The sequence below is a fragment of the Equus przewalskii genome, chromosome X (genome assembly GCF_037783145.1).
Source record: "Equus przewalskii isolate Varuska chromosome X, EquPr2, whole genome shotgun sequence".
Lineage (NCBI taxonomy): Eukaryota > Metazoa > Chordata > Mammalia > Perissodactyla > Equidae > Equus > Equus przewalskii.
The window spans coordinates 62,906,129-63,194,486 of record NC_091863.1 but is presented as its reverse complement, the minus strand read 5'-3'; the positions used below and the strand labels follow the sequence as shown (position 1 = coordinate 63,194,486).

General features: G+C 35.2%; 1 protein-coding gene and 1 long non-coding RNA gene across 6 annotated transcripts; both read right to left on the bottom strand.

Annotated features, from left to right (window-relative positions):
• Positions 1-64,246: 64,246 nt before the first annotated feature.
• LOC139081047 (uncharacterized) lies at positions 64,247-71,502 on the bottom strand. The gene is made up of 2 exons (XR_011535995.1): positions 71,297-71,502; positions 64,247-65,945 (listed from the first exon to the last, which is right to left on the bottom strand). It is a non-coding gene; the product is annotated as an uncharacterized lncRNA (long non-coding RNA).
• Positions 71,503-111,620: 40,118 nt separating this feature from the next.
• Positions 111,621-255,557, bottom strand: LOC103563740 (transmembrane protein 182-like). Of its 5 annotated transcripts, XM_070604789.1 has the most exons (10): positions 241,642-241,882; positions 237,198-237,318; positions 215,426-215,524; positions 206,559-206,696; positions 157,156-157,249; positions 115,706-115,899; positions 113,102-113,187; positions 112,757-112,876; positions 112,595-112,666; positions 111,621-111,749 (listed from the first exon to the last, which is right to left on the bottom strand). In XM_070604789.1, exons 1-6 carry the CDS (start codon positions 241,795-241,797, stop codon positions 115,881-115,883), a joined length of 627 nt encoding a protein of 208 aa, XP_070460890.1. In that variant the 5' UTR covers positions 241,798-241,882; the 3' UTR covers positions 111,621-111,749; positions 112,595-112,666; positions 112,757-112,876; positions 113,102-113,187; positions 115,706-115,880. The 5 variants fall into 5 exon arrangements, with proteins under 5 accessions (XP_070460890.1, XP_070460892.1, XP_070460894.1 ...); XM_070604791.1 differs by lacking the exons at positions 111,621-111,749; positions 112,595-112,666; positions 112,757-112,876; ... (1 more) ...; positions 115,706-115,899; positions 241,642-241,882 and adding exons at positions 247,946-247,989; positions 255,448-255,557 and having other exon boundaries at positions 155,416-157,249; XM_070604793.1 differs by lacking the exons at positions 111,621-111,749; positions 112,595-112,666; positions 112,757-112,876; positions 113,102-113,187; positions 115,706-115,899 and adding an exon at positions 161,758-161,846 and having other exon boundaries at positions 155,416-157,249; positions 241,642-241,874.
• Between the last annotated feature and the right edge of the window lie 32,801 nt (positions 255,558-288,358).

Below are 288,358 nucleotides of genomic sequence, written 5' to 3'. Positions count from 1 at the left end.
GTGTTCATTGCAGCATTATTCACAATAGCCAAGACATCGAAGCAACCCAAGTGTCCATCAGTAGGAGAACGGATAAAGAATATGTGGTATATATATACAATGGAATAGTACTCAGCCAAAAAAAAGACAAAATCATCCCATTCACAACAACATGGATAGACCTTGAGGGTATGACGTTAAGCGAAGTAAGCCAGACAAAGACAAATACTGCATGAGTTCACTCATTGTGGAAGATAACAAATACATGGATAAAGAGAACAAATTAGTGGTTAGCAGTGGGGAAGGGGGTTGGAGGTTGGGTGGAAGAGATAAAGGGGCACACATGTATGATGCAGGATAAAAATTAGACTATTGTGTGTGATCACAATAAAGTGTATTTTGAAATTGATAAAAAATAATGTATATCCAAAATTTCACAGTTATAAACCATTATAGTCCCAATAAAATTACTTGAAAAGAATAGAAATACCATATAATCCAACTGTCCTAATACTGGATATTTATCCAAATACCTAGAAATCAGCAATTCAAAGAGACATGGATCCCTGTTTCATTGCAGCATTATTCACTATAGCCAAGTCACAAAAGCAACCCAAGTGCCCATCAACTGATGAATGGATAAAGAAGATGTGGTGTGTGTGTATATATATATACACACATACAATGTAATACTATATATATATATATACACACACACACACAATGGAATACCACTCAGCCATAAAAAAAGACAAAATTGTGCCATTTGCAACAACGTGGGTGGACCTTGGTATGATGTTAGGCAGATTAAGTCAGATAAAGGAAGCCATAAGATTTTGCTCATGTGTGGAAGATAACACAGGGATAAGAACAGATTAGCAGTTACCAGAAGGGAAGGGGGTAGGGGGTGAAATGGGTAAAGGGACACATATGTATGTGATGGATAAAAACTAGACTACCGGTGGTGAGCACAATGTACCTTATACAGAAACTGATATATAATAATGTACACCTGAAATTATACAATGTTATAAACTGATATGACCTCAATAAAATAATCAAATAAAATAAAATCATGTTTTTCAACTCATTATGTCAACATTATTGGTATGTAAATTAAAGTGAAAAGGCTTTTAAAGAGAAATGTAATATTAAGGTTCTGTTTATTATTCAATTGAAACATCACTGGTCAACTGAGAGGCATGTAGAAAAATAGTTAAAACTTGGTCACTTCTCATGTGCTTATTCCCCACTACTCAATAATGTGGTACTTGACACCTGGGCCATCTTCTTCCCATCTCTAAGTGTGATTACCTCTTCTAAAAACATTTTCTCCTGATGTTGAAACATAGTTATAACTCTGCTTTGGGGACTCCTAAGTCCGAAATTTGTAGGGCAGGCCTGCAGTCTGGAAACTACTGGGCAGAAATTTATCCTGCATTCTTGAGGCAGAATTTTTCTTCAGGGGAACTTCAATGCTTGCTCTTACGGCCATTCAACTAATTGGATGAGGCCCACATATATTATCAAAAATAATTTCTTTTATTCAAAGTTAGCTGATTGTAGCTGCTAGCCACATTTACACAATAACTATGCAGCAACACCTAGACTAATGTTTGATTGAATAACTGAGTAATATACATAGCCTAGTAAAGTGGACACTTAAAAGTAACCATCACATTCCACCCTTTGTTAACTTATATGTATTATACATATATAATATTTATTACATACGTATTATATATCGTCTATCTATATTATATAGTCTATATATTTTATACATTCCATATATTATTGATATCTATTATATCAATTATATTATATATAGATTAATAATATAGATTATATAACATAATAAAGATTGTGTATATATACATATAACACACATACACACGTATATACAAATGATATATTTCAAGGCATTGGCTCATACAAATGTAGGATGCTGGCAGGATGCTCTCAGGCAGGTGATGATGCTGTAGTCTTGAGGCAGATTTTCTTCTTTGGTGAAACCTCAGTTTTTCTTTTAAAGCTTTTCAACTAGTTGGATGAGTCCCACCCATTTTAACTAGAAAAATCTCCTTTACTTAAAGTCAACCAATCGTAAATGTGAATTTCATCTGCAATATACCTTCACAGCAACATTTAGTGTTTGGGCTAAAACCTGGATATCACAGCCTGGGCAAGTTGACTCATAATACTAACCATCACAGGCGTCAAGGGGTAGCACATCAATGTTTATGAGTCTAAACTTAAGAGCCTTGGATACCATATAATAGTTTGTGGTGGTCAATATGCACATGGAATATATGGACCCTATAAAATCCAGGGCTGTGTATATTTTAATAGAAGATATAGGTTCATACAATGAGCAGCTCAACACCAAATAAGATGAACTAAAACCCAGAGATAACTTCCTAAACTTTTGAAACATGAGATTCCCAGGAGAGGAAAAAAGTAATGGAGACAGTTAGTTTAAGATTCCCAACAAAATATTAGTGAGAACAAATTACCCTTCAAACCAGGCACTTGAGGAATAGAAGCAAATGCAATGATTGTGAAAATTTAAGGCTACAAACTCAGATATGCAAAAATATAACTATTTTTCTTTGAACTTAATTCCTATCTAAAACTCTCATTTTTTTCAGCAGGAAAAAAAGTTAATTTAGTCATTTACAAGTAAACTCGGATGTTTCCAAGTTTTCTTTGAATCTTTGCTGAAACTCACTTCTCCAGTAGTTCAAATTTCGGGTAAAAGCTCCTTTTGCATTTAAAAAAAAAAAATTACTGATGAGGGGCTGGCCCCGTGGCCGAGTGGTTAGGTTCGCACGCTCCGCTGCAGGCGGCCCAGTGTTTCGTTGGTTCGGATCCTGGGCGCGGACATGGCACTGCTCATCAAACCACGCTGAGGCAGCGTCCCACATGCCACAACTAGAAGGACCCACAACGAAGAATATACAACTATGTACTGGGGGGCTTTGGGGAGAAAAAGGAAAAAATAAAATCTTAAAAAAAAAATTACTGATGATCACAAAGAGTTTTTGTTTATATGGATTGTATCTATGAGTACATTTCATGCTAAAATTTAAAATAGAGAGATTTAAAAGTCTTTATTTAGAGGTAACAACAACAACAAAAGGCTATAAAATGTCACCATTAAGAATAAAAATGACAAAATTAAACATGTTAACTAAATAATGTATGTTTATGAAAAATATACTCTATTTACAAAAATGCAGTAAGAAAAGTAACATTGTTTTACATTTTTAGAGATCTTGTTAATGTGTGGTTTAACAGATAACAGTCAGTTGATGTAAACGAAGAAAATCCAGCCTCACATAGACATGTAGTTGAAATGTTGAGTATTTGAATAGCTTTTCCAGAAAATTGTGGATGATCTTTGATGCTACATCAAAACTCAGCAAGTGCTAATTTCACAAAGGTAAGTTATGATATGATTACTGAAAACACATTAATGATATTTCCTGTTACATTAAAATTTGTAGGCCTATCTTCTACTTTTAATGGGTCTGTTTTCTGTGCATAATTGTGTAACATCATGCATTGTTTATTTTGAAAATTTTGGTTCATTGATCTATTAAGAACCTCCAAATGATGACATTTTATTATATAACATCAAAAAAGGCATGACATTTGATTACTATCAACATCAAGCTCATAGAAAAAAATCTTTATGTATGGGAAACCTGTCAAGTCCGTGGTAGTGAATACAAGTTTTACAAAACTCTAATTTTCATTTGAAAGATCAGATTTTATTTTGGCAACAATGTCAGTTGTTTTACCTGAATTGTCAGGCTCTTTCTGGTGGGTTTTGAGACAATACCTTCCAAATACCCAAGTTTTAATGTCAATTTTGTCTATAAGTCAATCTTTCAAGTAAAAACTGTTTTCCATAAAAGCAGTGACTAGTTCAGCTCCCAACTCAAACAACAACTTAATGTGCTTTTTTGAGACCACAATTATACTTTACATATGTAGCAGAAGTGTTTTATTCATACTTGTCATTTGGCCACACAGAATACTAAAATAATATGTACTCAAGGCCGATACTTAATAAATTTAATATTTTTTACTGCTCCATCAAAGAATTTTCTGGGTTAAAATAATTTTTTTCTATGAGTGCATGGTAATAAATAGTGAGATAACTACTAGTACAATTCAGTGCAAATGCCTTGATTTGTGCTATGGTGCCATTAGTCTTACTCGCTGTTACTCTTGCACCTTAGTGTAGTATCGACAGTGAAAAAGGAACATGATATCATAATTTTATTATAAAAATAGTTTTGATCTTGTGTACATGAAAGATCAATTTCTATGGCCCCAAGGGTCGGCAGACTACACTTCAAATATTGAAGCATTACTCACGTAATTCATTTTTATCTTTCCCCTGAATCCTTCACGTAGTGTCATTTAAGTTCCAGGATAATTACATATCATCATGTCATGGGTTAAAGTATACTGGTCATTGGTTAACATTACTGATATGCCGGGGCTGGCCCCGTGGCCGAGTGGTTAAGTTCGCGCACTCCGCTGCAGGCGGTCCAGTGTTTCGTTGGTTCGAATCCTGGGCGCGGACATGGCACTGCTCATCAAACCACGCTGAGGCAGCGTCCCACATGCCACAACTAGAAGGACCCACAATGAAGAATATACAACTATGTACCGGGGGGCTTTGGGGAGAAAAAGGAAAAAATAAAATCTTAAAAAAAAAAAAAAAAAACATTACTGATATGCCTTTCAGTTCTCTCTCCTCTATTTTGTCAACTTCCAACATTTCTGGAGTTCTATTTAGCCTCTGATCACATACGCTATCCTTCAATGTTCTCTTGTCACAATGACAAGTCCCATTCAGGGTACACCAAAGCTTTTTTTAAAAGCAAATTTCTAAGTATTTCTCAGAAACATAGGAAAATTCAGGTCCTTCAGCATTCAATCACTGTGGGACCATGTGAAACCTAATAGGGTTGCCTCAGGCCTTGCCCATATCCATGCTTCTTCTACTGTTGCAATACTTTTCAAGCCTGAGAGAATTCTATGAGGTTCAGTTTCCAGGAATTTCAGAAGATAAGAAGGTCAAAAGTCCTTTCTATTCTGGAGTTCTCCTTCCCAGAGATAGATCACAGTCTAACTCAATTCTTTTCCTCTTTGATTTCCCTTTCTCCCCTCAGCAAGATTTACTAAATCTTAGGGAAGAAAAATTGTTTTACATTTCTATACATTCCTTCAAAACTTACCATTTACAGCATAATTTAGCTCATAGTACTTAAAATCTAAGGTTTTAAGAGTCAAAATCCTTTCTTTCAATGTTTGTCTTTACTTGAATTTTTCAAAAGATGAAAATTTCTATCTTTTGTTTTTCTCCTGTACTCTCCCTTCCTGACGAATCAGCCAACGTTTCCCTCACTGCAGCCAGAAATTGAATAAAGATTCAAGATAAGAAAGGAAAATGATGAGGAATGAAAAATATAGCAATTATTAAAAGTTATACCACATAGTGTTGTTTCAATTAAAAGATAAATAAAAACATGTGACCTTTTCTTGTACCCAACTGTTGTGTAATGAACTTATACTGGTTATTAGAAGCCCTCTTTAACATTGAGGCCTATTGTCAAAAGTATTTCTAAGTTATCAGTTCTGGCCTCAGCAATCCTAAAGTTAACTTATTTTTAGTGAATTATTTGTAGGTAATTTCATCAAATAAATGACCATTTCCAGACCAATGTCACAAAAAGTAATGCACTAGCAGTAGAAGGACTTTTTCACACTCTAGTAAAAGGAAATTTATATTTAAAAATATTCCACATACTCAAATTGGCCAAATGTAGTCAATTGTAGAGATAAAATTTTAGAGTACAATTAATATATATACACTAAATAAAGGTGCAATTATGTATGCTGTGCTGTTGGAGACACTTTTAGTCTGTTGAAAGGTTCAACTCAAATTGAATGTAGCAGATGATGGAAGGTTTATGTTTAAAGGGACAACGAAACTATACAAAATAAGTTGGTCAATGCTAAGTACTTTAACAACTGTGTTTATTTGCAAGTCAGGGAGACACAGCTGATGGGCATAAAATTTTTGGAAACTAGTTCACTTATAATCCATTGTGCTTTCAGACTATTCAAGAAATTTGTCAAGGAAAAAGGGAGTTCTGGCACAAAAGGCTACTTGCAGTTTAAATTCTGTGCGCACTACATCATTGTAAAGGGGATATAATTGGGCCACTATTTTTAAAAATTTTGAGTATTCTCTAGCTTCTATTTTAAGTACCATGTGTTCAACATATATTTCAGGAATTATACTAATCACTTTTTTCATGTTTAGATATAACTGACATATAGCATTATGTAAGCTTAAGGTGTACAACATGTTGATTTGACACATTTATATATTGGAGTATGATTACCACCATAGTGTTAACTAACACCTCTATCACATCACATATTGATCATTTCTTTCTTGTGGTGAAGACATTTAAAATTTAGTCACTTAGAAACTTTGAAATATATAATACTGTATTGTTGACCATAATCAAAACGTTGTGCCTTAGATTTTCAGAATTTATCTTCTAACTGGAAGTTTGTACCCTTTGACCAATATCTCCCCAATTCCCCCACCCCCCCAGCTTCTGGTAACTTGCATTCTACACTGTTTCTATGAGTTTGGCTTTTATTTAGATTCCACATATAAGTAACATGCAGTATTTGTCTTTCCCTGAAGTATTTCAACTAGCATAATGCCCTCAAGGTCCATCAATGATGTCGCAAATGACATGATGTCCTTCTTTCTCATGGTTGAATAACATTCCATCATGTATGTATATATATACTACATCTTCTTTATACATTCATCTGTTGACAGACTTCTTAGTTTGTTTCCATATCTTGGCTATTGTGAATAATGCTGCAATAAACATGGAAGTGTAGATATCTTTTCAATATCCTGTTTTCATTTTCTTTGGGTATATACCCAAAAGTATACTTCTGGGTATATACCCAGAAGTAAAATTGTTGGATCAAATGGTGGTCCTATTTTGAACTTTTAGAGAAACCTGCATACTGTTTTCCATATTGGCTGCACCAATTTACATTCCCACCAACGGTGCACAAGGGTTTTCTTCTCTCCACATCCTCGTCAACACTTGATATTTCTTGTCATTTTGATAATAGCCATTCTAACAAGTGTCAGGGGATGTCTCGTTATTTTGATTTGCATTTCCCTGATGATTAGTGATGTTAAACATTTTTTCATCTTGGCCATTTGTATGTCTTCTTTGGAGAAATGTTTATTCAAATCATCTGCCCACTTTTTAATCAGATTGTTTTGCTGTCATTGCTGAGTTATATGCGTTCTTTAATTTTTTTTGGATATTAACCTCTTATCTAATATATTATTTGCAAATATTTTCTCCTACTATGTCTGTTGCCTTTTCATTTGTTTATTGCTGAGTTTTTTGTTTTTGTTTTTTCATTTTGCAGAAGCTTTTTAGTTTGATGTAATCTCATTGGTTGATTTTTGCTTTTGTTGTTTGTGCTTTAGATGTCATATCCAAAATATTGTTGCCAAGACCAATGTCAAGAAGATTTTTCCCTGTGTCTTTTTTAGGAGTGCTTTAATTTCAGGTCTTATGTTAAATTTTTAATCCATTTCAAAGTAATTTTTGTGAGTCATGTAAGATAGGGGTCCAATATCATTTTTCTGCATGCTGTTAACTCATTTACCAAACACTATTGCTTGGCAAGACTATCCTTTCCCCAATGAATATTCTTGGCTCCCTTGTCAAATATTAGTGGACTGTGTATGTGGGAGTTAAATTCTGTGCTCTTTATTGTGTTCCTTTGGGCTATGAGTCTATTTTTATGTTAGTACCACACTGTTTTGAATACCATAGCTTTTAGTAGTTTGAAAACAAAAAGTGTGATGCCTCCAGCATTGTTCTTCTTTCTCAGAATTGCTTTGGCTATTTGGAGTCTTTCATGGCTCAGTACAAATTTTAGGATTTTTTTTCCATTTCTGTAAAAAATGGCATTGCAATTTTGGTAGGAATTGCACTGAACCTGTAGATTTCTTTGGGTATATAACATTTTAGCAATATTAATTCTTTCAATTCATGACTATGGAATATCTTTCCATTTATTTGTATCTTCTTCAATTTCTTTCACCAATATCTTATAGCTTTTAGTGTAGATTTGTTTTCCCTCCTTGGATAAATTTATTCCTAGGTATGTTATTCTTTTTGGTGCAATTGTAAATGGGATTTTCTTAATTTCTCTTTCTGACAGTTTGTTATTGGTGTATAAAAACACAACAGATGTTTGTATATTCTTTGTATCCTGTAACTTTACTGCATTCATTTATTAGTTCTAACAGTTTTCTCATGGATTTCTCAGGGTTTTCTATATATAATATCATGTAATCTACAAATAGTGACAGTTTTACTTTTTCTTTTTCAATTTGGATGCCTTTTTATGTCTTTTTCTTGTGTAGTTGCTTTGTCTAGGACTTCCAATACTATGTTGAATAAAAGTGGGGATAGTTGGCTTCCTTGTCTTGTTTCTGATCTTAGATGAAAAGCTTTAAGCATTTAACCCTTGATTATGATGTTAGTGGTGAGCTTCTCATATATGGTCTTTATTATGTTGAGGTACACTTTCATTATACCCACTTTGTTGAGAGTTTTTATCATAAGTGGATGTTGAATTTTTTCAAATATTTTTCCCACAACTATTGAAATGATTGTATGATTATTATCCTTAATTTTGTTAATATGATGTAACACACTGACTGGTTTTCAGATTCTGAACCATCCTTGCATCTCTGGAATAAATCCAACTCTATCACGATGTATGATGCTTTTAAGAATCGTTGAATTTGATTTGCTAATATTTTGTTGAGGACTTTTGCATCTATGTTCATCAGGAATATTGGCCTGTAAGTTTCTTTTCTTATGATGTCTGTCACTAGTTATGGTATCAGACTATTGCTGACCTCATAAACAGTTTTGAAAGCAAGCCCTCCTCTTCTATTCTTCAGAAGATTTGCAAAAGATTGGTATTAATTCTTCTTGAAATGTTTTGTAGAATTCACCAGTAAGTCCATAAGGTCCTGGACTTTTGTTTCCTGGGAGATTAATTTTTATTGAGTCCAGAATAGTTTACAACATTGTGAAATTTCAGTTGTATATTATTACTTGTCTGCCATCATGCAAGTGCTCCCCTTGACCCTCTGTGCCGCCCCCCACCTTCCCCTGGTAACTACTGAACTGTTCTCTTTGTATGTTTGTATATCTTCCACATATGAGTAAAATCATCTGGTGTTTGTCTTTCTCCATCTGGCTTATCTTACTTAACATGGTACCCTCCAGATCCATCCATGTTGTTGTGAATGGGATGATATTGTCTTTTTTCTGGCTGAGTAGTATTCCATTGTGTGTGTGTGTGTGTGTGTGTGTGTGTGTGTATGTATATATATGGCACATATATATATATATATATATATATATATATATGTGATATATATATATATATAACCACATCTTCTTTATCCATTATTCCATTGATGAGTACTTGGGTTGCTTGCATGTCTTGGCTACCATGAATAATGCTGCAATGAACATAAGGGTGCATAAGTCACTTTGAATTGTTGATTTCAGGTTCTTTGGATAGATACCCAGTAACAGTATAGCTGGGTCCTATGGTATTTCCATTTTTAGTTTTTTGAGAAATCTCCATACTGTTTTCCATAGTAGCTGCACCAGTTTACATTCCCACCAGCAGTGCATGAGGGTTGCCTTTTCTCCAAAACCTCTCCAACACTTCTTAGTTTTGTCTTGGTGATTATAGCCATTCTAACGGGTGCAAGGTTATATTTAAGTGTAGTGATTTGCATTTCCCTGATGGTTACTGATGCTGAACATCTTTTCATGTGCCTATTGGCTATCTGTATATCTCCTTTGGAGAAATGTCTGTTCATATCCTCTACCCATTTTTTGTTGAGGTTGTTTGATTTTCTGTTGGTCAATTGTGTGAGTTCTTTATATATTAGGGAGATTAACCCTTTGTTGGATATATGATTTGCAAATATTTTATCCAAGTTGGTGGGTTGTCTTTTTGTTTTGATCCTGATTTCCTTTGCATTGCAGAAGCTCTTTAGTCTGATAAAGTCCCACTTGTTTATTTTTTCTTTAACTTCCCTTGTCCAAGAAGACACGGTATTTGAGAAGATTCTTTTAAGATAGGTGTCAAAGAATGTAGTACCTGTATTTTCTTACAGAAATTTTACAGTTTCAGGTCTTACGTTCAAGGCTTTGATCAATTTTAAGTCTATTTTTGTGTATGTCATATGCTAATGGCTTACTTTCATTCTTTTGCATGAGGCTGCCCAGTTTTCCCTACACCATTTATTGAAGAGACTATCTCTTCTCTATTGTATGTTCTTAGCACCTTTCTCAAAGATTAGCTGTCCATAGATGTGTGGTTCTAGTTCTGGACTTTCGGTTGTGTTCCACTGATCTTTGTGCCCATTTTTGTGCCAGTACCATGCTGTTTTGATTACTATAACTTTATAGTATATTTTGAATGCATGAATTGTGATGACTCCAACTTTGTTCTTATTTCTTGGGATTGCTTTACCTATGCAGGGTCTTTTGTTGCCCCATATGAATTTTAGGATTATTTCTTCTATTTCCATCAAGAATGTCATTTGGATTCTGATTGGGATTTCATTGAATCTGTAGATTACTTTGTGTTGTATGGACATTTTAACTATATTTGTTCTTCCTATCCATGTGCATGGAATAACTTTCCATTTCTTTATGTCATCATTGATTTCTTTCAATAATATCTTATAGTTTTCATTGTATGGGTCTTCCACCTTCTTTGTTAAATTTATTCCTAGATATTTTATTCTTTTTGTTGTGATTGTAAATGAGATTGTATTCTTGAGTTCTCTTTCTGTTAGTTCTTTATTAGAGTATAGAAATGCAACCAATTTTTGCAAGTGAATTTTGTACCCAGCAACTTTGCTGTAGTTGTTGATTACTTCTAATAGTTTTCCAGTGGATTTTTTAGGGTTTTCTACATATAAGATCATGTCATCTGCAAAGAGCGAGAGCTTCACTTCTTCGTTTGCTATTTGGATTCCTTTTATTCTGTTTTCTTGCCTGATTGGTCTGGCCAAAACCTCCAGTACAATGTTGAATAAGAATGATGAGAGTGGGCACCCTCATCTTATTCCTGTTCTCAGAGGGATGACTTTCAGTTTTTCCCCATTGGGTATGATATTAGTTGTGGGTTTGTAATATATGGCCTTTATTATGTTGAGGTCATTTCCTCCTATCCCCATTTTGTTGAGACTTTTTATCATAAATGGATGTTTGATATTGTCAAATTCTTTCTCTGCATCTATTGAGATGATCATGTGGTTTTTATTCCTCATTTTGTTAATGTGGTGTATCATGTTGATTTATTTGCAGGTGTTGAAGCATCCCTGTGTCCCTGTCCCTGGTATAAATTGCACTTGATCATGGTGTATGATCTTTTTAATGTATTGCTGTATTTGGTTTGCCAATATTTTGGTGAGGATTTTTACATTTATGTTCACCAGCAATATTGGCCTGTAAGTTTCCTTTTTTCTGTTGTTCTTGTCAGGCTTTGGTATCAGGATGATGTTGGCCTCATAGAATATGTTAGGAAGTGTTCCTTCTTCCCAAATTTTTTGAAATAGTTTGAGAAGGATAGGTATAAAATCCTCTTTGAATGTTTGATAGAATTCACCAGGAAAGCCATCTGGTCCTGGACTTTTATTTTTTGGGATGTTTTTGATTACTATTTCAATCCCATTACTTGTGATTGGTCCATTCAGATTATCTATTTCTTCTTGATTAAGCTTTGAAAGGTTGTAAGAGTCTAAGAATTCATCCATTTCTTCTAGATTGTCCAATTTTTTGGCAAAAGCTTTTCATAGTTTTCTCTTATAATCATTTGTACTTCTATGATCTGTTGTAATTCATCCTTTTTCATTTCTAATTTCGTTTATCTGAGCTTTCTTTCTTTTTTTCTTCATAAGTCTGTCTAGCGGTTTGTCAATTTTGTTTATCCTCTTGAAGAACTGGCTCTGTTTCACTGATCCTTTCTTCAGTCTTTCTTGTTTCAATAGCATTTATTTATGCTCTGATTTTTATTATTTCCCTCATTCTGCTGACTTTGGGCTTGTTTGTTCTTCTTTTTCTAATTCCATAGGTATAGCTTGAGATTGCTTATTTAAAATTTTTCTTGTTTGTTAAGTTGAGCCTGTATTATGATGAATTTCCCTCTTAGTATCACCTTTGCTGCATCCCATACGAGTTGATATGGTATGTTTTCGTTTTCCTTTTTCTCCAGATACTTTTTGATTTCTCCTTTAACTTCTTAAATGATCCATTTGTTGCTCAGTAGCATAGTCTCCACATCTTTGTCTCTTTCTCAGCTTTTTTCTTGTAGTTAATTTCTAGTTTCATAGCACTGTGGTCAGAAAAGATGCTTGTTATTACTTCAGTCTTCTTAAATTTATTGAGGCTTGCCTCATTTCCCAACATATGGTCTATCCTTGAGAATGTCCCATGCATAATTGAGAAGAATGTTTATTCTGCTGTTTTTAGATGGAGTGTTCTGTATATATCTATTAAGTCCATCTGGTCTAGCTTTTCATTTAATTCCTCTGTTTCCTTGTTGATTTTCTGTCTGGATGATCTAGCTATTGATGTGAGTTGAATGTTGAGGTCCCTTACTATTATTGTGTTGTTATTAATATTCCCTTTTAAGTTTGTTAATATTTTCTTTATGTACTTTGGTGCTCCTGTGTTAGGTGCATCAATATTTATAAGTGTTATGACTTCTTGGTGCAGTGTCCCTTTGATTATTATATAGTACCATACTCCTTACCTGTCTTATCTTGAAATCTACTTTGTCTGATATAAGTATGGCAACACCTGCATTATTTTGTTTGCTATTAGTTTGGAGTATTGTCTTCCATCCCTTCACTCTGAGCCTGTGTTGGTTGTTGGAGCTGAGATGTGTTTCCTGGAGGCAGCATATTGTTGGGTCTGGTTCTTTAATCCATCTTGTCACTCTGTGTCTTTTTATTGGAGGATTCAATCCATTCACATTTAGACTGTTTATTGATATATGAGGGCTTAATGTTGCCTTTTTATCACTTGTTTCCTGGTTTTGCTGCATTTCCTCTGTTGCTCGTCCCATGTATTTCAGGCTACCAATTCAGTTAGGTAGTTTTTTAAGCTAGGTTTCTTAGTTTTCTCATTTATTATTTGTGACTCTGATCTAATTTTTTCTTTAGTGGTCACCATGAGGTTTGTAAGCAAAATCTCACAGATGAGGTAGTCCATTTTTGATGTCTTCTTATTTCATTAGACTAAATCAATTCCGTCATTTCCTCTTCCCCTCCTAAGTTGTTTTTCTCACATCTTATTCCATCTTGTTTTGTGAGTTTGTGGCTAAAATGACAAGATTATCTTTGTTTTTGGTGTTTTACTTCCCTTTATCTCTAATGTTTTACCCAACTATTTGCTGACCTGTTCTGCTGGATAGCTCTAATATTCTGATTTTGTCTGCCTATTTATCTCCTTACTCAGGGTTTTGTTAACCCCTTACTTGTTTTATTTCAGCTATGAGTGCCTTCTTGAGCATTTCTTGGGGGGGGGGGTGTCTTGTGGCAATGAACTCCCTTAGCTTTTGTTTGTCTGGGAAAGTTTTTATTTATCCATCATGTCTGAAGGATATTTTCGCTGGGTAGAGTATTCTCAGCTGAAAGTCTGTATTTAAAATATTTGAATATATCAGTCCCCTCTTTCCTAGCCTGTAATATTTCTGTTGAGAAATCTGCTGAAAGCCTGATAGAGGTTTCTTAGTCAGTTATTTTCTTCTACCTTGCTACCCTTAGTATTTTTTCTTTGTCATCAATTTTTGCCAACTTCACTACTATATATCCTGTAGTAGGTCTTTTTACATTGATATTGTCATGGCCTCTTTCAGATGGATTGACATCTCCTTCCCCAGGTTTGGGAAGTTCTCCACTATTATTTCTTTGAACAAGCTTTCTGCTCCATTCTTCTTTTCTTCTCCCTGTGGAATACCTATGATCCTTATGTTGCATTTCTTAATTGAGTGGGATAATTCTCAGAGACTTTCTTCCTTTCTTTTTAGATTTAGTCTTCTCTTCTCCTCCATCTGAAGTATTTCTATATTTCTGTCCTCAATCATGCTGATTCGTTCCCTGATGCTATCAGCTCTACTGTTCAGAGAATCTATATTCTGCTTTATCCCAACCATAGTGTTTTTCATCTCCAATATTTCTGATTGGTTCTTCATTATAGTTTCAATCTCTTTTGTGGAGTAGCTCATGAACTCATTGAATTGTCTATCTGCATTCTCTTTTAACACATTGAGTTTTTTAATGATAACTATTTTGAATTCTACGTCACCTAGTTTATAGATTTCTATATCTTCAGGATTGATTTCTGGGTATTTGTCATTTTCCTTCTGGTATGGAGATTTAATATATTTTTTCATATTGCTAGACAGCATGGATTTATTCTTAAGCATCATGGTTTTATTTGATTGTCACTTCCACCTGTCACCACTGGGTGGGGGTCAAGAGCTGCATATTCTGGGTCTGCAGGGATCCACAGAGACAGCTCCAAGGTACTGGGCTGCCGTCAGATGAGGGGAATGGAGCTTCTTCTCCTGCACAATGCCCTCACTATCCAGTCTCCTGGGGTGTTGGCTTGATGAAGACACCTCTACAATAGCTTTTCACTTCTGTGGGGGGCTTTTACCTGTGCTGTTAGGGACTTCAGATATCTATGAAATTCCCACAGAGGGCTGCTGCTCCCTTCTCACTTTCCTGTAGGAGATTTTTGATTACTGATTCAATCTCCTTACTAGTAATTGCTCTGTTCAGATATCCTGTTTCTTCATGATTTAATCTTGGTAGGTTGTATGTTCCTAGGAATTTATCGATTTCTTCTAGGTTGTCCAATTTGTTAGTGTATAATTGTTCAAAGGAGTCAGTTATGATCATTTTTATTTTTTTGTGGTAACAGTTGTAACTCTTTCATTTCTGATATTTTTATTTGAGTCTTCTCTTGTTTTTTTCTTGGTGAGTCTTACTAAATATTTTTTAATTTTGTTTATCTTTCAAAGTACCAGGTCTTAGTTTCATTCATCTTTTCTATCATCTTTTTAGTCTTTATTTCACTTATTTCCCCTCAGATCTTTGTTATACCTTTCCTCTTGCTACATTTGAGTTTCCTTTTTCCTTCTTTTCTAGTTTCTTGAGGAGAAAATTTAGGTTTTTTATTTGTGATTATTCTAATTTCTTGTAAGCATTTATGCTATGAACATTCATTTTAAAACTGCTTTTGCTGCATCCCATAAGTTTTGGTATATTGTATTTCCATCTTCACTTGTCTCACGGTATTTTTTTAATTTCTCTTTTGATTGCTTCATTGACCCATTGGTTGTCCGGTAGCATGTTGCTTAATCTCCATATATTTTTGAATTTTCATTTTCTTTTTGTGTTGATTTCTAGTATTATACAATTCCTGTTTGAAAAGATGCTTGATATGATTTCAATCTTTTTACATTTATTAAGACTCATTTTGTGGCCTAATACATGATCTGTCTTGGAAAACGTTCTAAGTGCACTTGAGAAGAATGTGTATTCTGTCATTTTTCGATGGAACATTCTGTACTTATCTGTTAAGTTCATCTGATCTAACATGTTGTTTAAGGCTGATGTTTCTTTATTGAGTTTCTATATAGATGTGTCCATTAATGAAAGTGAGGTATTATATTTCCCTACTGTTAGTGTATTGCTGTCTATTTCTTCCTTTTGATTTATGCTTTTCTTTTTATATTTAAGTGCTCCAATGTTGGATGCACAAATATTTATAAATGTTATATACTTTTGTTGGATTGCCCTTCTTCTCAGTATGTAATATGCATTTTTGTCTCTTATTACAGTCTTTGTTTTACATTCTATTTTGTCTTAGTATAGGTACCCCAACATTCTTTTGGTTTCCATTTGCATGGAATATCTTTTTCCACCCCTTTACTTTGAGTCTGTGTGTGTCCTTATGTGTTAAGTGGGTCTCTTATAGCTAGCATACAGATGGGTCTTGTTTTTTTATTCATACAGCCAGTCTATGTCTTGATTAGAGAGTTTAGTCCATTTACATTTAAAGTAATTGTTGATATGTATGAACTTATTGCCCTTTTGTTGTTTTATGGTTCTTTTGTAGTTCTGTTTCTTTCTCCTTCTCATGTTCTCTTTCTTTGTGGTTTGATGATTTTCTTTAGTGGTATGATAAAATTCTTTTCCCTTTATCTTATGTGTATTCAGAATAAGATTTTGTTTTCTGGCTATCATGAGACTTATATATAATGACTTATATTTAAAACAGTTGATTTAAATTAATAACAACTTAGGTTTGTGTATTTTCTAAAGCTCTGCATTTTTACTCTAACCACGCCCCCAAGGTTTTATGTTTTCTTTTGTGACACAATTTACATTTTTTATCTTGTGTATCCCTTAAGGAATTGTAGTAATAGTTGTTTTTATTACTTCTGTCTTTTAATCTTCATATTAACTTTATTAGTGATTAATCCACCACATTTGCAACATTAGATTATTCTGAATTTTACTATATATTTACCTTTATCAGTGGCATTTATTCTTTCAATATATCTTCCTGTTACTAATTAGTGCCCTTTTTTCAAATTAAAAAGTCTCTTTAACATTTTTTGTAAGGCTGGTCTAGTGATGATGAACTCCTTTAGCTTTCACTTTTCTGAAAAACCCTTTATCTCTCCCTAAATTCTGAATGACAGCTTTTTGGGTTGGGTATTCTTTTTTTCCTGTTTTTAGGAAGATTAGCCCAGACCTAACATCTGCTGCCAATCCTCCCCTTTTTGCTGAGGAAGATTGGCCCTGAGCTAACATCTGTGCTCATCTTCCTCTTCTTTATATGTGGGAGGTCCGCCACAGCATGGCTTGATAAGCTGTGTGTATGTCCACATCTGGGATCTGAATCAGCAAACCCCAGGCCACAGAAGCAGAGTGCACAAACCTAATTGCTATGCCATCTGGCTGGCCCCTAGGTAGAGTATTTTTGATTGGAAGTTTTTTCTTCAAGAGTTTGAATATATCATGCCACTGCTTTCTGGACTGCAGAGTGTCTGCTAAAGAATCTGCTCATAGTCTTTTGAGGTTCCCCTTTTATGTTGTAAGTTGTTTTTTTTCTTGTTGACTTAGGATTCTCTCCTTGTCTTAACTTTTGGCATTTTAATTACAATTTCTCTTAGTGTAGGTCTCTTTGGCTTTCTATTATTTCAAATTATTTGAGCTTCCTGGATCTCTATATCTGTTTTGTATTCTAAGTTTGGGAAGTTTTTAGCCATTATTTCTTCAAATAATTCTTCTTTCCCTTTCTGTCTTCTTATCTTGAAACCTCTATAATGCAAATGTTGGCGTGCTTGATATTCTCCCTTAAGTTCCTTAAGCTACATTCGCTTTTATAAATTCTTTTTTCTTTTTGCTTCTCTGATTGGGTGATTTCCACTGCCCTGTCTTCAAGTTCATTGACCTTTTATTTCTCTTCATCTACTCTGCTGTTGAACCTCTCTAGTGTAATTTTTGGTTCATTTATTGTATTCTTCAGTTCTGTGACTTCTATTTGATGCTCTCTTACATTTTGTCTCTTTGTTGAAGTTCTTACCCTGTTCATGCATTCTTCTCCCATGTTCAGTGAGTATTTTTATGACTTTCATTTTGAACTCTTTATCAGGTAAATCACTTATCTCCATTTCATCCATTTCATTTATTAAGGACTTTTTATGAGGTTTTACCTTGTTTTTTCATTTGGAACATATGTCTTTGTTGCTTTATTTTCTTTTATTCTCTGTGTTGGATTCTATGCATTAGATAAAACAGTCATGTCCCCCAATCTTGAAGGAGTGGCCTTGTGCAGGAGATGAACCTTATCTTTCAACCCTACTTTTGCTCTTGGTTGTCACTCAAGCTTTCCTCATAGTCCAAGCAGACTATTTTATTTTTAGTAGATCCTAGTAGTCAAGCACATGCCAAGACTCGTCTATGTCCCAAAGGGGAGGATTTTAGTTAGCACCTAGAGTCAGGCTGATTGGAAATGAGACCCTCAAACACCAGCTTTTAAAGTATGCAAATATATAGAGTCCTGTGGGACTGCAAGTGTAAGTCTCATTTACCACCAGAGCTATGTGATCTTGAAGTGTCCAGTGGGTGGCAGTCACAAAAATTAGGGTACCAGATGAGTGCACAAGTTATTTTGCAGGAGATACCAGCAACCTGAAGTAAGACAGAGAGAGAATGAAAAGATGGCATCAACCAGCCTCTGGCTCCAGAGTTTGCTTTATTAGTCCTCTAGATGTGTGCCAAACCAGAAGTCTGCCCCTTAGGCCAAAGCTCCAGGACAAGCAAATAGGCCTCTTTCACAGTAAGACTGACTGTGTGTTTCAGTCTGTTGTCTGCAAAGTGCCCTGGGGTTGGTAGCCAGACAAGAGCCGTCTCCATTTGTTGTAGTTCCATTCACCCAAGAATGAAAGTCCTGATAGGCCCTAGAGCTAGGCAGTCAAGGGGCATCCTCTATGCAGTAGCCACAAAAATCAGGGCACTAGACATGTGTATAATCTTCTCTCTTCTCCAAGGGATACTGACTATCTGGAGAATGACAGAGAAAGAGCACAACAGAGAAAGAGCACAAAGATATCACTTGCCCTCTGAGGTCTCTGGATAAGATTCGAGTGGGCCCTTACATGTGAGTTTAATTAGAAGGCTGCTCCTCAGGCTTCAGCTATGAAGATAAACTGGTATACATCTTTCACAGAAAAACTCAGTCTGTTGCCTCTTGTGCCCTGGAGGCAGTAGCCAGTTAAGAACTCTTTCTTATTTGGTTACAGCCTTGTGTGACTAGTGAGCATGAGCCCCTTTGGCCACCAGAGCCAGCTGATCAAGAGATGTCTCCCAAGTGTCAGCTACAATAATTGGGCCACAAGAAGAGGGTAGAAGCTCCTTTCTGGAAGACACCTGTGAGCTGGTGTAAGGCAGAGGGAGGGTGTGAAGATGAGGTCCACGAGTCTCTGTTCCCCCAGAGCACGTTCTTAGGCCCTTAAATGTTAGGTAAACCATAAGACTGCCTCTCAGCCCCAAGCTCTTGTAGAAGCAAATAGGCCTCTTTCCCAGAAAGACTGAGGTGTCTTTCAGCCTGTTGTCTGCAGTGCTCTGTGGGTGGTATCCTCCCAAAGACTGTTTCTAATTGTTATAGACCCATGGCACTCAGGAACAAAAGCACTCCTGGCCAAGGGAGCCAAGCAATCAAGCAGCATCCCCTGGGAAGCAGCCACAAAAACTCTCACACCTGATGTAAAAATTGGGGTGCCAGATGTGTAAATGTTCCTCTCTGTGAGATCCTGGTACTCTGAAGCATGATAGAGGGAGAGGGGGAAGATATCACCTTCCCTCCAAGGTCTCTGGAAAGTATTACAGTAGGTCTTTAGATGTACGTTTAATTAGAAGCCTATCCCTCAATGTGAAGCTAGGAAGATAAACTCATAGGCCTCTTTCACAGAAAGACTGAGCTTCTTGGGCTGTTGCCTCATGCTTTGCCCTGGGGGTGGTAGCTGTTTAAGAGTTATTTTTCCATTGGCTATAGTCTTGTGGAACCTTAGTGTAAGCTTCAAGAGCCACCAGAGCCAGGTGATATAGAGGTTTCCCCTGAGTGGCAGCTGCAAAAATTAGGGTGCCAGAGGAGAGTGCAAGCTCCTTTCCAGAATCAAGTCAGAGAAAGAGCACAAAGATGACACCTGCCAGCCTCTGTCCCTGGAGAGTACTCCAGCAGGCCCTTAGATGTGTGTTAAAATAGATGCCTTCTCTTCAGGCCAATGCTTTAAGGTAAGCAAATAAGTCTCTTTCACATAAAGCTTGAGAGCCTCTCAATCGCTTCTGTGCTGAACCCTAGGGTAAGTGAGTACATGACTTAAAGTGAGCCTTTTAAGCACAATTTCTCATTTTGCTATAACCTGTGTGTCTCATGGATGTGAGCCCCATTGTTTTTCAAAACCATATGATTTAGCGGCTTGTTTTTAAGGTTCAGGTCTTAAACTTTGGGGTGCTTGATGTGGGGTTCAAATACTTTCTTACTCAAGAAGAAGATCTGGGTTACGTGTTCCCTTCCAAATGTAGGTTGCCATGCTATGGGTGGCTTTTATGGTGAGATTGTGTCTCACCTCTCTTATCTGCTTCAATGTGGATTTTTTTCTTGTTTGCTCAATGTTAAGGAGTCACACAGCTAGTTTTTAGGTCTTTTCAGAGGAAATTGCTCCATATGTAGCTGTAATTTGGTGCATCCATGGGAAAAAAGGTGAGATCAAGGTCTTCCCACATCACCATCTTGAACCAGTACACCTGTATGAGACTGTTTTGTTTATTTCTTTTTATAATGTTTTATTGTTAGTTATAAAAATGCTACTTATTTCTTCATGTTGATTTTATATCCTGCAACTTTACTGAATTTGTTAACTAGTTCCAATAGTTTTTTAGTTGAGTCTTTAGGATTTTCTGTGTATAAGATCATACCAATTACGATAAAGTCAAATTTACTTTCTTTCTGATTTGGTTGTCTTTTATTTATCTTGCCTGATTACTCTAGCTAGAATTTCCACAGCTAGCATCATACTCAAAGGTGAAAGATTGAAAGCTTTTTCTCTAAGATCAGCAACAAGACAAGGATGCCAACTCTCATTACTCTCATTCAACATCGTACTGGAAGTCATAGCTAGAGCAATCAGGCATGCTAATCACTTTTATAAACACTGTCTAATTTCATCCTCACAACCAATTAGTTGGGAGGTATTATCAGCTCCATTTTACAGGTTAAGAAACCAAAGTTCAGAGGGATAGAATCACTTGTGCAAGATTTCAGATTTGGCAAGTGATAAAGCAAGACTTCAAGTTCATGTTTGCCTCACTTGAAAACCCATGTCTATAAATGTATTGCCATGCTGCCCGTGTTTGCAGTCCTCTTCCACTTTTCCTTAACTCTCCACTTTGACAATTTTAGTCATCCTTCAATATCCAGTTTATATCACATATCCTTAATAAAACGTTTGATTCCTACAAACCATAATTAATTTTTCTCTGCTTTGTGATCTCATCGTACCTAAGACACATTACAATTATAGTATTTAAGTTCCTAATATTTATCTGGGAATATTATAGGTATTGAGACTTTATTTGTAATTTTTTTAAAAAAACATATATACTGCCTTAATATAACAAATTTCAGTGAAGGACACAGAAATAAAATTTAAAAATATATAATTTCAGTTAGTGATAAGTGTTATCAAGCAAAAATAAAATAGGACGTGGAAAATGTTTGACTAGAGTGAGAAGAGTTATTTTTGAGTGAGTGATCAGGGAAAGATTCTCTGAGGAAGTGGAATTTGGCAAGTAAGCCACAGAAATAAGACCACTCCAGGCATTCAGTAACACAAATTCAAAGTTTTACAGTGGGAATAAACTTGGCATGTTCAAAGAGCTTCAAGGGATACAGTAAAGCTATATCTTGGAGAACAGAGGGAACATGATCATAGAATAAATAAGAGAAATATGAAAAAACTAGGTTATACAGGTCTTTGTAGTTATGAGAATGAGTAGTTCACAAACTGCTTGTTTGCTTGTCAGTCTTTTAAAGATAGTGGCTCATATGAATGTCTGCTCTACTAGAATGCTTGCCCAAGGGCAAGAGTCATGTCTAATTTATCTTTGTATCCCTAACACTTAACACTGGTATTTAGTAGACACCCAATAAATGTATACTGAATTGAACAAGCCATGAAAAATATTTTGAAGAAGGAACCTAACCATAAGAGTTATATTTCATTAATTAATTCAGCTTAAATATTAATTTATCCTACTTAGTCATCATAATATGCCTAAGAAGAAGAAAATAGGTCTGAAAAATGCATTTTCCTAAGATTAGCGCTAAGTTATATTGGCCACATATCCTATGCAAATACATCCCACATTTCCCTTCCACTCCTTCATTGTAATGCCATGTGCAGGGCGCCCAGAATACTGAATCATATAGATATATGGGGAATACACTTGATTCTTGATTTGCATTTCAAACACTAGCAGCTGTACTACTCCTCATGAAATTGCAAGTGAAAGGGAATTGGTCCTTCCAGCATTTGGCTTCTCCCTTCATTATCCATCTTACCTTTTATTTCTGAACATGCTTTTCAATGCCACTCTTCTCAAAAAACTGTTAACTAATCCTGGATAACATGTTAGTACATTACAGGTAAAAATTTCTTAATGAATGCTCACAATTGACCTAAAAACAATGTGGAACACTTATGATAGAACTTAAGGCACTGTATTATGCATATGGCATCCTTTAGTCAAAAAGAGGATTCTTCCAAGCATTCTTTACATTCTATCAGCTAAAGAAGCTAGCTATTCTCCAGGGAAGCCTTGTGCAGCAGAGGAAGTTACTAAGTGCTGTGTCAACTATAATACACTCTTCATCATTCAAGTTTCAAGTACAGACAAAAGAAACAACTTTAGATATTTTAAGCACAAAGGGATTTAATGCAAGAAGCTAGATGCTGTATACATTTTGAGAAAGGCTTGATGGTTGGGCTTTCACTAGAACTCCAGGACTCAGAACAATGTAACAAAACTGAATTACTAGAGGAGGTACTACTTCTGTCATTATCAGAAAGATGTGGATCCAGCTAGCCTCCAATGAATTTGTTGAATTCATGGATACATTGCTGTTTCTATAATCCAGGGAATAGGGAGCCAGGATTAGGAAACCATTACCACCAGAATTAGTATTATGACTGCCTCCTGACAAACATAAAGCTAATGAACTGACAGTGGAACCCTGTTTCAGTGGAAAACATAATACTTCCACAACTGTGCTTGCCAACAGAAATGAAAAGATGGCTTCTGCCTTCAGCCTTCCAAATCTCACATGAATATATGTAATTGGCAGAAATGAGTTTCTATCCAGAACTCTAGGTGGAAAGGAGTGTGGACAATATTATCCATTATTTTTAATAAAATTTTAGAATATTTTTAGATTTATAGAAATGTTGCAAATATAGTGTAAAGGATTCTTATATGCCTTGCACCCAATTTTCCCTATTTTTAGGCTTTTGTAGTAATATGGTACATATGCCACAACTAATGTATCAATATTGATACATTATTATTATCCAGAATCCATACTTTATTTGAATTCCCTTAGTTCTTACCTAATGTCTTTTTGCTATCCTGGAATTCCACATTACATTTAGTGGAACACCACATTGCATTTAGTCATCACGTTTCCTTAGGTTCCTCTGGTCTGTGACAGATTCTCAAACTTTCTTTCCTTGTTTTTGATGATGTTAAGAGTTTTAAGAAGTACTGGTCAACTGTTTCATAGATTGTCTTTCAATGCAAGTTTGTCTTAGGTTTTTCTTGTGGTACAGGGGGTATAAGTTTTTTGGAGAAAGCTCTCAGAGGTGAAGTGCCATTCTCAACACATCATATCAAGTGTAAATGTTATCAACATTAACATAACTGTTGATGTTTACATTGATCACTTGGCTCAGGCAATGTTTGTCAGGGTTGTCCACTTTTTTCTCATTTTCCATGCTGTACTCTTTGGAAAGAAGTCACCATGCATGATCCACACTTAATAAGTAGGAAGTTATTCTACAACTCCTTGAGAGTGAAGTATGTACAGAAATTATTTGGAATCTTCTGCATAGGGGATTTGTTTCTTCTCCCATATTTTTATTTATTTTTTTAGAAGTATCAAAGTTCAATATGTTTTTTTAAAGCAATATTTCATTGCAATTTGAACCTAATCAATACATAAATATAGAAATAAAACTCTTCACAATGACCAGTCTCAGGGATAACAGCACTTTGCCTTTCCATGTTCATTTCCACTGAAAGAGTTCAAATCTCTTTGCAATTATCAATTAATTACAAATCAATATTCCTCAGAGGCTAGACATTACATTTATGGTCTGTTTTATGGTTATTATTTTTATTTCAGTTAGTTTATTGAGGTCATAATGGTTTATACCATCGTGTAATTTCAGGTGTACATTATTATTTATCAGTTTCTGTACTGGCTGCATCTTTATCACCACCAATATTCTAATTTTTATCTGTCACCATACATATATACACCTTTTCCCCTTTTTGCCCACCCCCAACCCCCTTCCCCTCTGGTAACCAGTAATCTGTTCTCTTTATCCATGTGTTTGTTTATCTTCCGCATATGAATGAAATCATATGGTGTTTGTCTTTCTCTGTCTGGCTTATTTTACTTAACATAATACCTTCAAGGTCCATCCATGTTGTTGAAAATGGGACAATTTTGTCTTTTTTTTTTATGACTGAGTAGTGTTCCATTGTATATATATAGTGCATCTTCTTTAGCCATTCATCAAATGACGGGCACTTGAAAAATTAATCACGTGTTTATTTATATTGGTACAAAATCATGGATATTTATTTTTTAGTATTTATTTCACAATAATGCTTTGGATTGTAAACAAATAATATTTTATTTTGTTACCCAAATATTTTCAGATTTGACTCTTTAGCACTCTTTCAGTTGGTTCTTGTGTCCTTTTTATGTACTCCCATCTTTGTGGATTTTTTGTGGCACTTCCTAACTTTCTGGTTCTACAATATGCTGCAGGCTCATCTTATATATTTCCTGCCTCAGTCTAGAATCAGCCATTTCTCCAAAGAGTTCCAGTTCCTTTTATTGAAGAATGGTATTAGAAACCAAGATCTATGTCTTATGTGTGCTAGCTGCTACTGGTATGTAGTTACTTCTAGGCCCACTCAGCTGACAGAGCAGGGAAATATATGTGTGAATATAAGCATATCTGTGTATATAAACATATGTATAAATATTGATATGTGTAACAATCCTGATCTATATTAAGCTAAATATACTGATGTCTCCAACTCTAATCTATTACCATCTAGCCACCTATCCTTGTTTATATGTAACTTCCCAGTCCAATAGTGAGAAACCAGGCTTTCACTATCTGCCATCTATTTACTTATTTAATTCATATTATATACATATTGTGGTTTCAGAATTGCTAATCAATACCTCTTTGAGAAACACCTTTACCATCTAGAATATAATACTTGTGTAGGGTTCTTTTTATCTTTAGTCTTACAGTCTTCATTCATTTCCAAAGTTACTTGGATCATCATCTCTTCTCTTCCATTCATTCGGTGAGTTTATTTCATACATTTGTAATATATGTAGGTAATTTTGTCACAATGCACATTCCATCCTGGAATCCCCTGACCTCCCAATTGATTTTTTTAAAAATTTACTTACATTAAGCTTCACAATGTTGTGGAATAAAGGTACATAGGTTTGCACAAATTCATAGTATCATGTATACACCATCACTGTACCGCTAATATTAGGTCTCCAGCCCTAAAACAAATTCCCTGTACTTCCCCTTGCCATACGTTAGCCCCTCCTTGAACCCCTGGCAATACTGATCTGTTTTCTCTCCCCATACTTTTACCTTTTCCAGAATGTCGTATAAATGAAATCATAGAGTATGTATCATTTCAGACTATTTTCTTTCACTTAGAAATATTTATTTAAGATTCATCTATATTTTTTGTGGATTGGTAGTTTACATTTTTATGATTGAATAGTATTTCATTGCATATATGTATCATAATTTGTTCATCCATTCACCTATTGAAGGACATCCTGGTTACTTCTAGTTTAAGTGACAATAAAGCTGCTATTATAGTGGATTTTTGTGTTCAGGTTTTTGTGTGAACATAAGATTTCAATTCAATTGGGTAAATACCTAGGAGTGGAATTATTGGGTCATATGGTAAGATGAATTTTAGCCCCATAAGAAATTGCCAAATTGTCTTCCAAAGTAGCTGTATCATTTACATTCCCATCAGCAATAAATTAGATTTCCTGTAGGTCCACATCCTTATCAGCAATTGGTATTGTCATTGTTTTTTAATTTAGCGGAGCTAATTGGTATGTAGTGGTATCTCATTGCTGTTTTTAGTTTATTTCTACCTTTCCAATCTCTAGAATATGTGAATGCACACTAGAAAGAGGTTGAAATAGACTCTGAGTACCAATCCACTATATCTACAGCATGTCTCTTAAGTTGATTGAGGCTACAAAGAGAACAAGCGGGAAAGCCACTTACCTCAGTTTACATTTTCTACAAGGCTGGTACTGATACCAATCCATATATGTAGAGTAACATTGCTAAAATGAAAATCAAAGTTCAAACACCACAATAAAAAACCCAGGGGAGAAAAATCTCACCATTTTATCTAACTCAGAAAAGTATTTTTAAGCACTTGCTATCCACAAGATACTGGGGTTGGTCACTGCAGAAAATTCAAGGATGGCTACGAAACAATTCCAGCCTCTTGAGAAGTCTATACATTTTTCTCCTTCCAGGAAGAGTTGACTGATCAACTTCTTCTTCACTTTATCAGGTTAGATATTCCTCTTCTGTACACACAGAGCCTGTCAGGATATAATTTGATAAATATGGAGTAATGGGAAGAACATGAGCAGTCATATATTTCAATCCAGGTGCTATGGTTCATAAACCATAGATTTAAATTCAGTAGCCATGGATTACAAGCTCTGTGACATTGCATAAGCTTTCTTAATCTCTATGGATTGCTGTTTTTTTCATTTTTGAAATGTGAATAATATTGCACTTGTGTATAATGTATTTAAATACATGCCTAGTGTATTTAAAGTGAAATAGTATACAGTACAAGTTCATTAAAGGTAGCAATTAGAAATATCTGCTAGGGGGTTAGTCTACTACGTAGCATCTTTAGTAATTGTTTTAGAGTTGGTTAAAAGACACATTGGAAAAAGGATTCAGAGAAAGCAAAGGCCACATCTAGTAAGAATGATCAGGTAGCATTTCATGGTATAATTGGGATTTGATCTGAGTCTTTAAATATGGATAGAATTTCAAGAGATGGGGCCTGAAAGGGTGACATTCCATAAAGAAGAGGCCACTCTAACAAGACATTCCTTTACATACTGTAAAAGGAGGTTGGACAGTGAGGTTTTTAATGTGTTCTGGAAAGAAAAAATTCTCATTATTTTGTACTTTTGCAAACCACCTCCATTGATGACATAAATACATAGTATAGTGCAAACAAATAAATCCAAAGAATATTAAAGAAAGGAAGAAAACATCATATGCCTAAAATCTTGAAATATGGGATGGACAAGGACCGGCTTCAGAAATTATTCTAAGCTTCAAATCCAAGATTTAAGATGTTTACAACTAAAAGTCATCTCTCACTATTCATCTCACAGGGCACATTATTTTCAGATATTGCCTTGTTTACTGCCCTGATACATAAGGCTCCTTTCCCAAAAATGTTAGACAATTTTAAAAAGTTACAGATCAGGCAATTTTTTTCCTCCTGAGGCTAGCCAACAACTCAGAGCACTGAATTCTCAAGGCAGTCAGAAGTCCAGGCATTGCTTGCAAAAACTCACCAGTCTGTAAACCATGATTTCCTGTTAGTTAGTCTGAAATTATTTGAAAAGCTCTCGATCTTTGTGCAGTCATATGTTGGAGCCAACCTGGAGCAGTCTGGAGTTCAACAGTAGTAACTACTCTCTAGCCCTTACCTGAGGGAGTCCTAGTTCAGAGGCACACATTAGGTTATTTAATTCATTCCCCTTCTTTACAGCTTAATTACTTTTGCCAAATAATCTCACCAAATTTCACCCACCTGAGTTCGACTGTGCTAAAATTTAAGCCAAAAACTGCAGCTGTAAAATGTATGCTCCTTTAGAGTTATATCTGAGCAGCCCATTTAAAATAAAAAATTATCACTTCATTTGCTTGTTCCTACAGTTTCAACAGGCAAGTGGCAGTCTCTAAATTATAGAGTGGTTAGGGACACAATAGAGATTTACGGGTTTAAATAAAGTACTCTGATAGTTTTTGTGGGCCAAGGATTAAAAATTATTTTCCCTTTAAAGCTTAAAAAAAGTAAATTATCCTTCAAAAATAAATAATTCATCATATTCCAAAGTGAGTCTGAGTAGAACATAAACATGCAACCTACCATGAAGTATTTTAGCGCTGCCTAAATAACTAAGATAAATACAGCCAATGGTTAACATAGGTTAGCATAAGGGAAGCCATCTTATAAAAGGGAACAATGTTAGGACTATAACAAGACATCCCTCCCTTGTTTATTGTTAGCAATGATTTAGTTTGAACGTAGCCTAGATAAGTATACACCTGCTTGGAAGAAATAAGCATGCCCTGCTATTCTCATAGCCTTGGCTTATACGTACCTCTCTATTTCGATAAGGCAATAACTTTGTTCTATAAGTTTTCCCAGGCATACAATGACCTCTGGGAAAAAGCCTCCTGCTGGTATCCATCACTAGTGACAAAAGAGAAGGATGAACTGGAGTCTCAAGGACCAAAACACCAGATGGTCAACATTCTGAGACCCCCTCCCTTCAGCCTACTTGCTTAATGCTTCAAAATTTTGTAGTTTTAAGACAGTTCTTTGGGACACTAGTTCACCATCACCCCCCTTGCTGGAGAGCTGTAATAAAAAAACCCTTTCTCTCCTACAACCTTGCCTCTTGACTGTTGGCTTGTCTTGAGTCAAGGAGAAGACCCCCTTTGGCAGTTACAAATTTGGTGACCTAGATGGGACTATAAGTCTTGCTTGTGGCTAGTCAACCTCGGACGGGTAGCCTGATGGGTAAGTCCCTAGCAGTTGCAGAAGCCATTTTGTGTCAGGGACTTGCCTTTCCTGCTTTCCCATACTGACGTCGGCTACCTCCCTGTGCTGACTGTGGTAAAGAGAAAAATGGCTACATCTGGCGAGTCCACAGTCTCCATCAAGAATAGGGTAAGTCACCTCAGGGATGCCCAAGAACTCCCTTCCCCTCCATCTGAGGTCTTGCCATTTATGGTAGGGCCATCTGGGCATGCTTTTGGAGTGGGAATAGTTGTAGGACTTTACCAGAAATCTGGGAATTAGTCCACTAGTGTCTGTTTTATCTGGTGCTCATTTGTGTTTCTGCATCTATGTGAACGTGTGGGACATGTCAACTTTGTGTAATAACAGTGGGAAGTTCACCATCAGTTCCTCAAAAAATCCCCTTTGGGCAGGTTTTGAATAATTGATCTGATTATAGCTATGAGCCAATGACTAAGAAAAAGATGCTTTTTTATTGCCACATTGCCTAAACACAAACACAAGCAGCTGCCACTGCCACTCCTGAACCTCAGCCATGGGAGCGGAGGCCCCAACATCTTATGAGGGAAATGCTGAAAAGGACACAGGGCCAACCGGCTGGGTTTCACCCTCCTGAACCAGACAGGGAACACAATTTGGCCAGGGGACTACCCCTGGAACTGGGCAATTGCCCTTATGGCCATATCATAGGAGTTAATGCTAAAGGACAACCTGCCAGTTTCATATGGATGCATAACCCCTTCCCCACATCTGAGTTGTTTAACTGGAAAAATAACCCACCCTACTGGGAGGACCTCAAGCAGATGACTGACTTGTTCTCTTCCATTTTTGCCACCTATCACCCATCATGCACATTCATATTCTGATAAACATGCTGTTAACTGGGGATGAAAGGAGATTGGTATTAGATAAAGCTAGAGAAGAAGCCACTAGAGATGGCTCCATATGGAAGACCCCAATAACACGTTTGAATCTAATGTGGTTGTCCCATTTTTAGAACCAGATTGGGACTCAAATGAAGCTGGGGTCAAGCCCAGCTGGAACATTATAGGCAGCGTATTCTGGTGGGCCTCAAAAATAGGGTTCCCAAACAAAAGAGTTTAAATAAGACTCAGGGACTCCAACAGAAACCTGATGAAGACCCCTCTGAATTTCTGGAAAGAGTTTACCAAGCCTGCAGGCCTTTCACTGATGCAGATCCTGAGGCCCCTGAAAAGCTCAGATGGTCAACATGACTTTCATAGGGCAAAGTGCCACAGACATTAAAAGAAAACCACAAAAATTGGATGAGGTTTTAAGAATGAACTCTTCTTAGCTTGTAGATATTGCTTTCAAGGTCTAGAGTAGCCGAGAACACTGAATTAAACAAGAGAATGCCAGACAAAGTGCCATGCTCCTGGCCACTGCCTTAACAAGCAGGAATATAAACTATGGGAAGAAGAACCCTGGCCACCAGGAAGATGGTAAGTGCCCCCTGAAGAGAAGCCAATGTACCTATTGTAACAAAGAGAGACACTGGAAAAGAGAGTGTCCTAAGAAAAACAAAGCTTCCTCCCAGGTGAGAAAACTAAGGGAAAATCCTCCTTGATGGTGGAAAGGGATTTTTGTTCTGAGGAAGACTGAAGGGGCCCTGGGGCTCCTTTGAACCTAAAACAACCTATTCATATTTGCCCCCAGGAGCCCCTGGTAAAATTGTCAGTGAGGGACAACCTGATTAATTTTCTGGAAGACACTGGCACCACCTGTTCTGTTTTAAATACAAAACTGACAAAAGATCAACCAGGTCAACTCCAATAACTGGGTTCTCGTGAAGACTGAGGTTGGTAATTTTTACAGACGTTAGAATGCGAAGTGGGAGACCAAATTCTAAAACAGTTTCCTCTACATGCCAGAATTCCCCATTCCACTTTTGGGCTGGGATCTTCTTTCCAAACTAAATGTACAAGTAACTTTTCCTCCAGGACAGCTAGATATACAAGTACCTCCAAAACGATCTCTAAGATTACAGATGGCTGTGCTGGGAATCTCAGAACCAGAGCCAGAACTATCACCACCTTAAATCTGCAAGGAGGTAAGCCCCAATGTATGGGAAAATGAGACCCCAGGTAAAGCAAAGAATGCCCAGCCAATACAAATACTATTAAAGGAAAAGACAGCCAAGCCTAATTTAAAACAGTATCTGCTCAAACAAGAAGTACAAAGAGGCATACAACCCATTTTTAAGAAATTCCTGGAGGCAGGGCTGATTAGGCCCTGTCAGACTCAATACAATACACCTATTCTCCCAGTGAAAACACCTATCCAACGAGTACCACTTCGTCCAAGACCTGCATGCTGTAAATGAAATGGCTCAGGACTTACACACTTTGATACCTAGCCCTTATACTATATTAACAAATATACCAGAAGAATACGGTTGGTTTTCAGTTTTAGACTTAAGGGATGCATTCTTCTGTGTACCATCAGCTGAGGAGGTCCAACAGCTGTTTGCTTTTGAATGGCATGATCCAGACACAAAGACAATACAGCAATATTGTTGGACTGGCCTTCCCCAGGGCTTCAACAATTCCCTCACTTTATTTGGGGAAACCCTGGCTAAAGATTTAAGTCCTTTAAAACTGAAGGATGGACTACTGTTACAATATGTGGATGACCTGCTAGTAGTGACTTGCTCTTGTAAACTATGTTTAACAAGTACAATCAAAACCTTAAATCATCTGGCCAAATGTGGATATAAAGTCTCTCAAAAGAAAGCTCAAATCTGCAAACAAAATGTCACTTCTGGGGTTCATTATTTTCTAAGGGGCAAAGGGAATTATTGCCCCATCTGAAAAAGGCAATCGCCTGCCTAAGCCCTCCAAAAACCCACCGACAATTGCGAGGGTTTCTGGGAACGGCCAGCTTCTGTCAGATATGAATCCCAAATTATGGACTTAATGTAAAACCTCTATATGAGGCCTTGAAAGGCTTAAACTCGCAAACTCTGGACTGGACTAAAGAATGTCAATTGGCATTTGACATCATCAAAACTAAACTGGTAACAGCCCTGACTTTAGGTCTGCCAGACCTAGCAAAACTTTTTAATCTTTACGTGCATGAGAGGCTGGGCATAAGCCTAGGGGTGCTAACCCAACAGCTAGGGACACTTCTGAGACCTGTGGCCTATTTTTCCAAACACTTAGATCAAACAGGAAAAGGCCTCTGCAAGAGGCTGAGAAATTCACTCTAGGCCAACCCACCACTGTCTATATACCCCACGATGTCCTCACCTTACTGGAACAGAAGGGAAGATACTGGCTCACATCAGGAAGAATGGGCAAGTATCAGACAATCCTTCTACATAATCTAAATGTCAAGCTGCAAGTCTCTTCAAACCTGAATCCAGCCACCTTACTCCGCAATGAAACTTCAAAAGCAACAGATCACAACTGTTTACAAGTTATAGAAAAAGTTTATTCCAGCCAACCAGACCTAAAAGATCAACCATTTGAGGACCCTGAACTGGAACTGTTCACAGATGGCAGCAGATTAATGGATCTAGGTAAGACATGTGCCGAATATGCAGTTGTGACTTTACATGAGACTTTAGAAGCTAAAGCCCTACCTTCTGGAACCTTAGCTCAAAAGGCAGAAGTCATAGTCCTAATCTGAGCCTTACACCTATCTCGGGGAAGAAAGGTGAATGTTTATATAGATTTTCAGTATGTATTTTCAGTGATTCATACCCATGGGATGATATGGAAAGAAAGGAGACTCTTAGCCACTGACAAAAAGAAATTAAACATATTATAGAAATATTACAGTTACTAGAGACAATTAATGAGCCCTCACAAGTGGCTGTAATATACTTCCCTGGTTGCCAAAAGGGCTAAGCCTTTATCGCTAAAGGAAACCAGCTGGCCGATCAAGCAGCCAAGGAAGCAGTGAGAACAAAAGCCTCTGCCCTAACTGGCCCTTTGCTTCCTCAAATAAACTTGTCTGAATATCAGCCAACTTACTCAGAAAGGGATGTGGAGCATGCAAAAGACTGGGGTTTGATCTCAGACCCACAGACAGGCTGCAAGATTAACGACCAAGGAATAATTCCCTTGCCTGAGGCACTCCTCTGCTCACTCCTAAAACAGGTATATGAGATCACCCATTATGGGAGAGACGATACTTTACAGTGAGTTCAAAAATATATTGTGGGGCTTAATTTTAAAAAGACTGTGCAACAAGTAACTAAGAGTTGCATGATTTGTGCAAAAAATAATCCCTAAAACTGCTCCGGAGCCTCCACAATTAGGAGTCTAACCCACAGGGGAATGGCTGATGGAAGACTGGCACATGGACTTAACCCAAATTCCGCACGCTGCTGGAAATTATTGATATTTACTGGTGTTTGTGGATACCTTTTCTCGGGGGGCGGAGGCTTTCCCCACCTGGTCGGAGAAGGCTGCTGAAGTTGTCAGAGTTCTATTAAAGGAGATCATGTCCAGATTTGGCCTGCCTAATACCTTACAGAGTGACAATGGATCTGCTTTCCTTTCTCAAGTCACTCAGCAGGTTTCCAAGGCATTAAATATTAAATGGACACTATATTCAGCTTGGAGACCCCAGTCCTCTGGAAAAACAGAAAAGATGAATCATACTCTAACAAAGAACATTGCCAAAATCTGTCAAGAAACTCATCTGACCTGGGATAAAGCATTGCCTATTGCCCTACTGTGGATTAGGGTGGCTCCCGACAAATAAAAATGACAAACAACAGGATATTGGAATATATGAGGAAGCCATTTGGTGTAAACCTAATTCAGCCTGACTTTGTTTTTCCAAAACGGCCTGACATTGTCGTTCAGCACGCATTGTATATCTGCTTTAAGTATTTGCTACGTCCGACAGACAAGAACAAACGACCTTAAGATAAAGGTGCAACATCACCCATAGTGACATTTCCTTAAGGATAAGCATCTCTCCTTAGGCTAGGAACTGATTCCTGTGCTCACTTGTGACCACCCAGCTTGAGACAACAGACCTACCACCTTGCTGTTTCCACCCAGACAGCAGGCCTACCACCTACTGTGTCCGTCAATCGCTGTGCTGACAGAGCAGTCTCATAACTATTATAAAAGGGACATTTCAATCATATGTGAAACATGCTGTTTGAGGGTATATAACCACTCTATACACCTCCCTTCTTTGGTGCCCTTCCTTCCTTGGGGAAGGAAGGCCCCGGGCTATATGGTCCTCACAATTTGGCTCAGAATAAACTCACCCCAATTTTGATTTATAGATTGGTTATGGATTATTTGCATCGACACTCCCCAAAGTAGACTTAAACTGAGCCCTTTTGAAATTTTATATGGCTGTCCTTTTCAGGTTTCTTCTTTTTCAGGTGAATCATCTGAGGCACTAAAGGAATTCACACTCGCAGCTTATGTCAAATCTTTAAGTGCTATAATAGCTTCTATTCATGAGTTTGCCTCTAACAGGTCAGCTTACACGTCTGATGTGCCCCTCTATCCTTTCTGTCCTGGTGACCAAGTACTGCTGAAGACTTGGAGGCAACAAGGAGCTAAAAATCAGCTAGCTGCCAGATGGATGGGGCTTTTTGATATATTGCTGAGCACACACTCATCTGTCAAGCTAGCTGGAGTAAAACTATGGGTGCATCACTCTCAGATAAATGCAGATCCAACCTCACAGGAAAGTACACCTCGTAGTAAAAGAGATACTTGACAAGTCGAGCCCCTTAAAGAGTTAAAATATGTATTCAAGAAAAAACCTTAGCTATTTATATTTGTTTCCTCTTCTAACTATTACCGTAGCCTGGAAAAACAATGTCTTGGTCCATATCACTCAGGCTACTGCATCTTCTGCTAATGTCACTAACTGTTGGATTTGCCATCCCAAGCCCTCTTCCGTTTTTGAAAATGGGGATCCATTGGTCCGCCCCATATATGATTTTTCCCAGGTACTTCCAGATTGAACCAAGAGGCCCACAACTAAAAGAGTTATATACCTGGTTAGAATAGACCAGTTCTCAACTGAAAGACAGGGAACTCTTCCCTGCCTCACTACACCCTTACAAAGAAAACGCAACTATGTTATGTCTTCTCCAAAAAGCAATACGTTGCCGTTATGTGCAACTTCCCCAACTGAAATCCCCTCATATGGATTTGGTGAGGAAGAATTAAGAAATTCCTTGCTGTTACTTTCAAACAAGTGCTCTCACCCATGGGCTCAATTATCAGAGGCTAAGTCCCCCCACAGAATTCAACAGGAAAGGGTGCTGAATGTAACACCTGGCAACAATTTTACCCTACATTGTGCCTTAACTTCTGCTTCCCCTGTGGGCCCCGGTATCTGGTTTAGAGAAACTGAAGCAGACCAAGAACTGTTCTTCCATTTTAACAGGCACCATTTCCCTCAGGTCACAACAGTTGCAGATACCACTAAAGGAAATATCTTGGACTTTTCAATCCATATTAGCAATGACACCTTCCTGGATATGGGATTTTATTTCTGCAGGAAGTTTCAAAAAGGCAACCGAGATATTATGATTAAATCTGACATAGGTACACAACTTATTATAAACATCAAACCATCCTCGTTTGTAATCCAAATTGCCCCTAGAGAACCTATAGACTAAAATTTTCCATGTCACAACTGAGTGGAAAGGCTGCATTGGCTATCAGCATAGACACTGATCATGTGCATTGTCCCCCTAAAGGATATGTTCATATATAGTCATAATAGAATACCCTGGACACAACTGTCTGTGGAGTCCAGTGGATTCAGGCCAGTGAGACCCTGTTGGGCACCCTAATAATACCTTTAAACTTATATTCTAATGAAGAAACTAAACATTGAACACACAGTGAGTTTTAACTACTCACTAAAGTCAGCCAAGATCTGCTCGGTAGAATTCCTGATGGGCACGCTTATTTCTTTGGGTAGAGTCTGTTACCTTGGTAGGGAGTTGCAGCCTGCCTACATGTTCTTCAAAATTTATCTCTCACCCTTGAAATCATAGCTAATGAAACTACTAACTCTCTCGCTAATTTACAAACCTCTCTTGACTCTCCAGCCAAAGTAGTTTTGGATAACAGAATGCTCTGGATGACATCCTTGCAGAACAAGGGGGTGTGTGCATGGTGGCTGACTCCACCTGCTGCGCTTATATCAATACTTCTTCCCAAGTAGAAACCAGCATTAATAGAATAAGAGAACAAGCAGCCTGGATACAAACAACCTTCAGTCATCAAGTCCCCTTCCTGTCAGGAATAGGTGATTGGTTACTAAACTGTTCTCCTGGATATCTACAGGAATTCAATCCATTCTTGTGGGTATCATAAAAGGTGGCATAACATTAATATTAACAGGTTCATTAATATATTTAGCCATTAAAATTGGAATAATATGTATAGCCACCTTAACCACCAAGGCTTCCAAGTCACTAGTGCAACAGTTCCCCCTTAGGCAACTCCCGGCTCATTTTAAAAAGAAAGTAAATCTCTTCCATGCCATGGTTCCCTCATGCCACCTAACTTCAGCAGGAAGTGGCCAGACTGGACAGGACAGCTATATTCCCTGAACCAGCACATGATTGTGCCGGTGAGCGGGGTACAACTGACAAGGGAGAAATTGTTAGCATCATCTAAATAGCTAAGATAAATACAGCCAATAGTTAACGTAGGTTAGCATAAGGGAAACAATCTTATAGAGGGGAACTATGTTAGGACTGTAACGAGACACCCCTCCCTTTTTCCTTGTTAGCGATGCTTTAGTTTGCATGTAGCCTAGATAAGTACATACCTGTTTGTGAGAAATATGCGTGCTCTCCTATTTTGATAGCCTTGGCTTATACGTAGACCTCCCTACTTGGATAAAGCAATAACTTTGTTCTCTAAGTTTTCCCAGGGATATAATGACCTCCGGGAAAAAGCCTTCTGCTGGTATCCATCACTGGTGACAAGAGGAAGGGATGATCTGGAGTCTCAAGGACTACAACATCAGATGGTCAACATTCTTAGACACCCTCTTCAGACCATTTGCTCTATAAAACTGCTTCAAAATGTTTTAGTTTTAAGATGGTTCTTTAGGACGTTATTCTGCCATCTTCCCCCTTGCTGGCAAGCTGCAATAAAAAATCCTTTCTTTCCTACCACCTTACCTCTTGATTGTTGCTTGTCTTGAGTGAAGTAGAAGACCCCCTGTGGCAGTTACAGTGTCACTAGATGCAAAATATTTGAAATATTAACACATGCACTTCGTTTAATTTTAAAGACTTTGGATAGATAAGACTAACAGCTACACTTGGCTCGGTGATTTTTGTTCAGAGAATAAATTCAGAAACTGTATCTTTGAGTTTAGCCCCATCAAAACTAAAGACAGTAGATAGATAGAAAAAATGAAAATTTAAGCTAGAAACTGGATAGTGAAAATATAGGAACTTTTTCCTTTTTCTGCCTTTCCAATTTTCTTTATTTTAAATAAGAAACATTGATTTATTTTGGAATTGAAATATATAGAATAAGATATATATATATTTTAGTGCATGGATACCCAAAACTCTATTAGGCCAGAGTTGTGAAGGCCTGCAATTACCTTTGAACATGTGCTTAAATGGTAAATCTCTGCTTCCTAATAGTCTTATCCCAATGCACTTCCACTATTTTACTACTGATAAAAGTAAGAACAGAAGGTAGTAAAAATTAATTTAAAAACATAACTGAAGAGCTCATTTCACGTTCCCTGGTAGAACATCTCCTCTCCAGGAATAGATGTGGGAAAGATACCATAAGTCTTCTCAATGTCAGGAGGCTATTGTGATCAATTTGCTTGAATTTCAGAGACCAGGAAGTGCTCTATACTTCAGAGGTTTGGGCAGCCACTTTTCACGGCAGAGGTGTTTGGCTATAACTATGATGATAATAAACTCTAGTCCATTTTCCAAGTGACCCAAAATGCTGCTACTTTTGTGTGGGGCCCAGAAGAAGAGAAGGTTCTGCAACGGGTCCATGCTGCTTTGAAGCTGCTCTATCACATGGGCCACATGATCCAGCAGATCCAATGTTGCTTGAAGTGTCAGAGGCAGATAGGGATGCTGTTTGGAGTGTTTGGCAGGCCCCATAGGTGAATTGCAGTGCACATTCATATGTTTTTGGATCAAAGCCCTACCATCCTCAGTGGATAATTACATTCTTTTTGAGAAACAGCTCTCGGCCAGGTACTGAACCTTACTAGAGACTGAATGCCTAACCATGGGCCACCTACTTACCATGTGACCTGAACTGCCTACCATGAACTGGATTTTATCTGACCCACCAAGATATAAACTCGCTTGTGCACAGCAGCAATCCATCATCAAATGAAAGTGAGTACATATTCATGATCAGGCCCAATCAGGTTCAGAAGGCACAAATAAGTTATTTGAGGTGACTCAAATGCTATGGACCCCACTTCTGGCACCAAAATCTATATTAGTCAGGGTTCTCCAGAGAAACAGAAACAATAAGAAATATATATATGTTTTTTTTTTAAAGAGATTTACTTATTTTAGGGAATTGGTTTATGCAATTATGGAGGCTGAGAAGTCCCAAGATGTCCAACTAGAAACCCAGGGGGGCTGATGCCTATAGTTCCAGTCTGAGTCTAAAGGCCTGAGAACCAGAACAGCTAGTTGTCTAATTTCCAGTCTGAGTCAGAGTCTGAAGGCAGAGGAAGATTGACGTCTCAGCTCAAAGACAGTTGAGCAGAGTGAGAATTCTTTCTTAGTCTTTTTGTTGTATTCAGGCCTTCAATGGATTGGATGAGGCCCACTCACACTGGGGAGGGCAATGTGCTTTACTCAATCTACTCATTCAAATGTTAATCTCATCTAGAAACATCCTCACAGACACACCCAGATATAATGTTTAACCAAATGTCTGAGCCACAAATAATTGGGCCACATAAAGTTAACCATCATAGTCATACATCAGAAAATCCTTCTAACAGCGTTGGTGGTTTCTTTTCTCTTTCCCTTCCTAAACAGCTCAGTGAATTCAAAAGTCAGTTATCACATACCACTGCATCCTCCATCTGATACTCTCTTCTCAACATGAGAAGAACTTCCCCTTTACTATTCCTGTCGCCCAAAGTGACAAATGGCATTGCCTAGTGAATTAGGAGTTAGAGTGAAATGATTACTTCCTTTAAATATCTCTCCCCCATTTAAAATACCTTAGTTCATAGAAATTTGCTTGTAAGAGCGAGGTTTGAATGAGAAAGAAAAATTAAACTTTTGAAAGGTAAAGAGTGACCCATTATGTGACTTACAACTGAAATAGTTTAGTAAAGATTTGCCATGTTATCTTTCCACTGCTAATCACACAACAATTGCCTTTCTTGGATTCTACGAAAATAGCACATATGTTATAAATTTTGATGAGATTTAAGACTTTAGGCAAAACAAAACAAAAAACAAACAAGGCAAAACTCACTCATGACATAATATTTTTAGCAAGAGATCAGGTTTAATAAAATTGTTCTAAATAGGACTCATTCATTTAATCATTTTGGGGGGAGAGGAGTACCTCCAATATGAAAAATAACATATGTGTAATAAAACAGTGAGGCACTAAAGGGGAGTGGAGGTAGAAGCAGGAATGCCTTTGTGTTAGACAGACATTTCTCCTCAAAGATCCTCCATTTGGCTCAATGAAAGATATTTTGCTTCTGAGTGTATTTTGTCAAAGCCTTTATGTGGGATAAAGGGGAAACTATTTGTTAAGTAGCTGCCAGACACTGTTGCATAGTCTTGAAGAGTCTTCTTATTTAGTGCTCTAAACAACAATGTAAGGTAAGTACAAAGTTTTATGGATGAGGTAACTGAGGCTCAAAGAGAAGGCAAAAGCTTGTCTAAAATCACGAAGCTACTAAGTAAGAAATTGATTCCATATTGACTTGACTCGAACATGTGTGAATGTGGTGTGTGTGTGTGTGTGTGTGTTTTCAGTATCATGCTTGCTGGTTGACTAGGGATCTCAGAAGTGTTCAGGTTTAAAGTCCATAGTGAGGTTTCTTCCCGGCTACCTGCATCCAAAATAGCATTTCAGTTTTGAAAATGACACACTTGGACTGTGCTTCTACCAGTTCTTTGTGGTTCTATGTTGCCTTTCAATGGTTGGAATATAAATGGAGATACATTCAAGGAGAAAGTTGTAAATTATCAGACTCTCAGATTCAATACTCATGACCTCATGAATCCCATATTTGATACCAATCTGCTTGTCATTCACTCTTGCAAAATATTAAGACAGTAGATTCTAAAACTTGTTAACACTGTTAGCTTAAAACATGATAGAAAGGCGATATGCAAAACAACTCAATGGAGATATTTTAATGTATTTCTGCTTCAAATCATCTAATGAATACGTCCTGAAATATTTGTAGATATACGAAGGAGATCAGTAACCAACACTCTTTTTCTCCTCATCTGAGTTAAGAACAAACTGAGAGATAGACATAGGAGGCAGACACATGAAAAAACTATCTATACAAATCTATTGCAGGTATGGCTTAGATCTGGCCAAATTTCACTTTAACCTTTCCCTGAATTGAACTTTGCTCCTTTAAACTGTAGGCCTCCTCCCTCATGGAAAGAGCTTACCTCAATAAACTTGCCCCATGATAAAGAACAGATAAGCATATATGCTTCTTGCGGGCATCTGGTACCTCAAAGACGTAACAGAAAAAGAACTTGAACTATTCATGTTCCTAAGTTTCCTTAAACTAAACAATTACATAATTAACTCAGTGAAAAGAGAGCGAGAGAGAAAGCTGAGAGATAATTGGAGTTTTAAGGGAGGAGCCCTGTTACATGGAAACATGAAGAATTAGGAAATGTGTTTCCATATAATGATATTTTCCCGGAAATGTTAACATTAGGAATGATGAGCTACACAATTTCGACTCTGTTTCAAAGTGATGTGGGTGGGCCTTTATGAAAAAATATCCATCTTGTCAATTTTATCAAATATGCACGTGTGTGTGTGTGTGTGTTTGGAGAATAAAAATATGAAGTGAAGAGGATAAGAGGTCTTTGGTGCTATTCTTTTTCTGTTGATGCTATTACGCCCTTGGAGAAGAATCAAGTTACTGGAATGTGACTATGATTCAGAATGTGGGACTCCATAGACATCAACTCCAGAGCCAGTCTCCTGAGAAATTTCTCTGTATATTTTAGATATTGCTGGTTAAAAGAGTGTACAAAAATACTAAATCACTTAAGCCAAAGTTGAGATTCTTTGAGATCAGTCTATTTCATCTATATCTTCAATCTCTATAATTCCATGGAAAGTACTCTCAAATTTCCTAGACCTTTTCAAATTCTCATCCCCTCCCAATTTTGAACTTCCTTACTTCTGGTTCCTCCCACTAATTATAGGCCACTGCTACCATTTACACTTCCATTAGAAGACACACACACTTACACATTCAAGTTATTGTAAAGATTTTCTATACCTCATTCTTTATGCAGAACTCTTTATTTCCTTGCCTCCACCGAAAATCTGAACAATTTTCCTCTGGAAAGTGTTTTTTCTTTAAGCTTTTTGAATGAGTCTACTAATTCTTCTGCATCATGAGGCCAGGAAGGGCATTGACATTTTCTTATTGTCTCAGGGCTGCTTATAAGTTATGAATCTATTAATTTTCCACTATTTTAAAAGGCTTATCCCCTTTTGAGATATACTACCTACCTATACGATCTACTTTTTCTCCTCAACTCCTTCTTTATTCCTGGCTACGCCCACCCATGCATTGAAATTTGCATGGCCTGGTTAACAGTCTTTGTCTCCAGTCAGTTATTGCCCTATTCCTAGAGAATAAAATCATTGAATAAAGGCATATCCAATACCAAAATATCACAATTTACTGCATTCTCTAATTCCAGTGAACCTCACTTCCTGTTCACTTCACTTACCCAAATTACATCCTGGACCTTTATATTCCTACTGTATCCTGTAAATCATAAATTTCAATATCATGGTGTAAAGTTGGCTGTGGTATTCTACCCAGATGCCTCCTTAAGAACCTGGCATTGATTCCATCCACTGCCAGGTCTGCTAACCTCTGACAGCTCTCAGCTGTATTGCTCCCCAGAAATTTCTCTCAGGCCAAAGAGAGCCGTCTTATCCAAGTCTGTAGTCATCTATTTATGGTTAAAAATAATACACATTTTTTATCTGTGATCCAGGAGTCTAGACACTGCTTAGCTGGGTCCTCTGCTTCAGTCTCTCACAAGGCATCAATCAAGATTTTGGTCAGGTTCCACTGGAAAGGATTTGCTTTTCTAGCTTATTACATAAGTTCCTGTCAATGAATAGTTTAAAACTTTTTGAGGTCCTCCTCTTGACATGTGTCCTTCTCCCTTTCAGCATATGCCCTTAACTACTATTTCACTGAAAACAAATGTCATCAGATGTGACCTTCCTCAATCTGGTCATTTGCAGTTGCTAAATCTCCATGCCCAATGTGATCTTCTAGTTTCAGAAGATAAACTTTCCTTCCTCCTGCCTAAAGCTAATCCTTCCATACCTATCTCTGATTGTATATCCTCCCAAATGTCTAGACATTGCTCTATCAGGTAACTCCTTTTCCCCTCACATATTCAACCTCTCCTCTTCTACTGCTTCTTCAGCTATAAATTTATCTATCTCCCATCTTATAATCCTCGTCTGTTGACACTATGTCTTTTTCTGGTAAGTACTTCTAAAGACTACGTTTAGCTATTCCTTTCTTCTCATCTTAATATATTTGATTCTTGTTATTACCACTTTTGCATCATCATAGTTAATTCCAATTTGCTTCCATCCCCATCACTCCATTCACCAAAGTCACTAATGAATACTTGTCAATGAAATAGTTACTTTTTGCATGTTATCTTTCTGGATGTTTTCCAGCATTTGGCTCTGTAAATAAAGCACTAAATACTGAAACTCTCTTTTCCTGATTTTCATGACATCAGACTCTCCTGGATCTCCAATTCTTTCTGACAACTACTCTTCAGCCTCTTTCATAGGCAAGACTTGCATAAATATTATACTTTAAATGGAATTGTTCCTAAAAAGGACATAAATCAAATTGAAACATTTCCCAATGGCCAAAAATAGAGCAATTTGAGCTAAAAAATAACAATAGTATGGGATTATAATCCAAAGAATAAAATGTTTTCAAGTATATAGTGTAAATAAGTGATTGAATAAATGAATAATAAATAAGAAAATATAGAAAAATTCTAAATAATAAATGTAAAATGAATGAATTAGAAAAATGCCATTAGGACATGGCAATAATTGTTACTGCAGGCAAGATCCATTGATGGATGCTAAAACTTGTAAGTAAAATTTTAATAAATTTTCATAGCCTCAAAGTACTTCCCTCAAAATATTTACTAATTACTGGATGGTTTTAACATATGTCCGTGAATTATTTGATTCTCCTCCCTCTAGGAGGTAAAGCTTAGTTACTCTCCCCTTGAGTGTAGAATAAATTTAGTTAGTTGTTTCCAGAGAATAAAATATAGAAAAGGAAAATAATTTTACAGTGGCGAAACTTGAGAAATGTTACCTTAAAAAATGAACAATGTTAATATCATCAGTCATAAGTCATGTTAATATCATGTAATTCTTGATATTACATGTTAAGAAAACAGTACACATATGTGGTATTTTTCCCAAAAATCTCTAACCCCAATATAATCATGAAAGAACATCAAGCAAAGTGAAACTGAGGAATACTGTACAAAGTACTTTTCAAAGTTGTCAAGAACATGATAAATAAGGAAAGACAGAGAAATTATCACAGATCAAAGGAGACTAAGTAGATATGAATAATAAATTAATGTGGGAAATATCTTGGATTATATCTTGGAACAAAAAAAATAGTATAAAAAACAATTGAAATTCAAATCACGTCAGTAGCTTTGTTACTAGTATTTTACCAATATTAATTTCTTAGTTTTGATAAATGTATCATCGTTATGTAAGATTTAACAAACAAAACAAAGAAGGAGTAATTATTCTCCAATGTTTTATCTTCTACCTACAGCTGTTATCATTCTTCATGTTCTACTTGGGCAATATCGTTCAATACAATGATTTTAAATATCATTTATGTGCTGATGAAACCCAAATCTCTGTTTTCAGTCCAGAACTTTAGTCTGGGTTTCCAAATTTAATAAAATGTCTTGACTAAATAAACAAATTAATTAGTGGCTGAATAAAATTTCAAAGGCTTAACCGAGAGGTTCTTAAAGAAAACTAAGAGAAGCAACATTTTATAGTAAAAATTGTCAGGATTTAGAGCAAGACACTAGAGTTTTGCATTTTATATCCATTTATCTCTGTGTTAGTTGGGCAAACTGTATCAAATCTATAATCTTCTGTATCCTTATTTCAAAAATGGTGATGATAAAACAACTCACCTCACAAATTTTTTATAAAAATCAAATAGGTCAATGTGTTTAGAAGCACTCTGTGGTGATGTTTTTCGTAAATTCTGCCTATCATTCTTGTCAATCTGCAGTTTGCTCCAATTTAGTCATAAAGAAGCCCATTTCACTTTAAAATTTTGGACCAGGAAAATTTTTTTAAAGCATGTCATGTTTATGGCTATAATTATTGGTGTATAGGACTAATTGCACCCATGAGTGGTTAACAGCATCTGCTAGGGGCTTTGAGAGCAAAATTGCCCACTTGTACCTTATTTTAAAGGTGCAATTAACTGCCTTCAAACTAATTGAGGGCATAAAAAGAGAGAAAAATTGAGCTCAGTTAAAGCTTCAATGCCTTCACTCTAATCTCCTTTGCATTGGAAAATGGAGCCTTCAAATGGGCACTTGCCTTCACTCTAATCTCTTTTGCATTGGAGAACAGAGCCTTCAAATGGGCCGTCTTGATTCTACACACTGCTTAGAAAGAACGTGATTGATTCACCAGCTGCCATTTCCCAAATACAACAAATGTCTTTAAGGAGACTTCAAGAAACTTGAATGTACAGAAGCTCCAGTCACAAGATATACGAAATGCCTTGTGTCAAATGTGCCTGACCTCAGAAAGCCTTCCTCAGCTCCCTAAAAATATCACATTATAATCATTAAAAATGACAATATAAACAAAAGTAAAATTGAAGTAAAAAAATTGTTTCAATCTTAGTTCCACTACCTCTTTTCTGAGTAATCTTGGGCATGTGTTTTACCGCATGAGCATTAATTTCCTCCTGTGTAAACTAATCTCGCTGAATTGTTGTAAAGATGGGAAAATATGAAAATATTTTTTGTAAACAAATATCACTGTGTGAGCAGACTGTCCCTACACAGGGTCTTTCCTATCCTAATGTTGTTGTTTTTTTTAAGCAAGCCCTCTAAAGAGGCAGTTATTTTCTTCATACCCAAAACCCAGACCTAGGAGCGATTCATTCCAGAATTCCAATTATGAAACAATAGTTCTGAACCTAAACAAGATGGTAATGAGAATATGGGGTCAGATCCAAAGCATCTAATACTTCATAGCATTAAAAATCTTCCCTACACCTCAGAACACCATGCAGATACTTCTGTGCCTGATACACCATACGTTCATTAGACAATAGATTTCTCAATTTTCACTCTATGATAGGCAGATGTACTCTATATGTTCTTCAAGTTGTTTCAATGCTAAACTAGACTTTATATATCATGTTATTTATCACTTATTTTCAAGATAGAAAATCTGGGCTCTAGACAGGTTAAATGGCTTTCTCAAGGCTGAATTTTCTCTTAGAGCTGGGATCAAAATGCATATCCCTTGATGCCCTTTCAGAAGCTCCTTCAATACAATAAGATCTGCTCAGTGTATTAAAATTGCCTTATTCTAGGACCTTTACCTCTAGAAAGGAAAACATGTCTGCTATCTTAGTTTATTCCAAGACTGGAAAAATGCTCTGCTGATTGTTGTCTTTCCTGGAAAATCATGTTTTTGGATAATTTGACAGTGATATCACCTCAAGACAAGAAGAGGTGTATGAAAGTATTTTATAAACTATATAAAGCCGTTATTACTACTACTGCTAATAATAAACCACTTATTGAGCATTTTTGTCCTAGGCACTATGCAACTCATTTTAATGAAAGACCTCATTTAATTCTCACAAAAGCACAATGAGGCAGATACTATTTTTATCCCAATTAAATAGAAAGGGAAATTGTGACTCATAGATATTAAATAACTTACCTAAGAACCTATAAAAAAGTAGAGGATTCAAACTCTTTCTTATTAAAGACTTAATAATATTAATCAAGTGGATAGATGGGTGAATGTGTGGATGGATACATGGATTGGCAGAAGGATGGACGGATGGGTGAGTGGGTGGATGCACAGAAAGTGTACCTATAGTTGCTGTCTTTAATAAACATCCATAAATTTTTATACTGTTGATTGTGGGATAGACTTCAGTTATTAATGGACTCAGAGAGGAGAGATGAAGCAGAGTTTTCTCTTCTTCCTATATAATTGAGAATCAGCAGGAGTATATCCCTATTCTGCATCCTCCATAGGGCCAAACATATACACAAGGTGAAGTAACAGTTACATATAGTGTAATTCGGAGTTAAAATTAATTGCTAAAAAATTTCACTCTCCTCTCTCATTCTTTAAGTCTATCCTCAGATGTGATATTAAAAATATTATCAACAGGTAATAAGCAGATATTTAACAAAAATAAAGAGTCTGACATTGGCTATAGAACTGGAAATGGATCCTGGAAAACTCTCAACTTGTAACACATTTACTCTTTTTCTGCTGGATCCTGGGAAGTTCCAGTGGCCCAGGAGAAGGGCCTAAGTTGACCTGGACAGCACTGGGGAACTCAGAGAACTGGGTTTTTACAATTAGTACAGAAATATTTCAAATTTTTTTAGCAATTGATATAGCTGTACTGACATGTACTGGACGAATATCATCACTGGCTATGCACAAGTCAGGACCTTCAAGTTGAGAATCTAGGCTTAGAATGTCAACAAGAGTGACTTTGACATTGAGGGGAGAAATGAACTTAGAGCTTTTCCTGGGAGAAGTTTTGGGAAGGGATGAGGTACTAGAGGGAAAAAAAAACAGCATTAGATATAATTTTTTTTTTTTTTAAAAAAAGGCCCAGAAAGGGAAGATGTAAAGAGCAAAGACAAATATGTTATCTCAATTACAGTTTTTCCAGAAGCAGATCTTGTTCATTTCTTTCCTCCTCGTCATGAGTTCGAAAGCCCCTAGAGCTTACAAATAAGAAAGGGAGATGAAAGGAGTTGGTGATGCAAGCATAATACTCCCTGAAAAGTCACTCTTTGAGGAGTCCTCTTCGGACATATTACAGTGTTTCAAGGAAGGCAATGAGGAACGTTTCTCTTCCTCAGTTTCTTCTCCGACGTTCTCAGGAAATGGCATCAAGAATCAGAGTATTGCTGCTTCCAGTCCTTTGCAGAAAGTGACAGGATATTTTTTATAAATGTTTTATATACTGAAAAGAAAACTAATTCAGAAACCATTTAGTCGAACACTTTCCTTTTTCAGATGAATAAACTGTTCTAGGAATAAAGGGAAATATCTAAATTATACAATTTATAATTGGCAGAACCAAGACGTCTTCAATCCTAATCTATTTTGCTTTCTTACCGGTCTATGTAATTTCTCTCTGATTGAAACTTCAAAGATGTCAGTTGCAATTTATTAACTGTTATTCCCATTCTCAAGGTTCTTCGTGGTAATGGACTATGCTACCCTTTAGTCCAACAGCCCAACTCCTTACGTTTTAAGGTATTTTTGGTAAATGTAGCCCTGGTTCTAAGACAATTTGTAAAGGTGACCTCTAATATGCTAACACAATTCCACAGTCCCCTGGGCAAACTCTTGAATGATTTGTGCTCATTTTCATATATTAAGGCAGCATGTCTTTCTAGCCTGGAAAACAAGCATTTTAAGTTTAAATTTGATTGATGATTTTCATAGTTTATGTAAACACACCTGTACGTTGGGTAATGAACTGTAAAATTGGAGGTCATGAAGACAACGAGGCTTGGTAAATGATAAACAAGTGCCACAATTTATAGTGTTACTAATGGATACCCTTTGTTAACACTACAGTAGCCACCTAATCTATACCATGGAAAATAAATGATACTTTTCTGTGTTGTCTGTCAGAATTTTACCAATCTCAGAGATCTGCAATTTCTATGAAAATTTACTGCACTATTGTGAGTATTATAGAGTATTTTATGTCTTTTGTTACCCTATTCATTACCGAATGGTTGGCTTGAAGTTAAAATCTTAGTCACAACAGTTTTTCACCTTAACCCCTCATCTCAAACTTAAGGCAATAGTGACACACATGCTAAAGTGCTTATGCTCAAATTAACCACTTCTTTTTGAGTGTTTTATATGACTATAATAATAGCAAGCACTTGCATATTTATAATTCATTAAAGTTACAAAAATTGGATTTCATATACATTATTTCCAAAATCCCATATTTTTAAAAAATTTAAAGTATATTACCCTATAATTCACATATATTAAAATTCACTCATAAACTGTACAATTTAGTGGATATTAGTATATTCATATAGTTGTGCAACTATCACCAATAATTCCAGAACATTTTCCTCATCCCAAAAATAAATTCCATACCCATTAGCAGTCACTTTAAACAGGCCTCTTCCCCCAGCACCTGGCAACCACTGATCTACTTCCTGGCTCTATGAATTTAACTGTTATGTACATTTCATATAAATGTAATTACACAATATCTAGGCTTTTCATATGGCTTCCTTTGCTTAGAATAATGTTTTCAATGTTCATCTATGTTATAGCATGCATCATTACTTCATGTCTTTTTAGTATCAAATAATATTCCATTGTATGGACATACCACAGTTTTTAATCCATTCATCTGTTCATGGACTTTTTGTCTATTATGAATAATAGCTATGCTATGAAAACTCATGTACAAGTTTTTTTTATGGGCATATATTTTCATTTCTGTTGAGTGTACATATAGAGGAGAATTGCTTTGTCATATGGTAACTCTATGTTAAACATTTTAAGGAACCACCAAATTGTTTTTCAAAAGGGCTACAACATTTTATATTCCCACCACCAGTGTATAAAGATTCCAATTTCTCCACATCCTTGTCAACATTTGTTATATCTGTAGATATATAGATATATAAAATATAGTAAAATATATAGCTATTATAGCTTAGTGTGGAGTAGTATCTTATGGTTTTGATTTGCCTTTCCCTAATAACTAGTGATAGTGAGCATCTTTTTATTTGTTCATTTTTTTTCTAGGTTCCTTTTTTTTAAAAAAAAATTGGCATCTGTACTAGCATCTATTGCCAATCTTTTCTTTTTTATTCTCCCCAAAGCCCCCCAGTACATAGTTGTATACTGTAGTTGTGAGTGCCTGTGATTGTGTTACATGGGACGCCAGCTCAACATGACCTAATGAGCCGTGCCATATCCACACCCTGGTTGCAAATAAGTGAAACCTTGTGCCGCCGAAGCAGAACATGCAAACTTAACCACTCAGCCATGGGTCGGTCCCCTATTTGTTCATTTTTAATTGGATAATTTCTCTTTTTATTTTTGAATTGTAAAAGTTCTTTATATATTCTAGATACTAGATACTTATCAGATAAATAATTTGCAAATACTTTCTCCCATTCTGTGGGTTCCTTTTCACTTTTGATGGTGTCCTTTGGAGAACAAAAAGTTTTAATTGTGATGAAGTGTGTTTTTTATATATTTGTGCTTTTTGAGTCACATCTAAGAACCATGGCATTATCCAAAGTTACAATGATTAACACCTATATATTCTTCTAAAATATTTAAAGTTTTAGCTCCTATATTGAGGTCTATAACTATTTTGATTTAATTTTCGTATATGATGTATGGAAGAAGTTCAATTTCATTCTTATGCATATAGATATACAGTTGTTCCAGCACAATTTGCTGAAAAAACTATTTCCCCTCATTGAATTGACTTGACAACTTTGTTAAAAATCAGTTGACCATAAATGTGAGGGTTTATTTCTGCACTCTCAATTCTAATCCATTGCTCCACATGTCTGTAATTATGCTGGTACCACACTGTCTGGATGTCTGGAGATTTGTAGTAAATTTTGAGAACAAGAAGCACAAATCCTTCCAATTTGTTCTTCCTGTTCAAGGTTTTTTCATCTATCCTGGGTCCCTTGCATTTCTATATGAATTTTAAGATTACCTTATCAAGTTCTACAAATAAGACAGGTGTGATTTTGACAGGAATTACATTGAATGCAGAAGTAAATTGGGAGAGTATTGCCATTTAACTTCACTAAACCTTCAGATCTATAAAAATTGGTAAAAATTTAAAAAAATGGGATAAAATTTTCACTTAAAGACCTTTTTAACTTCTTTACCCAATTTTTTTTTAGTTTTCAAAGTATAAATACCAAATGTCTTTTTTTCGTTTGAAGTATGCTTTTTTAATTAATTTATTTATTTTGGTGAGGAAGATTGTACCTGAGCTAACATCTGTTGCAATTCTTACCCCCCTTTTTTTTCCCCAAAGCCCAAGTATGTTGCTGTATATCCTAGTTGTAAGTCATTTTAGTTCTTCAATGTTGGATGCTGCCACAGCATGGCTTGTTGAGTAGTGCAAAGGTCTGCACCCAGGAACCAAACCAGTGAACCCTGGGCTGCCAAAGTGGAGTATAAGAAATTAACTACTTGGCCATGGGGCTGGCCTCCACATTTCTTTGTTTTACAATTTATGTCTCTTTGATGCTATTGTAAACAGAATTGTTTTTACATTCAGTTTTACATTGTTCATTGCCATTGTTTAGAAACACAATAGATTTTTGTATACTGATGTTGTACTCTGAACATTTTCTAGCTTATTTGTTATACTTTTGTGTGTGTGTATTTCTCAGGTTTTTCTGTATACAAGATCATGTTATCTGCAAATAGAAATAGCTTAAAAGCTTTACTTCTTTCTTTAACTGATGCCTTTTATTTATTTTTCTTACTTCTAGTACAATGCTGAATAGAAGGTGAAAGCAGAAATTCTGCTCTGGCTCCTCATCATAGGAGTCTTTCAACCTTGATTATGACATTAGCTATTAGTTTTTAATAGATGTTCTTTACCAGATTGAGGGAATTCTCTTCTAGTACTAGTTCACTAAGTATTTTTATTATGAAAGTTATTGGATTTTGTAAACTCCTTTTTCTTTGTCTGTTGTGATGATCACGCAGTGTTGTCTTTTATTCTACTAATAAGATATAGTACATTAATTGATTTTCATCTGTTAAAACAGGCTTGCATTCCATGAGTAAATAGCTCTTCACTATGGGGTAAAATTCTTTTTTAATGTCTTATTGAGTTATAATTTTGCTAATATTTTGTTAAAGATTTTTCCAACTATATTCATAAGGCTTGTCAGTATATGGTCTTCATTTATAATTTAATTTGTTAAAAATAAAAAAAGAAAAACAGTTTACCCAGTTCTGCCATCCCCTATCTCCTGCCTCTGGCAACTGTCAATCTGTTTTCTGTATTTATGAGCTTAATATATGTGTGTGTGTGTATACATACACATTGAGATTCCACGTATAAGAGAGATCATATGGTATTTGTTCTTCCTTATATGATTTATTTGACTTAGCATAATTCCCTTGAGGTCCATTCATGTTGTTGCAAATGGCAAACCTTTATTCTTTTTTATGGCTGAATAATATTCTGCTGCATACATTTATATCACAATTTCTTTATCTATCCATACATTGACAGACACCTAGGTTTCTTCCATATCTTGACTATTATAAATATTGCTGCAGTGAACGTGGGTTTCATATATCTTTAGAAATTAGTGGTTTTGTTTTCTTCAGATAAATACCCAGAAGTGGAATCGATGGATCATACAGTAATTCCAAGATAGTATTGGAAATCTTACAGGGAGCAATGAAGCAAGAAAAAGAAATAAAAGGCATCTAAATTGGAAAAGAAGAAGTAAAACTGTCATCTTTCATGGATGATACGCTGAAGGAGCTGGAATTGCATGTAAGTGAAACTAATAGAAAAGCTAATTACATCAATGAAAAAGACCTTCCCTAAGGCATATATAAGTAAAATGACAAAAGTCAATGACAAAGAAAAAATATTGAGGGCATCAAGGCAGAAGAAAATAACCTACAAAGGAGCCACTATCGTGCCTTCTGTTGGTTCCTCAGAAGAAAGTTTACAGGCTAAGAGAGAGTGGAATAACATATTCAAAATGCTGAAAAACAAAAGTTTTCAGACAAGAATACTCTATCAGGCAAAACTATTGTTCAGGTACAATGGAGAAATAAAAATTACTCAGGTAATCAAAAGTCAAAGGAGTTCATTGCCACGAGACTCCTCTAGAAGAAATGATCAAGAAGACCCTCACACCTGAAAAGCAAAGAAAGACTTTACTGAGCCTTGAACAAAGAGGTAAGCAGACAGAAATATCAGAAAATTGCAGCTCTCTACCAGAACAGGTTAGCAAACAATTATAATATTGAAGATAAAGGGAATGAAAGCGTGAAAAATAACTATAATCAGTTTATTTTAATCACAAACTCACAAAACAAAATGTGACAAGTTGTGACAACAATCACTGAGCCAGGGGAGAGGAAAGGAAGGAAACTTCTTAGGATCAGGAGATAAGAGACTATCAGAAAATGGACTATCTCATCTACCAGATCTTTTATACAAACTTCATAGTAATCACTAAATGAAAAAATAGAACAGACACGCAAATGATTAATAAAGAGAAAACTGAGAATGTCATCATAGAAAATCAACAGATTGAGTTGACAGTTAGAAATACATGGGATGAGAAACAAGAGAAATACAGAACAACCAGAAAACAAGAGATAAAATGGCATTATTAAGGCCTCATGTATCAATAATCACTCTAAAAGTAAATGGTTTGGATTCTCCAATAAAAAGATAGAATAACTGGATGGGTTAAAAAACAAGACCCAACAATATGCTGTCTTCAGGAAACACATCTCAGCTCTAAAGACAAACAGAGGCTGAGACTGAAGGGATGGAAGATGATACTCCAATCTAATGACAAATGAAAGAAAGCAAGTGTTTCCATAATTATGTCACATAAAGTAGACTTCAAGATTAAAAAAACAAAGAGACAAAGAGGGGCAGTATGAAATGATAAAAGGGACACTTCACCAAGAGGACATGGCACTTATAAATATATAAGTACCTAACACAGGAGCACCAAAGTACATAAAGCAACTATTAACAGAACTAAAAGGAGAAACAGCAACCCAATAATAGTAGGAGATTTCAACACCCCACTTACATCAATGGGTAGATCATACAGACAGAAAGCCAAAAGGAAATAGTGGAATTAAACAAAAAACTAGACCAGATGATATTGGTCACTCTCCTAGCTTTTTTCTAGGGTTGATATCTAGTTTCACATATATTATGGCTGGAAAAGTTACTTGATATGGTCTCAATCTTCTTAAATTTATTAAGGCTTGTCTTGTTTCCCAGCATATGGTCTACGTTTGAGAATGTTCCATGTGTACTTGAGAAGAATGTGTAACCTGCTGTTTTTGGATGGAGTGTTCTATATATATCTAAAAAATCTTCAAAGAGGATTTAATATTTATCCTTCTCAAACTATTCCAAAAAATTTAAGAGGATGGAATGCTTCCTAACATATTCTAGGAGGCCAACATCACCCAGATATGAAAACCAGCAAAGGACAATGCAAAGAAGGAAAATTACAGGCCAATATCACTGATGAACATAGATGCAAAAATCTTCAACAAAATATTGGCAAACAAAATACAGCAACACATTAAAAGGATCATACATCATTATCAAGTGGGATTTATACCAGGGATGCAGTGATGGTTCAATATCCTCAAATCAGTCAATCTGATACACCACATTTACCAAATGAGGAATAAATATCACATGACCATCTCAATAGATGCAGAGAAGCATTTGAAAAGATCCAACATCCATTTATGGTAAAAACCCTCAACAAAATGAGTATAGAAGGAAAGTACCTCAACATAATAAAGGCCATATATGATCAAGCCACAGCTAAAATCATACTCAATGATGAAAAATTGGAAGGTATCCCTCTAAGAACAGAAACAAGACAAGGATGTCTGCTTTTCTCACATTTATTCAACATGGTGTTGGAAGTCCTAGTCAGAGAAATTAGGCAAGAAAAAGAAATAAAAAGTATCCAAATTGGAAAGGAGGAAATGAAACTCTTATAGTTTACAGACAACGTGATTTTATGTGTAGGAAACCCTAAAGAATCCATCAAAAAACTATTATAAATAATGAACAACTACAGCAAAGTTGTAGGGTGCAACATCAACTTATAAAATTCAGTTACATTTCTCTAATAACAAACTAACAGAGAACTAAAAAATACAATGCATTTACAATAGTAAGAAAAAGAATAGAATATCTAGAATAAATTTAACCAACGAGGTGAAAAACTTATACAATGAAATCTATAAGACATAATTTAATGAAATTGATGATGACAAAGAAATGGAAAGATATTCCATGCACATGGATTGGAAGAATAAGCATAGTTAAGATGCCCATGTTGCCTAAAGCAATCTACAGATTCAATATAATCTCAATCAGAACCCCAATGACATTCTTCATGGAAGTGGAACAAAGAATCCTAAAATTCATATGGGCTAACAAAAGACCTTGAATAGCTAAAGCAATCCTGATAAAAAAGAAGAAAGCTGAAGGCATTAGAATCCCTGAATTCAAAATATACTACAAAGCTATAGTAATAAAAACAGCATGGCACTGGTACAAAAACAGACACACACATAAATGGAACAGAATTGAAAGCCAAGAAATAAAACCACATATCTATAGACAGCTGATCTTCAAGAAAGGAGCCACGAACTTACAATGGAGAAAAGAATGTCTCTTCAACAAATGATGTTGGGAAAACTGGCATCCCATGCACAAGAATGAAAGTAGACCATTATCCTATGCCATACACAAAATTTAACTCAAAATTGATCAACGACTTGAAGGTAAGACCTGAAACCATAAGACTTGTAGAAGAAAATATAAGCAGTGCACTCTTTGACATTGTTCTTAGAAACATCTTTTCGAATATCATGTCTACTTAGGCAAGGGAAACAAAAGAAAAAATAAATAGGGCTACATGAGACTAGAGAGCTTCTGCAAGGCAAAGGAAGCCAGTATCAAAACAAAAAGACAGCACTCTCACTGGGAGAATATGTTTTCAAGTCATATATCTAGCAAGGGATTAATCTCCCTAATATATAAAGAATTCATACAACTCAACAATAAAATACAACCTGATCAAAAAGTGGGTAAAGGATATGATCAGACATTTTTCCAAAGAAGATATACAGATGGTCAACAGACACATGAAAAGATGTTCATCACTAATCATTAGAGAAATGCAAATCAAAACTATGATGAGCTATCACATTACACCTGTTAGAAAGGTTATCATTACCAAGAAAAAAAATAACAAATGTTGGAGAGGATGTGGAGAAAAGGGAATCCTCACACATTACTAGTGGGAATGCAAACTGGTGCAGCCACTATGGAAAACAGTATGGGGATTTCTCAAAAAATTAAAAACAGAAATACCATATGACCCAGCTATCCCACTACTGGTTATTTATCCAAAGAATTTGAAATCAACAATTCAGAGAGACTTATGTATCCTTATGTTAATTTCAGCATTATTCACAATAGCCAAGATGTGGAAGCAACCCAAGTGCCTATCACTTGTTGAATGGATAAAGAAGATGTATTATATATATACAATGTAATACTACTTAGCCATAAAAAGGACAAAATTGTCTCTTTGCAGAAACATGGATGGACCTTGAAGGTATTATGTTAAACAAAATAAACCAGACAAAGACAAATACCATGTGATTTCACTCATATGTGGAAGATAAACAAACACATGGACAAAGAGAACAGAATAGTGGTTACCAGAGGAGCAGGGTGTTGGGGGTTGGGCATAAGATGTAAAGGGGCATATGTATGAGGTGTCTGAGAAAAAATAATGTACACCTGAAATTTCACAATATTATAAACTATTATGACTTCAATAAAATAAATTTTAAAAGAAGAATCAGTACCAAGGAATAAATTTAGCCAAGGAGGTAAAAGACCTGTATATTAAAAACTACAAGAAATTAATGAAAGAAATTGAAGAACACACAAATAAATGGAAAGATATTTCCTGATCATGGATTTTAAGTACTAATATTATTAAACATCCATACAACCCAAAGCAAGATACAGATTAAATGCAACCCCTATCAAAATTCCAATGCTTTTCTTTTTGCAATGTATTCATCCCATTCTTGATACCAGTTCTCAACTCTTCTGATTTCAGGAAAAAAAAAATTAATACTATTGGTGTTATTTTTTTCTTAAATATATGGTAGAATATATCAGTGAAGCCATGCAGACCTGGATTTTTCTCTGTGGGAAGTTTGTAAATTTACTAGTTCAATCTATTCATTTTCATAGATTTGTCCATATTTTCTATTTTTTCTTGAATCAATTTTGGTAGTTCATATCTCTTTGGAAATTTATGAATTTAACCTAGGTTATCTAATTTGTTTACAAGAATTGTTCATATTATTCCCATATAACACCATTTTATTTCTGTAAGGTTGGTCGTGATATCTACTTTTTTATTCCTAGTTTTATTTTGTAAAATCACTCTTTCATTTTTTTTCTTGGCCAATCCAATGAAAGATTTGTCAATTTTGTTGAAAAATTATGATAACCAATGTTTCATTTGTTAATGTTCTTATTTGTTTCTTATTTTCTATTTCATTTCATTTTTCTCTAATATTTACTATTTCCTTCCATCTGATTGATTAGGTTTAGTTTACTTTTTCCAGTGTTGGAAGGTGGAAGGTTAAGTTATTGATTTGAAATCTGCATCTTTCTTAATATAGGCATTTGTAACTATAAATTTTACTCTAAGCACTGATTTAGCAGCATATTTTTAGTATTCGTATGTTGCCTTTCATTTTCATTCATCTCAAAGTACTATCAAAATTCCTTTGTGATTTACTTCTGGATCCATTGGTTATTTAGGACTGTGTTGCTTAAATTCCAAAATTTGTGTAGTTTGTACATTTCTTTTTGTTATTTATTTCTAATCTCATTACACTGCAGTAGGTAAACATATTTTGTTGTATTTAAATTATTTTAAATCAGTGATAGTAGATTCCTGCATTCCAGAATTTCCTGAAGTTCTAATTAAATGGGTAATTCATTTTCTAAGTGTGTTTCCTTGTTTATAAAGTAAAAATTGATAATATTATCAGCCTCACAGATTTGTTAAAGAGATTAAATGAGATATCATGGCACCATAAGATGCTCCCTGTGTCTCTCCCCTTCAATCTCCAATGAGTAAAACATCCATAACTAAACAAAAGGCTACACCACCTGACACACCAGGACACAAACAGGTACACATATCAGTACCTATGATGGTGGGTGGATTGGAGCACATAGAGGAGATGAACTGGAGGAAGATCAGAGACAGTCCCTAAGAGCCTGACCCCTTGTCTGTGGCAGCTAATCCAGCCGCCCTCAGTCCCAGAGAACCTGGTAAGCAGCACTGGAAGCATGCATGCAACACTGGTCTCCTGGCTTCAGTGGGATGTGTGGCCACAGGGAATGAAGCAATAGTGAAGGTGGAGCACCATGACCCCAAACTCTTGGCCATGGCTCAGAACCTGGTAGCAGCAGAAGAGGCATGCAAACAACTCAGGACTCCCAATTGCACTGGGGTCTATGGCCATAAGAAAAGAGATGCTGTTTCCTGTGAACCCAGCTCCCTCCCCCACCTTCCTGATCCCCCTACCATGGCAGAGTTACTTGCAAGCCAGGTGATCCTGAATATGCCAAAGGCATCCGCCATCCCTGTATCCCTGGTGGCAAAACTAGTGACCACAGTGACACCAGCAACAACAAGGCATCAGTGACCCCTGGAGGAACAGGCAGCAATGACAGGCGTACCTACAATAGCCCTAAAAGAGACAATGGAAGGTGGAAAGTGTTGATCACTAGATACAACCAGAGGTAGCACAGGTAAGAGAAGCCATAAATTGGTGCCATAGCACCACCTCATGGAAAACAAAAGAATGGTCTCCAATCTCCAACTGATTGAATAGTTAGATTCAAAATAAACAAATATATACCTTAATAAGAAAAAAAAAGCATGCTGTGATAAATGTGCTGGTAAAGGAATAATTCACTAATTATAAAGAGAAGCCATGGCAACAGGGCATCACAAAAGGAAAATGACAGTTCTCCAGAAACCAAACATAAAGTCATGGAACTCAGTATGCTACAAGCAAACTTAGAAAGGCGATTTAATGAGCTCAGGAATAAAATTAATGAACAGAAGGAATACTCTACTACAGAGACTGAAACTTTAAAAAAGAACCAAAATGAAATTCTGGAGCTGAAGAACTTAATAAATGAGAGGAAGAATGCATTAGAAAGCATTAGACATAGAGCAGACAATATGGAAGAGAGAATTAGTGAACTTGAAGATAGAGACCTAGAAATGGTACAGGTAGAGGATGAGAGATAACCAAGAATTTTTTTAAATACAGAAATTCTACAAGAATTATCTAACTCTATTAGAAAATACAATATATTGGGTATCCTACAAGGAGAAGACAGAGAAGGGACTAGAGAGGTTATTTAAAGAAATAATACCTAAGAATGTCCCAAACCTGGGGAAGAAACTGGACATACAATCCATGAAGCTAATAGAACACCAAATTATCTCAATGCATAAAGACCTTCTCCAAGACATCAGGTAATAAAACTGTCAAAAGTCAATGAGAAAGAAATAATATTCAGGCAGCTAGGGGGAAAAAAAGATAACATACAAGGGGACCCCCATGTTGTTATCAGTAAATGTCTCAGCAAAAATTTTACAGACTAAGAAAGAGTCGAATGTTTGGTTCAAAATACAGTATGGCACTGCTTAAAAACTAGGTTACGTTCTGAGAAATATGTCATCAAGAAATTTTGTCTTTGTGTGAACATTGTAGAGTGTATTTACACAAACTTGATGGTATAGCCGACTACATACCTAGACTATGTGTAACTAATGTTATGGGACCACCATTGCATATGTGGTTCATAGTTGACTAAAACATTATTACTCAGTACATGAGTGTATTGAAAGATAAAAATAACCAGTCAAGAATGCTCTATTCAACAAAGTTATCTTTCAGATATGGAAGAAAAATAAATGATTTCCCAAAAAAAAGCTGAAAGAGTTCACCACCACTAGACCTACCTTATAAAAAATGTTGAAAGTAGTTCTCCTATCTGAAACAAAAAGGCAAAGCTATACAAAACTTTGAGCAAGGTGATAAATAGACAGGAATCAGAGAATTCCAACTATATTTCAGAATAAGTTAGTAGACAATTATAAAAGTTAAAGGGAAGGGAAGCATTAAAAGTAACTATAATCACTGTAATTTGGTAAGGAACTCACAATATCAAAAAGGATAACTTATGACAATAAAAATATAGAAGTGGAAATGGGAAAGGATGGAAACTATACAGAAATGAAGATAAGATGCTATTATATAAGAAAAATTACTGTCTTTCAAATGAAGTCTTTTATACAAAGCTCATTGCAACTACAAAACAAAACTTCAGAGCAGAGTCAGGAAACATAAAAAAAGAGAAAACTGAGAAATACATCACAGAAAACCACCAAACTTAAATGGTAGACAGAAACACATGGGAAAAAATGAATGGAAATATACAGTAATCAGAAAACAAAAGATAACATTGCAGTATTAATTCTTCCAATATCAATAATCACCCTAAATAAAAATGGATTGAATTCTCCAATCAAAAGATACAGAATGGCTGGATGGATTGAAAAACAAGACCAAACAATATGCTGCTTCCAGAAGATCTATGTCAGCTCTAAAGTCAAACACAGGCTCAACATCAAGGGATGAAAGATGATACCCCAACCATTTAAATGTCAAGGAAAAGAAAGCAGATGTAGTTATACTTATATCAGACAAAATAGACTTCACGACAAAAATTATGAGACAACAAAAGACAGTATATAATGATAAAGGGGATAAGCACTTAAGAAGACATAACATTTGTTAACCTATATGCACCTAACATAGGAGCACAAAAATATATAAGGTAGTTATTAACAGACCTAAAAGGAGATATTAAAAGCAATGCAATAAAAGTATGAGGACCTTAATATTTCACTTATGCCATTGAATAGATCTTCCAGATAGAAAGTCAACAAGGAAACAGTGGCCATAAATGAAAAACTAGACCAGGTGGACTTAATAGATATATACTGAACATTCCATCCAAAAGAAGCAGAATACACATTCTTCTCAAATGCACATGGAATATTCTCAAGGAAAAATCACCTGTTGGAAAACACAACAACTCATAATCAATTTAAGAAGATTGAAATTATATCAAGCAACATTTCTGACCAGAGTGATATGAAACTTAAAATCAACTATAAGAAGAAAGCTTGAAAAGTCACAAATATGCTAAAAATAAACAACATGCTACTGAACAAGTATTGGATCAATGAAGAAATCAATCAAAAGTTCAAAATATACCTGGAGACAAATGAAAATGAAAACATAAAATACAAAAACTTATGGGATGCAGCAAAAGCAGTACTAAGAGGGAACTTTATAGCAATACAGGCCTATGTCAAGAAATGAGAAAAGTCTCAAATAAAAAACCTGACACTACACCTAAAGGAACTAGAAAAAGCAGAACAAATGAAGCCCAAAGTCAATAAAAGTAAAGAAATTGATGTAGAGATAAATGAAATAGAAACTAAAAAGACAACAGAAAGGATCAATGAAACTAAGACCTGGTTCTTTGAAAAGACAGACAAAATTGAAAACCTTTACCTAGGCTAACACTGAAAAAGATAAAAAAGAAAAGACAGAAAAGACGAACAAGAAAAGAAGACACAAAAGAAGGAAGACATATAAATAAAATCAGAAAGGAAAAAGGAGAAATTACAACAGATACCACAGAATTACAAACGGTTATAAAAGAATGCTATGAACAATTGTATGCCAGCAAACTGAATAACCTAGAAGAAAGGCCAAATATTTAGAATCACATAACTATCCAAAACTCAATCAAGAAGAGACAAGAATCTGAATAGACTAATCACCCATAAGGAGTTTGAAACAGTATTCAAAAACCTCCCAATAATTGAAAGTCTAGGACCAGATGGATTCCCTGCTGAACTCTACAAAACGTTTAAAGAATATTTAATATCCGTCTTTCTCAAACTCTTCCAAAATATTGAAGAAGAAGGAACACTTGATAAATCATTTTACCATGCCAAAATTAACCTGATACCAAAATTAGACAAAGACAACACAAAAAAAGAAATTTCCAAGCTAATATCACTGATAAATTATAGACACAAAAGTCTTCAACAAAATATTGGCAAACCAAATGCAAAAATAAAGTAAAAGGATCATACACCACAATCAAGGGGATTTATTCCAGGGATATAGGGTTGGTTCAACATCTGCAAATCACTGAATGTGAAGCATCACATTAACAAAATGAAGAATAAAAATCGCATGATCATCTCAATAGATGCAGAGAAAGCATTTGACAAGATACAGCATCCATTTTTTTTATAAAAACTCAAAATGGGTGTAGAAGGAAAATACTTCAACATAATAAAGGCCATATATGACAAACCCACAGGTAATATCATTCTTAATGGAGGAAAACATAAAACTATCCCTCGAAGAACAGGAACCAGAAAAAGATGCCCACTTTCACCAGTCTTATTTAACATAGTGTTGGAAGTCTTATCCAGAGCAACAAGGCAAAGAACAAATAAAAGATATCAAATTTGGAAAAGAAGAATTGAAACTGTCACCATTTGCAAATGACATGATTTTATATACTGAAACCCCTAAAGAATCCACTAAAAAACTTTCAGAAATAATAAAGGAAAGCAGTCAAGTCACAGGATAACAAATCAACAAACAAAAATCAGTTGCATTTCTATACACTATCAATGAACTAGCAGGAAATTAATAATACAATCCCATTTATAATTGCAACAAAAAGAGTAAAATATCTTGGAATAAACTTAACCAAAGAGGTGAAAGATCTGTACACCAAAAACTATAAAACATTGTTGAAAGAAATCAAAGAAGACACAAAGAAATGGAGATATTCAGTGCTCTTGGATTAGAAGAATTAACACAGAATATCCATACTTCCTAAAGCAATCTATAGATTCAGTACAATCCCTATGGAAGTTCCATCAACAATTTTCACAGAAATAGAACAAAAAATCCTAAAATTTAGATGGAACAACAAAAGAGCCCGAATAGCCAAAGGATTCCTGAGAAGAAGAAACAAAGCTGGAGGTATCACACTTCCTGATTTCAAAATATACTACAAAGCCATAGTAACTCAAACAGCATGGTACTGACACAAAAACAGACACACAGATCAATGAAATAGAAGAGAGAGCCCAGAAATAAACCCACACATTTATGGGCAGTTAGGGTTTGACAAGGGAACCAAGTGCATACAATGGATAAGGAGAGGCTCTTCAATAAATGTCTTGGGAAAACTGGACAGCCACATGCAAAAGAAGGAAAGTAGCCCATTATCTTACACCATGAACAAAAATCAACTCAAAATGTATTAAAGACTTGAATTTATGACCTGAAACCATTAAACTTCTAGGAGAAAACATAGACAGATGCTCTTTGACATCGACCTTAGCAGTATTATTTGCAAGTACCATGTCTGACCTGGCAAGAGAAAAAAAGAAAAAATAGACAACTGGGACCACGTCAAACTAAAAAGCTTCTGCACAGCAGAGGAAACCACCAACAAAATGAAAAGACAATTTAACAATTGGGAGAAGATATTTGCAAACCATATATCTGACAAGGGGTTAATATCCAAAATATACAAAGAACTCATAGGTCTAAACAACAAAAAAAACCAACAACCGAATTAAAATAGACAAAAGACCTGAACAGAGGTTTCTCCAAAGAAGATATACGAGTGGCTAACAGACACATGAAAAGATGTTCAACATCATCATCTATCAGGGAAATGCAAATCAAAACTACAATGAGATATCACCTCACTCCTGTCAGAATGGTGATAATTAACAAGAGAGGAAACAACAAATGTTAGAGAGGATGTGGAGAGAAGGGAACCCTTGTTCACTGCTGGTGGGAGCACAAACTAGTGCAGCCACTATGGAAAGCAGTATGGAGTATATCCAGCTATCCCACTGCTGGGTATTTATCCAAAGAACATGAAAACACGAATGCATAAAGATACCTGCACCCCTATGTCCATTGCAGCATTATTCACAATAGCCAAGACTTGGAAGCAACCTAGGTGCCCATCAAGGGACGAATGGATAAAGAAGATGTGGTGTATATATATACAATGGAATACTACTCAGCCATAAGAAATGATGAAATCTGGCCATTTGTGACAACATGGATGGAACTCGAGGTGTTATGCTGAGTGAAATAAGTCAGAGGGACAAAGTCAAATACCATATGATTCTCACTCATAAGCAGAAGATGAAAACAACGACAAACAAACACATAGCAACAGAGATTGTATTTGTGGTTACCAGAGGGGAAGGAAGGAAGGGAGAGAGCAAAAGGGGTGATTAGGCACACATATGTGGTGATGGATTATAATTTGTCTTTGGGTGGTGAACATGATGTAATCTGCATAGAATTCAAAATATATTATGATGTACATCTGAAAGTTATTTAATGTTATAATCCAATGTTACTGCAGTAAAACAAATAAATAAATGAACAACTTAAAAACATAGAAAAATGAAGAATCCCAGTTATGTTCCTCTAAGGTGAATGTTTCAGTTTCAATGGTCAGTTGAATTTCAGGAAAGCCTTTGAAAGAAAAATAATTTTATTTTCTTCATACGTTTGGAAAGAAGGCATTTGATTACTAATATAAAATCATATAAATTTAATTAAAAAATTAAACTGAGGACTAAAAGCACAATGATAGCTATTGATTCAAACACACTTCTCAACCAGTTTCCTCAACTATGTTCAATAGATCAAAAATGTCCCAAGTTGGGAGCTTGGCCTACTTCTGCTAACAGTTTTATATTGTCCTTCATTATTTTTAGTTCTTGTGTTATTTTTTCTGACTTATTAACATAACACCAACATTCTTTACCAAGTAGGGCACAGGTTCTCACCTGCTGAGTAGTGAGGAGATTTAGGGCTCTGTGGTTTTTTTTTTTTTTTAGGACTGCTTCTGCAAGGCTATCTATTCAGATTTGTTAATATTTAAAATCTTGGACAAAACCATTGAAAGTGGCTCACACAACTATAGATATTTGTGAACTGCTTTTTTAAGGTTTACTACTCAAACCCAAGGAAAAAAAATCTTTGGCAAAAGCATGTTCAAAACCCTTTCTATCTACTCTGGGGTAGTCATCCATCCAAATTTATAACCTTCCCACTTTCAACGTGTCCTTTTAAGGTGATAGGAGAAAGATTCCAGATTAGGCATTATATAGCTTATAATAGTAGAGGGAAGAGTTTTTCTAATTTTGCCATTAGAGGTGAGGCCAACAATCTCACAATATCCCTTCCAATTAAGGTAAAGTGTAGAATATATGTTTCTCCCACATAAAAGAAATACCCAACGTCTTTTAAGGATAACGCATAGTTGAGTCTCCTTGTCCAGATTTTTCTCCCTGGAATGAAAGAGGGGATATAACGACCAGAAATATAATCATTTATACAGAACACTTGGTAATCTGATTTACTAGCATTCTGGGAATGGTTATATGAGCACCACAAATTTCTATAGATCTGATATAACAAATGAGCTGATCCAGTATGTTAGATTTTGATGCAAGTCTGGAATATCTCTAGGGAAAAAGTAAGTTGAAGTTATTTTCCACCATTAACCATTTTTGGTCAATTTTCAATGAAGTACCATTAAGTGGGAGCACATCAGCTTCCCACTTTCCAGTGTTATGGTTTTCCTTGCCTCACCATAGAGAAACATTAATGGAGGAGACAGTATACTCTTCTGGATTCCAATGGGGAGTGAATTCATGTTCATCTGGGTCATGTAAAATAGCACAGTTACAAATATTTAATGAGAGATATCCTAGAGCTTTGCTATTCCTATCATTGTTTTTGAAATATAAATAAAGATTTTGAATATGAGTCCAGACCTGGGTTAGGAGTATCCCCTTATGAGTGGGTGTACCCGATGGAGAGCAATAATATTTGGTGCCAATCTTGTGGAAGGGGTGACACGCGTGGTTTCAAAGCTACCAAAGCAAAATCCTACATCTTTATGAGATAGGTTTTACCATCCTTCTAAAGATAGTTGCCAGGCCACCAATTCAGGTTCACCATGAGTATTATTTGCTGTGGCACAAACCCAACAACCAGTTTAGCAGGATCAGAGAGTGTTTGTAAGGTGGGTAGGAAATGATATGTTAAAGCTAAATAAATGATCGTAGGAAAATAAGAATTGAAGGCCTGAATGGCACGATTTAACTAAACATAGAATGAGAAGAGAAAAAGGAAAAATTAAACAGGCCTTGTCTGAATATCTTGGGTAAACTGATCACTTCAGATGTTGTCTACTTCCCCTCCTAGAAATTTTCAGTTTCGGGTCACCAGTTAGTGTCCAGGTCCATTCAGGTTTTTGGGCTTTCTTTTTGACACATGAATCCAGGAATCTATTCCTTGAAATTTGGCTGCACAGGAGTTAGTTAACAGCACCTAGTAGAGATTTTTCCAGCAAGATTGAAGAGTCTTTTTGGAGATGTATTTTCCAATAGGCAAAATCTCCAGGCCGTAAGGTATGATGTTCAATGCTTTTATCTCCCAGGAGCACTCTGTGGAAAGAGTGTTTTATCAGAGCATGATTATTTTCTATGGACTTGATGAGGCTTTTGTGAAATTGAAGTACATCCCTCTTTATTAGTTGTGAGTCAAAAGAAGTCAGGGCAAAGTGCATTGGTCATCCTGTAATTATTTCAAAAGGCAAAAGTTTATGTATCTCAAAGGGAGCAGATCTAATGTTTAGAAGAACCAATGGTAATGCTTTGGGCCAGGATATTTGGAGGGTTTCGACTAACTTAGCTAATTAAGTCTTAATAATTCCACTTGTATGTCAGACCAGTCCTGAAGACTGAGGATGATAAACACAATAAAAGTGTTGCAGAACTGGCCAGACAGCACAGACGTGTAAAAGTATTTGACCAATAAAGTGGGTTCTCTGATCATTATGAAGTTGAAGGGTGGTTATCCAAGTGGGAATAATCTTTTCTAATAAGATTTTAGCTACAGAAGAGTCAGTCGCCTGTCTATATGGGAAAGTTCTGTCCAATATGAAAATATGAAAACCATTACTAGAACATACTTATATCCATGAGATGAGAACAATTGTATGAAATCCATTTGCCAAACCTTGAATGGTCCTTTGGGTAAATCTGTCCAAGGGTGGTACAGATAAGCTTCCTTGTGTTAAATTTAGGACAGATGGAAAAAACAAGCTAAGTTTGAAGCCTTTATAATGTTTCCCAACCAATATTGATTCATTATTGTTATCATTTTATCAGTTGACCAATGATTTAAGTTATATATGGTAGTTAATAATGAAAATTTTAGATTTTATGGCAGGCCTGGTTTGTTACTGCATCTGAAACAGAATTTCTTGTCTTCATAATACCAATAACCTTTAGATCTACAATTTTGTTTTTCCTTTCCAAGGGCCAATTGTTGTATTTCCCTGATTAGTTCTCTTAGGTTATCACCAGGGGAAGCAGTTTTTTGGACCGTGACAGAAGTTTGGAGTATGGATCCCATAAAAGCAACATCTTTTGTAGAGAAATCAGTAAGGTGGGTTCCTTAGCTCCAGAGTGTCAAACTTAGAATGCCCTGAGATCTTAATAATAGCCAGAACTGCTGGCAGGAGTATAACATCTAAGAATATTGGACATAAAGACCATTTAAAACTTTATCTCCACTGGAAGTAAGGAAACCCTGCTGTTTCCACAGCATTCCAAAACTATGGGCTACTCAAAAAGCATATCAACTATCAGTGTAGATGTTTTCAGTTTTATCTTTCACTAGAATATATGCTCAAGGAATAGTGGGCTGAAGTGGCCAAAGATAAGGATGAAGCCTTAATGAATTCAAAAGGAGTTGATATTGGATATCCAGCACAATATTTACCATTTTCATACAAGAGCCATCAGTAAACCATGAGAAATAAACATTTGTCGAGGGAGTTTCCTGTAGGTCATCATGAGGAGTTTATAGGTGATTCATCAAAGTCAAACAGTCGGGGGTTGTTGTCCATGGAAGAGGAAAAAGGGTAGCAGGGTTGAGATTATCACAATGAATGAGAGTAAAATCAGGGGTGATTAGCGAGAGAATTTCATAAGGGGTAAGATGGCTTGCTGAAAGGTATTAGGTATGGTGTGAGTTCAAGAGAGCTTAGACAGCATGAGGTACAAAGATGGTCAAAGAGGATCCCATGACTATTTCTTGAGTGACCTTTGCCAGAAGGGAAGTCTCAATGATAGCCATAATGTATAGGAAGTAATCTAGAGCCGTGAGATCTAATTGTTGGCTGTAGTAAGCTAAAGGCTGTTGGTAGCTCCCATGTTTTGGGGTAAGTATCCTGATGGCATTTCCCTCTTTTTCACATACAAAAAGGGTAGTTGATAGTTCAGATATCCAAGGACAGGTGGATTTATTAATCTTCCCTTCAAAGTTTTAAAGGCCAAATAATCTTGATTTCCCCAGATAATGGGGTCAGATTAAGCAGTTTTTAGTAAGATAAATAAGGTCTGGGTCATTAAGGAGAAGTTTGGAATCCAATTGTAACAATAACCAGGTAGCCCAAGAGGATCCTGTAATTGTCATTTGGTTTTAGGTTTTGAGAAGCTCAAGAAGCCATGAAACCTATCAGGACCTAGGTGTAATTCTGGTTCTGAGACTAAATATCCTACATATTGGACTTGAGTTTGAGAAAATTCTAATTTTTTCTTTGAGATCTCGTGTCCCTTTAGCAGCTAACTGTTTTAATAGGTGACTGCTGTCTTCTTGTGAGGAGACTTGGGTAGGTGGGCAGAGAAGTAAATCATGTACATATTGTAGTAAGGTGAAGCCTCCAGAAAATTTTATATCATCTAGGTCGTGTTTTAAAATTTGTGAGAAAAAAGAAGGACTTTCAGTAAAACCCTGGGACAATTACTATCCAGTTATATTGTTGTTCTTTCCAGGAAAAGATAAAAATATGTTGGCCAGCCTTATCAACTAAAATGCTAAAGAATGCCCTGCACAGATCAATCACAGTGAATGATTTGTTTTGGTAGGAATGGGTGTTAATAATGTATGGGGATTAGGAACAACAGGATGGAGGGGAATAACAATGCTATTTATTGCTTGAAGATCTTGGAAAAATCTCAATCCTTGACCATTAGATTTTCTTATGGGTAAAAAAAGGATATTACAAGGATTGGCACAAGGGGTAATAAGTCTCTGTGCTTTAAAGTCTTCTATGATATGTCGTAAGCCCTGTAAATCTTCTTTGTCTATATGCATTGATTAATTCTGGGCAGAGGTTTTGAGGGATCGATTTGAATCTTAATGGGGGAGGTACTATGAATTCTGCCTGTGTCCATGGGAGATTTTGCCCATAGAGTAGGAGACACTGAATCTAATAGTGAGGATGAATCTGAAGTTTGATCTTCCCTGGTTTGTAAAGTATATGTGAAAGAAAAAGATTTTAGATTTTCTTCAGGATTAGATTCAAGGGATTTAAATTCAGAAGATCTGAACTCAAGTTATCTTTCCCTTTCAAGACAAAGAAATAGCAGCATAATATTTTTCTTGTCTTAATAAGTGGACAGGAGCTCATTCACTGAGGAGAAATAGATGTTTATCTTAAAAGGTCCCAAGCAAAAGGGTATATGTTTAGAAATAGGGACACATTGAGATCTATTTCAACTCCTATGATTTAAATAAATGTATTGCTCCAAGGAAAGGACTGTTTAATTGCAGTAAGGTTGATCACCAATAGAATAGCTCTTGTGTCAATTAATATTGTAAGGGATTTGTCCCCTGTCTGGAGAGTAGTTCCTCCAGCTTATTTAATGGTAGAATGGGAAAAATTCTCTGTGTATCCTAAGAACCACATCATTGGGATGAGTTTGACTCTTGGCTCCTGGAAAGCTGTAATTCTCCAGACATTTTTTCATTTCTAGCAGTCCTTTTTCCAATAGCCAGGTTTTTTACAATGATGACAAAGTCCAGTAGAGTGAGTTTGCTTGGGAGATTTCATCTGTTGAAGTTGCAGATTTAAAATTTTAGTTGCTCTTCTTTTGGAATCATCCTCTAGGGTGCAAGCTAACCGATTAGCTAGATCAGCAAGATCAGGGGTGGACATTATTTCCTATTCTATGTGGGTTCTCTTGACTAATAGAGATAGATCTCTGTTTAAAACATTTATAAACATTAAATTAAAGACCACCCTGGTGGATTCAACATTTATAGGGAGACCAGAGTTTTAGAAAAAAAACAATTTGGAGTCTACTCTAGTAATCATGAACAGATTTGACAAGCTTTGGGGTGCAAGATTTGGCAAGCTTTGGGGTGCAAGCTTAAATTTAGTTTCAGTCGTCTGGTTTAGGGAAGGCCCTTGGGGTGGTAAAATGGAGCCTTTTGTCTATGGCATGAGCTTGATCATATAAAAGAGCTGGTGGTTGACTTACTTGGAATTCTAAAGATTGTTTGTGGCTTTATCAATTAGCAATTTTCATTCAATATTGGACTTGACCTTCTTCACCAAGCATGTGGGCTAACTGATAAAGATCAGAGAAGCCAGGTTGATAAGTTTTAATTACAATATTGAATTCTTCAGGGGCACAGCAGTTAAGAGTGCATGTTCTGCTTCAGTGGCCCAGGGTTCACTGGTTCGGATCCCACGTGCAGACATGGCACTGCTTAGCAAGTCATGCTGTGGTAGGCATCCCACACATAAAATAGAGGAAGATGAGCATGGATGTTAGCTCAGGGCCAGTCTTCCTCAGCAGAAAGAGGAAGATTGGCAGCAGATGTTAGCTCAGAGCTAATCTTCCTCAAAAAATTAAAATAAAATAAAAATGAATTCTTCAGCAAATCTATGAGGATCCTCAGTTACCTTCATAAAATCTTTTACTGTAGCTATAAGTTCAGGTTTGGTCAATGGGATGTATAAAATTAACGGTTTAGCAGAATCTCAGAAGTCCTAATTTTAAAAAGGAGAATTTTAACAAGTTCAATTGGTAAAGTTTCAGCTCTAGAAAAGATGTGTTCAGATTAAAAACAAGGTTAAAAGAGGGCAAAGGTGGACATAGAGAAGGTAGAGCATAGAGTTAGGGGAAACTTTGGTTAGTGCTGCTGAGGAAGAGGCTTCGATGCTTTTATATCTCCTTTCAGTTGCTTATTTGCTTCAGTCAATTTAGAAATGGTATTTTGTAAAGAAGCAATTTTAAAATACTAAATACATTGAGAAGCTCTAGGTCCCAATTCAAATAGTTATTCTACTCAGAATAGTTCTATTTAGTTCTATTGTCGTGGTCTTCTAATTTAATCTGGAGAAAATAAGTTTGGGGAGATCACAAATTTCCCATAATGACCACTGAAGTTCTAAATTATCTTTAGTGGCAAATTCACATGAGGAGAGACCATAAATTTTGAACATAAAACCAGCTGGGGTCCCTGAAGGAGGGCCACCCTTAGAGCATTTACATGGCTGAGATTCCATATATCAGAGGTTTTCTAGAGAGCAAAAGAAAAAATCCTAAATAACCTGATGGTTGTCCTTTCAGGGTTTGGGAGTTGTGTTTTGTTTTACAGTGTGAATTTCACAGGACACCTTTTGTTCCTGGCAGACAGCCTTTGCCCTACTTATCTGACCCATGATCAGGTGTTCCTAGTTACACAAAAATCAGCTTTCAGTTGGCAGGTGGCCTAATGTCAAATTGCCCTGTCCACAACCAACTTATCCTCTCACAGGAGTCTTTTGTTACTGGAGACCAAAGTCTCTCACAAGGAGAGGGCAAGTATTCTAGTGATATTTATTTTCTCAACCTGTGCCCATTGATATTACTTTTAATTTTTGCTCTCAAGAATTCCAAAGGAATTTTACCAAAATTCTAGTGCTCTTCCTATAAGAAAACAAATGAGTACTCACCAAAAAGGATAATGTCTTTAAACAAATCCCAAACAAATTTGAAGAGCTCAACCAAAGTGAGGGATCTTGGAATCTGAGAGGAGACTTGCCAAACCAAAAGTAGATGGAGACTCACAGAAGCGATGAGTGCAAGCGTCTTAGGCAGGTACCTCCCTTGATTCTGAGGGTTGTTGTCCTTCAGGAGTTTCCCTCTTCAGATCCCACTTCTGACACCAAGGAATATCAACATAAATAAAAAGGTGAAGTGAGGCAAGTTTAAAATTGCCAAACAGATGAGTTTATTCAGGAATAGCAGTGGAATTGCAATTTGGGACACACAAACTTAGCAAGCAACAGGCAAATCCATTGTGATTTTTGGTGTAGGCTGTATTTATGGGCAGAGAATGTAAAGAGGGGAGAGTTTAGTTAGATTCTGTTAATATCAATAACAAACAGAGGCCAGCTTTGAAAATTCCCTGAGCAGACAAATAGTCTAGTCATAGAAACAAAGCTCAAGTCAGCTTATTTTGTGAGACCAACTTGACCTGTGTCATTTTTTTTTTTTTGAGGAAGATTAGCCCTGAGCCAACATCTGCTGCCAATCCTCCTCTTTTTGCTAAAGAAGACTGGCTCTGAGCTAACATTTGTGCCCATCTTCCTCTACTTTATTTGTGGGACGCCTGCCACAGCATGGCTTGACAAGTGGTGTGTAGGTCCCCATCCAGGATCAGAAACAGCGAATCCCGGGCTGCTGAAGCAGAATGTGCAAACTCAACCATTGTGCCACTGGGCTGGCCCTGACCTGGGTCATTTTTTGTTCATGTGTCTGGAAACCATAAGGAAAATTTTCCAACGTTGATGTGAGGCAACCCCTGACCAACTCTCTTATCATTTAAAAAAATTTCAATATTAGCAGTTTTTCTGTAAGTAAGGCATATTTGGGAAATTAGCCTTTCAGTCCCTATGTCTTGTTTTCCTGAGGACAAATGCATGAGATTTTCTATTTTATATCTTGCTATTCTATTTTAGATTAAAATTATTTCACAATAGAGAGCTCAGAAATAAATCCAAACATAGATGATCATCTAATATTTGACAAGGGAACCAAGAATATTCAATGGGAAAGGGATAATCCCTTTAATAAACAATACTGGAAAAACTGCATAACCAATGTAGAAAATATGAAATTAAACTCTTATTTTACACCACTCACAGAAATTAACTTGAAATATAAGACTTAAATCTAAGATCCAAAACTATAAAACTAGGAGAAAACATAGGAAAAAAACTCCTTGACGTTGCTTTTGGCAATGATATTTTTGTGTATGATACAAATAGCACAGCCAAGAAAAGCAAAAATAAACAGGTGGGACTACATCAAAAGAAAAAAGCTTCTGCACTGAAAAGAAACTATCAACAAATTGAAAAGTCAATCTACAAAATGGAAGAAAATATTTAAACAATTATCTAATGAGTCAATATTCAAAGTGTATAAGGAACTCATGCAATTCAATAGCAAAAAATAATCCCAAATAGTCTGATTAAAAAATGAGCAGAGCGGGGCCGGCCCGGTGGCGCAGCGGTTAAGTTCGCACGTTCCGCTTCTCGGCGGCCCGGGGTTCGCTGCTTCGGATCCCGGGTGCGGACATGGCACTGCTTGGCAGCCATGCTGTGGTAGGCGTCCCACGTATAAGCTAGAGGAAGATGGGCACGGATGTTGGCTCAGAGCCAGGCTTCCTCGGCAAAAAGAGGAGGACTGGCAGTAGTTAGCTGAGGGCTAATCTTCCTCCAAAAACAAAAAAGAAAAAAAATGAGCAGAGGACCTGAATAGACATTTTTCCAGAGAAGACATGCAAATGGCCAACAGTTACATGAAGAGATGTTAAACACCACTAATCATGGAATTGCAAATCAAAACCACAATGAGATAACACCTCACAACTGTTAGGATGTCTATTATAGAAAAAACAATGATAGCAAGTGTTAGCAAGGATATAGAGAAATTGAAAAGCTTTTGCATTTTTGGGGGGAATGTAAAATGGTGCAGCCACTATGGAAAATAGTATGGAGGTTACTCAAAAAATTAAAATTAGAACTACTATATGATCCAGCAATCCCACTTCTGGCGACATATCAGAAGGAAATGAAATCACTATCTCGAAGAGATATCTGTACCTCTATGTTTATTGCAACATTATTCACAACGGACAAGACATGGAAACAACCTAAGTATCCATCAATTGATGAATGGATAAAATATAAATATAAATATATATATATATGATGTATAATGTAATATTATTGATATATAATAAAAGAAGTAAATTCTGCCATTTGCAACAACATAGATGGATCTTGATGGCATTATACTAAGTGAAATAAGTCAGACAGAGAAAGATAAATTGTGCATTATATCACTTATATGAGCAATCTCAAAAAGAACTCATACAGAAGGTAGAATGATGGTTGCCAGGGACTAAGGGGTGGTGGAAATAGGGAGATGTTGGTCAAAGTGTATAAACTTCCAGCTATAAAATAAGTTCTGGTGATCTAATGTACAGTGTGTTGACTATAGTTTACATTTTTTGTATTATATGCTTGAAAGTTACTAATAAAGTAGATCTTAAATGCTATCAACACAAAAAGAAGGTAATTACATGTGGTTATGGAGATGGTAACTAACCTATTATAGTCATTATTTTGCAATATACACATGTATCAAATCATCATTTTGTACACCTTAAACTTACATATGCTATATAAATCAATTATATCTCAATAAAGCTGGGTAAAATAATTGTGTAAGAATAATATAATTCTTGATTTTAAAGCATATCTTATTCATAGAAAAGTTAAAGTTATGAATCTCCAGAGACATTTTGGGTATGTTTTCCTTAAGATTGACATTCTTTCAAACAAAATATAGTCTTGGGAAAAACCAAGTAGAAAGAGCTACTGTATCCACTGGAAAACCCACTAACTGTGTTATGGAATTTTTTCTAGAAGCTACTTGGTTGCTTCTGACCAAATTTGAGAAAGAACAACATGATAAGTTTAATTTTTGGAATTATTAATCTTAATGTATTTAGTCAGGATGGCACTTGTGAAAATGAAGATCCTGGAGGTGAATTAAAGTTTGGAAACTATTATTAACAATCAAGAATTGAGGTGAAAAAAAATATACATGTTTTCATTTTCTCAATTTTATTTAAATGTTTATCAATATATTACATAAAAGCTCATTTTGCTCATGCCTTTCTCTTACTAGATTGTGAGCCCTTAGGAGAGAAGTATTGTGTCTTTTCACCCTTGCAGTCAATATTACTTGAAAGAATGAGTATGTAATAACACTTTTTGCCTCTTCTATCCTTATTTTGAGTGAGAAAATTGCTAGAGGACTTATACACCTCTCTTCATGGAATGGAAAGAACAGCACAAGAAATCCGCAAAGGCTATTTCTCCAAGTTAGACAAATACAAATTCAAATTCATTTAGTCAGTATCTCAATATCCCAATTATGAAATACTTTATAGAGGCATAGGAGCAATTATTTTTGATAAGTATTAGAGGCAATCTGCATGAAATCAAAGGTCACATCTCAATTTATTCCCTCAAACCAAAACCCTTAAATAAATGCTCTACATTTATCTTATCTATTCAGTAAAGCAAAAGAAGTTTCTCCTTCAATATGCGATACATATCTGATTCATCACCAAAAATTTAATTTTTTCAATATTTGTTTATCTAGAGTCTAATTATGCTTCCACCTCAATAGAGATCACAAAGTAAGTCTACTATTATCACAAATTCTTTTTGCAAAGAAACTTTACAATGTTCATGTAATTGTGAGGCACTTTGATGAATTTAAATAGTAAGAATTAGCAACTTTTGACCAAATTTAAGTGTGTTTTTCCATAACCACTGTATATATTATCTCATAGTTTAACATGATCTGAAGCAGAACATAAAGTAAAATTTAAAGAGTTTTATTGATATCTGACAAAGAAATTTAAAAATTACTTTTTGAATGTCAATGCACGATTTAATAGTTAGAAATCAGGCAGAATAATAATTTGAAATAGCAACTATTTCCCCCCATAATATGATCTTGTACACTTTGCTTCATCTTTCATCTATTCAGCTAGAATCTTATTTAATTGCCAAATAATGGGATAGCAGCATAACAGAACAAACGAACAATTTTTTGTCTTATTATTTTCAAAATCTTCAGTGGGAAAACTGAAAGAATTCAGAATTTTGAGACTTCCTGTGGATTAATAAGACCCTAACTGCCTGATTTCAAGCTACTTAAAGGTCCCGCTGAAAGAGAGAGAGAGCCAAATGAAAGAAAAAAAAAGCATAGACATTGAAAGTCCCTGAGAAAGGGGATTTATATGTCATGACATGATACATGCCCTAGATAAACCCTGTTAGGGATGCTGGTGGTAGTATTGATAACACATTACTCTGATAAATTTAGGAAATCTAAAAACAGAGAAGACCAATTCTTCTATTTCTGGGTGAAGCCTCAGGGAGGTTTTAAACCCTCAGAGAAAAATTGTCTGTAGGTTATATCTAGGCAGAAAGGATTGTAAACAAGATTCATAGAGTTTGCCATTGCCCAACAGGGCAAACTAATAGCAGAATGTTACACACACACACACACACACACACACACACACCTGTTGATTATGGGAAAGGCTAAAAGAGAACCAGACCCAAGGATGTATTGTTTCATGTAATCGCAGCCAACGATTCAATCCCAGAATTTAGATGCAAACCTTGGGAAATAAAAGAGACTGCAAATTGACTAAGATATCATTTCTACTGTTAAGAAGAGCTATTCAAAACGTTAAAAGTAAAGCCAAAAGATAAGTTTGTGCTCTTTCAATAACATACTTGACCAGTGCTACTCAAAGTGCAGGTCTATAATAAAATAAGGATCTTCACTAGAATGCAAACTTGCATATTGTTCCTTCACTGAGAGTCTTGCTAAAAAATAAAACGCCAGCCCAACTAAATAATGTGCTTAGTAGCATAATTAATTTACATACTGGCAAAAGCTTCTCATTCTCTTGCAGACAGTAACAAACAGTTCATGGATTCGCAGCTAATTCACATACCACACTTCATGCAGTGCTGTACTAGATCACTGTCTAACAACTTAGCCAAAGGACTTCTGTTAATTCTTAAGGCCTGCAACTTTGTTCGACTTACTCTGGCCTATTGAGTAAAGCCTAGATTGTAAAGTTAACTTATAGAAGATTGATATTTGGAAGTTACGTTTTGTGGTAGAAATGAAATTTATTTCTGTACAACCTTTTTTTTTTTAAATCCGCAGTGCTTTGTTACGTCACCATCATGGTGGCATAAGTCATTCTTCTTTTCTCTCCCCCTTTTTAAACAATTAATTAGACATCCATAACTGGAAAAAACTACCTGTGCACCTTAAAATAAGGGACCTGGGAAGATTCTTTCCCATCTGTGCATCCAAAAATAAACAAACAAGACCTTGTTAAGGGCTGAAGATTCAAGAGAGTTGGTCAACCTGCCCTACCCTAACTCACTGGGATCAGAGGAAATAACCTGGCTACTGTAAACCTGGGCAGATACCCACAGGTGTGATAAAATTTGCAGAAGTCTAGCCTCACTGAAGGGAGATTCCAGCATGCCCTTAGAGCAAGGTATACGTGAATCTGGACACAGAGGAGAGGGACTCACTAGAGCTATCACCCCCCCCAGGGAAACACTGTAAGGGGTTAAATTGTTTGGCGGCAGCAGCAGCAACCTCTCCCACAGAGAAGGTGGAAAGCAAAAGTAGTGAGTGACTGCGAGGTTAATCCAGTTGTGTGGATTGCTTCTAAATAAATTTGTTTCTCTCCAGAAGCACCCAGATTTCTGTAAAGGGACCTCCATGACTGGGGGAAAGGAGGGGAAAAGTAAGGAAGCAGATAAGAATATCAAACGGTATTAAAGGAATGTTGTTCCTGTTATCTACTTCAGGACTTCAGGAAGAAATCTGCCCATAAGCCTCTAGGAGTACCTCACATGAGGATGAGCATCTCCCCACCAGGCTTTTGGGTACCTCCAAAGCCCCAAGGGCTAAACCCACACATTCCCCTACTCTATTGCTGGCTCCTTGTGCATGCTCCTGAGTCCATCTGAAAAATTGAGCTCCAGTAGACACAGAGAGTACTCAGATAGTAGGCCAAGGTCAGTGGGCAAAGGAAAAATCAAAAATTTGAACAATAGTGCCATATTCTGAAATACAAAAGCAAAATTTCTAATAGTGAGCCATTGAATTGTAAGAACCAAAGAACACATAAAATCTTACTTAAAGAGGTATATGATACTTCAAATGTGAAAGCAGAAGTGCATACATAAAAACACTATGAAAAATCAAGGAACTATGGTATCGTATAAAGAAATTCTTAGCAACCAAACTCAAATGCATGGATATTACAATCCAATTGATAAAGAATTCAAAACAGCTGTTAATAAGAAATTCAATGAGCCACAAGAAAACTGAGAAAGGCAATTGAATGAACTCAGGAACAAAATTAATGAAAAGAAGGAGTTCTTCATAAAAGAGATTGAAATTTTAAAAAAGAGCCAAACATAAATTCTGGAGCTGAAGAATTCAATGATTGAGATAAAGAATGCAATAGAGAGCATCTGTAGCATGGTAAATCAGATGGAAGAAATAATAAATGACTTAGAGCATAGAAATATAAAAATAATACAATTAAAAGAGGAGAGAGAACTAAGATTTTAAAAGAGTGAAAAAACCCTACGAGATTTGCTGAATTTGATCAGAAAGGAAAATATAAGAATAACTGGTGTACCAGAAGGAGAAGAGAAAGAGAATGAGGCAGAGAGTTTATTTAAAGAAATAATTGCCAAGAACTTCCCCAACTAGTGGGAAGACTTGGACATACAAAGCTATGAAGCTGATACAACATTTTTTAATCTCAATGCAAAAATACCTTCTCCAAAACACATTATAAGAAAATTGTCAAAAACCAATGATAAAGAAAGAATCTTATAGGCATCCAGGGAAGAAAGAAAAAGAAAAAATCAGTAACTAACACAGGAACCCCCATTTGACTATCAGCAGATTTCTCAGCAGAAACTCTACAGTCCATAAGAGAGTGGAATGACATATTCAAAATGTTGAAAGATAAAAATTACCAAGAATACTTTATTTGTAAAAGTTATCCTTCAAATATGAAGGATAAATAAAGGCTTTCCCAGACAAATAAAAGCTACAGGAGTTCACCATAATTTGATATGCCTTGAAAAAAATGCTGAAAAGTTTTTCAATCTGAAATGAAAAGATACTAACTAGTGACATGAAAACACATAAAAGTACACAACACTCTGGTAAAGGTGAAAAATAGTCAGAATTAAAACACTATATTTCTATATTAGAATGGTGTGTTAGCTTACCTATAGTATAAATGTTAAAGGAAATGAGTACTAAAAATAACTATAGTTACTATAATTTATTAATGAGTATGTTTCATAAAAAGAGGTAAATGGTGACATCACAAATACAAAACAGGAGGAGTAAAAGAGTAGAGTCTTTATAGGTGAACAAGGAAACTTTCTATGAGTACAAAATGGGCTGTTTCATCTATGGGATGTTTTATGTAAGCCTCATGGTTACCACAAAGTAAAAATATAAAGTAGATTCACAAAATAGAAAAAAAAGAGGATTCAGAGCATACCACTTTGGAAAACCATCTCTTTACAAAGGTAGGCAGAAACAGGGAAAAAGAAACAATAAAGATGCAAAACAACCAGAAGGCAAACAAGAAGATGGCAGTAGTAAATCCTTATACAACAATAATTACTCTATACGGAAATGAAGTCAATTCACCAATCTAAAGGCACAGACTGGCTGGATGGATTAAAAAAAACAAGGCCCCACTATATGCTGCCTGCAGAAGACTCATTTTAGCTCTAAAGAAACACAGGCTCACAGTTAAGGGATAGAAGAAGATATTCCATGCAAGTGGAACCAAAAGAAAGTGAGCATAGCCATACTTACATAGACAAAATAGACTTTAAGCCAAAAATGACAACAAGAGACAAAGTCATTATATAATGATAAAGGGATCAATATGTCAAGAAGATATAACAATCATACATAGATATGTACCCAATATTGGATCACCTAAGCATATTAAGCAATAACTAACAGATATGAGGGGAGCAATAGAAAACCATACAATAATAGTAGAAGACTTCAATAACCCACTTTCATCAATGGCTAGACCATCCAGACAGAAAATCAACAAGAAAACAATGGAATTGAACCATACTTTAGATCAAATGGACTTAACAGACATATAGAACACTCCATCTAACAGCAGCAAAATCCACATTCTCTTCAAGTGCACACAGAATATTCTCCAGAATAGTTCATATGATAGGACACAAAACAAATCGTAGCAAGTTTAAGAAGATTAAATCATACCAACTATCTATTCTGACCATAAAGGTATGAAATCAGAAATCAAAAAGAGACAACTGCATAACCTAACGCATTAGCTAACAGAGAAGGAATGGATAATTTTTTAGAAACACTCAACCAACCAGTACTGAATCAGGAAGAAATAGAAAATCTGTACAGACCAATAATGAATAAAGAGGTCAAAACAGTAATCAAAAACCTGCCAACAGAGAAAACCCCAGAACCAGACAGCTTCACTGGGAAATTCTCCTGAACACTAGAGGATGAATTAACACCAATATTTCTCAAATTCTTCCAAAAAATTGGGGAGGGGGAAGACTTCCAAAGTTATTTTATGAGGACAGCATGACTCTGATAACAAAGCCACATAATAACACTACAGTAAAAAAAAAAAGACCAATATTTCTGATGAATATAGACGTAAAAATTATCAACAAAATATTAGCAAACCAAATTCAACAGCACATTAAAAGGATTATGCACCATGATAAAGGGGGATTAATTGTTAGGATGCAAGGGTGGTTCAATATATGCAAACCAATAAATGTAATATATCACATTAATAGAATGAAAGATAAAAATCACCCGATTATTGCAATAGATGAAGAAAAAGTATTTGACAATACAACAACCTTTCAAGATAAAAATCCTCAGCAGATTGAGTAGAGAAGATTCATACCTCAGCATAATAAACACCATATTTGACAAATACACAGCTAGCATTAAACTCAGTGGCGAAAAATTGAAATCTTTTCTTTTAAGATCAGAAATAAGAAAAGGTTGCCCACTCTCACCACTCTTATTCAGTTTAGTACTAGAAGTCTTAGGAAGTAACTAAGCATGACAAAGAAATAAAAGACATCCAATGGGAAAGAAAAAAAATGAAAATTGCCATTATTTGCAGATGATAGAATTTTGTATATAGAAAGTTCCAAAGAGGGGCTGGCCCCGTGGCTGAGCGGTTAAGTTCGCGCACTCCGCTGCAGGCGGCCCAGTGTTTCGTTGGTTCGAATCCTGGGCGCGGACATGACACTGCTCATCAAACCACGCTGAGGCAGCGTCCCACATGCCACAACTAGAAGGACCCACAACAAAGAATATATACAACTATGTACCGGGGGGCTTTGGGGAGAAAAAGGAAAAAATAAAATCTTTAAAAAAAAAAAAAAAAAAAAAAAGAAAGTTCCAAAGAATCATCCAAAAAGAAAAAAAACTGTTGGAACTAATCAACACATTCAGTAAAGCTATGGGATATAAAGTCAACTTACACAAATAAGTTGTATTTCTATAGTAATAAACATTCAAACAAGAAATGAACCATACCATTCATATTAACATTAAAAACAATAAAATAGAAATAAATTTAACCAAGGAATTGAAATATCTGTACAAGAAAAACGATAAGGCTTTGTTGAAAGAATTGAAAAAGACACAAATGGAAAACATCCCATGTTCACGGGTCAGAAGAATCAATATTGTTAAAATATCCACACTACCTGAAGCCATCTATAGATTCAATGAAATCCCTATCAAAATTCCATGGCATTCCTCACAGATACAGAAAAAACAATCCCAAGCTTTATACATAACCACAAAAGACTCTGAATAGCCAAAGCAACACTGAAAAAGAAAAAAACCAGAAGCATTACACTTCCTTATTTCAAACTGTACTACAAAGCTATAATAATTAAAACAGAATTTTACTGGCTTATAAATAGGTACATAGACCAATGAAATAGAATAGAGAGCCTAAAATTAAATCTTGTCATATACTGTCAACTAATATTCAATAAGGAAGCCAAGAACACCCAATGAGGATAGGATAGTGTCTTTAACAAATGGTGTTTTGAGAACTGGGTAAACACACGCAGAAAAATGAAATTGGACCCCGATCTTACAGCACTTACAATAGTCAACTTGAAAAGGATCAAAGACATACGTGAGACCTGATACCATAAAATTGCTAGGAAATTATGTAGGGAAGAAACTCCTCTACATTGCTCTTGGCAAAGATTTTTTTTTAGATATAACAGCAAAAGCACAAACAATAAAAGCAAAAAATAACAAATGGGACTACATCAAACTCAAAAGCTCCTGCACAGCAAAATGAACAATCGACAAAATGAGAAGGCAATCTACAGAACAAAAGAAAAATTTTACAAACTGTATATTGGATAAGAGGTTAACATCCAAAATATATATAGAACTCATACAACTCAATAATGACAACAAAAAATCCAATTAAAAAATGTGCAGGTAAACTAAATAGATATTTTTCCAAAGAAGGTATCCACATGGCCAACAGGTACATGAAAGGATGCTCAGCATCGCTAATCACCAGGGAAATGAAAATCAAAACCCCAATGAGATATCACCTCACACCTGTTAGAACAGCTATCATTAAGAAGAAAAGAGGTAACAAATGTCGGCAATGAAGTGGAGAAAATGAACACTTGTAAAGTGTTGGTGAAAATGTTAATTGATTCAGCCAGTGTGAAAAAAAATAGAAAGGTTTCTCAAAAAATTAAAAATAGATCTATTATATGATCCAACATTGCCACTTCTCAGTATATACCTAAAGGAAATGAAAAGAGGTTATCAAAGATATGTCTGCACTCTTATGTTTATTGCAGCATTATTCACAAAAGCCAAGATACGGAAACAATCTAAGTGCCTATCAATGGATGAACAGAGAAAGAAAACGTGATATATATATATGTATATAGACTATTATTCAGCCATGAGAAAGAAGGACATCCTGCCATTTGTGACAACATGGATGAAACTTGAGGGCATTATGCTAAGTGATATGTCAGACAGAGAGAAAAAATACTGTAAGGTATCATATATGGAATCTAAAAAAGTCAAACTTGCGGGGCTGGCCCCGTGGCCGAGCGGTTAAGTTCGCGCGCTCCGCTGCAGGCGGCCCAGTGTTTCGTTGGTTCGAATCCTGGGCGCGGACATGACACTGCTCATCAAACCACGCTGAGGCAGCGTCCCACATGCCACAACTAGAAGGACCCACAACAAAGAATATACAACTATGTACCGGGGGGCTTTGGGGAGAAAAAGGAAAAAATAAAATCTTTTAAAAAAAAAAAAAAAAAAGTCAAACTTGTGAAAACACAGAGTACAACGTGGTTACCAGGGGCTGGGGTTTGAGGGATAGGAGAGATGTTGTTTAAGGGTACAAATTTGCAGCAAGTAGTTAAATAAATCTTGGAAATTTAATGCATAGCATAGTGAATATAGACAATATTGTATGATAATCATCAAACTTGCTAAGTGACTATACCTTAATTATTGCAACCACTATAAAGAAATGATTATGTGACATGATAGAGGTGTTAATTATTGCTACAATGGTAATCATATTATAATATATAAATGTATCAAATCAATATGGAGTACACTTTAAAGTTACACAATATTATGTGTCAAATATTTTCATTAATTAAAATTTCCAAAGCTTATGGCTTTATTGTCCTGTAGGACATCAAGCAGTTTTGTATCTAACAGTTTTATTCCAGATATTTTCTTTTCTACTGATTATATATATAATCATTAAGAATCATAAAAAATCATACATATGATTTTCAGTGAAATTGTATTAATAGAGAGAGCATAGACACTGTCAAGTAGAATATGGCTGGAATTCAGGTAAGGACACCAAGTTTACACATTACAGACAGTATCAAAGAACAAAACTGTATTTTGGCAGTAGTTGCCTTTGAGCCCCTGAATACTGGTGACCATCTTTAGTCATTTAGAACTTATGTCTTTTCATGGAATTTTGGATAGTGACGTTAATTTATAATGAAACTATAGGGGTAGTAATTACACTTATTCATTAATCAAGTATGCTGGCCCTAGATAACTATGTTCTGTATGGAATAAAACCCTAGTTACACATAATTGGACCAAGGGTAGTTAGTGATTACATAAGAAGTCCAAGTAATCTATGAATTGGCATGGTGAAAAAACTACGACTAATTAGAGATGATAGTCAGTAACTGAGCCCACTTGTTTTTTATCTCTACTACAGCCATGCCTTGTTTTATTGCACTTCACTTTATTGTGTTTAGCAGATATCATGGTTATTACAAGACCCTCCACCAGCAAAAAGATTATGATTCACTGAAGGCTCAGATGATGGTTAACATTTTTTATCAATGAAGTATTTTTATTAAGATATGTGTATTTTTTAATAACTTTTTTCCTGAGGAAGACCAGCCCTAAGCTAACAGCCACTGCCAATCCTCCTCTTTTTGCTGAGGAAGATTTGCCCTGAGCTAAAATCTGTATCCATCTTCCTCTGTTTCATATGTAGGACGCCTGTGACAGCATGCCTTGATAAGTAGTGCGTTCATCCATGCCCAGGATCCAAACTGGTGAACCTTAGGCCACCAAAGGGGAGCAAGTGAACTTAGCTGCTGCACCACTGGGCAGGCCCTAAGATATATGTATTTTTAAGACATAATGCTATTGCACACTTAATAGACTACTGTAAACCTAACTTGTATATGCACTTGGAAACCAAAATTCATGTGACTCACTTTATTGCAATCTTTGCTTCATTGCAGTGGTCTAGAAGTGAACCGGCAATATCTCCATGGTATGCCTGTATTCAGAACTGGAAGTACAGAGATAAAGTCAATCATTTGACTGTAACAAAAAAAAAGAGAACCTTAAACCAAGGAATAGTGGATCATGTTTATGACAGATGGCTAAAGTGGAAATCAGTAGTACCATACAATAATCTGATGCCTAGCACTGACTTTCCTCTTGAAAGACCTTCCTGGTCTAGTCTCTTGGAATACTGGCTATATTAGTGTTCCTCTTTTTTAATGAGGTTCATAAGTACCTGTGTGATTTCCTGTCTCTCTTACTTCCTTGTGTCCTAAGATACTATTGTGCAAAACTTCCATTTATCCCAAGAAACTTCTTTTGAAGCTCCCTTGTGTTACAAAATACCCCACGCACAAGCTAGCTTGTGTCAAAAGGTACCCTTGCCATGTACCACCTCTATATCCAAGGAAACGCTGACCACAGAAAACAGACAGTTCTCAGTAAAAGAAATCTCGAGCCCACCACAGATAAAGATATTTCTTGTAAAAATACTCTATCCTCTTGCTCAATTTACTAAACTAATTCCATGTGAGTGTATGAAAGAACTTTTGTAACTCCAATATATCAAAAAGACTGGGGAGTTCAGACATATCTATTTCCTTCTCCCATCTACTCTTCCTGCATGAAGATTAACAGCAAAAATCAGATTTTCTAGAATTATTTTGAGTTCATGGTATTTGTTTCCACAACAATTTAGTCTTGGTAGGATTTTGAGCAAGAGCAATCTGAAGTAGAGAAAATAGATGTTTACAAGATATGGCTCATATATTACCTTTAGTTTCTCCTTTTGTACTTCCCTTTGATGCATGGGATTCAGAAAGCTTTGTCTTTTTTAGGTATCATAAATTGATGCGTGGGATTCAGAAAGCTTTGTCTTTTTTATGTATCATAAATTGATCTTGTTTGTATTTCTGTCTTCTGTATCATTTCTTATCTCCACTTATATATTTCCCATAAAACCTTGTAAGATTGGATATATTCTCTTTACCCCTAATGGGGAACAATCTTCTATGTGTTCTCCTCAGTCTAAGAATCTAAAAGAGAGCCTTACACCTGCTCAGTGTGTGTTGGACCATTATGCTTCCTAGTTTGTAAACTACAGTGGCTTAGACCAGTTTCCCATTAAGACCCCAAGAAACTTATGCCTGTGCAAGTGATTTAGTAAGAAAGCACTCTCAAGATAAATTGATAACAGAGTCGAGGAAACCAGGAGAGGAAAGAAAGAGAAGGCAAGCAAAGTTATTATTTCAGGCAAAGTCTCAAACTCAGTCAGCCTCACTCTGTAGGCTCACTCAAGCATAAATTACACATCAAAATTTGTGCCCCTGTATCAACTAGGATTTCACAGTCTTACTCCAATCAATTGTTTGCAATGCGCTGCTCCAGATGGGTGAGAATTTCTAGCCACTCACTTCTGGCTCTTTGCTGTATGCTGACGAAACAACTTCAGATGCCCAAAGGTGGTCTTCTAAAGAGAGTTCTCGTAGATGCAAGTCATTGGATCCAAAGTACATAGAACTAGAGAATGGGTTCACAGGACTAATAAGGAGATCTGGTGTAGGCATAGATGGTCTCCCTAAGGTACATAAAAAAGTAGAATAGATATACCAGAGATGGCCCAAAGTTTTAATTTTCATTCAACGGATCCGTGGACTATGATTTCTCAAAGGAACTAAGGTAAGATATGGAAGACTCTTATCTTGGACAGATAGATTCATTATGTGTTGGAATATGAAGTTTACCACACAAAACCCAGAAGACACTGCAGAAACATGTTAAAGACCTCAGGGGAAAATTCAGAGAGAAGTCTTCTCAAGTACCTTTAAAAAGCCTTCTGCAATGTGTACTCCCCAATGTCCTGCCTGAATATGACCCCCAAGAGAATACTACAGTGTCCTCATCTGAATAGCACTCTAAGATCTTTTAGATGATTAGATTTCTCCTCATATTTGGCCACTGAAATCACCTAAATCCATCAGATTAATGAATCACCACAAACTTGATGAGTCTGTACTCTTGAGATGTCAGGAATCACTTTTTAAGATTGCTTGGATATATGATTAAACCCTCAAGAGGATATTACTGAAGCACTAAAGCTCTGTAGGATGACATGTCTGGAAATAATGGACTGACAAAAGAAGGACCAAAATTAACCTGATTTTAAAGGCAAAGTATTTGAACAAATAGGAAATAATCAAATGGATTACTTGAACCTCATAGTCAACCTAGACCATAAAAATCTGGAGGACAGAGGAATTGTTTGACTTTAAACTAAAACTCTTAGTTTATCAAAAGGCATTGAGGAAAACAAAGAAAATAATATAATGTTTGATAGGGAACAAGGTATTTACAAGTAGATATGTGGAAGATTTGTGACTGAATCTTTTGCTGCAATGTGTACTATTTTATCTTTGGATATGGGTAAAATTATAAGGTTCATACTCTTTGTAATGTAATAATTAGTCTTAAAAGAAAATTAAACTTTGGGGCTTATAAGAACTGTCTGCAGGCCAAAAATCAAGGAAAAGACTTAATGACTAAACCTAAAGTATTTGGGGTGAAAGTATCAGAGTTTGAAATCCTGGCATATATAAAAGCCTTAGTTTTAAGTAAGAAAAATGTAGGATGCAAACTCACTTTGTGATATGATCTTACTGGCTACAGAATAAGTTTCCATCATTTCTTGGGTTCTAGATTTTTTGCTTGTGATGATTTCCCCCATATCCTTTCATATGATTTGTTTATGAGCCCCACTAAAATATTCTTTATAACGTATAATTATTTTCCATATCTTTGTGTCTCGGCAAATGTCTTCTCCACCCACTGGAATGCTTTTTGTTCCCACTTTTCATTTGAGTAGCAGAAAAACAGCAGTGTCCTATTCCATGATAAGGAAGTTGAAGAGACTTGGGGAAAGGGGAGAAAGAAGCATTAGGTAATGCTGGGAGCGTATCTCTACTGCAATAATTTCCCTACTAAATATTGCTATTCTTACTAACAGTGTATGATTCTGGTATTGAAATGATCCCTTATCTGTAATAGCAAACCACTTCCAGAAACATAACAAAACCAGTTTGGGAGAGAGTAAATAGACCTGTGTTCTCAATTTGGATTTTTTTTTGAGTGAGATTGCACTATGGTTGGTTTTTGGCAAAGACCCAACTAGTAATTTGGAAAGTGTGCTACCGGCGTTGCTAATAATCCTTGAGTACAGAAGCATTTCAACTCCTCCGGATATAACTTTATGAAAAGAAAGGCTTAAGCAGGTGCCCTCTTCCTACACTCTGCATGTTGGCAAGACACCATGAGTAATAAACAAGGGAATGGATTAGTTTTCTCTATTCTTTTATAGTACTGAATAAGCCATCAAGGAAAGAGCCAGGCGATGTATGGTCAGAGGCCCATGTTGCATATTCTACCTGCATCCAAGCTCTTCAGGTAAGGGATCACTTATATTCACCTGATTTAAAATGAAGAATGCTAGCAAACAGATGCTGTTTTCAAGTGATACATTTTGTAATCCTAAAAACTTTGCTAAGGCGTTTTTAAAAATCTCTTTAAGTGATAGACTGAATGAGAAACTGCCAGAGAGAGTAACACCGCCTGGCATTGTAGGCAAAACTCTTTCACTTATTGAATGTCAATTTGTTCATGTAGAAAAGTTAACAGTTAGATATAGTGCTGTGCAATAGAAAGCGCTGGAGCTTTCAAGTCAGAGGATTCAAGCTCCAAGTTCCAGCTCTAAAAGTTTGGAAACTATATGTCCATTATTACGGAGCTAATTAAATAAATTAGTTATAATATATACATTTTATTTCATAGAAAAAAAACACGTGGCAGCCTTTAAAAGGAATACTGCATGTATGTAAATAGCTATATAGATGCTGATATAAAATATTTCTCCAAATATAATGTCAAGTGGTATAGTATGTGGGTGAAGAGGGTTATAGTTTGATTTCTGGTTTAATTTATCTATGATCTGCATAGATATAGAGTATTTCTGAAATGATACCGAACAAAATCTTAACCCAAGTTTCTTCAAAGGAAAGGGACTAAAAGTCTGAGGTACTATGGCAGCTCACTTCATATGTTATTACATCTTTTACAGTTCATATTTTTCTGTGGGCATGAATTATTGTTTCAGTTTTAAAAAAACAGCTATGTTATTTACTGTGTAACTTTAGGTGAGTACATTCATCCCTCTGGGATTTAATCCCCTAATCTATAAATTGAGAAAAATTATTGTACTGATCAGGTGCAACAGTTATAGCTTCCTTGTAAGAAAAAATATCTTGTTCATAACATTCTGCAGTGGTATATGACCCTATACCGCTCCTTGAACAGGGAGAGAAGTGTCCTCCTGTACCACACAAATCACCTAACCACAATCAAATTGGCTAGAAGTAGGCAAGTGTCACATGAGTACCAAATCCCCTTTTTGACCAGCAATTTATGGCTTAAAAAACCTACAAATATGGTGAAAAATGGTGGTGAAGGGCTTCTCCCCTCCCTTTGCTTAAAACATTTTCCTTATTTGCTATTATCCTATGATTCAATTTAAGGTACTGTGCCTATAAAATAATCTTGTTAAAATGCAAATATATTGTTTGGTAACGAGAAATATCATTGGTTTACTTTGTAGACATTTTCAAATCTTGATATCAAGTAAACTTTTATCAGTGTCTTCCACCTCCGACTTTGACAATAAATGAATGTTTGATGTGTGTTAACCAAATATCCAGAAGTTCCTAATATATAGAATTCATAAAGTAAATTGCTAAATAAGTTACAACAATTTGGTAACAAGTGAACAGATGCCCCATCTAAAAAGACTTAAGTTAAAGGAAATTTATTGGCCCATGTAACTAAAAAATCTGGGAGTCAGTGTTAGTTTCAGGTACGGCTTGATATAGAGCATCAAATAATGTCAAAGAATCCAGTTTCTTTTGTTTTTACTTTGATAAGTTTATATATTATAGTATGATTGCCATTGCAGCAATATTTATCACATTACATGATTATAGCAAAATATTATTTCTATAATCATTATACCGTGCATTAGATCGCTATGACTTATCTACTACTTGTTGCAAGTTTGTGCCCTTAAATAACATCAATCTTATCCCCCATCCCTCATAACCTAATAACCACGATTTCAACCTTTTTTTACAAGTCTGACTTTTTTAGCTTTCACATATAAGTGATATCATACAGTACTTGTCTTTCTCTATCTGACTTGCCTCACTTAGCATAATGTGCTCAAGGTCCATCCATGTTATTGCAAATGACAGATACCTTCCTTTCTCCTGGCTGAATAATATTCCATTTTGTATTGATATATATGTATAAATGTATCAATATATACGTATATACATGTATATGTGATATACATATATATCACATTTTTAAATCCATTGATGCACATTTAGGTTATTTCCATATCTTGGCTGCCATGACTCATGCTGCAATAAACATGGGAGTGCTGATATCTCTTTGAAATTCTGTTTTCCTTTTCTTTGGGTATATACTCAGAAGTGGAATTGCTGGATCACATAGTAGATCTCATCTCCAACCTCTCATCTCCTGATAACCTCCATCTTATTCTCTGTTTTTTACAGGTTTGATTTTTTTAGATTGCACATGCAAGTGATATCATACAGTACTTGCCTTCCTATCTGACTTATCTTGCTTAGCATAACGTGTTCAAGATCCATCCATGTTGTTGCAAATAGCAGGATATTCTTTCTCATGGCTGAGTAACATTCCATTGTGTATATATGCCACATCGTTTTTATCCACTCAGCCTTGATGGGTATTTGGATTGTTTCCATATTTCGGCTAATGTGAATAATGCTGCACTAAATATAGGAGTGCATATATCTCATTGAAATCCTTTCTTTTCCTTTGAGTATATAGCTAGAGGTAGAATTTCTGAGTTGTATGGTAGTTCTATATTTAATAGTTTATTTTAATAATAATTTAATAATAATTAATTCTGAGAAACTTCCATATTGTTTCCCACAGTGGTTGGGAAAATTTACATTCCCACCAACAGTGTATAGGGGTTCCCTTTTCACCACACCCATGCCAACACTTGTTGTCTTTTGTCTTCTTGATTATAGCCATTCTAATATGTGTAAAGTGATATCTCATTGTGGTTTTAATTGGCATTTCCCTGATCACTAGTGATGTTTAGCATCTTTTCATATGTCTGTTGTCCATTTTTATGTCCTCTTTGGAAAAAATATCTTAGTTCTTCTGCCCACTTTTTAATTGAATTGTTTGGGTTTTTTTGTTATTAACTTGTACATGTTCTTTACATATTTTAGATATTAATCCTTTATCTGATATATGGTTTGCAAAAATTTTCCCCCATTCTGTAGGCTTCCTTTTCATTTTGTTGTTTCTTTTGCTTTGCAGATGCTTTTGAGTTTGATGTAGTCTCATTTGTTAATTTTTATTTTTATTGTTTGTGCTTTTGGTTTCATGTCCTAATAAACATTGCCAAGACCCATATTCATTAGCTGCTTCTCCACATTTTCTTCTAATAGTTTTATGGTATCAGTTCTTTTAAGTCTTTGATCCAATTCAAGTTAATTTTTGTGAGTATTGTGAGATAGGGGTCCAATTTCATTGTTCTGCATGTGTTTCTGCAGTTTTCCAAGCACCATTTGTTCAAGAGACTCTCCTTTCCCTATTGGGTGTTCTTTGCTTCCTTGTCTAATATTATTTGATCATATATGCTGAGATTTATTTCCAGGCTCTCTATCCCATTCTATTGGTCTATGTGTCCATTTTTGTGCCAGTGTCATAGTGTATTTATTACTATGACTTTGCCATGTAGTTTGAATTCAGGAATTGTGTTACCACTGGCTTCCTTACTTTTCTGGACTGCTTTGGCTAATTGGGGTTGTTTGGGTTCCACACAAATTTTGAGATTGATTTTCTATTTCTGTGAAGAATGCCTTTAGTATTTTGATGGGAATTTTATTGACTCTGCAGTTGGCTTTGGGTTGTATGTCCATTTTAACAATATTAATTCTTCTGATCAATGAACACTGGATGTCTTTCCATTTGTGTGTGTCCTCTTCGATTATTTTCAGCAAAGTCTTGTAATTTTTATTGTAAAAATCTTTCACTTTTTTGGTTAAATTAATATCTAAGTATTTTATTGTTTTTGATACTATTGTAAATGAGATAGTTTTCTTTATATCTTTTTCAGATGCTTCAACATTAGTGTAAAGGAATGTAACTGATTTCTGTGTGTTGATTTTGTATCCTGCCACTTTACTGAAATTGTTGATTAATTCTGTTTTTTGATTGACTTTTCAGAGTTTTACATATATAAGATCATATCAAAAAACAATTACAATTTTACTTCTTCCTTACCAATGCAGATGCCTTTTATTTCTTTGTTTAGCCTAATTACTCTAGCCGGGACTTCCAATACTATTTTGAATAAGAGCAGTGAGAGTGAGCATCCTTGTCTTGTTCCTGATCTTAGAGGAAAAGCTTTTAATTTTTCTCCATTGAGTATAATGTTAGCTGTAGGATTGTCTTATATGGACTTTATTATGTTGAGTTATGCTCCTTCAATCTTTTAAGTGTTTTTATCATGAAAGGATGTTATATTTTATCAAATGCTTTTTCTGTGCCTATTAAGATGATCATGTGATTTTTTATCTTTCATTTTTTTATGTGATGTATTACATTTACTGTTTCACATCTATTGAAACATCCTTGCATTCCAAGGATAAATTCCATTTGATCCTGGTGTATAATACTTCTAATGTGTTCTTGAATTTAGTTTATTAATAATTTGGTGAGAATTTTTGCATCTATATTCATCAGGGGTATTTGTCTATAGATTTGTTTTCTTGTGGTATCCTTATCTGGCTTTGGTATCAAGGTAATATTTGCTTTGTAGAATGAACTTGGAATTGTTCCCTCTTTCTCAATATTTTGGAAGAGTTTGAAGATGACAGTTTATTCTTCTTCAAATGTTTGGTAGAAATCACGAGTGAATTCGTCTGCTTCTGGAGTTTTATGTGTTGAGAATTTGTTAATTACAGTTTCAATCTCTTTACTCATTATTGGTCTGCTCAGATTTTCTATTTCTTCCTGATTCAGTCTTGGTAGGTTGTATGCTTCTAGAAATGTACCCATATATTCTAAGTTATGTAATTTATTGGCATATAATTGTTCATAGTAGTCTCTTATGATCCTGTGTATTTCTGTAGTACCAGTTGTAATGTCTCCTCTTTCATTTTTAATTTTATTTGAGTCTTCTCTCTTTTTTCCCTAGTTAGTCTAGCAAAGGTTTGCCAATTTTTAAAAATATTTTTAAAGAATATGTTCTTAGTTTTGCTGGTCTTTTCTATTTATTTTCTGGTCTCCCTTTGATTTATTTCCTCCCTGATCTTTATTATTTCCTTCCTTATGCTAACTTTGGACTTAATCTGTTCTTGTTTTTCTAGTTTCTTGAGGTGTAAACTTAGGTTGTTTACTTGAAATCTTTTAAAAATTTCTTAATATAAACCTTCATTGCTATAAACTTTCTTCTTAGAGCTGCTTTGGTTGCATTTCACAAGGTTTTATATGTTGTAGCCATTTCCATTTTATTTAGATCATTTTTATTTCTACCTTGGTTTCTTCTTTGATCATTGGTTGTTTAAAACTATGTTGTTTAGGTTTTACATATCTGTAGACCTTCTCACTTTCCTCTTGTTGATTTTTTGTTTCAAATTATTGAGGTCAGAAAAGATACTATGATTTTAATCTTCTTAAACTGAATAAGATTTGCTTTGTGTTCTTTTATATGCTCTGTCCTGGGGAATGTTCCATGTGCATTTGAGAAGAATATGTATTCAGCTGCTGTTAAATGGAATGTCCTGTATACGTCTGTTAAGTCCATTTGATCTAAAGTATGGTTCAATTCCAAATTTCCTTGTTGATTTTCTGTCTGGACGATCTAGCCATTGCTGATAGTCAGGTGTTGAAGTCCTCTACTGTTATTGTATTGTCTATTTCTCCCTTAAGATGTGTTAGTATCTGCTTAACACATTCTTGTGCTAGGTTGTTGGAAGTGTATATATTTATGATTGTTTTGTCTTCTGGATGTATTTACCCCTTTATCATTATATATTGACCTTCTTTGCCTCGTTATAATTTTGTCACTCAGTCCATTTTATCTGACATAACTATGGCTTTGCCTACTTTCTTTTGATTTCTACTTGCTTGCAGTATCATCTTCCATACCTTCACTTTGAACCTGTGTGCCTTTGGAGTTGAAACAAGTCTCCTGTAAGCAGTATATAATTGGGTATTGCTTTTTTTTTCTCAATCTATCCAGCTACTCTTTGCCTTTTAATTGGTGAGTTAAATCCATTTGCATATAGGGCGGTTGTTGATATGTAAGGACTTACTATTGTCATTTTATCTTTTGCCTTCTGGTTATTTTTGTCTTCACCATGTTTCTTTATTCATTAGTTTCTGTTTACCTTTGTAAGTTGTTGGTTTTCCATGGTGAACTGCTCAGTCCTCCCTTTTTTATATTTTGTATCTCTGTTCTATATTACTTTGCAGTTAACATGAGGTTTACATAGAGCATCTCATAGACAAAACAGTCCATTTTCTGCTGATAGAAGTTTATCTTCATTTGTTTTTAAAGATTACATACTTTTCCTCCTCCCCTTTTATATTTTTGATATCACAACTTATCTTTCATGTTGCGATTTCATTATCAAATTGTAGTAGCTATAGTTATTTTTAATGCTTTTTTGCTTTCACCTTTATGATATAATTAAGTGTTTAGTTACTGTTCTAAAATAGAGTTACAGTTTTCTGACTATCACATTAATCAGAGTTTTGTGTACTTTTGTCTTTTCAGCTTGGGGATCTTCTTTCAGCATTTCTTGTAAGGCATGTCTAGCAGTGATGAACTCCCTCAACTTTTATTTGTCTGAAGGATAACTTTGCCAGATAGAGTACTCTTGGCTGGCAATTTTTGCCTTTGAATGTGTCATTCCACTCGCTCCTGATCTGCAGAGATTTTAGCTGAGAAATCTGCTAATAGCAGTGGGAGTTCTTTTGTAGGCAATTGTCTTTTCCCCTGGCTGCCTTTAGAATTCTTTCTTTATCATTGACTATTGATAGTTTTATTAGACTGTGTCTTGGAGATGATCTTTTGATTGAGATAATAAAGTGTTATATTAGCTTTGTGGACTTGTATATCCAGTTCCTTCCCAAGATTTAGGAAGTTCTCTGCTATTATTTCTTTAAATAAATGTTCTATTCCCTTCTCCCCTCTTCTCCTTCTCTTATTCTCTTCAATCTTCTCTTGGCTTTTCTAATGGAGTCAGGTAATTCTCACAAGATTTCTTTACCTTTTTAAAATCTCATTTTTCTTTCCTCTTCCACCTGAATCATTTCTAAATTCTTATTCTCAAGCTCTCTTGTTCTCCCTTCCGTTTGATCTGCTCTATTTCCAATGCTTTCTAAAGCATTTTTCATCTCATTTGTTGAGTTCTTCAGCTCCAGATTTTGGTGTTTTTGGTTTTTTTTAGAATTTCAATCTCTTTGATAAAATACTCCTTTTATTCTTTAGTTTCCTTCCTGAGTTCATTGATTTGCTTTTCTGAGTTTTCTTGTAGTTTGTTGAATTTCTTCATAACAGCTATTTTGAATTCTTTATCAGTTAGATTGCAATATTCCATGTCTTTGTGTGTGATTGCTGAAGAATTGTCATTTTCTTTTTGTGATATCATATTGCCATGTTTTTCATAGTGTTTGATGAAATGTGTCTCTGCTGCCACATATGAAGTAATAAACACCTTTCTTATTTTGGTAAGACTTTGTTTACTTTGATTTTAACAATTCAACAGGTTGACAGACGCTTTTCTTCTGCTTTCCAGAAGGTTGCACTATAGTACAATTTTTCCTTTCTCTAACCAGAGTTGAGTTGCTGCTAAATTTGAAAACGTGTATATAGAAAAGCTGGTGAAAAAAAAATAGCTGGCAGCAGAGTGGAAGAAGGTGTGTACTTAGCACTTGGGGCTTTGGGTGTTCCCACATCCTGGTAGGGGAATCCTCGATTGAGGCAGCTTCAGAGATCTGTGGGCAGATCTCTTGCAGGAATCCCAGAGCAGATAGTAGGAAACATGTTTCTTTAGTTCTCTTTGTCTGCCTTCTTCCCTTTCCTTCCCTTCACCTCAGTCATGGAGGTTTCTCCTCAGAAATTCAGGTTTTGCTGAAGAACAATGGGACCCTCCACCAGTAGCCAGGAAGACTTTCACTCACTCCTTTCACTTTTCACCTCCTCTGCTAGAGAGGTCAGCACCGACTTTGGTGCTGTTGTCACCATGTCACAGGTGACACTGCTACTGCTGCTGTGACTCCCTTGGCTTCATAGTCTTCTCCAAGATCAAATCCAGCCACTTTCAGATGCACAGATTGATAGACATCTTGGGCATCCTGATGTGTTATATAGAGGTGCTTTTGTTTGGTTGTGGATGTCCAATTTGTTGTAAATCAAAAGAGAGAGAAAAAAAAAGAATGACTTATGCCACCAAGATACTGATGTCACTCCAAATCCAGTTTGTATATGTCTCTTCGCTCCACTTTCTCTGGGCTAGTTTCTATCTCATACAGGTTTTTTATTCATAATGATAAGACGAGTATGTTAACTCTAGATGAATTCCAGTGTAAAGAAAACGTCTGATTTCCTGATTGTGCTAACAAAAGTCCGTTAATTGAGTTTCATTGTTTCTAATTGGCCTAACATAGGTCATGGACTCAGTCCTGAACCAAGGACCCTAGACAAGATGATGGAAGGTAATGATTATTATAAGCCTAGGTCATAAGTTGCATCCTTAGAGCTGTATTGGAGTAAGTTTCACCTGAATTCTATGGTTTGAGAGTAAAATCATGGTATCTCAAGAAAGCAGGATATCTGGGTGGCAAAAATCAAGCAATTGTCCACTACAAGATGTGCAGTCTAATTGTTTCAAACTCATGTCAGTTTTTATAACACGAAAGCCTTTCTGATACTTTGAGATTTATTAATTAAATAAAAATGATGTTATAACTTTGTTGGCTTATCATGTACACAAACTGAGCACTCATTTTGGATTTCCATAAGCTCTCACATCTATCTGATTGTATTTTCAGTGTTAATAAAAATACCACATACCAAATGTTGTTTTTCCTCACAGGCTATTTACATGTATATGGTGTTTTAATTAACCAGACTATCTTTCATGGGAAGCTTCCGGTAGTGTTTTCAACAAGTATCCCCCTTTGTCTCATCCAGGCTTCAGAATCCCGACATTGAATCTTTCAATCCACCCATATTTTCCAGTCATAGACTTAAACCTGTAAGTATTGCTGGAGAAAATCATACAACAATGCTCAAAATATTATCCATATCACTAAAATCATGCAAATATGGGAAACATGTATACTTTTGAGTACCTCTATGATAGACTTTATCCAAAAAATTGGATCAAGACTTCTTCCAAAATTTCTAACAGAATAGCATTCAATTTGGCATCTTAAGGGCTCCAGGGCCTGTGCTGTAGTTGAAGGATATGGTTTTTATAAAAGATGCTGAAGAAACCCAGTTCATGACCAAAAGAAGAGAGAGATGTAGGAATCGTCACAATGCAAAGAAAATATTCAAAATCACATAAAAAGCTTAATTATGAAGACGTTCTCTGAGAATACCAAAGATCCTAAGAAGGTGTTTTACATTGACTTAGGTACTATGTGAATTGGTAAGAACAAAAGCCAGTAGAATTTGAGTTATTATTAACATTAGTTTACAAATTGGTGAGCTTAAGGAAGACTGGCTTATTTTCATGTCCGTTCTTTCATTCTCAGAGAAAAATGTGACACTTTTTCTCCATTAGGGTCATATCTTTTGTCAATAATCTTGATATGATTCTTATCCTTGAATCCATCAAAAAATTTTTTTATATCTTCAACCTCTCCCTCTCTATTAGTACTTTCCCCCTAACAAATTAGTCTAGTCAAGTATGTTCTAATCTCTTTCATTAAAAGAAAACAAAATATAATGAAAAAAAAAAACTTCTATTACCCTGCGTTCTTCTTTAGCTCCTACCTCACTTACTGAAATACGACTTCGGTTTACTTGCCAACTACTCCACTGAGACCATTCCCGCAAATATAAGTGCCCTCCAAGTTGATACATGTAATTATTTAGTTCTAGTATTCTTGATCTCCTTCTATTTGATGTGCATTTTGTATAAAGCCCTCTTCTTCATTTACTTCAAAGAGAAAAATCACTACTGGTTCTCCTCCTCTCTCCCCATTCCTTGTTTCCTCATCTATCTTCTTTTGTCCATTTATTAAATTCTGAGATTTCCCCAAGTTCTATATTTGATCCTATTCTCTCTTCATTCCATATGCTTCTCTAGGGGATCTCATTCACTTTAACGATTTCAATCATACTTTACATTTTGATGATTTTTAAATGTCTCTAGCATAAAATTGCTTCTTGAGCTCTTGACCTATGTTCAGTTGCATACTAGGCATATCTACCTGGGCTCCTACAGGAATCTCAAATGCAACGTGTCAAAATTTACATTTTCCATCAAGTTCACTCCTCCTGTGTGTCATATTTTCCTCAAAGCACATAACACTATCAACAACCACTGAGTCCTCATACCAGAAATCTGAAAATGAAACATCATGTTCCTTAAACATCCACATTCAGTTTCTTACTAGTTCCATTAGGTTCTACTGTAATTTCTTGACTCTACCTTCTGTACTACATCATCATTGCTAGCAATAATGCATATAGGGACTGTTACACACACTTTGTTTCAATGTTATTTCTAATTCCATTTTAGTCAGACCCTCACTATCTCTCAACTGAAATTATTGCAATAGTTTTTTAACTGGACTCTTATCCTTAGACTTAGCTCCTCTACAATTCATTTTCTATACTATTTCCATATTTGATGTTCTAAAAAGTTAAATCTAATTGTATTATACATCAGCTTTAGACCATACAATGGATCACTAACATAAAAAGGTTAAAGTCCACTATCTTTAGCTTGGTTTATTAAAGTCTCTCATTTCCTGGATCATGATTATTTTCCCAGTCTCATCCCTCACCACCTTTGCATACTTTTTTCTCCAGCTGTATTATATAAGTTAGTTAATTTCCCAGAATGTACTTGCAGTATATATAGAATGTGATAATTACTCAATAGATGTTTGGTGGATGATTAAATACTATCAAGTTGTGAACACATAATATTATCTGCAACAATAATGATCTTAAATCAACATTAAGCCTTTGTTAAAAATAGGCAATGTGTTTTCCTCCTTTTGACCTCTGGTGCCAATTTGAATTCATAAGCGCTGCTTTGTAATACATCCTTATTATTGGTCCATGTGTGGCCCTCTTTTATTTGTTTGTTTTTTATTCATGCAGTGAATGCCTGAGAATTCACTACTCAGCACAGGAACTAGAAAAGTGATAATAATTTATACTGTAATTAAATTATTTCCCCCCACTTTACATCAACATGCATTTATTTAATCAATGTTTTCAGTGTATCTTTATACAAATTGACTTCTGTTTGAAGTGTGTATTTTTAATGTGGCAAAAACCATCCACTTTAATCAGTAGCCATAATATTGTTCCATGAGGTTATTGAGAAGAAATAAATAATTGTGAAAATGTGATTAGACAAAAGATACTTCTCTTCCACTTCACAATAGAACTGGATGTTTTCAAGGCTAAGAGCAAGGAATGGTCGTTAGCTTATACATGACATCTTAGCGTTTGTGATGTCATTTCTGAAATCTCCTCCTCTTCTAATAATGAAAGCATAAATTTTGCATACAGGTGTTTTTTATGTGGTGATACTACTATTTACATTCTTCACCATTCAAAAGCAAGCATCAATTTCTCCAGCATGCTTAGGGAATTGGAGAGTTTGGCTAATCAATATTTGTATTCTAGACCATCTCTACTTAAATAGAGTCATAAATTCTAAATTTTAAAAAAATTATAAATTTTAAATGTGAATCTAATTGAAATAGAAAATTCTATAACTTTAAAAGTCACTCTGAAATTTATACTGCACTTTGTGAGCAACCATCTCACTTACTATTTCCCCCATTTTGTTGGTGAGAAATTTGAGGCTCAGAGAGAGTAAATGATTTGCCCAAAGAAAGCCATTTGGCTCATTAGTGCCAGATCTGGGACTCAAAGTTCATCACCTCTATAAGTATAATTTACTTTTTGATAATTAAGAAGACAAGTTTATTCAGGGCTTTATTCATTGATTGATTCTTTTATATATAGTATATATTTATTTATTCAATACATATTGACAGAGTGTTTTATATGCATCAGGCACAGTGTAAACTCTATATGTACTATTAGCAAAATAGACATTGTGTCATGTCTGATGAAGAAGTAGAGGAATCAAGTAGAAGGGGTAGCAAATTAGCACTTGGGTAATATCTTGCCAAAACTGAAATCTAAATGTGAAAAAAAGTCTGTTATGTGAAGCTAAGTGTGGATGGGTGGATAGAGATGTGTATCTTAGATTTGAAAGGGACTACAGGGGTTATCTACTCCAAATCTCCTCTCAATTTAACAATTCTCTTTATAGAAGTCCAGCTTGTGCTTCAAAACCTTCAGAAAAGGAAAGCTCACTATTTCACTATCTTGTTGGACTGATGGTTGGGAAATTCACTTATGTTTCATACTAGTTCTTACTTTATAAAACTAAAGATGTTGAAAGAAGTAATTATAAACATCCTCTGAATGGAGTTCCAGCTTTTATACTTAATGACTGTGAGACTTCAGGAAGTTAGTAAATATCTTTAAGTCACATATTTGTGAAGTGGAATTACAGTGTCATGGTTAGTTTGAAAATTACATGAAGCTTTATACTATAAGCATCTCCCCATAAACACACAAATACACTTAACACAGTGAACACTCAATAAGTATTAGCTATTATTCTGGAGGTAAGAAAGCTGAATCTCTATGGACTATATGTCATATCAAAAGATGATTTTTGAAATACATCTCTGAAAATTGCTTTATCACTACATATTTTCTAGCACAATATAACAACAATATTTAAAAAGTTAATTATTTGTATTCTTTTTGGTTGATTCCAGAAAATTTAGTTTCCCATGTTAAACATATTAATTTCTCATAATTCCTGAACATATTATAAAGTAAATAGACATAATTTACTAGAATATATGCTCCAAGATTGCATCAATCTTATTTTCCACTGTATCCCTGGAATTTGAAACAGAAGGTACTCTAAAAACTTGTTTAATGAACAAATGACTTTCAGAAATATACAATATAGACTAAGAACATAGATCTGAGTAAGACTTGAGCAAAGAAGCAAATATGTAGTGTGAAATATTACACTGTCATTCATCAGCAGACCCAAAATATCCCAGTGTTTGAATTTAGCACAAAAAAGTAAACTGGTGATGAGAAAATGTAGGTTCTACAACTGTGGCTCTCCTTGTGTTCATTGTCACAGTTGTAATCATATCATTATAGCAACAAGTATTGAGCATTTTTTATCTGCCAGACAGAGTGATAAGTGCTTTTCATGTATTAAATCATTTAATTCTCACAATTCCCTGATGAGATAGGTATATTATTATTATTGACTCCATTATATAGATATGAGGCCTTGAGAAACTAAGTTGTGCGAGGTCACATGTATAGAAAATTGCAGAATTGGGTCTCAAATGCATGCTGTCTTTGATTCCAAATCTGACCCTCTAAACCACTATTCTTATTACCTCGCATGGGCAAATCATTTCCTATTTCTATGCCAAAATATCTCTCTCTGAAAAAATCAGAGGTTGAGCTTTTTCTAGACGATGTCTCCTACTCTGATATTATGGCTTTACATCCCAAAGTGTTTCTTTTTATAGATCATGATCCAGCTTTGAAAATATAGTCTTGAGAAAAAGTATGCACTACATATGCAATCTAGAGGTTTAACATTTTGAAAGTAATATCTGAATTTATTCTAGTACCAAAAAAGTATTACTGAAAAATGAGACAAACCAGTCATGTCGTACAACACTTGATCACTTAAAGAACAAGTGAAATTTAGAGATCCATAAAGGAGAATGAAGAATTATCCCGAGAATTTACCTCTAATTCATTTCTGTCATCCAGGAAACCAGAGAGATGGTAATGCTAGCATAAATTAGGAGGATATATGCCAATGACTACCTTTTATTTCTTGAGGCCACTCAATAAAGATGGCTATTTGATAAGACAATTACTAAGGGACAACCTCCTTGAAATGGGTTTCCCTGGTTAACAGCATGAAAGAACTAGTTGCTGTGTGCCATAAATTCTGTCCATTCAACAGTCAAATATGATTACCCCATTACACAGCTGGAAACTGCAGCTAAGAAAGTTCAAGTGATTCACTAAAGGCCATGCACCTAAAAGTGGCAGACAGAATTCATATCCACCTTTCCATAATATAAATCCCATGCTCTTTTTCCCTTCCTAGTTTCTTCTGAAGCATTGGGCAGGCAGTCATCTCAACTTCAGCCAAAACACCTCCTGTACTTACAAATGATTATATTCCAATTTTCCACTTGTAGGCCGATTGCACTAGGACTCACAGTGCATCTTACCATACACACTGTATTATGGCAGTTAGATCCCTAGGCTAGCCCACAAAAGCTTAATTAAGCCTCATGTAGCTGAATTAAATCATTTGAAAACCTAACCACCACCACTTCTTTAATTCAAATCTCAAAATATTTTGTTTATGCCAGTTATGTGGTATTTAACAGTGTCCTGTCCTGTATTATAGTTATGATTACATCTGAAAGCAGGAACCATGTTTTATAATATCTCTCTTCCTGATTGTACGTAGCACAGTACGTTGCGTGTAGAAGTCATTCAATATTGGTTGAATTGACCAATAGAGGCTGGAGAAGGAATGATTTACTTTCTTGCCTCAAAAGCACCATTGTTCAGTGAACTTTGTAGTCAGACAGAGCTGGACTTGAATCCCAGTCTTAGAACTTTTTGAGTAATAGCCAGCAAGTTCTTCAAGCTTTTCCATCCTTCTGAATTGAAGTTTTCTTATATTTAAAAGTGGGAGTAATATATGGATTAAACAAGATCCTTTAGTGAAAATTCTTTGCACAGTACCTAGTGCATTGTAGCTTATTAATAAATATTAATTTATCAAAAGAACATATACATAAATTTATGTATACTTGCATGTGTATATATGTTATATATTTATTTAATTTTAATTAAACGGATTGAATATTTTATGTGAAACGTTCCATAGAGTTCACTCAGGGACACCAGGCACTTGTCTGTCCTTGCTGCATAACACTTCTTTCATTCTCAGAGCTTGCATTTGTGGGAGAGAACACTCGTTTAGCTATCCAGCCCTTTCTTCTTTTTCATATAAAATCTACAACAAAACAAGGGAATAATAACAGCTACTATTTATGGAGTGACTACCATGTGTCAGTATAGTGCAAAGCACTTTGCACCCATTATATCATTTAATCTACACTAAAACTCTTACAAGGGAGATGGCATTAACTCCATTTTACAGAAAAGAGAATAGATTATGAAAGCAATTATAAAATTTCCCGATGTCAGAGAGATTGTTTGTGGCAGAATCTAGGTTTAAACTAAGTTTATTAGATTGTGAAGCTTCATGATCTTTCCACTACATCCATTGACATATTCATGGGCAATAATCATTATATGCCTAAATAAATAAAGATTAATTTACACTTTAAAAACAAAATCCATACTCATAGTTAGCTACCTATTCTTGACATTTTATACCAAGGAATAGGGCATAAGCTGAGGTATGAGGATAAGGATTCTCTAAGTAGAGACATGTGGTAAGTTTCTGGGGCAAAGGCTTGATATAAAACAAGCTAGTAACAATGGTAGAAGAAGAGGAGAGAGTCTTTTGGGTTCCCCCCCGATTTTAATTTCCAGGAGCTACCCTGCCATGGAAAAATATGTCTAAGATTTAGGACTGGAGCATAAGGTTGCAGGTTCAGACAAAAAGGAAAAAGAGGGAAAGAGGACTAGGAGACACAAACTTCAACTTCTGAAAACAAAAGAGGAATGGGAGCTCCTGGAAGATAATATAGTATTTAAGTACGAGTACTTTGGAATCATGTAGACTCAGTTGTAATCTTTGGTTTGTTACTTTTTAGTTAAACGACTTTGGGGAAATTACTTTATTTCTCCAAATCCAATTTTCTCATCTGTAAGATATCATAAATAATAGTACCCACAGCATTAGATTATTGTGAGGATTAAATTAGATAGTGAATACAAATAATTTAGACAGAACCTTGTACAGAATAAACACAATAAATGTTAGCCATGATGATGATGATGATGATGGTGATTACTGTTATTGTTATTACTACTACTCTTTTAAAATGGCATCCCAGGATATGTGGAAGTCATTTATATGGAAGGGACACAAATCTAGCATAGGCAATACTTGAATGAAGCCTTTATATAAGATTTTCTATGTTTACATTCTCTGAGTATCCATAAAGCCGGGAAAAGTACAAAAGAAACCAGGAGGAAAGCTAAAATGAGACCCTAAATTTGTCCATGGAGATTCCATAAAGTCAATAATTACTTGTTGGAGAATTCACGAGCTAACTACAGTATTAAGATCAAATTTCCTAAAAAAGTAAGAAAAAAAAGCTCTAAATCTTTCAAAGTACCGAATATTCCATATTGCCCAAAGATGCAGTGATAGGAGAGGTGCAGCTATTTGAATGAACTACAAGCTCACAGAAGATAATGTCATGAGATGAATTTTATCACTGCAAGTGTGTAGTAACTTATTTGCGTCTTACGTCAGGTATAAACACATTCTGACATCCAGCTCTTGATAGAAATTGCAATATAATCTTGTAATAACTTTCATGAATTATGCTGTAATCATAGTTTCATTAATATGAGGAGTGACATTTGAGGTTGCTTAGTGTCTAACACAAATGATAGACAAAGTCAAGGAAAATAAGTCACTTAGAGGGCTTACATATTCAAGCTGCCCATCATCTCTTAAATTTAGTGAACTTGTCACTCAGCCCTACTCTAAAGGGATACTTTTTGGAACAGGGGAGGGAAATAGGGAGAATGAGACTCCCTGATACTGTCCACACATTGCTGCAAAATTACAGTTATTGTTTCCCCTCCACACACACAAACACTTCACACAGCTTTATAGAGTCCATGCCACAAAACATACCAAGCAAACAACTGACACATTAGTTAAGAGGCCTTCCATTTTACTTTGACAGTTCATGATAATGGAATTTAATTGTAGAAAAGCAGAATAATTTCAGCTGAATGTCATTTGGTTCATTCAAACTGGGAACCAGGGACATTTTTAACAAAGGTTTTGAAACTTCTTTTGAAATCAGGAAGCTGCTATGCACAGATAAGAGGAGAGGTTTGAGGATTCTCTATCAGAAATTTCAAGGTTTTTTTCATCTGCTTTTTCACATTAACTGGTAATTATCCAGAAAGGCACATAATAGTGCAGAAATGACAGAAGCCAACAAAGGTTTTCCTAAGATATGTAAATTGTCAGTGATCGGCAAGGTGAAATAGAAAGGCTTTCTACAGCACAATTATTTATGCCAGTTCAGTTTGCTTTTAGGTAACTGTGATGGTCTGCTACAGAGCAGCTCCTTATCATGGGTCCTGCACATTAGCTTCTACCAGTCACTAAGAAAATGTGGCAAAAAGGTTGCTTAAAAGGCTGGTGGTTGTCCCTTATTTAGAAATTGTTTTCTGAAAAACAGCATTTTGATGACAAGCCTGTCACATTAAACAGTAAAAGTTTCATTTAATTTTCCAGCATGGCATAACGATTAGAGACTTTCTAGTCAATATATACGTATGAGTTTGATCACACTATGAATGTGAAACTTATCAGGACCCTATAGATAATCAAACCACGTATCCCACGGGTAAACCATGAAGGATTTGGGGGACTTCTTTAGTGTACACCGAAGTTTGTCTTCTTTACAGAACCTCTCCTGGCCCATAGAGATTTCCCAGGGCCCCATAACAGGCTCGATAAATCTGACTTATCCAGAACCCTGGCTTGATTGACTTCATACTTGTTCTGGTCTCTTACCAGTGCCAAAGGGTTGGCAAATTTTCTTATATACAGAAAGAGCCCAACAAGTAATATCAATAATATGTAGAATAAAAATAGTAATATTATTATTTACAACTATCATATATTGTTTATTAAAAGCCAAGATATTAACTCATTCCATCCTCAAAACAACCCTGTGAGATGTTTATTCTCCCAAATTTACAGATGAAGAAAGAGACTCAGAAAAGCTCATTAACTCGTCCAAGAACACACCTTGCAGATAACAAATCAGAGTTTAGATTTTAGGTCTGTTTTGTTTCTGAGGTCTATTCTCTTAATCATTAGATGATATTTCTACAATGATTATTGGTTGAATGAATAAATAAATGATGACAATCCCTATCACTTACCACTCTCCAGAAGTCCCTTATTTCTACCTCTGCTTGTTCTCCATTTGACTACCACATTTGTTTACTCTCTACTCCCAGCCTTAACTCTATCTCACAGTTCTGGATCTCTCCTCAGCAAAATGATTCTATGGTCAGCCTTCCAGATAAAACCTCAAACTTGAGATGACCCTTGAAGTCTCTCCTCTTGAATCCTGTCCACATAGGTTGCCACATGGCATTCCCAACTCTTGTATGTAGAGTACACATATTTACTGAAAATATATCTGTTTCCCAAGATAAATGTTTTGAATTTATATTTTCCATAAAAAAAATATTGTGGGCCTGCCTGGTGGTGTAGTGGTTAAGTTCACGTGCTGTGCTTCAGTGGCTTGGGGTTCACAGGTTAGGATCTGGGGTACGAACCTATGCCCAGCACATCAAGTCATGCCAGGTGGCATCCCAGATAGAAAATAGAGGAAGATTGGCATAGATGTTAGCTCAGCAACAATCTTTCTCAAGCAAAAAGAGGAATGTTGGCAATAGATGTTAGCTCAGGGCTAATCTTTCTCACAAAAAAAAAAAAAACAGAATAAAAGAAAAAAACTGAGCAAACTGAACTCTTCTGCATTGCCCCTCCTAGGAGGTAACCCTTAATATACAAACGTTTATCTTCAGTTGAAAACACTTATGTAATAGTTTCGCAGTTTGCTCTGCCAGGACAAGATATTGCCACAAAAATTGATGTACTTTTTGTTTCTTCTCCCTCGTTTCCTCAAATATCACCAGCTCTAAGGATATCTCAAATGTTTCTAGGGGGAGAAACCAAAGAATTAAGCGTCAGGATAAACTAAAGTCAGCTACACATACGGTTCCTCCCTAATGGAGTAGTATTTGAGGATCTCCCTTCCTGCCCAAAACTCTCTCCATTTTTATGGTACATTTGGCCCTCCCGAAATATTTGAGTTGAAAGGATAATAATTATCAACTCCAGTTCATTTAAACTTTTACAGATGAGGTAAGTGAATTCAATATAGGCAAAGCAGCACAGGTCATCAGTGGCTTAAAGAGGAATGATGTCCAGAGCATGTCAGTTATAGTATTTGACATGCCTGAAAATTACATCTACCTGCAATTGCCCTACTCAGATTTTCTTCCAAAGGAGGCAATGCTAGGCTGCTGTTTTTGTATTGTGCTTGGTTGTACAAGGATGACCACAGATGGAGCCAGAAGTGGTTACGTGAACCGAGAGAACATAAACTATCTGGTAAACCATGAAGTAATCTGACAAAGGGAGATTCGACAAATTAGAGTAATGGCATTTAAGCCAATTATATTAAATGTGTCAAATTCCTGAACTGAGACTGCAGAATATAAATAGGATTGTTGAGTTGCAAGTGATCGAATAGAGCAAACAGATAAAAAAAGGATTTTATGACAAAAGTAGCAATGCTGTGAAACCGACTACAACAGGAGAGAGAGAGAAAGAGAGAGAGATATTGAGAGATCTAGAGGCTGAGAGAGAGAAGAAGGAGGAAACGGGGAGAAGGAGACTTAAAGGTGGAGGTCAGGAGGAAGGGAGGGAGAGAGAGAGGTGGAACAAACAGTAATGCATAGTCATTCTGCTTTGGAATCTGAAGGCTTTTTATTTCCAGTGAGATTCATATGGATTTTGATAGCAAATTCAGTTTCTTAAGTTGATGTCAGTGACTTTCTTGGATCTCAATGGGTTTAGGAAGCGCATATGCAAAGCAAGATCACATAATTTTGTGGATATAAAAAGATGAAACTTCCTAGGATTTCTAATACCACGTTAAATAATATTGGTGATAGTGAGTACACTTGTCTTGTTCCTGATCTTAGAGGAAAAGCTTTCATTTTTTTCACCAATGAATACGAGGTTAGCTGTGGGTTGGTTGTATGTGGCCTTTACATATTGAGGTATGTCCCTTTTACAGAGTGTTTTTATCATGAAAGGATGTTGTATTTTGTCAAATGCTTTTTTGCACCTATTGAGATGAGAATATGATTTTTATCTTTTATTCTATTAATGTGTTTTTTCACATTTATTGGTTTGTATATGTTGATCCATCCTTGCATACCACGGATGAATCCTAGGGCTCATTCCAGGGATGATCCTTTAAAGTACTATTGATTTCAATCTGAAAATATTTTGTTGAGAATTTTACCATATTCCTCAGGATATTGGTATATAGATTTCTTTCTTTGTAGTGACTTTATCTGGTTTTGGTATCAAGGTAATGCTGACTTCAAAAGTGATTTTAGGAGCATTCTCTCCTCTTCAGTTTTTGGAGGAGTGTGAGAATTGTCATTAATTCTTCTTTAAGTGGTTGGTAGAATTCACTAGTGAAACGTTCGATCTTGGGCTGTTCTGTTGGGAGGTTTTTGATTACTGATTCAATCTCCTTATTATTGGTCCGTTCCGATTTCTATTTCTTCATGACTCAGTCTTGGTAAGTGACGTGTTTCAAGCTTTTATCGATTTCTTCTAAATTATCCAATTTGTTGGCACATAATGGTTCAAATAGTTTCTTATGATTCTTTGTATTCTCTGATGTCAGTTGTAATGCTCCTCTTCCATTTTTGAGTTAATTTTTCAGTCTTCTTTCTTTTGTTCGTTAGTTACTCTAGCCAGAGGTTTGTTAATTTTATGTTTTCAACAAACCATCTCTTAGATTCATTGATATGTTCTATTGTATTTTTGGTCTCTATTTTATTTATGTCTGCTCTTGGCTTTGTTATTTACTTCATTTTGCTAACCTTTGAGTTACTTTCTTCTTTTTCTAGCATCTTGAGGTGTAAAGTTAGGTTGTTTATTTAAGATCTTTTTTTTTTTTTTAAGAGTGGCACCTGAGCTAACAGCTGTGGCCAATCTTTTTGTTTTTAAAGATTGGCACCTGAGCTAACAATTGTTGCCAATCTTTTTTTTTTTATGCTCTATCTCCCCAAATCCCCCTGGTACATAGTTGTATATCTTAGTTGCAGGTCCTTCTAGTTGCGGCACGTGGGACGCTGCCTCAACATGGCCTGACGAGCAGTGCCATGTCCGTGCCCAGGATCCGAACCAGCAAAATCCTGGGCCGCCGCAGTGGAGTGTGCAAGCTCAACCACTCGGCCACAGGGCCGGCCCCAGATCTTTCTATATTAATATACATTTATTGCTATAATATTCCATGTAAGAATTGATTTTGCAGCATCCCATAAATATCGATATGTTATGTTTCCATTTTTATTTACTTCAAGATATTTTTTTGATTTTCCTCTTGATTTCTTCTTTGACTCATGTGTTGTTCAGGAGTGTGTTGTTTAGTTGTGACATGTTTGTATATGTTCCAGCTTTCTTCTTGTTGTTCATTTCTAGTTTCATATCATTGTGGCCAGAAAAGATATTTGGTATGATTTTAGTCTTCTGAAATCCCTAGTTAGAGCAATAATGTAGATAAAGAAATAAACATCATCCAAATGAGAAAAAAGAAATAAAATTGTCTTTATTTGTGTATGATGTGATCTTTTATATATAAAATCCTAAAGACTCGATCAAAAAAAGATAGAACTAATAAACAAATTCATTAAAGTTTCAGGATATAAATCAACATAAAGAAACAAATTGCGTTTCTATAAATAACAATGAAATATCTGAAAAATAAATGAAGAAAACAATCCCATTAACAATAGCATCAAAAACAATAAAAACTTAGGAAGAAATTTAACCAAGGAAGTGAAAGATCTATACAATGGTAAACAAGATTTTGATAAACAAAACTGAAGAAAATACAAACAAATAAAAAAATCCTGTGTTCATGGATCAGAATAATTAATATGGTCAAAATGTCCATACTACCCAAAGCTGTCTATAGATTCAATAAAATCCCTGTGAAAATTCCAATGACATTTTTCAAAGAAATAGAAAAAAATATTTTAAAATTTTTATGGAATCTCAAAATACCCTGAATAGCCAAAACAATCCTAAGAAAGATGAACAAAGCTAGAGGCATCATACTTGTTGATTTCAAACAATATTACAAAGCCATAGTAATCAAAACAGTACAGTACTGGCATAAAAACAGACACTTAAACAAATGAAACAGAATAGGAAGCATAGAAATAAACTGAAGCATAGACAATCAACTAATATTTCACAAGGGAGTCAAGAATACTCAATGGAGAAAGAATAGTCTCTTTAATAAATGGTCTTGGGAAAACTGGATAACCACATGCAGAAAAAATAAAATTGGACTCCTATCTCACACTACTCAAAAAATTAACTCAAATTGCATTAAAGACCTAAGCATATTACCTAAAACTGTAAAACTCAGAAAGAAACAGGGAAAAAGCTTATTGACAATAGTCTTATCAATGATTTTTTGGATATGATACTAAAGGTACAGGCAACAAATGCAAAAATCATCAATGAGACTACATTTGACTTACAAAGTTTCTGCACAGCTACAGAAACAATCAGGAAAACAAAAAAGCAACCTACAGAATGGGAGAAAATATTTTCACACCATATGTCAGATAAAGGGTTAATATCCAGAATATACAAAGAACTCATATAACTCAATAACAAAACAAGCAAACAATCTGATTAAAAAATGGGCAGAGGAATTGAAATTTTTCCGAAGAAGACATCCAAATGGCCAGCAAGTAATAAAAAGTTGCTTAACATCAGTAATCATCAGGGAAACACAAATCAAAACCACAATGTGATATCGTATCACATCTGTTAGACTGGCTATCATCAAAAAGACAAGAGATAAGTGTTGACAAGGATGTGGAGAAGAGGGAACCCTTGTGCACTGTTGAAGGGAATGTAAATTGGTTTTGCCACTATTGAAAACAGTATGGAAGTCCTCAAAAATGTTTAAATAGAACTACCATATGATCCAGCAATCCTACTACTGAGTATATATCCAAAGAAAATGAAACAGAATATTGAAAAGATGTCTACACACCCATGTTTCTTGCAGGATTATTCACAATAATCAAGATATGGAAACAGTTTGTGTCCATCAATAGATAAATAAAGAAAGAAAATGTGGTGTGTGTGTGTGTGTGTGTGTGTGTGTGTATTAGAATGGAATATTAATCAACCATGAAAAAGAAGGAAATGCTGTCATTGGGGAAAAAATGGATGGGCCTTAAGGGCATTATGCTGAGATATGTCAGATAGGAAAACAAATACTGTGTGATATCGTATGTGGAATCTAAAAAAATGAACTTCTAGAAATGGAGAGTAAAATGGTAGTTACTAGGAGCTGGCAGACGGTGAAATTGAGGAGATGTTGGTCAAAGTGTACAAACAAAACTGGAAAGTAAATGTTTGGAGATCTAATGCATAGCATTGTGATTGTAGCTAACAGTATGGTATTATATACTTCAAAGTTGCTAAGAGACTAGATCTTAAATGTTCTTACCGCAGAAAAAGAAATAATAATTATGTTATGTAACGGAGGTGTTAGCTGAGGCTATAGTGGTAATTATATTGCAATATATAAATGTATCAAATCAACATGTTGTACACCTTAAACTTACATGGTGTTATACATGAATTATATCTTCATTTATTTAAAAGTGGTAAAAACAAAAACAGAGCTTGCTTCCAGTGGTTTCAGAAAAAAACGTATGAAACTTGCTCTATCTTAAAACTGATATATACTGACCTTTGTTTTGTCACAGTGTATCTTTTATTTTTACAGCCTATGATTATAATCAAAGTCTTCCTTTACCCACAGCCTGTACTCTGAAAGTGGTAATGGTAGTATATCAAAGCCATATATTTGATATGATTACTGTAACACAGAGAAAACAAATAAGACAAAATTATCTTAAAAATTATCTTAGCCAAAAGTAGGCTAAGTCTAAGTTGTTTTTTGTAGGGTAAGCAATGACAAAATTGGCAAAACAAATTAGAAATGATGATTTTTGCCAAGGCCTGTAAAATAAAATTTCAAGGACACATGAATTTGTGGAATATGAACTTTAAAATGACTGGAGTAAAGGATTTTGTTATAGGAGAAAGAGTAGTCTTGAGTTTTTCAACTATTATGTATACAATTCCAATGAAGTTATGCTTACATCATCTAGATTCTTTTAGTACTTTCCAGGAAAATGACACTTTGTATTTCTATGGGACTTTCATTTCAAAGCAACTTCACTTGAATGTCTCTTTGAATACAAAACAGAACCAAATAAAATAAACCCATATTATTAGTATCTTAGGATCTAGGTAATGATTCAGATTACCTCATCTAACCAGAACTCTTAATGAACCTGAGTTCAAACTCCTCATATTCCAGTGCAAATATTATGTCTCGCCTTTTGATTTCTTCGTTTGTGCTTTAATAGTGATATATTTACTCTTCTCTTGAGAAATTACTATATCAAATCTATTAATAGTTATAACTCCTACTAGGTGTTAAGCTCCTTAAAAGCTAAAAATTAGTTATCAATATGTGTATCTGTCCTGGAAACTACCACGGCAATTATCAATGTTGTTTCAATGAACTTAATTGGTCAGCAAAAATATTAAATATGTATTTTTAAAATAAAAAAATAACACATATACACTGTTAACATGTTGAAGTTTCTTGGGTGTGTCAAATGGTATTATAAAATATTCATAACAAATATATACCTGGGGATAAGGACATCCAGAATGGCTGTGTGAGGAGCTTAGTAAGTCTTCTTTTAACAGACAATAATGAAGCTGGACAAAATAGTAGAAAATAACAATTTAAAGTCTCTAGATATTGACCAAAGGACATATGACAAATTGAGAAGTATTTATTCAAGATACCTGTTGAATGTCAGTAAGAACAGCAAAAGTCTGTAGCATGTTTTTCAAGGAGATGCTCCAACACATCCTTCAGTTTCTGTGATGTGGAAGTATGACCCCGAGCCAGGGCAAGTATTACTGCTGAAACACAGGGGACAAACTTTATTGGAAGCAAATCAGGAAAGAATCTAAGCTTAGGAACATTGTTGAAAAAAATCAAGATCTCACATGCACAGAATCATAAAATGGTAATATCATAACAGCAATATTTGAGACAATCAATAGAACAGCAGACCAGATAGAAATTTAACAGAGGGATCCAAGAAAAGTGAGAGTCAAAGATGGGTCTGATAAGATCACGCTTACCTCTGGTCATCTAGAAGGCTGTGCCAATGTGCAAGGCTGTTTCTGCTCCAGAGATACTGGAAAGGACCTTTGCAAGCTACTAGTTCCTAGATGAATACAGAGTGGACTTGTAAACTCCTTGAACTTTGAAATAATTCCCCAAGTCACAAACAGATCTGACAGCAAAGGTGAAAAACTTGACTGGTTCAATGTGTTTAAGAATTATCTCTGAACAACCAGTGACTAACCACTATGAGATGCTAAACCAGGGGTGCTCCCTAAGAAGCCAATCTAAAGTTAAATACAAAGAAAAACTGAGCAATGACATCAGAGACTCACAGTGGGAGAAACGGAATCAACAGAATTAGTCCAGGTAAGTCACTAAATGAATGAACAGGTGAACAGAAAACAACAAAAACAAAAACAGCTATAAAGATAAGCCCCAGAGGGAGGGAAATCAGAATCTAGAGTTGCTATGATACATTATATAAAATTTTCAGTTTTCAAAAAGACATTAAGAGAAATATAAAGAAACAGGAATGTGAAACTACACTGCTGAAAAAGCATGCAATAGAAACTGGCTATGAGAGGGGCGATGACTACAAATCAGGAGCTTCCTTTACCCTCAGAGCCCATCTCAGGGCTATGTTTTCAACGCAGGAGAGGTTGTTGGCATTTCTCATTTTTCTCAGCTCCAGGCTGAAGAAGCTCTATTCTGGACAGCGCTCCTGAGAGCACTGGAGGTCCTTTCTTCCACACAGTCCTAATACATATGGTAGAAGTTCTACCCTAGGTATGGCAAGCCAAATATACTGGGATTCCAAATGCTGTAGCCTTACCTTGATTGTAGGCTGGCTATTCATGCCAGAAGGGGCAAGCCAAGACCAGGAGATATTCTCTTATGTTTCCACTAGCAAAGCATATTTATCAATCTAAAATAAGTAGTTCGGTGTCTCTGTTCCCAGCTCCTGTGAAGCGGCATAAAAATTCAGCCTAGGGGTAGAGCTAGGCTTTAAGGATGAAGAGCTCTGGAGCTTTGTCTGAAGGAACTGATTTATTTGGTATAGAATGTGAAAAATTTGTGACCAAAGCATCGTTAAAACAGTGGAGATCTTGGTATACAATAATTAAGTCAGAGCATCTGGTAGCTCCATGATACTTGGAACAATAAGAGAAATGATAGATCAGCTAGAAATTTATCAGAGAGTACTTGGGAGGGATATAATCTGAAACATACTTCAAGAATCACACTCAGTCTTGCAGGTTAGAAAGTCGGTGTGCAGGTATTAGGTAGTACCCACTCAGGAGCAATTAGAGCAGTACTTAAGAAAATCTTTTATAAATCTTTCAAGTTATACACAGTACCATCAACAAAGGATATAAGCCTTACCACCACAAAGGGCTTTATTACAAATTCTGACCAAACACTGCCTGAACAATAAACTATTTTGACCTGGAGATGATTTTTAGAAAGTCAAGATCAAAAATGAAATTACACTCAACCCTCTTTTTCTTGACAATGGTACACTTACCCAACACAACGCCCTCTCAGGAATGATCACAAAGGGAGACTCCAAGGTAATAGTCATGGCTTAACATGGGGAAAAGTCATAAACTTTTAGAACTGTGAAGAAGCCTACAAGTGCACACACATTTAATGGCAAAAAAGTAAAATTCTAGCTAGCTAAGGAAGCTTTGGCAAACATTTTGGCCAACAAGTGGATAGGTTGAACCATGGGCAAAAGCAAAGCATCCAGGATTGAGGAATTAAAAAATGAAAAATACCAGAGTGAGTGCACTGGAAACTGCATAGGTACAATTCACCCAAGTTACTAAACAAATAAATCATTAATCAAGAAAACAACAACATATCCTGGAAGAGGGTTAGATTAGCACCCAAATTTGCTACAATATATTATTTAAAATATCCAGGTTTCAACAATTATGAGATATGCAAAGAAATAGAAACATGTAACCCAAAAAAGGAAAAAAGCAAGCAATAGAGACTGCCTTTGAAAGAGACCAAATGCTGGACTAAGAAGACAAAGTACCTGCTGTAAATATGTTCAAAGAATCAAAGGAAGCACTGTCAAAAAATTAAAGGACAGTATTATGAAAATATCTCAACAAATAGAGATTATCAATAAAGTGGAATAAATTATAAAACAGAAAAAATAGAAAATTTGGACTTGAAATGTGCCTAGTGAAATTTAAAAAAATTGCTAGAGGGGCTTAACAGTAGTAGATTTAAGCTGACAGAAGAAATAATCAAGAAATTTGATGATATACAAATACAGACTATTCATTCTGAAGAATAGGGAGAAAAAAGAATGAAGAAAAATAAAAAAGTCCCCAGGAAAATGTGGGACACTACTAAGTGCACAAATGTATGACTAACACAAAGACCAGAAGAGGAGAACGAAAAGATCTGAAAACATATTTGAAATAAAATGGCTAAAAACTTCTCAAATTTGATGAAAAATATTAATCTACATACTCAAGAATTCAAAAAACTCCAATTAGGATAAGCTCAAAGAGATTCGAACACAGAAATATCATAGTTAAAATGGTGAAAGTTAAAGACAACGAGAAAATCTTGAAAGCAGCAAAAGCAAAACAACTCACCATGTGTAGAAGACAATGAATAAGATTGCAGTTGATTTCATCAGAAATATTAGAGGCCAGGAGGGACATCATCGTAACAGTGATATAGGAGTTTTCTACCATCTTCTCCATAAAGAACAAAAATTTTGACAATTACCCACAGATGAAAGTGTTTTTGTGGAAGTCTGGAAATCCATCAGCGAAGTCCCAGGACACTGTTGGAGAACAAAGCATACCTGAGATTTGATGCATTCAAGAGAGTAAGGGGAATATTTTCACTTTAGCTATGTCACCCCTCTCCCAAAGTGGCACAGCTCAGCGCCAAGAGACATTTTTAGCTTGTGATTTTTCCCACAGGGAAAAGTCAGAACATATGAGTGAGCATCCAATTTCCCCAGCTGTACAGAATGCTGCCAAAGAGTCCCACTTCTTTCTCACCCATCCAGAAAATTGAGGTGTGTTCCATGACTAGCAGGCAGGGAGCAGCTGGAAAAACAACAGTAGAGCTATTGAAAGCCATCAAAGGGGCTCAAATCTTATTATCTGATAAACAAACTCCATCTGGAAGCCCATCCACAAGATGCTGGGGACACCTTGCCTACAAATACTCCCAAGTGGCCCACTGGTACTCCCAATACTCTATATCCTCACCCACACAAGTGAAAATGGAAGCAAAACATACCCAAACTTATGGGATACAGCAAAAGCGGTACTGAGATCGAAGCCTATAGTGATAAACACCTACATTAAGTAAAAGAAAGATGACAAATAAACAATCTAACTTTATATCACAATGAACTAGGGGAAAAAATCTAAGCCCAAGGTCACCAGAAGGAAAGAAATAACAAAGAGAAGAGAAAATAAATGATATGGAGACCAGAAAATCAATAGAGAAGATCAAAGACACTAAAAGATAGTTTTTTGAAAACATAAACAAAATACACAAAATTTTAGTGAGACAAACAGAAGACAGTCCCAAATTAAAATAAAAATAAAAAATGAAAGAACACACAGTAATACAAAGAATCATGAGAAACTACTAGGAGCAATTATACACCAACAAACTGGATAACCTAGAAGAAATGGATAAATTCTTAAAACTATACAACCTACCAAGACTGAATTATCAAGATAGAAAATCTGAACAGATCAATAACAAATAAAGAAAACTGAATCACTCATCAAAAACCTCCCACCAAAGAAAAGCATACGACTGGATGGTTTCACAGGTAAATTATACCAAACTTTTAAAGAAGAATTAATGTGAATTCTCTTAAGCTATTTCAGATAATCGAAGAGTAATGAACACTCACAAACTTATTTTATGAGGCCAGCGGTACCCTTATATCAAAGCCAGATAAGTACACTACCAGAAAATAAAACTAAAAAACAATATCCCTGATAAATATAAAAGTGAAATTTCTCATCAAAATACTAGCAAACTAATTTCAACAGCATATGAAAAGGAACATAAACCATGATGAGTTCAGATTTATCACTGGGATGCAAAGATCTTTCAAGATATGCAAATCTATAAACATGATAAACCACATTAATAGAATTAAAGATAAAAATCACATGATCCCCTCAGTAGATGCAAAGAAAGAATTTGACAAAATTGAACTTTCTTCCCTTATAAAAGATCTCAAGAAGGAATGTACTTAAATATGTAGATCAAATATTAACAGACCCAAAGGGAGAAATAGCAGTACAATAATAGTAGGGGGCTTTAATATCCTAGTTACATCAATGGATATCATCTAGACAGAAAATCAATACAGAAACATTTGTCTTAAATGACATGTTAGGCCAGATGGATTTAACAGATATTTATGGAAAATTCCATCCAAAGCAACAGAACACACATTCCTGTAAGTGCACATGGAACATTCTCCAGGATAGATCATATGTTAGGCCACAATGTGAGTCTTAATAAATTTAAGAGGATTGAAATCATGTCACGTATCTTTTCTGACAGTAATGATACAAAACTAGAAACCGATTATAAGAGGAAAATTGAAAAATTCACATATATGTGGAAATTATCATGTTACTAAACAACCTGTGGGTCAAAGAATAAATTTTTAAAATCCAAAAATACCTTGAGACAAACAAAAATGGAAATACAGCATACCAAAAGTTATAGAATGTAGCAAAAGCCTTTCTAAGAGGAAAGTTTACAATGATAAATGCCTAAATCAAGCAACATGAAAAATCTCAAATAAACAACCTAACTTTACACCTCAAGGGAACTAAAAAAAGAAGAAGAAACAAAGCCAAAATTTAGTAGGAGAAAGGAAACAACACAGATCAGAGCAGAAATAAATGAAATAGAAACAAAAAAATAGAATAGGGCAACAAAACTTAGAGCTGGTTCTTTGAAAAGATGAACAAAATTGAGAAATATTTAGACAGACTCACAAAGAAAAAAGATAGAGGACTCAAATAAAATCAGAAATAAAAGAGGACATGTTACCACAGATATCACAGAAATAGAAAAGATCATAAGAGACTACTATGAACAATGATATTCCAAAAAAATTTGACAACCTGGAAGAAATAGATAAATTCCTGAAACATACAACCTGTCAAGACCGAGTCATGAAGTAGTAGAAAATCTGGACAGATTGATTACTAATAAGCAGATTTAATTAGTAATCAAAAAACCTCCCATGGAACAAAAGTTCAGGACCAGGTGGATTCACTGGTTAATTGTACCAAGCTTTCAAAGAAGAGTTAATACCAATCCAAGACTCATAACCCATAAACTCTTAACAATAAACCAAACCAAAACTGATAAGCAATAAATCCAATCTCAAAAAAGAGAAGAAGAGAAATTTCTAAAAATTATACATGCTTCCAAGCTCATTTTATGAGGCCAGCATTACCCTCATACCCAAACCAGACAAGGATGCCACAAGGAAAAAAAATTACAGGCCAATATCCCTGATGAACATTGGTGCAAAAATCCTCAACAAAACGTTAGCAAACTGAATTCAAATATATATTGAAAGGATCATACATCACAATCAAGAGGGATCTATTCCAGGGATGCAAAGATAGTTCAACATCTACAAATCAATCAATTAGATGCACCACATTAACAACATGAAGGATAAAATCATATGATAATCTCAATTGATGCAGAAAATGCATTTGACAGAGTTTAATATCCATTTATGATAGAAAATCTCAACAAAGTGGATATAGAGGGAACGCACCTTAACAAAATAGAAACCATATATGACAAACCCAAAGCTAACATCATACTCAATGGTGAAAAGCTAAAAGCAGTTTATTTAAGATCAGGAATAAGGCAAAGATACCTACTCTCTTCACTTTAATTCAATATAGTATTGGAAGTCCTAGCCAGAGAAATTAGGCAAGACAAAGAAAGAAAGTCATCTAAATTGGAAAGAAATAAGTAAAACTGCTACTATTTGTAGTTGACATAATATTATGTGTAGAAAACCATAAAGACTTCACCAAAATCTGTTAGGACTAATAAATAAGTTCAATAAAGTTGTAGGATACAAATTCAATACACAAAAATGTGTTGTGTTTCTACACACTAATAACAAACTATTAGAAGGAGAGATTTAGAAAACAATCCCGTTTAGAATTTCATAAAAAAGAAAAAAATAACTAGGAATAAATTTAATCAAGGAGGTAAAAGACCTGTACACTGAAAATTGCAAGACATTAATAAAAGAAATTGAATAAAATATAAATAAATGGAAAGCTATTCTGTGCTCATGAATAAGAAGAATTAATATTCTTAAAATATCCATACTACCCAGAGCAATGTACAGATTCAATGCAATCACTATCAAAATTCCAGTGACATTTTTTTTTCACAAAATAGAGGAAATAATCCTAAAATTTGTATGGAAACACAAAAGACCCCAAATACCTAAAGAAATCTTGAGAAAGTAAAACAAAGCTGAAGGCATTATGCTCCTTGATTTCAAATTGCATTAAAAAGCTATAGTAATGAAAACAGTATGGTATTCACATAAAAACGGACATATAGATCAATAGAACAGAATAGAGAGCCCAGAAATAAATCCACAGTTATATGGTCAATTAATTTATGACAAAGGAGCCAAGAATACACAATGGAGAAAGGATAGTTTCTTCCGTAAATGGTGTTGGGAAAACTGGACAGCCGCTTGCAGAAGAGTGAAACTGGACCACTGTCTTACACCATACACAAAAATTAGCTCAAGATGGATTAAGGACTTGAATGTAAGACCTGAAACCATAAAATTCCTAGAAGAAAACCTAGCTGGTAAGCTCCATGTCACAGGTCTCAGAAACGACTTTTTGAATCTAACACCATAAGCCAAAGCAACAAAAGCAAAATTAAACAGGTGGGAATACATTAAATTTAAAAGATTCTGCACATCAAAAGTAATCACCAGCAGAATGAAAAAATAACTTACTGAAAGGGAGAAAATATTTTCAAATTATATATCTGATAAGAGTTTAATACCCAAATTATATAAAGAACTGATACAACTCAATACCAAAAAAAACAAACAACCCAGTTTCAAAATGTGCAGAGAATCTGAACAGACATTTCTCCAAAGAAGACACATACATAACCAACAGGTATATGAAAAGATGCTCAACATCACTAATCATCAAGAAAATATAAATCAAAAGCATAATGAGATATCACCTCACATCTGTTAAAACGACTATTATCAAAAAGACAAGTGATAGTAAGTGTTGGCGAGGATTTAGAGAAAGAGGAACCCTTGTGCACTGTTGGTGCAAATGTAAACTGGTGCAGCAACTATGGAAAACAGTATGGAGGTTCCCTCAACAATTAAAAATAAAAGTTTTGTATGATTCAGAAGTTCCACTTCTGAATATTTATCTGAAGAGAATGAAAACACTAATTCAAAAAGATCTAAGTTCTCCCATGTTCGTTGCAGCATTGTTTACAATAGCCAAGATATTGAAACTACCTAAGCATCCGTCAATGGATGAATGGATAAGGAATATGTGGTATATATATATGCAGTAGAATATTATTTAACAATAAAATTAAGCCAGGTAGAGAAAGACAAATACCATATAATTTTACTTACATGTGGAATCTAAAAAAAAAAAACCTACCAAGCTCATAAATACAGAAAACATATTGGTGGTTGCCAGAGGCACGGGTTAAGGGGTGGGAGAAATGAGTGAAGAGGATCAAAAGTTACAAACTTCCATTTACAAAATAAATGTCATGCTTATATAATGTACAGCAGGGTGACTACAGTTAATCATACTATATTGCATATTTGAAACTTGCTAGCAAGTAGATCTTAAAAGTTTTCATTACAGGAAAAAAAGTTTTGTAACTACACATAGTGATGGACATCAACTTACTGTCATGATCATTTCAAAATATATACAAATACTGAATCATTAAGTTTTACACCTGAAACTAATATAATCTTGTATATCAACTATACCTTTATAAAAATACTACAGCAAAAATTAAGGTGAACAAAATGTAAAAATAAGCATTAAAAATTTAATACTGTACTGCATATTAGAAAGTTGTTAAGAGTGTAGGTCTTAAAAGTCTTCATCTAAAGAAAACATTTTTAAGTATGTACGGTGAAAGGTGTCAACTAGACTTATTGTGCAGATTATTTCACAGTGTATACAAATATTGAATCATTATGTTGAGAGGAAAAAGCACCACCAACCAGGAATTCTGTACCCTGCAAAATTATCCTTCAAAAGTAAATGGGAAATAAACTTTCTCAGACAGACAAAAATTCAGGGAAATTGTTGCCTTACAAAAATGTTAAAAGAGAGAAGAAATAGGAATATTTTGTTATTATAAGCAACTTACACTACCCATGGAATAATATAGTGATATTTGAAAATTGACATGGATGAGTTGCAAAAGTACATTGCAAACTCTAAGGCAACAACTAAAAAATAAGTAAAAAGGGGGCTGGCCCAGTGGCGCAGCGGTTACGTTTACATGTTCCGCTTTTCAATGGCCCGGGGTTGGCCGGTTCAGATCCTGGGTGCGGACACGGCACTGCTTGTCAAGCCAAGCTGTAGTAGGCATCCCACATATAAAGTAGAGGAACATGGGCACAGATGTTAGCTCAGGGCCAGGCCTCCTCAGCAAAAAGAGGAGGACTGGCAGTAGTTAGCTCAGGGCTAATCTTCCTCAAAAAGAAAAAAGAAAAATATAATACTGATATGCTAAGAATAGAGAGAAAATGGAGTTATATAAATTGCTCAACTAAAACCACAAAAAAAGAGAATTAGGGCCAGCCCTGTGGCCGAGTGGTTAAGTTTGCACGCTCCACTGCAGGCGGCCCAGGGTTTTGCCAGTTTGAATTGGGGGCGTGGACATGGCACTGCTCATCAAGCCATGCTGAGGCGGCATCCCACATGTCACAACTAGAAGGACCCACAACTAAAAAAATACACAACTATGTACGGGGGGCCTTTGGGGTGTAAAAGGAAAAAAAATTAAAAATCTTAAAATAAAAATAGAATTATAGTGGAGGGTAAAAATAAGGAAAAAGTATTAAGTCAACAAAAACAGTTGCAAAGATAGTAAATATTAATTCAACTATATTAATAATCACTTTAAACCTCAATGGTCTAAATGCACTGATTAAACACAGAGACATTCAGAGTGGCTCAAAAATAAGACCCATTATGTGTTGTTTTTACTAAATCCAATTTAAATATAAAGATACATATAGATTAAAAGTAAAGGGATGAAAAAAGATATATCATGCTAACACTAACAAAAAGAAAGTTGTAGTAACTATATTAACTTCTGACAGAGTAGAATTCATAAGAAGGAATATTTTCAGGGATAAAGAAGGGTAATGCATAATGATAAAAAGTTCAGTTCCCCAGAAGACACAGCGGTATTTAATGTGTATACACCTTATAGCAGAGCATCAAAATACGTGACTCAAAAACTGATAGGAGAAATAGATGAATTTACTGTTATAGTTTGAAACATAAACTCTCCTCTTTCAGAAATGGACAGACCCACTAGGCGGGAAACCAGTAAGAATATAGATGAACTGACCAATCTCTTGAAAGACACAATCTGCCAAAACTCACACCAGAATAAATAGACAATCTGAATAAGCATATATATGAAATATATATATATATATTAAAAATTGAATCAATAATAGCATTCCAAAAGAGAAACATCAGGCCAAGATTGATTTACTGCTGAATTCTACCAAACATTTAATTAAAAAATTATACCAATTCTCTACAATCTCCTCCAGAAGATATAAGCAGAGGGAATAATTCTTAACTTATTCCTTGAGGCCAACATCACTTTAATACCAAAACCAGAAAAAGATATTACAAGAAAAAAAATTATACAGCAACATCCCTTATGAACATAGGTACAAAAATCTCCGACAAAATATTAGCAAATTGAATCCAACATTGTATAAAAATAATTATACACCAGAACTAAGTGGGATTTATCCCAGCTATACAAAGCTGATTTAACACTTGAAAATCAATTACTGTAATCCATCACATCAGCAGGCTAAAGGAAAAAATATCATTATATCTTATGCATAAAATCTATTTCACAAAATCCAACACCCATTCAAGACAAAAACTCTTAAAAATTAGGAATAGAAGAACTTCCTCAACTCAATAAAGAACATATTAAAAAACTAATTAACATCATACTTAATAGTGAGAAAGTAGAAGCTTTGCCACTAAGATCAGGAATAAGGCAAGGATGTCCCTTGTCACCAGTTCTTTTCAGAATTGTACTGGAAGTCCTAGCTAAGACAATAAGAGAAAAAAAAGAAAAGAAAAGTAATACAGATTGAGAAGGAAGAAGTAAAATTGCCTTTGTTCACATATGACATGATTCTCTATATAGACTATCTGAAAAAATTACAAATTATTCCTGGAATTAGTAGGCAATTTCATCAAGGTTCCAGATGCAAGGTTATATACAAAAGTTAATCACTTTCCTATATACCAATAAATAGAAAAATAATTTTTAAATTAAAAATACAATACCACTTAAATTAGAACCTCAAAAATGAAATACTTAGGTATATATTTAACAAAATATGTACAAGATTTATATGAGGAACACTCCAAAACTCTGATGAAAGAAATCAAAGAAGAAACAAATAAATCAAGAGATATTCCATGTTCCTGGATAGGAAATCTCAATATTTTCAAGATGTGAGTTTTTACCTACTTGATATGTAGATTTAATGCAACCACAATCAAAATCCCAGCAAGTTATTTTGTGGCTATCAACAAATTGTTTCTGAAACTTATATGGAAAGGCGAAAGACCCAGAATAGTCAACTCAATATTGAAGGAGAAGAACAAAGTCAGGATTGACATGACCAAACCTCAAGAATTACTACCGCAATCAAGACAGTGTGATATCGGTGAAAGAATAAACAAATGGATCAATGGAAAAGAATAGAAAGCCCAAAAGTAGACTCACATAAATATAGTCAACCGATCTTTATCAAAGAAACAAAGGAAATAAAATAGAGCAAAGATAGTCTTTCAACAAATGATGCTGGAATAACTGGACATCCACACAGAAAAAAAAAGTGAATCTAGATACAGACTTTACAAACTTCACATAAATTATTTCAAAATTGATCAAAGATCTTAATACAAAATGCAAAACTATAAAACTCCTAGAAGATAATATAAGAGAAAATCTGGTTGACTTTGTCTATGATGATAACTTTTTAGATGCAACACGAAAGGCATGATCTATGAAAAAACTAATTGATGAGGTGAACTTCAACAATATTAAAAATGTCTGCCTTGTGAAAGACACTGTCAAGAGAATGAGAAGACAAACCCAAGACAGGGAGAATATATTTGCAAAAGACATATCTAATAAAGGACTGTTATCCAAAATGTAAAGGAACACTTAAAATTCCACTATAAGAAGATAAACAACTCAATTAACAAATTGGCAAAATATATGAACACCAAACCTCACCAAAGATGTACAGATGGAAAAGAAGCATATGAAAAGATGCCCAATATCACCTGCTATTACGGAAGTGCAAATTAAAACAAAAACATGCCATATACATCTATTAGAATGGAGAAAACCCAAAATGCTGACGACAACAAATAGTGGAGAGGATATGAAGCAAGAGGAACTCTAATTGCTGGTGGGAATGGAAAATAGTACAGGCACTTTGGAAGACAGTGTTCCAGTTTCTTAGAACTGAAAATACTTTTACCATATGATGCAGCAGTCATTTTCCTTGGTATTTAATCAAATAAATTGAAAACTGATGTCCACACAAAAACCTGTACTTGGACTTTATCGCAACTTTATTCATTGATGCCAAAACTTTGAAGGAAAGAAGGTGTCCTTCAGGAGGTGAATGGAAAAATCAATTGTGGTACAACCAGACAATGGAATAACATTCAGCACTAAAAAGAAATGCGCTGTTAAGCCCATTCTCTTGAGGGAGAAACTTAAATGCATATTATTAAATGAAAGAAGCCAATATGAAAAGGCTACACACTCTGATTCCAACTATATTGCATTTTGTAAAAGACAAAACTATTGAAGCAAGATCAGTGGCTGTCAGAGGCTAGAGGGGAAGGAGGGATAAATAGGCAGAGCACAGAGGATTTGGGGGGCAGTGAAACTATTCTGTATGATACTATAATGGTGGATACATATCATTATACTTTTGTATACACCCATAGAATATACAAGATCAATTGTGAACCTTCATGTAAACTGTGAACTTTGAGTGGTAATTATTTGTTCATTCAGGTTGATCCATTTTGACAAATGTACCACTCTAGTGTGGGATACTTATAATGGGGGAGTCTGTGCATGTGTGAGTGCAGGGGGTATTTAGGAACTCTCTATACTGTCTGTTCAATTTTACTCTGAATCTGAAACTAGTCTGAAAATAAAATTTGAGTTTGATGCTGGTAGGTTTTTGAGCTAACATGTCTCAGACTGCAGTGAATAAACAACCTAGGGGCCAATATATAGAGCTCATCTTTGCTTCATTTAAATAGTGTCTTTGTTAGATTTAGTCATTAGTATTTGTCTTGATGCTACTATAAGTAAGATCATCTTTCAAATTATATTTAATAAATGTTTCCTCCTAGTGTAAAAAATATATTTTTGTTTTGAATTTTTATACAGTAATTTTTATAAATTAACTTAACTGTCATTATTTATCTCTAGACATTTTTAAATTCTCTATGCACATAATTTTGTTGTCAGTGAATATTTCTTTCTTTCTTTTTAAGTTTTATATATATATTTTTCCCTTTCCTTGTCTCATTGCTCTACCCCGGAACTTCATTAAAAAGGTGAATAGAAGTTGTAAGAGTACTAAAAGTTACCTTAATTTTTAATCCCAGAATGAAATCCCAGTATAATATCAAAGCACATTCTAATTAGAAGTACTTTCTCCCTTATGAGACTTTAAATTATTTACCCATGTTTTCTTTTCACACTATTATGAAGACATTTTTACATTTAAACTATTGACCCATTTGATATTTACCCTGATGCACAGTGTGAAGATAAATTCAAAATCTCCTTTTGCAGGTGGCTATATTGATTATCTAACAATATGTGCTTAAAAGCACATCTTTACAATAGCTTTTATCAAAAAGATAAGAAATGACAAGCGTCGGAGAGGATGTGGAGAAAAGAGAACACTTCTGCACTGTTATTGGGAATGTAAACTGGTGAAGCCACTAGGGAAAACAATATGGAGATTACTCAAAAATTTAAAATTAGAATGATGAGGGGCCAGCCCCATGGCCGAGTGGTTGAAGTTCTGGGTGCTCCGCTTCAGTGACAGGGGGTTCGTGGGTTCAGATTCCGGGTGCAGACTTGCTCCACACGTCAGCTATACTGTGGAGGCATCCCACATATAAGGTAGAGGAAGATTGGCACAGATGTTAGCTCAGGGCAAATCTTCCTCAAAAAAAAAAAAATAGGATGATGATATGATCCGGTAATTCCACTTCTTGGTATTTAGTCAAAGAATATGAAAACACTAACTCGAAAAGATATATGTACCTCTATGTTCATTGCAGCCTTATTTACAACAGCCAAGATATGAAAACCTAAGTGTCCATCAATGGATGGATAAGGAAAATGTGAGATGTATGTGTGGGTGTGTGTGTGTGTATATATACGGGAGTACTAGTGAGCCAGAAAAAATATGAAATCTTGCCATTTGTGACAACATGCATGAAACTTGAGGGCACTGCGCTAGGCGCAATAAGTCAGACAGAGAAAGAAAGACACTGCATGATCTCACTTATACGTGGAACCTAAAAAAAAACCAAGTTCATAGATACAGAGAACAGACTGGTGGTTGCCAGAGGTGGGGGTGGGGAGTGGGCAAAATGGCTGAAGGGAGTCAAAAGGTACAAAATTCTAGTTATAAAATAAATGTCATGTTGATGTTATGTACAGCATGGCCACTGTAGTTAATAATAACATATATTGCATATTTGAACGTTGCTAAGCAAATAAATCTTAAAAGTTCTCACTACAAGAAAAAATTATGTATCTATATGTGATAATGGATGTTAATAGACTTAATGTGGTGATCATTTTGCAATATGTGCAAATAGTAAATCATTATTTTCGTACACCTGCAACTACTATAGTTGCATGTCAATTATACCTCAATAAAAAAGTACATTTTTACCTCATGATTTGAAAACCCACTTTTATGATATACTCCATCTCCAAATATGTACAGACCTATCTCTGGACTTTCTATTCTTTACCAATTCTCCATAAGACTTTGTATCCATCTGAGTCTAATAAGAAAATAGGAACTGTTCAACTATCTAAACAGTGGAAACAATATAAACAATTATTCAACTATGATAAAATACTAAGTATAAGATATAAAAGAACCCTACCAGGTACCCTAGAGCTGAGGGAGAATACTCAAGAAAAGTCAAACTTGGAAGTGGACTCCTTTCCCGAGGCAGGTTCAGATCTTGTTCAAGAAAGTGTAGTAGTAGCCCACTGGATAACAAGGTTCACTGGATTATCCAGGCCAGAGATATCCAGGCTATATCTCTGCAGTTTCCGAGAAAGCAGAGAACAAATTTCTAGGATGCAAGCAACCACAATCCATGGCTGGCATAAGGACATGCACAGAGAATGAGGCTGCCAGTGTGAGAAAAAGGCCTGAAGCGCATAGTATTCCTGTCAGGAGAATGCCCTCATGGCATAAAGAGGGTCATTGGAAAGAAATCTCAAGGGAGGAAGTTGATAAAAGGTTGTTGAGACCTAGTGGAGGTGGGATATCTAGTGCATAAAGTATTCTTTTCAGAAAGCCATAAGAAGGTGATCATCAGGCTAGGCCAGGGCTGCAAGGTCAAGGGATCATATAGTCTGAGTGCACAGCAGGGGGAAAGCGCCGCCAGATGTCCTCACATCCACAACACTGACTGATGTGCAGCCACCAAAACAGGTAGAAGACTCCCACCATTTTCAATCTTCCTCTACTGGTGTTTACTGAGAAAGCTTAACATTATGCTTACTGTAAAGTAGATATGCTTCAAGGAATTGCATACATTATTATCAAGAAGACATTGAAAAGTAAATTGGAGTGGAGAGGCAATAAGTTGGTAACTGGCACAGTACATGTCTTTGGTTGCTCAGTTTCCATATGCACTTTTTACACACGTTTGAACTGCTTTACATCAAAACAAGTTTATATTTCTACCTAAAAATTGCAGCTACCCTTCTTACAAGTGAAGTTCCCACTATTCCCCAAAAGAAGAAGATGCAAAATCTTAAGAGTCATTGTGCCCATCACTAGCTACATTAACTTTTCCACAAATTTTGTCACATTTCTACTCAATATTTTGTTAGTTATAGATTAATTTGGAAATTTAACCTCCAATAACTTTGTTATAAAATAAAAATGGAAAGAAAGAGAGAAAAGAAGCAAAAGGTTAATATATTCAAATATACGTATGCATATACCAAGAACAGAGAAATCATGCAAAATTTTTGTTATGGGCTAAATTGTGCTCCCCCAAAATTCATATATCAAACCCCTAACCCCTGGTACCTCAAAATGTTTGGAGATAGGGTTTGGAGATAGAGCCTTTAAGGAAGTAAATAAATGAGGTCTTTAAGGTGGGCTCTAATTCAATCTGACTGGTGTCCTTATAAGAGGAGAAAATTCAGGCACATAGAGAGAAATGCAAATGATATACATACACAGAGGAAAGGCCATGTGAAAACACAGGGAGAAAGTGGCTATTTGCAAGCCAATGAGAAAGACTTCAGGAGAAATCAAACAAGCTGACTCCTTGATCCTGGAACTTATGCCTCCAGAACTGAGAGAAAATAAATTTCTATTGATAAGCCATCCAGTCTTTGGTAGTCTGTGGTATTTTGTTGCGGCAGCCCTAGCAAACTAATACACTTTTATGATCACCATTTCTTAAATTGACAATGAAGTTATCGTTGGTATCTATGGCTTTCTTTTTCAAATACTCATTTCCTATTTCCTTTCTCATCAGCAAGAACCTCAGTTGATGTGGTTTCTTTACCTGGGAGAGTGACTCAAACCTTCCTTCCCAAAGGATCTGAGTTCTCATTTGCCAGCTTTATTTTGTTTCCTGTAGCTTTCCATTAATCTTTAGTATTGGTCAAAGTACATAAAGAGACCCTGAAGAATCCTCCGGGTTCCATTCATAGACTTTCTTGCCTCCATTGTGTAGCAGCAAACAAATTTCCTCTTAGTGATCATGATCAATTACACCTACTAGTAGTTTAATTCCTTTTTCTGTTAATTGATTCAATGGCATAAATAGCCCATAATGGCCAGGTGATAGTCTCATTTTCCCATTCAATAAAACCATTATGTCCGTTGGTGGAAGTTTATCCTCATTTTGGACCAAGTTCCCCAAGTCGGTGGAGATGAAAGTTGCTTAGAAAGGAAGAAATAAATCTTTGAATGGGTTGTTAGCTAGTGAGAACAGCCACTAGCACTTCCACCTATGGATTCCTGGACCCACGTATTCAGGCTATGGAGGACAGAGCACCTTATAATTGTCTCTGATTCAAAGCATAAACTGCATCGTGTGAGAGAACTCTATTCTTTCACAGCACTATCTGTTAGTTGGCACCATAACTGAGTCTTCAGTAAGCTATCTCACTTTTCCATTAAGCCAGCTATTTTCAGGAGATGAGGTATATAGATATATATCTGCAGAAGAGGCTTTATATTTGCTCCAAAATTCCAAAACTCTCCACTAATTCCCCAATTGGTGCTTGCCAGAGGCTCCATATAGCACCTTTATTTACCAGGGGCACTTCAAGTTATCATTGGATTTGATGGATCATAAGGACCAAAGTGATAGAGTTGTTTATAGTGCAGCCTGAACTTGATAGAGAGCCTTCTCTTGCTCTGGCCCCCACTCAAAACTGGAAGTCTTATAGGTGACTTTGCAAATGAATTCAAGTAACGCATTCAAATAAATATGTTTCTTCTACAATCCAAAAAAGCCTATGAAGTGTTGTGCTTCTATTTAGGTGATGTGAGATGCAGCAACTTGTCTTTCACATTGGAGGGGATATCTTGCCATGCTCCATACCACTGAATGTCCTGAAAATTTCCTGATATGAAGGGTTTATACAAGCTACTTTCAGGCTCAGAATGGATTGTGCATTCAAAGCTGTCAATTTCATCTGCATCCAACCATTCCAATTTTCACGATCTCATTCTTTCCCAGTCTATACCTTAATACTCACATGAATAACTTGACAAGACTGTGAATCCAACCGTCATTGTAAAATAACAACCCGCAAAATTAGATCTGTTTGGTTTTCAGCAGTAACAAGAAATAAGACATTCTTTTAGTGCTGTCATAGAAGGTCTCTAGTTTTCAGAAAATTAATTGAGCTGTGAATTATCAGGTTTGAGCCTGACATTTTTTTTTTCTCTATAGGTATTTAAGTGCATCCAAAGAATCCATTGTACAACCTCATCCTTATAGTCATCAATACTACCATAATTGTTAAGTGCATCAGCCAGTTGAACCCACAAGGTTGGAATTCCATCATATTCAATCCAGCCGTTCTCGTACAAGAGCAATTTTGACTCATTCACCCAAAGGACATCAGGCAAGGCCTGAAGACATTTTTAGTTGTCAAAATTTGGTGGGGGTGCTACTGGCATCTAGTGGGCAAAGATCAGGGATGCTCCTAAACATACTTCAAGGCACACAATAGCCCCCCACAACAAACAATTATCTGCCCCATAATGGCAATAGTGTCAAGATTGAGAAATGTTACCAACTACAGATGACAACTGATTTTGTGATGACGCTGCATATCATAGGTTGCTAACATTGTACTTCCTGTTGTCAAGGAACTCAGCATGGCACTTAAGTCCAACAAAACAACCCCCAACTCTCATCTTAAGTGGAATATCTCTTGAGACAACTTCAGGTACTAATTCTGTATTGCTTTAGTTCCTATCAGGATACAAGAATTTCTCAGTTATCCAAACATGCAGAAATTTCTTATAGAGAATTATTAAGCTATAATAAAATAGTAACTAGGAGATGTGACAGGACTCTATAGGATACATTACAGCTGAGGAACAATGTCCAAGGAAGGAGAAATTTCAATAGGAAACCCCTTCCCCAAGGGTGTTGTTCAGATTTCACAGCATAAAGTGTAGTTTCACCCCACTGGATAGCAGAGAAGTTTGCTAATTTTTCCAGGCAAGAGTTGTTCTACAATCACTGAGCTGAAACAACTCTCTGTGGTGCAGGTGAGCTGAAGTGAGTGGCCAGGCAGGGAGGCATGTAGAGGGAGTGAGGGTGCCAGTATGGGAGGGAGTCCCAGAGCATTCAGTGTCTATGTTGGGGGGACTACTGCCTTGGAAGGGCCTTTTGAAACTACCTCCAGAAGACAGGTGATCAGAATGTGTCAATGTGCCAGCGCCAGCAGGATGCCTAGAGTGTGTAATGTCCATGTAGTTCACAAGAAGGTGATCAACTTCCCTGGCCAGAGATCAATGGCAACCAAGAGACCACCCCTTCTGGACATGAGGTTGGGTAGAGTAGCACTGGATATCCTCTTGCCTATACTGCTGACTCACAGTGCAGCAACCAGAACCAGAAAGAGAGGTTCTTCATCCTGTAATGTCCCTCTAGTGCTGTCCACTGAGACAGCTTAACATTTTCCGCACTGTAAAGGAAAACTACTTAAAAGAATTTCTTCCATTCTAACAGAGCAGGTATTGCAGGGCAAATTTGGAGCTATGAAGAAATACATTGATTACTGGCACAGATTTCTACAATCTTAGTTATTTAAGCTGTACATTTTGTGTCTATGGTAGACACACACACGCACACTGCTCTTCTCTTTTACTGGATTATCAGTTTTTCCACATGAACTTTTTAATTAATTTATCTGATTCCAGAAATAAAGTTTTTATTTTTATTGAGATTATATTACAATGTAAACTGAGATAAGAGATATGTCCTTAGGAAAAAATGACACCTAATTTTGGTCCTTTCAGAAATGTTTTATAATTTTCCTCATTAGGTCTTTAACATTTTTCTTTTGTATTCATGCCTTTGTTTTTTGTTTATTTTTGCTATTATAATTGGGTTTTCTATTTTGCTATATCTTTTAATTGGTTTTCATTTTTATACATAAAATCTTATTTCCCTGTAAGAATTTTTTATCCTGCTAGTTCACAACATTTTCTTAACATTTCAGGCACTTTTTCTACCTAAACTTACGGTTTCCTCAATATATAATGATATAGTCTCTAAGTAGAAATGGCTTTATCTTCATTTTTCAATTCTTATGCTTCTAATTACATTAACTAATACCTCCACTATAATGTTAAACAGTAATAGTGATAGTCTACTATATTCTAATTAAATATGACATTCTTTGGTTAATATTTTAGTGTCAATACTGATATATTTTGTATTAAATCTATCAAAGTCCATCTCTGTTTTCTATTAATCTCCCTTTTCATACATATCTTTCTTCTCTTCTTTTGTACTGCCTTTTGGATCAATTTAATATTTTTATCATTCATTTTTTATTTAAGTATGGATACCATATTATCTGGTTCTGTTATTATATTGCTTACCATAGAAATACAGTACTATTATGATTATGAATATAAATCTTTGTATAACAAAATGTCTTTAAAGGAAATGTAGAATACTGAATAAAGAGTTTTCAGAGAAAATTATAGAGTTTAAATAACAAATAAAAATACATGTATGAAACTAAGTAAATCAACACACAGTAAACCAAAAGAAAGAAAAAGGACAAATCAAATTAAGATAAATGCAGACATTAAATTGTCCTGTAGACTTATCTAATGGTTCTTTCTTGCTCATTGCATTCTTATGATATATTTACCATATACATATCCTTTTTATTTACATTAAATTGGTAGTTGTATCAGGGGGCTTAATTTGATTTAGATTCAAACTTTTTGGAAGACTATTTCAAAAGTGGTGTAGTAATCTTTGATTTCATCTATGTGATAAGTTGCACACTCATTTATCATTTTTATCAACAAAATATGTAACTTTGATCTGCATTTACTCTTTTTCTTAATAGTATTTACTCACTCATGCAGAAAAAACTAATAAATGAATACCAACACTCTTTTAAAAACAACATATTAGATAAATTATTAGCCATCTTTATTTTTAAAAAATGAAACCAAGAAGAAGAACAGAACATTAAAAATTATGATGAGAAAAAGTATTGAAATAGAAATTTAAAATCAGAAGAGATTATTTGGAGAAATGCATGCAAATAAATTTTAAGATTGATATTAAAATATAAATTTCTGCATTATACAGCTTACCAAAATTGACCACAATACAGACAGAATATTTAAACAGACAAAAGATTATAGAAAAAAATTAAGTAATTTAGGAGATTCAACATAAAAAAGTATAAGGTACACATAGTTTTACAGAGGAATTATTCCAAACCTTTCAAGATCAGACAATCTTAGTCCTATCTAAACTATTTTAGAGAATAGGAAAAAAGGGAAAATTTATAAAGCCATTTTATACAATGCATATAACATTCATCCCAAAAGATGACAAAATTTGTACCAAAATTGAAAACTACAAATCATAATCATTTGCAAATAAATTAAAAATATAAGCAAAAAGAATGGAAGATCACATTAGAAATTAATACATCATATACTGAATACTAGGAAGTAGTTTGTGTAAGAACAATATTTTTTATGAGAACAAGAAAGGTTTTAAAATTTAAAAACCTTCTTCTTAATAGAATCATAAAGATGCTGCAACTATAAGAAACAGAGTGTTAATATCCTGGAGAATGGATAACCTTAGAAAAGTGAGCCAATTTCTGGAGCATATTTCTCTCCCTGGAGTTATTTGTCAATTCTGGGAATTCCAAGAAGCCAATAATCCAGGATTTGCCAAGTTACAAGGCCAATTCTGGGAGACATAGAAACAAGCAGAGATTTTGGAACTCTCACATGGGTGAAATTACAAAATTGGATACTAGAGAGGCTTCAAACACATGGTTACTTTCTATACAATACATTTGCCAAATTTTGAAGCTTTATGGGGAATGAAGTTAAAAAAGTGAGAATAAAGCCAGTAAAAGGGAAAATGTTTTATATAGACTTGTACCCAGAGAGGAGAAATATTAGAGTCCAAGAATCAGTAGAGATAAAATCCACAATTAACACCTCTAACTCACAGCTAAAAAGCCCTGGAGGATTATTCTTTAGAAATAGAGAGTGATAGTAGGAGAAAATTTACAAGGAATCGGTTTACCAAGTTCCAGCCTCAAAGCAGCTCAGTTTCCCCCTGGTTTGAGGAAGAGCCCCCACTCTGTCTACTTAGCAGAGAAAAGGGACATTCTTCTCTAGAGGAATATAATGTCATACAAGCCCTTTACAGTCTTTATCTGTTATGCTTAGCATTCTCACAAGTAAATTGGCATGCCAAACAAAGGTCCAAATGACTAAAATACAAAATAGTTAAATGAAAAAGACCCAAAGTTATGCAGATCTTGACGTTAAAAGACAAGGATTTTAGGATAATTGTGATTAATATGTTAGATAAAATAGAGGAACCGATGGAAAATTTCACCAGAGATTTGAAATATTTTGTTAAAAAGTCAAAATCTTGTAGTGGTTGTTGCATAAGTCTACAAATATACATAAAAGGCACTGAATTGTACCCTTTAAATGGGTAAAACTATCTCAATAAAGCACTTTTAAAAAGAATCAAGTAGAAATTCTGGAAGTGAAAAAAAAAATTAGGAGGTTGGTGTCAAGATGGCAGTGTAGGCAGAATCTAAACTCACCTCATCCCATGAACACAACCAAGTTACAGCTATCCTTGGAACAATTACCCCTGAGAAAGAACTGAAAACTTGGTAAAAAGAACCCCTGAAAAAATAGACATCCCTGACTGTGGTGGAACAGGCTTAAATTCCTTTCTGAAGAGAAAAAAGTCACCTTCACAAACCACTGCACTTCACAGCCAGCCAGGAAGAATTGTAAGGTATGCAGCCTTCCCTGGAGGAGTGGGGGACCTGAGTGGGGGAATGTTACCACTATAAACATCCTTCAGACTCAGCACAACTGAAATGAGTGTCATAATATGTGACTTTGCTGGCTATTAACTACAACAGAGAATACCCCTAGAAAATTTATCAAACATAAGCAGAAAAAAACAACTCTTAAAGAGCCCATGCACAGGTTCAGCCATTTTGGAAAGCAACCTAAAATCACCAGAAAAAAATGTAGGTGATCCTTTGGTGAAAAGAGACTCACTTGATAAGCTATGAGTTCATCTCAGTGAGAAATGAGACCTCTCCAGGGACTAAGACATTGACAGCAGCCAATATTGTGACCTAGTACAGGCATGCTGACACAGACGCTGGCAGATGATATTGGAGTACTTCTCATAGGCTGTTAGCCCAGGGTCTGCCCCACCCAGTAGAGCACTGATTTAATACAGCTCAGCTAGGGCAGGTGGGTTGCCCTAGGGACAAGGCCCACCCATTAGCAAGCCCTCAGGCAAATTTTTGGATAGCATAGACTGGGTGCCTAGATCCTCTGCAGGCAGATGAGCTCTCCACTTTTGCAGGGCAGGGCATGCATGAGAAGCAGGTGGAGTGGGTGGGGCATTGGGATGTTGGTGGAGTGTGTGGGGGCCTCTGCAGTGAACAACTGGGTATGCTCCAGGGGTTTGGGACATGTGCATGGGCCAGGACTGTGTTGAAGGTGTGTGTAGACCTGTGGGCCATGGAACTTCTCAGTGACAGAAGACCTGTGCTTCTCAAAAGCCACACGGGGGATTGGTCCCACGTTACAAAGCCTGAAACAATTGGGTGTTCCCATGCCTGGAGTCAGCCCCACTCAGCTGAAATCCTGAGAGAGCTGACAATAGCCTTTCATTCCTGAGGCCTATAGTGATTGTAAGCCCTTGAGCCTAGCAAACAGCCACACTGGGGTCTTACTCACTTAAGAGAAAAACTACAACAGGAATGTACTGTTAGACTTTGCAGCCAACTATGCTGGGGCTCCCCAAACACAATAAAGTGACTGAAAGATCCATAGTAGGCACACGCAGCTGAGCATTACAGCCAGCTAGTCAGGGGAACAGCCTAGACTCCCTAGGAACCTGCAGCAACAGAAACCCTGCCACAACAGAAAAACATGTGTAGACCACACAGGGGTCATTCCTTGAACATTTGGAACTGGTGACAAGAGGGAAGCACATTGCTGGGCCTCAAAATGCATCTCTTACATAAGGTTACTTCTCCAAGATCAGGAGACATAGCTGACCCATCTAATACATAGATATAAGCACAGAGAAAGAGGCAAAATGAGGAGGCAAAGGAATATGTTCCAAGCAAGGGAACAGGACAAAACCCCAGAAAAAGAACTAAATGAAACAGAAATAAATAATCTACTTGACAAAGAGTTGAAACAAAAACTCATAAGGATAGTCACTAAATTTGGGAGAAGAAGGGATGAACACAGAGAAAACATCAACAAAGAATGGGAAAATATACAAAAGAACCAATCAGAAATGAAGAATACAATACTGGAAATGAAAAATTCTCTAGAGTGACTCAATAGCAGAATAGATGATATAGTAGAATAGATCAGCAAGCTTGATGAAAGACTAGAGGAAATTATCCAAGATGAGCAAATAAAATACAAAAAGAATTAAAAAGAATGAAAATAGTCTAACGGACCACTGGGACAACATCAAATACACTAAGGTTCATATTATAGGTGTTCCAGAAGGAGAAGAGCAAGACAAAGGGGTAGAGAATCTATTTGAAGAAATAATAGCTGAAAACTTTCCTAACCTAAGAAGGAAACAGACGTCCAAGTACAGGAAACAAAGAGAGCACCAAACAAGATAAATGCAGAGGCCAACACCAAGACACATTATAATTAAAATGACAAGAATTAAAGATAGAGAATCCTAAAAGCTTCAAGAGAAGGGCAACAAGTGACATATAAAGGAAACTCCATAGGCTATCAGCTGACTTACCATATATGTGCTGCATATGAGACATTCACAAACTGAAAGTGAAAGGATGGAAAGAGATACTACATGTAAATGGCAAAGAAAAGAAAGCTGGCAGAGTAATACTTGTATCAGACAAAATAGACTTTAAAACAAAAACTGTAACAAGAGACAAAGAAGGGCAGTACATAATGGTAAAGGGAACAATCCAACAAGAGAATTTAACACTTGTAAATATCTATGAACCCAACATGGGAGCATCTAAATATACAAAGCAATTATTAGCAGACATAAAAGGAGAAATAGACAGTAACAAAATAATAGTAGGGGACTTTAACACTCCACTTACACCAGTGGATAGATCATCCAAACAGAAGATCATTAGGGAAACCTTGGCCTTAAATGATACATTAGACCAGATGGACTTAGTAGATATGCATAGAACATTCCATCCAAAAACCACAGAATACGTATTCTTTTTGAATGCACATGGAACATTCTCCAGGAGTGATCACAACATATGTCTCTATAAATTTAAGATTGAAATAATACCAAGCTGAACAACAGTTGGGTCAGTGGAGAAGTCAAAGGAGAAATCAAAAAAATGTGGAGACAAATGAAAATGAAAATACAACATTCCAAAATCTATGAGATACAGCAAAAGTGGTCCTAAGAGCAAAGTTTAAAGCAATTCAGGCCTACCTCAACAAACAAGAATAATCCCCAAAAAAACTAACAATACAAATAAAGGAATTGGAAAAAGAAGAACAAACAAATCCCAAAATCAGTAAAAGGAAGGAAATAATAATCAGAGCAGAACTAAATGAAATTGAGACTAAAAAATACAAAAGAAGAAATCAATGAAACCAAGAGCTCATTCATTGAAAAGTTAAACAAAATTAACATTTAGTTAGACTCCCCAAGAAAAAGGAGAGAAGGCTCAAATCAACAAAATCAGAAATGAAAGAGGAGAAATTACAAAGGACACCTCAGAAATGCAAAAGATTATAAAAAATATTATGAAAAGCTATATGCCAACAAATTGGATAATCTAGAAGAAATAGATAAATTCTTATAATCAAGCAACCTTCCAAGTTTGAATCAAGAAGAAATAGAGAATGTAAATAGACAAGCCACCTGTAAGGAGATCGAAACAGTAATCAAAAACTTCCCAAAAAAATAATCCAGGACCAGAGGGCTTCCCTGACAAATTCTACCAAAAATTCAAAGTCTTAATACCTATCCTTCTCACACTCTTCCAAAAAGTTGAAGAGGAGAGGAAGCTTCCTAATTAATTATACCAAGCCAACAGTGCTCTGATATCAAAACCAGTCAAGGACATCACAAGAAAAGAAAATTATAGGCCAATGTCAGTGATGAACATCAGTGCAAAAGTCCTCAAGAAAAACTAGAAAATCGAGTACAACAATACATTAAAAAGATCATACACCATGAGAAAGTGGGATTTATTCCAGGGATGCAGGATGATTCACCATCCACAAATCAATCAACATGATACACCACATTAACAAAATGAAGAATAAAAATCACATGATCATCTCAATGGATGCAGAGACAGCATTTGACAGGACACAGCATCCATTTATGATAAAAACTGAATAAAATGGGTGTAGAAGGAAAGTACTTCAACATAATAAAGGCCATAGATGACAGATCCACAGTTAAAATCATTCTTAATGGAGAAAAACTGAAATCTATCCCTCTAAGAACAGGAAGCAGACAAATATGCCCACTTTCACTGCTATTATTTAAAATAGTGTTGAAAGTTCTAGCCAGAGCAATCAGACAAGGAAAAGAAATAAAAGGGATCCAAATTGGAAAGGAAGAAGTGAAACTGTCACTATTTGCAGATGCCAAGATTTTACATATATAAAACCATACAGAATCCACTAAAAACTTTTAGAAATAATAAATGAATATGGTAAAGTTGCAAGATACAAAATCAACATACAAAAATCAGTTGCATTTCTGTACACTAAGAACAAAGTAGCAGAAAGAGAAATTAAGAATACAATCCCATTTACAATTGCAACAAAAAGAATAAAACATCTAAGAATAAACTTAGCCAAAACGTGAAATATCTGTACACTGAAAACTAAAAAACGTTGTTGAAATAAATTGAAGAAGATACAAAGAAATGGAAAGATATTCCATGCTCTTGGATTGGAAGAATGAACATAGTTAAAATGTCCATACTTCCCAAAGCAATCTACAGGTTCAATGCAATCAAAAGCAGAACTCAAATGGCATTTGTCATAGAAATAGAACAAAGAATCTTAAAATGTATATGGAGTAATAAAAAAGACCCCAAATAGACAAAAGAATCCTGAGACAAAAGAACGAAGCTAGTGTCACACTCCCTGATTTCAAAATATACTGCAAAGCTAGAGTAACAAAAACAGCTTGGTACTGTCACAAAAACAGACACACAGATCAACGGAACAGGAGTGAAAGCCCAGAAATAAAATCACACAACTACGAAAAGCAAATATTCGACAAGGGAGCCAAAAACATGCAATGGAGGAAGGACAAATCTCTTCAATAAATGGTGTTGGGAAAACTGGATGGCCACACGCAAAACAATGAAAGTAGACCATGATCTTACACAATGCACAAAAATTAACTCAAAATGGATTAAAGACTTTAATGCAAGACCTGGAACCATTAAACTTCTAGAAGAAAATATAGGCTGTACATTCTTTGGCATTGGTCTTAGTAGCGTATTTTCAAGTATCATGTCTGACTGGGAAAGGGAAACAATAGAAAAAATAAACAAATGGGACTACATCAATCTAAAAAGCTTCTGCACAGCAAAAGAAACCATCAACAAGATGAAAATACAACCTAACAACTGGGAGAAGATATTTTGAAACCACATATCTGATAAGGGGTTAATATCCAAATTATACAAAGAACTCATACATCTCAACAAGAAAAAATATAACAACCCAATTAAAACATGGGCAAAAGATCTAAACAGACACTTTTCTAAAGAAGATATACAGATGGCCAATAGGCACATGAAAAGATGTTCAACATCATCACCTATCAAGGAAATGCAAATCAAAATTACAATGAGATATCACCTGACTCCGGTCAGAATGTCTATAATTAACAAGACAGGAAACAGCAAGTATTGGACAGGATGTGGAGAGAAGGGAACCCTCATACACTGCTGGTGGGAGTGCAAACTGGTGCACCCACTATGGAAAACACTATGGAGATTCCTCAAAAAACTAAGTATATATCTCCCATATGATCCAGTATTCCACTGCTGGGTATTTATCCAAAGAACATGAAAACAACAATGCGTAAAGATGCATGCTCCACTATGTTCATCACAGCATTATTCACAGTAGCCAAGACTTGGAAGCGACCTAGGTACCCATCAAGGGATGAACAGATAAATAAGATATGGTATATATGCACAACTGAATACTATTCAGCCATAAGAAATGAAATCTGGTCATTTGTGACAACATGGATGAAACTTGAAGATATATTAAGCAAAATAAGTCAGAGGGAGAAAGTCATATACTGTATTATCTCACTCATAAGTAGAGGATAAAAATGACAAACAAACACATAGAAACAGAGATTAGATTGGTGGTTACCAGAGGGGAAGGGAGGAGGGAGGAAGGGCAAAGGAGTGATCAGGCGTGTGTGTGGTGATGGATTGTAATTAGTCTTTTGGTGGTGAACATGACGTAATCTACACAATCGATTAGAAATCCATTAGAATGGCTATAATTAACTAGACAGGAAACAACAAGTGTTGGAAAGGGTGTGGAGGGAAGGGAACCCTCATACACTGCTGGTGGGAGTGCAAACTGGTGCAACCACTATGGAAAGCAGTATGGATTATCCTCTGAAAATTAAGAATAGATCTACCATATGATCCAGCTATTCCACTGCTGGGGATTTATCCAAAGAACTTGAAAACGCAGAGGCATAAAGATACATGTATCCCTATGTTCATCTCTGCATTATCCACAATAGCCAAGACTCGGAAGCAGCCTAGGTGCCCATCAAGGGACGAATGGATAAAGAAGATGTGGTATACATACACAATGAAATACTACTCAGCCATAAGAAATGATGAAATCTGGCGATTTGTGACAACATGAATGGTCCTTGAGGGTATTATGCTGAGTGAAATTAGTCAGAGGGAGAAATTCAAATACCATATGACCTCACTCATAAGTAGAAGATAAAAACAACGACAAACACATAGCAATGGAGATTGGACTGGTGGTTACCATAGGAGAAGGGCTGAGGGCAAAAGGGGTGATTAGGCTCACATGTGAGAGGATGGACTATAATTAGTTTTTGGGTGGTGAACATGATGTAATGTACACAGAATTCAAAATATATTACGATGTACATCTGAAAGCTATATAATGTTATAATCCAATGTTACTGCAATTAAAAAAATGAAAATTTAATGAAAAAGAAATTGATTAGAAATCAAAATAGGTAATGATGTACACTTGAAATTTACATAATGTTGCAAACAAATTTTACCACAATAAAATAAATAAATAAATAGAATGATAAAGGTTGAAAATCATCCTTCTGAAGGAGTAAAGAACAGCAAGCTGAAGTTAAAAACATTGTAAAAGAAATTAAAATTTTGATTATTAGCATAAGCAGAAATTAATGTAATGGAAAATAAAAATTAGTGGAAATCCATGCCAAAATGTGGTTATTTGAAAATATTATTAAAATCTATCAGTATTAACAGGACAATGAAAAATACAAAAGAAAAAAGAATGAATATAGCAGTATCAGAAATGAAAAAAAGGAGACCTCACTAAAAATCCACAACATTGGAAAGATAAGAGGATATGATAAACAACTCTAGGCCAAAAAGTTTGAAACTTTAGGTAAAATGGAGAACTTCCTAGACATATACACCTTATCAGAACAGAGACAAAGAATTGTTTAAAATCTGAATAAAGGTGTATTAAAGGGATTGCCTCTGTAATTTGAAATGTTCACTCAAAGAAACGTCTAGGCCTAGTTGGCTTTGTTGGTGAATTCTTCCAAATGCTTAAGGAAAAAATAATATCAATCATAGACAAAATCTTGTATCGAATATGAAATAGAGGAACAGTTCTCAATTTATCTTATGAGCGCAGGTTAACATCAATACAATGACATTGTAGTCTCTTACATGGACATAGATAAAAAACCGTAAAGAAAATATTTGCAAATTAAATTCACTGATATATGTAAAGCATAATATATCATGACCAAGTTTATTCTATGAATGCAATGTAGGTTTTATACCTGAAAACATTTCGCATAACAGAATAAAGGAAAATAGTAATGATGTTCTCGACATATGGTAAACTTTTTTAAATAAAAACTCAGCACCTTTTCATGACAAAATGCAGAGGATACCAGGAACATAATAACACCTTCTTCTATTTATTTCTCGATCTCACAGAGAATATCTTAGAAAACCTAAAGAACAGATCATAATTAATAGTAAATTATAGAAAACTTTCATGCTGAGTAGGAAAAAATACAAAGATGTCCACTATCACCACTTCTATTCATCATTATACTGAAAGTACCAGACAGTGTTATAAAGGAAGTAAATATAAATAGAAGTCATAAAAATTGTAAAAGTATAAGTAAAATCATCATTAACCACAGACGATATGTTTGTGTACATAGAAAATCCAAGAGGTTCTACAGAACAGTTATTAGAATTAATAAATTAATTTAGTAAGGTTGTTAGATATAGGGGCCATATTTTAAAATCAAATAAACTTCTATATCTTAGAAATAAATAATTATAAAATGATATTTCAAAAAATAATATTTGTAATTACATTATAAAACATCAAGTATAGCTACATTTTAATTGCTTAGACTACAACTCAGTTCCCAAAATATTTAAAAATTTAATATCTATAAGTTCTATTTTCTGTTCTCACTGTTATTGTTGTTTATATCATTTTAAAACTATATGGAAAGAAGGAAATTCAATCAAATTGTTTCTAGGTTATTTTTGAAATTATATAACTTAGTTTATCTATAGTAATAGTTGTAGGATAACTCTGATGCACTTCTACATGGAAAGTAATGTGTATGACGTTGGGTTTTTTTTTTTTTTTGAGGAAGATTAGCCCTGAGCTAACTGCTGCCAATCCTCCTCTTTTTGCTGAAGAAGACTGGCCCTGTGCTAACATCCATGCCCATCTTCCTCTACTTTATATGTGGGACGCCTACCGCAGCATGGCGTGCCAAGCAGTACCATGTTCGCACCCAGGATCTGAACCGGCAAACCCCGGGCCGCCGAAGTGGAACGTGTGCACTGACCCGCTGCGCCACTGGGCCGGCCGTGACTTTGTTTATTTATTGACCAATAATAACTAGAAAATGCTATTCCATAACACTATCTTTTTAAACAGAAAAAAAACTAAGATGTAATAAAAGATGTGAAATTCACATATATACAAAATTATACTTCATTATTGCAGTAAAGGAGATTGAAATAAATGGAGGAAAATATGCTCATGAATTGGTAGTTTCAGTATTGGAAAGATGTCAATTATTCATAAATTAGTCTGCAGATTCTCATAATCTCAATCAATATCCGAGAATATCTTTTGTAATAATTAACAAATTTAATCCTAACTTTGCATGAAATTCAAAGGTCCAAGACTAGCCAAGACAAACTTGAAGAATGGATATCAAGTGTTCTACAGTGACTTTAAAATAGAATGGTATTGGGACAGGGAAAGATGGTTAAATTAACCAATGGAAAACAATGAGCCTAAAAGAGAGGGCAAGCTGTTGCAGGCCTTTGCAATCATTGTGCCCCCTGTTTAGAATGCTCTTTTCCCAGATTGCTAGTTTCTTCACTTTCTTCATTTCTTTCATTCAAATGTCGTGCTCAGTGAGGATTCCCTAAACTACTCAAATATTGTAAGTCCCCCAACATTTCATATTCCTTTTCCCTGCTTTTCCTTCTTTAGCACTTACTGCTATCTAACATGATATATGTTTTACAGATTTACTATGTTTATTTCCTATCTCCTCCATTAGAATATTAGATCCATGAAGTCAGGGATCTTTGTCTATTTTGTTCACTGATGAACAAGGTCTCAAGTACAGTAGGCTGTCAATAATTATTTGATGAATTAATTAATTAATTCTTTTAAGCTTCAGACCTCCCAATGTGGGATTCACATTAAATACATTGAAACATGTTATCAGGTGACTTATGGATGGAACTCATCTTATGCAAAATCGTGAATTAATATTTGTCATTTCAAAGAAATGATGTTTTTGTGTTTCCCCTCAGATGTCCAGAGCCCCAGACTAAGCGACTCACTGGAGTCTATTCTACAACTCTTTCTGCATACTCTTCACTTATTCTTTATCCACTATCAAAACTGACCGGTCCTAAAATCCATTTACTGTTTGTTTTTCTTTTCCTAAAGAATCTTTTTTTTTTAATCCTATGACTTAATTTATTTTATAACTGGAAGTTTGTAGCTTTTGACTCACTTCACCCATTTTGCCCACCCTCCACTCTCTGTCTCTGGCAAACATCTATCTGTTCTCTATATCTATGAGCTTGTTTTTTTTTAGAGTCCAGATAGAAGTGAGATCATAAGGTATTTGTCTTTCTCTGTCTGAAATATTTCACTCAGCATAATGCCCTTAAGGTCCATCCACATTGTGGCAAATGGCAGAATTTAATTCTTTTTTATGGCCAAATAACATTCCATTGTATATATACACCATATTTTCTTTATCCGTTCATCCATTGATGGAAACTTAGGTTGTTTCCATATCTTGGCTATTGTAAATAATGCTCCAATGAACATAAAGGTGCATATACCTTTTTGAGTTAGTGCTTTCATTTGCTTAAGATAACTACCTAGAAGTAAAATTGCTTGATTATATGGTGGTTTTAATTTTAATTTTTAGAGGAACCTCCATACTGTTTTACATAGGGTCTGCATCAATTTACATTCCCACCAACAGTGCACAAGGGTTCCCTATTATCCAAATCCTCACCAACATTTGTTATTTCTTGTCTTTTTAACAATAGCCATTCTAACAGGTATGAGGTCCTAAAGAATTTTTAAAACTAATTTTGTAATGTCATTCATAAAACAGATTTGCATGTTAGTGATCTTCTGGAGACACGGCCTTAATCATAAAAGAGAGATTAGTTGTGACAATATTTAGGGATCGACATGTGCATTCATTGTCTCTCAAATCATGTAATGCTTTCAAAATTCCATCTATGTTTGTCTCCCCAAGTATCCCTTGTAAATTTCTATTTTCTCTTCATAGAACTTATCACAATTTTGTGTATATGGTCAATAGTGTTATTATTTATAAAATATCTGTCATCCCACTGATCTATAAGATTCTGAGAGTCAATAAGTGTGTCTGTCTTGACCACTGCTATATCTGCAGTGCCTGATAAAAAATTCTTTAATTAATTCATTCATTATTCCATGGACTCGAGTCTGAGTCCCATAATGAAAGGGAAGAAAGCGTTATGACTAAAAACTGAAAAAGCTGTCAACTTCAAACTCTGGAAACACTTAGGAATAAACACTGCCTTGCTAACCATTTGGAAAAATATAACACTGAAGAAGGCAGAGACAGATAAATGACAAATACCCCTACCCAGGCTTTTGAGTGGAATATGGTGCTTTTTGATCTACCCGGGGCTCCAAAGAACACAATGTTACTTTCAATCCTTGGTATCTTTAGCTATCAACACTGGCAGTACCCAGCAGAAGCATTGGTGTGGTCCTGTGGGAGCAGAAGTACCTGGAAAGATGCAGCAATAATAATTAGAGAAAGGCTGATATAGGAAAGCATCCTTTAAAATATAGATTATTACGGTATCTAAACACATGTGCTATATAGCCCCCCAAAATTTGTGGATGAGTGGATAACTTTTCAGGGGAATAGTGCAAGCTTCTATGATAGAATATGAATGCAACAGTCTGTGAAGAATGTTAAGTACTATTTTGAGCTATTCCTGGTGCTTTAACATCGGTTATCTCATTTAATCCTCACAACAACACTGCAAAATAGACATTTGTATCTCATTAAAGACAAGGATTGTGTCATATTTACTCCACAGCACTTAGTCCAGTGACTGGTGCATAGTAAATAAATGTTTATCAAATTAAAATGACTAGAATTCTACAAAGAATAGGGGGATCCTCATTTGAATCAAGGAAAGGAGATAAAAACAGACTCTGCGACTCCAAATGTAATGTTTGATAATCTCACAATTTTACCACAGGCTTCTTTGATGGCAACCAGGAATTGGCCTCCAATGCTGTTAGATCTCAGAAACTCTGCCCATGAAATTAGCCTGAATCTGTGAGATAGCTTCTTCTTCTGGTTAAAATCACATTTTTAATTTTCTCAGTCTCAGCATCTCCTTGTGAGTCTTTTCATGTGCTCTCCTACTATCGAATTATTGATTGATAAGGTATTTCCAAGCTCAAATGTGTGACTGAGAAAAATCTGATTCGTAAAAAAAATCCATATTATCCCCATGTGAGTGAAGTTTTTGATAACATGTTTCATATAGATTGGTGAGCTTTGGATAAGTTGCACACATCTGGTTAAACCAGCTGTGTCTGGAAGCTGAGGTGGAGATCAAACTTATCCACACCCTCCCCTTGTGATAGAGGAGTCACATAATAAAAAAGCAGAAGTCTTTGCTCAATGTACCCATGATACTATCAGGGTACTAAAAAGAGTATTCAATAATGCAAAAGGGAATTTGCAAAACTATAAGGAAAACATGAAATAGCTCCCTGGTACAGCAGTTTTTCTCACATTTTGTGACACTATGGATAATTAATTTATGTGTTTACAATAAATACACAGATACACAGTGGAGCATAATTTAAAATTGGCATGATTTTTTAAAAAGTGAAACAAGAGTTTCCAAAGAAAAATAACTCTCTTAGATGAGTAGCCCCCACTCTCAAGGAATATATATTCACTTCCCTCTGACATTTGAAGCACTTCAGTGGGAGAATTCACTAAATATAACAATAACTAAAAATAATAGTTCTCATGTACTGAGAGCTTAATATACTTTATATGCATTATTTCATTTGGTCCTGTTTACAGGTGAGGACACTGATGCTTAATAATGTAAACTAGTCTGCACAAAGTTACACAATTATTAAGGGGTGGAAACAGTATGCAAACCAATTCAGTAGGACTTTGGAACTCATAGTCTGTTTTTATTTAATTAAATTTTTATTGAAGTAACATTAGTTTATAACATTATATAAGTTTCAGGTGTACATCATTATTCTTAATCAACCCGTATTCTTAATCACTATCCTATACAACTTTAACTTGTATTACCTTGTAAATATTCAGGTGTCATTCACTGACATAGCAACATCTGCCCCTACAAACAGGTGAAAGAGGCAATAACTATATAAACACATAGCGCTCAATCTTAGCTTCACATTAATATCACCTGGGGAACTTAAAAAAATCAATAATCCAGTCTCTTGGTCTCTTAAAATTATGTGTGATATCAATATTGATATTATTAAGTGATCATTATTAAATATTGATGTCATTAAAATATTAATCCTCTAGATCCTTTCTGCTCAAGGTATGTTCCCTGGACCAGCAGCATCAGCATCACCTGGAAGTTTGTTGGAAATGCAGAATCCTACCCTGGACCTTCTGTATGAGAATCTGCATTTTAAGAAGATTCTATGACAATTTATGTCACATTAACATTTAAGAAGCACTAACACAAAGCAGTGCTTCACAAACCTCGGTGCATGTGACAACCACCTGGATACATTATGAAAATATGAATTCCTGGGACACGTAGAAGTCCTACTAAATTAGGATATTCAAATCAGTGTACCAAGCTGGCCTTCATTCCAAAAGTACCTCCAACAGACTCCATGTAGCACTACCATCACCACCATGGGCCTACCTGCTGTTAGATGGTCCCACCATCAAAGACCATTTATTTTATTTAAAAGAAGAAAAAATAATAAAATGCCAGGAAAAGTAATACACGATGAGCAAGTCGACCTCAAAATTATTTGTTTCCCAGCACAGATGAAAGATCTCTGGGGATGAAACGCATAAAGAACCGTTTCAATGGGTAATAAAGAAGGGAAGGGAAATAGCAGAAAAAGACATCTCCTGAGAATGGAACATTGCCTCAAGACTAAATAGCCAGAATGAGAGAGTAGTCTTTGTGGGAAGGAGTAGCTGAAAGGAGAAATTAGAGACTAAAGACAACTTGTCTTCCATTACAATTTTGCCAGGAACTGATGTTTTGAAGTGGAATTATTATCAAGACCATTTGGCAGAGCTTTCTGGAAAGGCACAGCTTAGTCAGACTGCTCATGCCCATCTTCAGTTACTTTCTGAGATCCTAGGACTTTGGGAAATGGCCCTTGAAATGGGAGTGTCCAATGTACCAATAGGCACTCATTTTAGTTGCTAAAATTGTAGCATATCTTTTTCAATCAAGCCCTGGAATAAGAAGGTTGTGCACTGAGCTAAAGAGAAATTTCATTATTGATAAGACTGAATAGATAACTTTTCATTACCTCATGAAATAATGATCTTTACTGTGAGAATTGTACATTTTAATGTGATAGGCATCATCTCTAACTTATAAAACATGATTTTCCTTATCTAAATAATTGTACAGTGGAACCCATTCTGATGATTAATACTGCTAATTTAGCAGGTCTTTTATACAGTTTGAAAGGTTTTCTACCCTTTCCATACATAGAAATACCAGCTTCCAAACAATGGCTCTATTTCCACGTCAGTTAAATCATACTTACTGTATGTGGCAGCTTTTGGTTTGTGGCATGAAAGAACAAGCAAGTTTTCCCACAGATACATGTTATAGAAGAGAAGGCATTCATCTGAGTATGTAGTATTCCCCCAGCGTTCATATTCATCTAACTTATATGAATATTATTCAAAATTATACCTAACCTGAAGAAGAATATGAAGGGTTGCGTGAAAAAGTAGTCAAAATACAGCAAACAGGCCTTGGGGGCTTTGGAAGCATGTAATGGGGTGTCAGTGGCTTGTTTGACTAAAAAGAATCTCTAAGAGTTAATACAGTTTTAATAAAAGTATGAGAAATTAGATGTAGCATTTGTACGGTCTCTTTATCATTAAAGAGAATCAATGAATTGCATGTCAGTTTGGAATAAATACTGAATATTTCCTATTTCAACTTGCCCTACCAATAAGATGATTGAATCCTTGCTTAACATCCCCACTGATTAGTTGTCTAGCCTATAAAGTTTCTCCCACCTGAGACAGTTCAGTCTCCTGTCAGCTGTGCCTCTTTCTTCCTTAATTTACAGCCACGAATCTCCCTCCCTTTATCTTCCACCCACTAGCCCTCATTCTACCCATCCTAGAAACCTAATCTTTCATCCCCCTGAACTTTTGAATAAAGTTATCATGAACATTATTAGCTTTACCTTTTCCAGTCCACAGATCCCTAGTTTGTCCAACTAATTTTTCATATTGTAAAGTTTCAAATCCTTACTCAGTCTTAATCATTCTCCTGTGAGTATGCTCCTACTTGGCCCTCTTAATCTCAAAATCTGAAGATAGTACAGCAATTCATACCTCACTTATGTCATGACAATATTAAAGCAGAAAAGATAACTTTTTGAAAATGTAGGGATTGATGTCACCCCTTTTTTGTTGCCAACTGGTGGACAGCATAGTGATATGAACAACCTACTACTTTTAAATGGCCACTAACTATACTCAATACATTATGGCAAACAGATCCTAGCCGGTATTAAATGACTATATGACGATAGCTCTTGAAACTGTTTCTTTGCAGGTGACCATGGGAAAGTCAGAAAGAAAAAATGATAGAAACTCATCCTCAAAGGAAACAGAATTTTTTTTAGAAGACCTCATTCCACAATGTTTTCCAACTTCCAGGTGTTTACTGATCACTTGAGTGCTCAACACTGTGCAAGATACCATTGGGATATACAACTATTCATTGTCCTAGCTCTAAAGGCAACTATGGCCTATATGTGGGGTTGGATACATGTCCATGTTTGCCCAAGACAGTACCTTAAATAAGTAACTGCCAACTGTCTCAGCATAATTAATAGCATCCCTTTTAAGAAAAGTATCCTATTTTGGACAACAAATTATACAATCACCTTACTTGTCTGAAAAACAATACAGAGGAAACACATATTTCTGTATAACAAGGTATGGTAGTCAATATTGCAAGAGTCCCAAGTGGAGAATTTATTTCCCCCAAGGAAGAGAGTGAAGCAGAGCTTCACTAGTTGTTTACCAGATGTTTCTCTTCTGTTCCTGAACCAACAGCTGAACTACATTTCCTAGCTTCCCTTGACGTCAGGTGCAATCTTTATCACTGAGTTCGTGGCAATAAAATATGGATGAAAGTAATATATACCACTTCTAGACCTAACTAATAAAGGCCTCTCACACAATACCCCATGTTCTCTCTCTTTACTAAGCCAGGTGAATGGAGAGTACTCTTGGAATCTAGAAAAGAATGGAATCACAAGTTGGAAAAATGATTGTTCCCTGGATGACTGTGCTGGGAATATGCCCCACCAAACCCACTGAATCACATGAGCATATAACATGAAAATTGAACATTTATTGTATTAAGCCAGTGAGACTGAGAATTGTTTGTTACAGTAGTTAGCCTACTGTGATGAAGACAGGCAGCATGAATGTTAGTTCTTGATGAATATTTCCTTATTATTGGACATCTTCCTAGTCTAATACTTTCAAGTTGGCTAAGACAAAAAGAACATGAATTGGGAAACGAATATGTTCCCTGAGTAATACTTCCATTCATGAACATTAAGAGGGAGATTAAATTTAAGCCTTAGGGATTTGTGAACTCCTTATAGGGCCAAGTATGACTATAGTAACATAAGAGGCCAATTGCTTGTTCCTTAAGCTACAGAGAGTATACAAAGACCACTTAGAAGACCCAGTTCACTTTCTCAAATTGTTGGCTCTTCCTTCCCAGAGAACTTACAGGTTTGTCCATCTTTGTTTGACGTTGAACGTGCTATTCTTAATTTTCATTTTGTAAAATTTCTTGTAACTTTTTAAGTTGCTAAGTATCTCTTTGGAAAGAGGTAGTGAAGGAAAGAAAGAGGGAAAAAGCTTTCATTTTCATTTGTTGATCTGTCTCACAGTAGGTATTCTTCTAGGTTCATCACTTGTTTGGATCCACCACCAGCATTGGATTGTAATGAATGGGTTCTCATTATGTTTTGAGATCTTTCCTTCAAGGCAAATTCATGAAATAATTGTAAAGTTTTAACTCACTTAGGAATTGATGTCTTTAAAATATATATGTATAACTTTAGCTGCTTCTGGTCAGTCTTTCCTACAAACAGGTAAATTAAAAGAATAGTATATAGTATCACCAAAGTTGAAGAGACAAAAGGAAATTATAAATTGTTTATTAAATGACAGTCAAATGGAAATATCTTTATGTTGCAACCCAATTTTTTAAATCTCAAAATACACTCAATCCACTTCCCTGCCTCAGTAATTTTGGTCTACAAATCATTATCATATTTTTTCTTTGATAACTGAATCATTCACAGGTACCCAGGGTCATTATTCTCTACATTAGATTTGTGTATGGAGATTGAGATTATTAGGCAGTTAGGTTGACTGTGTCCTGAATCTGGATAGCTGTATTTTTAACTAAATCACAGATATGAGCTCCTTTTTATAAAATTATTTTATACTAAAAACAGATACAGCTCAAATTTATATTAAGCAAGGGTTTGATTTGTCTAGGCTCTAGTTAACCTTTCATCTACATTCCTAATCCACCTCAAAACCCCTTGAAGCCCAGCAATAGTCCGACAAAACTGAATTACTACTCTCTCATTTTCTAGCTATATCACCTGACAGTTCTGCCACTTTGGAAAACTGAGTCTGAATAAAAAACAATTTAGCTCATAATTTGTTTTTTAGCTAGTATATGCTGTATGGCCCAAGAGAAATAAGGCACAGTATAGGATTGACATGTTAGTACCAGACTGGTTTCAACTAGAATATATTACATTTTACTGTATATTTTAATAGAAATATATGTCAAGTCATGAGTTTTCTAAAAAAGCAAATGTTTTAAACTATTACTAGTCTTAAATCAGGTATAGAATGACTAAATCTCTAATGATGGCTCTTTCTCATGCCATGAATACCTGATTGAGGTAAAAATTCCATAAATGTTTTGATAGTTAGTGTAACTTTTTAAAACGAAATGATGGGGAAAAATAATCAACATATTGTCTAAGAGAGAATTCACTTTCATAGTTACAATTTCAGGCCCTAGTTACTAATTGTTTTGGATATCAATAAGCCATAGACTTCAGGTTGCTTTCCGTTGCTTCTGGGCCCTGTTTTCCTTTTGGAGATACCGTTTCTACATGCTCAAGTTGTTTTATGGGAAGAATGAGAGGTAAGGGACTAAATCTTGACCTCTTCTGCTTCTAAATTATATACTTTTATTCTATTTAATCATACAATTTCATCTCTATATTTAACAGCTAATTAAATGACAAAAATATTATCCAAAGAGACAATTTATGGGAAAGAATTACAATTTGGAGTGCCAATGGAACATAAGTATAATCTAAGAGGTGTCATTTAAAAACATGTAAAACTGGGCTTAAATAAAACCTTTGAATATGAGTGTATTTCAAAGTGTCAAATGACTTAGTTTTCAGTGCTTTTGAGAGAGAGGGGATTCTATTGTTATATGTACAGTCTTGGTGGGCCCTCCACTGGGTGCAATTGGTAAGTCTAAAGTGTACTTAGTCTTTCTGTAGAAGGATAAATAAACAGTGGTGGCTGTCATTTTAAAACCCACTACCAAGAATGTAATACAAAAATAAAGTGTATGCTTCATTGCAACAATCACTGATTTGTCATTTAAAAATTTCACAGATGATCTTCACTAAAAGAGAAGTAATTCTAAGCTCCAAATCCTCATTCTACATACAGCATCACCTACCCTATTTAACTCCCCACTTCTCTCTTCTATATTTATCCCTATGTCTCTACCCCAATCACCAGTCTGTTTTAAACATTAATAATGAAAAATAAAATGCTTTGAAATTCCAATATACAATGCGGCAAAAGTGTAGATATTAATTTTGATAAAATTCATCAGTAATAGGATCTTCAAATCTCATCCTCTCAACTTTTATAGTCAAAGCTACTCCTGCTAAATCACTGAATTTAAAATGTGTATCAGTGAAATGTCAATGAATGTAAAATGTTTACTACTAACTCTCTTTCAGTTCCAAACATTTATGCACATTTCCTTTCCCCAGAAAACCACATTTATCTACAAACAAAAGCAAAGATGCACTTTGTCCAGAATTGGCAGAAATAAGTGGTCTCAATCAAAAATAAAGGGAGTCACCTTATCGGCCCTTTCACTCTATGTTCATGACCAAAATGTGGCACTGGAGATCTTACCAATCCAAAGTTCAAAAGCTACATACAACATTAATTCAAGGAGAAGACCAGCAGCAGCAGCACATGCTGGAATTCCTCCAGGATGAAAGATGTAGAAGGAAAGAGAGACACTTGTGTAAAGAGAAAAGAAACATGACCTGACTTTAAAACTTGCCTTTCTCCTTTTCTTCTCCACATTCTCAAGATAAGAGGAATAGTGCCAAGGATACACATTCACAAGATAATAGGAGATTAATGTATTTAGGAGGAGGTGTGCTATTCTCCCTTATTCCCAAACTCTGCTCCTTCTTCCCACTACCTTCCATGGTACAAACACACAGCACCATCTACTTCTGAACCTTAAAATAGTCCCAAAGCTATGAGCAGATCAGGTGAGAAGAATCGTTTGGTAAGCTCATTCAGTATTTCTTGAGTATTTTATAAATTATAGAGTAGGAAGATTAACTATGGATAATTTGGAGACATTATTAAGTCTGTTTACCCTAAAAATCTGGTCAGCTAAGAATGAATTATGCCCTCTCTGAGTTCCTCTAAGATGTAGCTATCCCACTTATGAGGAATGGCTTAGCTCAAGTCATGGGCATCCTCATTCTCCCTCTATACAACCGATATATCTTAACAAGAGCCTGTTGATCCACTGAAAAGTGAAAACTTCCCTGCAAATTGTGAAATTTAGGCTTGTTGTCCTACACACTATTTAGTTGCCACTGGCTTGATTCACATGGAAATCAATTGACATTCTAAACTTCAAAAGAGAATAGAATTTTGTAGTATAAGCCCTGACAGTTGTTGCTGTTTTTTTTTTCTTTTTTGTAATGCAAGTGCCTGACTTAAGCTTTGATTGCCAAGGCATCTACTTCAAAGAGGCATCCACTTCAAAGAGGGCTATCTCAAAGGAACACATGGCCAGGGACACAATTAGATAAAGAGCCAGGCCACCTCCTCCCCACTGAGTCTCCTTTGTTTTAGAGATCTTGGTTAATTTTAATAACTGACCACTTGGGCCGCTTATTTTTTCTCTTTCCATGCTTTAAATTCCCACTCTTATGTTTTAAATTCAGCAATAAAGAGTGAGCCTGCAAAACCCTAGGCCCCTACCCTCAATTTCAATAAAAGGAGAACTTCAGGCTTATGCACCCTCTCTCTATATATACATATACCTGCGAACTCACTGTGTGGCCCCAGGTGTACTGTGCAATTTCCAGGTCTTGTAAATAATAAACCCTTACTTTTTCAAAGTTTCCTGATAGCTACTGTTGCAGTGTGTCTTGCAATCATCATAAGAGCCACAAGGGCCAGTCAAACCACGAGATTGCTTATTGATAGGCTGAGACTGGAACAAAACAAATTTGAGTTTCCAGGTCTGATAGTCATATATACATGTCTACGCAAGACACTTCATCTCTCAGGGCCTCAGTTTTTTTCATGTGTAATACTGAGGGGTCATGACTAGATGATCTTTAAGATCCATTCACTTTGAAGACATGCTACACTTTTTACTCCCTTTCAGAATTTCTGCCTTACCTGTGAAAGAGATCATATATGTGCAACAAATATACCAACTGATACACCAAGTGTTCATAGTTTAACATGCATTTTATTAGTAAAATTTTAAAGTGTACAAATCCAATAAAATAAACAAAAGGTATCATTTGGTACAGATAATTGGACAATTCTAAAGTATTATCCATAGTAATTTGGATCATACTAAATAAAATTCATGTAAATCTTACGTAATAATGATTGAATACGTACCAGTAACCACAGCATGGAAGGAAAATTAGCAGTTACTGGAGCTTTTATTCTGGTAGCATAAGTATTAGAACTATCTCAGAATATTGACTGAGTCCGGGTCACTACAAATGCGCTCAAACCTTAGGAAATTAAAACATATCAGTGATACATTTTCATTAATAGTGACCACTCAAGTAGTTCCCCTTATGAAGTTCACAGCCTGACCAGAGCTCGTAAGAATCCTCAAAAAGACCTATAGGCCGGCTTTTACCCTATTAATGATTTCAATGTGTGAGTCTATATTTTTATTTTAGATTTTGGTACAAATTAATAATTAATCTAGGAGAATTTTGCCCCCATGGATGTCCCCTTAAATTATCTCCAGGTTTTTCATTAACTCTGTTCAGATTTTTTTAAATGATAAATAGCAATGGTTAAAGAGCACGTGGATGTGGTTTAAATTGTGAAGTATTTTGAGTTAACAATACAGGTGAAAACAGGATCCAATTAATGAATATGTTAACTATTTTTCCTCATTACTACAGTTTAACACAGTTGACTTTTTAACAAAGGTGAACAAAATTATTCACAGAAATAGATTCATACTTTCCTATCCTCCAGGCTAGAACTAACTTTCTCTGGATGCAAGTCATCCTCTTGCTATGATAGAACTGTTTTTCCTTTTGAAACTATGATCTTTAATTGCATTTATTCAAATGGAGCATTCTAAGTTTTTAATATTTTTATAAATCTCCTGCTCAAGTACAGATCTCTTTGTGTTGGAAGGATACAAATAAGGGACATGAAGATATAAAAACACTTTTCCTTTCAGATGTAGCTGTTTCCTGTTCAGCCCATTAAAATATGCATGTATAACTCAGTGTCCACTGTTTAAAGTCTGTCAGCTGAGGGAAATGAGGCAAAAAATGATCTGTATGTCTCCTGGCAGATTCATGAGCTTTAAATTGAGAAATAATAGTTTCTGGTCAGGTATGTTAGTTATGGTTAATCAGTTATTTAAAAAAAAAATGGACTCGACCAATTGCAGAAAAGAAACACCTTACTGTGAATTAGATCAGCTTTGGAAAGACTGAAAATGAAATCATGGTACCAAAGTTTGAAGTCACTCTCTTGCTGACTATTTATAAATGCATGAAGGAAACCAGAGCTAGTCTTTTTGTCTCTGTAAACTGAGACCAAATTAACTCATTCTAGTCACCTTTGAAATGACTTTTCTTAAGTGTTCTTTTACTGTTATAGCACCACTCTTCAAATTTCATTCATTTGGCAATAACATGTAATCAATATTTACTCATCAGTAAATAAGTAATGCTCTGAGCACTTGACAAAGGTCAAAACCTGAGATTTTCTTCACCTTTATTCAAGTGTCCATCAGTGATATGCCCAGAGAATTTCACTATGGTCTTTTGGCATTTTATTTTGTTCACTTATGAAATTCATCAAGCTCCCGACCAATGAAATGAAACATAATCCCTGACATGCACACAAAGGGAGTACCAAAAGCAGCAAACATGAATGACCATCCATACTGCACATCAATGAAGACGTTCTCTGGGACACACCTGTTGCTCCTTTCTATAGATATGTATTTTGGGAAGTCAACAGCATATTCCTTCCATAGTACAAATAGGCTGAGGATCAGGCTAAACAGGGCCCCTGCAAAATAAAGGCAAATAACTTTTAATTCCTATACAAAGGTAGAATCTTAAACTCATTTCCACAAACACAGAAAAAATTTTGACAGAATATTAACCTGGCCATTTATTTCATAAATATAGAAAACACCTCTTATAAACACCTCTGAAATCAACAAACTCAATAGTATCAAATGTCTAATGTTGTCTGCATGGACAAGGTCAACTTTTACTTTGAAATAGAAAGGTTTGCCTTCTCCCTATAGAGCAGCATTTTAATGTCCATTATCATCCCAAATTGAACTAGACTTAGGCCCCATCAAAGCCAGAACCAGTAAAATGGTTAGATAATCTTTCTTTTGTACTCACTCTCTTTCCCAGCAGCCCAAATGTTCATAATTTATTCAATCAATACTTACAGTTATCAAATGCTTACTCCATATATCCATACGCATTTTAATATGACTAAAAATAGCTCACCAGTTAAATTAATGCTTCCCAAAATCTTCAAAAAAATGAATTCAAAGGAAAGATGCCATGTGCAGCTATAGCTGCCACAGACCCTTGTTCACTGCTATATGCTGTTAAGGTAACTCAGAATACAATGTGATAGCACAGACTTCCAGCATAGCCTAACAATATTCTATACTACATAGGTACTAAAAATATTCAATGACTTCAAATGAGTTTTTATTAATTTTAATTGATCTATTAATGTAGGAATAGATTATCCTTATAAACATTACAACCATTAAAGAAAGGTAGAGAATCCCCACTGATTAAAAGCCCCAAACTTTGTACTGTACCATTGTTATCAGGTTGATATGTACCCTTTCACACCATTTTAATTGAATTTAAAAAAGAATCCCATATAGCTGACACAAGCCAAAAGCCTGTACCCTTAACAACAGAATCCTAGACACTTATGGAGTATTCTTTTGGGATATAAAAGAATACCAGACATGGGAATGCAAACTTGTACAGCCACTATGGAAAACATTATGGAGATTTCTCAAAAAACTAAAAATAGAAATACCATATGACCCAGCCATCCCACTACTGGGTATCTATCCAAAGAACTTGAAATCAGCAATTGCAAAAGTCTCATGCACCCCTATGTTCATTGCAGCATTATTTACAATAGCCAGGGCTTGGAAGCAACCTAAATGCCCATAAACTGATGATTGGATAAATAAGATATGGTATATATATGTGTGTATACATATATATATATGTATATATATATATACACACACACACACACACACACAGACACATATATAGATATACAATGGAATACTACTCAGCCATAAAAAAGGATAAAATCGTCCCATTCATAACAACATGGATGAACCTTGAGGGTATTAAGTGAAATAAGCCAGATAGAGAAAGACAATCTCTGTATGACTTCACTCATATGTGGAAGTTAAACATGTAGACAAAGAGAATAGATGAGTGGTTACCAGGGGAAAAGGGTGGTGGGGAGTGGGCACAAAGGGTGAAGTGGTGCACCTCGCCTACAACATCACCTACAACAAGACTGACAAACAGTAATGTACACCTGAAACTTCAGAAGGTTGTAAACTATCATAATCTCAATAAAAAGTAAAAAAAAAAAAAAAGAATACCAGACAGAAATTTCTCTCAAATTTTATTGAGATATTGGCTCTAGGACAAAGATTTCTGAACGTCTATTGAGAAGCCACATCCATAAGGACATCTACAACTTCAGGTAAACAATATCAATCTCATTAAATAGATCACTACCATTTCAGGCCTGGCACTTTCAGAACTCCTTTTTTACTTATCCATTACTTTATTAGATATAGTTACATATTAAGTAGCATACCATTCAAAGGGAATTTTGTTTTGATTTTTTCCTTTTGTATTTAATGAATCCCTATCCTATCTGATCATTAAGTTGCTTTTAATATCAAGACTGAGATAGTATACGTAAAAGACTGAAAAATATTAAGTATTGTACAAAATCACAAGGCTTGTATTATTAATAATAGAATTCAAAAATCATTATTTATCTAAAATCATAAGAGTTTAGAAGGGTATGTAAAATTAAATAAAATGTTCAGAGATCCTAAATATATTTAAACTACTTGGAAGTTCTAGGCATGTAGTAGTCATTCAACTCATGGTAGCTATCACCAGCATCATAATTACATTTGCATATTGCAGCCCAATGAATTGAGTTGGGCCATATATATATATATATATATATATATATATATATATATATACACACACACACATACACACACACGTTATATTAGCCTAAAAGAAAGAAATTCTGTCATTTGCAGCAACATGGAGGGCATTTTGCTGAATAAAATAAGCCAGACAAAGTCAAATACTGCATGGTTTCACTTACATGTGGAATCTAAACAGAGAAAAAAGGTCAAACTGATAAAACAGAGTGTAGAAAATTAGTTTCCAGGGTCCTGGATGATGAAGGAAGAGGGAGAGGCTAATAAAAGGGTACAAACTTTCAGTTGTAAGAGCAACAAAGTCTGAGAATCTACTATATAACATGATGACTATAGTTGATGACATTGTATCATAAAATTGAAATTTGCTAATAGAGTAAAACTTAAATGTTCTGATCACAAAAAAGGTAAATATGTGAGATGATGAATGTGTTAATTAACTTCATGGAGGAATCCTATCACAATGTATATGTATATCAAATTATCATGTTGTACACTTTAAATATCTTACAATACCATTTGCTAATTTTAACAAAATAAAGCTGGGGGAAAAAGAAAAAATTCACTTTGTGGGCAAAACCCATTAGCTATAAAGTTATTATTTGAAAAATATTTTTATTTGAAAAGATAAACAAAATTGAAAAACCTTTAGCTACTCTAACCAAGGGAAAAAGAGAGAGGACCCAGATCAACAAAATTACAAATGAAAGAGGAGAGATATCATCAAGATGGCGGTGTAGGCAGGCTCTGAATTCATCTCCTCCCATGAACACAACCAGGTTACAATTATTTTTGGAAAAATTACCCTGGATAGGCAAATGAAAACAGGATAAAAATAACCCCCACAACAAGGGACAGTCATGACTAAGGCAGAAGAGGTAGAAATTCCTTCTGGAGAGAAAAAAGGCCACCTTCAAGAGCAGCAGAATTTCTCAGCTTGCCAAGCAGGAGCCACCATAAGGTATGCAGACCTTCCTGGAGGAGTGAGGTGCTGAGTAGGGGCCTGATACTGCTGTAAACATCCTTCAGACTCGGCACAACTGAGAAGAGGGTCTTACTATCTGGCTTTGCTGGCTATTAACTGCAAGAGGGAATACAGCCAGAAAAGCCATCAGATCAAAGTCAGAAAAATCTTGGTCTTAAAGGGTCCATGCACAAACTCATCCGAATCAGAGAGCAACCTAAAATCACCAGAAAGAAGTGTGACAGTCCTTTGGTGAAAAGAGACTCACCTGGTAGGCTCTGGGTGCATCTCAGTGAGAGGAGAGACCTCTCCAGAGACTGAGACATTGGTTGTAGCCATTGTTGTCAACTAGTCCAGGCAGGCTGAGATAGACCCCAGCAGACGCCATTGAAGTTCTTCCCCTGGCCTGTTAACCCAGGGGTCTGTCACATCCACTAGAGTGCAGATTTAATCTACTTCAGCCAGGGCAGGCAGCCCACTTTAGGGACTGGAAATGTTCAACAACAAGCCCTCAGGCTACTGTTTGGCCTGCATTGACTGGGTGCCTTGATCATCTACAGGCAGGCAAGTGTGTCCACCTCTGTGGGTCAGGGCCTGTGTGAGGACCAGGTGAACTGTCAGGGGCATTGGTGGAGAGGTGGGGGCCTCTGCAGTGGGGCATTGGGGTATTCTCCAGGGGGTTGGGAAGGGTGCGTGGACCAGGATTGTGTTGACAGTGTGTGTGGTCCTGTGGGGGGTGAAGCTTATCAATGGCAGAAGACCTGTGCTTCACAAGTAGCCATAAAAAGAATCAGCACCACCTTCCAAAGTTTGAAACAAATGAGTACTCCCATACTTAGGGCCAGCACCACACAGCTGCACCCCTAAGAGAACTGAAAACAGCCTTGTAGGCCTGAAGCCTATAGCAAGTGTAAGCCACACTGGGTACCTACCCAATTACTGGGAAAGCTGCATTAGGAGTGTACTGTTAGACCTTGTAGCCAATGGTGCTGAGGCTCCCCAAACCAGATTTACAAAGAGCTGGCCAGGCAAGGAAAGACTAGACTTCCTGGGTACCTGCATTAAGAGCAACCCTGACACAGCAGAAGGACACAAGTAGCCCACAAAGCGGTCACTCCTGGATCATTTGGACTAGTGACGAGAGGGAAGCATACTGCTGGGCATCAAAAGGCATCTGTTACATGAGGCTACTTCTCCAAGATCAGGAGACGTAGCCAACTCACCTAATACATAGAAATAAGCACAGAGAAAGAAGCACAGTGACGAGACAAAAGAATACATTCCAAACAATGGAACAGGACAAAACCCCAGAAAAAGGACTAAATGAAACAGAAACAAGCGACCTACCTGACAAAGAGTTCAAACAAAAACTCATAAGGATGCTCACAGATATTGGGAGAAGACAGGATGAACACAGTGATCTCATCAACAAAGAACTGGAAAATATAAAAAAAGAAGCAATCAGAAATGAAGAATACCGTACTGGAAATGAAAAATTCACTAGAGGGACTCAATACCAGAGTAGTTGATACAGAAGAACTGATCAGCGAGCTAGATGAAAGACTAGAGGAAATCACACAAGCTGAACAGGTAAAAGAAAAAAGAATTAGACAGCATAAGAACAGTCTAAGGGAACTCTGGGACAATATCAAGCACACTAACATTTGTATTATAGGTGTCCCAGAAGAAGAGAGAGATAAAGGGGCAGAAAACCTATTTGAAGAAATAATAGCTGAAAATTTTCCTAATCTAAGGAAGGAAAGAGACATCCACATACAGGAAGCACAGAGAGCTCCAAAAAAGGTAAGCCCAAAGAGGCTCACACCAAGACACATTATAATTAAAATGTCCAAAATTAAAGATAGAGAATCCTGAAAGTGGCAAGAGAAAGGCAACAAGTGAGATACAAAGACTATCCCATAATATTATCAGCAGACTTCTCAGCTGAAACCCTACAGGTGAGAAGAGAATAGCATGACATATTTAAAGTGCTAAAAGGAAAAAATCTACAGCCAAGAAGACTCTATCCAGCAAGGCTAACATTCAGAATGGAAGGAGAGATAAAGAGCTTCCCAGACAAGCAAAAATTAAAGGAGTTTATCACCAAGAAACCGGTTCTACAAGAGATTCTGAAAGGGACTTATTTAAGTGGGAAAAAGATGACCCCAATTAGGGCTAAAAATATTATCAAACACCAAGAAAAAAAAACCAGGCAATAAAATCACTGGTAAAGGTAAAAATATAGGAAAGGTAGCATATCAACCACCTATGAAGACAATATGAAGCTTAAAAGACAAAACTACTAAAATTACCTATTTCAATGATAAGCGGGTAATGCATAGGAACACAAAAAACAAGAGATTAAATATGATTTCAAAAACAAAGTATGGGAGGAGGGAAGTGAAAAATTAGAGCCTTTGTTAAGAGGTCAAGTTAAAGACTCTATCAACTCAATATAGACTGCAATATACATAGAATATTATATAGGATCCTCAATATAATCACAAACCAAAAACCTATAAGTAAGCAAAGAAATAAGACAAAAGAAATCAAACATGTTACTAAAGAAAATCACCAAACCACAAAGGAAAGAGCAAGAGAAAAGAAAGGAACAGAGAATAACTACTAAAACACCCAGAACAAAAAGTAACAAAATGGCAATAAAAACATATTTACCAACAGCTACTTTAAATGTCAATGGAATAAATGCTCCAATCAAAAGACATAGGGTGGCCAACTGGATAAAAAAACAAGACCCATATACATGCTTCATACTGGAGACCACACTTCAGACCTAAAGACACTCACAAATTGAAAGTGAAAGGATGGAGAAAGATATTCCATAAAATGTGAGAAAAAAAGAAAGTGGGGATATCAATATTTATATCAGACAAAACAGACTTTAAAAGAAAAATTGTAACAAGAGACAAATAAGAGCACTACATAATGATAATGGGAGAAATCCAACAAGAAGATATAACACTTGTAAATATCTATGCACCCAACATAGGAGCACCTAAACATACAAAGCAATTATTAACAGACATAAAAGGAGAACTACTCAGTAACACAATAATAGTAGGGAACTTTAACACTCCCCTTACACCAATGGATAGATAATCCAAACAGAAGACCAATAAGGAAACACTGGCTTTAAACAACTCATTTGACCAGATGGACTTAGTAGATACACATAGAACATTCCATCCAAAAACCACAGAATACACCTTCTTTTCAAATGCACGTGAAACATTCCCAGGATTGATCACATATTAGGCCACAAAACAATTCTCAATAAATTTAAAAAGATCAAAATAATACCATGTATCTTTTCTGACCACAGTTATGAAACTAGAAATCAACTACAGGAAGAAAATCAGAAAAGCCACAAAAATGTGGAAATTAAACAAAATGCTACTGAACAACGATTGAGTCATTGAGGAAATCAAAGTAGAAATCAAAAATTCCTGGATGCAAATGAAAATGAAAATACTTCATGCCAAAATCTGTGGGATACAGCAAAAGTGGTGCTAAGAGGGAAGTTTACAGCAATTCAGGCCTACATCAACAAAGAAGAAAAATCCCAAATAAACAGTCTAACAGTGAGTCAAAAGGAACTGGAAAAAGAAGAACAAAGCCCCAATCAGCAGAAGGAAGGAAATAATAAAAATCAGAGCAGAAATAAATGAAATAGAGACTAAAAAAAAATAGAAAAAAATGATGAACCCAACAGCTGGTTCTTTGAAAAGATAAACAAAATTGACAAACCTTTAGCGAGACCCACCAAAAAAAAAAGAGAGAAGGCTCAAGTAAATAAAATCAGAAATGAAAGCAGGGAAAATAAAACAGACAACCCATAAACACAAAAGATAAGCGAATACTATGAAAAGCTATACGCCAACAAATTGGATAATCTAGAAGTAATGGATAAATTCTTAGAACCATCAACCTATCAAAACTGGACCAAGAAGAAGTAGAGAATTTGAATAGACCAAGCACCAGTAAGGAGATCAAAACAGCAATCAAAAATCTCCGAAAAATAAAAGTCCAGGACCAGATGGCCTCCCTGGTGAATTCTACCAAACATTCAAAGAAGCCTTATTACCTATCCTTCTCAAAATCTTTCAAAAAGTTGAAGAAGAGAGTAGGCTTCCTAACTCCTTCTACGAAGACAATATTATCCTGATACCAAAAACAGACAAGGATAATACAAAACAAGAAAATTACAGGACAATGTCACTGATGAATATTGATGCAAATATCCTCAACAAAATACTAGCAAATCGAATCCAACAACATATTAAAAAAGCCATACATCTTGATCAAGTGGATTTCATTCCAGGGATGTAGGGATGGTTCAACATCTGAAAATACGTCAATGTGATACACCACATTAACAAAACGAAGAATTAAAATCACATGATCATCTCAATAGATACAGAGAAAGCAATTCACAAGATACAGCATCCATTTATAATAAAAACTCTAAATAAAATGGGTATAGAAGGAAAATACCTCAAGATAATAAAGGCCATATATGACAAACCCACAGCAAATATCATTGTCGATGGAGAAAAATTGACAGCTATCCCTCTAAGAAGAAGAACCAGACAAGGATACCCACTGTCACCACTCTTATTTAACATAGTATTGGAAGTCCTAGCCAGAGAAATCAGTCAAGGAAAAGAAATAAAAGCGACCCATATTGGAAAAGAAGACGTGAAACTGTCACTCTTTCCAGGTGACATGATTTTATATAGAAACTCTAAAGAATCTGCTAAAAAAACTTTTAGAAATAATAAATGAATACAGTTAAGTCGCAGGATACAAAATCAACATACAAAAATCAGTTGCATTTCTATACACTAACAACAAAGTAGCACAAAGAGAAATTAAGAATACAATCCCATTTACAATTGCAACAAAAAGAATAAAATGCCCGGGAATAAATTTAACCAAAGAGGTGAGAGATCTGTACACTGAAAACTATAAAACATTGTTGAAGGAAATTAAGAAGACACAAAAAAATGGAAAGATATTCCATGCTCTTGGATTGGAAGAATTAACATCGTTAAAATGTCCATACTTCCTAAAGCAATCTATAGATTCAATGCAATCCCTATCAAAGATCCAACAACATTTTTCACAGAAATAGAACAAAGAATCCTAAAATTTAGATGGAACAACAAAAGACCCCGAATAGCCAGAGGATTCCTGAGAAAAAAGAACAAAGCTGGAGGTATCACACTCCCTGGTTTCACAATACACTACAAAGCCATAGTAACCGAAACAGCATGGTACTAACACAAAAACACAGACACAGATCAATGGAATGGGAGAGGGAGCCCCGAAATAAACCCAAAGATTTAGGGACAGCTAATATTCAACAAGTGAGCCAAGAGCATACAATGGAGAAAGGAAAGTCTCTTCAATAAATAGTGTTTGGAAAACTGAACAACCACATGTAAAAGAATGAAAGTAGATGATTATCTTACACCATGCACAAAAATCAACTCATAATGGATCAAAGAATTGAATGTCAGACCTGAAACCGTGAAACTTCTAGAATAAAACATAGGCAGTACACTCTTTGACATCGCTCTGAGCAGCATAATTTCAAGTACTATGTCTGACTGGGAAAGGGCAACAAAAGAAAAAATGAACAAATGGGACTACATCAAACTAAAAAGCTTCTGCACAGCAAAGAAAACCATCAACAAAACGAAAAGGCAACCTAACAATTGGGCGAAGATATTTGCAAACCATATATCAGATAGGGGGTTAATATTCAAAATATACAAAGAACTCATACATCTCAACCACAGGAAAACCAACAACCCAATTAAAAAATGGGCAAAATATCTGAACAGAGATTTCTCCAAAGAAGATATATGGATGGCCAACAGGCACATGAAAAGATGTTCAACATCATCATCTATCATGGAAAAGCAAATCAAAACTACAATGAGATGTCACCTCACTCCAGTCAGATGGCTATAACTGACGAGACAGGGAACAACAAGTATTGGAAAGGCTGTGGAGAGAAGGGAACCCTCGTACACTGCTGGTGGGAGTGCAGACTGGTGCAGCCACTATAGAAAGCATTATTGAGTATCCTCTGAAAATTAAAAATAGATCTACCATATGATCCAGCTATTCCACTGCTGGGTATTTATTCAAAGAACTTGAAAACACAAATGCATAAAGTTATATGCACCCCTATGTTCATTGCAGCATTATTCACAAGAGCCAAGACTTGGAAGCAACCTAGGTGCCCATCAAGGGATGAATGGATAAAGAATATGTGGTATATATACACAAAGGAATACTACTCAGCCGTAAGAAATGATGAAATCCTGTCACTTGTGACAACTTGGACGGGCGTTGAGGGTATTATGTGAAGTGAAAGAAGTCAGAGGGAGAAAGTCAAATATCACTCATATGTAGAAGATAAAAACAATGACAAACAAACACATAGCAACAGAGATTGGATTGGTTCTTACCATAGCAGAACTGGGGAGAGCGGAGGACAAAAGGGGTGATTAGGCTCACATGTGTGGTGATGGACTATAATTAGTTTTTGGGTGGTGAACATGATGTAATCTACACAGAATTCAAAATATGATGTACATCTGAAAGCTATATAATGTTATAATCCAATGTTAATGCAATAAGAAGAATATACAAAAACAAAGAAATTAAAGAGGAGATATTACAAATAATATTATAGAAATGCAGAGGATCATGAAAAGCTCTGAACAACTATATACTAATAAACTGTACAACCTAGAAGAGTTGAAAAATTCTTATAAACATGCAATCTACCAAGATTGAATCAGGACAAAATAGACCAATTACTAGTAAGGACATTGAATCAGTAATCAAATATTTCCCAGTGAAGAAAAGCCCTGAACTAGATGGCTTTACCAAACATTTGTGAATTGTACCAAACATTTAAAGAAGAATAAATGTCAATCCTTCCCAAACTTTTCCAAAAAATCAAAAAGAAAGGAACACTCCTCAACTCATTTTACAAAGCCAGCATTACCTTGATAACAAAGCCATAAAAAGGTACTACAAGAGAAAAAAACTATAGGCCAATATTCTTAATAAATATGGAGGCAAAAATTCTCAATAAAATACTAGAAACCCAGATTCAGCAGCACATTAACAGAATCATGCAACATGATCAAGTAGGATTTATCCCTGAGATGCAAGGATAGTTCAACATATGCAAATCCATAAATGTGATACTCCACATTAATAGAGTGAAAGATAAAAATCGTATGATCATCCCAATAGATGCAAAAAAGCATTTGACAAAATTCAACATTTGTTCATGATAAAAACTCTTAAATTAGGTATATAAGAAATGTACCTTACCATAATTAAAGGCATATATGACAAGCCCACAGCTAACATTATACTCAATGGTGAAAAGTTGAAATCTTTTCCACTAAGATCAGGAACAAGACAAGAGTCCTCACTCTCACCACTCCTTTTCAACACAATATTGGAAGTCCTAGCTAGAGAAATCAGCCAGGAAAGGTAATAAAGGCATCAGAATTGGAAAGGAAGAAGTAAAATTGCCTCTATTTGCAAATGACATGATTTACATAGAGAAAATCCTAACGACTCCTCAAAAAAACTGTTAGATCTAACCAATGCATTCAATAAAGTAGCAGGATACAAAATTAACATACAAAATCAGTAGTGCTTCTATACACTAACAATGAATTATCTGAAAAATAAATTTAAAATGATTTTATTTACAATAGCATCAAAAACAATAAAATATTTAGGAATAAATTTAACCAAGGATGTGAAAACTACACTGAAAACTATTAGACATTGATGAAATAAATCAAAGAAGACACAAATAAATGGAAAGGTATTCCCTGTCACAGATTGGAAGAATTAATATTGTTAAAATGTCCATACTACCCCAAAACATCTATAGATTCAATGCAATCTCTATCAAGATTCCAATGGCATTTTTGCAGAAGTAGAAAAAACAATCCTACAATTCACATGGAACACAAAAGACCCCAAATGGCCAAAGCAATCTTGAGAAAGAAGAACAAAGCAGAAAGTACCACACTTCCTAAGTTCAAGCTATATTTTAAAGCTTTAGTAATCAAAAAAGTATGGTACTAGCATAAAAACAGATACATAGGCCAATGGAACAATATTGAAAGCCCGGAAGTAAATCCATGCATATAAAATCAATTAATATTTGACAAGGGACCAAGACTACTCAATGGAGAAAAGACAGTCTCTTCAATAAATGGTATTGGCAAAATTGGATATTCATATGTAAAAGAATAAAACTAAATCCCTATTTTACACCATTCGCAAAAGTTAACTTGAAATGGGTTAAACACTTAAATGTAAGACAAGAAACCATAAAACTAGAAGAAAATATAGGATAAACCTCCTTGACATGGGTCTTGGCAATAAATTTTAGGTATGATGCCTAAAACACAAGTAACAAAATAAAAAATAAACAAGTGCAACTATACCAAACTAAAGAGTTTCTACATAGCAAAAAAAATGATCAACAAAATGAAAAGACAACCTACAGAATCGGAGAAAATATTTGCAAATCATATATCTGATAAGGGGTAAATATCCAAAATGCATAAATAATTTATACAACTCAATAACAAAAAAAAAAAACCCACAAATAATCCAATTTAAAAATGGGCAAAGGACCTAAAGAGACATTCTTCTAAAGAAGAGATAGAAATGGGCAACAAGTACACAAAAAGGTGCTTAAAATCACTAATCATTAAGGAAATGCAAATCAAAACCACAATGAGATATCGCCTCATGCCTGTTAGAATGGCTATCATAAAAAAAAAAAAAAAAACAGGAGATAAATGCTGGTGAGGATGTGGAGAAAGAGAACCCTCATGCACGATTTGTGGGATTGTAAATTGATACATCTACTACAAAAAACAGTACAGAGTTTCTTCAAAATATTAAAAGTAGAACTACCATAGGATCCTAAAATTATGCTTCTGGGAATGTATCTGAAGGAAATGCAAACACTATGTCAAAGAGATATCTGCACGCCCATTTTCATAGCATCATTATCTATAATAGCTAAGACATGGAAACAAGTTATGTGTCCATCAACAAAAGAACAGATAAATAAATGGTGGAATATTATTCAGCCATGAAAAGAAGGAAATTCTGCCATTTTAACAGGGATGGACCTTGAAGGCACTCCACTAAGTGAAATAAGTCAGACAGAGAAAGAGAAATGCTGTATGATATTACTTATATGTGGAATCTAAAAAAGAAGTCACACTCATTGAAAAAGAGATAAAATGTGTGGTTAAGAGGTATGGCATGGGTGCTTGGGGAATTTAACGAAAGTGGTCAAAAGATACAAATTTTCAGTTATAAGATAAATAAGTACTGAGGACATAATATACAACCTGATGACCATAACTAGCACTGCTGTATGGTATATTTGAAAGTTATTAAGAGGGTAGATCCGAAGAGTTTTCATCAAAAGAAGAAAAATCTTTTTAAAATTTTTTTGTATCCATATGAGAAGATAGATGTTAAAATTATCATGGTAATCCTTTCACAATATATATACATATATGTAAAATCATTATGCTTTACACATTAGATATAACAGTGCTGTATGTCAATTATACCTCAATAAAACTGGAAAAAATGTTTAGAAAAAGAAATATAATCACCAAGAACTAATTTACTAAATTTATTCATTTAAAAAATTTCCTCTTAATCATTTACAATAGTACAACAATTCATACTAGATGAAATAGTTTTAACAGTGTTTGAATAAGTCTTCAAAGTTTTAATTGACCAAGGGCAGGGAGAACAGAAATAAAGAAGCAGAAAGTCTGAAGGCCTCAGAATTCTGGATTTTTGGTGTCCCACAGGCCTTTTTCAAACCAACCTTCATAAATTCTATGCATGTCTTAAATAATAAAAAAGAAACAATTTCTAAAATATATATAAGAAAACTTATTAAATTACCTGGATTACTCCTTGGATAAATTATTTCTTCAGTGAATGGTTTTTCAACAAATCTGCTTCAGGAAATCTTATCTAGAAACTTATGGCTACCCTCTCTCCACATCTCCCATTTTACTAGGTCATTATTTATTAAAGAATAAATGTGGTATTAATGCAGTAAAAATGGTCATTCATTGTATATTTAACTGGAAAATAATTCATAAGTTAGCCTGAAGAAAGATTTTGCTAAAAAAGTGGAAAACTTCATGCATCCTTGTCTTGTTGATGTTGGGAAGAAACATTAAATATATATTCACACATGTATGTACATATAAATGTATTTATAGATTTATTTGTTATGTGCATGTGCATATATGTGTCTTTATGTATGTGTAATATTTTGTTTGGTCTCATATGGCAAAGAAAACTCCATCTTCATCTCCTGACCCTGCATTTGGAACAAATGTGCCATGGAAGAAAAGAGGAGAGAAACTAACACTGTAATTGAAGAGACTGAATTTATACACATTGGATAACTTCCGTCAGAAAATAGATGGTCTAATCGAGAACTAATTGATTTAATGGAGACGTCAAATGAAGATAAGAGAGAGCTCAACTTGGGCCAAATATTTGGGAATAGATGGTGAGAATTGAAGGACGTATAGGACTTGGTCTGGCTCTGGAGGATAGGAAAGTGTGTTTCTGTAGCAGAGGAATCTGCTTATATCATCCAGAAGTTTCTTTGGTTGAGAGCAACACTTTAAATTAAATAAGACTAGCAACAGATATATAAGACAGCAATTGGGGGGGTGGGGAATACTTTTATTGCATTCTTGTAATTACACTGTGTAATTTTGCCTATCTATGGGGGAAATACTGACATACCAAAGGCAGACCATAACAAATTCAGATTTGAAAAGAGCCTAATTAAAATTGTAAAATGATGGTACATATCACTGCACTGAACAAGATATTCAGAGATGCCCAATATATTTTATAAAAAGAATCAAGAAACTGAGTTTGTACACATTCATCAAACACTTACTCTTTATATGAGTAAATAAAGTAACTATAATTTGATAAAATCAGGGCATGACTAGAATCAGTTGCTATATTATAGGGAAATTCCAAGTCACACTCTCTGTAGATGAATCATGGGCTCATGGAACTAACATTTTGTATTCATGGAAAAAGAGAAACTAAGTTTGATGAATGTCTACTATGTGTAAGGCCTTTTATTTCAAAAGTTATCTCATTTAATCTTCAGAAAACACTTGTAAGATAGCTTTAATTGTATCATTTTAAATATTAGAAAACTAAAACACAAAGAAGTTAAATAATATTCCTAATATGACACAAACATACTGATGCTTAGATTTGAATCAAGATTTGTCTAACTTAAAAGTCTACATTTCTTCTACTACACATTAAATATTGGCAATTAACAAAATTCAGCCCTAATTTTCTATTCTCCTCACTATTCCAAGGTATGTGTATTGTTCAAGGGCCAAGAAAAGCCCCCTCATTCCACTGAAACCACCCCTTGACCACAAGAGTTCACATTGATCTTTCCCACCTCTTAATTTCTATAGCATTTAGAATTCACGTTGTTCATTTATAACCTGATGCAAATTATTTTATATGGTTCTTTAAATGTTTTCTCCATTTGCTCTTACTAGATGGAAGTTTCACTAAAAGCATGACATTTGCAGCACATATTTTCTCTTCCCACCACTCCACCTCCAGTCGATCCTAGCATACATATGGGCACTTGTTAGATTCTCAGTACATATACCATAGCTGATCTCTTTAATATATTTGTGTAAACATAAATTTGAAAATGTACTACCTAAGATTAAGTAAAATCTAAATGAGAACTTCTACTTCTAGCAGTGACTTAGTACTAGGCAACACATGTCTGTCCCAATGAGAAACACATAAAAGATAAAAGACAGAAATATATGAAACAATGCTTTCCAAGACATTCGGCATCAGGCAACAAAGGATAGTGACCTCTGATAAACTTGAAACAAATAAAATAAATTTAAAAATTGTCTCAGCTTACTTCCTTGAGTTTCCAGGTCATGATGCAAGAATGAAAACTGAGAAGGAGTTTGATGAACTCATTGAGTTAAAGACATAGAGCTGAAAATCAGGCAAGACCAAAGTGATGAGCAAGCACAGAACAAAGTACTAAAGAGGAGATAACCACACAAAGAGAGAAATTTAAGAGATCTACAGAGGGTCCTGATCAAATATTCAGGAGAGCAATAATCAACACATGAATGTGAAGAAACTACACAAGACTGAGGACAGAACTAAATTAGAGTATTGCAGGTAGCAATGCCTAGCATTCAAACAGGGTCAGAAATACTACGCATTCTCACCAGGCAGAGTAAAAAACTTCATTATTTGGGAGCATTTGATGTAGTATTCAGGAGAGTTTTGTCTCTGTAGTGGAAAATGCTTAGTACTAGAAAAAAAGATGGCTTTGTTTCCACCTAATAAATTTTGAAAAAACATGGAGCAGTTTAAAAGTTGTTTAACTATATCTTAAAGAAAGCTCAGTAATACAAGAACACAAAATATTGAGCATCCACAAGGATAAAAATCACAGTATCTCGCATCTAATCAAAAAGTACAAAGTGAGCAAGATGGCAGATTAAGAAGCTCCAGACCCTTGTATCTCCATAAAAATATCAACTATACAACAGCAGACTGATCAAAATAGCTTTCTGAGAGCTCTGGAAATCAGTCAAGAATCTATAGCAACAAAGTGAAAGACCAATGAAGAAAAAGGCATACTCAAAGTTGCAGGAAACTTTGAGTATTTTTGCTTGCCTTTGCCCCACACTCTCTAAAGCATGCCATGGCATGGAGAGAAGGAGCCACTCAATTCTTTGTCCCTCTATTAGGAGAGAATGGAAAGAGACTTGCTTACAATATTCTGTCTTTCCTTGAGGATTCATGAGGGATTGGATTTTGTCTAATCTGACTTGGAGTGTTGATGGGAATGGTGGCATACTTTGGATATGAGGATGGAGGACACTACAGGCAATGGAGGGTACATTGGCATGTGAAAACTATGGGAGAACTTTATACCTGCAGAGAATGCCTTGAGAAGAAGCAGGGTCTAGACTCTTAGGGAAATTAAAGCGTTTAAAAACAACTGTGTATACAAGGGAATTGGGAAAAAAAGCCCATGAACAGGCTCAAGGAAAATGCATGCCAAGAAAATGCCTGAGGAGACTTTAAGCTATGAGGCCAGGCTGATTAGTAAAAAGAAAATTTTAGCTATACTGACTAAGAAAAAAAAGAAAAGACTCAAATAACTGGAATCACAAATGAAGATGGGACATTTCTACCAATTTTACAAAAATAAAAGGAATATAAGAGAGTATTATGAACAATTGTATACCAACAAACTAAATAACTTAGATGAAATGGACATATTCCTAGAAATACACACCTACCAAGGTTGAATCATGAAGAAATAAAAAATCTGAACAGACATATAACTGCAAAATACATTGAATCAATAACCAAAAACCTTCCAACAAGGAAAAGCCCAGGACCAGACGGCTTCACTGGAGAATTTAACCAAACATTTAAAGAAAAAAAATAATATCAATCCTCCTCAAACTCTTCCCAAAAAAGAGGAGAGAACCCTTCCAAACTCATTCTATGAAGCCAACATAACCCTAATACCAAAGCCAGGCAAAGATACTGGAAAAGAAAACTACAGATTCATATCCCTGATGGATAATGTAAAAATCCTCCACAAAATACTAGCACAGTGAACTCCACAGCACATTAAAAAGATTATACACTGTGACCAAGTGGGATTTATTCCTGAAATACAAGGATGGTTCAACTTATAAAAATCAAACAATGTAATACACCACATTAACACAATAAATGAGACCAAAGTGGCAAACTAGAGGAACCCAACCTCCACCCCCAACAAAATTCAACAATTAAACAGCTATCTGCAAACAAGAAAAGCTCTGGGAGAACTCTAGCGTCCACTTAAGATTTTCTTTATCAAAACTGTGAAACAAAAATTCTGTGAATAACCACACAAGAAGTAAAGGAAGACAGCTTAATTTTACCTGCATCATTCCACCCCTTAAGCCAGCACTGCTCAGTATCAAGAGGGAACTTCCCAGATAGAAAGAGTTCTCCTCTCCAGGAAAGTAAGAGTGAGGTGAATGATCAGCTTCCCTGGCCTTGTAGGGCACCACATGAAGGCCCCACTTTGGGTTCACTCCACCCAGAACAGCAAAGCAGAGACACACAAAGATGGCTAGGAACAAGGAAGAAAAGCAGAGGATATCAATAGCAGCCATGCAGGGAGAGAAATCATGGTTCACAGTGACCTGCTATGCAAACAAACCCAGCACATTTTACCCCTGCTGAAAGAAACCTCCAACTCAGCTGCTGCAGACCCCCTGCATATTACACCAGATTTCCCCCCAGGGATATTCACATTAACTGATGCCAGTCACCCAAGGCCCTTCTTGCTTCCTCCACCCTTCTGCCCCCACTGGAGCCAAGGAATTGAAATGACAACTGACTCAGACCTCTTCAGCTGTGGGAATACAAGATGCCAGCCTAGAATTTGCAGCTGACCCCCACTACTGTGCACACACTTGGGACTAGCCCCTCTAGCTGTGCACTTGCACACCCCAGGTCTGACATCTATCCCCAGCTTCCACTGCAGTGTGCATGCCTGGAGGGAGACTGTGCAGACACAGATGAGTACATCAACAGCAAGGGACGCTGAAGCTCCTTAAGGTCCCAGGTCAGGCCCTGTCTTCTGTCACTGCCTGCACCATCATGCTCACTTGCAGCTAGCCCCTCCATCTGTGCACCTTGTGTATCCTCAGCACAACCCCTATCACTGGCCCCATTTCAGTGCACACAACCAGAAGGAGTCTGGGTAGCACGAGAGAGTACAACAAAGCCAGGGCACCCACAGCTGCCAGTGAGTCTACAGTTGGCCCCAGCCCTTGCTGCCTGTCTTGAGCCTCACAAATACGTGTATGTCTGCAACTGACCTCTGATGCAGAGACAACATAGGCACCTGCAGCTGTCCCCCACAACCAGGTGTGTGCACATTGTTAGCTCTGGCCACCAATGCTGTCTGCCATGGTCTGTAGCCACTGGGCCAAGAAGCACCCTCTGAGGATCCCAACAGCCCTTGATGACACTGGAGACCCGCTGAACTTCTCACCAAGGACTACACAGATGTCAATGCTGTGGACCCCAGCAGCCTGATCTGAAAGACATCACACACACCCAGAACTGGTGCCAAAACATACCTTTACATTTGACATGCTGCACTACTAGATGCAGGGTCACAGCACTCTCCAGAGTGCCCCTACCCACAGGCAAAGTATTCCCTTGCTGAAACCAGTTCATAAAGTCTGGAAGAGGTGACTGCTTGTTGAAAGGCACAGATACCTATGCAGGGTCACAGGGATCACAAAGAATCAGGGAAGCATGACTCTACTAATACAGTAAACCTCCAGTAAACTGGCCCCAAAGAAATGGAAATCCAGGAATTGCCTGACAAGGAATTCAAAATAACTGTTTTAAAGATGCTCAGAAAGCCATAAGAGAGCACACATAAACAACATAAAGGTATCAGGAAAACAATAAAAGAACAAAATGAGAAGTTCAACAAAAAGAAAACATAAAAAAAAAACTAAAAAATGTTGGAGCTAAAGAATACAATGTAGAACTGAAGTATTCAATAAAAACCTTCAACAGCACACTTGAACAAGCAGAAGACCGAATCAGTAAGCAAGAAGACATCAATTGAAGTTATCCAATCAGAAGACCAGGAAAAAAAAGAAAAGAAAAGGAACAAAGAAAACCTATGAGATGCATGGGAAGTCCATCAAAAGAAAACATATACTCATCATCAGAGTCACAGAAGGAAGAGAGAGGAAAAGTGTCAAAATATTATTTAAAGAAATAATTGTTGACAACTTCTCAAAACTGGGGAAAGACTTGGAAACACAAGTACACAAAGCTATTAGGTCAAAACAAAATTTCAATCCAAAACAATGTTTTCCAAGGCACATTATAATAAAACTTTCTAAAATCAAAGACAGAGAGAATTTTAAAATCTGCAAGAAAAGTATTATCTCATTCAAAGAAACCCCGATAAAGCTGGCAGAGGATTTCTCAGCAGAGTCCTTTTAAGGATAAGAAAGCATGGAATATATATTCAAAGTTCTGAAAGAAAGAAATTGCCAACAAAGAATACTACACCCAGCAAAGTTGTCCTTCACAAATGAAGATGAGATAAAGACTTTCCTTAATGAACAAAAGCTGACAGAATTCATCACCACTAAGCCTGCCTCCCAAGGAAACTTCAAAGGAGTTCTTCAAGCTGAAATGAAAGAACACATATTAGTGACATGAAAACACTTGAAAATATAAAACACACAGGTAAATGTAAGCATATATTCAGATTCAGAATACACAAATTCTGTAATATGATGGAGTGTTAACTTCCTTAAGTCTAATATAAAGATTAAAAGGCAAAAGTATTAAAAATAGCTATAATTATAATGATTTGTTAATGGAAACACTATAAAAAGATGTACATTGTGACATCAAAAACATAAAAAGAAGGTTAAAGGGTAAAGTTTTGGTATGTCAGTGAAGTTAAATGGTAATTAGTGTAAAATAGATCGTTATATATATGAGATGTTTACATAAGCCTCATAATTTCCACAAAGCAAAATCCTAGAGTAGATTAAAAAAATATAAAGAGGGAGGAATCAAAGCTTACCAACACAGAAAATCATCAATTCACAATGGAAGGCAACAAATGGGGAAGAAAGGATCAAGGAAAATACAAAACAGCCATAAAACAATGAAGAAGATGGCATAAGTAAGTTCTTAACTGCCAATAATTACTCTAAATGTAAATGGATTAAATTATCCAATCAAAAGACATAGAGTAGCTGTATGGATAAAAGAAAAAAAAAACCAAGATCCTCTAGCTCATTTTAGTTAGCATAATGTCCTCAAGATCCATCAATGTTGTTGCAAAAACAAGATTTCTCGATTTTTTTTGCAGAGGAAGATCTGTCCTGGGCTAACATTCACGGCCAACCCTCCTCTTTTTTAGCTTGAGGAAGATTAGCCCTGAGCTAACATCTATGCCAATTTTTACTCTTTTGAATGTGGGCTACTGCCGTAGCATTGCTGGTGAGTTGAGTAGGTCTGCATGCAGGATCTGAACCCATGAACCCAGGCCACAGAAGGAGAGCATGCAGAACTTTACCACTCGGCCACAGGGCCAGGCTCAAGATTTAATTTTTTATGATTGAATAATATTCCATGGGATATACATATCAAATTATCCATTCATCCATTGATTAACATTTATGTTGTTTCCATATCTTGACTATTCTAAATAATGCAGCACTAAACATAGGCATGCATATATGTTTTCAAGTTAGTGTTTTCATTTCCTTTGTATATAATTTCAGAAACAATGAACAAATCAAGAAAGTGAAAAGGTAACCTAGAGAATGGGAGAAAATATTTTCAAACTATATAACTGAAAATATTTTGTTAAAATCCAAAAAGATATAAAGTACTCATACAACTCAATAGCAAAATAATAATAATCTAATGATAAAATGGGCAGAGGTCATGAATAGACATTTTTCTAAAGAAATGTACAATGACCAAGAGGTACATAAGAAGATGCTCAACATCATTAATAAACTGGGAAATGAAACTCAAAATAACAATAAAATATTACCTCACATCTGTTAGAATGACTATCACCAAAAAGTTAAGAGATAACAAGTATTAGTGAGGATATGGAGAAAAAGGAACGTTTGCATGCTGTTAGTGGAAATATAAACTGATAAAGCCACTATGGAAAACACTATGGAGGTTCCTCAAAAAATTAAAAATAGACACATTTATCTGGAAAAGTTCCTACAGGGAGGAGCTCCGTGGGGTTTTACTTTGAAAGGTGGCCTGGAGCATGGAGAAACATTAATCATATCTGAGGAATAAAAGGTGCTAATTACTGACCATCACAGCAGAGACTACTCTCCCCTTAAACTCTCCCCTGTAAGATACAATGAAAAAGACATTTATATACAAATAGAGGATATCCACACAACACAAAAGACATCTGAGAGCCCCATTTCTGAAAGCAGAGGTGCGTGACCCAAGGATGAAGTGAAAAGAGGTAACAAAATCTCCTCTATGTCCTGAATTTGACGTTGGGACTGCGCACAGCTCAGAGAGGAAAGTGGGGAAGGGGAGGCCCTCAGTGGGAACACTATCACTCTCTGAGGTCCCTCATAGACTTAGGGAAAGACCCATACATAGGTAACTAGCTATCATGGAGGTGTCAGCAAGCTAGTGCCCCAGGAGAGCACACAAAAAGGGCAGAGTGAGAAGTCCCAGAGATCATGCAGGCAAAAGAAAGCACCCCTCCACCCATCCTGTGCCCCAGATGAGCTGATCCAGAAAAGCAGCAGCTGTGAGCCAAGCCACAGACTACTCCAGGCTCAGAATACGCAGCTCTTGACTGCTTCCCAGTGGCAGCAGGTTGAAGCTGCAACTACATATTACCACTATGTTGAGGCATAAATACATGCCATCCAGTAATATGAAAAAATATATTAAATCTTCAGACCAGAATGAAAACAAGTATGCAAAAATTAATCCCAAAGACACAGAAACCTATAATCTAAATAACTGATAATTCAAAAGAGCTATCATAAAAAATTTCAATGATTTACAAGAAAATACAGATAGTTCAATGAAATCAGGAACTTCTTCACAAAAGAGATTGAAGCTATAAGGAAGAACCAATCAGAATATTGGAGATGAAACACAGTAGATGTGATTAAGAAAAATAAGGACTCCCTGAACAATAGAGCTGATATTATGGAGGAATACCTCAGCAATTTTGAGGACAGAAATATAGAAATGCTTCAGATGGAAGAGGAGAGAAAACTAAGATTAAAAAGAAATGAAGAAATTCTCTGAGAAATGTCTGACTCAATGAGGAAATGCACCATAAGGATTATAGGTATTAAAGAGTGAGAAGAGAATAAGAATGGAGCAGAAAGCTTCTTCAAAGGAATAAAAGCTGAGAACTGCCCAAACCTTGGGAAGAAACTGGAAATAAAAGTGAAAGAAGCCAATATGTCTCCTAACGATATCAATATACAAAGACCTTTTCCAAGGAATATAGTAGTAAAGCTGGTAAAAGTCAATGACAAAGAAAAAAATTAAGGGCAGCAAGGAAGAAGAAAATAACTTACAAATGAATGCCTATCAGGTTTTCAGTGGATTTCTCAGCAGATACCTTACAGGCTAGGAGACAGTGGAATGAAACACTGAAAATTCTGAAAGACAAAAATGTACAAGCAAGAATACTCTATCCAGTGAAAATATCCTTCAGATATTATGGAGAAATAAAAAGCTTTCCCAGATAAACAAAAGGTAAGGGAGTTCATCACCACAAGACCCCCACAAAAAAGAAATGTTCAAGAAGGCCCTAATACCTGAAAAAAAAGAAAGCAGTTACAAAGCCCTGAGCAAAGAGATAAATAGGTAGACAAAATTTGAAAGTTGCAGCTCTCCATCAGAAGAGGTTAGCAAAAATTTAATTATAACATTAAAGATAAAGAGAAGGAAAACACCAAAAAAAGTCTTGTCATTTTAACTAGAAACTCACAACACAAGATGGAATAAGATGTGACATTATAAACTAAGAAGGGGTAGAGGAAAGGGATGGAATCGGCTTAGTCTGAGAAAATAATAGGCTATCATAAAATGGACTATCTCATCTACAAGAATTTTTTTACAAATTTCATGGTAACCACTAAATAAATAATTAGAACAGAAATACAAATGATAAATAAGGAGAAGACTATGAAAACAATCACCGAAAAGTACCTAACAGAATGGGTAGTCCAAAATACACAAGACGAGAAACAAAGGAAATGCAGCAGAGCCAGAAAATGAGTGATAAAATGGCAGCATTAAGCCCTCATATATCAATAACCACTCTAAATGTAAATAGATTGAATTCTTGAATCAAAAGACACCGAATGGTGGGATAGATTAAAAAACAAGATCCAACAATATGCTGCCTCCAGGAAGCACAGCTCCAAAGACAAACACAGACTCAGAGTGCATGGGTGGAAAATGATACTCCAAGTGAATGGCAAACAAAAGAAAGCAGGTGTTGCCATACTTATATCAGACAAAGTAGACTTCAAGATAAAACAGGTAAAGAGTGACAAAGAAGGGCAGTATATAATGATGGAAGGGACACTCCAACAAGAAGACATCACACAGAAATACATATGCACCCAACTCAGCAGCACCAAAGTACATAAAACAACTATTAACATACCTTAAAGGAGATATTAACAACAACACAATAATAGTAGGGGACCTGTACACTGTGCTTACATCAAGGGATAGATCATGTATACAGAAAGTCAACAGGGAAATAGTGGAATTAAAAAAAAACTAGACCAGATGGACATAACAGATATATATAGAACAGTCCATCCAAAACCAGCAGAATACACATTCTTCTCAAGTGCAAGTGGAACATTCTCAAGGATAGACCATACATTGGGAAAGAGGGCAAGCATCAATAAACTTAAGAAGATTGAAATAACATCAAGCATCTTTCTGACCATAATGCAATGAAGCTAGAAATCAACTATAAGATAAAAGCTGCGAAAGAGACAAAGATGTGGAGAATAAACAATGTGCTACTGAACAACCAATGAATCATTGAAGAAATTAAAGGAGAAATAAAAAATGTCAGGAGACAAATGAAAATGAAAACACACTATAGCAATTCATATGAGATGCAGCAAAAGTGGTCCTAAGAGGGAAATTCATTGCAATACAGGACTACCTTCACAAACAAGAGAAATCTCAAATAAGCAATCTCAAACTACACCTAACAGAATTAGAAAAACAGGAACAAACAAAGCTCAAAGTCAGTAGAAAGAGAGAAATAATAAAAATTAGGGCAGAAATAAAAGAAATTGAAACAAGAAAGACCTTAGAAAGGATCAATGGAACAAAGAGCTGGTTCTTTGAGAAGATAAAATTGACAAGCTCTTAGCCACACTCACTAAGAAAAAAAGAGAGGAGGATCAAACAAATAGAATTAGAAATGAAAAAGGAGAAATTACTATGGATACCACAGAAATACAGAAGATTATAAGAGAATACTATGCAAAACTATATGCCAAAAAACTGGACAATCTAGAAGAAATGGATAAATTCTTAGACTCTTCCAATTTCCCAAAAGTGAATCAAGAAGAAATAGAGAGTCTGAATAGAACAATCACAAGCAAAGAGGTTGAAACAGTAATCAAAAACCTTGAAAAAAATAAAAGTCCAGGACCAGACAGCTTGTCTGAAGACTTCTGCCACACATTCAAAGAAGATTTACTACCTACTCTTTCTCAATCTATTCCAAAAAATAGAGGAAGATAGAACACGTCCTAGTGGATTCTATGATGCCAACATCACTCTGATACCAAAGCCAGACAATGACAGCACAAAGGAAGAAAATTACAGGCCAACATCACTGATGAACATAGATGCAAATGTCCTCAACAAATTATTGGCAAACCAAATACATTAAAAAGATCACACACCATGATCAAGTGGGATTTACACCAGGGACACAGGAATAGTTCAACATCTACAAACAAATCAATATGATACACCACATTAACAGAATGAGGAATAAAACCCAGATAATCATCTCAACAGACACAGAGAAAGCCTTTGACAAGATCGAACATCCATTCATGATAAAAACTCTCAATAAAATCGGTATAGAAGGAAAATACCTCAACATAATAAAGGCCATATATGACAAACCCACAGCCAACATCATACTCAATGGGGAAAACCTGAAATCCATCCACCTGAGAACATGAACAAGACGAGCACGCTTACTCTCACCACTCTTATTCAACATAGTATTGGAAGTTTTGGCTGGAGCACTTAAGCAAGAAAAAGAAATAAAAGGAAGCTAAATGGGTAATGAAGAAGTGAAACTCTCACTCTTTGCAGATGACATTATTCTAAATATAGAAAACCCTAAAGAATCCATCTGAAAACTACTGGAAATAATCAACAACTACAGCAAAGTTACAGGGTACAAAATCAACTCTACAAAAGTCAGTTGCACTTATAGAGTCTAACAACGAACTAACAGAAGGAGAACTCAAAAATACAATCCCATTTACAATTGCAACAAAAAGAGTAAAATATCTAGGGATAAATTTAGCCAAGGAGGTGAAAGACCTATATAATGAAAACTATAAGACATTACCGAAAGAAATAGATGATGACATAAAGAAATGGAAAGATATTCCATGCACGTGGATTGGAAGAATAAACATACTTAAAATGTCCGTACTACCTAAAGCAATCTACTGATTCAATGCAATCTCAATCAGAATCCCAATGGCATTCTTCACGGAAATAAAACAAAGGATCCTAAAATTCATATGGGGCAACAAAAGACCCTGAATAGCTAAAGCAATCCTGAGAAAAAACAAAGCTGGAGGCATCACAATCCTTAAATTCAAAATATACTACAAAGCTATAGTAATAAAAGCAGCATGGTACTGGCACAAAAACAGACACACAGAACAATGGAACAGAATTGAAAGCCCAGAAATAAAACCACACATCTAAGGAGAGCTAATCTTTAACAAAGGTGCTAAGAACATACAATGGAGAAAGGAAAGTCTCTTCAAGAAATGGTGTTGGAAAAACTGGACAGCCACATGCGAAAGAATGAAAGTCAACCATTGTCTTTTGTCATACAGAAAAATAAACTCAAATGGATCAAAGACTTGAAGGTAAGATGTGAAACCATTAAACTTCCAGAAGAAAATATAGGCAGTACACTCTTTTACATTAGTCTTAAAAAGATTTTTTCAAATAGCATGTCTACACAGACAAGGGAAACAAAAGGAAAAATAAACAGTGGGACGCCATCAGACTGAAGAGCTTCTGCAAGGCGAAGGAAACCAGGATCAAAATGAAAAGACAACCAACCAATCTGGAGGAAATATTTGCAAAGCATATATCCAACAAGGGGTTAATCTCCATAATAATACAAAGAACTCACACAACTGAACAACAACAAAAAGAAGCAACTGGATCTAACATGGGCAGAGGATATGAACAGACATTTCCCCAAAGGAGATATACAGATAACCAATAGGCACATGAAAAGATGTTCAACATCATCAAATATCAGGGAAATGCAAATCAAAACTACACTAAGATATCAGCTTACACCCGTTAGAATGGCTATAACCACCAAGACAAAAATAACAAATGTTGGAGAGGATGTGGAGAAAAGGGAAACTTAAGATCTCCTTTCCTGTTGCTTCCACTCTTCTTTCCTCCTTTTACCACCCTGATCTTCTCTCTTTTCCCTTGAATCCTTTGATATGTCGACCTTCAAACCCCTACCTCTTACATCTCTCTGTTTGTATGTCCACCTCTGCCAGGCTTTTACCTTCCCACTGCAGCTTAGAACAATCACTTGAACTTCAGGCCTCTTTCCACCATTGGAGGTTCTCAAGGGAGACAGGGTCCCCCCAAATCAACTACCTAAGGCTGAAAAAGTCTAATGGAAATGGACTGAATCTTTATGGGTCTTGGAGACATCCAAATAGCCACCAGAGGTATCCTTAGCCAAAAAATATGTAGTCCATAGCTTCCATAAGATTACACATCAGGGCAAAAGAAAAATCTTAAAAGTCTTCTCCACAAATATTAATTCTCAAAAAGCTACACTATTGAGTAGTTAACTTTAATCTGTCCCACTTTTTCAGAAGCACAATTTGAATAAAAATATCAAAGATGAGAGTGTCTTAAAATTTTACAATGTAATCTATACAATCTCTACATGTGTTTGTATATTTATGCATGTATATTTATGTATGTGTGTTATGTATATGTGATATTATTCTCCCTCCGGATAGTATTACCAAATTAATTTAGAAAATCCCTAAAAGGAGTTGTATTCAAAGTGGATTAGAGATAAGCAGGCACTTATGTAAATTAAATCTTACTAAAAGCCCCCAAAATACACAAACTACCACAAATGTTTTCCACGTTTATGCAATTTGAGTAAATATTTTAAGAACAGTTTAATATTGTTGGATTAACAAAAACAGCTATGTCTTCTGAGTTACCAGCTTCAAGTATGTGTAAGTGTACATTTTTATTATACCTGGGTTTACTAGTGAAATAAGGTTAAAAATACTTAGGAAAATAAATCGAGATGATGGCTCACCTTTTTTGGTGTTATAATATGTCTGCCTAAAAATAGTATCCAAAATTTTTCTGGTAACTTGAAACCTTTGAGTTATGCTAAATTAAATTAAGTAATAAGTATTCACTAAATGTCCAGACCATTTCCAAGCAATATAGACTACTGAAACACTAATTACTGAACCTAACTTTAAATTTATATACTTTTTGAATCTTTTCTTTATATGATATAGAGAAGCTAAATATATTTGGGTTTGTTAATAAATATGAAAATTATTCAGTAAGGAAGTGTATGCCTCTAGAAATTGTGAAATGGTATATTCATAAATTTCTTACTCTGCTCATAAGGAATCCTGGTATGTGACAGACAAGTCACAATTGTCTACTTCCTAGGTTTCTTTGTGAAAGAAAGGTTATTACTGCTAAAATACCTGTAATCCATATATGTAACTAAAAATACTAGAAATAGTGAGGGTGATAAGAAACAACTTTGTATGCAAAGTATGCAAGGAAAGTAGGATATGTTTTTGATAAGTAAAAATATACATGGTATGAGGGATATGTTTTTAAGGGAAAAAGAGAGTGACTTTGTCCTATAGTAACCTGACTCACTCCAGAATGAGAAAGAAGAAAAGCATAGGACAAAAGATTGAATGGATATAAGAAAGTTATAAAAAAGTTTGCAGAAAAGAGATCCTATCTCATGCAGTCAAGCTAAGATTTCAGCAGATTTATAAGTTTAAAAAATATGAGCCTTAATATGGAAAGTACACTGATGCAAAATTAGAATTTGGTTTTCTCTTTGTTAAAACAACAGTTTTCTTGGATTATTGGCCAGCTTTTAATGAGAGACTGTAAAAGGTTTTCCTTTACCTTTTGAGAAATCTGCCTAGGAAACCAAGATTCTTTCTCTTATCATGATAATTTCTGTGCTTTATATCATGTCCTTAATCGTTTAAGAGAACTGAGACTTCTTGCTTTTAAAAGAGATAAAGTTTCTTTACATTTTTGACAATTTGCCTCATAAATTCAAATGCAAAATGAAATATTATTGTGCTCAAACTGACCTTGAAACTTCCCAGAGTGCCCCTGGAAAATCAGAAGATTTTTTCTTTACCTCATAAAGAGAAATTTCAAAAATAATTGTTTATCTGAAATAATAAATTGGATAAAAATATTGTTAAGTAAGAAGAGGAACTTAAATTTCCTTATGTTACATTTGTATGGATAAATATTATTAATATAGATATTTCGTAAATTGTATGGAGTTCCTAGAAATTTATCAATCCCCTTGCTGTCCATATTCCCTGGTGTCATGCTATCAGTCATAATTTTGTTATTTTTTCTTGCTGTATGTCAGAGAAATAATAAAAGTCCCTTGTCAAATGAATGCTCATATCTTTGACCATGACCATTTTAAGTTCTTTATTTTGTCATCCACAGATACTTTTCATTTTACTCCAATGCTTTCCTAAAAATGCTTATAAACAAAAGTGAAACATTTATCTTTTCTTCTTGCCTGATCCCTCTAGAATTTGGAAACTCTTATTGAGTATTCTTGTTTTCATGGAAACATCATTATTTGCATAAGTTCAAAAAGAATCTGTTCTCCTTATAGCAGGACACAATTGCATAACCCATTGGTTGCATAATTGAGGCTTTAACTGACATGTCTTATTTTCAAATATGACTAGGCAGTTTTAAGGAACTAAGGTTGACTTTATGGAGCCAGTGCTTACAAAGCCCCATTTGAGAAACTGGTTTATAGAGTTCCTAGCCTTACAAATGAGTGACAAAGGTCACTTCCTGGAAGGCCCAAGAACCTTGGGATACTTTGGGAACATTGAGAAGACAGGAATTCATCCAAATCTATAGGTATTTCAGGCAAAACATGGCAGTGAGTTCCTTGTTTGACTTCCTAGCCTCAAAAGGCTATTAAAAGTTTGATCTGAGATTGCTTAAAAAAAATCCCAGCAAAGCAACTCAAAAATGCCTATGTGGTCAATTACCATTTTTGTTGCACTTATGCAAATAATCAGGCCACATCTAATGAGGCCAGACTTTTTCATAAACAAGAATCAAGGGGACTGACTGTAAAAGAGGAATTTTATTTCAGTGTAAAACAATAGTACCCATATGGATTTTCAAGTCTACTTTCCTTGAGTATCTGGCTACAAATCTTCAAATTAATGTTTTCAATTTCTCACCCACCCACCTGACTTGGCATCACTGAGAACTAAAATTGCCTTTTTCTCAAAGCCCTGCAAATCAAAGCTGGATAACATGACATACATTTCAAAGAAATCACAAAGATCATGCATGGGCAAACTTTGTGCCTGCTACTGTGTTTTCCATTGAGAAAATTCACCAGAAAACCTAATGCTATCACCAAAGACGGTCACACTCCAAGCCAGGAAATTTTTCAGATTGCCACAATCCTTATTTCACTATCCTCAGTCCACCATCTATGTATGCTTTGAGCTGAAGTCTAGAAATCTTCTCAGTTGGCTACCCTCTGGACTGAGAAATTGTGTTTCCCACCGTTAGTGTTTGTTTTTATTTTATTTTCATAGTAATTCCATGTATTAAATGCTTGACTGCTCACATCATCCAGCAAGTATCCTCTACTACCAAGTCCCAAAAGATGGTTCAAGTCATCCTTAACGAACAAAAGGCAACCAAACAAGAAATAGATGTATATTGTTCAAAGGAAAAAGTAATGTCTCTTCTTTCCTTGAACAAGACAGGAGACTGACAAAAAGTGTCTCCTTAACAAACTTTAGACAAGTTTCTCCAAACTATCTTCTTAATGAGGCCCTGATTTGGGGGCTTTCTTTGTTTATCTCTACATTGTCCAATTTCAGCAAGAACCTTGCTAAGTCAGTGTAGTCAAAATCCCCCACCCTCGATATCTGATCATTCTTGATATCTGATGAGGTTCCTCTTCCTCCACCACCCCCCAGGGTGTCTGATCACCCTGACTTGCTTTCAGCAAGAATCCTGTTAGGTCAGAGTAGCCAGAATCCCCCCATACACCAGATGTTTTCTATGTATAATTTTTCATTCACTGTCCCCCAACATGCTCCTTGGCTATAAATTTCCACTTATCCTTGTGGTCTTTGGAGTTGAGCCTGATGTCTCTTTGCTACTACAAAACCACTTTGTATTATCCCCCTTGAAAGTTAAGACATGCCCATGCAACAGCTAAGGAACAAAGTAGCCTATAATTAGTAATTTATTAACATGAGGAAATAACTTTGTACCACGGTCAGTTTAATCTCGGGCAGAACCAATCAGTCGTAATGAGCCATGCTAAGAAATAATCAACAAAACATCTGCTACAACAGTAATCCAGATAACTGAAGCAGAGGTCAAGTATTGTTTTCTTAAGGGGTTTCCTAAGAGAAAGAAAGAAAAGTTAAATTCAGCTCAGTATTTTAAAAATTATAGCCCAAAAATCATAAAAATCAGAAATCAAAATGATTGTGACCCTTTGATACTTGATATTAGACCAAGAAATAACCAAACCAGTTATTTCAAAGACACTTAATGTAAAAGATTAACGACAGATTTTGCATCCATGTGCTATCCACATTCAAAATTCTATACTCAGATCTCTAAAATTCAGCTCCCTGGGGGCTGGCTCCGTGGCCAAGTGGTTAAGTTCGCATGCTCCATCCTCGGTGGCCCAGGGTTTCACTGGTTCGAATCCTGAGCGTGGACATGGCACTGCTCATCAGGCTATGCTGAGGTGGCATCCCACATGCCACAACTAGAAGGCCTCACAACTAAAAATATACAATATGTACCGGTGGGCTTTGGGGAGAAAAAGGAAAAACAAAATCTTTAAAATTCAGCTCTCTCTAATGTACTGTTTCCTTTAATGCCAGTAGAATCTCCCATAGAAAAAACTATCTACATTAGAATCCAAAATAAAGATCTGAGAGAACATAGACAAAATCATAGTTAAGAAACTTAAGAAGTTCTTGTACACTTTAAACATCAGTAACAAGTAATGTTTGTTATAGCTATGATAAAAAAGTAAATAATTAAAAAATCTAATTGATTAAAGTGTTAGGTAAACCACATTAGACAATTTACCAAATAAAATTTTTATTTCCTATCTGCTGATAAGTGGTAATAAACAATGTTCTGTAGTCACACAACTGAGATCTGTATCAGCTGCAAAAAGAAAATTCAATTTGCCTTTAAATGTCATTTTCAGATTGTTTCTGTTATGCCTGCATCCTATTATTAAAGTTTAAAAGTCTTTAAAACTATAAAATGACTTCATAAAGACCATTTTGTATGTTGAAACTTCAATTAATCATAACCCATGGGGGCTGGAAATTCTGATCACTTATCTATTTCAGATTTGTTATTGAGAATCTGTATAAAATCATACCATGATAGATTTGGAAGGAAGCTTAGAAGTTATCTAGTACAGTGGTTCTCAAACCTGGACAAACATCAGAATCACCTGGGAATCTTGTTTAAAATAGAGATCTCCAGATCATAGTTTATAGAAATATTAATTTGGTAGGCTGGGGTGGAATCTGAGAATCTGTAGTTTTTAAAGCTGATAGAATCTAATTTCCTACCCATAACAGAATCCTTTTTTATTACATCCTGGACAAGTGATTCATTAACCCTGTTGAAAGCAAAAGTGTTGTGCACCTCAAATGGAAGAAATTGTATTTTTTCTTTAAAGAAACCTGGCTATGCAGTGCTATGCTAGAGATCTCTGAAACAGTGATATAAATATGAAAAATCTTCCTTATTTGAAAATTTAATTTTTTCAGTAATATGGATTAGAATGAAAATTTCCATAAATTTTAAAGAAAAGATACTGGAATTCAAAGACATTTATGCTAATAGCAGTCTGCTTCAAGTTAAGCTGTCAGAACTTCCAGAAAAGTTATTTACTTCCCTCTGCCTTTAGGTGTACTTTAGTGGAAAAAAAAATTGATAAGCATTACTCAGTAAAAAATGTACCTACCTTTTCCACAAGGCCTATTTATTCTTTTATCATTATAAGAAATTAATTGTTTTCACCCTGCTTTAGTAAGTAGATTAATTGAATTTTGCTCTATTTAAGTAAGCATCTTGTGGAAACTGAAGTTATCTTTAAACTTACAAATTTTCAAAATTTAGCCCCAGATACTGAGGTATAGAAGCTATAGGATATCAGTTCTAGTACATTAGAAGTTGCTTTATGTCAATCAGCATTATTGTCCTGATATGGTTTGAGTTTGTTTTCACTTTTTGCTGAAAGTCAAGTATAGAAAAAATAAAAATGAAGGAAAGAATGAAGAAAGGGAAGGAAAGAGGGAGACAAGGAAGGAAAAAGGAAAAGAGAGGAAAGGAAAAGAAAGAAAAGGTAAAAAGAAAACACTTCTGTTAGCTAGGATTTAACAGGTAGTGAGGTTCTAGTTAATTAATGTTGCCCTGTTTAAGAATTTTCTGAAGCACCCTATCATGCAGGTTAAAGAAAACAGGTCCTTAATACCATTTTTCGTTTCCATATTTTTTTTGTTATTCTCCTTTCCATTAGAAGGAGACAATCAATGAGAATGAATAAATTGACTCTCGCTGTAGCTGATAATGTGAGTGCTGCTCTTTTTAGATATGGCCAATAGGGTCTTAGTGGCAATCCCATCCAGTCTTATAATTATATAATAATAAAAATTCACAGTTAAAAATCACCTCTGAGTACCCAATCTTCTGTTTGATGCAACAACCCCCTCCACATTATCCCTAACAAGCTGCCATTTAATCTGTTTAAACACTTTCATTGGCGGAGTTCACTATCTCAAAAAAGAGAACAGTCTGCTGTTTTACATTTTTAACAGGATATTCTTCCTTAACTTGTGTGAAATCAGCCTCCTTATAATTCCCACATATGTGTCTTACGTTTGACCTCTACATCTAACGGGTATTCTGCAGAATAGTAGGCTTATGAGACGCTTTGGGGAAAAAAATGAGAAGTCTTGCAGTTTAATATATTTATACTGTGCTATATTCTTCACCCCAACTTTGGTAATTGAAAATAATCAGTATATTAAAGCCTCTGTGAAATCATATGGTAAAGATACCAACTTAACTTTGTTTAAGCTAGCATTTCTCAAACTTAATTGACTATGGGATCCTTTTATTCTAGAGATACATATTAGCATATTTTGGAACTATGGTTCCTTGGAACACATTTTGGGGAATACCACTTCACAAAAAATAGAACAAATCCATTCCTTTGTCCTTGTGATGGCTTTAAAACAAGAATCATAACCTTGGCAAGTCAATTAACATTTTGTCTAAACTTTTTCCTCCTCTATTATAGGATATAGATCTAGTATTCTTTTAGTAACATGGTTTTGAGCCAACTTTACCATCCCAGTTGTTCCTTTCTGGATGTACTCCAGTTTACCTACCTAGTTCTTAAATTTAGGAGGTGCCCACAGTAGCCTGTAACATCTTGAAAGGTAAATTATGTTGAAATTCAACTAAGTTCTTTGTTTATACTTCCGTTTATTGATAGGATTTGGGGTAAACTCTTATCTTAAATCCCAGTAGATCTGCTAATTTGGTCAATACATTTATTCATTCACAAATATTTATTGTGCCAGGCACTAATCCAGGTGCTTGGAATATAACAGTGGAAAAAAATGAACTAATATCCTTGCCCTCATAGAGCCAATGTTCTAGCAGGAGGAGGCAAACAATAAAAAATAAACAAAATAAATCATTTATATAGTATACTAGAAGATGACAAGTGCTATGTAATAAAGAAAAAGTAGGGTAGAATATAAGTTATTGGTAGTCATGGGTGGTGATGGGGAACACTGCAATTTTAAAAAGTTGGTCAGGTTTGAAGGCTACATTTGAGAAAAAGATTTAGAGATGATGAAGTATTTCCTCAGAGTACTGGGAAGAGTATTCTAGGCAGAGGATACAGCCAGTGCAAAGACCCTAAAGTAGGAGCCTGTCTGTTGTGTTCAAGCAACAACAAGGAGGCCACTATAGCTGGAGCTGAGTGAGCAAGGGGTAGTTGTACGAAACAAGGTTAAAAAGGTAATGAGGGGAAAGGCATTAGGGTGGCAGATTATGCAGGGTCTTGTAGTTTATTCTAAGGACATTAGCTCCTTTTCTCTGAGTAAAATTGGAAGCCATTTAAATGTTTGAAAAGAGGAGTGATGTGATTTCAGTAGGTTATTGTGTAAAAGTGTCAAACAAACAGGCAGCTGAATATATGAGTCTGCAGATCAAGAGGGTGATCGTACCAAGATGTATAAATCTCTGAGTCTTCAGCATAGAGATGATCTTTAAATTCATGAGACAGAATGAGATCATGAAGGAAGTGAGTGGTGAGTCTACCTAGAAAAGAGGCCTATCTAAGGATGAACTCTTGGGCATGATAAAATTTAGTGGTCTAGAAAAGGAGAAACAAATAAAACCGAGAGGAATCTTCTATATTTCCTTTATTACATTTTAATGATAGATATATAGGGTAAAAACCTGAATGAAAAACATGGACTCAGTCTGCTGTTCCAAAAAATGGTAAAAATATTACTTATATGTCATTTGTGATACTGACATTGAATTAATATTCTCTTACCCTTATCAAAACCTGCTCTCCAGTTTTTTTGTGATAAACATAAATATAAATGATAATCTAAAATACGACTTTTCATGGTAGGTTGTCACTTTTATTTTTTTATTTTTTCCACATACACAAATACATGTATCACACATAACTTGCACATTTTTTTGCTTTATTTATTTTATTGAGGTCATATTGGCCTATATTATTACATTTCACATTCTCTGTAGACTGCATCGTGTTCACTCCCAATAGTCCAGATTTTGTCTGTCACCATACATATAGGCTCCTTTACTCCATTTGCTCAACCCCCTCTCCTTCTGTTCTGGTAACCATCAATCTATTTTTCTTATCTGTGCGTTTGTTTGTTTGTCTTCCACATATGAGTGGAATCATACAGTCTTTCTCTTTCTCTGGCTTATTTTGCTTAGCATAATAGCCTCAAGGTCCATAAACAAATGAATGGATAAAGAAGACGTGGTATACACAATGGAATACTACTTAACCATAAAATAACACTTGTTATTTATTGTCTTGTTAATTATAGCCATTCAGATATGCATAAGTTGATATCTCAATGTAGTTTTGATTTGCATTTCCCAAATAATTACTGATGCTGAATATCAAAAATTTCATGTGCCTGTTGTCCATCAGTACACCTTTTTTGGAAAAATGTTCATATCCTGTGCCCATTTTTTGATCCAATTGTTGAATTTTTGTTGTTGACATGCATGAGTTCTTTATATGTTTTGGAAATTAAGCCTATGTTGGATCTACTAATTGCAAATACTTTCTCCCAGTTGGTGGGTTGTCTTTTCTTTTTGTTGACAGTTTCCTTTGCTGTGCAGAAGGTTTTTAGTCTAATGTAGTCCTATTTGTTTATTCTTTTCTTTTGTCTCCCTTGCTTGAATAGACGCGGTATTAAAAAAGATACTGTTAAGACTAATGTTAAAGAACGTACTGTCTATGTTTTCTTCTAGAAGTTTTATGGTTTCAGGTCTTACATTCAAGTATTTAATCCATTTTGAGTTAACTTGTGTATGGTGTAAGATAATAGTCTACTTTTATTCTTGTGCATGTGGCTGTCCACTTTCCATAGCACTATTCGTTGAAGAGACTCCTTTCTCCATTGTATGTTCCAGACTACTTCATCAAAGATTAGCTGTCCATAGATGCATTATTTTATTTGTGGGCTCTGAGTTCAGTTCCATTGATCCATTTGTCTGTTTTTGTGCCACTGACATGCTGTTTTGATTACTGTAGGCTTGTAGTATATTTTAGAGTCTGCTAGTGTGATACTTCCAGCTTTGTTCCTTTTTCTCATAACTGCTTTGGCTATTCAGGGTCTCTTGTTGTTGCATATAAATTTCAAGACTCTGTTCTATTTCCATGAGGAATATCATTGGGATTCTGATTTGGATTGCATTGAATATGTAGATTGATTTGGGTAATATGGGACTTTTTAATTATGTTTATTCTTCTAATCCATGAGCACAGAATATCCTTCCATTTCCTTGTGTCTTCTTCAATTTCTTTTAATAATGTCTTATAGTTTTCAATGTATAGGTCTTTCACCTCCTTGGTAAAATTTATTCCTAGACATTCAAATCTTTTTGCTGTGATTGTAAATGGGCTTGTATTCTCGATTTCTCTTTCTGCTAGTTCATTATTAATGTATAGAAATCCAACTAATATTTGTATGTTGATTTTTTACCCTGTAATTTTACTCTATCTGTTAATTATTTGTAGTATTTTTCTGGTGCATTCTTTAGAGTTTTATATACATAGAATCATGTCATCTGCAAATAGTGAGAGTTTTACTTCTTCCTTTCCAATTAGGATCCCTTTTATTTCATTTTCTTGCTTAATTGATCTGGTTGAAACTTCCGGTACTATGTGGAATAAGAGTGGAGAAAGTGGGCATCCTTGTCATGTTCCTGTTCTCAGAGGAATAGCTTTCAGTTTTTCACCATTGAGTACGATGTTGGATGTGAGTTTGTCATATATGGCCTTTATTATGTTAAGGTAATTTTCTTCTATATCCATTTTGTTGAGAGTTTTTTATCATACATTGATGTTGAATCTTGTCAATTGCTTTCGCTGTATCTATTAGGTTGATCATGTGATTTTTATTCTTCATTTTGTCAATGTGGTATATCATATTGATTGATTTGTGAATGTTGAACCATCCCTGCATCAATGGAGTAAATCTCACTTGATCATGGTTTATGGTACTTTTAATGCATTGTCTTACTTAATTTGCTAGTATTCTGTTGAGGATTTTTAGATTGATGTTCAACAGTAATATTGGCCTGTTAATTTTCCTTTTTGTGTTGTCCATGTCTGGTTTTGGTATCAGGGTAATGTTTGCCTCATAAAATGAGTTAGCATTCTCTCCTCTTCAATTTTTTGGAAGGGTTTGAGAAGGATAGGTATTAAATCTTCTTTGAATGTTTGGTAGAATTCACCAGAGAAGCCATCTGGTCCTGGGCTTTTCTCTTTTGGGAGGCTTTTGATTAGCATTTCAATCTCTTTACCTGTGATTGGTCTATCCAGATTCTCCATTTTTTCTTGTTTCAGTTTTGGGAGGTTGTGTGATTCTAGGAATTTATCCACTTCTCCTAGGTTATCCAATTTGTTGATATACAGCCTTGGTAGTATTCTGTTATAATATTTTATATTTCTGTGGTGTTTGTTGTAATTTCTCCTCTTTAATTTCTGATTTTACTTATTTAAGTCTTCTCTCTTTTTGTCTTAATGAGTCTGGCTAAGGGTTTGTCATTTTTTTCTGTCTTCTCAAAGAACCAGCTCTTAGTTTCACTGATCCTTTCTACAGTTTTTTATTCTCTATTTTGTTTATTTCTGCTCTGATGTTTATTATTTCCTTCCTTCTACTGACTTTTGCCTTTGTTTGTTCTTCTTTTTCTAGTTATTTTGAGTGCAATTTTAGATTGTTTATTTGAGATTTTTCTTGCTTTTTGAGGTATGCCTTTGTTACTATACACTTCCTTCTTACTACTGCTTTCACTGCATCCCATAAGTTTTGGTATGTAGTGCTTTCATTTTCACTTGTCTCCAGGTATCTTTTGATTTCTCCTTCGATTTCTTTATTCATCTAATAGTTGTTCAGTGGCATGTTGTTTAGTATCCACATACTTGTGACTTTTCCAGCTTTCTTCTTGTAGTTGATTTCTAGTTTCACACAACCATGGTTAGAAAATACACTTGGTATGATTTCAATCTTAAATTTATTGAGGCTTATTTTGTTTGCCAATATATGATCTTCTTTTGATAATGTTCCATATATGCACTTGAGAAGAATGTGTATTATGCTGCTTTTGGATGGAATATTCAATATGTATCTATTAAGTCCATCTGGTCTAGTGTTTCACTTAAGGCTACTGTTTCCTTGTTGACATTCTGTCTGAATGATTTATCCATTGATGTAAGTGTGGTTTTATTTTTTTTATTTTATTATTTTAAAGATTGGCACCTGAACTAACAACTGTTGCCAATCTTTTTTCTTTTTTCTTTCTCCTTTTTCTCCCCAAATCCCCCCAGTATATGGTTGTATATTATAGTGGTGGGTCCTTCCAGTTATAATACGTGGGACACCACCTCAACGTGGCCTGACAAATGGTGCCATGTCTGCACCCAGGATCCAAACCAGAGAAACCCTGAGCCGCTGTAGCAGAGCCTACGAACTTAACCACTCAGCCACGGGGTTGGCCCCCCGTAAGTGTGATTTTAAAGTCCCCTGCTGTTATTATGTTACTGACAATTTCTCCCTTCAGGTCTGTAATAGTTGCATTATATATATTTTTTGCATCTGTGTTAGGTGCATATATACTAATAACTGCAATGTCTTCTTGGTAGAATGTCCATTTTATCATTATATAATGTCCATCTTGGTCCTTTGTTATCTTTTTTTTGAATTATGATCTATTTTGTGTGATATAATATAGCTACACTTGCTTTATTTTAGTTGCCATTTGCTTAGAGTATCATATTCTATCCTTTCATTGTGAGCCTTTGTTTGTCTTTAGAGCTGAGATAAGTCTCCTGGAGGCAGCATATTGTTTGATCTTGTTGTTTAATCCATCCAGCCACTCTCTGACTTTTGACTGTGAATTCAGTCCATGCCCATTTAGAGTAATTTTTGATATATGGATGCTTAACACTACCATGTTATTGCTTTTTCTGGTTGTTGTACATTTCCATTATTTCTTTCCCCTTGTATTTCTGTCTGACATTTCAGTGTGGTGGTTTTCTGTGATGTTTTTCTCAGTTTTTTTCTTTATTTATGGTTTGTGAGTCTGCTCTGATATTTTATTTGTGGTTAACATGAGGTTTGTATAAAATATCTCATAAATGAGATAGTGTTTCCTTTTTTGAGGAAGATTAGCCCTGAGCTAACTGCTGCCAATCCTCCTCTTTTTGCTGAGCAAGACTGGCCCTGAGCTATCACCTGTGCCCATCTTCCTCTACTTTATATATGGGGCGCCTACCACAGCATGGCTTGCAAAGTGGTGTCATGTCTGCACCCCGGATATGAACCTGTGAACCCCGGGCCACCGAAGTGGAATGTGCACATTTAACCATTGTGCCACCAGGACGGCCCCTGACATATTGTTTTTTCTGACAGTCTCCTATCTCCATTAGCCTATGTAGGTTCTGTCCTTTTCCTCTTCCCCTTCTATGTTTTTGCTATCACGAACTATTCTTTCTTGTGTTGTAAGATTGTGACTAAATTGAAGTGTTTTCTAGTTATTTTTGATGATTTCTTTCCCTTTATCCTTTGTTCTAATTGTTTGCTAACTTATTCTGATAGAGAGTTACAATTTTCTGATTCTGTCTGCTTATCACCTTGCTCAAAGCTTTGTAAATCTTTACCTCTTTGTTTCAGGTACAAGGGCTCCTTTGAACATTTCTTGTAAAGGAGGCCTAGTGGTGATGAACTCCATAAGCTTTTGTTTGTCTGGGAAAGCTTTTATTTCTCTATCTTATCTGAAGGATAATTTTTCTGGATAGAGTATTCTTCACTGATAGTTTTTGTCTTTCAGTATTTTGAACATATCATTCCACTTTCTCCTAGCCTGTCAGGTTTCTGCTGAGAAATCTGCTGAAAGAGTGATAAAGGTTCCTTTGTAGGTTATTTTCCTCTGTCTTGCTGCCTGTAATATTCTTTCTTTGTCATTGACTTTAGATAGTTTTAATATTATATGCTTTGGAGTAGGTCTTTTTACATAGAGGTAATTAGGAGTTCTATTAACTTCATGTACTTGCAGTTCTTTCCCTAGGTCTGGGAGGTTCTCAGCTATGATTTCTTTGAATAACTGCTCTGCTCCTTTCTCCCTCTCTTCTCCTTCTGGGACACCTATTGCCCTTATGTTACTTTTCCTAATTGAGTTGGCTATTTCTTGTAGAATTTCTTCATTTTTTAAAAATCTTAGTTTTCTCTCCTTTCCACCTGAATCTTTTCTAGACTTCTATCTTCAAGCTCACTAATTCTCTTTTCCATATGGTCTGCTTTATTTTTAATTCATTCTACTTTATTTTTCATGTCATTAATTGTGTTCTTTGTCTCAAGAATTTCTAGGGTTTTTTTTTTTTGTTTAGTGTTTCAATCTCTTTGGTGAAGTACTCCTTCTGTTCATTAATTTTATTCCTGAGCTCATTGAACTGTTTTCTGAGTTTACTTGTAACTCGTTGAGTTTCTTCATGACAGCTATTTTGAATTTTCTGTCAGTTAGAATGTAATCTTTTGTGACTTCGAGTTTGTTTTTGTAGAGTTGGCATTCTCTTCCTGTTCTGCCAGGTTACTGTGGTTCTTCAGAGTGCCTGATGAATTGATCTTCTGCCAGCACATTTGTGGTAGTAACCAGCTTTCTTATTTGTGTATGGCTTTGTTTACTTTGGTTCTTAGCTGCTTCTGGTTTTATTTGAGAGCCTACCCTTTCCTCCCTCCACTGCCTCTGCTAGATGCATCATGAGGGCCCTCCTTGTGCTGCTTGTGCCTCTGAGGTTGCTGATGCCTTGCTACTTACAATATTGCTACAGTCTCAGGTGTCACTACTGGGGTCACCATGCTGTGAGCACTTCTGCTGCTTCTTGGGTCACCTGGATCTAGTCTTCCTCCACCGGCTCTCTGCAGGCTCTCCATAGCCTTGGGTACCACTGCCCCAAGGACAACCAGTGCTGATGCTCCTGGGTAATGTGGGGGCAATGGCAGTACCACTGGTAGAGGTCCTGGTTCATGGATGTCACTGTTGCTGCCAGGGGCCTGGGTTCTTGTATACAGCCCCCACTGTTGGTTGAGCTGGTGTCAGGGGTGCCATCACAGGGGCTTGATCATGGGTTCTGTTGTGGTTCCTGAAGACTCAGTTCACAAGCACCACCTGCCACTGCTTGGGAGGGGCAGGGGCTAAGTCACAAGTGTTGTTGCTAGTCCTGCAGCCTCTGGTCACTGGCACATGCCAGTGTGTTTTTTGAGACCTCGGGTCAGGACATCCTGCTACTGCTGGAGAAATTTGCATTTTGGTTGCTCTCCCCACTGGTGGAAAGACCAGTGCCACTGCCAGGGGAAGAAAGAGGGGCTGAGTTGCCAGCACCACTCTGTGTCTTGAAGCTTCAGGATGTAGTCACTATCTGCCACTACTGTGAGGGCAGGGGCTAAGCCATGAGTGAGTGTCATTGCTGCTTGTAAAGCCTCTGGTTGCTGGTGTGTGCAGTTGTGCTCTGAAACCTCAGGTCAGGGCACCTCCCCCTACCAAGGAAATTCACAGTTTGGATGCTGTCCCCATTGCTGGAAAAACTAGCACCACTACTATGGGAGGGGGAGAGAGCTGGGTCACCGGCTTCATGCTGTGTCCTGAAGCTTCAGGATGTGTGTGTCACCCACCACTCCATGGGGGACAGAGGCCAAACCGCAAGTGCCATGTTTGCCCTCGCAGCCTGTGGTCACTGGCATGCACGCTGGTATGAGAATCCACATTTTAGATCACCACCTCTGGAAGAGGGGGAGAGAGCTGCTCCCCTAGTTTCAATGCCTCCCAGAGATCCAGTCCACCCACCTTCAGACGTATAGATGCATGGATCACTCAGGCATTCTGGTGTGCTGTGCTGGGACTCCTTTGTTGGTGAATGGATGTCTGACTAGTTGTAACTTAGGGGGAGAGACAAAGGGAACAACTCACTCTGCCATGCTGCTGACATCACTCCAGTTGTCACTTTTAATGGGCTACAACATGATATACTAAAGGAGTAAAATCCCTTTAGGTGAATAGCAGTAAACCGATGTGGGAAAGCATATTTTTGGTCCAGAAAGTTTTCTTAAATGGTTAACTACTCCCCATAAGCAAAAGGTCCAGTCTAGATGATTTCATCTTATTTGGAAATAGAGTAAAATATTCATTTAGACTCAGCTAATTTAGAATTTATGATAAAGCCCCTAAGTTAGTTAACAAAGGTAAAAAAATAGTTTTATGTAGGCTTTGCCTATGTTATGACCCCAGGAGCCAGAACCAGTAGCAAGAATGGCCAGTCTGAGATAAAACTGTAAGCACAGAACAATATGGGTCTGAAATCAGGTGTCTAATTGAAGACAGACTCAGAAAGCAAGGTGCTTTAAAAATATCAAGGCCAAAAGTACAGTGGAGAGCAAGAACTGAATGCAAAACAACGGATAAGCAATGTTGGTCAGGCAGGTGAAAAATCAACATAGAGATTTCTCTTTTCCTATGCCGTATGTGTAGAAATGGCTTTATTAAGCAAATCTCACAGTATACTAAGGTATCTTTAGCTTCCTTGAGAGAACAAAATTAGTTAAGCCCACATTTTCTGACAAATAACTGGCATTGCAATTACATGTTTATCTATTCATTGAAGTAGCTTTCCTGCTTGGTAATGCTGTATCGCCCCACTAATGTATTGTGTATAAATAACGCTACCTCTTTAAAAAACACATCCTGCCACTCAGGCTTGCATTTTTCCCAAATTAGTTTAAATTAATGAGATTTTGCTATAAATTCAACTTAGTCTTGGTTCAAGTGATATAGTCCTTTACCTTCTGAAGAGAGAAAAGTGCATAATTGTAGAAGAACACAATTGAAACTCTCCTTGGAAACTAAATTCATTTCACATAATTTTTTAATGATGGGAATGCAAATGAGTGACTACTAGACACTCATTCTCCCTTGCAACTTGTTGCCTATTATAGACATTAACAACAAAGAAATGAAATACTGACTTTCAGCACCCTCTCATATGTGGTTCCTCTGGACAATTTACATCAAAGGAAAGAAAATTATTCTATAGACACTATAATTATCTAGTGACTTCTTATTTTGGTCAAAAATCAAAAGGTCCATAATTGTGATTCCTTTGGTTTAGACTCATGGTGTATTTTACTCTCATTTTCCCCTATCCCATTCACAATTTTTTTTTTCAAAAAAGATGTAACTGCACGTCAGTTATTCCTTTTATAACATTGTTCCTTTCTCTGAAGAATTGTAGACTTAGCAAACCATCCCACTATCTATATATATATATTCTTGCCTTAGTAATATTGTTCATATGCTAGTCAGATTGAAGGCATGATTAACATTGAAATAAAAGTTAAGACAGTTGGACTTGTTAGTAATTCTCACCCTCAATGCCAATATCACTTCAGAGGAAACTACCAGATGAGTTAGCATCCCAGAGGTTTTGAGAACCTATGAAATGAAGAAAGGGAGGCTAGTTGTTCAACACAACAGCTGTCCTAAAGGCAAAAACCTCAAATTGAAATAGCAGAAAATGCTGAACATTTAGTGGAGCTACAATCTTGATCATTTGAGCCAAATCAGCTGACTGTTTAGATAAATTGTCCACCATACTTCCAACTTATAATAATAGTGCCATAGTATCCCAGTCCCAGCCCCTCTGTAAAGTGATTTCTTATAGGAATTTTGATTCAAATTAAACAGGGATTTTACTTCAGAACTTATGGTCCTGGGCTTTTGGAAGTGGCATCAGAGGAATGAAAATGACAAAAAATATTTCCCCTGGAATGCATTGTAATTATCCATTTTGATTTTAAATGCACTGATGTGTGCCAAAGTGAATAGTATAGAGGTGGAAACCTCAGTCTCAATACCACCATAATCTTTCATGTAAAGCACAAAAATAAATTTTTTGGAACACCTCCAAATGTTTGCTCAAAGTATTTGATGAGTCCTTTTGGAAAGAAATAGTAGACTGTCTTCTTTTCACTATAACTAAAAAATGCTTAAGAATGTATTTCTTAGGGAAAGGAAACTTCATGCATGGAGTCAATAGAGGTTGTTATTCTGGCTAACCCTTCAGGAGACCCCCTCAAACTGTCAATAGTAAGCTAAAACCAAATCATGACAACACCAGGAAATGAAATCATTGCAAGTTAAGAAGACTGAAAGTTGAAAACTTAGACCTGCACTCAAAACAACAGCCATTATAAAGTTGTACTTTCCAACTATTTTCTGCTTAGAGTAAACCACAAAGAGGTAGGAAGTAGCAGTCATAAGAGTAAGAAAAAGACCTTTTATTTATTTAAAAATTAGGATGCTTACCCATTAGAATGGCAAAAATAACCAAAACAAAACGTAACAAATGTAGGAAAGGTTGTGGAGAAAAAGGAACCCTCATACACTGCTGGTGGGAATGCAAACTGGTGCAGCCACTATGGAAAACAGTATGGAGATTTCTCAAAAATTTAAAAATAGAAATACCATATGACTCAGCCATCCCACTACTGGGTATCTATCCAAAGAACTTGAAATCGGCAATTCCAAAAGTCCCATGCACCCCTATGTTCATTGCAGCATTATTTACAATAGCCAAGACGTGGAAGCAACCTAAGTGCCCATCAACTGATGATTGGATAAAGAAGATATGGTACATAAATATACCGTGGAATACTACTCAGTCATAAAAAAGGATAAAATTGTCCCATTCACAACAACATGGATGGACTTTGAGGGTTTTATGTTAAGTGAAATAAGACAGATAGAGAAAGGCAATCTCTGTATGATTCCACTCATATGTGGAAGTTAAACATGTAGACAAAGAGAACAGATTATTGGCTACCAGGGGAAATGGGGTGGGGGTGGGCAAAAAGGGTGAAGTGATGCACCTACAACACGACTGACAAATAATAGTGTACAACTGAAATTTCACAAGGTTGTAAAATATCATAATGTCAATAAAAAGTTAAAAACAATTAGGATGCTTAACCAAGCAAAGTAATCGTAGACTAGACACTAAATAGATATTTTGGCAGGGTCAGATTAGGTGTCTGAAACTAAATGTCCAAGAAATAAATACAGTAGGATCAGCTCAGTTTATTTGTAAGTAAAAAAGAAGTCAAGTTTCTTCCAAGTCTCTTTTTAGTCGCTCTCACTTCAGAGCCACCCTCAATTCCAATTACCCTTTCCATTCCAATTTAGTCAGCCACATACCCAGTCACAAGTTTAAATGTTGACATCACGTCTAATTGCTCCGTGACCAATATTTTAAACTCTGAAATTCCTTCTCTGGTTTTCATCTAAACTTAATCTATCAAGTTTTTATTACCTATTAATATGTACTAGTATGAGGATTTTTAAAAGTAATTAGTAAATAATTCCTTTCCTCTTTAATATTATCATAATTACTATGTCTTAAACACATACAAACACATATAACTATACTATAAGTATTATCTCTATTTATACATCTTACTCTTTTCCTTACTTCTAAATTTTTTCTTTGCCAACTTTATTACCTTTTGTGCTTCTATCCACTCCGTATTCATGAGAGGGCTATTGTATATTGTTTCCAGGGCAGGTTCAGGAATCAAACTGCTTGGTTTTGAAGTTTGGCTTCACCGTATGCCAGCTGTATAACTTTGGACAAGTTACATATCCTCTCTATGCCTCAGTTTCTTCATCTATAAAGTGGAGATAACTTTATGCTGTAAAGTTTCTATGCAATAATACTTGTAAAACACTTAGAAAAATGCCTGGTACAAAGCAGGTGCTCAATAAACGTTAGTTATTATCACCAATATTCTTCAAAGGCTACCTTCCCTTACATCCCTTATCTAAACACACAGCTAATTTTGGAAGGTCCTTAGTTGCAACTTAAAATCCCTCAAACCTTTCATCTTCAACTGAAACTGTCTTTCAATCCCAAAAATATGGCAAGTTCCATTATTTAATTTCTCCATTACTCTCTTGCACTATAAATATTGAGAAAAAATCATGAAAGCCTTTCTAGTTTTCTTTCTACCTTTCTGCATTCCCACCTGGGCTTTGCTGGCCTCCTTGTCTATAATTTACTCTCTTTTCTTGTCATGTCTCTAAATCCTCATCCAAAATTTAACCTCCACCATAATGCTTTCCCTGCCCATGCTAACTTACACTGATCCTTCACTCCAACAACATCTGGTGGTATTTCTGTTTCTACCCATAACTCCTCAATTATTTACTGTTTTGTGCTTTCTGTAATATACAATATATATCAGCTCCTCAAAAATATAATTGTTGAATAGGGGACTACTCTAGGTATGTACTTTAAGAACATGCATTAATAAATTGCAAGGTCTTATTTCATCTCTTCATAAAACCAATATTCTAAGATAAAATATAACTGTGAATTCAGAGAAGCCAAATTTCAGCAAGGCAACCAATAATTAATTAACAAGTATTATTTGAACTCGGCATTGTATTAGATTGTACAGCAGATATATAAGCATAACACCAGGCATCTACCCTAAAGGAACTTAAAATTTCATTGGGGAAATAATGTTCCATGAAAGGAGACGAGATTTACCACAAATCTTGAGAAATATAGAGATTTTGTGAAGGCAGAGAGATGAGCGAACACTGTTTTAGGCAGAGTAACTATCATGTACTAAGCGTGAAGAGAGATGAAAATTAATTCATATATATATGTATAAACTATCTGCTATTATTTTGGTAACTTTGGACAGTCATAAACTAATGTTTTTAAATGCTAAGATTTCAGGAAATGTCATTCACTTCTTGTGGGAAAATAAATTAGTACGTATGTTAGGTGAGACAAATTCGATGATATGTGTCAAGAGCTTTAACATATACATTTTCATCTAGAAATCTTTTAAAACAAAATAATCAGCAAGATGCACAAAATCTTGTACTCTCATGATTCTGCCTCCCCCACATCTCACAAGACGTATATGTATGTGTGTGTATGAATGTAATTTGCACATATAGTTTACACATCATATCTTAAAACTATTTATTTTCTTTCTCCATTGCCACTCTCTAGTCTGAGCCACCATAACCTTTCCCCTAGACCACTCTAATAGTTTCCTAGCAGTTTTTTCTGCTTTTTCTCTATCTTCCGTCAATTCACTACACAGTAGCAGGAGAAATCTTTTTACAATCTAAATCAGATGATGTTCCTCTTCTTATTAAAACTCTCCAATGGTTTTTCATTGCACTAGGAAAAAAATGCAAACCCCTCACCACAACCTATAAAAAAGTCCTCTTGATCTAGCTTTTGCATACCTCGTGAATGTTATTTCATGTTGCTCTCCCCACAGATACTTAAGCTCTAATCATACAGTATGTCTTTGAGTCTTTCAAACATACAGGCTCTTTACCACCTTAAGGTCTTTACATATGCTACTTTCTCCTTGCAACACTTTTGTCCACACACCAACCACTGTGTCCCCACTCCTCCTTCAAACACACACACACACACACACATTGTTCCTATGTCTGGCTCCTTCTCATCGTTCAAATCTAGATGTAAATATTATCTCCTCAAAAATGCCTTCCCCAACCACCTTATCTAAAGTAGTCTCTACTACCAGTCTTGGTCTGTATCTTTCTGTTCATTTTTTTTATAAGACTCATTACAATTTTCAGTTATCCACTTATTTATTTACTTATTTATTGTCTATCCTTTCACTAAATTATTCATTCTCTGCAGCAGTGACCTTGCTTGATTTGTTTATCAGTATGTACCTATGGCTTGCACAGTTCCTTGTGCAAAGTAAGCACTTAATAAGCACTTGTCGCATGAAATAATATACAAGAACATTTATTGTAGCATTTAGCATAGCAAAAGAAAATGGAAGCAAACTAAATTCCTAGCAATAAGGGAACAGTTTAATGAATTATGGTATAAATATATGGTAGACTATATGCAGCTATTAAACATTATGTGGCAAAGATTAATAATAATATCGGGCACAAATCATGACATGAGGTTTAAGTTTTCAAAAAAACACAAAACTATTAATACATGGCATGATATCCAAACTTTTTTCATAAAATAAGTATACATATAGGGAAAATGCTCAACAGATAGAGACCGAGATAATAACATTGATTATATCTTTTTGTGTTGAGTTTATGGGTGACATTTATTTTCCTATCTTGATAATTTTCTCTATTTTACAAGTAAAAAATAATAATTGTTTAAAATTAAAACGCCAGGGATTCACCAACCAAATGTAAGCAGCAGGGAATTTCATTAAGATGCAAAGGCTGTTTAACATTTTGAGGTTTTGGGCTATAAAGTGGGTTGAATTTAAGATCAAGTCAAATTGGTTTATATATAAACTAATCATATGTTCTCTAACTGTATAATTAAAGTATAGGCTGGCTTACTTTTATATTATGGTAAGAAGCATATAGGAGAGTATATCCAGCTATTCAAGAGTCAATATGCACTGTAAATTTTGTTTTATATATATATAACACTTTTTCTGATCTATACATTCTATTTTTACCCAGAATAACGTCAGCATAAAATACAACACTCACACACTGAGCCGTCTTGTCAATAAAAGAATGAGGGAAGCTATAAATGTTTATATCTGTCACCTAACCATTTAGAGGAAAAAATCAACAACTAAGATTTTAGAAATAAATACAAAAATTGTTAAACATTGTCTTTTACAGCTCAGTTTAGGGGAAACGTTCACATATATATGATAAGAAAGTGTTTATGCAGTTCGTATCAAAGGCACATGCCCAATTCACCAGTATTCATTCATTTACATTTTATTCCCTTTGAGTACAGTTTCTTTTCTTGTAAAAAGTATATAAACACAAATATGCACACACCTACTTGTGCACATGCATGTGTGCAGACACACACATACACAGAGAGCTTTCTAATTACTAATATGTCTCCATAAGGTGATATGACAACTTACCCGATATCATCAAGAAGCCACCTCCAACTTTATAACATCCAGCACTGGCAAAGGGCATGCCACACACCAGCAGAAATCCCCCAGCCAGACCAGAACCAACACTTAATACAATAAATATTGTCCAGAAGCTTCTGTACACTAGAGAGTGAGAAGGAAAATACATATGTTAAAAAGTAGTCTATAAAATTAGTACTAAACCTTAAAATCAGTGTATCATTAGCAATGGATACTGTTTTTTTTCTTTTGGTTTTCCAGCTTTATAGTTAATGAATAAGCGTCTGAAACACTTTTTTCCATTTCTTTGCCTAACTCTCTTCTATACATCTTTCAAAACACAACTCAGATAATATCTCTTACTAGAAGCATTTTCTTACTACTGTAGTCTGGGTTAGAGGCTCCTTCAATATGCTATCGCAGTGCCCTTTGCTTATCTTTATAAGGAAATCTACTATTCTTCAAACAAACTGTTGTTTGTTTTCTTGTCTATATCTTTCAATAGGCTGAGAACTCCTTGATGGCAAAATTCTTTTTTATTCATCCCCAGTACCGACAAATGTTTGGCACATAGTAGGCCTCAAAAGGTATTTGTTACACTGAATCATTTACATTCACTAAGTCCTGAAAGGATAAACACAGGATGTTTTTCCATTTGTAGGGGACTTCTTGGCTCTAAGTTCTCTGACTATGAGCACTCAATAAAACTCGTGACTATGATTTCCCACATGTGCAAAAAATCATAAAGTAGGACTCCAAGTTGTGATTAAAAAGCAATATTCCTGACTCCTAATCCATTACCCATGCCTTGTACCTCCCTTCCTTCCCACACAAAATTTATCAGAATCTGCCAGTGTCTGTTTAACTTAAACGTGTGCTTCCTAACAACCCATCCTTCTCCTGACATGCAACTGTTCTTTTTCCTTCCACTAGTCTTTGTGAGTGGTTGTATTCCTGTGCAGGAGGGGTGAGTGAGCAGACTGAATTTCCCTCACAAGTATTTCTTATAAGTAAGCGTATTCTAAAAATGCGAGATGAGCTATCCTTTAATTTCCAGAAACTCTAAAGCAAAAGACCATGGAGTTCAGCATTGCATCTGTTTTACCCTTGCTATAGAGGCTCTTATGGATCGTCTGAGAGAAAAATACTATATGGTTATTCCTAATATATACACAGTAAAGTGGAGTATTGAAAGCAATTATCTGAATTGTGAAATAAATCAAGTAACAACTTTTTTGAAGGGTCTGGGTCATTCAACAAAAAAGTAAAATGTGGTACCTAAATTCTCCAGAAAGTCTTTCAATTCTTTGTTTACACCATATTTAAAATTTTTTAAATATATTCTGTCTCTTTGGTTTTGGTTTTTCACTGTAGAGCTGAAATAACTTTCAGATGCTCTCTTTTATTTTTACAAATCCTAGTAACTGGAAGGTTAGAAGTGTGTTTTAAATCAAAAGATGCCAGCCTGAGAAAGCTACCTTCAGGTAGATCAGGGAGTGGAACTGGCACGTGAAAACTGAGAATAATCACTCTTCCTCGCACCTGTTAGAACCTTTAACCTCTTTGAAGGAATTTGCACAGTCCAGCCTCCACTCTTTTTGAAAGAAGTACTTTGAGGTGTTTGATATTATGGAACCTGGGTCCATATTAAAGGCTGCACTCAGCTATTTGCTTGAATGTAAGTGACAGCAGTGTCTCCATTTTGAAGTATGAAGCTGTCCTGGAGACAGAAATATCATCAGCAACAGAAAGGAGCAGCACTCTCCTTCAAACATTCTAACTAAGAAGTAAGTATTTCTTTTAATTTTCCGTTAAGAGGCATTGATAAAGCCTAGGGAAAAGGTCAACATGTTTGCTTATTCGCCTTCTTAAGGTTCCCAAAATGAAAGACAAACTATTTAAATTCATCAATTAATATGAAACAAACATCCAAACAATTCAAATATTAATCCAAATAAGAGAACACTATAGAAGAGCAAACACTATGTAAAATTTCTTATATGTGAGGATATAATTCTCATAAAAATTATTTACATGTGTTGCTTTTATTTGTGGCCACGATGTCTTTTGTGAATTTTCTGATATGCATCTGAAAATGCAATATTCTCCAAGCTAAGAGGCCTGTGATAATTTACTTAGTCTTTCTGAGTCTCAGTTTTCCCAGAAGTAAAAAGAGACAATAATAACTCAGGGTAATTGTGATGATGGAATAAGTTTTATGTTAGAACATAGATTATTTAATAAAGGATAGCTAATTATTGTTATTATCATTATTATTTCAATCATAATACCATCTTATGTCATTTTCTTTGGGGCATAAATCCACAAAGTTTCAAAAAAAACCCAGTGGAATCAAATTGTCCCTTTCATTTTTCTCTAGCTTAGGCTGTTAAAAAAATGGAAAAGTGGAAAGAGTATTTTGTTAGGATAAATAGACCTCTATGTTAGTGCTGGCTCTAACTTATACTTGCCTGTGGCCCTGAGCTAATCTCTTCATACCAGTGTGCCTCATTTTCCATCCCTGGTCAAATATAGATAATAAATCTTTCTTATCCTTACCACACAAGGTAAAGCAGGACATTTTGTAGCAGGTGGTTTTATGGTCATTTTTTCAGCATGAGGATTAAATGCATTTATATATGTATATCATTTAAGTTGATGCCTGGCACAAAGAAAGTGCTCGATATGTATTAGCTGCCATGATCATCTTTGGTTGGACATTGAAGTTTTACTTGGAATGTAGACATTTTAGATGCAGTCATAAAACCACCATGCCAAAATGCAAAATTTCACATTTTTGTTTTTATTACTAAATAATGTGTGAAATAATTCATCCATAGACTTGCCTCACCATCTCCTCCCAACCCTTATATAGAATATGGAATTAGGAGAAAGGTGATGGGGTAAGACTCAGGAATGGGGAGGTATTCAAACAGTAAAAACGTACATTTTGAATATTACTCAGAAAAAGTTTTAAGTAACTTGGGTTGCTTGCATTTTAGCCCATGTAATAATGCCCTATATAAAAACAAAATGCGGTGTTTGTATTTTAGTCCATGTAACAATGCCCTATGTCAAAAGAGTATATAAACAACTACTCCAAAATGTCCATATTAAAATGATCATATCAAAATTTAATATACCCACAGAGCTCCTTTAGGGTGTCTTCTGATGGCCAAATTAAATAATGGATGTGAAAGTGCTTTGCTAGATTATTATTAGTGATGGAGTAGATATCTTATGTGCTTCTTTTTTCATTGAGGTAAAATTACTATATAACATTATATAAGTTTCAGGTGTACAACATTATAATTCAACATCTGCATACACTACAAAGTGATCATCACCAAAAGTCTAGTTACCATCAAGCAACATGCAATAGAACCCCTTTACCCATTTCGCTCACCACCCAACCTCCTTCCCCTCTGGAAACCACGAATCCATTTCTATTAATTTTTGTTTTGTTTTGTTTGCTTGTTTATTTTGTTTTTTTAGATTCTACATTTGAGTGAAGTCATACCATATTTGTCTTTCTCCATCTGATTTACTTCACGTAGCACAATACCTTCAAGGTCCAACCAAGTTGTTGCAAATGGAAAGATTTCATTTTTTCTGGCTGAATAATATTCAATTGTGTATATATACTACATCTTCTTTATCCATTCATCCTTTGATGGGCACTTAGGTTGTTTCCACATCTTGGCTATTGTAAATACTGCTGCAGTGAACATAGTGGTGCATATATCTTTTCAAATTACTGTTTTTGTGTTCTTTGGATAAATACTCAGAAGTGGAATAGCTGGATCATATCGTAGTTCTAGTCTTAACTTTTTGTGGAATCTCAATACTGTATTTTATAGGGGCTGCATCAATTTCCATTCCCACCAACAGTGTATGATGTTCCCTTTTCTCCATGCCCTCTCCAACACTTGTTATTTCTTGTCTTTTTGTTAATAGCCATTTTAACAGGTGTGAGGTGATATCTCATTGTAGTTTTGATTTGCATTTACCTAATAATTAGTGAAGCTGAACATCTTATGTACCTATTGGTGATTTGCATGTCTCCTTTGGAAAAATGCATACTAAGTTCCTCTGCCAATTTTTTATTCAGGCTGTTTTATTGTTATTGTTGAGTTATGTGAGTTCTTTATATATTTTCGATATTAACCCCTTATTGGATATATAATTTGCAAATACCCTCTCCCATTAAGTAGGTTTACTTTTTGTTTTAATGATGGATTCCTTCACTGTGCAGAAGCTTTTTAGTTTTCTGTATTTTTATTTGTTTATTTTTGCTTTTATTTCCATTGCCTTTGGAGTCAGATCCACAAAGGTATCGCTAAGACCAACATCAAGGAGTTTACTGCCTATATTTTCTTCTAGAAATTTTATGGTTTCAGGTCTTCAAGTCTTTAATCCATTTTGAGCTACTTTTTGTGTATGGTATAATATAAGTTGTCTAATTTCATTCTTTTAGATGTGGTTGTCCAGTTTTCCAAACACCGTTTATTGAAGAAACTGTCCTTTCTCCTTTGTATGTTGTGCCTCCTTTGTCATAAATTAATTGTCCACTTATGTGTGGATTTAGTTCGGGGCTCTCAATTCTGCTCCATTGATCTGTGTCTGTTTTTATGCCAATATCATGCTGTTTAATTACTATAGCTTTGTAGTATAGTTTGAAATCAGGGAGCATGATACCTCCAGTTTTGTTTTTCTTTCTCAGGATTGCTTTGGCTATTTGGGTTGTTTTGTGGTTCCATACAAATTTTAGAATTATGTATTCTAGTCTGGGAAAAATGCCATTGGAATTTTGATAAGGAGTTCACTGAATGTGTAGACTGCTTTGGCTTGAATGGACATTTTAACAATATGAATTTTTCCAATCCATGAGCACAGAAAATCTTTCCATTTATTTGTATCTTCTTCAGTTTCTTTCATTAGTGTCCTATAATTAACAGAGTACAGGTTTTTGACTTCCTTGGTTAAATTTATCCCTAAGCATTTTAATTTTTATGAAATTATAAATGGGATTATTTTCTTATTTTCTCTTTTTGATGGTTTGCTTTTAGTGTATAAAAATTCCACAGATTTCTGTATATTGATGCTGTTTCCTGCAGCTTTACCGAATTCATTTATTAGTTCTAACAGTTTTCTAGTGGAGTGTTTTGGGTTTTCTGTATATAGTATGTCATCTGCAAATGTTGACAGTTTTACCTCTTCCTTTCCAATTTGGATGTATTTTATTTCTTTTTCTTGCCTAATTGTTGTGGCTAGGAATTTCAATACTATGTTGAATAAAAGTGGCAAGAGTGGGCTACCTTATCTTGTTCCTGATCTCAGAGGAAACACTTTCAGCTTTTCACCATTGAGTATGATGTTAACTATGGGCCTGTCATATGCAGTCTTTATTATGTTGAGTTACATTCCTTTTATACCCACTTTGTTGAAACTTTTTATCATAAATGAATGTTGAATTTTGTCAAATGTTTTCTCCATCTACTGAAATGATCCTATGATTTTTAATATTAATTTTGTTAATGTAGTGTATCACATTGATTGATTTGCACTTATTGGGCCATCCTTACATCCCTGGAATAAATCCCGCTTGATCATATGTATGATACTTTTAATGTACTGTTGCTTGCATCCAATTTGCTAGTATTTTGTTGAGGATTTTTTCATCTATGTTCATCATAAATATTGGCCTGTAATTTTATTTTATTGTGGTGTTCTTGTCAGGTTTTGGTATCAGGGTAATGCTGTCCTTGAAAATGAGTTTGGAAGCACTCCCTGCACTTCAACTTTTTAGAAGAATTTGGGGAGGATAAGTATTAAATCTTCTTTGAATATTTGGTACAATTCACCAGTGAGGCCATTTGGTCCTGGACTTTTGGATTTGGGGAGGTTTTTGATTATTGATTCAATCTCCTTACTAGTAATCACTCTATTCAGGTTTTCTATTTCTTCATGATTCAGTCTTGGAAGATTGTATGTTTCTAAAAATTTACCCATTTCTTCTAGATTGTCCAATTTGTTGGAGTATAATTGTTCATAGTAGTCTCTTAGGATTCTTTGCATTTCTGTGGTATCAGTTGTAATTTTCCTCTTTCATTTCCAGTTTTGCTTTTTAGAGACCTCTCCCTTTATTTTTTTTGATTAATCTAGCTGAAGTTTTGTCAATTTTGTTTATCTTTTCAAGAACCAGCTCTTAGTTTCATTGATCTTTTCTATTGTCTTTTTAGTCTCTATTTTGTTTATTTCTGCTCTGATCTTTATTATTTTTTTTTCTTTTACTGACTTCGGGCTTCATTTGTTCTTCTCTAGCTCCTTTAGGTAGAAAGTTTGTTTATTTGAGATTATTCTTGTTTCTTGATGTAGATCTGTATTGCTCTGAACTTGCTTCTTAGGACTGCTTTTGCTACATCCCAAAGATTTTGGTATGTTGTATTTCCTGTTTTCATTTGTTTCTATGTATTTTCTGATTTCTTCTTTGATTTCTTCAATGACTCATTGGTTGTCCTGTAGCACGTTTAATTTTCATGTTTTGTGATTTTTCTAGTTTTCTTCTTGTTATTGATTTCTAGTTACATACCCTTGTGGTTGGAGAAGATACTTGCTATTATTTCAGTCTTCCTGAACTTACTGAGACTTGTTTTGTGCCTAACGTGTGATCTATCTTGGAGAATATTCCAAGTGCACCTGAGAAAAATGGAAATTCTGTTGCTTTCAGATGGAATGTTCTGTATATATCTGTTAAGTTTTTCTGGTCTAGGGTCTCATTTAATGCTGATATTTCCCTTTTAATTCTTCATTTCGATGATCTATCCATTGATGTAAGTGGGGTGTTAAAGTCCCCTACTATTGAATTGCTATCAAATTCTCTCTTTAGGTTCATTAATATTTGTTTTATGTATCTAATTGCTCCTGTGTTGGGAACATGTATATTTATAAATGTTATGCTTTCCTACTGGATTGATCCCTTTCTCATTAAGTAATTCCCATCTTTGCCTATTATTATAGTCTTTGTTCTAAAGTCTATTTCATCTGTTTTGAGTATAGCTACAGCAGTTTTCTTTTTAGTTCCATCTGCATGGAATATCTTTCTTAATCCCTTATTTTTCTGTCTTTGTGTGTCCTTACTTCTGAAGTGAGTCTTTCATAGGCAGCATACAGATGGGTCTTGTTTTTTTATCCATTCAGCCACTCTTTGTCTTTTGATTTGAGTTTAGTCGATTTACATTTAAAGTAAGTGTTGATAGTATGTACTTATTGCCATTTTGTTAATTGTTGTCTAGCTGTTTTTGTAGTTCCTCTCTGTTCCCTTCTTCTCTTTCTCTCTTCCTCTATAGTATAATGGCTTTCTTTAGTGTTATGTTTAGATTACTTTCTCACTTTCTTTCATGCATTTACTATGAGTTTTTCCTTTACGGTTACTGTGCAATTCCTCTATAAGTTCCTGTGTATATAATAGTCCTTTTTTAGTTGAGAGCAACTTAAATTAGAACATATTTCAAAACTTTACGTTTTTTTCTCCCCCTTACTTCCCACATTTTTTATCTTTTTATTTTATACATCCTTTAACTAATTATTGTAGTTCTAGTTAATTTTATTCTTTTTATCTTTCAACCTTCATACTTGCTTTATTGGAACATTTTCCTTTGTCTCATTTTGCCTGACTCTCTGTGTTTGTTTCCATGTAACAGGCATGTCAACTACTTCTCCCAGTCTTGAAAGAGTGGTCTGTGTAAGAGATATCACTTGGGGTCCAGAAGCACAATTCCCTCTGACTACCAAAGCTAAGAGCTCAAAGGTCATCCCCTGGGTGGGCTCCAATTGCCCATGGGCTCTGACAGTGTCTTGCAGATGGCATGTGGGAGCAGAGCTACTTGTTCATCATGTCTGTCAGGGCCTAAAGAGCAACATGTGTGGGCAGGGCTGCTTACCCTCCACATCTGTCAGTGCCACATGCAAGTGTCATGGGACCAAGAGGCTAGGCTGCTTGCCCTCCTCATCTGTTGGTGCCATGAATGAACTTATGTTTTTTGAATGCTCTTTAGTTTGTTTGCAACCCAATCTAAGTACAGTAATTGTGGATGAAATAATGTGATGTCTTGGATTTGATTTAAAATACTTCCCCCACAAAAAAAGGGGGAGAGGAATAATTGAAACAATAGACGAAAACAGTGTTAAAAGGCTGATAATTTTTAAATCTGGGTGCTGGTTCCATGTGGAATTATAATGCTATGTAATATACCATTCTATTTATTCTGGTGCATGTTCAAATATTCCAAATTAAGAGTTTAAAAAAATTAAATTTACTCTATTCCAAATAGGAAGATGATTCTACCTAACCTCCAATGCTAGTTAATGGAAATGGAATATGTTTCTGAATTTTGTATGGAAAAATTTGCATGGAAATCTTTGAATCTCTTGTTCACTTCCATCTTGGATCAGTGTAGTTTAAGGATCAAGATTATAGGTTTTGCAATAAAAAAAATACTTGATTCTTAATTTTAGTTCTACAACTTCTAACCTCCCTGAGCATCAGTTTCCTCATTTATAAAATGGGATTAGTAATATCTAACTTATAGGCTCATGCTAAGAAGAAATTAGATTTGTTTTTATGCTTAGCACCTAGCAGATTTTCAAATTTTGATTCCTTGCTTTTTTCACTTCACTTGCATCAAGTGTCACCCATTGATAAGGTGGCTTGGTTAAATATATTTTGTGGCTGGAGAATATATGCAGAGAAAACCATCTTAGACCAAAATCTAGCACAAAATATTGATGTCATTAATACTAAGTAAGCTTTTGTTAAGTATATATCTTGGCAATATATATCAAGAATCCTGGGGATATGTTTCAAAACTCACCTGTAGTTGCATCAAAGGAAGGATGTGGAAAAGGTCCAACAGCAATTGGCATGGGAAAGAGATACCCAGGAATACAGCGCTTTGGATGAGGCTGATTCACTGCAAAAGAACAAGTATAATTTATTTTGAATTTGAAGACCTTGGAAACTAAACTCTGACCGTTTATGCAACAGATAGGTCAATAAAATATTATAATCAAAGACTGAATAAATAACGAGATGAAAATATCTCATCTTGTGAATAAGGCTGTTGGGGCACAGAGAAGGGGAAATGACTCACCCAAGGTCTGGCACAGAAAAATGGGGACGAGAATCTTTGTGTGCTAGCTGTAATTCAACATCATTTTCCAAAAGCCCTATCTCCTCTTATATTTTTTGCACATTCAACTTACTCAGCATCTACTTTGTAATAAAAAGAACTGACAGGTGCTGTGGAGATTAAGTCTTCAGCTTCAAAGAGATTGCAACCAAGTGGCAGAAATAAATATACATCCAAGAAACCTTTATTAATTGTAGTCTGTTTCAATGGATATAAAACGTACTAAGGATATTGCTCTAGGTGACTAAGGGGAGTAATAAATTAATTCTAACTGGGAAGTACCAAGGAGTTATTCTAACAGTTATAGAATTTGACTTTGGCCTTGAAGGATGAGTGTTATTTTAACAAGTGAAAGTGGTTTGAAGGTCATACTAGATAGAGAATAGGGCACAGGAAGAGGCAGTGACATAGGAAAGTACAAAGCATATTTGGGGCAAGGACCCAGATTTCAGCAATGGAAGAGAAGTAAAAAGATTTCCACTTTCTAAAAGATCTTAGAGATTTATAGGGACAAAACATAGCTACATATTTGGCACTACAGCACAGTGTTACTGGTTACATTTTATTTTCCAACTAAGAAACAACATAAGTTACCACCTTACAAATTATACTACGCAACAATATGACATAGGACAAAACATCTGGAAGTAAATTAACTGTTTACATGTCAGGAGCCTATAGTCATGGTAGCCAACATACTGGAAGACAGAATCAAGGTGCAAAAAGATCTCAACAGTGGGTTGAACTTAGCATAATTGAATTTAACATGGATAAATGTAAAGTATTGTACTTAATCTCAAATTCCATTTGTAGCATACAGATGGAAACATATGGATAAGCAGAAAATAATGCAAAAGATAATATAGGCCAGTGGGATTTGCTATAAACTAAATATAAGTTATTGCGCATTAGGCTTTCCAAAAAGGAAATGCTACTTTAGGCTGTATGAATAGAAGTAGAGTATTCAAAGAAATAAGTAATATGCCACATCTGGAGTAATTCGTGAATAGTGAGTGCCTCATTTTAAGAGGGCTATGAGAAAATTGGAGCACACTCAATGAAGAGTTATTAAATTGGTGACAGAACAAGAAAATATATCCTGTTAGAAACAATCGAATGAAATTAGGATATTTAAGCATAAAAATGTGTGGTAGGGGTGAGGATGAGAAGGCACAAATGATAATGCTCATTAGTCACTTGAGGAGCTATCACAGATAGAGGTCCTCGGTTTGTTCTGTGTGGCTCCAGAGGACAGAATCAGAGCCCGTGGTCAGAAGTTTCAGAAAGACTAATTATTTTTCCAGTAAAAAAAAAAGAAATGTGTAACAATTACAGCTGTCAGATATTACAAGAGGGTGCCTGATGAAGGAATTTAAGCCTCCTTCAATGGAGGTTTTTAAGAATAGACTGATAGCTACTTGTCAACTTTTTTAGAGGGGATTCATACGTTAATCAGGTAGGGAATTGGACTAGATATCCTCTAATGTTTCCTTTATTAGTAATGTTCTCTGATTCTATAAGTCTATGCAAAAGCGTGTCATCACAATGGAAGTACTATTATATCAATATTAATACCAGTGTCTTGTCATGATTAATGATAGACCAAGAATGTTAAATGCATTAATGGAGTGACGCTTACTTTAAAATGTTTTCTATTTAGCAGTAACACTTCAAGATAAGTGCACATTTGTCTCCACTTAAATTACTAAAGAAGTCCCATTGAATTGATTATTACTGCTGTATGAATACCAAATTAATTTACTATAATAAATACTTTTACCAATAATGTCAAAGCATTAAGATTTGCCTATGCTCTAAAAATGCGGGTTATTAATGACAAGTAACTTTGATATTTATTCCTTCACATGTCTATTCCAACTCCATTTAACATACTTTATCTTCACCAGGTTTAATTCATTTAATTCAGTCTGACATGTCAAGGCTATCAATTTGGATTATGTATCTAAGTGCTATAAAGTGGTTCACAAACATTGATGAGGTATAGTCTACTACGAAGAATAAATATCTAAAGGAAAAAAATCAGTGGGAAAGAAACAGTTATATATACAAATATGTTTATAAGCATTAGCACATACGTGATGAGGAAACAGAACAATCAAAATGGCTGACAATAGATGAAAATCAAACAATGATAAAAACTATGAAGGTACGTTGGGTTGTTAGAAAATGACAGTGTTATGGACTATACCAATTTGACACCTGGATATGAAGTAGTGATAGGCAGAAAAATTGCACCTCAAATAGCAGAGGCTACCTACAACTAGATAAAACCCATACATGTGTATGGTGATGTGGATGGAAATTTTCTTTCTCACACAAAAATTCAATAAGCATTGTAAAATAATAGGAAAAATAGATAAGTTTTTTAAAAATTCAGTAACGTAAATTCTATAACCTGGACTACTAGCATTTTGGATTACCTTATTCAAATATAATTCACTTACTATATAACTCACCTATTAAGTGCTCAATTCAATGGTATTTCAAGTATGAACAAAGTTGTGAAACCATCACCATAATCTCATTTTTGAACATTTTCATCACCCTTAAATCAAATTCCTCACCTGTTAGCAGTCATTCTTCACCCACCCCACCTCAATGTAAAGCAATCACTAATCTGCTTTTTGTCCCTATAGATTTGCTTTTCAGGACATTTCATATAAATGGAAGCATACAATATGTGGTCTTTTGTAAACAGCATTTTTCATTTAGCATAATGTTTTCAAGTTTCAACCATGTTGTAGCTGCTTCAAAATTTCATTTTTTAATTGTCAGATAATATTCCATTGTACAGGTATATCATATTTTTTATCTGTTCATAAGTAGATGAACATTTGAATTGTTCTACATTTTGGATATTATGAATAATACTGCTTTGCATATTAATGTACAAGTTTTTGTATGAACACTTTTTCATTAAGCATATTCCTAGAGTAGAATTGCTGTGGCAATTGGTAACTCTATTTAACCTGTTGAGGAACTGTCATACTGTTTTCCAGAGCGGCTGCAACATTTTACCTTGCCACCAGTAGTGTCTAAAAGTTCCAATTTCTCCACATCTTCCCCAAACTTATCATCTGTCTTTTGTTTATAGCCATCTTTGTGGGTGTAAAGTGGTATCACGTTGTGGTTTTGATTTTCATTTTCCAGATTGCTAATGATGTTGTGCTTCTTTTATGTCCTTATTGGTCATTTGCATATCATCTTTGGAGAAATGTCTATTCAAATTTTTTTTTACAATTTGTTTTGCTGAGGAAGGCTGGCCCTGAGCTAACATCCATACCCATCTTCCTCTACTTTATACGTGGGACACCTACCACAGCATGGTATGACAAGCGGTGCCATGTCTGCAACCGGGATCCCAACCGGCAAATCCCTGGCCATCAAAGTGGAACATGTGCACTTAACCACAGTGCCACCGGGTCGGTCCCTACAATTTTTAATTGGGTTGTCTTTTCATTATTGAGTTTTAAGAGCTATTTATTTATTCTGGATAAAAATCCCTCAAGAGATACATGATTTGCAAATATTTTCTTTCATTATCATTATGTTAATTGTTCGTTTTCTTGATGGAATTATAAGCAGCACAAAAAATTTCACATTTTAATGAAGTTCAATTTATGTATTTTTTGACTCATATTTTTAATGTTATATCTAAGACACTATCACCTATTCCAAAAGTCCTGAAGATCGCTTTATTCTTTATTGTAAGAATGTTATGGATTTAGCTCTTATACTTAGGCCTATGATTCATTTTGAGTGAATTTTTGTGTATGATATGAGATAGGAGTTCAATCCATTTTTTTGTATGTGGATAACTCAGTGTCTCAGAACTATTTGTTGAAAGATTATTCTTTCCATTTTTGAATTCTGCTTGCACCCTTGTCTAAGGTCAATTAACCCTAAATGTAAGGGTCTGTTATTAGACTCTAATTCTTCCATTGATCTATATGTTTATCCTTGTGACAGTACCACACTGATTTGATGACTGTAGTTTTGCAGTAAATTTTAAAATGTGTGAGTTCTCTAACTTTGTTCTTTTTCAGTATTGTATTTGCTGTTCTGGGTATCTTGTATTTCCATAAGGATTTTAGAATCAGGGTAGCAATTTCTGAGGAAAAAAAAAGAGCTATAACTATGATAGAGATAACATTGAATTTGTAGATCGATTTAAGGAGTATTACGATCTTAATAATCTTGTTTCCAATCCAGGAACATGAGATGTCTTTCCATTTATTCAGATCTCTGTTAATTTCTTTCAACAATATTTTGTATATTTCAGTGTACAAGTGTTACACTTCTTTTGCTTAATTTATTCCTAAATATTTTATATTTATACTGTTGTAAATGGAATGGTTTTATAAACTTCATTTTGTAATGTTTATTGCCATTGAAATCCCATTGACTTTTGTATATAAATCTTCTGTCCTGAAACTTTGCCGAACATTTTTATTAGTTTTAAAAGATTTCTTAGTGGATTACTTAGGATTTTCTATATATAAGATCATATCATTTTCAAATAGAGATAATTTTACTTTTTAATTTCCAATTTTTTCTTTGAGGGAAATATTTTATTAATAATTCTCTCTTTACTTATTATGGATCTATTAAGATTCTCTATTTTATTCTTGAGTCACTTTCTGTAGTTTGTGTATTTTTGGGAATTTATTCACTTCATCTAGCTTATCTAATTTGTTAGCATACAGGTGTTCATAGTGTTTCCCTATAATTCTTTTTTTAAAAAAATTAAAATTTTTCTATTTAGATTCATAAATTACATCATTGTGAAATTTCAGTCGTAAATTATTTCTTGTCTATCATGACACAAGTGCTCCCCTTCACCCCCTATGCCCACCCCTTACCCCCCTTCCCCTGGTAACCACTGAACTGTTTTCTTTGTCCATGTGTTTGTTTATATTTCACATATGAGTGAAATCATCTGGTGTTTGTTTTTCTCAGTCTGACTTATTTCACTGAGCATAATACCCTCCAGCTCTATCCATGTTGTTGCAAATGGGATGATTTTGTCATTTTTATGGCTGAGTAGTATCCCATTGTATATATACATATATACCACATCTTCTTTATTCAATCATCACTTGATGGGCATTTGGGGTGTTTCCATGTCTTGGCTATTGTGAATAGTGCTGCAATGAACATAGGGGTACATATGTTACTTTGAATTGTTGATTTCAAGTTGTTTGGGTAGACACCCAGTTGTGGGATAGCTGGGTCATATGATATTTCTATGTTTATTACTCCTTTCCATAGTGGCTGCACCAGTTTGTGCTTCCACCAGCAGTGTATGAGTGTTCCCTTTTCTCCACATCCTCTCCAACATTTGTTGTTTTTTGTCTTGGTAGTTATAGTCATTCTGACCAGTGTAAGATGATATCTCATCGTAGTTTTGATTTTCATTTCCCAAATGATTAGAGATGTAGAGCATCTTTTCATGTGTCTGTTGGCCCACTGTATATATTCCTTGGACAAATGTCTGTTCATATCTTCTGCCCATTTTTTATCAGGTTTTTTGGGGTTTTGTTGTTGTTGTTGTTGAGTTGTGTGAGTTCTTTATATACCTTGGAGATCCCTTGTCTGATAAGTGATTTGCAAATATTTTCTCCCAGTTGGTGGGTTGTCTTTCCATTTTGCTGATGGTTTCCTTTGCTTTGCAGAAGATTTTTAGTCTGATGTAGTATCCTTTGTTAACTTTTTCTTTCGTTTTGCTTACCTAAGTAGACATGGTGTTAGAAAAGATGTGGCTAAGACCAATGTCAAATTGGGTACTGGCTATATTTTCTTTTAGAATTTTTATGGTTTCAGTTCTTACATACAAATCCTTAATCCATTTAGAGTTAATTTTTGTGTATGGTGCATGATAATGGTCTACTTTCATTCTTTTGCATGTAGCTGTCCAGTTTTCCCAACACCATTTATTGAAGAGACTTTCCTTTCTCCATTGTATGTTCTTTGCTCCTTCGTCAAAGATTAACTGTCCATAGATGTGTGGTTTTATTTCTGGGCTTTCAATTCTGATCCATTGATCTATCTGTCTGTTTTTATGCCAGTACTATGCTGTTTTGATTACTATAGCTTTGTAGTATGTTTTGAAGTCAGGGATTGTGATGCCACCAGTATGTTGTTTCTTCACAGGATTGCTTTGGCTATTCGGGGTCTTTTGTTGTTCCATATAAATTTTTGGATTCTTTGTTCAATTTCTGTGAAGAATTTCATTGGGATTTTGATTGGGATTGCATTGAATCTGTAGATTGCTTTAAGTAGTATGGTCATTTTCACTATGTTTATTCTTCCAACCCATGAACATGGAATAGCTTTCCATTTCTTTATGTCTTCAGTTTCTTTCAATAATGTCTTATAGTTTTAGGTGTACAGATCTTTCACCTCTTTGGTTAAATTTATTCCTAGGTATTTTATTTTTGTTGTGGCAACTGTAAATGGGATTTTAGTCTTGATTTCTTTTTCTGCTAGTTCATTTTAGTGTATAGGAATGCAACTGATTTTTTTTAATTGCTTTTGTACCCTGAAATTTTGCTGTAGTTGTTGCTTATTTCTAATAGTTTTCTGGTGGATTCTTTAGGGTTTTCTATATACAGAATCATATCATCTGCAAATAGTGAAAGTTTCATTTCTTCCTTTCCAAGTGGGATTCCTTTTATTTCTTTTTCTTGCCTAATTGCTCTGGCCAATACCTCCAGTACTATGTTGAATAGGAGTGGCAGGATTGGGCATGCTTGTCTTGTTCCTGTTCTGAGAAGGATGGCTTTCCATTTTTCATGTTGGCTTTGGGTTTGTTGTATATGGCTTTTATTATGTTGAGGCACTTTCCTTCAATACCCATGTTATTGAGAGTTTTTATCATAAATGGATGCTGGATCTTGTCAAATGCTTTCTATGCATCTATTGAGATTATCATGTGATTTTTATTCCTCATTTTATTAATGTGGTGTATCGCATTTATTGATTAGCAATGTTGAACCATCCCTGCATCCCTGGAATGAATCCCACTTGATTGTGGTATGATTCTTTTAATCTATTGCTGTATTTGGTTTGCCAATATTTTGCTGAGGGTTTTTCCATCAAAGATCATCAGTAATATTGGCCTATATTTTTCCTCCTTCGTGTTGTCCTTGTCTGGTTTTGGTATCAGGGTAATGTTGGCCTCATAGACTGTGTTAGGAAGGGTTTCATCTTTGATTTTTTGAAATAGTTTGAGAAGGACAGGTAATCAATTTTTGAATGTTTGGTAGAATTCTCCAGAGAAGTCATCTGGTCCCAGAATTTTGTTTTTTCAGAGGGTTTTTATGACTGTTTCAATCTCTGTACTTGTTATTTGTCTATTCAGATTCTCTATTTCTTCTTTATTCAGTTTTGGGAGGTGGTGTGAGTCTAGGAATTCATCCATTTCTTCTAGGTTTTTGTGAGCATATAATTTTTCATAATATTCTCTTATAATACTTTGTATTTCTGCAGTATCTGTTATACTTTCTCCTCTTTCATTTCTTATTTTATTTATTGGAGACTTCTCTCTTTTTATCTTGGTGAGTCTGGCTAAAGGTTTGTCAATTTTGTTTATCTTCTCAAAGAACCAGCTCTTAGTTTCATTAATCCTTTCTACTGTTTTTTTAGTTTCTGTTTCATTTATTTCTGCTTTGAGTTTTATTATTTCCATCCTTATACTGACTTTGGACTTTATCTGTTCTTCTTTTTCTAGTTCTGTTAGGTGCATTTTAAGATTACTTATTTGAGATTTTTCCTGCTTGTTGAGATGGGCATATATTGCTATGAATTTCCCTCTTGTGATGACTTTTGCTGCCTCTCATAAGAGTTGGTATGTTGTATTTTCATTTTTGTTTGTCTCCAGGTATTTTTTACTTCCTCTTTGATTTCTTCATTGACTCAATGGTTGTTCAATAGTTGTTTAGTCTCCACATATATCTGGCTTTCCCAGTTTTGTTCTTGTGGTTGACTTCTAGCTTCACAGTCTTGTGGTCAGAAAATATGGTTGGGATGATTTCAATCTTCTTGAATTTATTAAGGCTTACCTTGTTACCCAGCATACGGTCTATCTTTGAGAAGGTTCCATGGGCACTTGAGAAGAATGCATATTCTGATGTTTTTGGATGGAATGCTCTCTATATATCTATTAAGTCCATCTGGTCAAGTGTTTCAGTTAAATCTACTCTTTCCTTCTTGAATTTTTGTCTGGATGATCTGTCCATTGAGGTAAGTTGGGTGTTGAGGTCCCCTACTATTATTGTGTTGCTGTTAATTTCTCCCTTTAGGTCTGTTAATAATTGCTTTATGTACTTTGGTGCCCCTGTGGCAGGTGCATATATATTATTCAGTGTTATGTCCTCTTGGTGGAATGTCCCTTTTGTCATTAAATACTGCCCCTCTTTGTCTCTCATTGTCTTTTTTAACTTGAAGTCTGCTTTGTCTGATAAAAGTATGGCAACATCTGCTTTCTTTTCTTGGCCATTAGCTTGGAGTATCATCTTCCATCCCTTCACTCTAAGCCATTGTTTGTCTTTGGAGCTGAAGTGCGGTTCCTGGAGGCAGTATACTGTTGGGTCTTGTTTTTTAATCCATCCAGTTACTCTGTGTCTTTTGATTGGAGAATTCAATCCATTTACATTTAGAGAGATTATTGTTGTAGGAGGGCTTAATGCTGCCATTTTATCTCTTGTTCTCTGGTTGTCCTATGTTTCCACTCTTTCTCTATCTTTGTGTTTCAGACCGCCATTTCATTTTCTTGGTTTTCTGAGAGGGATTTCTCAGTTTTCTCCATTTTTGTGAATTCAAGCTCTGCTCTGATGTTTTGTTTAGTGGTTACTGTGAGGATCGTATGAAAGATACTGGAGATGAGATATTCCATTTTCTTATAAGCTCTTATCTCCCTTAACCTAAGTGGGTTCCTTTCCTTTCCTCTCCTCTTCTGAATAATTGCTGTTACACATTGTTCCATTTTTAACTTTGTGGATTTGTGGCTAAGTTGACGTGTTTACCTTTATTTGTGATGCTTTCTTTCCCTTTCTCTTTTATGTTGTAATTGAGTCTTTGCCTTCCTGTTCTGGGAGAGAGCTGCAGGTTTCTGATCTTGTCTGTCTGTTTATCTCCTTCCTCAGAACTTGGTAGACCTTTGCTTTTTTGTTGCCGGTGTGAAGGCATCTTTAATTATTTCTTGTAGGTGAGGTCTAATGGCAATGAACTCCCTCAGCTTTTATTTATCTGGGAAAGCTTTTATTTCTCCATCATATGTGAAGCAAAGTTTCACTGGATAGTGTATTCTTGGCTGAAAGTTTTCGTCTTTCAGTATTTTGAATATATCATTCCATCCTCTCCTAGCCTGTACAGTTTCTGCCAAGAAATCCACTGAAAGCCTGAGAGGATTTCCTACGTAGATTATTTTCTTCTGCCTTGCTGCTCCTAACATGTTCTCTTTATCACAAACTTTTGCCATTTTTACTATTATATGCCTTGAATAAAGTCTTTTAGCTTTGCTGAAGTTGGGCATTTGATTAGTTTCATTTATCTATAAATCTGAAATCATCCCCAGGTTTGGGAAGTTCTCAGCAATTATTTCTTTGAACAAGTTTTCCGCTACTTGCTCCATCCCTTCTCCCTCTGAAATATCTATTATCCTTATGTTGCTTTTCCTAATTAAGTCAGACATTTTTCAAAGAATTCCTTCATTTTTAAAAAAATCTTAGTTCTGTCTCCTCCTCCACCTGTAGAGTTTCTACATTTTTATCCTCAAGAAGACTAATTCTTTCCTCCATAAAATCAATTCTATTTCTTAATGATTCTAGATTACTTTTTATTTCATTAATTGTTTTTCATATCCAAAATTTCAGCTTGAGTTTTTTATAGTTTCAATCTCTTTGGTGAAGAGATTCATCTTATTGCTGAGCTCCTTGAGTTGTCTTTCTGTGTTTTCTTGTAAGTCGTTGAGTTTCCTTGTGATGGCTATTTTGAATTCTCTGTCATTTAGGTTTTATATTTCTGTGTCTTCAGCATTGGTTTCTGGGGATTGTCATTTTCCTTCTGGTCTGAGTTGTTGCTTCAGTTTCTCATGGTGTTTGATGAACTAATATTTTGTCAGGGCATTTGTGGTATTCTTAGGACACAGATTCCCCCTGTTACCACTAAGAGGAAGCAGGAGCAGAGATTCTTGCCCCACCCCATCTGCTGGGAGCTGTGGGGGTTTTATGTGTGGTTGCCCCAGCCTGGGGTGCATTCAGGCAGCACTTATGTGGACTGTCCTTGTTGGCCAGGGCTTCCTCACTGGTCTAGGGCCACTCTTTGCTGCCTCAGGGACACTCTGAGCTCCCCCTCCCCACCAGGAAAGTGAACCCAAGTGGGCTCAAAGCTGCTGTGCCTATTCCTGCAGGCTCCCAAGACCCTTCCCTTCTTGGGGGCTGGGCAGCACTGTGAGCACTCATGTGTGTGCCTGGAAAGTGTTTGCCCCAGCACGGAGAGCTGCTGAGGTCTCTGTTTACAGTTCAAAGCCCGTGGGGCCACTCTGCTTGGTGGGTGGGGCTTCCTTGCTGGGACTTGAGCTGTGGCTGCTCCCTGGTGGCACAGGGGCACAGTGGGCTCCTTCCCCACCAGGAAAGTGACCACAAACATGGGCTAAGATTTAACACTGCCTCCTCCTATGGTCACACAGGTGTGTGTTCCCACTTCCCGTGTGCTTGCACCAGGTTAGAAAGTGTTTTTGTGCACAGGGCTATGGGGGTAAAGCAGGTCATGCTCACCTGTCTCTGCAACTTCCTGGGGGGCCAGTCCATCCACCCTTGGATGTACAGCTGCATGTGTCTATCAGGCATCCTGTTGTGCTGTTTGGGCTTCCTCTGTTGGTCAGTGAACGCCCATTAAGTTGCAGTTCAAAAGAGGGAGAGATGAAGGGAACTCCTCACTCTGCCATGTGCTGACATCACTCACTCTCCCTATAATTCTTTTTATTTCTATACTGTCAGTAGTGATGTCCCCTTTTTCTTTCCTGAATTTAGCAATTTGAATCTTTATTTTTTTTTGGTCAGTCCTGCTAAAACTTCATCAATTTTGTTGACTTTTCAAAACACCAACTTTAATTTCATCAATTTTTGTATTATTTTTCTGTTTTCTATTTTGTTTGTTTCCATTTAAATTTCCTTATTTTATTTATTTATTTATTTTGCTTTGCTTGATTTGGTATTAGTTTCCTCTTATTCTTCCAGTTTCTTAAGGTGGGAAATTGTTTTGTTTATTTAAGATTTTCCCCTTTAAAAAAGAGGCATTTACAGCTATAAATTTACCTCCAGCACTGTTCTAGCCATATTCCATAAACTGTGGTATATAGTGTCTTCATTTTCATTTCTCTCAAAGTAATATCTAATTTTCCTTGTGATTTCTTCTTTAACCAATTGGTCATTAAGATGTGTGCTGTTTAATTTCCCTTATTTGTGAGTTTCCAAAATTAAATATCATTATTGATATTGTTGGGTTTATATCTGTCATTTTATGTTTAACTTTTTACATTTTTATGTCTTCTCTATCCTTCTATTTCTCCTTTATTAACTTATTTTGTATTAAGTGGATATTATTTGTGTAACATTTTTATCCTTCTAATAGTTTTCTTAACCTTAATTTTTAAGTTATTTTTTAGTGCTTGCTTGGGGGCATACAATTTACATCTTTACTTATCAGAATATACTTCACATTTATACTGACAATTTGAGTAATATATAGAAATTTTTTTCTATACATCTCTATTTTCTCTCTAAATTTTTTTATTGAGTTATTGATAGGTTACAATCTTGTGAAATTTCAGTTGTACATTAATGTTTGTCAGTCATGTTGTAGGTGCATCATTTCACCCTTTGTGCCCATCCCCCACCCCACCTTTCCCCTGGTATCCACTGAACTGTTCTTAGTCCATAATTTTAAATTCCTCATATGAGTGGAGTCATACACAGATTATCCTTCTCTCGCTGGCTTATTTCACTTAACATAATTCTCTCAGGGCCATCCATGTTGTTGCAAATGGAATGATTTTGTTCTGTTTTGCAGCTGAGTAGTATTCCATTGTATATATGTACCACATCTTCTTTATCCATTCGTCTGTTGCTGGACACTTAGGTTGCTTCCACGTCTTGGCTATTGTAAACAGTGCTGCAATAAACATTGGGGTGCATAGGACTTTTGGGATTGCTGACTTCAAGCTCTTTGGATAAATACTCAGTAGTGGGATGGCTGGATCGTATGGTAGTTCTATTTTTAATCTTTTGAGGAATCTCCATACTGTTTTCCATAGTGGCTGCACCAGTTTGCATTCCCACCAGCAGTGTATGAGGGTTCCTTTTTCTCCGAAACCTCTCCAACATTTGTTGCTATTAGTTTTAGATATTTTTGTCATTCTAACGGGTGTAAGGTGATATCTTAGTGTAGTTTTGATTTGCATTTCCCTGATGATCAGCGATGATGAGCATCTTTTCATGTGCCTATTGGCCATCAGTATATCTTCTTTGGAGAAATGTCTGTTCATGTCTCCAGCCCATTTTTTGATTGGGTTGTTTGATGTTTTGTGGTTGAGTTGCGAGAGTTCTTTATATATTATGGATATTAAGCCTTTGGCAGATATATGACTTGCAAATATTTTTTCCCAGTTAGTGGGTTGTTTTTTTGTTTCAATCCTGTTTTCATTTGCCTTGAAGAAGCTCTTTAATGTGATGAAGTCCCATTTGTTTATTCTTTCTATTGTTTCCCTTCTCTGAGAAGGCACGGTGTCCGAAAAGATCCTTTTAATACTGATGTCAAAGAGTGTACTGCCTACGTTTTATTCCAGAAGCCTTATGGTTTCAGGTCTCACCTTTAGGTCTTTGATCCATTTTGAGTTTATTTTGGTGAATGGTGAAAAAGAATGGTCAATTTTCATTCTTTTACATGTGGCTTTCCAGTTTTCCCAGCACCATTTGTTGAAAAGACTTTCTTTTCTCCATTGTATGCCCTCAGCTCCTTTGTCAAAGATGAGCTGTCCATAGATGTGTGGTTTTATTTCTGGGCTTTCAATTTTGTTCCATTGATCTGTGCACCTGTTTTTGTACCAGTACCATGCTGTTTTGATTACTGTAGCTTTGTAGTATGTTTTGAAGTCAGGGATTGTGATGCCTCCCGTTTTGTTCTTTTTTCTCAGGATTGCTTTAGAAATTCGGGGTCTTTTGTTGCCCCATATGAATTTTAGGATTCTTTGTTCTAATTCTGTAAAGAATGTCATTGGAATTCTGATTGGGATGGCGTTGAATCTGTAGATTGCTTTAGGTAGAACGGACATTTTAACTATGTTTATTCTTCCAATCCATGTACATGGAATGTCTTTCCATCTCCTTATGTCGTCATCCAATTCTCTCAGAAAGGCCTTGTAATTTTCATTATATAGGTCCTTCACTTCCTTGGTTAAATTTACCCCAAGGTATTTTATTCTTTTTGTTGTGATTGTGAATGGTATTGTATTCTTGAGTTCTTTTTCTGTTGGTTCATTACTGGAGTATAGAAATGCTACTGATTTATGCAAATTGATTTTATACCCTGCAACTTTGCTGTAGTTGTTGATTACTTCTAACAGTTTTCCAATGGATTCTTTGGGGTTTTCTATATATAAGATCATGTCGTCTGCAAATAGCGAGAGTTTCACTTCTTCCCTCCCTATTTGGATTCCTTTTATTCCTTTTTCTTGCCTGATTGCTCTGGCCAGGACCTCCAGTACTATGTTAAATAAGAGTGGTGATAGAGGGCATCCTTGTCTCATTCCTGTTTTCAGGGGGATGGTGTTCAGTTTTTGCCATTGAGTATGATGTTGGCTATGGGTTTGTCATATATGGCCTTTATTATGTTGAGGTAGTTTCCTTCTATGCCCATTTTGTTCAGAGTTTTTATCATAAAAGGCTGTTGGATCTTGTCAAATGCCTTCTCTGCATCTATTGAGATGATAATGTGGTTTTCATTCCTCAGTTTGTTGATGTGGTGTATCACGTTGATTGATTTGCGGATGTTGAACCATCCCTGTGTCCCTGGTATGAATCCCACCTGATCCTGATGTATGATTCTTTTTATGAATTGCTGAATTCTGGTTGCCAAAATTTTGTTTAGAATTTTTGCATCTATGTTCATCAGTGATATTGGCCAGTAGTTCTCTTTTTTCGTGATGTCCTTGTCAGGTTTTGGTATCAGCGTGATGTTGGCCTCATAGAATGTGTTAGGAAGTGTTCCATCTTCCCTAATTTTTTGGAATAGCTTGAAAACGATAGGTATTAAATCCTCTCTGAAAGTTTGGTAGAATTCCCCAGGAAAGCCATCTGGTCCTGGGGTTTTATTCTTTGGGATGTTTTTGATTGCTGTTTCAATCTCTTTCCTTGTGATTGGTCTGTTCAAATTGTCTGCCTCTTCTTGAGTGAGCTTTGGGAGATTGTAGGAGTCCAAGAATTTATCCATTTCCTCTAGGTTATCCATTCTGTTGGCATATAGTTTTTTGTAGTATTCTCTTATAATCTGTTGTATTTCTGCAGAGTCTGTTGTTATTTCTCCTTGCTCATTTCTGATTTTGTTTATTTGAGCTTTCTCCCTTTTTTTCTTTGTAAGTCTGGCTAGTGGTTTGTCAATTTTATTTATCTTCTCAAAAAACCAGCTCTTTGTCTCATTGATCCTTTCTACTGCCTTTTTCATTTCAATAGTATTTATTTCTGCTCTGATTTTTATTATTTCTCTCCTTCTGCTGACTTTAGGCTTCATTTGTTCTTTTTTCTCTAGTTCAGTTAGGTGTGCTTTAAGGTTGCTTATTTGGGATTTTTCTTGTTTGTTAAGATGTGCCTGTATTGCGATGAATTTTCCTCTTAATACAGCTTTTGCTGTATCCCATATGAGTTGGTATGGCATGCTATCATTTTCATTTGTTTCCAGGTATTTTTTTATTTCTTCTTTAATTTCTTCAATGATCCATTGCTTGTTCAGTAGTGTGTTGTTTAGTCTCCACATCTTTGTGCCTTTCTCAGCTTTTTTCTTGTAATTAATTTCTAGCCTTATAGCACTATGATCTGAGAAGATGCTTGTTATTATTTCAATTTTTTTAAATTTGTAGAGGCTTGCCTTGTTTCCCAACATATGGTCTATCCTAGAGAATGTTCCATGTGCACTTGAGAAGAATGTGTATTCAGCTCCTTCAGGGTGGAGTGATCTATATATGTCTATTAAGTCCAATTGTTTTAGTTTTTCATTCAGCTCCACTATTTCCTTGTTGATTTTCTGTCTGGATGATCTGTCCATTGATGTGAGTGGGGTGTTGAGGTCCCCTACTATTATTGTGTTGTTTTTAACGTCTTCCTTTAGGTCTGTTAATAGTTGCTTTATGAATCTTGGTGCTCCTGTGTTGGGTGCATAGATATTTATAAGCGTTATTTCTTCTTGATGAAGTGTCCCTTTGATCATTATATATTGTCCCTCTGTGTCTCTCTTTACCTGTCTTATTTTGAAATCCACTTGGTCTGATATGAGAATTGCAACACCTGCCTTTTTTTCCTTGCTATTTGCTTGAAGTATTGTCCTCCACCCCTTCACCCTGAGTCTGTGTTTGTCCTTGGGGCTGAGGTGTGTTTCCTGGAGGCAACAAATTGTTGGATCGTGTTCTTCAATCCATTTTGCCACTCTGTGTCTTTTTATTGAAGAGTTCAATCCGTTCACATTGAGAGTGATTATTGATGCATGTGGACTTAGTGCTGTTAATCTGTCGCTCATTATCTTGTTTTCCTGCGTTTCTTTTCCTGTTTGCTTTAGACTACCCATTTAATACTGCAATTTCTTATGCTGGGTTTCTTAGATTTTTCCTCATTTATGATTTGTGACTCTGTTCTGTACTTTATTTTAGTGTCTACCTTGAAGTTTGTATTTAGAATCTCGTGTATAATATAGTCTATTCTCCGGTGGTCTCTTACTTACTCGACCAATACTGATTTAGACCCTTTGCTCTTCCCCTCCTAAATAATTATTTTCATTTTTTTATTCCAACTCATCTTATTAATTGGTACTTAGAGTGCTAAGATTGTCCTTGTTTTGGTAGTTTCCTTACCTTTACCGTAATGCTATAATTGAATATTTGCTATCCTGTTCTGGTTCTATCCATCGGTCTCCCTAGTCTGTGGATTGTGTCCCCTTTCTCCCTTTTTTCTTTTTTCAGGTATGAGAGCCTTCTTGAGGATTTCTTGTAGTGGAGGGCTTTTAGTTACAAATTCCCTTAACGTTTGTTTTTCTGGAAAAGATTTAATTTCTCCCTCATATCTGAAGGAAATTCTTGCTGGATAGAGTATTCTTGGCTGAAGATTTTTATCCTTTAAAGCTTTGAATATGTCACTCCATTCTCTCCTAGCTTGTAGGGTTTCTGTAGAGAAATCCGCTGATAGTCTGATAGGGGCTCCTTTATAGGGTATTCTCTTTTTTTTCCTTACTTCCCTGAGTATTCTTTCCTTATCATTCCTTTTTGCCAACTTTACTACTATGTGCCTTGGGGTAGCTCTTTTTACATTGACAAATCTAGGAGATCTAAAACCCTCCTCTACACACATTTCTCCATCGATCCCTAGATTTGGGAAGTTCTCTTCAATAATTTCCTTAAGCACACTTTCTGCTCCATTTTCCTTTTCCATATTCTCGGGAATTCCTATGATCCTTATGTTCTTACTCCTCATTGAATCCATTATCTCTTGGAGATTTTCCTCATTTTTTTTAATTCTTAGTTCTCTTTCTTCCTCTGTCTGGCGCCATTCAGCCTGTCTATCTTCAATTATGCTAATTTTCTCCTCTATGTTGTCTACATGGGCATTCAGGTAATCCGTATTCTGTTTTATCTGGTCCATTGTGTTTTTCATCTCAAGTAATTCTGTTTGATTTTTCTTTATGATTTCAATCTCTTTTGTGAAGTAACTCCAGAACTCGGCTTGTTTCTCTATCTTTCTCTCTACCTCATTGAGTTTTTTGATTATAGCTGCTCTGAACTCATTATCACTTAGTTTACCTAATTCCAAGTCCTCTGGACTTAATTCTATGTTTTTATTGTTTTCCTTCTGGTCTGGGGCTTTTATAAATTGCTGGATGGTAGAGGAGTGGTTTTTTCACATGGTGGTAGAATTCAGTTGCAGTTACAGCCTGTCGCCACTAGATGGGGGGTCAAGAGCCGCGAATTATGAGCTCTCCGCCTTGGGGCAAGATGGCTGCGCCCACTGGCTTTGCCGTGGGGGGAGGGCTGTTACTCACACACGCTGGTCTGGGTTCAGATCAGTTCTGTTCTCTGGTCTCCCAAGGCCCTTGATTTATGGGGTCCCTGCAGATGGAAGCTTTCCCCCCATCAGCGGGTCTCCACTGAATCAGCAGCAGGAGTCCAGGATGATCCCCCGGTCGCACGGCCCCTCCCCCGCTCCTTCCCGACCCGCGCCGCAGCGATCACAGACTCTAGGGGAGGGAGCGATGTTCTCTCCTACCGTTCCAGCGCCTCCGAGAGTGTGAGCAAAGTTTATGATCTCCGCCTTCTTGGTATTGTAGGTCTCTAACGAGCTGGCATTATGTTTATTCTCTGAAATTCAGTTCTTCCAATCTTTTGTTGTATTTTGGAGGGGAGAGAATCCCAGGTCAGCTCACCCCGCCATTTTGCTCCGCCCCTTCTCCTCTCCCTAAATTTTTTGGCTATAACTCACATACAGTTCTTGCATCTAAGTATGTTAAAAACTATAAATTCATAGTTATAATTATTACCTCGTATAGTTTTATGTTTTTGAAAAGCTGATAGAAAAATAAAGAGCTGGTACATATGTATATTTATAAAATGTGTTGTATTAATCTTTTTTTAACATTTCTGGTTCTCTCTTCATTTTTTCCTTCAGGTTTGAGTTGCCATCTGGTGTCATTTCCTTACTCCAATACAACTATGTTTCTACCCTTCTTTGTGCTATTATTATCAAATATACTAAATTTCTATTATAGCCCCAACAGTAAGATTATACTATATTTTGTAATTACCTACATAGTTGCCTTTACTGAATGCACTTCGTTTTTTTGTGTGGATGTAAATTACTGTGTAAGGTCACTTCCTTTCAGCCTGAAAATCTTCCTCTAGTATTTATTGTAATGCAGGCCTAGTAGTAATGAATTCTCTCCATTTCATTAACCTGGGAATGTCATTTTGCCTTTATTTTTGAAAGATGATTTTGATGAATATAAAACTCTTTGTTGACAGTTGCTCTTTTCCTTTTTCTTTTTTTTTCTTAACTGTCAACATTTTGACATATCATTCAATTATATTCTGGCCTCCATTGTTTCTGAACAGAAGTTAGCTATTAATCTTATTTGGTGTTGCTTTGTACATGGTGAATTGATTTTCTCTTGCTTCTTCAAAGATTTCATCTTTCACTTTAAACATTTTGACTATGATGTGTCTGGGTGCAGATCTCTTTGTGTTTATCCTTCTTGGAATTTGTTGAACTGCCTGATATGTAAGTTAAAGTTTCTCGTCAAATTTTGGAAATTTTCTGCCTTTATTTCTTCAAATATTTTTTTAGTCCCTTTCTCTCTTTGTCTTCTGGCACTCCTATTACATATATGTTGCTGCGCTTCATAATGCCCACATTTCTCTGACACTTGGTTTCTTTTTCTTCATTCTTCCTTCTCTCTGTTCTTCATATTTTATCATCTCTATAGAACTTTCTTAAATTTTGATTTTTTTCTTCTGCTATGTCAAGTGTACTATTGAGCCCCTGTAGTAAATTTTTCAGTGTGATTATCCAACTTTCAACTCCAAAATCATGATTTATTAAAATAATTTCTTTTTATTGATGTTCACAATTTGATGAGACATTGTCATAATGCATCCCTTTAATCCTTTAATCATGATTTACTTAATGTATTTTTGTCCCACGTCCATCCAAGCACTAGTAGTTTGGAGATTCCTTCTCTGATAACTCCTAAGAGAGTGCAGGCTTGGGCATGTACACAGACTTCTAGGATTTCTAGGATGTATGTGATATTATTTTTAAGCCTAGATTCCTAAGAGTTGACCCTGGGTCAGAGTAGCTTATTGTCTAGTCAGCGTTTGATCATAGATTGTGTTTAAACCCCTTATGCCAGTCAGGCTTCAGTTCTGTGTTGATGTATGTATTGGGAAATGCTACCACATCTGCCCTACACATCTTGCTCTGATTCCTTATGAGTGGCTACAGCTTAGCACATGTGTACAGTTTTCCCAACCCCTGGAATTGACAGTACTCCCAAGAGTACTCTTTTTGGTTGTCTTTCTTAGGTCTACCTATTAATCTGCTGTCTGCTTTATTGTTTTGTTTGCACCACATTGCTAACAGCCTCTTCTTAATTTCTCTCCAGAAAGATCTCCATGTTTTTGATAACACTCTTGGACAAGGAGTTCTCCAATCTCTGTTCCAAATTAGTCAGTTCTTCAGGCAGAGTTGCAGGGCTATTTGATCTTATGGCCTGTATCTCTTGCCTAACTTTCCCCCTGGGCAGAACCCTGCACTTTTTCAGCAAAATTGGGGACAAGAGACCCAAATGATGCCTTCATGCTATGAATGCATGATGGGGGTCAGGTGGCAGCCTCTAGTCATTTCAGCTTGCTCTCTCCAATGTGGACTCTCTACCCAATGAGCAAATTTGCACAGAGACCATAAGGACTACTAGCATTTTTGGATATAAGTTTTCTGATATTTTCAAATATCTTCATTTTTATTGTAAGATTATTCAAATACAATGGATTTTTTAAAAATGTGGTAGGGTTTACACAGCATATTAATGGAAAGTATTTTAATTGAGTCATTATATAACCAGATTTGTGGTTTGCCACTGTTGTTTATTTATTCTTCTTCACAGTCTGGCCCAAATATACTTTCAGATCTGATATCCAACCACACCCCTCCATGAACTCTCAGTGACAGAGTGATCTACCCACTGTCTTAAAAGTGTGAAGCTTTTTTCCTATCTCTTTATCTTTATTCATACTCGTCAGTATACTCTACCTTTCTAAGTCTCTGCCCAAATATTTCCTACCATTCAGGACTTAATTTAACTTCTGTCTCCAACAATAAACCATCCCTGACAACCATAGTTCTTAAATCCCTCTCTTTCCTTTGACCTTTTAAATATTTAATGCCTATACTTATGGTATATAGCTTATACTGCCTTGTGACATCAACTACATCCTTGTCTTTTTTGTGGTATTTGTGGATGTGTTTATGTCTGACATCAATTAGTGAACAAACTCTTGAAGGAGATGGATTGCATCCAATGACGTCCTAGCTTAGCACAGTACTGTAAATATATGATGTTCTTGATAAATATTTCTTTGAGTAAATCTGAATGCTGATGAGTTCTGAAAGAGGACTCTACTTGTATCGACATTATAATTACTTTACTGATTGATAGAAACAAAAGCCTCTTAAGCACACTTGCAAATAAGATCCCTAAATTATTGGATTATTAAAAAACAAACAGCATTTGCTCTTTGATACACACATTCTAGTATTACAACAGTGACCAGGAGTACTTGAAGGAGTAGTGTGTTAGAGTTCTTAATCATATTCTTTATTTGTATTTAGATTCTTCTTATTAATTTAATATATTATTTTAAGAACCATTATGTGCTAAAATCAGCTAGTTAAATAGATATGATCCATGACCATGTTTTAACTTTTTAATTTTACTCAAACCTAAATTCATTGATTGCCATTAATTTGATTTGCAGCTTGATGGAGAGACAGACTATCCAGAAAAAGACAGGGCTGAATTTTTTTATTAACCTCATTAGTGCTACATATTAACATTGATAAACATGTTGGAAATAGCCATGTTTTAAAAATAAGCAAAGAGAGGTTAAGCAATTTGCCAATGGTCACACAATTAGAAAGTGATAAAGCAAGGATTAGAAGACCTGTCTCTAGTGCATAAAATTATTTCAGCAGGTAGGTGAAACCCTGGTCAGTTGTTAAAAAGAATGTAATTTTTAAAATAATTAAGCATAAATTAAATGAAGCCCCTATATTTTGAAGCTTTATGTTGCCACATTTTTAACTTTAATTACATCTTAGCAACTTACAATTATATAGAAAGGCATAAGTAACCAGCTAAGACAACTATCTAATCTTAGAAGAAAACATCGACGATTTTGTGTCTGACTCTATGGCAAGTAGGATCTTACTCAGATGGCTTCAAATTAACCAGTTGCCTTCTAGGCCGCCAACTAATGAAAACAGAAGGTGTTCCCCTCCAATCTTGGGCTTTTAATATTGAATATACATCTCGATATATATCCCCTTCAATTCCTGTATAAGATATTATTTTTGAAGCTGAGGCCATACGTTTAAAATATCACATGGTAATATCTCATACTCACTAAACCAGTATCTCCAGACTGAAGTTTGTGGATCATCTCCAAAGAACCAGCACCTCCAGAAGAAGCCTTCATGATGGTATATAAAGGACATTTCCTCATGGTCTCTCACATCTTCATCATTCTATAAAAACAAATATTCAACCTTTTGAAAATTTGGCTCCACAAATGAAATCTCATTTTGTATGGAATTCTATAACATACTATTTATCTGCAGGGTAGGAAGTGCATTATAGGAAGTGCCATCTGGCATTTGCTTTGTACATGTGCTTCTCAAATTTTAATTTGTATGAAAATAGACTAGAGATCTTGTTAAGATGTACATTCTGATTTATCTCATCTGAAAGAGGCCTAAAATTCCACATTTCCAAGAAGCTCCCAAGTGATGCCATTGCTGCTGTTAGTGTAATTTAATCTGAATAGGGAGGCTTTACATTGCTCAAAAAAAATAGTTTTGAAGTCTGGTGTAGGTAGATAAATGATCATTATACTATTCCCTCTATTATTGTGTTTTTAAATTTTTTTGTAATGAAAAGTTTTAAATGTCAAAAATTTAAAAATTAAGAATAAGGGTATTAGATGCACGTATCGGGCCTAGAATGGGCTCAATTCATGTCTTTGGTTGACTGACTGCCTAATTAACAGCAATTTAAATGGAGAGCATAGGTTTCACAAACTCCTTAATTATAGAAGGACTTGAGAAAGAGTCCGTTGATTCTGTGCAGTGCGATTGAGAGATTAGCGCTCTCATAAAAAAATATCAAACATTTGCCTCACTAAGATACACATAAATATACTCTAAAATTTTTGTTTTCCTTAAAGATTATATATTTTTCCTATGCATCCCCCTAAATAATAACTTAGAGAACCATTACACTATAACTTTGACTTAACAATCATAGCAGGCCCTCTTTCCATGGTCACAGCCAATGAGTTGAGATCCTGAAGTGGCACCATTTGTGTTGCTAATTTGCACTAATCTGACTGGGCAAAATGTCTCTAAGGAAAAAAGATGCATTGAAAAATATTGTAACCATGGTATCTCCAGTGTTAAAAATTTTCAAAGTGTTGTGACTAGGAATATGCCGAAGAGTACAAGGTACTCTTATTGACTAGTAGAAAGTCTAGGCTAAAAGATGTATTTTAATAAATCTAGTTTTATTACTTCCAAGTACATAGTTATTTAAACTAGACTTTAAAAGTGCATTGTTTACTAGCAGTCCTTAGGGAGCTCAACTTAACTAATAGGTATCTTTTCTAACGTAAATTTGTGTTTCTAAATGTTTGAGGAGGATTCAACAGTTTATTCTCTTAAGCCATCTAAATATAATTTCTGAATACTTGTGTAATCTTTTAATTTTAAATAGCTGTAAAGAAAATTATATTTAAAAACATGGAAAATGCAGTACGCTTCCAAGTGAACTATATTAGTGAAAACCAAAGGAATGTGACTATTTCATATGATTAATGTATTTGGTTAATGTAAAGATAGCTTTCAATACTTCTCTCAATCTCTAGACTATATATTGGGTATGTTCTCTAACCTTCAGTTTCCATATAATTATTCTTGCCATATAGTATAGAAGAGCATGGTTAAGATCCAAATGTTAAAACTGTGGATTATTAGACTTAGACTTATTGACTCAAACTCTCTGAGCAGTGAAGGCCAGGAAATCACATTAAAAAGAAATCTCCCCAGGTAATTCTAGCACACAGTAGTTTGAGAATTCTTAAGTTCAACAGTGGCTGACTAGGAAAGAAGCTACAGGTGTAATTTTTCAATTGTTCCATTTGCTAGCAGCAATGATTAGGTGTGTATTATGAGAAGAATGTGGGTGGGAATTGACAACCAACATAAGATAAGAGATTAGCTGTGGATCTTTTTCTTTTTCTCTCTCTGTTCCTCTATTATTATTGCTCAACAAGACTATGTTATATGCTGCTGACAAGCAAAAGCTAATATGTACAGGGGCTGGACTGGTGGCATAGTGGTTAAGCTCTAGTGCTCCACTTCAGGGGCCCAAGACTTGCAGGTTGAGAATTAACACCACTCATTAAGCCATGCTGTGGTGGCATCCCACATAAAATAGAAGGAGATCAGCACAGATGTTAGCTCAGCGACAATCTTCTTCAAGCGAACAGAGGAAGATTGGCGACAGATCTTAGCTCAGGGCCAGTCTTCCTCACACAAAAGAAAAGCTAATATGTACATTATGTTTTCATATTATTCTCTGCTTTCTCCACGTAAGTGTAATACTAGATTCTTATACTATGAAATTCTTTATTAGAAAACAGAAATAAATGCATTAAATAAACACTATTTGAGATCTTCTGATTCATTATTTTTATCAATTTTTTATTTCCAGCAAGTGCCATTCTAAATAGTATTCTTAATGTAGAAACAGTATAGAGATAGTCCAGAATAATAATTACTACCATCATCAATAAGGTTTCTTTTTACACTTCCATAATTAAAACATTTGCTAGCTTAAATAATATTTTTATGCCTTGCTGACAATTATCATTATGGAAAAAGTTTTCTATGAGTGTAAGTGATTGTTAGGAAGTACATGTCTATGAAATTTACAAATACAAACTCATTTTCTCTGCTACTGCTAAGCACCATATACTCTTGGTGACTTGGAGACATCTTTATTCAAACATATTAATTATTATAGTGACAACAGAAATGTTAAATAATTAATTGACTTGTTAATTATTTCCTATTTATAAGACATCAGCTCCAGATATGATATTTGCTTCTTACATACATACAGGAAATATGAAATATATCCTGAAGTAATAAAATTATCAGCAAACTTGAGTAAGTCACTTCTCCTTTTTGAACATTAATTTCCTTGTCTGTATAATTCATTCAGTAAATGTGAACTGAGAGTCAAATGTGTGTTAGTCAATGTACTGGTTGCTTTAGATTCTATTTTTGTAAGCAATGCCATCAACTTAGTGTAATGAAAATAGCACTGGTTGCAGAATGAGGTGACTGGTGCTTATTACAGCTTTGACCAGATGATTTGTAAGGTCACTTCCAGTTCTAACATTCTAGGATTCTTTTTGTTGTCTGAAAGTGCTGTTCATAGACATCTAGTACTATTCCCTGGGGAGAACTGACAGTTCCTATCTAAGACTTCTAACTAATCACGGATGCACATGGAGTACATGGCAGCCTAAGTAATATGGTATCACAGATGCCAAAAGATATCCCCTTAGAAAATCTCCCTGCTGCCAAGATTAAGTTTCCCTGAATCTACTATTAGAAATGCATTCATTTCATCTCTTTAGAATACAAATACTCCTGGGAGTGGTAGTACTTTAACATTAACCCATCATCTATGGATAAATAAGTAAATCAGAGCTTTAGCTGGCAGCAGGTTTTCATTAATGCTGGGTGAAGAGCATGGAGTACTTTAGGAACTGCAGAAATGGAAGCCCATCTGAAAGGAAAAATGGGATACAAAACAAAGAATAATGGCATGAGAGAAAACTTTAGTCAACCTCTGAATTTTCTGAGAACGAAGACATCAGCATTTCCACATTCCTCACACAGAGCAATCCAGAGAAGTTTGGTTCAGGCTGCCATGTAGCACTGTGGTACTGACTCTTTAAGAGGAGCAATGGCTTTTCTTCTTTACTGGAGAATCACTTCAGAGATTATATTTTTCCAGAAGAAAACATTGCAAGAACAATTACAATTGTTTAACAATGAATGATGTGTATTATTGTAATGTGATTATATTTGAGTTTCCTGACTTTGATCTTTGAAAAAAGGTTTTGGTTCATAAGTAAACTTTTCCATAAAATAGCCTTTCTTATTGGACTAAAGGTATAACAAAACAACAGCAAATTGCAGAAGTCTTGAAAGAGAAAATATTTTTTTCTCAAGAGAGTTCATCTAGACAAACATAATATTGCAAGTTTTTTAAACATTTTGAATCAATTTAATGATTAGGTAGAAATATTTGCTTTTATTTCCCCTCCCAAGTCTTGAATTTAGCTTTGTCGATCCAACTGTTAAAAATTTGTATTTTTGGAAAATCCAGTCCTTAGTTTTAATCAAAAAAATAACTAAAAATAAAATCACAACCATAAGAACATTTTTCAAACTAATAATCCAGATTGCTAGGTTTTATTATGAGAATAATATTCTTGACGTTATAAACATGCAACAAAATGTATTCAAGCTATCTGTCATATATCCCACTTAATATGCCAATCTTTCCTATAAGGATAATCCTGTGTTCCATATCTCCAATCTACAAATCAATCCTAGAAACTATTTACAAAATTTAAAAAGAGCATCTATTAAAATTAAAATCCAAAGAATCATCTTACAATGCTAGCATGTTAATTTTTAAAACACGTTTTCTTTCTGTGTAATTATTTGAAATTCCATAATTATTTAGAGTACATTCATTAGATTTCTGTTTACCTCTTCTTCAATGTCTAAAGTTCCATTCTTAGAGTCAAAACTTTCACAGGTCTCCGTTGCAAGTAACCAATATTCTGTTCCAAATGCTACAAGAAACAGGATAATGCCAAGAGCACCAATAATTCCTGCTATGAGAGCAGCAATTCCAATCTTCATGATAGAACTAGCAGATTTATCGCTTAAAATTGTATGCAAAAGAAGTAATGAAATGACCAGTTGCTAAGGCACAGCCTGTGGGTCCAAACAGAAGGCACTATTTTAAGACCAGGATTAACATCTTTTGTGACGGGTCTAGGTTTCACTGGGCTGTGGGAGAAGAGCTATTAAAAGCAAATGACTTGATTCAATTAAGCCATTGGACTATCCACAAACATGCTCCAAAGTTTCCCATAGAAAAACAAGCCCCCTGTTCCACCATCTGCACACACACACACACACACACCTTCATCAATTTCACAAAGTACCTAGAAAATGGAGAGTGAAAAATATATAACAGTAGATTCTGTCTTCCATGTAAATTTAGTTAGTGATATCTACAATGGATATAGTGGCTACCTAGAATGAAGATAACAAATTATTGTGATTATTATTAAAACATTTACAATAAACATTATCAATTAAGAAGAGTGTGTGCAAAACCCTCCACAAAACATAAGATTGAATACATCTTTTCCAAACTAGTTTTTAAGGCTCAGCAGAGAGGCTATAAGCACTCCATTTTACAAAGGATATAGAACCTTAAATTTCACAATTAGAAAAAAAAGACTGTCATTTCTCTTGTCATAGATATCACGCTCTAACTACAGGTTGGTGGCAAGAATTGGGCTAGATGGGCATCAAGAAATACAGATATGACAGAAATTACGATTTATTTTAGGCACATGTAGAGAAGGGTGACTTCATAGAAAGCCAATGGGTTTAGTGATGCCTGATTTTAAAGAGGATGGAAAAGTGAGTGGTGGTATATTTTTGCGTTAACTTAAAAATCTTTACAGTTAGCTTGGGTTTGAATTTCAGTTATTTTGTTTAATAGCTTATAACTTTGAACAAGCCTCTAAACTTCTATTTCTTCACCATTAAAATAGCGATGATAATATTACTTAAAAGTTTGTTAAGATATAACACACATAAAACATATAATACCTGGCACATTGTAAGCAAACAAACCATCTTTTTTGAATACACTCTTTGTAAACAGTCTTATCTAAGACTTCTGCATATAACAAAGAAGCGTTGCCATTAAAGAACTAGTTATTGATTAGGAACATAAGATATACACATATGGGTCAAATAAAAATAATACAGGAAATACAATCAAGTGCTGAAAATTATTAGTTGAGAGAATAGATCTTTGAATACACTATTTGCTAAGTATTGCGTGATATTTTTGTGGAGAATAGCATGTTATATAACCTCTGGACATTCTCCATATTAGGGAAGCTAGTCTTAGCAGGGATTATTACTCTCTCACACACAAGCAAAATGTGATATGTAGTTCAAAGAATGTAATACATTCTCAGAGAAACAACGAACATGAAGAATTTGGACAGGTGGTAGACATAGCAGTGGCAGAAGGGACTTGGAGATGCTGTTCCAGGAAGATAGACTTTGTCCAACTGTCCTGTAAGGCTTTCTACACAGCCTGGATCCCTCACATCGTATAAATAAAAGAATGCAACATCTCTCCAAAACCTTCAGGCTGGCTGGCTGAAGGCATTATTCTTTAACTGAGTGAAAGGCAGCTGGGAAAGCCACTCACACAAAAAGAGAGTCCAAATATCTTTCATTTGGCAAAACTCCTGCTGGTACCAGGCCAAAATAACAAGTTGGAATGAGATTTTGCACTTATTTTTCAAGAAGGTTATCACTGTCAGCATTAAAGGAAAAGACTGCTATGAACATTTTTCTTGAATGAAGATTATAATCATCTTAATTCTCAAGCATATCTTCAAGCTTTAAGTTTCAGTACCCCTGGGTAAGACTAATTTACTTAGTGGTACAGAGGTTCATAAATCAACTGTGGACTAGAATCTTCTGTAGGTGACCACGTGCTGTCACATGAAAGTTATCCATCGGTTTTTATAAAAAGAAGTCGTATCTGTGACAAAGAGCTGGTAAATAAAACAAAAGAATTGGGAGTAAGTAACTGGCAGTATGTGAAGAATTATATAGTGTGATGTGATTTCTCTCTTCTCTTAGAAGCCGAGGACTGTGTTTGCTGTTAAAAGTTGAAACAGTAACAGTTATTTTGACCACTAAATATTTAGAAAGTTAAGCACCTAACTAAACTATGGATTATACATTCTGGTTCCCATTTACACTACTGAAAAGGGGATGGCTACCTCTTATCAAAATTCATTTTACAACCCATAACCTCTCTCAGTTGCTACATATCTTCAAAATTGATAATGTTGCATAAGGATTCCTCATGTGAAAGGAGAGTCAATCAATCTTTAAAGAAACATGAGAGAGTATCTTGTCTAATTAGACACCAACATATTGCAAGTAAACGCTTTCTTAAGATTAAATGGAATGCTGTTCTTCATTAGCTATATGTGTAATACATGGTTACTAAGCAACCATATTGTAAACCATCATTTTAACTACTTCAGCTCAATCAATATATCTGGTATACTTTTTAGAAAGAATCGTTTCTAAATTTATTATCATTTTGACATCATTAGAAGATAAATATAAAGCAAAATATTATTTTGTTATTGACATTATTTTCTAAGTGATAAATTAATAAAGTTATCCAAATGTGAAGCTAACATTCACGTGAATTATATGTGGTTAATGAAACTTGATTGACCTTTTTCCTTTAGTACAACGTTGAGATCAATTTGAAACTGTTTAACTTGTCTGTTTTGTCTTCACCTTCGAAAAATTACTAGAGATCAGTTTTAAATATTGATGCTAAATCCCAATATATAATGCACCCTTGGTAAAAATGAGTGCTACTCACATTGATTAACAATTGATTATTTTCTTATTAAATTCTAAGTATTAAATGTAAGACAATGTTTTCCTAAATTTACAAGAGAGGAAAGGTTCGGTATGCTTCATTTTTTAGATGCAATGTGTATAATTTTAGTCAAGATTCAGCACTGTTTTTATTATCTTTGCTATGTGTTATATAGATTTTTAAACAGAGATTCTCCTATACAGTTTCACTATCTGACTGGAAACACAATGGTATGTGTAGAGATGAAATATTGTAGGTGCAAGCAACTACTACCAGCTAGATTCTTTTGCATAAATTTACAATAACACACTTTCAGTATGTACTATGAGAAACGGAATTATACTGTCAAACTTTTCTTTTCAATTCATTATCTTACCATTCTTGACAATGTCCTCTGTCAAAACATTAATAACTGACATTCTACATTTTCCTGAATGTTACCAAATAGTCTATCATATTTTACTATAAACACTCAAATATCACTTATTGCTAAAATAATTTTTTTGCTTTAGATAGAGTTGAAGAATATTTTATTGATACGTCTCACCAGGAACTGCTGAGTTTTGCATTTCTCTGTTAAAAAATATCTGGAAAAAAATTATTCCATTTTCAGTTATGTTGGTGCCAAATAGATACATTATTTCTTAGTGTAGGTAGAGAGAAAAATCATACCTTTGTAAATAAAATCCCTATCTTTACAGTGAGTTTTTCTCTTCAAAAGCAGCTATCATAAGACATTTACCAAAAGGAGCTGGGTCAGTCAGTGGCCAACTGGAAATCTGATTCATGTAACACAACAAAAACGGCTAGAGAGGTCAACAAAATTAATCTCCTGGTTCATAACCAATTGGACAAAGGAATATGGGATAGAGAATCTAAATCACGACACCATAACTAAAATTAACTTAAGTAAAACTCTTTTTTAAAAGGTAGGTACTAGCTGACAGAGAATATATTACCTTTTAAGAGCAATATTTTTTTATTATAAGGAATAACATGAAAGTGACATGGAGCAAGATGGTAGAAAAGAAAATCCCAGCCTTCATTCCCCCATAGAAGCACCTGTTTAACAATGATATATGGGCCAAATTACACTTATGAGTGGTCCAGAAACCAGCTAAGAAGTTGAAGTAATCCAGATGAGCACAAAACTGAGAACAGTGCCTTTAAACCAGTTAGAAGAGTTTTACTTTTACTTAGACCCTCCCTCAAGCCAAAAGAGCTTGGCATCAAGAGAGATCACCTAGGCCTGTGACTTTTCCCTCAGAAGGAGAGAGTGGAGCATGCTTCCAATGTCCCAGATTTTTAGTGTGCCCAAGTAACTAATTATTGTCTGGCCTCACATGAAGCACTGAAAACTGGCATACTTCATATGCTAGGGGTAAATCAAGCAAAAAGGAAAAGGAGAGGGAGCCTTGCTAAGGCTGGCACAGCTCTGCAAAATTGAAAGAAGGTACAGAAAGTGAGGCTTCTCCACAGGGAAGGACGGAGAAGATTTGAGCATGCCTACAATCTACTTAGTCTACTAAGAAAAAAAGAGAGAAGAATTAAATAAATGAGAACAGAAATAAAAGGAGAAATAGCAACTGATGCCACAGAAATAAGATGGGTCACAAGAGAATATTGTGAAAAATTATATGCCAACAAATTTGATAACCTAAAAGAAATGGATAAGTTCCTAGAAATATACAACCTACCAAGACTGAATCATGAAGAAACAGAAAATCTAAACAGACCTATAAGGAATAAAGAGATTGAATCAGCAATGAAAAGCCTCCCAACAACAATAAACAGCCTATGATCAGATGGCCTCACTGGTGGATAGTACAAAACTTCTAAAGAAAAATCAACACAAATCCTTCTTAAACTCTTCCAACCTATTAAACAAAAAAGAACACCTCCAAACTCATTTGATGAGGCAAAAATTACCCTGATACCAAAGACAGACAAAGATACTATATGAAAAGAAAACCATAGGTCAGTATCTCTAATGAACATAAATGCAAAAGTCATAAATAAAATACTAGCAACAAAATACCAAATTCAATAGCATATTAAAAGGAATATAGGAGTGACATAAGCATCATGGCAGCATAAGATAACCTTCATTTTTGTCCCTCCCAGCAACAACAAAAATCTGGCTCCATCCACGAATAGAATTGCCCCTGTGGGAATTGTGGGAACCAACACCATACACCAAGAGACCTGGGGGAGTCTCACTCACTAGTGCATCATGTAATAGGCAGATCGACTTCAATTCCAGCTATGGAACCTACAAGAGACTGTGAACCAGTCCTGGCCCCTCTCAGCCCTGGTCTGGGAGTCCCTGCAGAACACTGACTTGGGCTGTCACCTACAGATAAGAGAGCCTTTGTGTAGGTCCATGTTTCCAGAGTTGAAGTTACAGCACTCCAATGGGTAAAAAATATATATATATGAGTCTAGATGCATTGGAGAAGGTAAGAGGAACAACATGAATTGCCAAAATTACCTTTCCCCCAAGGTGGCACAGCTAAAGGTTAAACTATATGGTCTGTGATTTCTCTGGCAAGGGAAAGGGAAAGCTGGTGAGTAAACACCTGGCTTCCCAGCTGTGCAAGATGCTGCCCAAAAGACTCATTTCTCTCTTGCAGCATTCAGAGCATTAAAGTGGGGAGCTCCATAACTGGGAAGAGAGATTAGATTGGAAGAGCAGCATATAAGATTCCCAAGGGTCATTAAAGGGATGCAGTTCTTGCTAACTGCATTCTGAACTCCAACAGGAAGCCAGCTTATGAGCCATGGGGAAAAATTTCACCCATGGATCCCCTCAACTGACCCACAGGCACTCCCAGTGCATTGCATGCCAAATCCACCTACCTCCCCATTCTTCAAACTGCTCCCAGTGGAAGTTCCTGAGGGTGCTGGTGAGAGCAAACCCTGGTAAACAGGGAGCACAGAAAGCAGGCCAGAGTCTTGGGACAATGAAGAAATGAGAAACTTGAGCTGTAGTGCCATCTTTGGGGAAACTAAAGAGAGGCTCTCAGCAGGTGGCTTGGTGCCTTGTAGATGGAGAGAAGGCATGCAAGCCTAAATTCTGCCACAAGAGGGAGCAAGAAGCATGAGGCTGGTGTACCCATACAAAGTCTGAGAAAGTCTCTGATCTATTAGCAGAACTGATGAAAGGTATTTCTACCATGAAGTCTGTTGATAAAAATTGGGGATGATTGCTACTTCAAATTCAAAAACAGCAATGCAAAAATCCAAAGAACACGAAAAATCAAGGGAGCATTACAACACCAAAAGATCATAATAATCTTACAGTAACTGAACCCAAAGACATGGAGATGTATGACTTACCCAACAAAGAATTCAAAATGGCTGTTTTAAGGATACTCAATGAGCTACAAGAGAACACAGAAATACAATTCAATGACATCAGAAAAACAATACACAATCAAAATGAGAAATTTAGCAAAGAGGTAGAAATCATTAAAAAGAACTAAACATAAACTCTGGAGCTGAAGAATTCAATAAATGAAATAAAAAATGCAATAGAGGGCGCCAATAGCAGAGTAGACCAAATAGGAGAATCAGTGAAACAGAGGAAAAGAACTTTGAAATAATCCAGTTTGAGGAGAAAATAAAAAAATGGATGACAAAGAGTGAAGAAAACCTATGTGACCTATGGGATGCCATTTAAAAAAAAAAACAATACTTGCATCATTGAAGTTCCAAAAAAAGGAGAGAAGGAGAAGTGGGCAAAAAGGTTATTTAAAGAAATAATGGCTGAGAACTTCCCAAACCTAGGAAGAGATTTGGACATCCAAGTGTAAGAAGTTAATAGATCATCCCATTATTTAAATTCAAAAAGACATTCTCTAAGATACAATAAAATAAAATTATCAAAAAACAAAGACAAAGAATCCTAAAGGCAGCAAGAGAAAATAAGATTGTATCCTACAAAGGAACCCCCTTTAGGCTATCAGCAGATTTCCTAGCAGAAAAATTAAAAGGCAAGGAGAGAGTGGAATGATATAATCAAAGTGATGAAAAAAATGCCAATCAAGAATACTCTGTCTGGAAAAGTTATTTTTCAGAAATGAAGGGAAAATAAAGATATTCCTAGACAAAAACAGCTGAGGGAATTCATCACCGTTAAACCTTGCTTACAAGAAATGCTTCAAGTAGTTCTTCAAGCTGAAATCAAAGGACACTACTAGTAATATAAAAATATTATACAAATTTACATACTACTTCAATAGGGTAATATGATGGTGTGTTAACCGCCTTCAGAGTAAAACTATAGTATAAAGGTTAAAGGACAAGAGTATCAAAAATAACTATAGCTACTAAATTTGTTAATGAATACATTATATAAAAGGAGACAAATTGTGAAATTAAAAAATAAAAGGGGGGAGTAAAAAATTAGAATTTTTGCATGTGTTTGAAATTAAGTTGCTATCAGCATAAAACAGACATATCTATAAGATGTTTTACCTATGCCTCATGGTAACCACAAAGCAAAAACATATAGTGGATTCACAAAGGGTAAAGACAAGGGAATCAGAGCATGCCACTATGGAAAATTATCAATTCACAAAGAAACACTGCAAGAGAGACAACGGGAACAAGGGAATTAAAAAAAAGACAGTAAAGAATAAGATGCCAATAATAAGTCCTTACACATCAATAATTTATCTAAGTCTAAATAGATTGAATTCTCCAATCAAATGCACAGAATGGATGGGTGGATAAAAAAACAAGACCCACTATATTCTGCCTACAAGAGACTAACTTCAGCTGTAAAAACACACATAGGAAAAAAGTGAAGGTATGGACAAAGATATTCCATGCAAGTAAAAACCAAAAGAGAGAAGGGGTATCTATACTTATAGCAGACAAAACAGACTTTAAGCCAAAAAGCTGGTAATAGGAGACAAAGGTTATTATATAATGATAAAGGTGTCAACTCATCAAGAAGACATAACCGTAGTAAATATATACATACCCAACATCAAAGAACCTAAATATATGAAACAAATACAAACAGATCTGCAGGGAGAAACAGACAATGATACAATAATAGTAGAAGATTCAACACTCCACTTCCAGCAGTGGATACATCATCCAGAAAGAAAGTTAACAAGGAAACGTTTGATTGAATCATACTTTGGACCAAATGGACCTAACTGATTTATATAGGGCATTCTATCCATGACAACAGAATACACATTCTTCACAGGGAAACACAGAACATTATCCAGGATAGATTACATGATGGGATACATAACAAGACTTAGAAAATTTGAAAAGATTTAAATCATAGCAAGTATCTTTGTTGACCACAATGGTATGAAACTAGAAATCAACAAGAGGAAAACTGGAAAATCTACAAATGTATGGAGACTAAGCAACATACTTCTGAACAATGAATGGATCAAAGAACAAATCAGAGGGGAAATTAAAAAGATATCTTGAAACAAATGAAAATAAAAACACAACATACCAAAACATAAGGGATGCTATAAGAGCAATTCTAAGAGAGAAGTTTACAGGGCTAAATGCCTATATTAAGAAAAAAGAAAGATCTCAAGTAAGTAACCTTACTTCTCAAATAACTACGAAAAGAGCAAACTAAGCCCAAATTAATCAGGAGGAAGGAAATAACACAAACTACTGCAGAAAGTAATGAAATAGAGACCATAAAAACAAAACAAAAGCTCAACAAAACTGAGAGCTGTTTTGAAAAGATAAGCAAAATTTACAAATACTTAGCTATAGTAGGAAAAAAGAGAAAGGACTGAAGTAAAATCATAAATGAAAAAGTACACATTATAATTAACACTGCAGAAATACACAGGATCATCAGAAACTACTATTAACAATTATATGCCAACAAATAGGATAACCTAACAGAAATGAGTAAATTCCTTGAAACAGACAACAAGACTGAATCAGGAAGAGCTAGAAAATATAAACAGACCAACAATAAGTAAAGAGATTGAATAAGTATTCAAAAACCTGCCAATAAAGAAAAACCAGGACCAGATGGCTTCACAGGTAAATTCTACCAAACACTTAAAGAAGAGTTAGTGCCACTCTTTCTCAAACTCTTCCAAAAACATTGAAGAGGAGGAAACACTTCCAAACTTATTCTAGATGCCAGCATTACCTTGATACCAAAGTCAGATAGTGACACTATAAGAAATCTACAGATCAATATTCCTGATGAATATAGATCCAAAAAATCTCAACAAAATATTAGCAGGCCAAATTCCATAACACATTAAAAAGATCATATACCATGATGAAGTAAGGTTTATCTCTGGGATGCAAAGATGGTTCAACATACACAAATCAATAAATGTGATACACTAGATTAATAGAATAAAAGATAAGAATCATATGATTATCTCAATAGATGCAGAAAGGCATTGAACAAGCAACAATATCTCTTCATGATAAAAATTCTTAAATAATTGGAAATAAAAGAAACATGCCTCAACATAATAAAGGTCATATGTGACAAACCCATAGCCAACATCATCCTTTATTATTGAGATATAACTGATACATAACATTATATTAATTACAGTTATACAACACAATGATTCAACACTTGAATGTATTGTGAAATCATCACCACAATAAATCTAGCTAATATCCATCACCACACAGTTACAATATTTTTCTTGCAATGAGAACTTTTAAGATCTACTCTCTCAGCAACTTTCAAATGAAAAATACAGTATTATTAACTATAGTTACCAGGCTGTACATTATATCCCATGACACTTATTTTATAACTGGAAGTTTTACCTTTTGACATCCTTCACCCATTTTGTCCACCCCTTACCTCTCACCTCTGGAAACTACCAATCTGTTCTCTGTAAGTTCATTTTTCTTTTAGATTTCACAAAAGTGAGATCATACGATATTTGACTTTTTATGTCTGACTTATTTCACTGAGCATAATGCCCTCAAGCTCTATTCATGTTGTCACAGATGGCAAGATTGCTTTATTTTTTATGGTGGAGTAATATACCATTTACTACATTTTCCTTATTTATCCATCAATGGACATTTAGGTTGCTCCCATGTCTTGGCTATTGTAAATAATGCTTCAATGGACATGGGATGTATATATCTTTTTTGAGTTAGTGTTTGTGTTTCCTTTAAATAAATACACAGAAATGTAATTGCAGGATCTAGGGGATTTCTATTTTTAATTTATTTTAATTATTATTATTATTTTTTTTTGGTGAGGAAGATTCACCCTGAGTTAACATCTGTTGCCAATCTTCTTTTTGCTTGAGGAAGATTTGCCTTGAACTAACATCTGTGCCAGTCTTCCTCTATTTTGTATGTGGATGGCTGCCACAGCATGACTGCCAACAAGTGGTGTAGGTCTGCACCCAGGAACAGAACCCAGGCTGCAGAAGCAGAGTGCACCAAACTTAACCATTAGGCCATGGAGCTGGCCCCCTATTTTTAATGTTTTGAGGAATCTCCATATTGTTTTCCATAGTGGCTACACCAATTTACATTCTAATAAACATTTCATTTTGTTAATCATTTTCTTTGCAGTGCAAAAGCTTGTTAGCTTGATGCAATCCCACTTGTTTGTTTTTGCTTTTGTTGTCTGTGCTTTTGGTGTCACTCTCAAAAATAATTGCCCAGATCCATGCCAAGGAGCTTACCACCTATGATTTCTCCCAGGAGTTTTATGGTTTATTCAAGCCTTTAATCCATTTTGAGCTGATTTTTGTGTATGGTATAAGACAGTAACCCAATTTCATTTTTATGCATGAGGCTGTCCAGTTTGCCCAAAGTCATTTATTGAAGAGACTATCCTTTCCCCATTCTATGTTCTTGGCACCTTTGTTGTAAATTAATTGAGCATACATGCATTGGTTTATTTCTGGGCTCTCTGTGCTGTTCTGTTGATCTATGTGTCTGTTTTATGACAATACCATGTTCTTTTGATTACTATAGCTTTGTAATATAGTTTGAAATCAGGAAGCATGATGTCTTCAGCTTTGTTCTTCTTTCTCAATACGGCTTTGGCTATTCAGGGTCTTTTATAATTTTGTACAAATTTTAATATTGTTTTTTCTATTTCTGTGAAAAATGCCATTCAAATTTTGATAAATATTGCATTAAATCTGTAACTTGCTTTGGGTAGTAAGGACATTTTAGCAATACTAATTCTGCCAATCTATGAGCATGGAAGATCTTTCCATTTATTTGTGTCTTCTTCAATTTCTTTCATCAATGACTTGTAGTTTTCAGTGTACCATTCTTTCACTTGCTTGGTTAAATTTACTCTTAGGTATTTTATTATTTTTTATGCAGTTGAGATGGGATTTTTTTCAACATCATAACTTAATGGTAAAAAGTTGAAACCTTTTCTTCCATGATCAGGAACAGGACAAGAGTGTCTGCTTTCACAACATAGTAATGGCAGTTCTAACTAGAGAAATCAGGCAAGATAAAGAAATAAAAGGTATCTGCATAGAAAAGGAAGAAGTAAACTTCTCTTTATTTTTAGATGATATAATATTATATATCATATCATCATGGAAATGCACGCCTGTTAAAATGGCTATTATCAAAAGCACAAGAGCTAAGTGTTGGCAAGGATGTGAATAAAAGTGAACCCTGGTGCACTGTTAGTGGGAATGTACATTGGTACAGCCACTGTGGAAAAAAATATGGAGAGTCCTTAAAAAATTAAAAATAGAACCACCATATGATTCTACTTCTCAGTAAATATCCAGAGGAAATTAAAACAGTATGTCAAAGAGATCTCAGCCCTCCCATGTCTATTGCAATAGTCAAGATATGGAAACAACCTGAGTTTCCAACAACAGATGAATGGGTAAAATGATGTGAGATATATATATACATAGGATTATTATTCAGCCATGAGAAATAAGTTAATCTTGCTATTTGTAACAATATGGTTGGTCGTTGGCACTATGCTAAGTGAAATAAATGAGAAAGAAAGACAAATACTGTAGGCTATCACTTATATGTGGAATCTGAAAAAGCTGAACTCTCAGAGAGTAGAATAGTAGTTACCAGGGGCTGAGGGTAGGGGAAATGGGGAGATGTTGGTCAAAGTGTACAGACTACCAGTTAGAAGATGAATATGTTCTAGAGATGTAGTGCACAGTTTTGTGATTACAGATAACAATACATTACTATATATTTGAAGTTTTCTAAGATATTAGATCTTAAATGTTCTTATCATGTAAAAGAAAAGTAATTATTTGAGTTGATGGAGATGTTAGCTAACACTATAGTGGTAATCATAATGCAATACATACATGCATCAAATCAACATGTTGTATACCTTAAATTTACACAATGTTTATATCAATTATATCTCAATAAGATTTGAAAAAAAATTTTAAAAAAGGATTATACACCACAACCAAGTGGGATTTAGCCCTGGGAAGCAAATTAACTAATGTCATATACCACATTAACACAATGAAAGATAAAGTAACATGATTTTCTCAATAGATGTAGAAGAAGCATTTGACAAAATTCAACATTCTTCCATGATAAAAACTCTAAAACACTATGTGTAAAAGGAATTTGTCTCAATATAATAATGGCCATATATGAAAAGCTCACAGTTAACATCATATTCAATGGTGAAAAATCAAATGCCTGAGGCTGGGCCTGTGGCCGAGTGGTTAAGTTCATGCACTCCTCTTGGCTGGCCCTGGGTTCACTGGTTTGGATCCTGGGCGCAGACCTACACACCACTCATCAAGCCATGCTGTGACAGCATCCCACATAGAAGAACTAGAATGACTTATGACTAAGATATACAACTATGCACTGGGGCATTGGGGAGAACAAATAAAAGAGGAAGTTTGGCAACAGATGTTAGCTCAGGGCCAATCTTCCTCACCAAAAACAAAAGTAATTTAAACTAAATGCTTGTCTTCTAAATCAGGAACAAGGCAAGGATGCCCAGTCTCACAACTTTTATTGAACATGGTAGTGGAAGTCCCAGGTAGAGCAATTAGACAAGAAAAAGAAACAAAAAGCATCCAAACCAGAAAAAAAGAAAGAAAATTTTCTCTGTTTGCCAATAGCATTATCCTATATGTAACATACCCTAAAGATTCCACAAAAACACTGTTAGAATAAACAAATTCAGTAAAGTTGCAGGATACAAAATCAGCATACAAAAATTAGCTGCATTTCTATACACTAACAATGACCAATTTGAAAAGGAAATTAAGAAAACAATTCAATTTACAATAGCACCAAAAATAATTAAATATTTATGAATAAACTTAACCAAGGAGGCAAAAGACTTGTACACTGAAAACTATAAAACCTTGATGAAGAAAATTAAAGAATACAGAAATCAGTGGGAAGACATCTCATGTTGATGGAATGGAAAACTTAATATTACTAAAATGTCCATCTTACCCAAAGTGATCTACAGATTCAGTACAGTCTGAATCCATATCTTGATACCATGTTTTTTACAGAAAAAAACTATCCTGAAATTCATATAGAACCACAAAAAAAACCTGAGTAACCAAAGCAATCTTGAGCAAGAAGAACAAAGCTGGAGGCATCACAATTCCTGATTTCAAAATACATTGTGAAGGTATAATAATTAAATGAGTTTGGTACTTGCATAAAAACAGGCAAATAAACCAATGGAGCAGAATGAAGAGGCTGGAAATGAACTGTTTTGCGCTGCTTTCAGCCTATAAATAATCAGTGTTGTGACTGAACCAGCCCTGGTGATTTTTATTATGATTCCAAACATTCTCAGCAATAACCATCAGAAAACATTGAAAAAGACAAGGTTTACTACTTACAAGTCCTGGAAATTATAGGGAACACCTGCAGCCTCACAGAGTGGCATGGCTAGAGAGAGAGGCAGAAAGCAAGCCTAGGATTCTGCTTTTATAGGGTTTCACGAGTTCACTCTTTATTGTGGGATTTAAAACATGAGTGGGAGTCTAAAACACAGTAAGAGAAAAAAACAGTGTGCCAAAATGTCCTTTATCTAAATCAACCAGGATCTCTAAAACAAAGGAGCCTCAGGTGAGGGGGTGGGGCTGGCTCATTGTTCAGCCATTTGGCTGGCAATGTGTTTATTTGAGATAACCATCTTTGAAGTGAATGCCTCTTTGAAGTAGATGACTCAGCAATCAAAGGTTAAGTCAGGCACTTGCATTACAAAAAAGAAAACCAACTGTCAGGGCTTACTCTACGTAAATCCACCCATGTACTGATCCTCAACAAGGATGCCAAGAATACTCAATGGAGGAAGATAGTCTCTTCAATACATGGTGTTGGGAAAAGTGGATATTCTCATGCAAAAGAAAGAAATTGAACTCTTACACCATACACAAAAATCAACTCAAAATGATTTAAGTTTAAGATTTATAAATAAGACCTGGAACTGTAAAACTCTTAGAAAAGAACATAATGGAAAAGCTTCAGGACATTGGTCTTGGCAATTGTTTCTTGGAAATGGTACCAGTAATACAAGCAACAAAAGTAAAAACAGATAATTGCGACTAAGTTAAACTAAAAAGCTTCTGCACAGCAAAGGAAACAACAGAGTGAAAAGGCATTCTATGAGAGGGAAAAAATATTTGCAAACCATATACTATCTGATAAGGGGTTAATATCCAAAATATATAATAAGAACTGCTACAATTCAATTGCAGAAAAAGAAATAACCCAATTAAAAATGGTCAAAGAATTTAAAAAGACATTTCTCCAAAGAAGGCATACAAGTGGCTGACAGGTATATGAAAAAGTGTTCCACAGCGCTAATCATGAGGAAAATACAAAGCAAAACCACAATGAGATATCATCTCACATCTTTTAGGGTGGCTATTATCAAAAAACCCAAAAAGCTAAGTATTGGCAAAGATGTGGAGAAATTGGAGCACTTGTACACTGTTGGTGTGGATGCAAAATGATGTAGCCACTATGGAAAACAGTATGGAAGTTCCTCAGAAAAAAACTAAAAACAGAACTACCATATGATCCAGCAATTCCACTTCTGGACATATATTGAAGGGAAATTAAATTAGTATCTCAAGAAAGCATCTGTACTCTCATGTTCATTGAAGCAATATTCAGAATCACCAAGATATGAAAACAACAGAAATGTCAACTGATGGATGAATGGATAAAGACAATGTGGTATATACATACCATTTTATATTGCTTGGTTTTTAAAAAGAAGAAATCCAGCCTTATGAGACAACATGGATGAACCTGGAAGACATTATGCTAAGTGAAACAAGCCAGTCACAAGACAAATACTAATACTACATGATTCTATTTATGTGAAGTATCAAGTCAAACTTATAGAAATAAAGAGTAGAATCATGGTTTTCAGGGGCTCTGGGAGGGGTAAATTGGGGACTCACTATTCAACAGATATAAAGTTTCAGCTATGCACGACGAATGTGTTCTAGAGATCTACTGTACAACACTGTGCGTATGGTTATAGGGCCTATGCTATATTGTACACTTAAAAATCTAAGAGGGTGGGTCTCATGTTAAGTGTTCTTACTACAATGAAAAAAGAAAAAGGGAAAAATGATAACATGATTACATTTATTAAATTATTTAAAACCAAAATAGTTATCAGGACAAGTCTGGTTATTTCATTCCAGTATAGTCTCCAATATGAAACATGAATTAAAAAAATCAAAAGCAGCCAATGCTAAGGACAGTTTTTTCATTCCAGCTAAGACTGCTTGTAGATTAGCTGTACTAATACAATGATTTCAGGATGAAACTGACAGAATTCCATGCTCTGCACACAATTAGTGCATGTTTAACAGACATAAACCATATTAATAATGGTGAGGCTTTTGTAACTATAGACATAGTAATGCTCTTTTCGCCTTCAATGAATAATACTAATATTTCAACATGGCAAGTAAAATATATAAACACCTACAAAACAATTGTTTTTTCCAGAAATAATGACACTGTCCTTTCAAAGCATCATAGAACATTCCAGCTGAGTGTAAATTTTTCACATGGGCAGATACATTTCCTTGCTATCACAAGTATAAATTAGGAAATGTCTCCAATGAATATTTTATTTTGGGGTTTGGCTGTATGTTTGGTTTCATAATAGTCAGACTTTGACTGAAAATATCCCAAACAAAGCACTATCTTTTTAAATTAGCTTTTGACAAATGTTAGCATATCTTTTAACAGCATGTTGTCGATATGAGAAAATCCACTCTCAAGCTGAAGATACCTAAAGAGGGTGTACATTGTACACTCCAGACGGTAAGAAGTAGGGTCTCCTTTTAAATTCCAAAGAACAGCTAAAAGTGACTAACATTGAATATTCATTCAATAAATATTCACTTATGATTAACAACCTGGGGTGTCTCACTGCATATCAGCTAATAGCATTTGCTATGTAAATTGATTTACAAGTTGTCTATCTTTAGACACATGTATGCCATTCATGAAAGGTAAATCAGAAAACAGTTACAAATAATTCTAAATCCAAAAAGTGGGTTTTTCTGTTGGGATACTGCTTTTGCCACTATTGCCTTACATTTAAGAAAAAGAAAAAAAACTTTTCTTTTGACTTTTAACCACTCTTTCAACTCTGCCCACATTTTGGCATTAATCAAAAGTTTTAGTTCAGAACCAAGGAGTAAACTGTAGAAAAGGAATAGAGTCTTTCCACCTAATTTCAAGTGAACAGTTTCGCTGGATTTGCAACTGTGAAACACAGGTAAAATAAAATTATATTTTTAAAATAAATTTAAACTTCCTTGCAGTGAATTAGAGGCTTGTTCTATATTCTCACTATATGATGATTATTAAAACTCAGGGAGTTAATGGCAATATGTACATTTTGCATTGTTAATTATATGGTTTTAATTTCTTCCGTTTTTTCAGTGAGCAGATATTACTTTCCAAAGCTACTCTCTAAATTCAAACATAGATTTTTTTAAAGTCTTACAGAAGTTATAATTAAAACCAAAGTAAATATTTAAGCATAAATGTCTGCATTTGTTCCTCCATGGACGGGAAAATAAAAAGGGAAATGAGTTCCCCAATAATAAACAGAACTTTATATAACACACTCTAAAAAGTCCAACTGATTACAAATGTCATTAATGTTTTATTCCCTATTTGTCAACTACCCTTCTTCCTCTAAATGAATGTTGTAACTCCATATTTTTAAATATCTTTATCAGAATCTTCTTTCTGATTGATACAATATTTGTTGAGAATAACTTCCCTTGATTTCAAAGTGTATATCTACATCTTTTCAGATGTGTATTTACTTCCCTTTATTGTTGATTTTCTTATTTATTTTTATGTTTTACTTTTAATTGTGGTAAAATCACAAAAAATTTACCATCCTAGCCATTTTAAAGTGTATAGCTCAGTAGTGTTAAAGGTATTCACATTGTTGTGTAATGGATCTCCAGACCTTTTCTATCTTGCAAAACAGAAACTCTGTATCCATTAAACAACTCCCCATTTCCCCCTTCTCCCAACCCCTGGGAACCACCACTCTACATTTGTTCTATGAATTTGATTGCATTAGATACTTAATATAAGTGGAATCATAGAGTATTTGTTTTGTCTTTTTGTGACTGGCTAATTTCATTTAGCATAATGTCCTCAAGATTCATCCACGCGTGTAACAGGATTTCATTATTTTTAAAGCTAAATAATATTTCATTGTATGTGTACGCCACATTTTGTTTATCCATTGAATTGTGGATGGACATTTGTGTTGTTTCCACCTATTGGGTACTGTGAATAGTGCTGCTATGAACATGAGTGTGTGACTATCTCTTTGAGACCTTGCTTTCAATTCTTTGGGATATATAACCAGAAGTGGAATTGCTGGATCATGTGATGATTCTAGTTTTAATTTTTGGAGGAACTGCCATACTGTATCCCATAGAGGCTACACTATTTGCATTCCCACCAACAGTGCACAGGGGTTCCAGTTTCTCCACAATCACATCAATACTCGTTGTTTAAGTTTATTTTTTATTATTTCGGCCACTCTAATGGGTGTGAGGTAGATTGAATGTGGTTTTGATTTGCATTTCTCTAATTATTAGTGATGTTGAGCATCTTTTCCTATGCTTTTGGCCATTTATATATCATTTTTGGAGAAATGTCTATTAAAGTACTCTGCTCATTTCTTTAAACAGATTGTTGTTTTATGGTTGTTGTTGAGTTGAAATGTCCATTACATGTTCTAGATATTAACCCCTTATCAGATAAAGGACTTGCAAATATTTTCTCTTATTCCATGGGTTACCTTGTCACTGTGTCGATTGTGTCTTTTGATGCACAGAAATTTTGAAGTTTAATGTAGTCTCATTTCTCTATTTTTCCTTTTGTTGCCTGTGCTTTTGGTGCCCTATCCAAGAAATCATTGCCAAGCCCAATGTCATGAAGCTTTCCCCCAGTGCTTTCTTCTAGGAGTTTTGTAGTTTTAGGTCTTATGTTTAGGTCTTTAATAAATTTTGAATTAATTTTTGTATATAATGTGAACTTCATTCTTTGGCATGAGGATATCTATTTGTCCCAACAACATTTGCTGAAGAGACTGTCCTTTCCTCATTGACTCGTCTTAGAACCTCATTGAAAATCATCTGACCATATACACGGGGGTTAATTTATGGACTCTGTATTCTATTCCATTGGTCTATTATGTTGGTCTTTCTGCCAATACTACACTGTTTGGATTATTGTAGCTTTGTAATATGTTTTGAAATCAGGAAGTATTAAATATGAACATTCCAACTTTGATCTTATTTTTCAAGATTGTTTGGTGAATCAGGGTCCCTTGAGATCCCAAATGAATTCTTGGATAGATTTTTCTATTTTTGCACAGTATCTGTAGATTGCTTTGAATAGCATTAACATCTTAACAATATCAAGTCTTCCAATATATGAAAACAGGATGCCTTTTTATTTACTTGTGTCCTCTTTAATTTCTTTCAGCAGTGTGTTTATTTTTATTTTTTGTTTTTGGTATACAAGTCTTTCCCCTCTCTGGCTAAGTTTATTCCTGTTTTTCTCATTATTTTTGGTGCTACCATAAATGGAATTTTTTAAAATTTCCTTTTCAGATTGTTTGTTAGTGTAAAGAAATGCAACTGGCTTTTTAAAAAATGAGTTTGATGTGTTTTATTCAAGGGAAAGCAATTCATGGATTGGGGGAATGCAGTGCCTCACAAGCAGTAGAGCCCTGTTTCTGAGGGATTTGGGGCAAGAACAAATTTTAAAGTGTGTTAGAAGGGACGATGCAGAAATAGGGCATGATTGGCTAGGAGATTGGGATTTCTTTAGAAGGCTAGGTGGTCTTATTTTCTAGTGTAAGGTAAGATAGCTAAAGCTGACCTGGAGGATTCTGATTGGTATATATTAGGTTTCCTTGACAGGTGTTTCCTGTAAGTTCAGGCTGACTTTGATTTACATTTGTAACATGAGCCAGGCCATGGTGTCGGCCTCCATTTTGTGAGTCCTGATATACAAATTAACTTTATCAATTTTCACCTTTTGATCAAATTCTCAGTTGTACTGAGAGAATTGATCAAAAATTAAGGTATTGACATCACTCTGAGATACCACTTTTTAAAGATATTGGAGTCAGGATGGATGTCTGACTGGAATTCATAAGTTAGGATATTGAGGTCTGTCCTTTAGTTGGCCGTTTTATTCATTCCATTTATGTCATTATAGGCAAAGAGATAGCATTTTCCTGGTAACCAGTCATTCTACACATGTTTTTAAAGCTTTTGAGAGAATAAGCATGCGAGGGAGACCATTAGAATGACTATAAGCAGAATGATACCCAACATTTAGAGGGTGCTCTGAAGCTAAAGCTACAGTTCCCATGACCCAAACAAACATAGATCAAAGAAGGTCCCCATTGAAGGAGTCACTTTCTTAAGCCAGGTGGCTTGTTTATGTATTTCATGTAACTGTCTTCATGTTCCCAGAAGTGTTTATCAAGCAAGCCTGTTAAAGAGAAACTGAAGCATTGGAAATCAGAGAGAAGTTTATGGTGAGTGAAAAGAACTATAGAATTACTAGCATCATAACAAATAAGACAGTCACTTGGAAGTTGGAATACCCTCTTTTGTAATAGCTTGAGATATATGAACAGTGGCATTATTTTTCTAGGTTAAGGTAAAGTAATAGATGGATGAAAAAATCATAAAGACCTTCATCGTGTAAGAATTAGGAAAAGGATGGTCAGAGAGGAAAGAAGAAATAGAAAGAAATGTTCTTGAGGGAGTGATGTCAGCATCATGGTGGAGTGAGTTGCTCCATTTGTCTCTCCCCTCTAAGTTACAACATGAAGGACATCCACTGACCAACAAAGGACTCTCGGCACCACACACCACAACACCTGAGAGACCAATACATCTATACATCTGAAGGTGGGTGGACTGGACCTCCTGGATGCAATGGAACTAGGGGAGCAGTTGTGGCAGCTAACAAGACCAGAGATTCCATGATCTGTGGCCACACCTACAGACAGAGGCCCAAGGAACTGAGGTAATGCCCATGAACAGAGGCCCCAAGAATTTAGGCATCCCAAGCTTCTGAAGGTACCAGGAATCAATGTGGGCCCATGACTAGAGACTCTGTAAACAACAAGATACCTGTGACACAGCCCCCTCCCACTCCTCCAGTGGCAGTGCCTCTAACACTGGTCCTCCCAGCAGCAGGGGCAGCACCCAAGATGTTCATACTCCTGGCAGTGGTGGTGGGTGCCCCTGACCTGAGGTTTCCAAAAGCACTTTGGCACCAGAGACCAGAGGCTGCAGGAGTAACAACAGCACTTCTGGTTCAGCCTTTATCCCTCCCCCAGCAGAAGCAGGTGGTATATAAGACCTGAGGCTTCAGGAAATGCAGCAGTGTTGGGGACTCAGCACTCTCCTCTCCCCTAGCTTTGTCCCCTAGATAAGTCTGACATCTGCCCTCCCAGCACCAGGGGCTGCACTCAAGACATGCATACCTCTGGAAGTGGTGGCAGGTGCCCCTGACATGAGATTTCAAAAAACAAATCAGTGACTGAGACCAGAGGTTGCAGGAGCAGCAGCAGCACTCACAGTTCGGCCCATACCCTCTTCCCCAGCAGTGGAGAGTGGCAACTACAATTTCACACATCAAAAGCCATGAAAGTACCTGTGACCCTGCCCTGCTTATATATATATGTGTATATATATGTATATATATGTGTGTGTGTATATAATTGGACACATATATTATATATACAAGATAACATATACTATATTATAGAACATATATATTATAGACATATATATTATAGAACATATATATTATAGAATATATAGATTATATATTGTCCTTATATATATATTATAGAACACATATATATTATAGAACACATATATATTATAGAATATATAGAATATAGAACATTCCATCCAAAAGCAACAGAATACACATTCTTCTCAAAGGCACATGGAACATCATCGAAGATAGATCATATGCTGGGAAAGAAAACCAGTCTCAATACATTTAAGAATATTGAAACCATATTAGACATCTTTTTTGAACAAAATGGTATGAAATTAAAAATCAACAACAAGAAAAAAGTGGCAAAGACACAAATATGTGGAGACTAAATAACATGCTACTGAATAACTATTGGATCAATGAAGAAATCAAAGGAAAACTAAAAAAAATACCTCGAGAAAAGTGGAAATAAAAACACAACATAAAACTTATGGGTCACAATAAAAGCAGTATTTAGAGGGAAATATATAGCAATACAGGCTTACCTCAAGAAACAAGAAATATCAAATAAAACAAAATCTCAAATAAACAATCTAACACTACAGAAGAATTTTAAAAAGAAGAAGACAAGTCCAAAGTTAGTAGAAGGAAAGAAATAATAAAAATCACAGCAGAAAAAAATGAAATAGAGACTAAAAAGACAATAGAAAGGATCAATGAATCTAAGACATGGTTCTTTGAAAAGAAAAATAAAATTGGCACACCTTAGCTAGAGTCACTAATAAAAAAAGACAGAGGCACAAATAAAATAAAAAAACGAAAGAAGAGAAATTAAAACAGACACCACAGAAATATGAAAGATTATAAGAGAACACTATGAAAAACTATATGCCAACATTGGATAGCATAGAAGAAATGGATACATTCTTAGAATCGCACAACCTCCTCAAACCAAAACAAGAAGAAATAGAGAATCTGCAGAGACCAATCACAGGTAAAGAGATTGAAGCACTAATCGAAAACCTCCCAAAAAACAAAAGTCCAGAACCAGATGGCTTCTCTGGAGAATTCTACCAAATATTCAAAGAAGATTTAATACCTATCCTTCTCAAACTCTTCCAAAAAAATTGAAGAGGGTAGGATACTTCCTAACTCATTTTATCAGGCAAACATTACCCCAATACCAAAACCATACAAGGACAACACAAAAATGGAAAATTGCAGGCCAATATAACTGGTGAATATAAATACAAAAATTCTCAACAAAATATTAGCAAATCGAATACAACAATGTGTTACAAGGATCATAAACCATGATCAAGTGGGATTTGTTCCAGGGATGCAGGGTTCAACATTTGCAAGTCAATCAGTGTGACATAAAACATTAACAAAATGAAGAGTAACGCTTGTAAGATCATCTCAATAGATGCAGAGAAAGCATCTGATAAGATTCAACATCCATTTATGATAAAAACTCTTAATAAAATGAGTACAGAAGGAAAGTACTTCAATATAATAAAGGCCATATATGACAAACCCACAGCCAACATCATACTCAATGGTGAAAAACTGAAAGCTCTTCCTCTGAGAACAGGAATAAGACAAGGATGCCCACTCTCACCACTTCTATTCAACATAGTATTGGGAGTCCTAGCCAGAGCAATTAGGTAAGAAAAATAAATAAAATTTATCTACACTGAATAGGAAGAATTAAAACTGTCACTATTTGCAGATGACATAATGCTCAATATATAAAAGCTTAAGAATCCACCAAAAAACTATTAGGAATATTAACAAATACAGTAAAGTTTCAGGGTACCAAAATCAACATGCAAAAATAAGTTGCATTTCTGTGCATTAACAACACGTTAGCAGAAAGTGAAATCAAGAATTCAATCCTATTTAAAAATAACTAGGAATAAATTTAACCAAGGACATGATAGACCTATACACTGAAAATTATAAGACATTGTTGAATGAAATTGAAGAAGACATAAAGAAATGGAAATATATTCCATGCTCATGGATTGGAAGAATAAACATAGCTAAAATGTCTGTGTTACCTAAAGCAAACAATAGATTCAATACAATCCCAATGAGAGTTTCAAAGACATTTTTAATGGAAATATAACAAAGAATCTTATTTATATGGAACAATTTATATGGAACTGTCTATAATTTATACAGAACAACAAAAGACCCTGAATAGATAAAGCAATCTTGAGAAAAAAGAACAAAGTAGGAGGTATCACACTTCTTGATTTCAAAATATACTACAAAGCTATAGTAATCAAAACAGTATGGTACTCGCAGGAAAATAGACACACAGGTCAATGGAACAGAATTGAGAACCTAGAAACAAAACCACACATCTATGGACAGTTAATCTTTCATGAAGGAACCAAGAAGCCACAATGGAGAAAAGAAAGTCTCTTCAATAAATGGTGCTGGGAAAACTGGACAGCCACATCCAAAGGAATGAAAGGAGACCATTATGTTAGACCATATGCAAAAGTTAACTCAAAATGGATTAAAGACTTAAATCTAAGACCTGAAACCATAAAACTTCTAGAAGAAAACATACTCTTTGACATTGGTCTTAGCATTGTTTTTGAATATCACGTCTCCTCAGGCAAGGGAAACAAAAGAAAACTATGCAAAGGGCACTACACCCAACTAAAATGCTTCTGCCTGGCAAAAGAAACCATCAACAAAATGAAAAGAAAATCCACCAACTGAGAGAAAATATTTGCAAATCATATATACAATATTAAAAATATATAAAGAACTCATACAAGTCAACAACAAGAAAATGATGTAACCAAAAATGGCTAGAGAAGGGGCTGGCCCAGTGGTGCAGTGGTTAATTTCGGATATTCCACTTTGGCAGCCTGGGGTTCACTGGTTCGGCTCCTGGGTGCAGACCTACGCACCACTTGTTAAGCCATGCTGTGTCAGGCATCGCCCATATAAAGTAGAGGAAGATGGGCACGGATGTTAGCTCAGGGCTAATCTTCCTCAAAAAAAAGAAAGAGCAGAGAATATAAACAGATATTTTTCCAAAGAAGATATGCAGATGAACAGAAGACACATGAAAATTTGTTAAATATCATTAATTATTAGGGAAATGCAAGTCAAAACCACAATGAAATATCACCTCACACCTGTCAGAATGGCTATTATTAAAAATAAAAGAAACAACAATTATTGGAAAGGATATGGAGAAAAAGGGACCCTAATACACTGCTAGTGAGAATGTAAATTGGTTCAGCCACTAGGGAAAATAGTACAGAGGTTTCTCAAAAATTAAAAAAGAAATCCCATATGATCCAGCTATTCCACTTCTGATTATTTATCCAAAGAGCATGAAACACTAATTCAAAAAGATATATGCACTCCTATGTTCACTAAAACATTATTTACAATAGCCAACACTTACAAGCAACCTAAATGGCCTTCAACAGATGAATGGATAAGAACATGTGGTATATATATACAATTGAATACTACTCAAGCATAAAAAAATGAAATCTTGCCATTCGCAATAACATGGATGGATCTTGAGAGTATTATGCTAGGCAAAACAAGTCAGACAGAAAAAGGCAATTACCATATGATTTCACTCATATGGGGAAGACAAACAGATATGGAGAACAGATTGGGGGTTATCAGAGGAGAAGAGGTATAGGGAGGGTAAAGGGATACATGTTTATGGTGATGGATGGCAACTAGACTCAGTGGTGAACACAATGCAGTATATATAGATGTCAAAATATAATGATGTACACTTGAAATTTAGATGTTATAAGCCAATGTGACCTCAATAAAAAAATAATATTCTTGATATGACATCTTGAGAGGAAGCAGTCTATCTCAATATCAGCTTCTTCTCTTCCTAGTCAATTTGATTTTGAGGTCTTTAGCATTTTCACAGGACGAGATGTCACTTGGAGCCTTCTTCAGTTGTGAAAAATGCACCCAAAGTTTGACATCATGTATTTGGCAGTGGTGTTAGTGGTCTAGTGTACTTGGTAGAGTCCTTTCCATGAATCTTACTTTTTCAAAAGCCTCAGAGTAAAACAATAACTGTCTATAAATGACAAAAGACTGACAAATGGCTATGATTAAAGATATGATGAGAGTTAATTTGGTAAGGAAATGTATATTTCTGTGGCATACAGTAATTTATATATAATATAGTAATATTATATATAGAATATATAATATATATATATAACATCATAATTAGACAATGAAAGTATTGACAAATTTCTAGAAACTTTAAAACAATTTCCAAAATATCTATACTTGTAAGATAATATCTATTCATATATAACCTATCAAGGTTTATTATCACTCCTGATTTGACAATGTTTCCCACAAAATTTGACATACCAATTAAACTTAATTAGTTTAACAACTCTCTTTTACAAAGTGAAAGATGAATCTTTTGAGATTTCCAGGGACCCTCTGGGAGATCTCAAAATTATTTTATGGTAAAAAAGAGTCCATTTAGAATCTGATTTTGAGAAAATGTCAAAAGGTTCGAACATTTGATTAAATAGGATCACATATCATTATGAAATAAGGCTTTATTATCTGTTTAACCAAAGTGATAACAGAGGATCTTACAGGCATCTTCTTTTAATATTGAGAAGACTAGGTTTTCTTATGTAATCAAACACCTGATAAAGACAACATGAAACACAGTAAGTTATTTTGCTAAGAAATAAAATCTTTGCTGTCCAGACAGATTACTTAAAAGGTAAAGAATATCTTTTGTTTACAATTTCTTATTAAGAGCAGACCAATCATCCAAGAAAACTTTTTCCCTTTAACAAAGAGAAAACTAAATTCTAATTTTGTACCAGTATACTTTTGATATTAAAATTCATTTAAAAATAATAAATCTATTTCATCTTAGCCAGTTTGACAATACATAAAATGCTTTTCCAAAGATTCCTTTTCCACAAACCTACAACTGTTTTTTATCCATTCAGAGTTTGTCCTATGTGTTTTTTTTCTCTTTGTCATTCTGGAGGAATCACTTTACTTTCCTTACTTAGTTTTCATACACAGTTGTTTCCTTTCATTCTTATTATTTCTAAGTAGTTTTTAATTACATATATTGATTAGAATTTTTAACCCTTAGAATCCTTAATTCCTGGTGAAAACTAAGTAAGCAATTGTGGATTGTTTGCACTAGCATTCTGTGGATTGGCAAATTTATAAATACATGTCATAATTCCTGGAGGTATATTCTTCCTCATACTAAATTTTTCAATATGGTGCAAAGCATGTTTACCGATAGACCCAAATATCTTTAGTTCCTTGTAATAGGTCAAGATAGACAAAATTGAGTTCAATAATTAATATTTCAGTATTTTATCTTATTTGGAAGACATCTGGATATTCAGTGAATATCTATCATTTAATTTTCTCAGCATAAATTTAAGGTTTCAAGTTACCAAAAAGAGTCTGGAAATTTTTTAAGTAGACATATTATAAAGTATAATTATTACTGAAATGTCCATTTAAATACTTTTATCTTACATACATCTATTTAATTTACTTGCTCTTAACAATTATGTTTAGATTACTCATGAAAATTTCATGAGATGTTAAACAGCTAACCATTAACTTATCTTTCTTGAGAGATCTTACAGCCTTCTTTTAAAAATTTTAGCCATGAGACCAGTCTGATAATGCTAAACTCACTAGTTTATAAAAGAACAGCTAGATCCAAATTGTGTTTCTGGCAGATGGAATAAGTTAAGGTTACCTGCTCAGATGACTTGATCTTTTTACTAATATTTGTGGTGAAGATTTTTAAGATTTTTCATTTGCCTAGATTCAAAATAAGCTTTTCCCCTTTTTTCTTCTGATAAGAATTACCTCCCTGAAGTATGCATTTCAAAGAGATGGCCTAGGTAAGAGTTCAGGGAAGAGACCTGGTGAAACGTTTACACCCCAAAGGCACAATGAAAGAATGCAGTTCCTCTGAGAAGGACTTTTGTTTCCAAAATCTAGAATTTTATAATACCTATAAGCCTTTTGAGATGAATAGGAGAGGCTTAGGGATTGGTAAAATGGATAGGTGGGCTTTTTCTGTTCCTATAAAAACTCACTTTGTAAGACAAATACAGTTGTTTTTAATTCCTCAAAGATTTAGATTGAAATCTCATTGACGTTGAAGGCCTGACCTGTGAATCTAACTACGTTTTCTTCAATTTGCTTTTTTATTTCAGGGAGAAGATTATCAACTAAGATGGAAATCAAAAGATTCCTGTGTTCTAGATTTGCAGCTGTATGTCTTTGCAATGTTTTTCTTTACATCTGGGTGCATGTAACTTAGGGTAGAAGGCCTAAAAGAATGTTTCATCAGGGGCTGGCCCCGTGGCTGAGTGGTTAAGTTCTCACACTCCACTTCCGCAGCCCAGGGTTTTGCTGGTTCAGATCCTGGGTGCCGACATGGCATCACTCATCAGACCATGCTGAGGTGGCATCCCACATGGCACAACCTGAGGCACTCACAACTAGAATACATAACTATATACTGGGGTCTTTGGGGAGAAAAAAAAAGATTGGCAACAGTTTTCAGCTCAGGTGTCAATCTTTAAAAAAAAAAAAGTTTTATCAGGTTCTGAATACCATCTTCCAACTTTGGCTAACTTCTGACCATAGAGCTATTTAAAAAATTCCTTCAGATATCTTGTCAGTTTTCAGCAGGAAAAATAGTAAATATTCTTAGCAGTATTGAACAAAATCATGGACCCAAGAGGTGTCCCCTAAGAGGGTAGACACTATCCTCCCAAGATCCTGAGCCACTCACTCTCAAAGATGGCCAAAGAAAGAAAGACTTAGACAATTCCTCGAAGAGCTGGCAACAGCCAGTAGGGACCCAGCCACAAATGGAGTGAAACCCACATTTCTGCCCAGCCATAATTTGGAGCCCTTAGCCTGATGGTTTCCAAGCCAAGTTCTCAGGGCACAAAATGAGAAAAATAAGAGGCAATAGCTGTACCCCGGAGAGAAAGAATCAGCAACCAATGGGTATGGGTTTGGAAAGGAAGGAATGACGTGAAAACTTACCTTCTTCTCTTGACTAGATACTATGTACAGACACCCTGGAGAGCTGACTCTGGTAAGAATTCTCACCCTTCACAGGCTTCTGCCAGTGTTCTCAGAATCTCATCTGCAGTCTCCAGAGTGAGTGGGGCTTAAAGTAGATATTGTAGCTCAGGTATCTACCAGAATTTGGCAAGGTTTTCCGTTAATTTTAATTTTTGTTTTCCCTTGTCTGTTTAAAGAAATAACTGGTAGCAATTTACCAGAGGATCCCTTGGAATTCCATTAACCCTGACAGGGGCCCATATAGGGCTCTCCTTTGAGGGTAAATATGGGGGCAACAGTAAGCTCTCTAACTTGGTGGGATTTTGTTTACAGTCTTACAATCTCTTCAGAGTGGAAAGAAAATTCAGATAGAAGATTAGTAGACTATGAGTATTGATGTAAAGGAGGATAGAGGGGAGTAGAAGGAATCACATCAGTCTTATAATATTTTTTTTTTAGGTACCTCTTGTGTCCTTAATTTTCCATTAGTCTTTCGCAGTTAATTCTTCAGTGAAGCTATTTGGGAATCTTGAAGCCTTTTGGAGACTTCTGCATGCTGAATAAAATAGCTATCCCATTCTGTTTGCTTGATTTGGGGACACTTACTTTCAATTGCACTTCTTAAATAAATGATCTTGTCCAATTAGAATGTTTTCTATAAAGGCCACTGTAATTCTAAATTGATCTAGTAAGATTTTGCCATTTTTGTACATACCTACACCTTCCAGGACCACAGTTCTTAGACATAAGATAAGCAGGCATGCCAGAACGTGACATGCTTGATTCTTTGAAACTTGAGGATCTCATTTCTTTAGCTAAGCTTTGGGACTTTCAAAGCCAAATTAATATCTAGGAAGGATGTGCCACGAGCTCGAGATTTTGTGTTGTTTTGCAGTGTACCTCATTGCATGGAAATTTTCTAGAGGTTAACATGTTACCTAGTGCCAATCTAACCTGCTTCATGACCAACTTATCCTAGCATGGGAATCTTAGAGTTAGTTGGTAAGCACTCTAATAGCTATTAAGTGCTCAGCCCATGCCCATAAATTTTGTGGCTTTGGCTTCTGAGATTCCTACTAACAATAGGTTATTCCTTTCATGAGAAGATTCTTTATAGTGGCAGATGCCCTAATAGCTTTTAATAGTCCATTTTGTGCCTACTTAGATTTTGATGTGCTGCTGGTCAAAAAAGTTCATGGTTTTTGTCTTTATTTCTCCAATTCCCCAGTGGTTTATGCTTTGGACTTATCTCAAGGCTTTGTGAGTCCGCTAATGGCTGCCATCTTGCTTTCTTTAGATTGAGGAGTACCCATTCTTTTCCCTTGAAAAAAATCCTCCCTAATTCAACCAGACTTACTGTTTCTGGCTGCCCATGCTCAGTTCTTAAGACCCATCAGGGCTTCCTGAAAGTACTTACCTTGCAAATGAGGTTGGCCACAAACCTCAATGTTGTGGCTCACTAAGTCTCACTGAAAATCTGGAGTTTCTCAAGCCCAAATTTCCACCTTGTGAAAATCTAGAGATTCTCACATCCCAATTTTCCACCCAGAAGGACTAGCACAACCAAACTTGAAGGGTTAGGAATACAAGATAAGCAGAGCTCAGTCTGAGACAAGCTTACTAAAGATCCCAGATAGCAGCCCAAAGAGGCAACAAAACAAAAAGGCTCTGTGGGTATCTTCATCTTCATCTGGGAGCCGTCCCCAGAAATTTAAGCAGCTGTCTTCAGGTACCATCTCATCAAAAAAACTGTCAAATAGCAAAAATAAAACAATTTATTTTAGAAGTTAGAGGTCTATTATTTAAGGGAAAACAATTCATGGACTGGAGGAACATAGTGCTTCCCAAGCAGTGGAGCACTATTCCCTGCTAATGACTTTTGAGTGATGATTTTCTATCCTACAACTTTGCTGAATTCATTTATTAGTTTTAACACTTCTTTGTGAAATCTATAGGATGTTCTACATATAAGATCATGTCATCTACAATCAGTAATTTTTCTTCTTTATTTCCAATTTGGATTCTTAATTACTTTTTCTTGCCTAATTGCTCTGGCTAGGACTTCCAATTCTATATTAAATAAAAGTGGCAAAAGCATACATCTTTGTTTTGTTCCTGATCACAGGGGAAAATTTTCATTCTTTCACCGTTGAGTATGATGTTAATTGTGAACTTTTCGTAAATGACCTTTATTATGATTAGGTGGTTTCCTCGTATTCAGAATTTAATATTTTTATCATAAAAGGATATTAAATTGATTTAAAATGCTTTTTCTGAATAAACTGAGATAATTATGTGGTTTTTGTCTTTCATTCTGTTAATGTGATACAGTAGTATATTGATTTGATTTTCATATATTGACCCATCTTTGCTTTCCAGAAGTAAATCTCACTTGGTTATGGTGCATAATCTCTTTAATGTGCTATTGAATTTTGTTTGCTAGCATTGTGTTGAGACTATCATGACAGTATTCATCAGAGATATTGGTCTGTAGTTGTTTTCCTTCTAGTGGTGTCTTTCTCTGCTTTTTGTATTAGTGTAGTACTGGCTTCGTAGAATGAGTTTGGGAGTGTTCCTTCCACTTTAATTTTTTGGAAGAGTGCCAGGAGTATCGGTATTTATTCTTCTTTAAATGTTTGATAAAGTTCTCCGGTGAAGCCTTTTGGTCCTGGGCTTTTCTTTGTTGGGAGGGTTTTGATTACCAATTCAATCTCCTTACTAGTTATATGTTTGTTGAGATTTTTCTTCTCCTCATGATTTAGTCTTGGTAGGTAGTGTGTTTCTAGAAATTTATCCATTTCTTTTAGGTTACCCATTTTGTTGGCATGTAATTATGCATAGTATTTTCTCCTAATTTTTTTTGCCATGAGTTGTAATGGCTCCCATTTTCATTTCTGATTTTAGTTATTTGAACCTTCTCTCTTTTTTCTTAATCAAGTTAACACTTCATCAATTTTGTTCATCTTTTCAAAAAACCAACTCTTCCATTGATATTTTTCTATTCATCTTTCAATGATCTTTATGTTAATCCTCATTGTTTGCTTCCTTCTGCTACTTTTGGGGTTAATTTGTTCTTTTTCTAGCTTTTTGAGATACAATATAGGTCGTTTATTTGAAATCTTCCTTCTTTTTTACGATAACTTTTTACAGCCATAAACATCACTTTTTGCATTTCATTTGCCTATCCTATAAGTTTTGGTACATTACATTTTCATCTGAATATGACCTTTAATTCCCCTTGTGATTTTTTCTTTGACCTATTGTTTGTTTAAGAGTGTGGTGTTTAATTTCCTCATACATGTAGATTTTCCAGTTTTTCTTCTGCTATTGATTTCTAGTGTTATACCACTGTGATTGGAAAAGATAATTTGTATGACTTCAGTATTTTAAAACTTGTTAAAGCTTCTTTTGTTACCTAACATATGGTATATTCTGGACAATGTTCTATGTGCACTAGAGAAGAATGTGTTTTCTGCCATCGTTAAATGAAATGTTTTGTATATGTCTGGTCCAACTAGTATATAGTGTTGTTCAAGTCTTCTATTTCCTTATTAAGCTTCTCTCTGTCTTTTCTACCCATTATTGAAAGTGGAGTTTTGAAGTCTGATTATTGCAGTCTATTTATCGCTTCACTTCTGCCAATATTTACTTCTTATATTTAAGAAATATGATGTTTGGTGCATATATATTTATAACTGTTATATCTTATTCATAAATTGATCCTTTTATTGTTATATAATGGTTTTCTTTGTGTCTCTGACAGGTTTTGGCTTAAAGCGTATTTTCTCTGATATGAATACAGACATTCCTGCTTTCTTTTGGTTAGCATTTACATGAAACATATTTTTCCATCCTTTTACTTTCAGCTTACATGTGTCCTTGGATGAAATCTGAGTTTCTTGTAGACATAGTATCATTTGACTCTGTTTTTAATTCGTTTTGCTAATCAATGTCTTTTCATTGGGAATTTAGGTCATTTACATTTAAAGTAGTTATTAAGGAAGAACATAAGATTGCCATCTATGAATTGTTGTCTATGTATGTTGTACCGTTTTTGTCCCTCATTTCCCCCTTACAATTTTCCTTTGTGTTTTGTTATTTATAGCAATATGCTTCTGTTCCCTTCTCATTTCCTTTTATATATCTTATGCAGATATTTCCTTTGCAGTTATCATGAGAATTATAAGATATCTGAAAGTTATAACACTCTTTTTTAAAATGATAACAACTTAACTTCAACTGCATACAAATACCCTATTTCTTTATAGCTCCACCCCAACACTTTAAGTTATTGAAGTTAATATTTTATCTTTATATATTATACATCTATTAACATAGTTTTACAGATATTTTATGCTTTTGTCTTTTAAATTATATACAAGAACTAAAAGTGGACTTACATATCAAAATGACAATAATATAGTATTCTATATTTGCCCATATATTTACTCCTATCAGAAAACTTATGCTTTCATATGGCTTTGTGTTGCTGTCTAGTGCCATTTTGACTTTATTCTTTTTAGCATTTTTTGTAGGGTAGGTCTAGTAGTGATAAACTCTCTCAGGTTTTGTTTACCTGGGAAAGGTTTTATCTCACTTTCACTTTTGAATAACAACTTTTCTGGGTACAATATTCTTGGTTGGCAATATTTTTCTTTCAGAACTTTTAATTTATCATCCTACTGCCTTCTGTCCTGCATAGTTTCTGCTGAGAAATCTGCTTTTTATAGAAACTCCTCTGTATCTGACAAGCAGCTTTTTTCTTGCTACTTTTAAGTCTTTCTTTGTCTTTGACTTTTCACAGTTTGATTATACTGTGTTTTGATGTAGCTCTCTTTGATTCAACCTTGCTTGAGTTCTTTTAGCTTTTTAAAAAATTTTTGCATTTATTTTTTCCTCAATTTATTTTTTAGCCATTATTTCTTCAAACAAGCTCTCTGCACCTTTCTCTCTCTTTTCTCCTGCTAATATTCCCATGGTTCATATAAGCATCCTCTTGAAAGTGTCTTATAAGTCTCTAAGGCTCTCTTAGCTTTTCTTTATTTTTTTCTTTTGACTCCTCTGAAAAATTAATTTCAACTTGTTTGTCTTTAGGTCCCTTGATTATTCTCTGCTTAATCAAATCTTCTGTCATCAGATAATGTAAATCAAGACAACAATGTGATACCATTACACACTTACTAGAATGGCCCAAATCCAAAACACTGACAACACCAAATGCTGACAAGGATGTGAAGCAACAGAATCTCTCATTCATTGCTGGTGGGCATTTAAAATGCTATAGCATCTTTGCTAGACAGTTTGGCAATTTCTTACAAAATTCAACATACCTTAACATATGATTCAGCAATCACAATACTTGATATTTACAAAAGGAACTAAAAGCTTGCATTCACCCAAAAACTCACATGCATCTCTTTAAAACAGCTTTACTCATAATTGCCAAAATTTGGAAGTAACTAAGATGTCCTTCAGTAAATGAATCGATAAATAACTGTCATACATACAAACAATAAAATATTATTCAGCACTAAAAAGAAATGAGATATTGAACCATACAAGGACATGTAGGAAAGCTAAATACATATTACTATGTGAAAGAAGCCAATCTGAAGCTGCTACATACTGTATAATTCAAATTATATGACATTCTTGAAAAGTTGAAACTATAGAGACAGCAAAAAGATCAGTAGTTGTCAGGGATTGACAGGAAGAAGGATGAATAGGCAGAGCACAGAAGATTTTTAGGGCAGTGAAAATACTCTGTATGATACCATAATGATAAATACATTTCATCATACTTTTCCCAAAACCATAGATTATACAATACAAAGAGTGAACTGTAACACCTGTAGAATACATAACACCAAGAGCGTAAACCATGCACTTTTGGTTATTATGATATCTCAATATATGTTAATCAGTTGTAACAATGTACCACTCTGGTGGGGAATGTTGATAATGTGAGAGGCATCTCTAGGGACAGGGGAAATCTCTGTACCTTTCCCTCTATTTTGCTGTGAATATAAAATTGCTCTAAAAAACAAAGTCTTAATAAAAGATAAAAATGTTTAAAAGAAGGGGGCCTTCTCAGTGGTGCAGCAGTTAAGTTCACACGTTCCAATTCAGTGGCCTTAGGGTCACTGCTTCGGATCCTGGATACAAAACTATGCACTGCTTGTCAAATCATGCTGTGGCAGGCATCCCACATATAAAATAGAGGAAGATGGGCACCGATGTTAGCTCAGGACCAACCTTCTTCAGAAAAATGAGGAGGATTTGTGGTAGATGTTAGCTCAGGGCTAATCTTCCTCAAAAAAAAATTAAAATAAATAAATAAATAAATAAATAAAAAGGAAGAATTAACACCAATTACACACAACCTTTTCCCAAAAAATAGAAGAGGGATACTTTCAAGTCATTTACTGAAGCCAGCACTACCTTGATACCAACATCAGACTAAGACTGTATAAAAATAGAATATTAAAGGCCAATAGCTCTCATGAATTTAAATAAAAATATCCTCAAGAAAAATTAGCAAATTGAATCCAACAATGTAAAAAAGGTGGTATACATTATGAGAAAATGACATTTATTCCAGGTATGCAATGCAGGTTAGCATTTGAAAATCAGTGTAATCCACAATATCAAAGGGCTAAAGAATAAAAATCATATCACCATATCAATTTACAAAGAAAAATCATTTGAAAAGCTCCAAATACATTTCAAGATAAATAAAAACTTCAGCCTGTTATGAACAGAGTGTTATTACCACAACTCAACAAGAATCATCTTTAAAAATTGACAACTAATAACATATTAATGGTGAAAGACTGAATGATTTCCCCTGAGTTCCCCTGAGTTCAGGAACAAGACAACAATGTCTGCTCTCAACACTTGTATTCAATATAGTAATGAAAGCTCTAGCTGGTGCAAAACACCTCAAAAATAAATAAATAAGTAAAAAGCAGACAGGTTGGCAAGGAAGAGTAAAATGGTCCCTATTTGCAAATGCATGACTGTTTATCTAGAAAATCCTAAGCAACGTGCCAAAACAAAACAAGAAAGATCTTCCACAACTTAGTGAGTTCAGCAAGTTTTCAGGATACAAAATCAAAACACAAAGGCAATAATATTTCTATATAATAATAATGAAAACGTGGAAACCAAAATTTAAAATGCAATACCCATTACAATAATTTAAAAAAATAGAATATTTTGGTATACAATTAACAAAATGTGTACAGTATCTGTACACTGAAAAGTACAAATTCTGATGAAAAAGATTTTTAAAAAAGGACAAATAAATGGAGACGCATTCATGGATTGGGAGAATCAAGATAGTAAAGATGAAATTCTCCCCAAATTGATCAATAGGTTTAATGAAATTCCTATTAAAAATCACAGCAAGATTTTTTGTAGACACAGACAAACTCATCTTACAAATTGTTTGGAAAGTAATGGGACATAGAATCACTAAAAAAAATTTAAAAGGAAGAACAAAGTGCAAGGAATCACTCTACCCAATATTAAGATCTAGTATACACTTAGAGGAAACAAGAGAGTGTGGTGTTGCTAGAAGGATAGAAAAATATATCAATGTAAATAAAAATAAAATTCAGAAAAATAACCACACAAATATGCCCAAGTAATTTTTGACAAAGGTAATTCAATGGAGAAAGGACAGTCTTTTCAAGGAATAGTGCTTTAGCAATTGGATATACATGGGAGGAAAAATGAGGCTCAACCAAACCATCACATATTGTGCAAAAATCAACTCAAAATGGATTGGGTTAATTTTACTACAAATTATAAAACTTTTAGAATACAACATATGAGAAAATCTTCAGGACCTATGTCTTGGAAAAGACTTCTTGGACTTGATACCAAAAACATGATCCATAAAAAGAAAAATTGATAATATTTCATCAAAATTTAAAACTTTTACTCTGTTAAGAGGTTAAAAAGACAAGCTGAGGTGGGGAGGGATGAATAGGCAAAGCACAGAGGATTTTCAGGGTAGGGAAAATATTCTGTATGATACTATAATTATGGATACATGTCACTGAACATTTGCCCAAACTCATAGAATGTACAATACAAAAAGTGAACCAGAGTGTACTATGGACTTTGGGTAATTGTCATGTGTCAATTAAGGTTCATTAATTGTAAAAATGTACCACCCTGTTGAGGGATGTAAATAATGGGGGAGGCTATGCATGTGTGGGAGCAAGGCGTCTATGGGAAATCTCTGTATCTTCCTCTCAATTTTCCTGTTAATATAAAATATCTCCAAAAAATAAACTCTTACAAAACAAAAGCAGACAAGTTAAAGACTTGAATAAAATGTTTGTAATACATCTATTTTACAAGATACTAGTATCTAGAATATATAATGATCTGTTAAACTCTACAGTAAAAAAAGTAAACAATGCAAATAAAAATAGTAAAAACACGTGAAGAAACATTTCACCAAAGATGATATATGGATGGCAAATAAGTACATAGAAAGATTTTTAACATCATTAGTCATTAAGGAAATGCAAATTTAAACAACAAAGAGATATCACTACATACCTATCAGAAGTCAATAATAAAAAAGTGACAATATCAAATACTGAGGATACAAAGCAGTTAAGTCACTCATGCATTGCTTGTGGAAATGTAAAATGATATAGCCACTCTGGAAAATAATTTGACATTTTCTTACAAAACTAAATATAAAACTATCATATAACCCAGAAATTTCACTCTTGGATTATTTTGCATTATTTTATGAGATAGTCAGTGAGGTATAGCCACAAGAGGAGGCAGAGGAGAGGCTCAGGAAAACAAAATTTATTGTACTCACAGATCCTAGAGCCAAGAGGCATGGCATATCATACAGAGCCACAGAGGACACATACACCAGGGTGTTCAAGAGACAGAATACAAGAGCAAAAAGAAAACACTAAGACACAGCCTTTATTAAGGTTTCCGCAGGAAAAGCAAGGCAGAGCAATGTAAACAGTTTAAGACTGGTTCGTTTGAATAATTTCAGTAGGTCTTTGAGTTGGGTTGGTCTACAGTTGCCTGTTACCTGATCCTGAGATGATGATGGAATATTGCTTCTTGGAGTATATGGGCCAGAGTAAAGGGATATAGCTCTGGTTTGTTTAGTTTGCATACAAAGGGATGCTCCCATCTGAGTCCTTTGCTATTGCTAAGAATTAGCTAACCTAGGGAGATGCAGTCTCTCCTCAGACAGAAAGAATATTCAAGATGTAAAAACACCATAATGGAATGAAGTGATGTCAGCCTCATGGTGGAGTGAGTTATTCCATTTGTCTCTCCCCTCTAAGTTACAACCAATTGGATGTCCATTGACCAACAAAGGACTCCCTACACATCACAACAGAATGTCTAAGAGATCCATGCATCTATACACTTGAGGGTGAGTGGGCTAGACCTCTAGGAGGCAGTGGAATTAGGGGTAACCTCTCATTCCCCAGCAACAACAATCCAAAACACGGATCCTCACATCAGCACATATACCTGCAAACAGCAGCTACAGGGGCAGAGAGGGCACTTGTGGCTTGGCCCCTGCCCCACCAACACTGACAGGTGGTACACACATCCTGAGGATGCCAGATACAGAGTGGAACTAGTGAACCAGCACACTCCATCTACCCTGGCAGTGGCCTGGTTTTTCCAAGAGTAATGACAGTATACAAAGCATAGATCATCTAGCAAGAGCAGGGTCTCTCTACCTGAGATTTCAAAACACAGCAACTCATGCCAGTGACCAGGGGCTGCATGAGCTGGCAGCAATGTCACTCATTCCATGCTTACCCCTTACCCCCCACAACAGTGGCAGGTGGAACCAGTGAACTGTGGCTTCATGAACCACAACAGAACCTGTAACCCAGCCTCCAGTGGCAGCATCCCCTACACAGGTTTTTACCAGCACTGAGGGCTGCATAAAAGTCCCCGGACCCTCAAGCCCCTGGTAGTGACAGCAACACCCATGAAACCAGTGCCCCTGGCAGCAGTGTTGCCATCAGCCCCAGACAACTCAGGAGCACTAGCACAGATGGTGCACAGGGCAGCAGCGTCCAAGCCCATGGATAGTCTATTGAGAGCCAGCGGGGAACACAAGCCTGAAGTAACCCAGGAAACAGCAGAAGTGTTTTCAGCCTGGTGAGTCAGGTGGAAATACCTGAGACTGTAGTGACATCATAAGCAGAAAGGCACCAGCAATCTCAGAGTCACAAGGAGCACAGGAAAGTCATCGATGATGCCTCTTACAGAGGATGAAAGTGCCTCTAGCAAAAGGGGAAAGTGCAGGCTCTCAAATACAACAAGAAGCAGCTCAGAAACAAAGTAACCAAAGCCTTACCCAAATAAGAAAGGTGGTTACAACATAAAATGCACCAGCAGAAGACTAACTCATCAAGTACCATGAAGAACTACAGTAACACTGTAAAACAGAAAGAGAAGAACAACTCTTCATACACCGAGCTTGAAATCACAAAAGATTACAATCTAACTGACTGATAATTCGAAATAGCTGTAGTGAAGAAACTCAATGAGTTACAAGAAAACTCATAAAGACAGTTCAATGAGCTCAGGAAAAAAATTAATGAAGAGAAAGAGTACCTCCCCAAAGATATTGAAACTCTAAAAACAATCCACAAATTCTGGAGATGAAGAGCAAAATTAAATGAGATGAAAAATAATGTAGAAAGCATTAAAATAGAGCAGACTATGTGGAAGAGAGAATTAGTTAAGTTGAAGATGGAAATCTAGAAATGATTCAGGTGGAAGAGGAGATTCAAATAAGATTTTTTTAAATGAAGAAATTCTATGAGAAATATATGACTCAATTAGGAAAAGTAATATAAGGGTAATAGGTATCCAAAAAGGAGAAGAGTGGGAGAAAGAAGCAGAGAACTTATTGAAAGAAATATAGCTGAGAACATACAAACCTGGGGAAAGAAATAGATATACAAGTACAGGAAACTAACAAAATTCCTAATTATCTCAATGAAAAAGACCTTCTACAAGACATATAATATTAGAATTCTCAAAAATCAATGACAAAGAAAGAATATTAAGGGAAGCTAGAGAGAAGAACATAACTTACAAAGGTACCTCCATCAGGCTTTCAGCAGGTCTCTCAGCAGAAACTCTACAGGCTAGGAGAGTGTGGAATGATATATTAAAAATATTGAAAGACAAAAGCTAATGACCAAGAATACTCTTTCCAGTAAAGTTATCCTTCAGATATGAAGGAAAAATAAAAGCTTTCCCAGACAAACAAAAGGTGAAGGAGTTCATTGCCACTAGGTCTGCCTTACAAAAACTGTCAAATGAAGCCGTCCCATCTGAAACAAAAAGGCAAAGGTTTACAAAGCTTTGAAAAAGTTGACAGACAGACGGAATCAGAAAAGTGCAACTCTATATCAGAATAGGTTAGTAAACAATTATAGCATAAAGGATAAAGGGAAAGAAAACATCTAAAATAACTATAACCACTTCAGTTGGTCACAAACTCACAACACAAAAAAGAGTAATTTTTGACAACAAAAACATTGAAGAGGAAAAGGATGGAATCTGCATAGGCTAATGGAAAAAGGATGCTATCAGCAGAAAAAGACTATCTTTTCTATGAGATCTTTTACTCAAACCTCATAGTAGCTACAAAACAAAAAAATGAGAGCAGAATCACAAATCATTAATAAACACAAAACTGAGAAGTACATCACAGAAAACCACCAAACTAAAATGGCAGCAAGATATTCAAGGAAAAAGACACAACAGACATATGGAACAACCAGAAAACAAAAGATAAAATGGCAGTATTAAGTGTTAGTATATCAATAATCTATATAAATGCAAATGGATTGAATTAATCAGTCAAAAGGAAAAACAAGACCCAACAATATGCTGCCTCCATGAAACAGTTCTAAAGACAGACAAAGGCTCAGAGTGAGAGGAGGACAGATAATACTCCATGCAAATGGCAAACAAAAGAAAGTAGACATATCCAGACTTACATCAGACAGGAAGTCTTCAAGACAAAAATTATAATGAGACAAAGATGGACATAATATAAGACAAAAGGGATATTCCACCAAGAAGACATATCACTTATTAATATATATGCACCTAACATAGAAGCACCAAAGTATATAAAGCATCCATTAACAGATGTAAAGGTGAAATTGGCAGCAACACAGCAATAGTAGAGGACTTTAACACCCCACTTACAGTGATAGGTAGATTGTCCAGACAGAAAGCTGACAAGGAACAGTGGCCTTAAATGAAATACTAGACCAGATGGACTTAATAGATTTAACAGAGAACATAGCATCCAAAAGCAGCAGAATATGCATTCTTCTCAAGTCCACATGGAACATTCTCAAAGACAGACCAAATGTCGGGAAACAAAGAAAATCTCAATAAATTTAAGAAGATTGAAATCATATCAAACACCTTCTCTGACCATAACGATAAGAAACTAGAAATCAACTACTAGGAGAAAGATGGAAAAGTAACAAACATTGGAGACTAAACAGTATACTACTGAATAACTGTTGGATCAATGAAGAAATCAAAAGAGAAATCCAAAAATACCTTAAGACAAATGAAAATGAACCAAACCACAACATACCTTATGGATATAACAATATCTTATGGATATTGTTACAATAACATAACAAATCTTATGGATGCAGCAAAAGCAGTATTAAGAGCGATGTTTAAAGTGACACAGCCTACATCAACAAACAAGAAAAATCTCAAACAATGTAAAATCATCCCCAAAAGAACTCAAAAAAGAAGAATAAAGAAAGCCCAAAGTCTATAGAAGAAAGGATATAATAGAAATCAGAGCTGAAATAAATGCAATAGAGACTAAAAAACAATAGAAAGGATCAACTAAATTAAGTGCTGGTTCTTTGACAAGATAAAATTGACAATCCCTTAGCCAGATTCACCAAGGAAAAAAGAGAGAAGGCTCAAATAAATAAAATCAGAAATGAAAGAGGGAAAATTACAGCAAACAGCACAGAAACACAAAGGATTATAAGAGAACAGTATTAAAGGCTATACACCAACAAATTGGATAACCTAAAAGAATTGGATAAATTCTTAGAATTACACAACCTAAAACTGAACTGAAGAAATAGAGAAAACTCTATTTCTAAAACTGAAACAAGAAGAAATAGAGAATCTGAGTAGAGCAATCACAAGAAAAGAGATCGAAACACTAATCAAATACCTCCCCCAAAACAAAAAAGTCCAAGACCAGATGGCTTCTCTGGTGAATTTTACAAAATATTCAAAGAAGATTTAATATCCATCCTTCTCAGACACTTCCAAAATATTCTAGAGGACAGGACATTTTTAAACTCATTTTACATGGCCAATATTACACTGATACCAAAAGCAGACAAAGACAGCACAAAAAAATAAAATAATAAGTCAACGTCACTGGTCAATATAGATGCAAAAGTTCTCAACAAAATATTAGCAAATTGAATGCAACAATACATTAAATATGACTCAATCAAGTGGGATTTAGTCCAAGGATCCAGGGATGGTTCAGCATCCACAAATCAATCAATGTGATGCACTACTTTAACAAAATGAAAAATAAAAACTACAGGATCATCTCCACAGATGCAGAGAAAGCATTTGACAAGATCCAACATCCATTTATGATAAAAAATCTCAATAAAATGGTAATGAAAATACCTTGACATAATAAAGGCCATATATGACAAACCCAGAGCCAACATCATACTCAGTGGTGAAAAACTGAAAGCTATCCCCCTAAAAAGAGGACAAGACAAGGGAGCCCACTTTTGCCACTCTTATTCACTATAGTATTGGAAGTTTTAGCCTATAAATTAGGCAAGAAAAAAGAAATAAAAGGCACCAAAATTGAAAAGGAAGTAACACTGTCACTATTTGTGGGACATGATTCTATATATAGAAAACCCTACATAATTCAGCAAAAAACTATTCGAAATAACTAACAAATACAGTAAAGTTGCAGGGTACAAAATTAACATACAAAAATCAGTTGCATTTCTATACGTTAATAACAAACTAACAGAAAGAGAACTCAGGAATACAATTCCGAGTCAGTGGCGTAGAGGCTAAGTTTGCATACTCTGTTTTGGTGGCCCAGGCTTTGCAGGTTCAGATCCCAGGCACAGAACTAGTACCGCTCCTCAAGCCATGCTCTAGTGACATCCCACATAAAATAGAGGAAGATTGGCACAGATGTTACCTCAGGGGCAACCTTCCTCACACACACACACAAAAAGAATATAATCCTATTTAGAATCACAACAAAAATGATAAAATACCTTGAAATAAATTTAACCAAAGAGGTGAAAGACTGTACACTTAAAACTATAAGACGTTATTGATAGAAAATTAAGAAGACATAAAAAAATAGAAAGATATTCCAGGTTCATGGATTGGAAGAATCAACATAGCTAAAATGTCCATATTACCTAAATCAATCTACAGATTTAATGCAATCCCCAAAAGAATACCAATGACATTTTCCATGGATAGAACAAAGAATCCCAAAATTTATGTGGAACAAGAAAAGACCTGAAAAGATGAAGCAATCCTTAGAAAAAAAGAGCAAAGCCAGAGGAGTCACACTCCCTGAATTCAAAATAAACAAAAAAGCTAAAGTAATCAATATAGCGTGGTACTGGCAGAAAAACAGACGCATAGATGAATGGAACAGAATAAAGAGCCCAGAAATAAAAACACACATCTATGGACAGGTAATCTTTGACAAAGGAGCCAAGAACATACAACAGAGAAAGGAAAGTCCATTCAATAAATGATGTTGGGAAAATTGGACAGCCACATGCAAAAGAATGAATGTGGAACATTACTATAAACTATACACAAAAATCAACTCAGAATGGATTAAATATGAATGTAAGACCTGAAACCATAAAACTCCTAGAAGAAAACATAAGCAGTATGCTCTTTGATGTTGATCTTAGTAGCATCTGTTTGAATACCACGTATATTCAGGCAAGGGAAACAAAAGAAAAGAATAGACAAATGGGTCTTCATCAGGCTAAAACACTTCCACAAGGCAAGGGAAATCATGAAAAAAATGAAAAAACAACCCACCAACTAGGAGAAGATATTTGCAAATCATATATCCGAAAAGGGGTTAATTTCAAAATATATAAAGAACTCATACAACTCAGCAATAAAAAAAACAAACAGCCAGATCAAAAAATGGGCAGAGGATATGAACAAACATTTTTCCAAAGAAGATACACAGGCGGCCATCAGGCACATGAAAAGATACTCAACATCACTAATTACTAGGGAGATGTAAATGACAACTACAATGAGATATCACCTTACACCTGTCAGAATGGCTATAATTAACAAGACAAAAAACAACAAATGGTGGAGAAGATGTGGAGAACAGGGAACCTTCATGCACTGCTGGTGAAAATGCCACCTGGTGCAGCCACTATGGAAAGCAGTATAGACATTTCTCAAAAAATTAAAAATAGAAATATCCTATAATCCAGTTATCCCACTGCTGGGTATTTAGCCAAAGAATTTGAAATCAACAATTCAAAGAGATTTATGCACCCCTGTGTTTATTGCAGCATTATTCACAATAGCCAAGATGTGGAAGCAACACAAGTGCCCTTCAACTGATGAATGGATAAGGAAGCTGTGGTATACATATACAATGGAATACTACTCAGTGATAAAAAAGACAAAATCTTCCCATTTGCAACAACACAGATGGGCCTTAAGGATACCATGTTAAGCAAAATAAGCTAGACAAAGACAAACACTGCACGATTTCACTCATATGTGAGAGATAAACAAACACATGGTTAAAGAGAACAGATTAGTGGTTACCAGAGAGGAATGGGGTTGGGGTTGGTGAAAGTGGTAAAGGGGCACATACACATGGTGACAGACAAAAATTAGACTATTGGTGGTCAGCATAAAGCAGTCTATACATAAACTGATAAATAATAATTTGCAACTGAAATTGCACAATGTTAAAAACCATTATGACCTCAACAAATTAATTGAAAAAAATAAAAGAAAAATAACCTAACTTTACACATAATAGAATTAGAAAAAGAGTTATGTCCAATGTTAGAACAAGGGAGGAAATAGCAAAGATCAGAGCAGAAATAAATGATATTGAGACCACAAAAACAAAGAAAAAAATCAGAGAAACTGAGTCGGATTTTTGAAAAAAAAATTAAAAATTGTAAATCTTTAGCTAGACTAAGGAAAAAGAGAGAAGACCCAAATAAATAAAAACTGAGAGAGGAAATATTAAACTAGTACAACAGAAATACGAAGGATCATGAGAGCCTACTATGAACAATTATACACAAACTGAATAACTATAGGAAATGGATAAATTCCTAGAAACATACAGCCTACCAAGACTAAATCACGAAGAAATAGAAAATTTGAATGGACTAATTACTAGTAAAAAGATTGATTTTGTAATGAAAAAAACCTCACAACAAACAGAATTCCAGGGCAAGATGATTTAATTGTTGAAGTCTACCAACGATTTAAAGAAGAACTAATGCTAGTCCTCCTCAAAGTCTTCCAAAAAACTGCAGAGAACACTCCAAAACTCTTTAGAAAGCCAGCATTACCCTGACTTCAAAGCCAGATAAGGATACTACAAGAAAAAGACTACACACATATCATCTCTGATGAATATAGATGCAAAAATTCTCAACAAAATCCTTGCAAAATTAATTCAACAGCACATTAAAAGGATCTTACACCATAATCTTTTGGATTTATCCCTAGGATGCAAGGATGGTTCAACATATGCAAATCAATAAATATGATACACAACATTAATAGCATGAAAGATAAAAATCATATGATCATCCCAATAGATGCAGAAAAAGCATTTGACAAAATACAATATCCTTTCAGGATAAAACTCGACAAATTGGGTATAGAAGGAATGTAACTCAACATAATAAAAGCCATATAAAACAAGTCCACAGCTAACATCATACCAAAGAGTGAAAGGTAGAAACCTTTCCTCTCATTTCAGGAATAAGACAACTGTACCTACTTCTACCAGTCCTATGAAACACACTATTGGAAGTCCTAATCACAGTCATTAGGCAAGAAAAAGAAACAAAACGTTTCCAAATTAGAAAGAAGGAAAATTTTCTCTGTTTGCAGATGATATAATTTTATATATAGAAAATCCTAAAGACTCCACCAAAAAACTGTTGTAACTAATTAACAAATTCAGTAAAGTTGCAGGATATAAAATAAAACCACCTGCGTTTCTATACACTAACAATGAAATATCTGAGAAAGAAATAAAGTGTACAATCTCAATTATGATAGCATCTAAAACAATAAAATACTTAGCAATAAATTTAACCAAGGAGGTGAAAGATTTGTATATTGAAAATTATAAGATTTAGGCAAAACAAATCAAAGAAGACACAAAGAATGGGAAAGATATCCTGTGTCCATGAATTGGAAGAATTAGTATTATTAAAATGTTCATACTGCCCACAGCCATCTATAGATTCAATGCAATCCCTATCAAAATTCCAGTGGCATTTTTTACAAAAATAGAAAAAAGTCTTAAAATTTGTATGGAATCACAGAAGGCCCCAAATGTCCTATAAAAAAAAAAAGAACAAAGCTGGAGGCATCACACTTCTCGATTTCAAACTAAATTACAAAACTGTAAAATCCAAACAGTATGGTACTGGCATAAAAACAGACACATAGACAAATGGAACAAAATCTAAACCCTCACATATATGATCAACTAATATTTTACAAGGGAGGCAAAAATACTCAGTAGGTTAAAGGTAATGCTGGGAATAATAAATGATGCTGGGGAAAGTGGATAACTACACGAAAAGAATAAAATTGGGTTATAACTATATTACACTATTTAGAAAAATTAATTCTAACTGTAGTAAAGACTTAAATATAAGACCTGAAATCATGAAAGTCTTTGAAGAAAATATAGGGAAAAAGCTCCTTGACATTGATGTTAGTGATGATGTTTTGGATTGACACAAACTGCACAAATAACAAAGGCAGAAATGAACAAGTGAAACTACATCAAACCAAAAAGCTTCTGCACAGCAAAGGAAATCAACAAAATGAAAAGGTAACCTACAGAATGGGAGTAAGTATTTGCAAACTATATATCTGATAAAGGGTTAACATTCAAAATATATAAGTAACTCATATAACTCAATAGACAGAAACAAAAAATCTGATTAAAAAAAGGCAGAGGTTCTGAATATACTGTTTTCAAAAGAAAATATACAAATGGCTAACAGG

Bases quoted from the DNA above. Each gene is read 5' to 3' on its own strand.
- LOC103563740 (XM_070604788.1), bottom strand. From the start codon at position 241,797: ATGAAGATTGGAATTGCTGCTCTCATAGCAGGAATTATTGGTGCTCTT. The intron at 237,319-241,641 runs GTAAACAGAAAT...TTGTTTTTATAG, and splicing joins CTTTAGACATTGAAGAAGAG to AATGATGAAGATGTGAGAGA. The intron at 157,250-206,558 runs GTAAGTTGTCAT...TTTATTTTGCAG, and splicing joins TGGCTTCTTGATGATATCGG to GGGCCCTGTTTAGCCTGATC.